The sequence below is a fragment of the Diuraphis noxia genome, unplaced genomic scaffold, assembly GCF_037042655.1.
Source record: "Diuraphis noxia isolate RWA-SAM2 unplaced genomic scaffold, SU_Dnox_SAM2 contig0002, whole genome shotgun sequence".
Taxonomy (NCBI): domain Eukaryota; kingdom Metazoa; phylum Arthropoda; class Insecta; order Hemiptera; family Aphididae; genus Diuraphis; species Diuraphis noxia.
This window is the reverse complement of record NW_028301712.1, coordinates 74,479,225-74,706,909: the sequence shown is the minus strand read 5'-3', so window position 1 is coordinate 74,706,909 and position 227,685 is coordinate 74,479,225. Positions and strand designations below refer to the sequence as shown.

The 227,685-nt window shown below is 27.1% G+C and overlaps 12 protein-coding genes, 1 long non-coding RNA gene and 1 pseudogene across 21 annotated transcripts; 5 read left to right on the top strand and 9 right to left on the bottom strand.

Moving 5' to 3' along the window:
* Positions 1–9,580: 9,580 nt before the first annotated feature.
* On the bottom strand, positions 9,581–51,941 carry LRP1 (LDL receptor protein 1). The gene is made up of 69 exons (XM_089221571.1): positions 51,521–51,941; positions 47,070–47,195; positions 46,817–46,963; positions 45,316–45,444; positions 45,141–45,254; positions 44,949–45,074; positions 44,632–44,886; positions 44,401–44,563; positions 43,631–43,856; positions 43,403–43,577; positions 43,107–43,235; positions 42,484–42,898; positions 42,016–42,419; positions 41,575–41,865; positions 40,600–40,848; positions 39,744–39,877; positions 39,431–39,665; positions 38,874–39,053; positions 35,407–35,655; positions 35,125–35,328; positions 34,674–35,049; positions 34,360–34,604; positions 32,857–32,985; positions 32,552–32,785; positions 32,062–32,418; positions 29,904–30,149; positions 28,985–29,287; positions 28,801–28,923; positions 28,449–28,735; positions 28,220–28,362; positions 27,908–28,158; positions 27,563–27,796; positions 27,321–27,498; positions 26,159–26,363; positions 25,893–26,082; positions 25,568–25,828; positions 25,261–25,491; positions 25,049–25,189; positions 24,815–24,970; positions 24,064–24,192; positions 23,795–23,985; positions 23,536–23,722; positions 23,337–23,465; positions 22,904–23,173; positions 22,624–22,826; positions 22,144–22,549; positions 21,878–22,072; positions 19,874–20,079; positions 19,641–19,802; positions 19,181–19,345; positions 18,102–18,370; positions 17,344–17,445; positions 16,866–17,015; positions 16,466–16,785; positions 15,924–16,181; positions 15,591–15,844; positions 15,325–15,512; positions 14,749–14,972; positions 14,077–14,247; positions 13,883–14,001; positions 13,599–13,823; positions 13,378–13,510; positions 13,130–13,278; positions 12,962–13,070; positions 12,313–12,559; positions 11,959–12,207; positions 11,715–11,888; positions 11,515–11,638; positions 9,581–11,451 (listed from the first exon to the last, which is right to left on the bottom strand). The coding sequence occupies exons 1-69, from the start codon at positions 51,603–51,605 to the stop codon at positions 11,296–11,298; spliced, it is 14,190 nt and encodes a 4,729-aa protein (XP_089077697.1). The 5' UTR covers positions 51,606–51,941; the 3' UTR covers positions 9,581–11,295.
* On the top strand, positions 20,629–21,543 carry LOC149058913 (uncharacterized; annotated as a pseudogene).
* Positions 51,942–52,289: 348 nt separating the features above from the next.
* Positions 52,290–53,893, top strand: Fib (rRNA 2'-O-methyltransferase fibrillarin). Its single transcript, XM_015509522.2, has 5 exons — positions 52,290–52,445; positions 52,607–52,974; positions 53,046–53,216; positions 53,276–53,521; positions 53,595–53,893. Exons 1-5 carry the CDS (start codon positions 52,442–52,444, stop codon positions 53,760–53,762), a joined length of 957 nt encoding a protein of 318 aa, XP_015365008.1. The 5' UTR covers positions 52,290–52,441; the 3' UTR covers positions 53,763–53,893.
* Positions 53,894–69,141: 15,248 nt separating this feature from the next.
* On the top strand, positions 69,142–95,064 carry LOC107162444 (ABC transporter G family member 23-like). Its single transcript, XM_015509346.2, has 14 exons — positions 69,142–69,301; positions 88,829–88,960; positions 89,077–89,209; positions 89,283–89,437; positions 89,859–89,966; positions 90,107–90,329; positions 91,338–91,468; positions 91,569–91,794; positions 91,885–92,062; positions 92,130–92,248; positions 92,325–92,395; positions 92,579–92,844; positions 94,331–94,417; positions 94,482–95,064. Exons 2-14 carry the CDS (start codon positions 88,830–88,832, stop codon positions 94,709–94,711), a joined length of 2,058 nt encoding a protein of 685 aa, XP_015364832.2. The 5' UTR covers positions 69,142–69,301; position 88,829; the 3' UTR covers positions 94,712–95,064.
* IFT52 (intraflagellar transport 52) lies at positions 94,755–99,598 on the bottom strand. 2 transcript variants are annotated; one of them, XM_089219664.1, is made up of 7 exons: positions 99,189–99,598; positions 98,893–99,128; positions 98,169–98,289; positions 96,279–96,421; positions 95,928–96,082; positions 95,366–95,635; positions 94,755–95,298 (listed from the first exon to the last, which is right to left on the bottom strand). In XM_089219664.1, the coding sequence occupies exons 1-7, from the start codon at positions 99,323–99,325 to the stop codon at positions 95,035–95,037; spliced, it is 1,326 nt and encodes a 441-aa protein (XP_089075790.1). In that variant the 5' UTR covers positions 99,326–99,598; the 3' UTR covers positions 94,755–95,034. The 2 variants fall into 2 exon arrangements, with proteins under 2 accessions (XP_089075790.1, XP_089075791.1); XM_089219665.1 differs by having other exon boundaries at positions 98,893–99,110; positions 99,189–99,597.
* A 1,083-nt stretch (positions 99,599–100,681) lies between these two features.
* Positions 100,682–111,392, bottom strand: LOC107162902 (uncharacterized). Of its 3 annotated transcripts, XM_015510047.2 has the most exons (21): positions 111,173–111,392; positions 110,817–111,100; positions 110,480–110,739; positions 110,189–110,254; positions 109,985–110,101; positions 109,778–109,912; positions 108,443–108,518; positions 108,215–108,379; positions 107,295–108,163; positions 107,128–107,238; positions 106,902–107,036; positions 106,155–106,279; positions 105,715–105,952; positions 105,482–105,653; positions 105,151–105,280; positions 104,916–105,082; positions 103,587–104,848; positions 102,561–102,957; positions 101,995–102,059; positions 101,784–101,888; positions 100,682–101,716 (listed from the first exon to the last, which is right to left on the bottom strand). In XM_015510047.2, the coding sequence occupies exons 2-21, from the start codon at positions 111,046–111,048 to the stop codon at positions 101,117–101,119; spliced, it is 5,427 nt and encodes a 1,808-aa protein (XP_015365533.2). In that variant the 5' UTR covers positions 111,049–111,100; positions 111,173–111,392; the 3' UTR covers positions 100,682–101,116. The 3 variants fall into 3 exon arrangements, with proteins under 3 accessions (XP_015365533.2, XP_015365562.2, XP_015365569.2); XM_015510076.2 differs by lacking the exon at positions 110,189–110,254; XM_015510083.2 differs by lacking the exons at positions 109,985–110,101; positions 110,189–110,254 and having other exon boundaries at positions 111,173–111,390.
* A 1,314-nt stretch (positions 111,393–112,706) lies between these two features.
* On the bottom strand, positions 112,707–124,964 carry LOC107162529 (putative peptidoglycan muropeptide transporter SLC46). 2 transcript variants are annotated; one of them, XM_089221666.1, is made up of 7 exons: positions 124,440–124,964; positions 118,108–118,465; positions 116,923–117,024; positions 116,694–116,831; positions 116,544–116,627; positions 115,035–115,191; positions 112,707–113,216 (listed from the first exon to the last, which is right to left on the bottom strand). In XM_089221666.1, exons 1-7 carry the CDS (start codon positions 124,962–124,964, stop codon positions 113,081–113,083), a joined length of 1,500 nt encoding a protein of 499 aa, XP_089077792.1. In that variant the 3' UTR covers positions 112,707–113,080. The 2 variants fall into 2 exon arrangements, with proteins under 2 accessions (XP_089077792.1, XP_015364976.1); XM_015509490.2 differs by lacking the exons at positions 112,707–113,216; positions 115,035–115,191 and adding an exon at positions 116,188–116,326.
* LOC149058912 (uncharacterized) lies at positions 116,173–125,128 on the top strand. Its single transcript, XR_016190619.1, has 2 exons — positions 116,173–116,286; positions 124,420–125,128. It is a non-coding gene; the product is annotated as an uncharacterized LOC149058912 (long non-coding RNA).
* A 3,765-nt stretch (positions 125,129–128,893) lies between these two features.
* Positions 128,894–138,480, bottom strand: LOC107162518 (putative peptidoglycan muropeptide transporter SLC46). 4 transcript variants are annotated; one of them, XM_089221662.1, is made up of 8 exons: positions 138,303–138,479; positions 135,167–135,844; positions 134,137–134,500; positions 133,848–133,949; positions 132,809–132,946; positions 132,273–132,356; positions 132,029–132,185; positions 128,894–131,673 (listed from the first exon to the last, which is right to left on the bottom strand). In XM_089221662.1, the coding sequence occupies exons 2-8, from the start codon at positions 135,773–135,775 to the stop codon at positions 131,598–131,600; spliced, it is 1,530 nt and encodes a 509-aa protein (XP_089077788.1). In that variant the 5' UTR covers positions 135,776–135,844; positions 138,303–138,479; the 3' UTR covers positions 128,894–131,597. The 4 variants fall into 4 exon arrangements, with proteins under 4 accessions (XP_089077788.1, XP_089077789.1, XP_089077790.1 ...); XM_089221663.1 differs by lacking the exon at positions 138,303–138,479 and adding an exon at positions 138,079–138,214; XM_089221664.1 differs by lacking the exon at positions 138,303–138,479 and adding an exon at positions 136,671–136,735.
* Positions 138,481–141,586: 3,106 nt separating this feature from the next.
* Positions 141,587–155,174, bottom strand: LOC107171732 (lysosomal proton-coupled steroid conjugate and bile acid symporter SLC46A3-like). 2 transcript variants are annotated; one of them, XM_089220325.1, is made up of 8 exons: positions 154,962–155,168; positions 151,530–152,145; positions 150,064–150,433; positions 149,558–149,659; positions 149,355–149,492; positions 144,576–144,659; positions 144,353–144,509; positions 141,587–142,494 (listed from the first exon to the last, which is right to left on the bottom strand). In XM_089220325.1, exons 2-8 carry the CDS (start codon positions 152,106–152,108, stop codon positions 142,401–142,403), a joined length of 1,524 nt encoding a protein of 507 aa, XP_089076451.1. In that variant the 5' UTR covers positions 152,109–152,145; positions 154,962–155,168; the 3' UTR covers positions 141,587–142,400. The 2 variants fall into 2 exon arrangements, with proteins under 2 accessions (XP_089076451.1, XP_089076452.1); XM_089220326.1 differs by lacking the exons at positions 141,587–142,494; positions 144,353–144,509 and adding an exon at positions 144,941–145,014 and having other exon boundaries at positions 144,588–144,659; positions 154,962–155,174.
* Positions 155,175–157,108: 1,934 nt separating this feature from the next.
* On the bottom strand, positions 157,109–164,064 carry LOC107162861 (putative peptidoglycan muropeptide transporter SLC46). The gene is made up of 8 exons (XM_089218949.1): positions 163,872–164,064; positions 159,853–160,499; positions 159,377–159,758; positions 159,117–159,218; positions 158,891–159,028; positions 158,731–158,814; positions 158,503–158,659; positions 157,109–157,870 (listed from the first exon to the last, which is right to left on the bottom strand). Exons 2-8 carry the CDS (start codon positions 160,447–160,449, stop codon positions 157,702–157,704), a joined length of 1,629 nt encoding a protein of 542 aa, XP_089075075.1. The 5' UTR covers positions 160,450–160,499; positions 163,872–164,064; the 3' UTR covers positions 157,109–157,701.
* A 1,646-nt stretch (positions 164,065–165,710) lies between these two features.
* Positions 165,711–171,310, top strand: LOC107162326 (dynein regulatory complex subunit 2-like). The gene is made up of 8 exons (XM_015509170.2): positions 165,711–165,770; positions 165,860–165,973; positions 166,223–166,361; positions 167,484–167,707; positions 168,647–168,847; positions 168,928–169,116; positions 169,177–169,305; positions 171,128–171,310. The coding sequence occupies exons 1-8, from the start codon at positions 165,711–165,713 to the stop codon at positions 171,308–171,310; spliced, it is 1,239 nt and encodes a 412-aa protein (XP_015364656.2).
* A 13,031-nt stretch (positions 171,311–184,341) lies between these two features.
* Positions 184,342–203,390, bottom strand: LOC107162406 (putative peptidoglycan muropeptide transporter SLC46). Its single transcript, XM_015509290.2, has 8 exons — positions 202,818–203,390; positions 189,616–190,318; positions 188,927–189,299; positions 187,326–187,427; positions 187,087–187,224; positions 186,170–186,253; positions 185,949–186,105; positions 184,342–185,383 (listed from the first exon to the last, which is right to left on the bottom strand). The coding sequence occupies exons 2-8, from the start codon at positions 190,204–190,206 to the stop codon at positions 185,137–185,139; spliced, it is 1,692 nt and encodes a 563-aa protein (XP_015364776.1). The 5' UTR covers positions 190,207–190,318; positions 202,818–203,390; the 3' UTR covers positions 184,342–185,136.
* Positions 203,391–215,289: 11,899 nt separating this feature from the next.
* LOC149058911 (uncharacterized) lies at positions 215,290–215,938 on the bottom strand. The gene is made up of 2 exons (XM_089218511.1): positions 215,814–215,938; positions 215,290–215,761 (listed from the first exon to the last, which is right to left on the bottom strand). Exons 1-2 carry the CDS (start codon positions 215,936–215,938, stop codon positions 215,290–215,292), a joined length of 597 nt encoding a protein of 198 aa, XP_089074637.1.
* Positions 215,939–227,685: the final 11,747 nt, after the last annotated feature.

Here is a 227,685-nt window from a genome sequence, read left to right as displayed (position 1 = left end):
TTTTAACCAAAAAAAATGTTCAAACAAAAACAAGTCTTAGAGACTATATCAATCAATAATTAAAAACATTAAAAAGATTGCTTCAAACACGTGAATTAATAAAACGTTTAGTATATTAATATTATATATATTATTGTGTAAATTCTTATGTACAGAATGCCTGACAAAATACTTTGACCCATCCAAAATAATGCAACACAAAACAATCGGCATTTTATAAAACTATGTAGGTATCTATGTATTTAAATAGATTACGTGAATTACAAAAAAAAATTAATTTTATAATAAAATATGTTTAAATATTATGAAACAATACTATACATAAATGTGATCTACTTTTAGAATACATATATTGTGAATTGGTCAGTATTTTTAGAGCGTTCTGTATACAGTGCCATCATTATTTTCAGTAAATCTGTCGTTTTTGTAATTTTTTATGACAGCGTAACGTCCTTCGTTGGAAATCCGAAGATTTTTGGAGTAATGCCATATTGTGGAACATACTACACGTTTATTTGGCATAAAACAAAATACATGTGTTTACCAATAAGTGTAAAATAAAAGTAAAAAATACGTAAATCAAAATGTTTAAAACATTTTCAACAAAATTTAAAAATTAAAAAAGGCGGGTAAGTCGTGGATGTCGCTCTGCTGTACAGTAGATTACAAGTGGGTTACTGTAATGGATGGAATTAAATTTGAATCCAATGATATTATATCATTGTATACGAAAAACGATTCTGAGACGGTTTATCTGTCTAGGATATATTATAGATTATTAAAAATTTTCAAATCTTAGATTTAAAAAGAAAAATTTTTATGAATTTCTAGTTCAAAATAATTTGCGAATTTTCGTGATTTTCGTGATTTTTACACATGTTGTCAAAATTCAAACTTTGAATGCTTGTAAAAATTGTACTAATATATTTCTTTTATTTTTCACCTGCTATTGTAAAAATATGTTAGGAGCCTTATATACAATTTTAAATTCTAAGATATAAAAGGAAAATTTTTAATGAATTTCTAGCTTAAAATAATTTGTGAATTTTCGTGATTTTTACATAATATGTTGTCAAAACTCAAACTTTACAAATATTTTAATACACCCCCAAAATTGAAATTTAATTCGAAATTATATTTATTATAATTAGTTAGATATCTCGAAGTGAAACTTTATCCCCCTTCAACTTTGAGTTATCGTGACTCGACTGTATTGTATACTTATGTATAGGAGGGGGTTCGGGAGCGAAGCCCCTGCGAGTCATTTTACATTTGATTGTTATAGCCTTCCTAAAAATTTAACCAAATGTCCACCTATGACTATAGGTATTGAGCTACTAATATAAGTGTTTTTAAATTATGATTTATTAATATACAAACTTAAGTGGTAGGTATATAAAATGTTAGTATTGTGGCCCAACTTTAAATTAATGATAACCTGCGTCCACGCCTTGTTTTTTCATTCGTTAAGTGCCTACGTATTTTTTTAGTATATATTTTATTAATGTAACATTTGTTGATGGTTAATGATTGTTTTATTATATATTTAATTTTAATATTTACTTCTCTGTGCGCTCAGGAACCACTTTTTCAAATACTTGCATGCCACTCTGACTCACAGACAACCTCTTTTATGTAAACCCATCTTGACCTATTAGCCTCATGGTACACAGAATGGGGCCTGAAATTAAACCTAACGAAATCGCTCCACTTTACCTTCACACTACGCACCAGAGACTGTCCACAACCACAACTATTCCTCAATAATCAACCTCTACCTTACTCTCAAAACATAAAATATCTTTGACTAACCCAAGACGGCCGGCTCGCATGGGCTCTTCATATACGCTCCAAACGTTTAACGCTCAATGATCGTAGCCGCCAGCTGCGACACCTGCTAACCTCTAAACATATTCATCTGAACAACAAGCTACTTATACACAAAATGTTGCTTAAACCAATATGGGTCTATGGTATACAGCTCTGGGGATCAGTAAAACCTACTAACATCAATAGTATACAAACCTATCAATCCAAAACTCTAAGACAAATCATTAAAGCACCACCATATTACGTTTCCAATCACACACTTCATTACGACCTCTCCGTACCCTTTGTTGTATACGTGGCTAAAACACACTACAAAAGATTCTATAATCGCTTTTTAAACCACAGAAACTCACTCATGCACGATATCTTTTCCTTGACTATCCCTTGAAATCCTCCCAAACGGCTCAAGCGTAAATGGTGTAGAAACATACTGACAGACTAACATTCAATTTTAATAGGTACTCTCGTTTTTTTTTTTTTATCGTTGCTATTACTTCCACGGTTAGGCTTCTACATTCTGTTTAATCTTTCATCTTTATCTATTTGTTTACTTTTTTTATTACTTATTTACTACCTCGATTGTTCTTATTGTTCATATCTTTGTAACAGATTGAATAAAACATTGTAAAAAAAAATTAATTTTTTTTTTATGATTTCAAGAACATCAAAGACGATAATTATTAATTCAAAACTTGTACCTATAATTTTTATATGATACCTAAATATCCGTTTACCTTTTTTTGATCACAGTGAGTTATCATATTTTTTTAGATAGTAAAAATATGTAAATTGTTAAACTCTAATACAAATTGTAAATAATAATATGATTTTCCAAAGTGTCGACTTCATTGGCGGTAATAAAAAATTCTGAATTGTGTTTGTGTTATCACCACCTACCGTGGTGTTGAAACCGTACTTTAATATTACGTCATGTAACCACTTTTGTATAACTATAAGCTATAAATATGCTTTTCGATCTCACTTGAATACACAGTATATGTCCTATAATATTACTGCATCCAACTGTCGATATAGACCTCGAATACCATCACCCGGGACTACTGGGCCAGTATAAGAGGAACTGTAGAACCGGACGATATTTTGGACAAGTCGTGCAACGATGACCACGCGCTGGCGCACATGGGACAAACCACGAGTCTAAGATGTGTGTGACAAGTCATCCAATATCATGATAGAACCCTTTCAGGGCGTTTTTCTCGAGGGGAAAATAATGTTTCAACATTCGTCCGAAATGGCCGGTATAGACAGATGTACCTACAAGTAGCTACAGCAAATAATTTTCCGATTACTTCCTCCGCAATTAATGAAGATCGTTTTAGTGTTAATGTATAACCATAATTCAAAATATTTTGAAAAATAAATTCGTATTAAAAAAGTGTTTTTATGACAGAAATACATTTTCTAGTTACGCCACACTGCGGCAACGGCTCGAATAATAATGTTCCCCGCAGTGTGGAGTTGAAATGCGAGGAGTGCGTCCCTGCAATAATTATTTTTTCATTTATAACATAATTAGGTAATAGAGTAATACAATAATGTATAAATTATTTAAATTTAACGAAATATACTTTAATTATTTGTTGTTTTATTAGGTAGGTTATTGTTCTGACACCGATGAAGATGGTTCTGCAGAAAGGTGGTAAGGCATCTTGTGATGGGAGACATGACTTGCAATAAATAAATATATAGAATAAGCAATATATCCTATTAAATTTAAGTTACTTTGGGTGCACAACAAGGAAGTGAAATTAGCAAATATCCAATAATTATACCCCAAACACGTTTGGTTATATTATTATTTCTTCATTGTTTTGTCCAGCGTTTTAGGTAACACATTTCAATTTTAGATGGATGCACAGTGCTCTAATTTTTATAACATATAATTTTTGTTTTTATTATTATCTATAGTTCAATTATTATCAATTTTTTTTAAATTTTGATGAAAAATTAAATACTTAAACACGTGTGACTATTTATTTATTATGGCACTACTTCGCGCATCAGTCCACTACACAAACTTATTCACCGTAAATGAGTCGTAGTCGTAGTCAGGTATTAACAAAGTTAAATAAAATTATATTTCTCACCGTTTCCAAATTCATGAAAATTACGTATATAATTTTACACGAGTACTACAATAATATAGTAGGTATAGTCTATTATATCGTCGATTCTGTCTTAAATGTTTTAGTTGCGAATCGAGAACGAACTCTTCGAGCAACTCAATATTATAATATTCTGTGGACATCACTGCGGACTAGCGCAGGCTATTAAAAAAGGTAAAAATTCAAAACGAGACATCCCCAGAAATTCAAATTTCCGAACACCTACACACCCAAAGATAAATTTATAAATTACGCGGCGGTGAAAAAAAATTAAAATAGCGAACGTGCTCAACACAATGTCACAATATTATAACATTATAAGTTATAACTATACATGATCTGCACTTGCACACCGTGAACACAAACTCGCAAGCACTCGTCAGCGCGTGCGTCGGATTATAATATTATATATCATTAAGTATGTACTCGCGAAAAATAATAATATGTCACGCTATAGTTAATTATGATTTTATAAATAAAACCACACAGCGAACACGCGTAACCAGGAGCAGCAGCATCATCACCGAAGAGCGGGGTGGAGGGTCCACCTAAATTCCTTTGAGATGAACGCAATAAGTAAATTATTATATTTATAGTTGCGAGGAACGTCATCGCGTGTCCGCTTTCCACATCACGCCGCTGCACCGGTGCCCGGCGGCCCCGCTTTGTCCCGCATACGGGACGTCGCTGCAGCTGCGTAGTATTATTAGGATCACACCCGACCTATGCGACATAATATGGTGACATGGTTGTGGCGTATTTAAGTCCGTCCGTCGGAGACTACAACGGTCATTGCGGTCATCGCTGAGAAGACGACTGCGGTGACATTGTGTCCATCACGGTCGTTAAATTATCATCATCAATCTCGTCGTAGCATTGAGCCAATACTAACACAGCGCCTTAAAATTCAGAGATTAGAACCTTTAGGATTTTTCGGTTCTGTTCCAGTTCCGATTCCGGTTCTTAAAAATTCATTTTTTCAATCATTACCTATATTGTTTTTTAGGTAGATTTTTTACTCATAGTCTTAACTTGACCCAGTCTTGAAAAATATACTTTTAAAATTGTATTTAAATAAATATACAAATATCAAAAAGTATTTAAAATACATTTAAAATAATTTTAAGAAAAAGTATTTAGTAAGTAACCAATACCAACATTTATACTCATTATACACCATATTTGAAATACATTTTTAATTTTACTTAATATAAGTAGGTTTGCAAAGTTAATTTTATAGTTGCTTATTTAAAATAGTGTAATGTTACATTCAAATATATATTATTGGAACTTTTTGAACCTCCTTCTTAAAGTTAAAAATTAAAACTAATAAAACTTGTTATATAATAATTTTGAAATTCTTTATTTTTTTTTTTTTATTTTAAATGAGCCTCAACAACAAAGGTTATTGGCCTTTAACATTAATATTTTTTTACACAAGAATGAATCATTAACAATAATATATACAAAACAAAGGTAATAGAATGAACAAAAAAGGATTGAGATATATCTAGGTTATATAATTTGATATAGTTTAGTTTGTTTTAAATAACTGATTAATTTTTCAATGTTGCTTGGCTGGGCACTTAGGGATTCTTCCAGATTGTCTTCTATGTTGAGCTTGGTTCTGATGTCGGTGAATATACGGCAGTGGCATATTAGATGTTCAACCGTGGAAGTTTCACCGCAAGTTTGACATTGGTCAGGTTCTGATCTGTTCATAAGGTGTTTATGTCTATCCCATTAAATTCTTTATTATTAGGTAATTAAACAGTTATTAATAAAATCAGAAATTAATTTCAATATTTTGTTACATTATTTTCAATAGCTAATAATCATAAATGCGATATCGTTAGGTATCGTATATAACAGCACATTCGGATAAAATTGTCTGCCATTTTTCTCGCAGCGAGTCCACGGTTAAGCTTTTCGATTGTCAGTGATTTAAACAATCAAAATTCTATCACGGGGACTTATACAGGCAATTTAGCAACACCGACGTACATCTGGACAGAAAAGATAGAATCATTCTGTAAATTAGCATAGAGGTACCTATACCTATTACTTTTTTCGTTCGAATTTGAATATAAAATTTTCAAAATGTTAATACTTAACCGTCGATTACAGATTATGATTAGCGGACCACAACCATCTTTGTGTAGATGTGTTTCAGTCTCAATTTATTTTCATTAAGAATTTAGGCACAAAGCAAGGCTCCGAAGGTTACAAAATTCAGTTTGGCATTCGTTTTCGAATAAACGAAGAACTTATAATATTATTACCAAAACATCAACAATTAATCTAGATTAGTTATGATATAAACATAGGCGGAGATTTTATTGAATTTTAGGGAAGCTTTAGTCTTTCCTTACCAATTTAAAAATAAAATAAAATGAGAGTAATGAAAAAGTTCTCTCCGCCTATGCCAATTGGAAGACGCCAGGTATAATACAGTAATAATAAATGATTATAAATATACCTAATCGATTGGGAAAAAATTTTAAAAATTTTAAATTATTATAATATAATTTATAATACCAAACATATTTTATTTATTCATTATACCATAACATAAAACAAAATTGAGGAAAAACTGGAATTTTTACGCAAAACTAGTTTTTGACAAAATCGCTATTATTTATTCTGGCGCCAGTGGTGCCACCCAAAAACAAATAACTTGCAGATACGTAAAATATTCACCAAATCTTTATAGTATCATTTTCTGTGAAATATAGTTTATAACAATTTTTGAACTGCAATAAATGGACTTTTGAGATAAACAATTTTTTTTAGTTTTGTTTCTTTAAATGTTTAGAAAATTAGCATACTGTCAAAAGTTTAACAATCAAATACACATTATTTTTGTAATCAATTTAAAGTTAGAATTTTGAGAAAATTAAATCGAAATCAAAATTTTTATTTGAATTACACAATAATATGTAATTTTCTTTTAGTTTAGAAGTATGATAGTTCAGCTCGGCCTTTTCAAAAGTGGACTATAGCCCCCCCCCCCCTTGTGGTGTTTATAACCTCCAGGGAGGCGGTATAAGACCAGGAGAAATGTTGATGGTGTATAATAGTGTATCGTCTGTTGGATGAGACGAAATAAAATTGAACTAAAATTCTTGCTATTATTTTATATAATGACACTAAGGACACTATTTTGTAAAATTTTAAAATAGGTCTATATGGGAAAGACCCACACATACAATTTTATATACGCCCCTAAGTATTTGAGAAACTGCAGTGGGTTTGTTGCTTTCCAAAATTGAATATCGTAAGACCAAATGTGCATTAATAACGACTTGTAAGGAATTAATTTCACTTACAATCAGATCTAATATTGCAATGTTGAATAAAATATGTTTCTATTTTGAACTTTCCTCTCATATGAACTTTGTTTTTTCGTTCCTCGTCAGGCTTGAAATTTTCCTTTTTTAACTTTTACACTATTTAATTAATATTCTTCACTTTTAATTATCGTATACACGAAGCGTATTATAAAAATCATAAGGAAAGATACAACTAAGAACTACCGATCAAATTGAAATTAAATAATATAATAAAATTGCTAACTTACTTTTGTTGCCATCGTCATCTATACTGATGACTTTATCTTTAAAATTCAATACAGCATAAATAATCACTGGTGGTGGAAGAGCTAGTTTTCGTCTAACCATTATAATAAATATAGTAGGTATTTAAAAAAAAACAATATTGTAAGGACTTAAAACAAAAAAACACGCACGACAAAAAAAAAAAAAAACACTTTATCAATGTAACTAAGACAAACGTACTGAATCATTGTTATCTGTTAAATAGTTATATATTCTTTTTCTATGAGTTACACTGAACCGTCTGAACTATAATCAGTAATCACTCATTGGAATATGCATACTAAAAAATAAGGGAAAACCTAAAAATAGGCGATTTTTAAATAAGGATTTATAAAAAGAAATCTTATCATATTTCGATAGTACAAATTACAATTATCGCATGTTTATTAAACTGTAAAATGTGACAGCAGCAAGACATGACAATAATATTATTTTTATTTAATGATACGGGATCATAATATTTAATTTATAAAGATCAATCAATACCAATTTTTATGAAATACACAGTATAGCAGTAGGTATATTATAAGAATTAGTATAACAAAAATACTGGTTGCCGTCACCTTTTAGGATAGTAAAAATGTGTCCATCCAAACAGCCAAACATACTACTAGGTAGGTACCTACAGTATTTTAAAGTTTAAACACAAAAACGTCAAAAACAAATGGACATATTATTATAATAATACAGTTATTTTCCCACCTACGTTAACCAGTCATAGTTTCTGAAAACCTCCAAGATCACCACGTGCATTGCACCAGCCGCACCCATTAAAAAATGTTGGACAATTTTTGTCAACATTTAGCACGCGATTTGCACGATTAGATTTAGAATTCGCAAGGTATTTATTATATTAGCTGAAAAATGATGAATACTTTGGGCGCGGCTGGCGAAACGTTGCGCCAGTCGAGCCCAACCAAAACTTTTACCAATTTCGAAAAAACTTTTATGCCAGTACCTATTTATCAGGCTATTAGCATGAATTCGCACGATCTTCAACTGAATTCGTACGTCACTCTTTACCTGAGAAAAAATCAACTAACCATTCCGAATGTTGCGCTCATATCATCTGCGTACTCACTACTCTGCTACAAATGTGTTAAGAGTGGTTAGTTGATCAGCTGAGAAAATATTAAATAGAACCGGATATAATGCTGCTAAAAAAATAATAATAATAATACTAATTAAAACGTATAACAGAAATTATTAATATTAGATGACAGTAAATAATCAAAGAAATATACTCAAATTAGCAAATCCTCAAAAATCATAGTTTTAAAAAAGTTTTACGTTCCAATTTTTTTTTTGTTTTTTTATTATTAGAAAATTTACAATCTGTATTACATCAAATTAATTTAACCAAAAAATATTGAATTTAAAAAAAAATTCTTAAAAATAAACTACTTGACTTACATAAATCATTTTACCATCAAAATTGTTTTTATAAACAGATCTACAAATAAGCCATTTTGAATTTATCCAAGTGTCAATGAATTTTAAAATATTAAATACAACAAAATTTATTCCATATGTCAGATCATCTTGAGACACTCTATATTTAATTGGAATTTATTTCACAAATTTGGATTATAACAAAAGACGTTTCACAAAAAAATACAATAAATACAAGTAATTGTTATTTATTAAAATAATTAGTTTTAAACATAAAATAGGTACAACAATTTGTTATAAATATGGCACATAGATTTAAAATGTTATCATTTACAAAGTTATACTTTTTTTGATCTTATTAGAAGTAATATAAAATGAAAGAAGAAAGTCTTAATTTATTTATTCTTCAAATGTAAGTCTCCTATAAGTTACATACAAGTATAAAATTAAAATTAATGATAATAATAATAAAAACATCAGAAAAATGAAATCACAAATAGTAGAACTAGTTGCAAAAATGATTAATCCAGATAATAACATTTACCCAGACATATTTTTTTAGGTAAAATTCATTATCAATATTCACTGTCTAATTAAACATTATAACACAACCAATTTATAGTATACATATAGTATATTAAAGTATAAAAATAAATTTTACAATTTTAAAATAATCTTAATAAAAAATTACATTATTAATCAATAAATCACTGTAAGGAATGCAAAAATGGGCAAGAACACTAATAATTGGAATGAGGCTAAATAGGCAAGATTGCAGTGAACTTTATATTAACTTGGACAGTTGGACTTATCAAATAATAATTTTATTTTTAAGTCACAAAATGGTGATTTGAATATATTTTCTAATACTAGATCTACATTATTTCATGGGTTAAACAATATATTTAAATACCATATTAATTGGAAGCACTTAAGGTTTAACATGGTTATTACTATAAAATCTCGGTAAAGACTAAATAATAATTTTTTTAAATATATAACTAAAAAAATTTGAGCAAAAAATAAACTAAGTCTTAGTTTTAGTTTTTTATTATTTAGTAAGTATGAAAAAGCTTGAAAAGTCTCTAAATGTAATTTAACTTAATTATAATATGTATACTATTAACCAATTATGATCTGTTGGCACAAAATACATTTTTAAATGTTTTAATCTGCTTTTGCTATAATATAAATTAATATTAAAAACACATTATAATTTTCAAGAGTAATTAATAATTATGTATATATTAGGTAATTACGGAATAAAAGTTAAATATTTTACTCTAAAAACATGTAAAATACAAAACAACTTCAATAAATGTTGTAACTTGTAATAAAATACAAAATTTAGTAATTTTAATCAATTTTTTATATAATAATTTTAAATGCATATTAGGTACAGCATTTTGTATTATAACAAATCAGATATATATTTAAAAAAATCTTTTATATTAAAAAATTACATTTAATTTTAATGTTGGCTTGTAAAAATTTTTAATTTTAAGTTTATAAAGATTGTATACAATAATAAGGTTTGTAATTTAATGTCTTACCAGATTATTATAAATCATACCTAGAACCTACCTAAATTTAAGCAACCCTCACTAAGATAATATCTCAATCAGAAAATTAAATTAAATGAGATTATTTGTTATTATTGGTAACATTAGTTAATTGTTCAGATTTCAAATTGACAAGAGCTGCACATTACTATGACTAAATCACAAATTGACTGGTCCATTTATAAATTCAACATTAATTGAATGTTTATAAACCAGATTGAGTTTAAAAAAAAAAACAAGTTTTAACTTACATATAACAAGTAAAACATCTGTACCTAGTATAAAAACAAAAGAACCTTAAATCTAAATAACTACTAAACAAATTTTTTTTTTAAACTGGAGTTCTACATTGTCAGATTACAGAAAATCTATCTAAAACAAAATCTAATCCGCATATAATACAAAAAAAATGATCAGTACCTTATATTAAATCGTCATCAACTGCCATTATCAAATATAATTTTCGATTTACTGATATAGATACATTTTACCATGGATAGTTTATACTTATTATTAAGTTAGTACTATAATAGAAAACATTGTTGTACTGTTATTATTTTTTCATACAGAAATAGGAACTAGTATTAATGATAGTGAATAGCTGTACAAAATAATTATCATAATCTACAATTAGCTGCATATGAGAAAGGAATAAGGAGAAATAACCAAGCAGGTCATTCTTTAATTGTTTGTTTTAAACTGCCGAACTATAATATTGGTAAAAAGTTTTTAAAATTAGTATACTAGGTATTAGTAAGTAATTTACTGTTATGTTTCATCGTGGCTATTTCCTGGTGACAATATTTGATTTGTTAAATTAGTGCTCTGTAGAAGACCTTTGCTTTCTTCACTGCCAGTCACAGATGCACTACTACTAGCACTGTACACAGAATCGTATACTGGGTTTCCAAAATGTCCACTAGGCTGTAAAATAATAATTTAAATTTATTAATATCATTAGACACTAGTGACCTTATAATATATTACTTTTTCTTGTAATGGAAAAGAACGATCCAGATTAACATCTTCATCATCTATATCATCTAGTATATACATTGGGTTATTGACTTCTGCATTTTCTTGCATTCTTACATGTAAAAATGAACGACCTCTGCAAAAAAAAAAAGCATCAACAATTGGTATTTGTATATATATATTAATATTGACCAATTTGCAATAAATCTTACCTTCTTCTAAGCTTGGTGAAATAATATGTAGTAGCAGTAATGATAATTGACAGTACAATTATTAAGAATATTACCCACAAAGCATTTATAGTGTGTTTATTTTGTTGATCTGTAGACGTATATTCTACTATTAATTGGGTTTGGCATCTATCGCCAACATAACCTTTTTGACAACTAAAGAAAAACATTTTAATTGAAAAAAATATTAATGACATTTTAAATAAGAATTTTAAGTTATTATTACTGGCATGATAATATCCCAATTGATTCTTCAGGCTCTATACATGTGCCACCATTAATACAATAATTTGCACAAGTAAACCGATCAGTACACCGTGGTCCAGTCCATCCTGAACTACATTTACAATTAGGTTCATCTACACCTGAATTTGATTCCATGTAACATGTACCATTATTATAACAATAACCCAAACAAGATCCAGAGTCCACAATTATATTGCTACAGTCAGATGAACCCCAAAGGCCAACACATCTAAAATTATAAATTTTAAATTAGAACATATGTTATCAAAATGTAACAATCAACAAATTATTTTAATTTTTATGAAATAGCCAAATATATTTTTATTATTATTACCTGCAGGCAGGTAGTCCATCAACAATGATACAAGTACCGCCATTTTTGCACATTTCTGGATGACACAAATTCGTGGTAGCATTTAATTGATCACATAATGGATATTTCCGATTGGGAGGGCAATATATGTGACACTCGTGGTCATTTTTATCACATGTACAGTTACAAATATCAATACGACAAGTTGGGTCTTTGAATTGTGGCAAACATAAACAAGCAGTTCCATTGTCTTTGATATAACATGATCCTAAAAATATAAATTAATAAAAAAAATGTGCTAATACAATGACTAAGTAATTCAGTAATTTTGGGTATGTTTATGCAATAGCTTTAGATTCATGAAACAATTTTTCAACATAAATAATATAAATTATATATTAAACAATACAATTTATTTATATTATTTTTTGTGGTGCTATATGTTTGGTTGGTATTAATATAATTTGTATCAAAAAATATTAATATTTTTTAATTGAGTAACTGAAAAAGGACTATAATTTCCTATTCTCTAAATTTATCAGTGAAACAGTTGGGAAGAAATACATGCATATACAAATTATCTTTAAATGATATATATCCTTGTTATATACTATTCATAAAAAATCACAACAGCTATTAAATAGTAGTCTTATAATTTCTATCTCCTTACCGCCATTTAAACAATTATTGATATCACAATTGACAAATTCACAATGTGGGCCAGTATATCCTTCATGGCATTTACAAATAGGACCATTGGAATCTAAATAGCAAGTTCCCTAAACAGAAAAATTATATTATAAAAAAATAATTTTTACTTAATAATTTTAAATAATACCTTAATACAGTAGTTATCACAATCTGATTTAGTGCATGAGGGGCCCGTATATCCAGCAGGACACTGACATTCTCCATGGCCAGAATCAGATAAAACACATATTCCTCCATTTTTACAATCAACATTCACACATTTTTCACAAAATTCACCTTTAACAATTTTAAAATTATATTATTATAAAAAAGTTTAATAAGAGTTAAACTTATACAAACACAACTAATCTTTATAAATATATTTTAATTAAAAACCTGTAAAGCCATCCATACAGTCGCAAATATTGTCAATACAAGTTCCGCCATTTAAACAAACCCCTTTTGGACAACCATTTGGAGGTACAGGAATATCACATCTATCACCAGTCCAATTAATAGAACATAGACACTAAAAAAAATATATAAATTACATTAGGTTACTCATTAGTTTTATTATAACATTCGAAAAAAAATTATAATAATTTAACAGTAAGTACCTTAAGTTTGGATTCTTCCAGTATGTCTTCATGGAGTACATAACAAGAGGCTTTATTGTGACAATATTTATGGCATTCATACTCATTACAAGTCTTTCCACCAAAAAATGGATTACATTTACAATAACCTAATGCTGATGTCACATTTAAAACACATTCACCCATATCACATGATGGATCACAAATTAAAGGAGGAGTTTGCTTATCTACACATTCAATGTCATCCTAAAAATAAAAATATAAAATTTAAATAAATTCATGTTTATTAATTATGAATTTTGTACCGTCAATGAGGGAACTTCTACTTGATCATCAGCACACATACAAGTTCTATTTTTAGGATTCGTACTCAAAGTACACAATGCAGTATGATGACATGGATTTATAACACAATAGTTTATCACTAAAATATCAAAAACAATATTAATATTAATAACATTTTAGGTAGTTACATACAACTAAGTAAATAAATACTTACAGTCTTTTGAATGTTTATTCTCTTGCATAATAACTAAGTCTGTAGCCCTAAAGATATTTTTAGATAAGATAGTTACATTCTTATCATCAAACTTGTCAATTTTTACAATTGTCGTCAAAAGTGATACATAAATTGAATCCTCAAATAACTCAATATTAGTTGGATGTTTACCTATATAAAAAAATATATTAAACCTAGTTTATTTCAAGTTCTATATGAATTTCCTATAACTGAATATGAAATATATGTGTGAGAACTTCTACTTTTCAATACAATGAAACATTATTATATACCCTAATATTTTGTTGATAAAATTTGGAAATTCAGAACATTTTTAATACTTAATGAATAAAAATTTACAATTATAATATTATTACAGTCATGTCCTAATAACTCAAAAGCTTGAAAACACTCAAATTTTGTTTTTTTATTCTCCTAGAAGTTAATTTTGATAAATTTTACTTTAGTATCTTGAAACAAATCTTCCTTCAATTTTGAGTTATTGAGACTTGACTGTATTCTCTATTAAACAATACTATTACAAACAAATAATTATATCTATATTATTATTTTTTTTTTTTTTGTTTTTAATAATTATTGATGCTAATTTATCCTTTAGTTAATTGTTAAATGCCTAAAATAATATAAATTATAACTATCATCAAACAATACCTTTAGGAAATTTATGAATAACTTTGCGTCCTTTTCCGTCTAATAAAACAGATTCTATAGTGTAAGGCTTAGTGTCTGACCAATACAAACGGCGAGCAGCATAATCAATTGTGATACCTGCAGGGCTACGAACAGACTCACTAATAAATGTTCGTCTGTTGTAACCATCCATTGAACATGTTTCAATATGTGGTTTACGACCCAAATCAGTCCAATACATTTTTCTAAATAATAAAAATAGATATAAATATAAATTTATTATCATGATGATAAAAATGTAATAAAAAAGAATGGTTTCTCTGACACTTAGAACTCTAAAATAATTCAAATTTAAACATATCAAATAGCTCAAACAGATTGAATTGTTTGAGTATAATCAAGTTCGAAATGTTGGAGTTTAACAGCGTAAAAATTAAATTTCATAACTAATATTTAAATTTTAAATTTAAAAATCATAATTTGGACGTTTAATTTTTAAAATATATAAGATAATGATTAAGTTAGAGTTAATGAAAACTTAAGTTCGACCCATGCCAGAATTACAATTTATATAATAATAATTAATCTTTATCATACCCAGACTGAGGATCTAACACAATATTTTGTGGTCTACGCTCTATTTCAAGTTTTACCAAAGTTCTTATATTTTTCCCATCCAGTGTAGCTACTTTAATAGCTTTAGTTCTGTCGGAAGTTTCAATCCAATACAAATTTTTTGTAATCCAATCCACAGCAATACTTTCAGGGGTGCCTATAGTTTGAATCTAAATAAAAGAAAACACATAGGTATATATGAATACGATTTAGATCACAGGAATACAATTACTGAATCAGTAACTTACGATTTTTTTAGCATTATTTACATCACGGGTAGTTCGATTTGATTTATCAATAATTGTGGAATATAAGGCTTTAGAGTTATGATCACTCCAAAACAGATATGTTTCATTTATTGTCCACAATATATCAATTGAATGTATTTTATGAGATGGTATTGTAACAGCAGAATATTTAAATAAGTTCTCATGAGATTTGTATGGATCAACAAAGAAAATATCTCCTTCGTTGTTAGCTACAACTAATAATGCTGGAGTGCCTATAATGTATCAACTCAAAGTAAGTAAATACATCGCATAAACATAATGGTATTATAACGAATAAAATATGAATCTTACCAATAGCCTGACATGATTTATTAGGAAGAGTTACACTATAACCAGAGGCACAATGACAAGAATGAGTAAAGTTTTTTTTAGGTACGCAAATCTGAGAGCATGTCCCATATTGGCATGATGTTTTAGTAACATTACATAGTTGTTCATCTGAATTATCTGGACAGTCAAAAAATCCATTGCAGCGAAGATGTCTGTTTATACATAGCCCATTTGCACATCTAAATTTACTTGAATCGCATATTTCACTAGCACTGGCACCTAAACCAGAATAATCAAAAAATAATAATTTTAAAATTTCTTGAGTAAAAAATTTTTGCCAAGTTGCTAATAAGTTGCTAATTATTATTAAAAAAAGAGCAACAAAAAATTTATATCTATTAAGTACAATATAATACAACATTGAATCAAACAGATTTAAAAGATGCGACTTGAAAACTTAATATAATTTAATAATAATTATACACATCAATCAGTAATTTTATCATAAAAAATAAAAATATATACTGCTATCATAAACTTGTCAATTAAGAATAACTACTTACATGCCGTTTTAGTTTCATCCGAACCATCACCACAATGATCCAAACCATCACAGACATTTGTATTAAATACACAATTATGATTGTCACAGCGATATTTTCCTGGTGGACAAGCTACTAATGCACACATAGTTCGATTTTCATCACTACCATCGGCACAATCTTCTTCGCCATCACATCTATTTCCAAGTGATATGCAATCACCATTTTTACAAACAAATTGACCATTACGACTGATTGAACATCCTTTTCCAAGTTTATCTGTACAATTCCACTCATCAGAACCATCAGGACAGTCTTGATCCCCATCACACCTCCATTTTCTTAAAAATATAAATATTTTTTTAAATATTTACATTGCTAATTTAACAATAAGAATATTTATAAATTGTGTTTAACATACGGTGAAATACAATGATAGGAACCATTACAGTGAAAGTCGTCACTACCACAAGTAATACGTGAATCACATTCATCTTCGTCACTATGATCTGAACAGTTTATTTTACCATCACATTTTTGACTAGCTGGTATACATCGACCATCAGAGCATCTAAATTCACAAATTAATTAAAAATAATATTAAGGAGTAAAATTATTAGACATTAAATTAAACCTAACATTTTAATATAGCAATTAAGAATAAGATATCTATGAATACATTTTTTTAAACTATTCAATTTTAAAGCTATAAATCAACTAATGTCCAATAAAAATCATCAATATTTATAATGTAAAAGTAGTTAAGATAATGTTAATTATTTTAAAAGTATGTGAAATGAATAACGTATTATATTTGGTATAAAATTGCAATCAATTTTAAGTGTTTTAATCAAATTAACATCTGAAGCCTGATCATTATTTAATATTTAAAATAGTACCGAAATTCATATTCTGAACAATTTCTAGGTGAGCAGCCAATTTCGTCAGATCTATCACCACAGTCATTTTCATAATCACATCGCCAACGACCTGGAATACACCTAGAAAAAACATTTTTTTTTTTTTTTAATGATAAAACTATTATTAACATATCAGTTTGATAACACTCTGTAAAATTTATTTATTATTTATGATGATGGTTTCAGTGGTTGCAACAATTTCTACAAAAGATTGTTTTAAAGTGTTGTTAATGTTTATAATAATGTTGTTAATGTTAATGTTTATAAAGCATAAAAAAATAAATAAAATAATAAAAGATTATTTACTAAAAGCACCTCCTTATAGACTACATTGGTTGTTCTTCCACTTGGGGCAAGAATGACTAAGCTTATACTACTCTTATCATTTTGTTTATATAAGTACAGTAAACATTTTACTATTAGTGGGAGGGCATAAAACAATCAGTCAATTTTTCTGGAATTTATTCTTAGAAAAAAATATTAAACAAAACTTGGTTTACTTTTAAATTGTCCATTATTAGTTACATTATTTTCAAACAAAATATGTCCATAAATTGAATTAAGTTCAAATAAAAATTTTGATTATCTATTTAGTAAAACATAATGTTACTATAAATTCTTTAAAATTATAATTAGTTAGTATTTAAATATTGAGCTAAAGCCCAAATCTATTACAAAGTGATTTCAGACTCTAATTTAAAATGATTTATAATACAATTTAGTAAAAGTTAACTCACTTTCCATTAGCACACTTAAAGTATGTTGGATCACAAGTGATATTATAACATGAAGGTGGTTCATCGTCCATATCAGGACAATCATTTTCCCCATCACACATCCATGTTGAATGGATACATCGACCATTTTTACAACGCACTTCATCTGGTGAACATGATCTCGAAGTACAATTTTCTGGTTCATCAGAATTATCACCAAAACCACAATCATATTCACCATCACAGATAAACACATTTGGAATACACTTCCCAGTAATTTCACATTTGAACTGAAAATTATGTAATTGATATTTATAAGATAAAACATATCATACCTTATATTATAATCAAGAGGACACTACACCTACACCCGCATGTATTGTCTCTGTCTTAAAAGCAAGCAATTGTTACGTTCTGGATAATTTATTAAACTCTGTTATGATAAATATCAGAGTGAATTGATCTATTATTAAATTTAAATATTAAGCAAAATAAAACTTTACATAATTAATTATGGTACTTTGAAATGGATTTCTATATCACCTAGCATTAAAAACATTAAACAAGATTGATATGCAAATGCTGATATGCAGAGGCTGCTCATAACACACTATAAAATATAAAAATAAAATTTAGAAGATTTATCAATTAATATTTTTAGTTGGTCAATTCACTTCGATATTAAACACAGATTTAAATTAATTAATTAGAATGTAATTTTGCTATGCTATGTCTTTGACATCTCATAATATACGAGGGTAAACTATTCTCTAAACAATATTAGATTTTTGCACAGATTAATGATTAACCTTTAGTTACAAACGCAAGGCATTTATTTACTCCAGTCTTTTGTCAGAATACTATAAAATATTTGTTAGATTTTCCACTCTCATGTAGAGGTCATGCTACCTTATAATCACTATCATACAATCATGAAAACAAAAGAATCTATTTTTATATTAACAGTAAATAATTACCCCATGCGCACAAATATATGGTCCAATACTGCACGTGTCACTAAAGGTTAATGCTTAATGAGTATAATATTAATATAATATTAGTTTTAATTTAAATCAAAAATATTATTATTTTCTTTTTACCTCTTTTGAACCACATGTTTTTGATTTACAATTTTTCTCATCTTCGCCATCCAAACAATCATTACGACCATTGCATTTTAGCTGATTTGATATACAAGTTGGCATTGGTAATTTACTGAATTTAGAACCATGTTGACATTTAAAGTCCGTATCAAGACATGTATACTACATAATAATATTCAAATATAATACAGTATAAATAACTTATATGCATTATGTCATATTATAATATTAAAAAATAGAAATTCTAAGAGTTTATCAGCAATACAAAAATGAGTCATGAAATTTCCTAGTTTTTATTGGTATGTACATAAATTATATTATTTTAAAATTCACAAAAGAAACTAAATTAAAATATGGGAAAAAATGAATTAAATAAAAAAGTGTTTAGTAAAGTAAAAATGGTTGAGAATTACCACTCCATAAAAGAAAATATATATATAAAATACTGTTTTCTTACATTTCCACAATTCTCTTCATCAGAATTGTCTTTACAATCAAATATGCCATTACATATTTGTGAAGGCTGTATACATTGATGATTTTTACATTGGAACTGCCCTGGAGTACACCGAAAATCTGAACAAGTATCAGGCTCATCAGAACCATCACCACAGTCATCCTAACATAAATATCATTTGTATAAATAGTAAATAGTATCTTAAAATAAAGTACAAGTTATAATAATCTTACATGTTTATCACAATGCCACCAAAAGGGTATGCATTTAAATGTATTAGCACACACAAAATGTGACGAAGAACAATTTGCAATGCAATTCATATTGTCTGGTGCAAGAATAAAATCTTGCGGACAAGCACATGTTCTACCCAAATTTGGCGATAATAGACACAAACCTTTACATCCGCCATTATTTTTTTCACATGGGTTATATGCTCCTATTGTAAATAAAAAGATTAATATACAATTTTTATATTAAATGAAATATATTTGAAAAAACCGGTACTTGTTCAATATGCTATCTACCGTAAATATTTTATCTACTGTAATTTTACTATAGTTTAGTATGATATCTACCGTATGCCCGTATGCAGTATATTAATATATTACACACACAATATACATACTTTATCATTTTGCAGTTACGATTTGAGATTAATCTTTTATTAAAACCCCAAATTATATTATATTTATATTTTATACCTTAGTAAGTTAGGTAGGTTAATAGGTATACCTTTATATTATACCTGTTTAGTGTGTGTTTGTGAGTCGCGTCGATTATATACCTGGTTTTACTGTGATTTATTTATTATTAAATATTATTTAATAATTATTATTATGAGTTTGTCAACTATGAGTTATTTATATAGACACATAATTCAAAATGAAGAGGTGTGCGAAATTTTTTTAAGTATACGCGGTTTATTACCAATCGACCAACTTGTAAAAAAATTAAAAACCAAGCAATTTGTGGTGGTGAGTTAATAAAAGTTCTGAAAAATATTTGAAAACGTGATTCGGAAGGTAATATTTTGAAAACAATTTATAATCGATGTACGAAAAAAGGATGCCAAACATTTTTATTCCATACACAAGAACAACAACTTTTTTACGTATATGGATAAAAATGGGAAGTGTAACAGTGGTTTAAGTTTGTGCGATATCGTAGAACTTGTTTGGTATTGGGTATTTCAAATAAAGGTAACACAAGCCGAGGCGTTTACGAAAAGATCTAGACCAACTATAGTTGACTGGCATAATTTATGAAGAGACGTAGCAGTAGCTGAATTTCAAAAACGTAAAAAAATGGGAGGTCCTGTCCTATAGTTGTGCAAATAGATGAATACTTGTTCCAAGGTAAAAGAAAATATAATCGTGGAAGATTACGTCTTGAAGATTGCAAACCCGAGGAAATGTCTGATGAAAATGAAGAGAGTTCAAATGAAGACGAAGTAATAAATAATCAAAATTACGGACAACAAATTCAAGGACCATGGATTTTTGGTTTGTGTTGTAAGAATGATACCATTTTAGAGAGACGTTTTTTTAAAGTTGAAAAGCGTGATCGAAATACCTTACTACCAAATATATTAAATGAAGTTGAACAAGGTACTACTATATATTCCGATAAATAACGTGCATATTCTACTTTAAATGAAAATGGGTTTATCCACAAAACGGTTAATCATTCAGAAAATTTCATTGATCCAATAACTGGTGCTGAAACCCAAACTATAGAAACTCTTTGGAGACACGTCAAAAATAAATATAACATTAAAACCCGGGGAGCGACTGACATATTACCATCACAACTTCAAGAAGAGTGGTGGCGCTCGTTACAAAAACCAAATGAAGACCTCTTCGAATTATTCCTTGGAGCGATCAGAAATACGTATACATAACTACACAGTACACAAAAATGACAAAGAAGAAATTCTGCATTATAAAAGTAAGACAATTTACATTTAAATACGTGTTGATATCATACTTCACCAACATAAAATGACGGTAAATAAAAATATAAAATATTAATGGTAGATAGCATACTAAACCATCAAACGTGCAGTAGATAGCATATTGAACGAGTACCAAAAAAACCTGAGTGATTAAAAATATAATTAAGATCTGTTTAAGATCTGTTTAACCAATATAAAACATTAATTTTAAACATTAAATATAATTTAAGTCTTTAAATAACTAATTAGTTAAGAATTATTCTAATTTTAATTTATTTACTTGATGGTTGTAAAAGAGGATGTACAACTTTAATATCCATCGGCCTGTAAAGAAGTGATGTAACATTTCGACATTCTTGGCCTGAATATACATGACATTTATGAATGCTTTTTGTTTCCCAATCAGACCAATAAACAAAGTTTTCAAATAAAGTGATAGCAAATACATGATGTATATTCATAAAAGGATCAATTTCTAAAAAATTAAATAAAAAATATGTTTATCACAAATTGAAACAATATTTTTATAAATAGTAATGGACTAACTTCTACTCATAATAACATGTCTATTGTTTCCATTTAAGTCAGAATAAGCAATATAGTCCTCTTTTGCATCAGCCCAAAAAAGTTCTTCTGTAGCTAAGCTTATTACTAAGGCATTTGGCCAACCAAGAGATTCATTTAAAATAGCTTTAGGCTCACTACCGTCCATTCCAGCCTTACCAATATAAGGCACGTCCCCCCAATCAGTCCAATACATATATCCTCGAATAGGATCTAAACTGATGGCCCTAGGTTCTTGTAAGCTTTTACTTATTAAAACTTTTCTAAATTGACCATTTAACTTAGACACCTCGATTGTGTCTTTACCCTTGTCACACCAATATAAGTTTTTAGCAACCCAGTCCACCGCAATACCATCAGGACTTTTAATGACTGGGCCATGTAATCTCTAAATAAATCATATAAAATAATAAATATAAGTTTTGAGATTAAACATTAATTGAAATTGAAAAATCATTATACCTCAGAAGCCGTGTCTTTGCATTTTCGTTTGATTGTACTGCCTTGATTGGAAATGTCAGACCAATAGAAACAACTATCGGCATAATCATAATCAACCGCAACAGCATTAGTTAAATTATCTACTACAATTTCAATTTTCATTCCTCGTAAATCAATTTGTTTGATATTGTGTTTATTAGCAAAAATAAGCATTGGCTTTTCAACTAAAAAAATCAATTTTAATTTTTAATAATACAAATAGTAATTTGTTTTATATTATAAATTTTGATTAAGGTATTACTTGTTGAAGCTTTGCATGAAAAACCATCTCGTAATAATGTATAACCTGCAGTACAGTCACATTTATAAGATCCTATGGTGTTATAACATATTTGGTTACAAGGTTTTGTTATTTCAGTAGAATTGCATTCGTTTATGTCATGGCATGAGGTACCCACGGACTTATAGCCAGGATGGCATTTACATTCATAACCAACAGGATGATCTATACAAATATGCTCACAAGGACGAAAAATTTGAGTAATAGATTCTAGTGCACACTCATTAACATCTGAAAATTTTAGATTTGGTTTATTTTTATTCCATACAATTATTAAATAAACTATTAATTTTAGTATAGTTAAACTAATTTCATCTTATAATTTAATTATTACACAAAAACGGATATCACGCCTATGTAAATACAATAAATAAATAATTTAATAAATACTCACTACACTTGTCTTCATCACTAAAATCTCCACAATCATCTTGTCCATTACAGGTAAGATTTGCATTGATACACACTTTATTATGGCAAAAGAAATTATTAGGCCATGAACAACTTTCATTTTTATAATGTTCTAGAATTATTTTATAAAAATTAATTGTAAAAAAAAAAAAAAAGTAGATACTAATAATTTGAATACTTACTACACACTTCGGTGTGAAAATTCTCATCAGAATTGTCACCGCAATCATTTTTACCATTGCATACGTCAGTTAATAAAATGCAAGCACCATTTTCACACATAAATTCTTTAGCAGAATCACATACCTTACAGTTTTCAGGCTCATCTGAATTGTCTCCACAGTCATCATGACCATCACAATAATATGCCTAAATATTAAATAATATAAACCTATAGTTCAACTACACGTATGTTGACTGTAGTTTAGAAAAATTACATACCTCAAAAATGCATTTCTTATTAACGCATTCAAACTTGGTTATAGGACAAGTTGAATTGCTAATTAAACATTTTTCTTCGTTCTCATCAGAACCATCACCACAATCATCATCTTTATCACATACCCAAGTAGATGGTATACATCGTCCAGTTTTATTACAATGAAAATCACTACTTGAACAATTTCTACTTACTACATAGAAAAAATATATTTATCAATTAACTCAATTAATTTAAACCATGGAAAAAAAATTAAAAACACTTAACATACAGCAATTTACTGGTTCATCAGAACTATCCAAGCAATCTGGAGTTCCATCACATAGCCATGATGCTGGTAAACACTCGTATGTTTCAAATTTGGTTTTGCAATAAAATTCAGTTGATTTACATTTTATAGCTAAGATATAAAATATTAAATAATAAAAATTTTAAATTTAATAATTATTAAAAACCTTCAAAAAAAAAAAAAAAACTGAATAAAATTTAGTAGGCCTAAGCAAATGAAAACGAAATGTATTTAACATTGTACACCTATCCTAACATAAGCAGTTATAATGTCCCTCTAACACAAAAAAATCTCTATTAATTTATATTCTCACTTCTCAGATCCAAGTGATACTAATGGGATTCAACAGCGTGGCTCAGTTAATCTTTAAAATTCAACCATCAAAATTATTGTATCTATCTTAAAATATCTATATTTTTCATTAAAATACTTTAATTGTAATTTCATTATAAATCGTCAAACTTCTCTACCAGTAAGTCAATTTTTTTCAATCACCTAATCTTTCCTTGCAAATTGACTTAATCAACTTTATATTCAATTTTTATTGTTGTTTGATATTGTTTTTACTAGTTTTAGAACATTTGAAACTTTAACACAAGGGTCCCCATAATGGCAAACTACATAATTTAGTCACTACCAACATTTTTATACTTGACTTCAAGTTATATGCATGAAAAAGTTTTTTTTTTTAATACTAATTGTAGATAATAGGTTTAAAACAAAAATTACTCACGGCAATTTATCTCATCTGAAGAAGGCAAAGAGGTATTTGATGAATCACCACAATCATCATCACCATCACATTTCCATGATTTAGAAATACATTTACCATTTGAACATTTAAAATCAACAGATGAACAATTATTTTCTTCAGGAGTTAGATGTTTTACTAAAAAAATACATATTAATACTTACTAACTAATAACTATTAAAACTATAAAAAGTAACTATAAAAAAATGTGCTAACTTGTTGAGCAATTTTGTTCGTCACTATTATCCCAACAATCATTTTGACCATCACAAATCCAATTTGGATGGATACAAGCAGTAGTTGTATTACAGCTTATTATTTTAGCATTTAAAACCAAATCTTCGCAAATCTTAAGATCTTAAAATAGAAATTATTAACATAAATTATAAAGCATGCAATAAAATAAGTAAATCATTTTTCAAACATACCACAACCAATTTCATCACTTGCATCACTACAGTCAGGATCATGATCACAACGTAAATTTGGAGCTACACATTCACCAGATTTACAACGGAAGAAAGTAGTATTTCTACAAGAACATTCTAATTCGTCAAAACCATCCAAACAATCAAAAAGTCCGTCACATTTTTTGCTATTTGGACGACATTGTTTTAAATCTGGGCAAGAGAAAAATCCTTCTGGACAAGATCTTGTGGCTATTAAAATATTATTTGGATAAGAATAAAAATCTACAATAACATATTTAAATTTAATATTAGATTAGGTGCTAACCACAATATTTTAAATCTTCGTCAGATTCATCAAGACAATGGTTTATACCATCACAAGTGTTTTCAAAGGGTATACATTCATTAGATGAACACCAAAATTCATTATTTGAACAATTATTTTCTAATTTGTTTTCAACACATCTATGTTTATCGGGTAGAAGTGTACGGTTGTTAAAACAAGAACATTCAACAGCACCTTTAATATTTAAATTGCATTTATCTTCACACTGTCCATTGAATAATCTGCATGGATTTCTACTACCTTTAGACATAATATAATAATATAATTTACTAAAAACAATATAAAATAATAAGCTAGAATTTACAATCATTAATATTTTCAGCAACTGCGACTATCCCCATAGGTCTATGGACATCTTTTCTTATCCATGCAATATTTTCACCAGTGTATTTGTCAGCTCGTAAGACTGCATTTAACATCCAATCAGTCCAAAAAAAATAATCACCATATACAGCAATGTCAAATGGATGTTGAGGATATAATTCAGCAAGTACCTATTATAGAACAAATTTGTCAACATTTTAGATATTACATTTTTCAATAACTTATAACAAAAAAAAATTAAAATACCACGCGATTTGTTCCATCATATTCACATCGCTCGATTTTATCTAACTTTGCATCGCCCCAATATAGTTTATGAGTTGTATGATCTATTGTAAGAGCATTAGGAATCTGAATATCAGTTGTTATAATTGATTGTAACATAAATCCATTAACATAAGCTCTTTGAATGCTCGGTTTTAAATCATTCCAATTGGTCCAAAAAATCAGTCTAAATAAAATTATTAAAAAATATTTAAATATTACTATAGACACAAGTAAAACAATTCAATCAGATAATTAGGGAGTAAATAGTAGTTAAAAATAATAAATATTTTAAAGCGTAATTTTTGTTAGAAACATTATTGTATAATTAGTACACATTTTTGATGAAAAATAGATTTATTATTTATAAATAATTGCAATTAAACAAAGGAAAAGATTTTGTTGTAAAAGTCCAAAGATGGGCATAAACTAAAAATTAGACTAATTTTTTTTAAACTATTTAATTTAGCTGATTAAATTGAAGGTTAAAATAACTTAGCTTTTTTTAGTTAAATTCAAAATAATACTAAAATTGTATTATATCTTTGGTTTTAGACATAAATAAATTAAATTAATCCAATTCTATAAAAATACTAAGATTTTTATTATTTTTCATGATAAATTTTTTTTTTAGATATATTTTAGTAGATTAGATAGGCTAATAATAATAATATTATATAAAACTTAAATTGATATTTGATACCTATTTTGATATGTGATAATTAATATTTGCTAAATTATTAGTTAAGATGTGTATAGTTTAAATATTTAATAATCATGTAAAGTAAATTTATACACATTATGATAAAAATTCAGTAAACATTTTTAAAATGCAGTTTATGTTTTTATCCATAGAACTTTTAATTTATTGATCTCGTGTTTCTTAATTTAATTTAACATGAGTAAATTATATGCAAAAACTTGCTCATTTTTATACTAAAAACAATAGCTAAAAACTTAAACTCTAATGTATTACCACCTCTTTTAGTTAATTAAATTGATTTAATTTAGTTCTTTTTTAAATTATTAATTAAAATGACTTTGAAAGTTAAGTACAGTACAGTGTTACACAATATTTTAAGAAAAATTTAAAGAACCAGCATTTTTAAAACATTTAAATTATTAAAATTAAAAAATTACTTACATCTCACAGATGTCAATTGCTATGCCACGTGGTCTATCTGATTGTCCTAATTTCAAAACTATCTCAGGAACAGCATCTGGTTGGCTTAAATTTAATCGACTTATAGATGCATAACTGTTTGTCCAGTACAACATATTTTCACTCATTTCATAGTCAATACCTTCTACAGAACCTTGATCTAATAATAAATTATGAAACAAAAATTAAAATTTAATAATTTAGAAAAAAATTTGAATACATACTTTCTGCTATTACTCTATGGCCTGTATTATTAAAATGAATAGCATCAATAGTTCCACGTTGAATATCAGAGTAAAATAATAAAGAACGTGCATAATCATAAGACAAAGCAATTATATTCTGCATAAAAGTTTTTGACTGCATGACTCTAAATGGTGTGTTCAAATTTGGATTTTCAAATATAGTAACACTATCAATTTTATCCACTCGAGAATACATGAGAAATGTAGTATAATCTAAAATTATAAATATTAGCAATAGGTGATGAAAAAAATTACATACAAATTTAAAACCTAATTAGATGAAAAGTAACCAAATATCATTAGCTAATTTCTAAGTAAAAATACCTTCACATTTCTTCCCATCAGATCCAACAATACCATGTGCACAAGCACAAACCCCGTGGGTCCCATTAAATAAGCATAGTTCTTGACATCCTCCATTATGAACAGTACAAATATTAGATCCCTGGTGACGACTTTTTGAAAATATTTGCACATCTTTTGGATGTTCTCCAAATTCTCGTGTTAATTCCTCAGATGCAGATAAATTATTAATAGGGGAAACCATTAATGATGATGAACCTTGTACTTGCATACTGAAATAATATAAGTTTCTGAGTTATTAAACATTAATTTAAACATAGGTAAACAACTTACATTCCAAGCCAATAAATATAACCATTATGTACAACAACACTTGCAGGGTTACTATCTTTATCTTCATATAATATTTCATATTCAGTACCATCATAATTACAACGGCCAATCAAACTTTGTTGACAAAAGTATAATTTGTGGTTCTGTTTTTAAAATAAATATAAATAAATGCTTAAATAAATGCATTTTTTCTTACATATTATATTGCTGACAAATATTAAGTAAATACCGTGTAATCCAATGTAATATCTTCGACATATGGTTGATCTTTATCAAGTAAAATACTCTTTCTATTCATACCATCTAAAGTCGCTCTTGAGACTCCATGATAACGTCGAATACTCCAAAAAATAAAACCAGCAACAGGATCTACAGCCAATGAATTAGGCCTCTCCATGGTATCTCCACTATCTACCACCACATAAGCATTAGATCCATTAAGATAAGCCACTTGAATAATATTTAAAGACGGATTAGCCCAATAAATATGGCCAGCGATCCAATCAATAGCAATTCCTGAAAGAAAATATACATTTAAAAAAAATTGCATTATATTAATTCTAAGTTTTAACAAGACATACCTGATACCCAAGCACCTGATGTCTCACCAGAATGTTCATGATTTACAATTATTTGTCGACCAGTTCCATCACGTTTTATTCTCATAATAGTGCCTTGCTCATCATCCGACCAGTATATATATTCTAAGAAATATTATTTTTAATTGAAATAATAAATAAATTGCATTGTTTACTAAACTATTACCTTCATAAAAATCTATGCTATATGCCATTGATGTTTTAGATAGTGGACTTAGAACTTGACTTGAATCATTTTTTACTAAAGATATGCCTTTGATTTCAGACTCCACGGTGTATAGTAAAAATTCACTGACACCAATGCATTTTTTCTTATCTTTTGGATCAATAGTGTATCCAATAGCACAACTGCAAACCCAATGATCAGCAGAAGTAGGTAAACAAAGATGAGAGCACATTCCTCTATTTTTTGAACAAGGGTTGATGCCCATTTGTAAAGATGGATCATAAAGACTCAATGCATACACATCTGTTAAGTAAAAATGTATAAAATTAATATTATATAGGAGAAATTTAACTTTTATTTTTGTATTTTAAGAAGAAGTGACACCAGATTTCTCCATATTCCAAGTGCATAATATATTAAAATTTATGCTCAGCAAATCACATTTAGCTTAATTGTTTTAAAAATTAGAGTGAAATGACCTATTATAACATTTAAAGGTAAAATTATTATCTAGGGCAAATTATCATAGGCCCTTATTTTATTTGAATTTTAAAGCATATGAGATGCCCCCTAGATAAAAATCTTACTGTCAAATTGTATAATAGGTTAATCTACTCTACTATTTAAACTAACGAAGCAATATATCATCTACTGAGTATCCAATTTGTTATATTACACACTTGTAATACAAAAACAACACATGCCACTTCTACTTAAAGCAAATTTGATACATTTACAAAAATTAAAAATATTGCACCAATGTAAAACTATATAAGCACAAAAAATATTTATTATCTTTTTTATTTTGAAAATTTTATAAATATGATGATTTTTAAGCCAAAAAATTTAAAAATTTTAGGACTTAAAAATAATAATTCATATTTTATTTCTTAGATATATTTAGATAATAATAAATTACCTGCAGTTATGTTACGAAAAATAACATTTTCATCTCCAGTAATTTTATTTGCAACTCGAATATTCATTAATCTGTTGTCCACATAGTATATATTATTTTTATATAAAGCAATAGATGATGGAAAACCTTCTTCTGGTAAATTTAAAGAAGGGTTTATCCTAGAATCTTGTATACTATAAGACTGTATAGAATGTTTATCAGAATTAACCCAATAAAGTGTATTTGTTTCTTGATCAATAGTTAAACCTAAATGAAATAATAAAATATTCACATTAATAAAAATTATATTTATAGAACCATTTAAAAAACAACTTTTATTACAACACTAAATAAAATATCTAATATGTTCATATCGTAGCTCGTAGCGACAGCATATTTGCTCAAGACATTTAAATTTATAATAAGGGAATAGAGTTATATGCAAATGCATGTTATACATATTGAAATAAGCTATTCTAAATTTGATGAGAACTGTCCCTGATTTAGATTATTTTTATTACGATAACATTTAATGTACTTTGTATATATTACATATTTCAATGTTTTCACCTGTTTTTTTCATATGCAATACATATTTGTAATTTCAAAGAGCACATTTTTGTTTCGTCTAATATTTTCACATTCATGGCCACATAAATGAATCATTGATCAAATTACTTATGAAAATGGATAATAATTTATCTATTATCAGCATAATTATTTAAAATAATTTTAAGCACATATTTTATAGCCTATTACAGTATTTAAAAAATATATTTTGAGGATTTTTGTTCGTGTAAATCAGTGTATACATAAATCCTATTTATAATATATGTGTTATAAAAAATCTTATGTCATTAATATTTAATAAATATCAGTTATTCAAATCTCAAAAAGTCAAAACACATAATGTAATTTAATTTATTTTAGTTAATATAATTCAATACTTATGAAAAACTTTTAACATCAATATGTTTATAGGATAGATCCACGTTTTTTTTTCTGACCAATTTTTTTTAAGATTTTTGTTGTCATAGTTACTAATTAATAAAAACATATTTATGATTTAGAGATTTTCCTTATAGATGAAAAATATTGAGTATCATTAAGATACATAAGCACTATTTTTCATATGGATTTTAAGTTCATATGTCAACAAAATTTATCAAAATTCTGAAAATTTGCAAATTATTTATCTGTTAGAAATTCTCAAACAATTTTTATTTGATATTTAACATTATACATTTTAATAGAAGATTTCCCACAAGTTCAAAAAAATAAGAGTTCACCAGAATGCTACAGCTAAGTAAAACCAAAGAATATTTTCAATTTTTAATTGATTTTTTTTTTCATTATTTAATTTGATTATATTATATAGTAGATACAAATAAGGTGGGATGACAATAATTTCACAGATCAAAATTATTTTTTCTAAGCAATGATTTATCCATTGAATTTAAATATAACATATTCATTACAATGATAAACTCAATAACTACTGTACAGAAGAGCGGTACCATTTGCTTACCATTTATTGAATATTCATCTACTAAGCTTCAACCAAGAGATGAAAGCTATACTCTGTTCAAAATAAGAATGGTAGACACTTCTTTTACCAAGTTGGCACACAAGGCCAGGAACTAAGTCATACCATGTGCACAACTTGGCGGCCGACTATTGTTTATATTATGAACAATGTATAATTTACATTTTATGAATTTAAATTATTTTAAATAAAAGATTAAAAATTAATAATAATTGTCACTCCATTTTTAGATTGATAACTGATAGAGTATGCCAAACTAATATGTGTTGTTTCTGTCTAACATACATAGTACATTTTTTTCCTATTGAACCCATGTCAAATGAATCAAGTGAATTAATCTAATTTAGAAATGCAAAACTCAGATGTAAAAACATTTGATCATAACAGTGATTGTATACAATTTTCATAGAATTTAAATGTTTAACCAATTTTAGTTTATTAAATATTTAAGTACAAAAAATTATTTTCTTGAGTATGCTAATACACAATTGGTTCTGTTAAGGGCAAATATCTGTTATAAATTTGTAAAACAGATATAACACATGTGAGCATAGAGTAGTACAATCATAGAACTATATAATCAATTAATATATATATTTTTTTTTAACAATCAATAAATTTATAAATACTTACTAGTAAAACCTGGTACAAAAGGTATTATTTTTTCTGTATAAATGATTAGAGAAGAAGATGCATTCATATTGGACATTATAATATTATGATGGCCACTTGACATTCCTTGTGTCCAAAACAATTTGCCTTGTTGTGGATGTACAGCTAATGCACCAATTTGTAGAGTTTTATTTGTATCTTCAGCAGTCCAATCGCTAGAATATATGGTAGTAAAATACTCTCCGTCAAGATTACAAGCTATTATAGTTCTAGCACCAGAGATTTTTTCTTCTGTTAGAGGATTTTGATCAGAACTAACTGCAATGAACATATTTTTTGACATCCAATCAATAGCAAATCCATGTGGTTGATGAATTCCTAAAAAAAAAAAAATATTTTGTAATAATAATTATATTAAGCTCAGTTGAAGTAGCCGAGTATTGTAATGATACTTGTTAGATATTTTTAACATATCAATATTTTCTACAGTTTAGTATTAATATTAAAATACCTGTATCTAATATTACTTCAATGTTGCCACCAGATAAACTAGATCTTTTAATTTCGTTAGTAGAATAATCAGACCAGTAAATTTTCTTATCTGCAGCTAAGTAATCTATTTGTACATGCAGTAAAGCTTGTGAATCGTAAGACAATAATGTTGGAATTGCATTATAATATGGTTGTTCTAAATTAACACCTCTAATTTCATTTATTTGTGCAAATAGTAAAACAATTTCATTTTCTAAAACATAGAACAAAATATTTATGTATATAAAAAAAACTAGTTATACAAAGTATATTCTTAATTTTTACCAATGCATGTATGATTGTCTTTAGATAATCGCATAACATGTGGACAGTCACATTTATATTTAGAATTTATGTTTAATAAACACAAATGTGAGCAATTTCCATTATTTGTTCCACAAGGGTTAAATTCAACTAAACAATAGAAACAAAAAACATAATTTATTAGTTATAATTTCAACAGAAAGTACATAATCATTTACTAGATGAATGAGTAGATGGTCATTTAACAGAAGGCTTAGAGTAAGACACATTAACCATTAATATTAATTAAATATACATGAAATTAGTGATGTAGGATTATGAAAGGGAGATGGGTTAGCTTAAAATTTAACTAGGTTAGTTACAGTTTTTGTACATAAATACTATAAAAGATACATTTATTATATCTTTGTATATAAAAAACCAATTCTTTTTTGATATTGTTATTAAAAATTAACTTAATTTACTATTGATATATTTGGAAAACATTATATTCATTATATTTTTTAACACTTTACTATTATAATAGTCTATATTTCTATCCTATTAAATTATTTTAACCTTTTTATTGCTAAATTATTATTTAAATTGCTTCTAAATTAACTAGATAGGAAAATTATTGGTCCATTGGAAATCATGAGTTTAAAAAAAAAATCAAATGAGAAAAATAATTTTAATCTCATTTGTAATACTTTAATTTTAAAATCTTAGATGTAAAAAGGAAATAATATACAAGTTTCTAATTCAAATAATTTGCAAATTTTAGAGATTTATGAATTTGGTCAAAATTTAATTTTATATTCGAAAAATTGTTTGTGAATTAACACAACTTTTTTTATAGAACACTAATAATAATTGATAATAAATCTTGTATTCAATTTTAAAGTTAGATAAACAATTCAAAAAGATAGAAAATACATTTTGAGTATTACCTACAAAGTGTATAGACAATGGTAATACACAAATTTAGAAAACATTTTACTAATCTAGTTATTTTTGAATTATAACAACAACAAAAAAAAAAAAATCAGTTTTTCCAAAAACTGATTTTGCATAAAAATTTCAGTTTTTCCTTAATTTTAATTTTTTTTTTTTTTTTTATCATTGCATATTGAAAACTACTGGGGATGTTTCATTTTGACCTCACAAATACACAAATTTCACTATCTTATAAGAAAATATGTAAATTTATTTTTAAAGTTTGATTTGGTGATTATCATGTACACAGACGCAAAAAATGAATATAAACATCATCACTCCGCACAGAATTAAAAATTAAAAATAATACAAGAATAAAATACAAAAATTGAAAAAATTTTAGATACAAAATACATTTTTAATTTAATATTATGCAGTCATATTTATCAGTACAATATAATTTCACTTCATTTATCATTATACCAAATCATTCATATACATTACATATATATCAATTGTATCAAAATAAAGTAAAATTTTTAATTTTTATTTTAATTTAAAAAAGCTAAATTGATAAAATTAATTTAGTTTTAAGTTGATTATTTATACCTTTTGGTTGTCGGCTAGGGTGCAATATTTTTATATCAAATGGTTGTGTAACAGTATGCTGCACAACAGTTACATTTAAACCAGTCCATTTATTAGCTTTATTCACTGAATTACTTCTCCAATCAGTCCAATACACGTCATTTTCAAAAAGAGTAATAGCAAATGAATGAGAAAGAAGCTCATGACCCTTCAATACGAGATGATGATTATGACCGTTATAATCAACCGTATGTATTGTATCTGATCTAAAAAATAATAATTCTTAATAATTCACCATTCACTATTAATATTATTAATTAAATAAAGAATATTACTTAGCATCAATCCAATAGATACGATTTAATTCGTAATCTAATGTTAATCCATTTGGCCATTCTCCATCAGAATACATGCTTACGAATACAATAGTTTGACGAAATTCACCAGCCATACTGCATCGTTCAATTCGTGGTGCTGACGAATCCCAATCAGTCCAAAATAAATAGCCATATCTTGGATCTAATGCAATGGCCCTAGGACTTTCCATGTCCCCAGCAATTAAACTCCTTCGAAAACTTCCATTTAATTTAGCCACTTCGATTTGATCTAAATTACTCTCAACCCAATAAATATTTCCAGCTACCCAATCAACAGCAAGTCCTTCAGCTGTAGTTAAGCCATTTTGAACTACAACTTCTATGTCGCTCAATGCTAAAAAGAAAATATATATTTATTAACTTATTTCCAACATTTAGTAAACAACCATATATTTAATTTTCAACATACATCCACCAATTATTTTTCCTTTATATATTTTATCATCCATTACATCAGTCCAATAGACCGTATCAGTTCCATCTTTAGCATGGTAAAAATCTAATGTAACAGTGTTTTTCAAACTAGAAATTAACGATTTGACATTCCTTGTAACAAGATCAATTCCTCGTATTTCATGTTTGTTACTAAATATTATTTGAGGTATATTAGTATCTGTAAGAATAAAATTACTTAATATATTTGAATAATTGTTTTGAATAATTATAATACAATAATTTATGGCAAATATACCTATACTTTTACAAGTAAAATGATCTGTAGCCAGTAGATAACCTTCATTGCAAGTACATTTGTGTCCATAGTGGCCAAGCTTTACACATTTTTGAGAACAACGTCCCCAAGTACTACAAGGGCTCACAACTGAACATGTGGTATTATCATTTTGAAGAATCATGTTTGTAGGACATAAACATATGTAACCATCAGGACTATTTTGGCAAATATGTGAACAATCAGATGATAATTCGCATTCATTTGCAGCTAGAAAATTAATCATTATTTATTTAAATTTTGAACACATAATTAATAATTTGTAAAAATATTTTTTTTAAAAATAGAAAATATTCTTCTTTTTTAGACGCCGCTAACTATATTGGGTCAGCCATCCATATCCTATACTCCATTCAGTGTAAGTTGACCCACTCTCGCCGCGCATGCATACTGAGCCGCCAAAACGGTCAGACCTATCTGGTCAGGGGATGGTGATCCGTGATTGGTCGCCGATTGTTGTTAACTATCGGAGACCGGAGTCAACCGGTGTCATAGACAATAGGTAATACTAAGGCAACATCAGACACTAGCGCTGCGAGACATGCACAATCATGACCGGTTTTCGTCTGACGAATGGGTCAACTTAAACTGAATAGAGTATACATTTCCATATGGCTCAGTCCTCTAACTCTTCTTCAATCATCTCACCAATTTTGCTTCTACATTCATTTCCATAACCATAAACCACTCTTACTAGCTCTAAGTAACTTATGATTATAACAAAACCAATCCATTTCAACCTATTCTGCCCTCATGGTATCAACAATTGGTGCCACTCTAACACCCCTAATGAATTATTTTAGATTCTGAACGAAGTGATGAATGTATTGATTTTACAATGATGTGTGTTTTTTTGTTTTGTTTTTGTGTCTGTGTACAGCATAACTAGTCGAAATATCGCTTCAATTTCAAACTTTGGGGGTGGTTTCCGATGTAAAATTGAATATCCTTGGTGTATTATACAGGTCAAAAATAAACATTTTCCAATAGTTTTTAAAAAAATCGAGAAAAACAAAAAAAAAAATGACAGAAAAACGGGAATTTTTACGCAAAACCAGTTTTCGACCAAATCGATTTTTTTATATGGTTGTAATTCAAAAACTAATCACTGTAAATACTTGAAATTTTCACCAAATGTTAATGTTAGTGATATATATATACAGTTTAATTTTCAAAAATGTTCGACATTTTTTGAGTTATTTATAGACCACTGAAATTTTTGATTTTTTTGAGAATTTTTTTTGAAGTGTCGGTAAAAAAATGTTGGGCGACCAAAAAAAACATGAAAATTTAATACAAGGTTCCTTATGAGTTGTTCTAATTGTAGCTAAAAAAAAATTAAAAATCGTTAGTCACAATTTTTTTTATAAGCGTTTATAGTTCAAATTTTTACGAAATCTGTCGAAAACGCGAATATTTGCAAGTAATTTTGAAGTTGAAAAATCATAGAATTTTTTGTGTTTATAACTAAGAATTAAAAATACAACACTAAGTTTTCCATAAGTTTTACTTCAAATAGCTATAGATAAAACTCGAAGCTTCATTATAGGAAAAATTTTAATTGCGTTTGAATTTTAAATTTTTTCGAAATGTTGTAACGACGATTTATCCTCAAACGAATTTAAATATTTGTTATTATTCAAAAAGTATAAGTCGTAGACACATGAAAATTTTACCAGTTATTAAGATTGGCATTTTCTTTACATGATTTAATTTTCAAAATATTTTGACTTTGTTGAGATATTTATAGACAACTGAAATTTTCAATTTTTCAGAAATTTTTTTTTGAAGTGTCGATAAAAATTTTTTGGCCCTATCAAAATACTTGAAAATTTAATACAGAGTTTTTCATAAGTTAATCTTATAGTGATTAAAAAATTATCAGAATACATAAGCACAATTTTTTTTTATAAGCGTTTATAGTTCAAATTTTTACGAAATCTGTCAAAAACGCGAAAATTTGCAAATAATTTTGAAGTTGAAAAATCATAAAATTTTTTGTATTTATAACTAAGGATTAAAAATACAACACTAAGTTTTCCTTCAAGTAGCTATAGAGAAAACTCGAAGAAACGAAGAATCAATAATATAGGAAAAATTTTAAGTGCGTTTGAGTTTTAAATTTTTATGAAATCGCGTAATGATAACGATTTATCCTCAAACCAGGTATATGTTTATCTATGATAATATAAAGTATTATGAATTATGATAACTACATGCAATGATTTTGGAAAAATTGGTTAATCATGCCTTATTCAAAATGCGTCCTAATTGAAAAATAATTTATTTGTTTCAAAATAGAATATATGACAATATTTAAATATAATATATTCTAGACTGACAAATCATCTCCGTTCAGAATCGTTTTTCGTATACAATGTTACCAATCATTGCATTCAAATTTAATCCCATCCATTACAGTAACCTACTGTACAGCAGAGCGACATCCACGACTTACCAGCTTTTTTATTTTTACCCTCCCCCCTAGTCACTCGACACCACAGCTTTCTCATATCTGCTACACTCACTCTTGTTTTGTTTTATTGTGTACTGCCAAACATTTCTATTTATGTAACATGAATTGTCTTACAAAACTATCTACCATTTAATCTCAACGATGTTCTCCAGTCACAAAAAATACCCGATGCTTCTCTTCAGTTTTTCTTTCCACAAATAATCCTATTTCTGACAACATTTACAAAACTATTATTATCATGTATTATTGATTAATAGTACTTGAACTATTAACTCCATTATTAGCTTCCCACATCATTGTCATATGCTTTGCCCATCAATTATTTCCTTCAAAATCATACGCAATTGTCTCTGTTTTAATCTTACTTATAGCTTGCTATTCACAGTCTTTCAATATATGATTCATATCTTCTAGGTTTTATCACACTAATGCAATATCAAATGTGAACATTATACATTATAATTTTAACATTACTAAGGAGAACAGGTAGGATGCTCAACTCTGAACCATTATGCACGCCTACTCTCACACTATAATTTGTTTTTTACACATACACTTTTTTATTCATTCTTGTCATTAGCCCTTCACACATTTTACGTATTACTTCACATATTCATCGGTACTTTTTCCTTTTTAACATCTACTATAATGTTTTTCCTGGAACTATCATATGCCTTTTTCCAAATCTATAAACAGCAAGCAACATACACACATTTCTTTTCTTTTCCCTGTACTCTAATCTGCTTCATACAGAATTTCGGTTACATAGTAGATCTTTCAAACATAAGCCCAAACTGATTGTTCAAAAATAAAAATTAAGAAACATACAAAATTTGAAATTTATAATAAATCAAATCAAATAATTAATATTTAATAAAATTTGATGAATTTATGTGTAATCTAATAAAAATTTACTTATTATTCAAAAAATGAATAATATTTAACAACATACCACATTGTCCACCTTCATCTGAACCATCTAAACAATCATTTTTACCGTTGCATAACATGTCTACAGAAATACATGTTCTCTTATTGTCACAAGTGATATTTGGGTAAGAACAAAATAAAGATGATGAATTGTTGATTTCATGCGAATGGCAATTTTCAAGAGTACAATTTTTAATTGAAGCTAAAAAAAATAACACATTAACTTAGTACTTGGATAGAGTTATGGTTTTTAACCACTTTATCTTTAAGGAGACAGAGCTCAAAAACAGAAATAAACTCAATAACTAATCTTTAATGTAAACAGAACACTTGTGTGTTCTAATTTGATTGTGAAGAAATAACTAAAATTGATAAATATAATCATATAAATAAAATATTTTTATAATATATGAAAGTTTTTAAGTATTTTATTTTCTAATACAATATATTTATATTTATACATTTTAGTTAATAATAAGTAGTTTAAACAATTAAATTTTACTCAAATTAATAAGCTATAATTAAGCATTAATATAAATAATAAGTATATATTACTTCCATTTATAATTTTTAACTTACTACAATTGTTTTCATCACTGCCATTAGGACAATCAGGTAATCCATCACATACATAATGTTTATCGATACAAAAACCAGTGGTATTTAAACATAGAAACTCATCATTTGAGCAGACATAGTTAGTGTTGTTTAATCCACTACTACAGTTTAATTCATCTGTAGCTCCATCACAATCAATAACTCCATCACATTTTTTTTTTAAAGGAATGCATGTATTGTTTTTCACACAAAGAAACTAATATAAAATGTAAATAACACATATAGTATTAAAGAGCTAAAGATTAAAAATACAATACAAAATAATTTATCGTACTTCACCAGAACAATCAGAACACTTTTCTTCATCTGAACCATCTCCACAATTATCTTCTGCATTACAAATATATTCATAAGATATGCAATGTCCATTTGTACACGTAAACTCAAATTCTTGACATGTGGGTATTTCTAAAAAAAAAATTGTGTATTATAAAATTATGTATTATTATTAAATATATAATGTAGTTGATTTTTCTATTATTAAATGTACATAGAATATTTGATTATAGAATTAATAAAGTAAGATTCGTTATATTTCTATACAATGGGCCTACAGAAACAAATAAGCTTAAACTCTAAGAGCCCATGAGACTAACTAGTTAAAATATTGTGTGAAGATCAAACTAATATATCCACTTAACCAATAAGATAGCCTAGGGTTTGAATATGTATAGCTCTAAGTATTCAATAGATAACTAAATCATATGCCTTTATATAAATATGCCTACCAAGTATTTTTATTTTTTTTTTATGCAATCTACAATCTATACCACTTAGGCACAGCAAGTAAATGTGAAACAGATCAGTTATATACAAATTATTAAAAAATAAATAAATACATCATATCCTTAGTGACATTTATACATACCTAGTATTTAAAAATATAAATATTTAAAATTGATCAACAATAAGATAATAAGTACCTATTTAACACTTGCTAAAAAATCTAAATCTAAATAATAACATTAAACTAATTCTATGACAAAATCAATAATTCAAAAGGTTTGATAAAATATTTTATTAACTCCAAAATATAAAATAAATTTTGTATAATATATCTAATTAATGAAACTTTCTAAAAAAATATGAAATGCTTTAATCTTAAATTTAACTGATTGTATATGACATACCACAATATTGGTGTTCGTCAGATGTGTCTCCTTCACCACAGTCAAATGTGCCATCACAAACCCAAGAATGAGGAATACAGCGTTTAGTAATTGAACATGAAAACTGTGATGCTAAACATGATTCACATAATTCAGGATTCTCATCAGATTTATCATCACAATCATTATCACCATCACACAACCAGAATTTCGAAATGCATTTATTACTATCCCTGCACGTATAGTTTTCTTGAGGACAAGTATGTTTTCCTATATTAATATACAATAAAATAATATTTAAAAAAATAATAATAATAATTTTTAGCTGAACTTGAAATCGAAAAATTAATTTTTGATTTTAATTTCAATTAGGCTGTCTGATATTAAAATATTTTTTTTAATTTAAAAACGAAAATTATATGCTAATTTTATCATTTTTAAATTGTTTTCCAACAGTCATTAAAGTGTTTTATGATACTTATTTAGATTTTAATAATAATACTTATTTTAGTTTAAATTTTAATTATCACTTTAAATTTTTATGATTTTAATAAAAAATTATCCTAATAGCTATACATGTGAATTGTCAGTTGTGTGTTCTATAAGTTTCATACATGAGTTTATGAAACAGACCTAATAAAACAAAATATAAATATTTATTTAATTATCAACCTATGAACATTTGCTATAATTATTTTCTAATAAAAAGCAAATTAAAAAAAAAAAAAAAATTATGATCATATTATGATCATATTATAGACTTGATAGCTATTTTAAATTGTAATTATGTAATTTTTTTAATTTTTTAATTTGTTTTTCTATGTACAAAATATAATTTAAAATACACTATTTTGATATAAATTATAAATTTTTGATTTTTTTTTTTTTTTTAATCATAAAATATACTTAGTAAATCATAAAAAAGATTTTGAATCTTATAAGATTTGAAAATTTTTATAATCGATTTCAAACTGATTTTTAATCAAAATTGTATACCACAAGTGCCAGATTCTGAAGTGTCTTCGTCTGAACCATCTCCACAATCATTATCTCCATCACATACATATTTCATTGATATACACTGTTTATTCTTAATACATTGAAATTCGTCCGTTTTACAGGTATTGGGAGTAGAATAATTACTAGACTTGACGCATTCTTTTTTTTTATCATAAGTTGTTTTCAACAGATAACCATCATTGCACATACAAACTGGTCCATTAGGAGTAGACATACATAATCCAGGACATAAATCTAAATTTTCACACCAATATGGAGACGCTTTGACTAAAAACCATATAAAATAAAATAGTAATATTTAGTATCAAAAAATGTGATTAGTCAAGTTTAACAATTATTTTTAAACAAAATGTTTAGTAAATTATGTAATGTGTTAAAAATATTTTAAACAATAATTATTAAACTAATATTTCTTACCTTGAGCTTCACTATTATATACTTTTAATGTATAAAGTGGAGGATTTTCAATTCCTAATGTTTCTTGAGATTTATTTACTAAATCATAGCTTTTCACCAATACTCCAGTAGAAACAGTTTCAGTCCAAAATAATAAATTATTATATATAGCAATTCCATAAGGATAAGGAATTGATCGTTTAATAATTTCCCTGTTACTACCATCCAAATCAATACATTCTATTCTATCCTTGTAAACATCTGACCAGTACAACTTTCTAGTAAAAAAGTCCAAGGTTAAGCTCATTGGCCATTCAACATCCACATTAACAAAATTTGTTTGATTATTTCCATCCATCCAAGCTCTCTCAATATTTCCACCAGAGCTAGTAGAGCCTCGAGGCCAATTTCCCCAGTACATGAAACTTGAAAAAATAATCATAAATGAAACATTATTATCAAATAAACTAGCTTGACTAATTTACATACCCGTTTTTAGGATCTAGTACAATGGATCTAGGATGATGAACTCTATTGGTTATCAATACTTTTTGCTTAGTTGGATCATCAATTTTAAATACATTAACTGTACCCAAACTTTCATCTGTCCAGAATAAATTTCGACCAGTCCAGTCAATAGCCAAACCTTCACAATTCATTTCTGGTAACATTTTTACTAATTCTTTCTTTGTTCCATTTAATCTCATTCGTTCAATTGCATTTTTTTTTCCTCCTGAATAATATATCGATTGTGTTTTGACATCATAATCAATAGTTGTAGGCTTTCTGTCTGCATCCAATGGTAAAATAATTTGATGTTTATGATTTTTTGAGTTCATAGATATGCCTTTAATCATTGGTGGATTACTTTTACCAAATATCAAAAATGCAGGCAATTTGGATGCTAAAAAAGTTATATACATCATATAATGTAAACTAAAAAATATTTTTCTTTTTAAACTATTAGGTTAGTTATCAGTCATACTGATAGCTAATGCAGAGCTTTTAACTGGTGTCAGTATTTGACAATACTACCTTTTCTAACTCAACCACTACATATATATATATATATATATAAGTTAAAATTTGAAAGATTATGAGAATATACTCACAAATACATTTTCCAGAAGTAAGTCTGTAACCAGGTTGACATAAACAGTGGGCAATAGCTTCTTTATTTTTATAAGCAGTAACACAAATATGATCACAACCACCATTATTGATCATACATGGATGATTAACTAAATAAAACATAACAAAAAAATACCATTGATTTAAATTTATTTAAAAAAGGAAATATTGAATAAATAATTAAAATATGTAACAAAAACTCAATTTATTAAGTTTTAAGTATTCAAATAATGTTAAGGTAGCATACTAATATAACTTTCAAAAAACTATTACATACTTTCTGGTTGTTCTTGTCTGTGATATACATGAATTGTGAATGGACGACTTAAGTTTGTGATAAAAGATTCATAATAACTGCTGTTAAATTTATTAAGTTTTATAACACTTTGTAATCTCCAAGATGTTACATACATATGATTTTCAAACACAGATATGTCATATAAATTTATAACCTAAATAAACATGTATTTATTAAGTGTTTTACTTATTTTATTTTAACACTTACAGGATATCCTTTTATTATTGTACGCCGATTCGATCCATCATAATTAATTCTCTCTACAAAATCTAAGTAAGTATCCACCCAATAAATATGTTCTGATGGAATATCTACAGTTAATCCATATGGAAAAACTATTTTTTGTTCAACCAAAGGTACTCTATCAAGACCTGAAAGTTGAGCTCTTTCTACCATTGCAGGATATTGTCCCCATTTTGTAAAAAACATAAATCTACACAAAATAAAGAAAAATATAATTCAAGAGTATCTGTATTCATAAAAATAATATATATATATAAATGTGACTACTTATGAGTTATCAGTACAACTGTTTCAAAGATAAATATACCTTTTACAATCAAATATTATTGAAACAAACATATATATAATATAACAATGTGACTACCCTTGATTACTTCTATTAATTAGAACCTTGTCTTACTACCCTTTTCTAATTAATTAATTAAACCACAATCACATGTCAAAAGTTATCATCAATAAATTACTATCACATTTTGTTAGTACTAGACCAATTGAACCAGTAAAGTCACCAACTAATTTATTTGATTGATACCAAGTTCAACGAGTCATTATGTTATAACAAAAGCTCAATCAATTCAGTAGAAATTTAATTTTTAGATAAAATATAGATTTAGATTATAATATTATATAGATAAATAATATTGTGGTTATAATAATGAGGCCACTTTGCACAATCAATATACGATCAGTATACTAATAATTTAAAAAAGTATTTTAGTAATAGAAATGCATACCCTTTAGTTGGATCCAAAGCAATACTTCTAGGTTTATTCAAATTAACATCAATCAAAATTTCACAATATTTCATATTAGAAGTACACATATATATCATATCTCGATCATCATCAACATAATACCAGTTTCTTGATACCCAATCTAATGCCACATGAGTAGTCGCTGAAAAATAATTATTTTGATAATCATTACTTACACAAATATTTTGAGAGAAAAGTTGAATTCCAAACCTAATAATGGAAAAAATGTAGGTGAAGGTAAATCCCAATACACAGAAAGATTATCAATATTAGCACAACTCAATTTAGTTCCATTAGTTTTGTTGTATTGATGTACAAAACAAACTGTTTGATTTCTATGATCAAATGTCAAAGAAAGTGCTTGGACATTACATCTTTGGCCTGCATAAGAACTTCCATTAAGGTATATTCTTCGAATATCTTTAGAAGTACTAACAAGTATTGATGCATGTTCATTTTCAGGAACTGTAAAATTTATTTTAAAGATTAATTAATTATGTAAGATAAATTATTAAATATTTATTTACCATTGATAGCTTTACATGTTGAATTAATTTGAATATAACCAGGAACACAACTACAACTATAAGATCCTATTTTATTAGTACATATTTGATCACAAGTATAATCTAAAACTTCACATTCATCCATATCTAAAAAAAAAAACATTAAATACAATTAAATATTAATACTAATGGGTAATTATGAAACATTATTACCTATACATTCATTATTATGAGGTTGCATTCCTTCAGGACAAAAACAAGCTGGACCTTTTCCAGTTGGCTTACATCCGTGAGTGCAATTTAAACCATGACATGGAACAATAGTCCCTGAAATTCGTGAGATAATAGATATTATCAAGAAAACAAATTTAAGACATAATTATTTTACCACAAAAACTTCCTTCGTCAGTGCTATTTTCACAATGAGCAGTACCATCACAAAACGATTCAATATATGTACACTGAGTCGAATTACCACATCTCGCCATATTTGGAGGACAACTACTAGGTTTTTGACCTAAATAAAAAATAAAACAAGTTAACATTTTTTATGTAATTAATACATTTACTTAATGTAAAGGGACGGTTGCTTAAATGTATAGTTTTTCACTGGTAACAGATATTCTGCCATTCAAGAAGCTTACTCGTTTCCCTCCTTCGCTCAATTAAATATATTTCACCAGATAACATAAGTATTTTTAATAACATCCTGTTTATTTATAATAACATAATATTAAATAAATAAAAGCACAAAAAAAAACATAGAAGGTATATTAATTGTTATCATGACATTAGGGATCAAAAACTTATTAATTTTTTTTTTTTAATATTAGATGATATATTTTTTTTTAATTTATTGAATCATTTTGTTGTATTCTTTTACTATTCAATATACCTAAAATTTTATTTATAAAATGAAATGCATTGAAATTAATTATAAAAGGTAATATTTTAGATTCTGATCAGAGCGATGAATGTATTCATTTTACCATGATGTGTTTTTTTTTTTTGTGTGTGTCTGTCATCACGTTTTGGGGCAGTAAAAGTGCTTCGATTTTTGACTTCAGTACCTCGTTCGATCAGAAAGTGAATCTAGTTGGTACATTGGGGGAGTCAAAAGTGATTACTTTTCTAAATAATCGAGAAAAACAAACTAAAAATTAAGGGAAAAACGGGAAATTTTACGCACACTCATTTTTCAACAAAATCAATTTTGGTTTTTGATGTAACTTTAAAAAAAAATGTTTATATAAGTATATTCTATCTACCATGCAATTTTCAAAAATGTTTGACTTAAGTTGAACTATTCATAGGTATTTGAAATTTTCGATCATTATTAGTTTTTTTTAAATTAATATTGATAAAAATGTATTTGTTGGGCAGAAAAGCTTGAAAATTTAATACAAGGCTCTTAACATATTGTTACAATAGCAGTTGAAAAATAAAAGAAATTCATAGTCGCAATTTTTTTTTATAAGCATTCAAAGTTTGAATTTTGACAAAATACAAAAAAATCATGAAAATTCGTAAATTATTTTATACTAGAAATTCATAAAAAATTTTCTTTTTAAATCTAAGATTTGAAAATTTTTAATAATCTATAATATATCCTAGACAGATAAACCGTCTTCGCTCAGAATCATTTATTGTATACAATGATATAATATCATTGGATTCAAATTTAATTCCATCCATTACAGTAACCCACTTGTAACCAACTGTACAGCAGAGCGACATCCACGACTTACTTTTGTATGAATTCTAATATTTTAGAGCATTTTATAACATTAAAGATAAATTTCTATATTTTTTTAAGTCATAATGACTGAATTATATTTTACTGTGTTTTAGGGGATCAACTTTTGAATGATAGTCACAAAAAACTTTACATTGCAATGAGTCTTCATCAGATGCATCTTGTTCTGTAGAATTTAAAGAAGCTCCACAGTCAAGTTCGCCATCACATATCCATTCTTGTGGTATACATTTTTTTGATAATGCACATTGGAACTGAGAATACTTGCATGTTGGAAGGCCTAAAAGATATAATAATTAAAATAATATAACTGTATAAATCTATATATAATTATATAATTATATATAATTCTATATAAGTTAGATAATAATTTTTGATTATTTTACCACATGAATCAAATTCATCAGATCCATCAGCACAATCAGGGCTAAAGTCACATTTCCATTTTAAAGGTATACATTCGCCAGAACCACATAAAAATTGATTTGGTTTACAAGACCTGATAAGTTTTCCTAAAAACATAGATAAAATTTAATTTTAAATCAGCTATAATAATATGATTAGCAAAATAGGCAAAAAAACCATAAATAGAAGAAAAGTTATACAGATGGGTTGTAGACAGGATATAGGGATGTTATGTTGTAAAAATTGTAATTAATAAAGTGAACTGTTTATTTTTAAAGTATTTGCTTAATACCCAAATTTAAAATGTAAAACCACTCCACTAAAAATTAGGTTCAGGTTCCAGGTATACAATACCACACACAAGTATAATTTTAGTTTATGTGCTTAGTCTAAAAAAATCATGATGAAATAAATAGGTATGATCACAAAAAAACAATTTTCATCTGCACATACGCCCTCCATTCAATATTTTATTGGACGGCAATGCTAAAAAAATATAATAGAAATGAAGAAATATGCGATAAGGCAAGGATGGTATACATATCACAGTGTTGTGATCATATTTATTTATTTATGGTCTAAACGCTATTTTTTATTAACTAATTACATTATCAGTCAATTTATACCTACCAATAACACAGAACCTATTCTGTGCCAATACTTTAAATATATATATCCCCAGATAAGCCTGCCTATAAAAAGATTCCAAAATGTAATGTATTTATTAATATCATAATTTTATATTGTTTGAGATAGTCTTGGAAAATCTACGTTTATATAATCAAGTATTCAAGTTAAATATATTCCAGTGATCAGTTACAGAATTATTATTTACTCATCAATTAAAATAAATGATAAGACTGTAGTAGGTATCTATATACAGGGTGCCTCATATTTTAATTTATTCTAATGTTTTGATTAAAATATATTTTTTTATTTAATGATTTCCAAAAAAATTAACTGTACCCATTTTTTAGTTTATATTTCTGAAAATATTGACGTTTCAAAATCATATTTTCATTAATATCCTGATCTTTAATTTTTTTAGATTCGAGAAAAATTGCGAATTATTTAACACCGTAATGTTATCAAACATGTCACCCGCCATGCCATGCGCGTGCTTGCACAGCCAGGCAAACATTTTCAGTGTGTCTAGTTATAATCATATTTTATTTCATCAAAACTAGAAAAAATATTAAAAATCAAGAAATTAATTAAAATAACATTTTGTAACATCAATATTTTCAAAAAAAAATTAACTCTACAAAATGGCTATCTTTAGTTTCTTTGGAAATAATTAAATAAAAAGTATTTTTTTTACCAAAACGTTAAAATAAATTAAAATTAAATAATTGTAGTTCTTATTCCTGTGAATCTTATTACAAAAACTAGAATGTTGATATCTACATTATTTTGTGAAATATCCCAATGAATAAATCCTCGCAAAAACCTCTGTATATAGTATTTCTGAAAATATTTTAATGCATTAAGTTTTTTTATAGTACTTTTTCAAGTAAACTATAATAAGCAATAAGCATCAACTATTCAATACAATTCAACAAATTCTTAATTGCATGTTAATATGAAATAGTTAGTAGGTATGTCCACAAAATTTAAAAAAAAATTAAAACAAATTTTAGTATGAAATACAAGTACATATGTAATTTACAAGTAAAGTAAACTATTGAAAATTAACATTAGAATACATTTCTAACTTTGCTAGTTACCAGTATATACAATAAGTAAGTGCATAAGCTACATCACATTTCATCATATTTTACAAAAGATATTGTATCTATTTACACTTGAAGGACTGGATATTAAAACATATTTAAATGTATATAAATATAATTCTCCCAACTGTCAAGTATATCCTTATCAAGTAAACTTAATTGGATACTTCCTGACATAAAGTCAATTTAATTCAACATTAGTGGTTCATTGATATACACAATTACAGTTTTAGTACTTTTTATAACTTATAGATACCATTATTTCAATAATATCATCTAAGCATCTATAAAATAATATCTATTATTTCAATATTTATATTTTTTTTTTCTTATAAAAATATATTATTCTTATACTGTAGTAGGATAAAAAACAAAAACCTATTATATAATTGAACTAAAAAATAATAATTAATAACTTTCATTGTCCCAAAAAAACAAAAATATACAAAATTTTTCAACATACAAATCAAAATTAATATTATCAATAAATAAAGATAACCTTTTGATTGTAAGCAAAACATAAAACATTCATTAAACAACAATATTTTTCTAATGTTTTTATAGAATACTTGGCTATTAACTTAAAAAAATTTTACCATTATAAATTCATTAACATAAATAAAAAATAATCTGATAGTTGCAATGCTTAAATTGAATGAATAGTCTTTAAAAATCAGCCAACAGAAAAAATATTAAGATAATCTATACAGATAAATATCTAGGTCCATTCTATCACTTCATATCTACATTATTTTTATTGCTTTAGATTTTTAAAAACTAACCTAAATTGACATCAATTAATTTTTAATGAATTTAAGAAAATAAAATCAATGTGCATATTGCATATATATTGATACTATCTACACAATTACACTTAATTGTTAAGTATTTATTAATATGGAATTTAAAAAAAATCAAAAAAACTAAATGCTCATTTATGTGTCCTGTAAAATCTAAAATACTACCAACAAAGAACGCAACTCAATAAACCAATTTGAAAAATCCAAAGGTCAATTAAAACAATATTATTTGCACTTAAACTTATCAGAATTTTTTTAATTAAGAACTTAAAAATTTTTACAATGATGTGCCACTGACCAAAATATCAGTTTAACATTACCGTCGTAAGTAAAAACACCATAAGTCACCTTAGGATGATTTTTAAAAAAACGTGTTTTTGTATAGATTAGATCGTATGATTTACAGTATTTTAGTCATTTGATAATTGCTTACATAATACTTTAAGAGTAATATTTAAGACATTTGGCATGTTCATCAACACAAGTCAAGTTTTACAATTATTTATCTATTTTAATCTCATTTTTATGTTTTTGGGGAACTGCAACATTTTTGCTTATGACGGCAGTACATCTATATAGTATACAAGAAAATATTTTTGAATTTAAAGTTTTAACTTTTAAAGTATTTTTGTTAATCACTTAATTTAGAATAAGTCTAAAAAAAGTTGTTAGTTTTTATTAGTTAGGTATTTCATATTATTATCAATTACAAGTATTTATATGTACTTTCTAAAGTAACTGCATATTTTGTTTATAAAACCATAATATTCTGAAGTAGAATATTTTTTTGAGAATTTCATACTTCTAATATTTAAAGCATAGTTGAATGAAGTAATGGACCAACAGTTTATGAGTACCCCTATTCCATTCCACTCATAAAAACTTTGAATACAAATAAGATATAACTACTTGATGAATATTCACTGCAATTTTAAGAAAATATTTTGATTTGGTGTATGAAATTAAGAAAGACGCTTCTTCAAATATATAATTTTGCAGGCAACAATTTCAAATTTCCTTAACAAAAAATCATCAAAAATCTTGAATGTTTTACCTCTAAAATAATCAGTATATTTCGTAAGTATTAAGAATTAATTAACAATTTTGAAGACAGTTATTACATAAAGCTAATACCAGACTTGAAAAATCATGATTTATCATCAGTTTGATGTCAACTAGAGTATATACATTATTACAATCACAAAAGATTTTCAAAACATTCTTAGGTGTACCTATGAAGGATATAATAAAATAACAGAAAGCACTGCACGTTCAAAATATTATAAATTAATATTAAATTATGGTTTTTATAAGAATTTTTTTTGTTGATATATTTTTTATATCAATTTAAATAACTTACAAACACTTACCTAATTCTTACACAGATATTCAACTAAAGATAATATAATTTCAATAATAAGTTATACTATTGAAATAGGTACATTTTTTTTTTTTTTGTAATCACCTATAGGTATTTATCAAAATGTATACAATTTTTGGTGCACAATATGGCAATGCTTTACATTTTCTATAGTCTTCCTATTAACTTGAAAAAAATATATACTCAATTATTCAAAAATGCTGAACGTAATAAATAACAAATAATTGTTTTTTTCATATCACTTTAAATCATACTTAAATTAAAATAAATTATGATATATGTATTTCACATACATCATTTTGTAACTTGCCAATTGAAATATAGAAACTGTTAGATACTTGGATATTTCTAAATTTGTATAACATAAGCACAGATAATATTGGTAGTATGATACTTTGGGATACCTTAGACAAGACCATCGTAATAATAAATTATGACACAATGAGGGGATGAGGAGTGCACTTTTAATAAAGATCATATAACTATTAATGGTTATTCGGGTAAGTAAACAATCTTACCATCGATGGAATCGTCAGATGTACTTGTTGCCAATGGTTTGTTGATGAAAATCAAAATCCCCAACAAACAAAACCGCTGTATCATTTTGAAATCGATAGTGCAACAATAATGGTATTACAGCTACTACGATTCTAACATGTTATTTGTTTTTAATTTGAACTTTGAGTTTATAGCCAATACGAAAACTTCAGATCAGGAAAGCGCACACCGCCTTGCGATGTCGAAAATTGGCAGGCGACAGCCAACAGAATAAATAATGGCAAATATTAATTATAGATAGATGGGCCGAGTATGTCCCTACATTCATGAGCGGAAAAAAAACTACGGACGAACAAACCGGGACCTGTCCTTTTGTTTATTGCGCCATTTTGAATGTTTACTGGCGAACACCGACTGACGTTAGCTGTGATTTGAGAACACTGAACCACAAATTGTGATTGTGAATTGTGATTTACCAATATTGAATATACCTATATATATAATATTTTAATCGGTTTGAGTTTTCCACCGTTCTATTTCACCACCAGACGGGGTTAGCGTTAAGAACCGTAATATGCAAGTCGTTCCTAACTACAGTCATGTACCTACGAAAAATTAATTTAAAAACCTGTAACTTGGTTTTAGATAGTATTATCACTATTATCTAAAATAAATGAAGTTCAAGGCTCGACATGGTTCCATGCTTTGACAACCTGTCAAGAAAAGACTGTCCGAGGAAGGAATGCTTTTATATTTTTATTTTGTACAAATTGCAACACTGTATTTTTCATTGGGTTAGATTGTTTTGGTGTTCAAGCGCATGCGCTTAAGTCACATGTTTGAAATTAGTGTACTGAACTACTGACTACTGAACTTCAATGTGATCCGGCTCCTGCTTCCACCTAATTTGTTTTTTAGTAGTAACTTCATTATATTATACAATGGGTAAGTATTTTATTTTTTACTCTCACGTCATATTTTTCGAAATATAAATGACAAATATGACACTTATAATTGTTTCTTTTAGAGAAATATAGACGTAAACACGTTTTTTTTTTAATTTGAATATTACTTACCTATACTTATTTTATATTCTTTATTTTTAGGTTTTGACCGAGGTGGCCGTGGTGGTGGACGAGGAAGAGGTGGTGGTGGAGCTCCTCGATTCTCAGGTGGTGGAGGACGTGGTGGTTTTGGTGGCGGTGGTCGTGGTGGCGGAGGTGGTCGAGGAGGTGGTGGTGGTTTCGGAGGTGGCGGTGGCTTCCGTGGACGAGGTCGTGGTGGAGGTGGCCGAGGTGGTGGCGGAAGGCCATCCGGGGGACCCGGAGGCTTCAAAGGCGGTAAAAAAGTTATAATTGAGCCTCATCGTCATGCTGGAGTCTTCATTGCCCGTGGTAAAGAAGATGCACTTGTTACCAAAAACATGATTCCTGGAGAAACCATTTATGGTGAAAAGAGAATAAGTGTTGATCAGGTACATTACATAACAAAAACCCACAAATTTTTAGATTTTTAATATGTAACATATTTTTTTTTTAATTTTAGACTGAAGGAGATAAAATTGAATACCGTGTGTGGAATCCTTTCAGATCAAAATTAGCTGCTGCTATATTAGGTGGTATTGATGAAATCCATATGCCACCTGGATCAAAAGTATTATATTTAGGTGCTGCTAGTGGAACAACTGTATCACATGTTTCTGATGTTGTAGGACCTGTAAGTTTTTATAATAACTAAATATGATTCAAATTTCTAAACTAAATAATAATTTATAGGAAGGCCTTGTGTATGCAGTAGAATTCTCACACAGGTCTGGTCGTGATTTGATTAATGTTGCAAAGAAAAGAACTAATATCATTCCCATTATTGAAGATGCAAGGCATCCTCATAAATACAGAATGTTAATTGGAATGGTAGATACAATTTTTGCTGATGTAGCTCAACCTGATCAAGCTAGAATTGTTTCAATTAATGCACAATATTTTTTAAAGAACGAAGGTCACTTTGTTATATCTATTAAAGTAAGTTAAATAATATTAATTTGTGGAATATTCAAAAAGTGCATTTTAATAATTTTTCTAATTTTTTTTCTAGGCAAATTGTATTGACAGTACAGCTGAACCAGCTGCAGTATTTGCACAAGAAATTGAGAAACTAAAGGCTGATAAGCTTAAACCAACTGAACAGCTTACACTGGAGCCCTATGAAAGAGATCACGCTGTTGTAGTTGGTGTATTTAGACCAGTTCCAAAGGGAAAGTAAACTTCGACTAAATGATTTTTAACACATAACAAGTTTTTGTACAAATACTCGATGAAACCAATGTTTTTACTTAAAAAATATAAGTATTTAAGCATTTTATTTCTAATAAAAATTGGATTTTTATTTTATAATATACATCTAATTTGTATTAGTTGAACTTCTATAGTGTTTTTATCCTTCTATTCTCTACTATGTAACATTAAGTAATCGACTAACGTCCAACATTATTACTTATAAGTTCTTGTACTTGTTATCACCCCACTATCTAGTATCTTTTAATTTATAAATTAATTACATTTATAGCCTTATAGGATGTATACATCACTTAAAATTTCTTTATTCCAAATAAGTCTAACGAAACTGCGTTAATCGGAGCAAACTGCAACTCGTTTCCACCATGGGGTTTTGCCAGAATTAATTGCAAAATAGTATTCACATCATACAATATAGCAACATGTAAACAACATAATAAAATACAATTTAAAATTTTACAAGATGTACATTTTGCTTTTCTCCATAAATATATCATTAAAAAGACTGCTGACATAATCAGAATCCTAGGCTTGCGATAACAAACAAGTATCATGTTGTTGGTTTTCTTAGTTCTTTATAACAGGCTGATGCCTTAAAAAATTTTTCTCATGCCACTCCTATTAACCCATTTAAAATTTTTTAAAAAACAGATGTGTCAAATTAGGCATTTAATGCTCAATGTTGATGTGTGAACATAAATTTGATAACTTGCGCCTGTAACTAAAATGTTGGTTGATTTATGGGTTAGGTAAATAACAAGTATTATAAATTATGAAGTGTACATAATAATAAAATTCAAGTGTGATATATTATATTATTTTTTATATTACCCACACCATGTGACCATGGCTATGTATACGATTACACACGCAATTTCTGTTATACTATTTCATGACATCAAATTTTTTTTTTGGGGGGGGGGAGGCTTGAAGATGTTAACACATCAAAAAATGATTATTGACATAATGTAAATAATGCTATAAATCACCATGTTCACAATTTTAAATTTTTGAATACAAATAATTAAATTAATTTAAGAATACCAATTTGGATGTAAATAAATACATCTGTTTTAGATTATTTTTATTGACAATTTTAGATATTGTACTTAGTCTCGACTATTATTTATATAATCATTATGATTGGTATTCTTGTTGCTATTGGTCTAATTATTGTTTTTATATTTAATTTAAATATAAATAAAAGCATAAATTTAGGAATAATACGCTAACGTGTTGATTTCAACCTATAATTTAAGAACAAAAACTCATTTTTTACATTACTGCAAATAAAATAATTTTAATATTCAATTAGCAAAATATGACATTCACCATGATTCTGCTTAATATAATATGGGTATGAATTAGAATAAGTCTTTTTTCTTTTAAAATATATAATAGTATTTTTCTCTAACTAAATAATTATTTTGATTGGACAAAAAGATGAAAAATCAAAACAAATGAATAAGTCCTCACTCAAACATTCGCCTTTAAACAAAGAACGCGCCCTCACGTCACAATGAACAACATTCCAATCTCTATTTGTTCTGAAATTAAATACCTTTGTCTCCCCCTCCCGGGCTCCTCCCTTAGTAAAAGTTAATTTCGAATCCTCGTCCTGCTTTCACCAGCTCAGATCCTCCCACTTAATTCTAAAATGAAAATGAATACCAAATTACTAATTTACAAGTCCTTATTCAGGCCACCATGGACTTACGACATTCAATTATGGGGAGCCACTAAACCTTTCAACACCCGACCTATTAAACCCATTCAATCAATATTCATTCACTAAGTTTCCTCTGCTTCCTAGTACATTACCAACCTCAACATTTTAACTAAATCTTCTATTTATACAACACAAGATTTCACAAACATCAACCACACACAAATCCACTAATCACTAAATTTTCAAATAACCCTCACCGTGGACTGAAAAAGAAATGGTCTAGGGATCTCCTTTAGTACGCATTTAAACAAAATAAGAGCTGTTATTATGTTCACTATTGTTGAATATTTTACCACTGGGTGACCTCCTTAATCTTAATAATCATGTTAGTTATTATCTATGTCATTCATCAAACCTACTCGTACAAAACTAGATTTTAAGTTTATGTTAATCAAATAAAAATAACATAATTAACAATTTTCATTAAGACAAAATGTAAACGTTAACTCAGTTGTGTGGTAAATGCCAAGTGTGAGGTAGACCACATATGGAAAAAATACCATGTATGTATATAATGTAGAAGTACAAGGTTAATATATACATAGTTTCTAAAATTATTGATTAGATACCTAGTTTGTCCATATATTAAGTGATGTGTGTTTAATAATTAATATGCATCAATAATCTAATTTCTAGTCTAACAAATATATTGTTGTTACAATAACAATAAATTAATGAAATTGAAAGCATACAAAGATAGAATAGACTGATAAAACAAGTCAAGATTCTCTTGACACTAGACCCTGCATGGTTTTTGTGAATTTTAAATTGTTATATTACTTATATTTTTATAACTCAGTCATAATATTCAAAAAAATGCATAATAAAACAGATAATGTTTTTACTCAAAAATTAAAGTGCAGAACACGATTAGGCTAAGATGGACATTTGTAAAATTCGCTTACTATTAGCACTTGAGCTCTTTGTTCTTGTTGAGCATTTCAAAAGGATCTACCCGACACCGTAAAAAATTACTCTATAGTGGACTGTCGACCATTTTTTTGTTTAAGTAGGTATATTGTATAATGAAAACTATTGTTTTTTGATCTTAAGATAGTATCAAACAATTCCTAATAATTATGCAATAATAAAAGATAGTCTATTTGCATGCTGTAAATTGTAATACAACTATACAAGCAGGTTTCTTTTCATCAGAACATTCAGAACCATCTGTAAAACATATGTTTTCATCTTGCGGGTCTTATACATAACCCGACAAGAAACAAATTATCTGAAATTTCTTTTAAAAAATGTATTATTTCAAAAGGAAAAAAACCTAAATAGAAGTTATTGTGATCCAAAAAATATAATATTATAACAAATTTATAAAAATCTATTTATATTTACATAGTGCATACTACATACTGCAAATAATTATTATATATAGGTATTAATATTTTAATATATTGCTAATTAGCTAATAGGTAGATAAATGATTTTATTTTTGTAAGGAGAACCCGCGGCAACAGGCCATTGGGTGTGGGGTGGTACGGTAGGGGTTATTTTTGTATGTTTGTTTGTAGGTTTTTAAATGGGTAGGGTTGTACACATGTTTATGTATGCGTGGCAAGGATATGTTGCTGAAAATCCCGGGTGGTCACCCATCCGGGAGCTAGCAACTGCGGCCGGTACGTACGCTCAGTGTGTTTCCGCAGATTGAGCGTACGACCGCGCCTCACCAAGCCACAAATGATTTTTTATATCTGTCTTATATTATATCTTGACTATATGTTTACTTAATTTGACCAAGGAAATGTTTTTTTTAGGTATAGCATTTTAAAATATCAAATCAATTAATATTTATTGATTATTTTTAGTTAGAATAATTAGAAATAATAATCATTGTAAAACACTCTATAAATCATTGCAATTAAACAAATAAAATATATTTTAATAACTTTTGATTTTTGTTGCATATTCAGCATTTATATTATATGATATTACACCTATACTGTTTATACTAACAATAATCATAAGTATCATATTACGATCAGTGGGGACTGTCAATCGGTTATTAGCGAGTAGAAATATATTGTACATCATTACGATTTATACGGTTAACAATAAATGTCTATATAATACGTTTATGTTATTATTTATATATATAATACATAACAAATTGGCGACGAAGAAAATAATAATTTAATCGTAATCACTAGTGCATTAGAAGTTTCAAGTATTGTATTCATACTAATACAAAATGGCAACTCCTAAGACAGAATCCATAACGAACTTCAATCAAGTTATTGGGTCACCTAGAAACTTTGAAACAGGTATGGATATCACAATTTTTGAGTCAAAATTGACAAATTTTTTTTTGGCAAATGCCGTCGAAAAGAGCCATTCTATTATCATCAGTCAGTGAGGAAATTCACAAAGTACTTTTTAGTTTATGTGTTCCTAGCACGCCAAACGATGTTGAGTATGAAACTCTAATGAAAAGTTTGAACAAATATTTCAAACCAATAAAATCGTACTTCGCGGCTAGGTATACATTTTATCAAGCTAAACAAAGACAAGATGAATCAGTGTGCCAATGGGGTGCACGTGTCAAAAATCTTGCTTCAAAATGTGAGTTTTCGTCGGAACTAACAACAGTCATTAAAGACATATTGGTTGTCGGAATGGGTTCAGGACCAATCCAAGATCGTCTGTTAGAAGAGGATGCCTCAAAAATTGGAGTTACATATTCAAATCTAATGGAAATCGCGACAGCCAAAGAAGCTGCAATAAATGACAAGAGTGGCTGGAAAAAAGAAGAACACACAGACTTGAAGTACCAAAAAAAAAAAAAATAATGGACATACTGCCAAGCAGGGGTTCAACACATACAAGGAATCAAAAATCAAATGCGGGATTTGTGGCCGTTCCAATCACTTTCAAAAAGACTGCAGATACAAAGACTTCGAGTGCAACAATTGTGGTGAAAAAGGTCATTTGTCCACCGTATGTAAAAAGGGTAAGAAAGAAAAGAAAAATATCAAAACACAAAATAAATTTTTGTATGATAATAATGATGATGACGAAACAGTTAATTATGATCTTTCGAATACTTTTTTTTCCATAATTGATCAAAATTCTCAAAATAAAGCGGTGAAACCGTTTACAGTAAATTTAAAATTTAATTGTAGAAAACAATAATTTAAGCTTCGAAATTGATACCGGTTCACAACATAGCGTAATTTCAAAAAGATTATATCATCAACTGTTTAGTCATATCAAATTTAAAAAAAATGAAATTTCGCTATCTGATTACGTCGGCAACGACATTAAACCGATAGGAAAAATATTTGTCGATTCGGTGTACCAAAATAAAAAATTTACAATGTGCCTTTATGTTATCGACAATGGTGGTCCTCCATTAATAGGTCGAAATGATATAAAAAACATAAAATGTTTTACCTTGTTTAGTATTGAAAATGACGTAAGTGTCGATAGTATTATAAAAAAATATAACAATGTTTTTAAAGATGAAATAGGCACTTTTAACAAATACGAAATTTCATTAAATATCAAAGCGGGGGCAGTACCTAAATTTTACAAACATAGGTCTATTCCTTTAGCATTAAAGGGAAAAGTTGAAACCGAAATTGAGCGTTTAATCAAAAGCAACATTTTAGTTCCCGTCGACCACAGCGAATGGGCAACTCCAATAGCACCAATATTAAAACCAGACGGCACGGTTAGAATTTGCGGTGATTTTAAAATAACAATAAATCCGGTATTAGAAAGGACTGAATACGCTCTTCCAAAAATAGAACATTTATATGCAAATATTAGTGGTTCAAAATATTTTTCGAAAATAGATTTAAAAGACGCATACCAACAAATGATTATTAAAGAATCTGATCGCAAATATACCACTATTAACACACATAAAGGTTTATTTAGCTATACACGTAACCCTTTTGGAATAAAGTCGTCAGCAGGGGAGTTTCAAAAAGCTATGGAAACTTCCACAGCAGGTCTTGAGGGCTAGGTATATTCCAAGACGACATTATTGTTGCAGGTTTCACTATCACAGAGCACAATGCTCGTTTAGACAAATTACTAAATGTATTGTCAAATGCAGGTTTAAGAGTAAAGTTGAATAAATGCAAATTTATGCAAAAGTCAATTGAATATTTGGGTCACAGGTTAGATGAAAATGGTTTACACACACTAACAAAACACACAGATGTTATAAACGATGCCATTGTCCCAGAAAATAAAACATTGCTAAAATCATTTTTAGGTTTAGTTAGGTACGTATTATATAAAATTTATTCCAAACGCTGCAAATATTTTAAAACCATTGTACACTCTTTTACGTAACGGCAGTGAATGGAATTGGACACCAAAATGGACTAAGCATTCAATAAAGTCAAACAAATTTTAATTTCGAAACCCGTATTGGCACATTATGATCATAATATTCCGATTAAACTCGTTGTAGACTCATCATCTTATGCACTAGGCGCAGTTCTTTCCCATGTGTACCTAGATCGTACTGAAAAACCTATAGCATATGCATCAAGAGTTCTATCTGAGTCAGAATGTAAATTTCCACAAATTGAAAAAGAAGCTTTAGCAATTATTTACGGGGTTACGAAATTTTATGACTATTTATATGGTAGGCATTTTCTATTAGAAACCGACCATAAACCGTTAATATATATTTTCGGTGATAAGAAAGGTATCCCAATTTACGCGGCTAATAGGTTACAACGATGGGCCTATGTTTTATCATCATTCGATTTCGACATAAAATATGTGAAATCCGAAGATAATACAGCTTATTTTTTGTCACGAATAAAAGGTTCAAAATTGAAAATTGAAAATCATAATGAAGAATGTATTAGTCTTAATTTTATTCACGAACAATCACCTTTCACATTAGACTGGTCAAAAATAAAAATTGAAACAAGTAGAGACACAATTCTCGCCAAAGTATTAAACGCAGTCAAAACAGGAGAATGGAATAGTGATTTTTCTAAAAATTTAGAACTTAATTCATATAATTTACGAAAAACTCAAATTGCAGTGGAACAGGGATGTCTATTATGGGGTTACCGTGTTATTATACCAGCTAAATTTCGAAATAATATACTCAAGAAACTTCATTCATGTCATATGGATATGGGTTCTTCCAGTATGAAAAGTTTAGCAAGATCATACTTTTGGTGGCCAGGAATGGACAAAGAAATCGAAAATATCACACAAAGTTGCGACAATTGTATTAATGTCAGGCAAAATCCGCCAAAATCTGTAACATCACCTTGGGAATGGCCAGAAAACCCGTGGACTAGAGTGCATTGCGATTTTCTTGGACCATTTCAAAATAAATATTTTTTTGTCATTGTTGACACAACCACAAAATGGTTAGAAGTATTTCAAATAAATTCTATGACAGCAGAAATTGTTATTCAAAAATTTTCAGAGACAATTGGAATTTGGAATTCCAAAAACAATTACATCAGATGGTGCAAAATGTTTCACTGGTTTTGAATTTCAAGCATATTGCAAAAATCTAGGTATAAGGCATATGACATGCGCTCCATTTCACCCAGAATCAAACGGCTGTGCGGAATCAGCAGTCAAAACAATAAAAAAAATTTTTTTTAATGCTCGACTGCACAATCCCAATTATATAAATTTCTTTTGATGTATCGTAATACACCTCATTCAACAACACGAGAAACGCCAGCTAAACTAATGTTAGGTCTTAGGTCGATCAATACGTTTACAATTTGACGCGTTAATGCCGAATACAAGTGAAATGATTATTGAACGACAAATATCACAAATAAACAATGGTGGTAATAGGATAGTATCATTTAATACAGGTGATAATGTTTTAGCTAGAGATTATAGGAATAATAACAATAAATGGCAAAAGGGTAAAATTATCAAATCCATTAGTTGTAATACACACGATGTAGAGCTCGATGACGGAACTATTTGGAAGAGACACAATGATCAATTACTCATTGATAAATTGCTGACACCAGCGAATAATTCAATTTCACTTACACCCACTAGACAAATAAATGAAAATACTGAAAATATCGAAACCGTAGGTGCAAAACAAAATCCTGATACTATAATAATAATTAAAACACCCAGACCATTTAGATCTAGAAAACCACCTCAGCGATATTCTCCAAGTGATTATAATTAATGTAATTAAACTTACTAACACACTAACATAGCGATTAAGCAATACACAAAATACTACTTATATATATATATATATTTTTAAGGAAAAAGATGTTGCATATTCAGCATTTATATTATATGATATTACACCTATACTGTTTATACTAACAATAATCTAAAAATAAGTATCATATTACGATCGGTGGGGACTGTCCATCGGTTATTAGCGAGTAGAAATTTATTGTACGTCATTACGATTTATACTGTTAACAATAAATGTCTATATAATACGTTTATGTTATTATTTATATTTATAATACATAACAATTTTAAACATGATTTTTGTGAAAATGACAATTTTTGAGTAGATAACATATACAATCTAACCTTGCTTATATCTACCTACCTAACTAGTTAATAATCTCCTTTGCTAATAAGAATATTCTCAGGCATTATATATAGTCATATAGCCATATAGGTGAGAATTGTACATGTTTTGAAAACATTGTACTCATCCATTAAGAGCAAACTGAGCGAAACCCATTGGCCCAACGTCATTACGACATCACCACAGTTCGACCATTTTGATTTGTTTTTTGTAGGTGGTGACTGGTGAGGCTTTGAATTTTTTGAGTGGGCTAAGAATCCAACCACTGTAAATCCATGTTTTATAAATCATTAACTCCTAAACTAGGAATGTACTTATGTACTCGTGACAATGTATCTGCTGCAATCTAACTAAGAAACCTACGATTTTTCTCTAAGCAATAAAATTAGTTTTAAGACCTATATAAAAATAAACAATCAGTTTTTATGGTTTCGATTTTGGTTGTTAATTTTTTTGCCCCTCCTAGTTGCTTGTCCAGTTACGCTACTGATTTAAAGACAGCTAGGTGTTAGATTTATCTATACGAGTCCTAGCTAGGCGTCTATAAAATATTTTTTTCAGAGGTGTTTCAATTTTTTTATTTAAATAATATAATTGGGACCGGTCCAATGTGTGATCTACCGACAAACGGCTATCTGCGAAAAAAGCGTTGTAGGTACAACGTGTGATCTGTGATCTATATTTTAACGAAAATATAATCGCGGTCGCTTACAACGTAGTGATTACGGCCCACGACCACATGAAGATAGTGACGAAACTTTAAATGATGAAAATAAAACTCCGGTAGAAAATAACCAACGAAATTATGGAAATAGAATACAGGGACCGGGACCGTGGATATTTGGTTTATGTTGTAATAAAGACAGCAAAACTAAACGTCGATTTTTCATTTTAAAAAAAGGGATCGACAAACGCTTATACCAATAATAGAAAGAAAGGTAGAAATTGGTACAACGATTTACAGCGATCGGCAGCGAGCATATAGTTCTCTGAAGGACCATGATGGATTTATATATCAAACTGTAAATCATACTACTTGTGATGGTTTGCAAATTCTCCACTGTAGTCATCAATATCCATATTAAAAATATCAAGTATGAAAATGAACCTCATGACAAAATATTTTGTTAAAATCTATAAATTATATAGAATAATTAGCTATATTTTTTACATAAATACGACTAAGGTGGATGTTACAACACCGTCAACACCCAAAAACACCCTTCTGATAACGCCACGGTTCTTAGCAAGGCTGCATCCGAGTTCCGTCCCAATTATAAAAATTGAATTTTTAGATATACTAGTTCCGTCCAGGGTTTTTTTGACGGATATACCAATTCCGTCCCGTGTCAAATCGAATTTAACAATATCACATTATTTAGATATAAAGATAATATGATATTATTAAAATATTTAATTTTTAATTATTATTATATTATTTAATTAATTAGAAATAAAGATAATATGATTTCAGTTATTAAACCAAATAAACTTTTCAGTCGTTATTTGTGCGTGTCCATGCTTCGTTAACATATATTAAAAATGGATAATCTACAATATATGTACAATGAAAAAGGTAAAATGTTAATTATTAAAAATGAATTTAAATTTTGTTTTCACAAAGAGTTGAATAACGATATTGAACGATGGAAGTGCATTCGAAAACAATGCAAAGCATATTATATAAAAATTGGTAAGATAACTAAATTTATAATAATTAAAGAGCGGTTATTTAAGTTCTTTAATGCTTAAAATATAATGCTAATATGTTCTTAAAAACGCTAAAATATATATATACGACTAAATTATGAAAATTATTAAGGACGGAATTAGTATATACCTTTTTTTAACTGGGACGGAATTGGTATATACCTTTTTTTTAACAGGGACGGAATTGGTATAAAAAAATGTTCTCGGGACGGAACTCGGATGCAGCTCTTAGCAAAAACATAAAGTAGCGTTGTTCGGGACGATTTTAACACAATTTATAGACTACCTACTATAAACTACTTGCACTTAAATTAAGTTAAATTATGATAACAACTAACGTGTGTAAACAGTGAAATCTATATTTATGTTTACCTATATAGTACCTACGACCTACCTACTTATATTATGTACCTATAAGTACCCAGTGGTGTACCCAGTGGGTTTCCACCCCCCCCCCCCCCAACCACCAAAAAAAACTTTTTATATTGGTATTTTATCTTCTGTGATACTGATTATTTTTAGAGTAATTTTTTTTTTTGCATTTTTCGCCATACAGTGGCGCACTAGATAAATTTTTTTCAGGTGTAGCGAGAAATGGGGACTTATCGATTCCGCCAGTATCGACTCCGCCAGTTCAGGTAGTCTAAAAACAACCTATCGATTCCGCCACCTTCCAATTTTAACCTCAGCCTAGCAAATGCTTAAAAAAATAATAATAAATTTTAATATAAATTAATTTAGTCAAATATATTTTTTATAATATGATGATGAAAAACTAATGCAATGTGAATTAATATATATGTAAAATAATACAATATACATAGTTAAATAAATAAAATCGATAGGTTGTTTTTAGACTACCTGCACTGGCAGAATCGATGCTGGCGGGATCGATAAAACCCCGCGAGAAATAATTTTACCTAGTAGAAACACAAAAAATAGTGTAATACCTAGTTTGAATTACACCAAAATAAGTATAACAGCTAATATTAAATCTTAAAAGTTTATATCTCCAAGAAGAAAATTAAGACGATAATAAAAAATTATGCTCTATGGACTATAGGGGTTTTTTAAGTACCTATTATAAATTTCTACTTTATACTGTATAATATATTGTATATACCCCTTACTTTTTTCCTACCACAATATGCTTAAATTATACTTAAATACAACAATTGTATTTTATTTATTACATACTAAGTAGGTAGGTAGGTAAGTATTATACCTATCTATACGGCTATGTACCCAATATAACTATCGCAGTTGGTATTGGCGTATTGGCACTTTATTTATCTACGAAACATAAACTTTTCAATGGTATGAAATAAATAAAATATACAAAATATAATTTTTTAAGCCAATTTTCTCTCCTATTGTTTTTTTTTCGAACACGAGGCCCTGAAACCTGACACCTGCATGCTCTTTACCACTAAGAACGGCTTTGTCATCAGTTACTATACAATATACATACATACTTAGATTTACTACAGCCTTGTTGTCAAATAATATATGTCTACTTACAACTGTTAACTACAACTATACGTGAACCTAATTTTTATAAGAATTATAGTTTCTAATAAACCATAAATTGTAATAATTGTTTTAATCAGCTATATAAAGTGTATTACTATATATATTATATTATACCTAGTTTTATTTATGTTAAGCCTTATAAGCAAATAAAATACTGCAAAACAAAATTGAATATCATAAAACAAATTACAAAATATAAAGCGAATTTAAATCATTAAAGCTATTTCATGAAATGTCTGTAAAAAGATGTATTTTTTAATTTTTTAGGTTTCGTACTTTTTTGGAAATATATTTTTGCAATTATTATTATCTTAGCGAAAACTGAGCATTTAATTATTAGGTATATATCCCGTATCTCGATCATTACCTTGCTATTATTATGACATTACTAATTATACAAACATTATGATACATTTGAATATTATCGGTATTTTATACCCTAACTACAAGTCAATAGTCATGCCACATATCAAATGACACTTATTGCGCAGTAAACTGAAGTTAAGCGAACGTTATAACCCGTAAAATATTATAATGTTTCCGTCTTACTAACGCAAAATCCCAGAGCGAATTTTTAGTGAAGAAAAATTTATTATTTTTAATAATAGAGTGAATTGAAATATTATAATATTCGGTTAAATATTGAAATGTATGTCTAATCTAGATGCGCATCTAAAGAGTTTATATACATATATATATATATATTTTTTTTTTTGAAACCAAGTTAAGAATTTTTTTTAACTGTAAATCTTTGTAAATATTGTTCAATGCTCATATCTACCTCGTTTCAAAATAATAATACCAATAACATCTCTTTGATAAAAGTGTTGTTTTTAGATTTGATGATAGAAGTCATGAGGTCAATTCACTGCGTAGTATTATAAATAACAGATTATAAACGAATTCTTCATCTTCTTCATGTAAAAATGTTATGGCATTGATAAGACGGATATCAAACATGCGGAATAACGTTATTCAAATTAAAAACATCCAAAATTATAAAAATTATTAATGCAGTTACACGAAAATGTTGTAGATTTTTAGTTCAAATAGTAACGTCAAACACAAATAGGAAAACGATAATTGATAACACACAAATGTTGTACCTAATAATGAAAAACGAAACTTTTTCAAATAAACCCGGCTGTTAATCATAATATATTATGTAACTTATAAATTATAATTGTAGTAAGTATTAACTACTAACTATCAATATTGTCATGTTTATTGCTGTTTAAAATACAAAGAAGACGTAGCACTATAGCATTTGTCTTAGTCTTAATTCTAAAATGTGCGTAACATAGCAAATGTACACCCAGGAGATCAAGTGTAGCTTCATTAATTTAAAATTTAGACAATGTTCTTACCATCATATTTCATAATAGGTCAATTAATTCTAAATTTCAAACTAACAAAACTATATTATACTATACTGTCTACGCTATAATTGATCTGCTGAGTGTAAATTTGCTTTATCACGCACTTGTAAGGCGGAAACAACAAATGCTAATGTTATGTCCTCTAAAGGTTTATAATGTATAGGTACTTGCGCTTATTAAGTACTTTACTTGAAATGTTTAGAAACGGTCAATAACTTTATATATTTTTTATTTACCTAGTTAAAATATTTATACACTTTATATTATGAATCTATCCAGCTACCATTATATAATATTTATATGAATAATATATTCTTCAATACAGCTATGTGCCAATGTAATTATAAAACTTTAATCATATTGTAATAGTATATAGTCGTTAGTCTAATAATATTATAGGGATGGCTATACCTTATTAGCAGTAACGGGAAATTTAGGTGATCAACTAATAGGCATTTAAATTGATTATAGTTTTGGTTAGGTATCTATACATAATACATATTATCAATATGATTATTATATGTGCTATGAAAACAACAAAATTACGAAAAAAAAATCTATATTTTGGCACATAATATCATAATCTTGGAGATATTATTTTATGGTAGTGCCTAAAAGAAGTAGTCAGACGGGCATTTGTTTTCTTCGTCTTACAAACGTACAATTTGGAAAGTTTAACTTTTAAAATAATATACCTACGTGTTATTGTAATTTCTAAAATTATACCTCTTATAAAATTTAAAGACAAAAATATTATATGAGGCATCTCTAATGATTTTATTGATATTATTATAATTATTTTTAATTAAGTTATGAGCACTTTTAAATTGTTTTTTTTTTGTGTATATTTTAAATGATCATAACTTACTTAAAAATATACCCTATTGATAATATTCTTTCTTTAAATTTTAATATTTTAAAGATGTAAATTCAATCTAATTCTAAAAATTATAGAGTAAAATGTATTTTTGTGGACTTAAAATTTGCCATGTTGTACGTTTGTATGACAAAAACAATAAATGCCCGTGTGGAGTCCTCTCAAATATATATATTATATATGTGGTACAGCCATAGGTATGTCCTGCAAAGTGTAAGATATGGGTACAAATGTTGTATTTATCAATAGACGATGATTGAATGTTTATTTTATTGCACACCTATTTGTATGATGCTTTTCATTTATCTGAAATATACTTTAGATTCATATTTTTCACGAGTTATACAAGTTTAATTTAAATATGATTTCCAATTTCGTTAAATTTTATATCTAAAGGTAGGTATTTGTATTTTATAAAATATTTAAAGAATATTTGAATTCTTTCTCATTTTGTAATGTTATAAATTTTTATTTTTTATTCAATTTGTATCAACTTCGACCAAAGTTACTATAGTTAACTTTAACCAATACAATTAGGTTTGGGTAATTAATGATAGATGTTTGTTTAATTGTTTCCATGTTGCAAGCATCGTATCTTAAACATTAATTATTATTATAGGTAATCATAGTACCTAGACTGTTTTGAACAAATGTTGTCATTGAAAAAATGATGTTTGGAACATTGTAACAGAGTACATTTTGTAATTTTTTACAAGGCTAATTCCAAAAAATATGTACACGATTTGGTTTTAGTAGAAATAGAAATGTAGAAACAATATATTGTACTTAGCATTATATAATATATTTAAATCTATTTGTTTATTTTATATTATGGAATTAAGCATCGTTAATATTATTTACTCCGATTAATTGATACAAACGTCTTATATCTAATGTAGGTAATAATAATACCTAGTTATTATATAAATTTAATTCAATGACACCACGATCGTAAAATTGTGACATTAAAATATGTAAATTGTTTATTTTTTGTTTAATTTTATGGCCATTTTGCATGCCACCATGCTCATGCAGTACCTATATAATATCATACTGACTATAAAGATATATAATGTATAACAGACAACTGTCATTACTTCTAAGGTACTTCAATACGACTGCAAAATATTTGTCTAAAGAAGAAGCAAGCTCTGAGGCTCATATCTCATAAATTAATTTTTATATTTTATATGGATACAATAATATACCTATAATATTTCAACGTAACCACTTATTAGGAAGGTATACGAGTATCGTACACATATCGTATGAGTATATTATATTAAATAATATTATGTTAGGTATATTCCAGCTATATTTTTACGTGTTGTTACATAATTATTATATTTCTGTAACGTATACAATATAATATAGGTATCTTTATTTGCTACATTCTGAATATTGTTTTTTCGTACACTAAATATGTATTTTACCGTGTTCAGCGTGTAACAAAATCAAAACAAAAACATAAATAAATGGAGGGGTTTCCTGCCGCTGCTGTAGAATAGTGCGAATGGTTCGAGTGCGCCTACCTAATAAAACATAAAACGAGTGGTACCTATGTTATAATATTATCGAGGCTGATGGTCGATGGCCACAAACTAGTAGGTAACCCCGTGTGACTGTGACATCAACAATGTTAACGATACCTCGTATGTTATAATCTGGTACTGATCGTTCAGTACCAGGTCGGATCTTCTAGTACACACATGATTGGATTTTCGAAAGGATTATCGTACCTATAACTTATCAAGTAAGTCAAATTACAATTTTTGAGTAAAAATAAATATAGGTATCTCCATTTAATAAATTATTTTTTATTTAAAAAAAAGATAAACCCTTTTATAAACTTGTAATAGAATAATAAACTTATCCAATATAGTGCAATAGGTGTTTACACGGCTTAAGATATATCTCATATTATATTTTAAACCGTAAATATTTAAAATAATATACCACACTATTTCGGATTAATTTAACTGCATCTACAACTTAATATTATAATAATGTATTATATTAATATAAAACCCAAACATAGGTACTATGTAAGTGTGTAATACCTATATTATATTAAATATCCATTTTTAGATAGGTACCCATCATGTAGTATATCCATTATTATTTATTTTCGTAAGTAGTAAGTTCCTAGGTATCTACTTCAAAAATAATTTTGTGAGTAAATTTTTCTACTTAATTGTTTTCGAATACAATATAATATAAGAGAGTCTAACTATATAATATGGTAGATGTAGTCATGTAGATGGCATTACATTAAATATATATATATATATGTATTAAAAATACACGTGCATTTAGTATATAACTGACAACTGTTATATGTAGGTATAATTATTACAACATTCGGTAATCTAAACAATAGAAATTAGTTAAGTTGTTATAGATTTAATATGATAGTAACATGTATGAAAAATTCATATTTTAATGATATTTTTAGCTGTTCAAACATGATATTTTAATAAGTCGTTTTCAAAAGAAAACGAATGGATTTCGTAACAATTGATAGTGTGGCCCAGTTTTATTAATAACCATATAAGTTGTCCGTGTGTGCGCACGCAACACGTCCTTCGTCACTTTTTTCCTTCTTAACTCTCAATACACGATTTTCTACAACTAAGAGCAAGTGTGATAGTTTATAGGTAATTGACCTATCTGTACACTGCGATATCTGAATTGCTATTATATATTTAAATTGTGATAGCCAATAATCTTATATCTGTCTATGGTATAAAACATATATTACTATCATTAGCTTTCTTTCGTCTGTATTTTTTTATAATAAATTATCGTACACAAATTTTAATAGGAAGTAAAAACAATATTAAAAAGTAGGTGCACTTAGGTATCTATATGTTACGTTTATTTACGCCAATAAAACATAAATAAGCTCAACACAAATGTCGTCTCACAGTCCACAGATGGACAGATGGCATAGGAAATAGTCTGATGAGGTTCAATAGATATAAATCCATTGCCTGATAATAAAATAAAATTTTTAGTTAAAATTGTTTAATGCAGCCACTGCAGGTATGTCCACTTCAGTCTTGCTAACTACTATTTTGTATTATTTCATTACGATGTAAGTATTTTGTGTAGTATTTATGTAATATTTTATCTAGATATATTATAATATGATGTTTAGATTGACCTATGTTCTTAGTTCTTGTTTTTTTTTTTAGCTACTTATCTAGTATATTCTTATTTAAAATGGGAATTTTATCCAACTTTTAATTGTTATTATTAGTTAAATAATAATATTAAAAAACATTTAAGTACAGGTAGATGTCCTATTAAATAGATATAGGTACCTGGTATAGAATTTTATAGTCAATGATATTGCTAATAATAATAACTAATGGATATCAATGGTCTTAAGTGTTTCAAATATTCCCATTCATTAAATATTTATAAATATTTAATTGATACAAGTTCATATCATTTTAATTTGTTATTTTTTTCTAATTAAATTAGTCGAATGAGGACGATGTTAGTTATAATGTCTTTGTATTGATTTTTATTTATAAAAGATTATTACTAATGATTGTTAAGTCGTTAAAATGTAATTATTTTGTATGGATATCTTGTTAAATTTGTAGAGACAACGTCTTATTTTATGTTTTGCTTAAACTAAATTCAATTTATATTTTTTATGTTGGTAGGTATCTACCTAAAAATGAATTAAATAAATATTTACACTAAAAGTCAAATTTAAACATAAATTAAAATACCTGGAGTCAATTAAAAGAAGAATTTTACTATTTCAATAAACAGCTTTACTGCTTTAGTTCAATATCTTCGTATTTTAAATTTTTCATCTAGTCTGTTTCATTAATGAATGGTTTAATGGTTATAGTATACATCAGTGGTTCTTAAAATGTGATATGTTGGGCTCCCTGGGCATAACTGTATTAATTAAATTCAAATTATTAAATTATTATTAAATTTCTTAATTACATTTTTATATTTTTATTCAATATAATTTGGACCATACCAATATTATGAATTATTGTTATCTGAAATAGATATTTCTGATTTTTGAGGCTCCGTAATTTTTTTTAAGGAACATAGAAGTGCTCCGTGAACCAAATAGTTTGAGAACCACTGGTATGTAGTATGTACCAGTAACAGGCTTCTGATTACACAATTTTTTTCTCAGTAGTTGTATTGAAACATTTAAATCATCTTATATAATGTTGTAGATTATTTGTCTTGTCCGTTAACATCAAGCTAGTGGCTGACTATAGGTACTAGGTAACTCACCTATATATTGAACCTGGAAAGGATTAAATTCGTGGAAGTTAAGTAATCCTATTGGCATTTTGTCTAATGGTCATTGCGCAAGTGTTTTAAAAAACTTTTAGTCAGTAATATAGTTATTTTGGATTGTTATACATATTTAAGTCAATATTCTTAAGATATAATTACTTATTATAATCCTTCTCAATAGGTTTTCAGTACTTAAGCAAATAAAATAAAATGTAGGTACTCATTAGTATAAGAATTTCATTATATTACGTCTATAACGTTATAATAATTAATAGGTAATAATAACTGTATTGAGATTTTTAAAGCATTATACAAATTGCATTACAATTATTTTTTTTATTTTGAAAAGATTTTAAACACTTATTTCCGTTTCTAAATACAGTTAAAAATTTAAAAATATAAGTACATAGGTATATAATAATTCAACTAACATTAAATACATAGGTACAATGGATGCACCAAATAGCTGATACCTATTTTTTAATGAATTAAAATATCTATAGTCATTAGTTATTCATTTATTATATTGCATATTATATATGCAAAACACACTAAATATATTATTATTGTCTTTGTCTATGACTATTTTAATAAACTGCGTAGATTATTGCATTTAACATATATATATAACTATATTTAAATCTTTAGTTTTTAAGTCTTGTTTGTCTCGCGTACAAATGTAAACACCGCTTGAAGATTATGTATAGATACTTCCGCATAATTTACGAGGACATTATTTTTTTGTATATATGTCTTGCCATCCATCACTGAAGTAATTTCTACTCGTATTCCTCATAGGTATTATTGTTTGCGGATTTTAATCAAATAGTGTATGTCACGGCCATCTTTTAAACTGCAGTTGGTGAACATTTATTTTTAAATTTTTTTTTATCATTATATTATTATATTCGTAATTCGTATGTAAGGTCGACTAGTATTGATTCTTGCGACACACATCAATGCATCATAAATTCATAACATTACGGCCCTTTATTATTTTCGGGTTTCCGTGATAGGTGAATCTCTATTTAGGCAACTTGTAAAATTAACATGCCTTTAAAAAAATACATGTATAAGTGGTATATATATCACAGCAAAAACCGATTGTGCCTAATGTTAATAAAAAAAAATCCTTCAGTGATCAACAAACTTAATATATTTTATCAAAATAATACAAAATAATTTTGTAGATGTCCTTACCTATTACCTAGTGACTATAATCCTTGCTAAAAAGTTGCGTGTTTGGTTTTGAAAACACTAAATATTCGGCCATCCATCAATGAAGCTGTGGTTCATAATGAATTAGTAATTATATATAAATGTAATATGTCAAAAGAGTAGGAACCATTATGCCTCGGTAAGATAGGAAAATTGATTTATTGTCGTGTTTATAAGTGACCTGGTAGACATAATATCGGATATCCGTAGGTATATCATCGATACCCGGTGACCCTGAGGATTTCATGTTTTCCCCATTAACATATTTTATTGAAATATTGTACTATTGCGTTTGTGTCAAGTGACATTAAATGTAGTAGATAAAATTTACAAGAAAAAAAAATTAGAATTTAGAGTGTTTGTGAAAAGAGAAGGGGTAGCGGAAAGAACGAGGCTACCCAGAGCACTTTTTATAAGTTTTCTTAAAATATAATATGAGTCATAGATTATTACTTACCTATCTAATATTGTCCTCTAAAATTCCCATTTTAAAAAATCGTAAGGCGTAATGCATAGTATTCAAATATTATGTAAATACCTACCTTACCTAATATGTATAGTTACTTTACTTACTATATAGTCAAAATATGCAAACGCTCCCTGAATAGCTGTACCTATATACAGTTAAATAATTCCGTCAACTAAAGATTTTTTTTTCCTATTTAACTTTTATAATTTTTAAGATTTTTTTAATAAGATAATATATTATTTAGAGTAAATATATTGTACTAGCTGATCCTCATGCACTTCATTGCCCGTTAAAAATACGATATGATTTATATATTTTTTTTTTAAATAGCGTTTATTAAAAATTTACAATCTATACAAGTTTTGTACAATGAGTAAATTGGAGGGAGGAATGACAATGATGGAGCGGTGGAGAGAAGCTCACAGTTGAGCTACCTTTTAATGAGTCTTAAATCTAGTTAGATAAATATAATAGAATAGAATTTTAGATGAGGTATCTGGGCCAATTTCTGTTTAGTTAGTTTATATTATCTATATATGATTTAAAATTTGTGTTTAATTCGTCGTAGCTGTTGCGACCATAATAGTTTATGGCATTTACATATTGCTTTGTAAAGGTGAAACAATTTTTAAAATTGGTATCTAATAACGAATTGATAATTTCTTATTCATCCATACTGAATTGTAAAACCTATAACAACCATATAATAAATAATATTATATTTAAATTTATGATTTTTATATATCTATTACATATTTCTATAAAAAATCTCAAGTTTGCAATAAAAAAATTAAAGGTCACTTATCGAGATAAAATATAGCCAATAGATCCATGGGATAGTGTAGCTTACTGTATAGCTTTCTGATGGTAAACAAAAATGTAAGTAGTTCCAGACATTTATCAGCCAACTAATATTATTATTTAATAGCTTGTTATATATAAATAATACACAACATGTATATAAATATACAGTTTACACGTATACATTTATTTTTGCCGTTTTCAACCCTTTAAAATTAAAATTTTGAAAAATCTTTTCTTATTATACGGTGAAAGTGTTAGAAGAACCACTATTCCAAATTTCAAGTTCGTACGTTAAGTAGTTTTTTAAATACAGTGGTCAGTGAGTCAGTGGTATTTGGATTTTATTATATACCTATATAGATACTTTAAAACGTTAAGTATTTGTATGCATGGAATTTAAAAGCTAAAAATGTATTATAGGTATACCTAGTCGTATAGATTATAAATATTATGTTATATTGGTAAATACTTGCAAACTGATGGACTTCTCGAGGTTCAGTGTTCGTCAATTACGCTGATTTATCTAGATACCTGAAATCTTAAGGTACATCTTTTACGTCGGCGAATTTATCGCAAACTAAAAAGGTATACATCATCTTTTGCGCCAGTAAATTTATCACAAATTAATGAGGTATATATCGATTGCACCAAGAAAATATAAATATTTTTAGATATGTTATTTTTATGAATTTTATTATGACGTGTACCTATACGTTAATATTATAAGTCTTTATCAAAAACCGTAAAAATTCTAATCAAACATATACTATAAAAATCATAAATATTAAAATATTAAAATACATATTATTATACAATAATTTGTTGAAAATTATAAAATATCGATATCGATATCATGACGATTATTCGTACTCTAGCGCAATATCGCCTGCGCAATTAATATAATATAACCTTTTTTGGATCTCAACATTATCCGACGCAGTTGATGTATTATTTTTATTAATCCCAAAATTAATTTTTCCTTACCTGTGATTTCTGGCACAATTGACATAATATACCCTCGTGGCTTAACTCCATGTCTTGTCCTTTACGCGACACCACCCTATATCAGGCATTTTTAAAAAATTACATTTAATTAGGATTATATTATAAAACACTACCATAATTATTACAAAATGTTCAAAATTCAAATTATGTAATCGGCAATCGTATGGTTTGATACAAAAAAAGAGTAATAACCGTTTGTTAATTCAAATAGAATTCTATTGAGTGTTGAATACTTGAATAATAACATAATAGGAAGGTACCAGCAGGTCCTATTGAAAACCTCATGAAAAGGGGAGAGGGCCAAGCAAAAATTAAATGAAGTACCTACCTATTTTACAATTTTCGTACATAAATAATACATTTATTAAAGGGGAAAATGCAATGTGAAAGGCTTAAACACCAAATACCAAACAAAATAAACTAGATATACGCCACAGCATATCAAGTTATTAAGTATACCTACCTCCCTACATATTATTATTATCAATAATATCAATTGATCCAATGCTAATATTATACTTTCATACAATTCAAGTAAATACTATTTATTTTACTACTCACTAGGAAATTGTATTATTTATGTTATTATAAACACGATTTAAATTTTATATAAACGGGAAATATTATGATACTTATATTAATGAATAATCTTCAGTTTATAGAGTAATTAATAGATTAATAATAAGCTACAAATATAAAATATATTTTTATTTACTTGTTATTGATAACTTTTATTTTTTCTGATTGAAATTTCAAAAACATGGGATTGATAGTTAAACGCATATTATAGTATAGGCACATTCATAATTTCTTCATAATATATATAATTAATAATTAGCTAGTATACATAACATAATACATATAGGTACCAACAAACAATGAAATAAGTTCAAAGAATACATATTAAGTTAGAAATAATTGAATAAAAAACAAGACTTCAATCAATAGCAAACCAACACTTTGCTATGAATTTATGATTTATGAACAACCAATAATTGTACAGAGAAAACGATTACATATTTTTTTACAATACTATAGGTATACCTACTCATATAATACAATATTAAAATATACCTATAGTTGTATTAGTAGGTACTTACAAACGTATACAAACGTATACGTACAAGTATTATTAGTTATACGATAAATTAAATAGAGGCCAAATTATACTTTAATTTATTGTTCACGACTATTATTTGATAATTGAAGATCTGTATTTTTTAATTTATTTATATCTATTACATCTTCATTATGTCATTTGGTTCAAATGCCTGAGGGGTTCATATAAGATTATTATATTTATTCTCTCCGGGAACACTTTTGCTTTCTGTATGTGTTCTCCTTCGGTCAAGGTTGATGGATTCAAGGCTCAGATTTCACTTTTAGATGAACTTTATAATTTATTCCAATACTTACACACGTAATTATACATTTCATTTTATAATTACGTATATACACAATTAATGAAGCAATAAAAATATTCAAAAACAATTTAATCTGCAATATTCATATTATTCACAAAATCGCAAGCACGCACTGCTGCATAAACAAATATACAAATATATATTATATATTACTTTACATTTTAAATGTTTTTAGACCTTGTTGTTAAGAGCTTTCATCATTATTTTTGAGTTTTTGTTGTATGATTGCCATTATCATATAATATGACATTGTTTACGATTACATTTTGTGAGTTATTTAATTTATTTTTCATATATAAAATTATAACCAGAAAAAAGAACTTGAACGTTGGCCGTTGGCCGTTGGCCGTCAAATAAGGTTAAAATATTAATATGTCGTATTTTTGTTTGGTAGTGACGTGATGGCTGTATAATTTTTTCAAGGAGCTCATAGAACTTTTCTGAATTTTTCGTAAATAAAGACCTTCGAAAGTGACATTTTGTACACATCAAAAATATTGTGTAGTTGTATGATTTAGATATTTGCATACTAAATTCTTGTTAAATGACATACTATATTCTTACATATGACTGAATTTCAATCTAAACGACAAAATTATCATTTGAACCTACAAAATAAATATGCATTTTCTTATATAGCCAAAACGTGTACTTAGGTATAACTATTCTGTCTACTATGATAAGATGTTTCACTTTAAAAAAATGAATACAAATAATAGATATTCAGTTTATAACATTAATTTAAAAGCATATACAAAAATGAAAAATAAAATACTCGTAAGATATAGTTTAGCTGACAACTTTATTAGATAAATGTATTTTATTTCAGTATGGATTATTATTTATTAACAATAGAATCTGTAAATGACTGATTGAAAAATGTAAAATGAATTATATACATATATATAAGAGTAAAGTAGACAAGTAGTAGTTTTATTGTACAGGTGTATAATATTTTACGTTAAAAAACGTGACGAAAAGTGTTGACCAGATCTCCAGAGCAACAATAACGTTAAGTAGGTAGGTAGGTATAGCTGGTAGTTCATAATTTTTTATTTTGTACTTTCCCTTTATTCCATGGCTTTATATTACACAATATACATATAGGTTACCTTAAACTTGGCATCGTGTTTATTTCATTTAATATATCGAATTATGTAGTTTACTGTATATACTATATAGACTATTTCAATATAAAACCTAACCTATATAGGTTTCCATGTTTTAGCAAATGTGCTTGTATATTATTAGGTACCTATTGTTAGATTTTAAAATTATTTTTAATAGAATCTTCTTCACATTGCCTATATTTTTATTCGTTCAATGTTTAGATGTAGTACAGTTTCCATTAGCTGTGAAAAGATTTTTTTAAATGTTTCTTTTTTTTTTTTATCAAAAACATATATTATATAAGTTATATTATGCCAATATATAATATAATATCATATATATTATATTACCTATTTATAACGTTTCTGTATATAACAACCATAACGCTATACACAACTTCATTGGTAGTGTCTATATCTATATACATGCACGTGTTAATAAAATGAAGTTACCTATAATATGACATAAGATTTTAAAAACCGCCATAAGTAATTACACTTTATTAGCCGCAGTGGAATTAAATTTAAAATGTTCATCGATACACAATCACAGCACGGTGAAAGTAGGACATTGATTTGGTAATAATATATGGCCAGTGCAGAATAACATACGAGACAATTTTTTATTCATTCCAATTTCCAATACACAATAAACTAGTTGTATTAGTGGATGTGCAAAACGTAGTAAAATTATTTCAATTAGATAACAAAAAATTAGTTATATACTTACGCTTTGAGGTTTCCCGTTAAGACTGACGTGTCTTAATGACTCTTAAAATGTGATTCGTTAATAGTTTAATTTCATTAGATAAATAAAAACAAATGCGTATACTCATAGGTCGTTGGGTGTACTAAACATTTTTTTTTTAATTCCACGCTGTAGAATCATAAATTATGATACCTATAATTACACAACGTATTGTGTAATTATTGTACATTAAGTTGTGAACACAAATTTCATATTTTTAAAATTTTAACTAGATGTCTTGTAATGTTAGCTTACATTGTTTACGCTTAATTTAGGTAGGTAGTAGCCTAGTGGGCACAGGCAGGTAAATTACAATACTAAAATTAACTAAGTTCCTAACCTACACTTTTTAATCGAATATGGGATTTATATGTTATTATAAATAACTGTATAATATATGTAGAGAGATAAATTAATTTTCAGATTTGAATATGGTAATAACTAATAAGTATGTACCTATATCGTGCACGTAAAATGAAAAACCTTAATGTATAATACCTATACGGTTGATGGTCATAATTTCCACGGGCGTAGGATCAATAATAAAAATATGAAAAAATACCTATGCATAAAAAATTTTAAGTTATAAACCAGATTCTGTAATGGAAATTGCATTAAGAAGATGTCAGAGCACTATATGTTTTTTCTCTCTGGTCCACGTTCTACATAATATACAAAATGCATTTACACAGAATCATTTTTTCTACGTTTTTAAGTAATCTTAGAGTAAAATAACCTATTACAAAAAAGATAGAGAACAATATTTTCGAGGAAATGGCATATCGATATTATATTTTATTGTTGTTAGATTTTGTATTCGTCTTTTAAAATAAACAAAAAAATGTTGTAAATTTAAATGACGTTTAAATTGCTTTGAGATAATATTTACACAAATCGATAAAAAATATTATTCTCTATCTTTTTTTGTAATTGGTGATTTTATCCTAAGATTTTTTTTAAGATTTACCCTAAGATTACTTAAAAACATAGAAAAATGATTAAATGCGTAAATAGGATTTGTCTATGTTGAGCGTGGGCCAGAGAGAAAAAACAAATAGTGCACTAATATCCTCTTAAGCTAAATGGTTTAGTCCCATTTTATAAAAAAGTAGATATATAATTTGAATTTATTAATTATTGTTAGATATAGGTAGGCTCAATGTTATATATTTAGGTACTGTGATTCTTTTCTACTAACATAAAATATAATTATTTATTCTGATTTACTAATATTTTTAATCATTATGTAAAAACTTACTTCTTTTTATATATTACACTATAATACAAGTATATATTATTATTTATTATTACCTATACGTTAGATTTATCAATGCTGCTTTATGTTTATAACTTATATTTTACAAGCAATCATACAAATAAATAATAATGAAATAGTATTATATACAACTATATGGTAATATAAGTACATTAACGACATTAATTTTTGATTATTTTCTTTCTTATGAATAGGTAATAACCTTATTATTTGTAATTAATAGTTAACGGTAACGAAATTAAGACTTATATGTCAGACCGGAAATATATTATTTATTTTTCAATGTCATTAATTTAATTGAACCTTAATAGGTATACCTAGTGGCTATTTGGTACTATTATATTATACTCTTAAACTGATAATAAACTTGTCAATTGGAAATGCAATATAGATATTACAGCCATTTTTGTTTAATTGATAATAATTTGAATTTAGAATAACATTTTATCGAGGACTTTTACAGTAATTATTTTGAAAAGTTTAAAGGTTTTGTGAAATATTTTTGTTCCATCATTTGAGGTCACATAAAACTATAGTAATTTTAAAAATTATTTTTTTTTCTATTTAGGTTGATACTTTTTTAAAGACACGATAGATTTTCAAATCTATGTATATAAGTTGTAAAATATCTTTTTCTTAAAATGTCGATGTAGATTGAATGCGTAGAGGTAGTTCATCACCAAGTATTTTGAATTAAATTTTTTCAAGTTTAGATTTATTAAAATTAATCTTAGAGAGTTACTTATCAGTACCGTAATAATATGATGTATATAATATATTAATGTATTAAATAAGTAGGTAAGGAAATAATTTAAATTTCACATGATAATACATAAAAATTAAATGATTAAACATTATTTACGTGAATTAACATAATATTCTATTACATTATATTATGTATTTATGCCTGTGTACCACTACACTATCCTAACAACTACTAACCACCAATATAGGTTTTTTTAAATTATAATTAAGTAATAATATACCCACATGATTAAATCATTTATTTTTGACAGGCCAGTGAGAATTAAAATAATTTGTGAAAAATAAAGACCCATTCAAGATATTTATCTAATTTCTTTTAAAGTTATTAGTAGGTAATTTAATACTTATTTAGATTTTATCGATATAATTATTGCTTTAACTTTCTTAAATTTACAAATATCAGGTATGTGCCCATAAAAATCATGCGGATTACCGGTCATGGTAGGTATATTTTATAATACTGTTTTTAATAATAATAATAATAATAATAAAAGTTTATTCAGTAGAATAAAACGGGCCGAGGCCAATAGTAAAGATAATAAAGTTTGAGTACAAATACAAAAGAGATACAATATTACATACAATAAATATCTTATAGGTATATAAAGTTTACAAAAAACTAAAAAGGAAAAATAATATTAAATTGATAGGCAAACCCAGCATTACGTATTCACATTGTTCATGCGAACATTTATTATCTCCTTTAAGGGAGAAAAGAAAAAGTCAACTCTCGTTGAAAGTTTATTGCATAGAGCCATAGCCCCAGGAATAGGTGAGTTTTTTAAATAGTTTGTGTTATATACTGGAATGTAAAACAAAGATGTGGAACGGTTATTGTAGGCTGGAATAGTAAAGGGGATGCAATTTAAAAGATTAGGATCATCGGTGATGCCATTAATTAACTTATATATAAAGGATATATCTGCTATTTCACGTCTGGAGGATAAGGCTGGAATTTTAAGAAAAGATCTGATTTGTGTATAATCATGATTATCAATGGTCAAATTAAATTTAAAGGCTACAAATTTTAAAAACCTATTTTGAACGCGTTCAATGAAGTCGATATCGGTTTTGGTGTATGGATTCCAGATAGGAGCCCCGTACCTATTCAAGAATAGATCTGACTAATGCACAATACAGGAGTTTGAATGATCTAAGGTTTTTAAATTCAGATGAATGGCGCTTAATAAATCCTAGAACTTTCAACGATTTTTTCACAACACTCAATATGATCACGGAAATTTAAATTAGTGGTTAAATTTACTCCTAAGTCTGTAATTGAAGAGACTGATCTAAGTTGGATATCATTTATAGTGTACGTATAGGTTATATGACTGCGGGATCTGTAAAAACACATTGAGTAACACTTATCAGTATTGAGACACATGCCCCAGTTACGACACCATATAGATAAGATATTTAATTCATCTTGTAGAACTAGGCAATCCTCGAACGAGGAAATGCGAGTAAATATTTTTAAACCGTCCGCAAAGAACAGAATTTGGCATTTTCTAAGAACAAATTGATGGCCCGTTAATAAATAAATTGAATAGTAGGTATGGGCGATAAGTGACCTCCTTGGGGAGTACCAGATGGGACCGGGACCGTTTTTGAATAGAAGCCATGCACTTGGGTGAACTGAGACCTGTTTGTGAGATAAGATTTAAACCAGGATAACAATGGATGACTAAACCCTAATTTACCCAATATAATAATCAATAATTCATGATCGACACGGTCGAAGGCTTTCGCAAAATCGGTGTAAATTACATCCACTTGACAATTATCATTAAAAGCGTTGAGTATGAAATTACAAGTTACAAGTTAAAGTGGACCTCCCCGGTATAAAACCATGCTGGCTATTGTCTAAAATGTTATTGATTTGTTTGATCATTAACGGTAGAGTATTATCGGTTGTAAACTTGACCAAGATCGTTTGTAGATACCTATACTAAATTAATCCAAATACGGGCTGAATGTATTATTTTAAATTTCAAGTAGGTTAGTCAACTTAGTTATTGATTTTTTAAAACACTTAAATCTTTACGACACTTTCTTGAAGATAAATATATTAAAATATATAAATATATTTTATTGTGATCTAGAAATCCTGGTTATATAGCCTGCTTTAGACTAATTCAATTCTTACCGAATATTTAATGTAGACTATTATTGTAAAAAATATATAATTTTTAAGACATGATGATAATATTAGTTTTTATATTATAAGTTTTATATATTAAGTTTAAGTTTCAAATAAGATGTATCTACCTACCTTTTTATACTTAAAACTGTAGAACAAGTGTACAACTTATTATTTTATACAAGGTTACCAAGCTACTTCATATTAACTATGTTTGATTTTTCATTGACCTTATATCATTACTTTGTACTAGCTCTTGAATTTATTTAAAGGTCTACAATTCTCAGTAAATAAACAATATTTTTTCGAATGCAGTAATTTATCACATATTGCTTTCAAGTTTAAAAAAATATTTCAATACCTACTTCTTTTATTCATCCCAGTTTTCGCTTTCTGTGTTTTTTTTTTTTTTATTTCAATTTATTTTATTAGTTAAATGCTTATTAGTTATTTAATATACAAATATCTTATATAAATTACTTCAAATTCGCCTGGGGAGTTTTAAATAAATTATAATTATTATGATTTATAATAATGTGTTTTTATCAATAACTTTATAGTATAGTAGGTATGTATAATATATCAATGATAAATAACTTTATATTATATTTACCTATATATTAAGTATCTACCTACCTGACAACATACAGCGAACGAAACTACCATACATAGTAGTTATGACAACTAGCATTCATCCGAATTTTGTAATATGTAATAATAATTAATTTGTTTAAATTAATTATATGTGAATTAACCTTCAGCATAGTATTGATATGTCTAACTCTAACTGCTCTTTTTATTCTATAAACTTTAATAAGTTGATAGGTTGATTATTTTTTATGACATTTTTATAATACCTTTACTCTGTATAATATACTATATTATATGAGAATATATAATTAATTGTTAGAACATATTTATATTGTTGGACGATATTATAAACGTAGAAGGTATGTTTATAAGATATAGAAACCGGTACCTATATTTTATCAAAATCATATTTATTATTTTTAAATAGTACCTATCACAAATTGTATTACAATTGAGTATCCTCCAATATTTTTAATATTTGTGGGTAGGTACCTACTGAAATAGAGTTCTTAATATGCATTTTAAAATACCGTTTAGGGCAATAAAAATTTGATGAAAATGGGTCATCTATAATATTGTTATAAACACGTAGTTATATTTTATTACTTTTCTAATTATAGTATAATTTTATAAAAGTATAGGTACCTAAGTAATTTTCAGATTAAAAATTAGAATAATATATAAGTCAAGGGCAAAGCAATGTTGTTTGAATAAAGATAGGCATAGATAGGTAATAAAATACCTATATATTTAAAGTAGATATTAAACGTTATTTATAATTAATTATTATTCTAATTACATTTTTACCGTTTGCTAATAGCCGCAAATCGGTAAAATTAAATAATTACATTTTTTTTTTGTGTTGACTATTTTATAATAATAGCTTGCTGATAAAATATTACGATATCTTTAATCTTGCGATATTTGAAACAATAAAATGTAATATGGGTAGTGGGTACGTTATCTATGTATAACTCCGTGAGGTTCAATATTAATATATTGTATTTTATTATAAATAATAATATAATTCCATACTGGCATAGTCACTGTAGGTATGGTATAACGTATATGTATAAGGTATGTAATTGATGTCAAATAGCTATTAAAGATATGCAAAAAAAGCTGTTTAACGAGATACGTCCAAGAATATCTAGTGGGTTGCTAGGACGGGTGTCTTTCAATGTCATCATAGGTATTCCATAAATATTATTCCAGTTTTGGAGCTCAATTTTGCTATTTAGAATATATTTAGTGTTTACACGATGCTTTAAATTTTGTGTTGACAGTATTAAGATTAACTCTTAAGTGATCGTAAAAATTATGTTGGATTAAAATAAATAGCGGAGTGTTTGCCCAATCGATAGGTGTTCCCTTCAGTTTTTACTAATTAATCATTTTCTCAATAAATACTGCAATGAGAAATTATCAAGTCCAAGTTTTCTAACCGATAAAATAAACTTTTCAATTACGGATTCCCCTTATTTTTAGGTATACGAAAAATAACAATAGTCAAAATGTATGTTTAATTTGTGTAACTAACAATTAACTTATCTTTTGTTATTAATAATGAACTTAGTGAAGAGTAAACCGTTGTACCTATCAATACTTATTTTCTATATGGTTGAAAAACAAAATATATCATGACAGCAGGGTAACCTCCTCACCATGGTTGCACAACTGACCGCAACTAATTAACAATCAACAGTATAAGTACTATAAGTACGTATAGCGTATAGGTGGTACCTATACTTATAGTAATGTTGTGAATAAACGACACAGAAACTGGTGGCAGTATTGTGATAAACAGTTCCAACGCATTACTGTTTTTTTAGCAGGCAAAAAAAGTATCTATATAGTATTATATACTTATTAATTATTACCCATATCGGCAATATTATTTCGTATAGATCAGTCATCAGTGGAGTAAAATTCGGGGGTCGTTAGCAGTGTTTCTGAGAGTCATTAATAAAATCATTTTATAATTTATTAAATTTGTATTGCATATCTACACATTACTGATATAGGACTAATAATTAATATTATATATACAACACCTTGCAAGATTAGTCTTGAAAAAGAAATTTCGTTCATGCCACATTTTTGAGTCAATATTTTCAATTTACTATAATGTAATAACCAATTTGAATATATATATATATATATAGAGAGAGAGAGAAATTAGGTTAGCTATAAGCTTCTCAAACATTTTATATCAATTATATTTATATACCTAATAATATTATAATTTAATATATGAGACATGAGTTAATAATTGTTACGGAAATCAAAGTTTCTTAGAAAGTCATAATGTTTAGTTTTGCGTATTAATTTGACTAATTTACTTCTAGTTTATAATATAATACAATCGAAGAAGAATCAGAAATTTATTGCAAACGATTCTTCACCACTCTTAGGCCACCACGATTACTCACTCATTAGAAATTTAAATACCTTATCACTGCCCGATAAATTCCTCGATGACAACTAAAAAGGAGATGGGGTAGAGACCTGCTGCTCTAATAATCCTATTCGATTTTCCTCCACTTCTTTTCTTACTCTTATTTCTTTTTTCCTTCTCAACCAAGTCAAGTTAAGTGTTACTAATGGGTCACTTCTAATTCCCGAATTTACCTACTCGTTATATATTATTTACTTTCATCACATATACTTATTGTGCTATTGCCTATTTGTATAGATTGTATATTTATTATAAAAAATGGCAAAATAAAATAATTTTATAATATATAAAATTACAGTTTTCAAAATTATTAGCGAATATTTTATACAAATAAATCAATAACACTGCCTGATAGTCGTCGAGACCAATGGCATTGCCAATTATTATTGACCGCGAATCAGCCCGTATCTGCTACCTTACAATAAGTGCCAGTAACATTAGACTCATCAAGCTGATTTTAGATCGACAAACTGTCACCTTAAGTGAAAGAGACAAATAATTACTGCAATTCAATCAATTCATAAATGTAAATACGACTATCCGAGTATATCCTTATATCTACATTTAGTTATTACTATAATATTACTTTATAGCAGCCCAGCATGGCAGCATCGATCATTATTATTTATTAGGCATCTACTACAGCAGTGATAACTGTGCAGTACTCTGCGCTCGTTTACATATTATTATATACCTAATCATTCAAACGACGTAACACGTTCGTTGCGAATTTGCGACTTTTAACAGACGTTTATGAGAAAGGTAGGTAGGTAATTTATAAGAATATAACGCTGATTACTTCATAGAATTAATTGCAATTATAAAATAGCTGCATGTTACTTACCAATATAAACCTAAGTATTAGAACGGGAAATTACTAAGAATAAGGTACCTATACGTATTCGCAGCGATGTGGTCACGACGAGCATTACATTAGGACGTAATAGTCAGTCTAAAACTGTGACACTATAGGTGAGGTGCTCTACTCGAATTTATACGGAAACTAACAGTGACCGTGATGTTAATAATAATAATACGGCATATTACTTTTTTATCAATTACCTAATTAATAAAGTTTGGCTGGTCGATAATAATATACGTATAGACCGGTATAGTACATACATCGACGGAAACAATGTGATGATAAATCTTTGATATTATTTCTCAATATTTTAATAAAGTACCTATAAGACATAGGTAGGTATAGGTGCCTTACTCTATATCTTACACGTAGACGTAGTATACAATATATCAATATGAATACAATTTTAATAATACCTACAATTGACAGTTATATGGGGTTATAAATTTAACGTAAGACTTTCACTGTTTCAGAAAACACTTATGTTTTTATACTTACATAATTATATTTTAAGTCCTTGAAAACAAAATTGTTTAGTTATGTTTTATTTTATTTATTTTATTCATAATGATAACATGCATTTTTAGTAAAAGCATAATATTATTTGGAGTATTTTGATGTATCAAGATCAAATTTGGATAGGTAGTTAATTAGTTGCATGTATAAAGTAAGTATTTTAAGTTTTTACGAGTGGATTAATGGACCAACATTTTGGTGGGGTAATCAGTAATCACACGTACCACTCCACTCTGTTCATCTAAACTTTAAATACTTTAATACTTATACCTAACGGCTAACAGATCTACACACCCAAAAATAAATCTTTATAAATTCAAGCAAATACTTCAAAAGATATTCTGCTTTAGAATAAAGAATTAAGAATACATGTGGTCGTTGTGAAAACATTTTTAAAATAATAACGTTGAAAAATCGTAGACACTATATTATTTTTGGAGAAAAAAATGTTTTTTCAAACATTGTTTATATTTTTGAGTTGTCTTGTGATGAGTGCCTTACGTTAAACAGATCATATTGAAATAATGTATAATAACTTAACTTAGAGTACCTACATAGCTTTATAATTTGTATTTTGTTGTAGTTGTACGACTTACCTACATAAATATTTGAAAATGAGCGTATGAAAACTCTGCCAAAAGTATATTTTTTTTGTGTAAACTCCGCTAGTAAAAGAAACAAGTAAAATTAGGTTTATATTGTAAGCTCTACCAGTTAAAAAAATAGGTAATTTTAAAATCATAATTTTTATAATTATAATATTGTCCATATTTAATAAAAGCTATGCGTAATAAACAAAACAATGCATAAAATTTAAACATATAAAATTATTACTTAACAGTATAAAAATTGATATAAAATCATATTTTTTATGGTTATAATCATTTCAATTTAAAAAAAATGGAGTTATGCATGTCTTATATGCACTTACGCCAAAAAATATACAAAACTGAATAATAAAAGTAATAATTGTCTGAATAAATCACACAAATAATATTGTATTAATCATACAATATGTAGGAGGGTATAGTGGGTACTGTGTTACCTATAGGTAATAACATATAACTGTGAAATAAAATTATTTGATAAAATTTATAGGTATTCTAACTTTCTAAGTCTTATATAAATCCATTATTTATTTTTATTTTTTATTAGCAAATTAGAAATCCATTTTCATACCATTTACAGTGTTGTCTTATAATATATTTTTGAATTTATTTGGTTGAGATATATTATTAAGATATTATTAAGTTTTACATACCTAAGCAAGGCTTTATTAACATCTGCGAATTTTCCAAATACCTTCTCATGATTACAGATAAGAAAATAAAACTGGAATAGTGTTTATATTAGACTTTATATTAAACCTTTTCATTACATCTTTATCTAACCAGTATTCTGGTAGGGATTACAATCATTTGAAATTATTCACGCAATGAAATTCTAAACTTGAAAGAAACAAATAAAAAAATTTAATCAAATATTTGATATTTTTGCCTAGGGACCTGTAGGTATATACCTAAAACATGATGACTGTATGATTCTCTCATCAAAGAAAATAACGATATACCTACTAATGTGTTATTTATTTTACGATTTGTTGAATAGGATGTGTAGGGACGCCATCCAACCACAACCACCACCGCTTGCTTCCGTCGAAGTACGAAGTGCATTTAAAAGATATAACGCTTCGGCTATGGTGCTAAGAGGAGTATCCCTGACCGTCCGTAGAAATACAATGTATGTAAAAACATTATTAGTAATTATTAGATAATTAGATATATAAACAAAAAAATATACCTACTAATCATTTTAGATGAATATTAATAATAATAATATTAATTTTTTATTTTCAGCTATGGTCTATTAGGACCCAGTGGTTGTGGAAAAACAACCCTTTTAAATTGTATAGTCGGTAGAACGAAATTGGATAGTGGTATCATCAATCTAGAATCAAATGTGATTGACGATATTGGTTACATGCCACAGGTGAGTATCAATATTATAAATTATAATACCTATAATACATATAAATTATTATAACCACGAATTATGTTTCTAGGATTTATGTCTAGACCCTTTACTTAGCGTCGAAGAAATTTTTTTCTACTTTGGAACAATTTTTGGTCGTTCTCGAAATGAAATTATTAGTCGTTACGAATATTTCAATGCTTTATTTGACTTGCCTAAACGAAAAATGTTAATAAACAATTTAAGGTAAGCACAGCGAACAAATATTAGGTACCCTTTAATGATTTACATTTTCATTAAAACCTATTGTTAGTTAATGCGTACCTACACCATACAGACATCAGCTAGTAGCTTTAATGGTTAGAATTGTTTAATATACAAAATTCAGTGGAATGCTTGGCATTTTTAACTGACAACCATCGTCTGTCAGTGGAGTATAAAATAAAATATTATTCGTGTCATGCATGTAAACGCTTCAAATTCTTTTATTATTATGTTAAGTTAAAAATTGATCAACAGATTAAATATACATACAACATAGGTAATAGGTAATTTTGGTGTGTGTGACAACTGACAAGAGTTAGAGTTTAGTCTAAGTGTATAAACTGTACCTATATATATATACTATATAATAACGAAATGTTTTTTTAAATATATTATTTTTTAGTGGGGGTCAACAACGGAGAGTTTCCCTCGCAGTAGCCCTTCTCCATAATCCAACTCTTTTAATATTAGACGAGCCTACAGTTGGTTTGGATCCAATACTGAGTGAAAAGTAAGTATTATAAGATGGATTACCTATATATGAATAACTATATAGTCTATAGATAATGTCTATCTATAACCTACTATATTACCTACGTTACCATTCGTCCGAACTCATATAATAGGTGCAAACATATCTTGTTTAATTAGAATCTGGTTACATTTATCCGACTTGTCATCTGAAGGCAAGACAATAATTATTACTACTCATTATATCGAGGAAGCTAGAAGAGCGCACACAGTTGGTATGATGAGAAGCGGAATAATACTATCAGAAGACGCTCCTGAAAATTTATTAAAATGTTACGGATGCTCAACTTTAGAAGACGTGTTCCTCAAGTTGTGTGTGATTGATACGTCAAAAGTCATACAAGTAAATAATTTATTTTTCCTACGCCTATAAAATAATATACTTACTAATATTTCCTACATATGTATTGTTGGTACCTAATAATTTATTATTTTTATATTATTATATACCTAAACCTAATATGCGCATTAACGTATGCCTCAAACAGGGGATGGATGTATATGTGCTACTAATACGATACGCGATGGGTACATAATTTAAATTATTGGGAAATATTGAATGACTCAATGACAACATTGAGAACATAAACGTAGGTAGTCAGGTAGAGCAACTGTATATATGGCTGGTTTAGGAAATTATTTGATTTCAGTTTTGACTGTCAATTGACGAACCAGAGTACGGTAGGTACCTAATAGCGGTTTGAACGTCAGCTGAGTAAAAGTAAAGTTTAACAAGTTTTTCATTCATTTTTATCAGGTCGACAAATATGTAGGTACAACAAAAAAACATTTTTTTATTATTCATCACAAAAATAAATACCTACGTCATATTATTATCCATTATTTTTATTTATAACGAGTGCGTGTATAATACTTTACCATTACCTATCAAACACCAAATCTACCAATTATTTTGAAGTTGAAATATAAAAAAAAGTTTTAATGTGAGTAGGGTCTGTCACATATATCATCATACTCCGGCCTCGCGAGAGCGACCATGATCTATAATACAATTCATTGGTTAAAATATAATTATTAGTAAATGTCAAAATGGTCAAATGAAAAAAATCAGCTCTATAACTACATTATTTTAGCACCCACATAAATTTATCTAGTTGCGCCAATGGCCCAATGTAATAACTAGTATTAGCCATTAGGTAGATACCTAACTAAAATGTATAATGCCTAAATGGTAATTACTAATTAGGTATGTGTAATGTAAAAATCTACTGAAGGGATAATTTTAAGTTTTAACGTAGGTACCTAATAAAAAAAAAATGATGTATGTTTACTAATTATTTATATTGTGTGTAAAAATTATATTTATTATTAAAATTACGTTATTGTTTAGAACTCTTCATCGCCTATTGACGGTGATGTACAAAAAAAACTGTTACCTCTAGACAATAACAGGAAATTCGAAACAAGACGTTTTCGAGCTCAGATGTTGAAAAATCGATTTTTACTTTGGAGAAATAAACAGTAATAATATTATAATTATTATTGATAATTATTTATACCTACATAATATTAAACAGTGTTTAAATATTGTTTTTCATATTTGATATAATTTATTTTTTAGGATGACTTATCTAATGTTGGGTCTGCCAATTATTATAACTTTATTTTTCAATATGGCGATTGGACGTGAACCCAAGAATATTAGAATTGGAATTATAAATGAAGAAATCAATTTAAGAGACTGTGCAAATTTTACTTACAAAAACAGTAATAATTGTTTCTTGAACGAAAAAATTTATGGCAGTTGTCAATTGATTAATCAACTTCACAAAAGAACATATAAAATTGTATGTTAATAATACATTTATTTAATTTTTTTTTTTTTTTTGACATGCCTATATCATTCATACTATTAATTAAAAATGGTATATGTGCAGAAAGACTATTATAATGTTGAAGATGCAAAAGCGTCTATAAAAAAAAATGAAATTTGGGCCTTGTTACGGTTCAATTGGAATTATACAGAATCGTTAAAGGATAGGGTTAACACTGGTCAAGACAGTTTGGAAGATGTAGTTGATCACAGCTTCTTGGAGTTTTGGGTCGACGACTCAGGTGATTTTAATTTTAAGAGATTATAAAATAACTTTTTAATTCATTCAGTATTATGGATATGTTTTAGATAGATATATGTCAATTTTAATTGAAAGAGACGTGACTTTGAGTTTAGCTGATGCTTTAAAAAATCTAGTGGGTTCTTGTAAAGATTCATTGGATAAAGTCTTTTCTTATCCTATTAAGGTACCACTAACTATAAATCGTCATATTATTCAAGAATTTTACTGTTCATTTTTTTGAATAAATTATTGTATTTTAGATTCATGATGCTGTGTATGGTTCAAATTCAGGGTCTTTTGCTCATTTTGTTGCACCAGGAACAGTATGCATGTAAGTAATCCTAAATTGTCCATTTATTTGTAAGCTACAATTCAGTAGTTGATAAAAAGCACAATATTTATTATTTACTGAATTCAGTAACTATATAAATTGAGTACATGCATACCAGTATCTAACATAATATAGCCCTACATTTATAAATTGTCACTTTATGTTTTTGTTAAATATTTTTAGATGTATGTTTTTCTTGCCATTAATCTTTACAACTTTTGTTATGCTTGATGAGCAAAATGATGGAATACTGGACCGGGTATTAACTTCTGGAATGACATACCTTGAAATTGCATTAGCTCATTCGATCATTCAAATTACATACATATGTATCCAAGCAATTGAAATTTTAATAATTATGTATGTCTTCTACAACAACCCATATATTGGGTCGATTACGATTGGATTCAGTCTTCTCATAGTCATTGGAATAACAGGAATGATATACGGTTAGTTTTATCAAGAGTACAGTGGAACATTATTAATTCGGACTAATAGGGGCTAGGTTGTCCGATTTAATGAAAGTCTGGATTAAACAAAATAACCAAAAACATGTCCCTATTATAGCTTTATGAATATTAAATTAAACTAATTACTATATATTATATGATATATTGCAACATAATATTACATCCATCAAAAACATTACATATCAACGTAATGCATATAATCATAATTATTATATTCTGGCTGAACCCGTGTACTTCGTAGCCCGTTAAAAATTCTATCTCTTGTGGTCCATGGTCCATAGTTAATATTGTGTGTTAAATTTATTTCATGTGATGATGCTATTAGTATATTTTTATACATAATGATAGATAGTGGTTAAAATATATTATAATCTTACAACGATATTCAATTCCGTATATCATTATGTAATTTTCTTCGTTTTTTCAATATAATGTTGACAATTTAAATATTCAATTCAATGATATTTAGGCATAACATTTTCTAACTTACCATATCTTCTGCCCATATGTCTAATAAAATTCTGTACCAAATTTTGTTGCAATCGGTCCAGCTGTTTAAGAATGTATATAGGACTAACAGATAAATATATAATACCTATATAACCATCACTAATAACACAGAACAATAATAACCGTCACTAAAGCAACCATTTATAAATAAACAAAAATGTCCATCCTAAAAATAAGTCCACCTGCTCTCGAGAGCACTTGTTTGTTTAAATGGTTGCCTTTTTGACTACCAAAACATATTAATATTATTAATTTTATTTTTTACTGGGCAGATGGCGCCACTTTAATTTCATCACACCCTCATCATATTTCTCTAACCCGATAACTTTCTCAAATTTTTCATTCGTAAGAACCTTCTCCTGGCAATTACGACCCAAACAAAAAAAGAGTGAGCGAAATCGGTTCAGTCGTTCTCAATTGATGAATTGTTATACATTTTTGTCTCCATTTTTATATATATAGATTTAGGCACACTTTCATTAGCTGGTTTGAAAAAACTGCTAGTCTTTTGTTGTCTTCCTTTAGGATTTATTTCTCGTATTAATAATTCACGTAGGTACCTCAAATGTTCATAGTATGCAGATATGTTTTCATCGTCATTATCTTCAAGATATTTAAGGACAATATTTAGATGGTCTTTAATTTTACCAAGTTTTAGCTTAGACTTGATAGTTGATACTATCGTCTACTAAGTCTACTTCATATTGTTCATATATTCATCCGTTTCAGTTTTCTGTAGCGATGAGGCTTTCAAAAATCTCTTCTTATGTTTAAATGTGATAGCTATCATGTTTATTTTAGTCTACGGCATATACTGCGTATTTTTTGTAATATTAGACAATTGGTCTGGATTAAGTGAAGTCTGGACTAATGAAGTTCTACTGTATCTTGCATTTAATTTATTAATTTTTATAAATTATTCATGTTTTTTTTTATTAAAATTTATTATTTTAAGGTTTTGTATTGGCTTTGTCAAATGACAGTCATTTTGCAGCTGGATTTGCGGGAGTTGGTACAAATTTTTTGTTGATGTGTGCTTGTGGTAAATAAATTATCATCAAATTATCTAAATAAATTATAGTTTTTCAAACTAATTTTATTCTTAGGTTTTATTTGGCCTACTCAAGGGGCTCGTCATTTTGTTAAATATACAAACAAGTTTGTCCCAATTACATTGGCTATTGAAGCATTACGAGGTATAACCATGCGTGGTTGGTCTATTGATCACACAGCAGTTTACATGGGATTTGTTTCAATGTTAATTTGGGCTTTGATATTTTATGTAATATCTTATGCGTTATACAAATCAAAGAAAGGCACATGGAAGAAAGTGTAGATATGAGATCTGCAGGATCTCAATATAACAATAATTCAATGTGTCAAGTACAAAAGACTGCCAGAATGCTTTATGGCAATCAAATATATTAAGTTTTTTTTTATAATGTTAAAAATCTATGAGAAATTGTAAATAAATGTATTTAAGTAGGATAAATGTAATTTATTATATAGGATTTTAAAATATTATGTAAAAATAAAATATAAATAAATGAAAATGTAACATTTTCATAGTGCAAAAATACTATTTATAATTATTATACATAATAGTTATAATATTATAATAAAAATGTTATCTAGGTGCACTTATTAAAGATAAAATAATTACTTTTTGAAGTTATTTATTAATGAAAACACTGTTTGTATTATTTTTTTAGAGTCATTAATGTGGTCAATTATTTCTAAATTGTCATTAATATCAATAATAAATTGATTAATGTTATCTTCAATTGTTTTCTCGCTAGATTGTGTTTCTAAGCAACTCTTGGCCAAATTTGCCAATGACGATTTTTCAGAACCAAATATACTGTCAAGATCGAATAATTCTAAAAATGGGGATGATAATTCTTGAAATGGAGGTGGATACACCTAAAATATAAATAGTGTTAAAACAATTAAAAATATTTAACTTTTATATTTAAAATTTAATACTTACTGCAAATTGCAAGGCAGGTAAGGTGTCATTGAATGTAGGAGGAATAAGTTGTAACTGATTGTGGGGAACATTTAATGTTTTATACGCTTCAATTGTATCTGGTAACATTGTGGTATTTAAAGAACATAATTTAGTATCTATAAGGGAATTTATGTTGTCGGCTGAGAATAAAAAATGACCCGTGTTGTTCAAACTTTCTTGAAGCTGGAGACAAGTGCGGACACGAGATGATAACATCCCAATATCTGGTACCATTTTATAATCTGAAGTCTTGAACAAAGAAAATAAAATGTATTATATTAGTATAAATTAAAATGTTTTATATTAACTTCAACAGTTCAATAATATTTATAAATATAATATAGGTAATGTGAAAAAAAAATGTTATGAATGTATTATATTATTTACACATAACTAAGGAAAACAATTTTAATTCTTGCCGATTTGATATACGTAAATTTCCTATGTGTCAGTGCATTATAAAAAAATTAAATACATTTCTAATTAAGAAGTTAGATATTAGTTTTATAAATGGATTTAAATATATTAGCTTGATACATACCTCAGGATCATTAGCATCAATTTCATTTAAAGTTATATTATCTGTGATCAAGAAATCAAACAAAATTTCACGGATTTTATCATTTTCTTCCCAGTTAATATATTTGTCTGTTAGCAAATGGCCAGAACCAATGACTGCAAGTTTTCCTTTTTTGGCTATAATAGTATGTTAATTTAAATATTATATTAATAAATATTACTTTAACTGTATAAGATAATTATTGAAAACAATCAAACAACATGTACCTTATTTTTATGTGCACTATTTAATATTTTGAAAAAGTGCAAAGGGTGAATTTCATAAACACAATATAATGCAATTTGTGTATTATTAATTATTTGTTTATGGTACCTTTGTTGGAATACTTTGAAGCAGAATAAAAAGCACAGAGTGGTCTATTAAGAGGATAAGCAACAGAACCACTAGTAAGTATTGGAGCAGCTGGTTTTGCCACATTTAAACTAGCACCATAAGGAAATACAAAACTTATACATCTGAAAATTGTATAATATCTATTATTATTACAATAAAAAGTTAAGGAAAAATTAAAGACAAAAAAGAAAATTGAATTGATCTTTGTTGTGATTTATTAGTTGATAAATATGAGTACATAACAGTGGCAGTCAAATGGTCAATTGTGATCAACAGATCAATACCAGATAATTACAAAGTCGATATTCTTATTTTTTTAACTTATTATTAGGCATATATTTAATAGATTACAGTTATATACATATTTTAGATCACCCTTTTTGTGTAAAATAGCATTTTATTATATGAAAGTTAAAACAGCTGAATACCGAGCTACTTTTTCTTATAATAATTTAGATTAGCGTTTGTGTATAAAGTAGTAAGTAACTATTCTCCAGATTATGATTATTAGTCAACAATATGCAATGACACACATCTACACCAATATAATATAATAATTTATTAGGGATTATTTAGAAATTAAATGTTTCACATACAATTTTAGAAAACTTAATATTGGAGCTCGTGTTATATGCTATCTACCTGTACTTTGATCGCGTTATATGTTTTTTATCTTACGGCTGATATCTAATTTATACCGAGACTGATATTGCAGGTATAACGGTATAATTGTAAACATCTATAATACACGCTACAGCCTACACTTTATACATATCATAGTTAGTAGATACATGACTTACGGTTTAGTTTATAAAAGTGATGTGTGCTAACATTATTTTCAAATTTAATTATTTTTTGTTGAATCAAAATGGAAAATTGTATTGAATTTTATAGACATGTTATTTACAATGACAAAACTTGCAACAATTTTTTAAAACAACATGGTGCTTAAGTATGCTAAAAAATAAATTTAAACAATAAAGTATGTGAAGGGGCTATTAATGAATATATGAATACTTGCAAACGTGATGGAGAAGGTGAAGCTATTATAGAAGTGTTTACGTTGTCAAAAGAAAGGATGCTAAATATTTCAGTTCATCAAAAAACAAAATTAATTCTTTCTTATGTTGAAATAAACGGGAAAAGTGTCAATGTAAAATATGACATAAAAACACGTGGTGCCACCAACTTAGTGTTTATGTCAGTTGATAGAAAAGTGGTGACATTCATTTAATACATCCAAGAACCTTTTTGAAGATATGAAAAAAAGTTCTTTAGTATAATAATGCTCAAATGCCCAGATGACACCTACAATTTACAGATTTCAGAGGTAGAAAATTGTACATTTTTCATGTAGATAGCAAAATATATGCTTAGTAAATCTTAATAAAAAAAAAGTGAGACTAACTTCAGTATATAAGCTAACAAACTATTGTTGAGCTATGTCAATCTTTCAAAAATAAGTATATAAAATAATAAAAATTACACATCATAGGTACCAGAAATTTAGGGTATAGAATGGTCTATCCTTACTAAAAAACCACCCTGAAATGCTCCTGTCAGAATACTTTAAAGTGGTGGAGCTCTGTCATTTATAAGCATGACTGAGTACATTTTCTTGCAGAACACAGTATAAAATATTTAAAAACAACCATTAATTCTATACTTTATCCAATAAGAACACACATATTCTGGGAGAATATTATTTAAAAATAATTAACATTATATTTTCATACTAATTGTTAGGATATTTATAATATTATTTATTGCCTACAGTAAAAAATTATCTATAAAAGAATAATAATGGAAAAGCTTTTGTTATATCAAATATTAATTATAAATTATATATTTATTAATTATTAAGTTTACTTTGATGTGTTTTCATTTTCTCGGTCCAAATATTTAGCCACAGCATCATTAACAACACCATCCTTAACTAGACATTCCTTTGGGTGGAAATATAAATAATAGTGTGTACGTAATACATAGTCTAAAAAAAAAAATATAAAATAAAAATGGTTACTAAGAAAGTAAAATTAGTTAAAGAACAGAACAAATTATTTTTTAGTTAAAAATGTATAAAACATTTAATTTTTATAGTTGAGACTTGAAAATGTTATACAAATTTCCTCATAAGTTGTTATTACAGAAACTCAAAATTCTAAAAATATATATGCACACATTTTTTTTATAGACATTTGAAATTAAAATTTTGATGTAATTGATTATTTAAACTAAGAATAATGATTTTAGTAATTTTGTTGTAATTAAAAAATATTCATGATGACTTACTATTTTATTATATTTATCTACCTACAATGACATTTTTAAAATAGTTAAATTAATAGTTTAGGCCTATTTATACTTTACATAGTATAACAAATAATAAAAAAATCACTATAATAGTAATATAAATATGAGATAAAATAATATAGGCTGACAGTACATCAGAATAAATTGCTTTTGTATGAAATGATTTATTATTTGAATTTGAATTTAAGCCATACCTATTAAAAGGTTTACTCGATTCTAGTATACAGTAGAGGGATTGCCTAAATGTCATTTTTTTTTTTTAAACTATAAATATTCTTACCACTATTCACCATTATGCCAAATTCCTCTAATAAATAATTCATGTTGGTATGCAGTTCTTTTTCTCCTCCTTCAGAAAACATAACTAATACAGATCCTCCTTGATCAATATATTTATGAAGACAATTAAATTCTGCTTCTGAAAACATAGCACGTGGAGCTCCAAATACAACTAACTGTACTCCATTTAAGACATCCACTGTTATCTCGTGTTTATTTCTACAAATCGTTTTAAATCTTAATATATAAAGACATATTATAACTATTGGTATTTAACTTAATATTTCAGTGACTTACATGGCAATTGTATATGATCCTTGCAATTTCCTTCTTAAAATTTTCAAATTATCATTGATATCAAACATTTCATTTTTAGCCATGTCAAATAATATAATATTATTATTATTATCTGCCGTATTCATAATTTCAGTCATTTTACTCAATTAAAAATGTATAAATTAAATTAATTCATTTTTACAAAACTATGATTTCAATTAATGAAATTTCAGTACCTTAATGAATACCGTTGGCTAGTTTAAAACGAAAATAATTATAGGTAGTAGTGTAGCTGGTACAACAGCTACGTTATAAAATTTTATAGAAATCAAGTACTCAAAAATGATGTATTTATCCACAGAACGGAGATTTCGGGATTTCGGAATGATTAAATTTTGAACTCAAAAATTAAATAGTGAATAATTTTTATAGAATATAATCTATGATAATTTCAGACGTTTCAGTGATAAACTGATGACTGATAAGTGCTTTCTGATTACTGATTAGTGTTTATTATATTGGCATTTAGCATAGAACAGTATATTTTATTTGATATTAGTGACTATTAGTGTACAGAAATACAAAATAAATTAATCTATTCCACGGTCATAGATCTATTCTGTGCATATTATGAACAATAGATTTAATTATTGTGCATACAGCACAATTAAAATTTTAAAGTCTAACAAATGAAAAGTATAACCAGACCATAAATACATAATTTTTATTTACCTCTATGAACCAGCCAGTAAATAAAAACGGTTTATATCAGAGTACATAATATTGATCAATAATTTTCTATTACATTTTTTCAAAATTTTAATATTAATATTTAAAATCAGATAAAAATGGAACTAGTCTATTTTACCACAATTGTGTTCTTCCGACACCTGTTCTAGAAATTCAAGAAGCAGTAGAATGTAACTGATGGGATTTTAGATGTTATACAACACATTTAAAAATGAAAATATAATTTTCATTGGTTATATTGTAATCATTGAATTCTAGAATATTATAAATTTCACAATATAATAATAAAAAACTTGTTGAATTTTTAGAATAGCACATATTATAATTAGTAATTACAATATAATATGCTAGTTGACTAGTTGTTGAGCAGTGTTAAATGGTAATATCACAGATTATATAATCTGTGGTAATATAATGCTAACTATAAATTACTGTAGGTAACTTACTTTTATAGTATTATTATTTTAGTAATTTTGTTATATTTTATTTTAATATACGCATTTAAATAAAAAATTAACCTATTCCTATCATTGAACAGTACCTACTACAATATTGACTTAGAAGTTATCTACTAACAATATAATAAAAAAAAACTCTAGTCAATCAGACATTGAAGGTATTTCAATAACCGAATAATTTTGATAACAACAAATTATTTCTAACATAGATCTTACATAGATTTGTTAACTTTTAATTATTACCACATACCAATTTCTATAATTTATTAGTGTTCAAATAGATACAAGTAACTCATTAAAAAAATGTATGAGACATTTTTACATTTATATTACTTAAAAAGTTGTTACAATTTGATTAATATTAAAAGGACAGGGTAGTAGCCACTAGCCATAAGTAGTAGGTGCATTATATCAGTATAGCACTGCTTTCAATTGAAAGAAATTCAGTAAATTTGTTTTTTAATAGAAGATATTTAGATATATTATATAAACATAATGTTAAGCCGTCTTTAATGTTCATAGTTATAAAATACAAATTGTATATTAATTCCACAAATAAAACATTTAAAAAATGATAAATGTTTAATAACATAGTTATTTATAAATAAAATGAGATGTAATTTCAATTATAAATGTAAAAAAGTATTTTAAATGTATATAAAAATAATATGTAAAAAAATATACATACAAGTGGTTTATATATTATAATATATAAAATTAATGAACTAAGGAATACTTTTCTTAGATAAATTTTAAATAAAAATTAGTTTTGGTATTTATGATAGTATCGCAAACTAATTTTTTCATCAAATTTTGAACAATATCATTTTGTATTTCCAATTCATCCATTTGAAAATCAGTCCATTTACTATTTTCTTCATACATTTGTTTCACTACAAATTTATTTACTTTTTCTTCACACTCGTCTATGTCAATAATCTGGTTCATTTTTTTTATTACAACATCACTTAATTCTTTAGGATTTTTTGGTTTAGCCCTAAAATGCTTCAATTTTTTTATAGATCTCTTCCATAAAGGTAAATATGTTTCGTCAATAAATAAGTCTAGAGCAATTTCTTTACAGTAATCAAAAATCAATGTTTTATAATCAACATGTAAAGTTGAATCTGATTCTACAATATAATCATTAGATAATGCACTTTGAGAACCATTGAAAATTTGATTAGAAGCTGTCAAAACTAAATTGTGAACTTCATCAGATGTATAAGGTATGTCAATAAGAGCTTTGGTTTTAGTGGGACTCTTATAAGGGGGAGGTGGCTTATTAGGTATTTCTCTAAGAAAAAATTGTACTTCTTCCGACATTCGAAGACGTTCAATCTGAAAAACACAAAAGACCAATAAATTATAAGATATAATTTATTCTGAGAAAACCATTCCTACTTACTTCTTCTTCAATAAGCTTTTGTTCTTGTTTTAATTTTTCTGCTTCTTTTTGGGTATGATCGAGCATAACATCATTATTTTCATCTTGGAAAGTCGGAGATTTTTTCTAAAACAGTTTTAATTAGAAATTATATATATGAACAAATCCAATTAGTTAATTAAATATTATCAATTTATAAGAACACATAATATATTAAAACCATAATTATTACCTGCTCTAAATACTTTTGATAAAACATTTCAAATGAATTTTCATCATCAACATCAATTTTGGGTTCTAGAGTAAAATCAATACAAGTTTATACAATACATACATATGTTACATTATTTACAAATTTTAAGCAATTTACGATTAATAATAAATTGACATTGCACAATAAATAAATAAAAAGTATCTAAGAAGTATTTATAAAAAATATAAAAACAAAACCACAAATTGAATTCTAGTTTATTATTTAGACAATAAAATGATAAATATGTCACTTACAAAATATACAATTTAAGATCTTAAATTTGGTAAGAGATTTTATTTAAAATAAAAAATGTAAAAAAAAATCAAACCAAAATACATCAAATTGATCCATTTCATAAACAATATGAATAATTGTAAGTAATGGATGTTTTTATGCATACTTGAAATAAATGTAAATATTTATTATTATGAAGCAAATTAACAGCATGCAGTAAAATAAGCATTAATAAAATAAACAAACAAGCAAATATTTTAGAGCAGTCTAATAACAACATAAAATAACAAACAAAAATATCATTCACTTACGAAAAACTAAACATTTCGATAATTTCAATTTTTTTCTTTTAGTAGAAGACCACTTTAAATATACTGTTAATTTTTCCATTTCTATTTCATTCAATATAGGTAAATACATTTGAAGAATTTCGGAAAAAATAGGTTGTAAATGCTGCTTAAAAAGTACATCTGAAATAATTGTTGATTGCTCTGAGAGAATAATCCTGTTTTGATTTTCTTCTTCGCGTTTTAAGATAAACAACAATGGAGTTTCTTCTGTTAAATTTTTAAGATAATTTTTCTCTGGATGAAATAATGATTTATTCATGTTACATTTAAATGATTTTTTAGCATCTTTTAGAAGACAGTTAAAAATGTTAGTGGTAATAACATGAACTTGGTCATCAGTAAAATTCTCATTTTGAACCTAAAATATAATACATAAGAGGTATGTTTAAGTTATTAGTAATAAAAATAACCTATTACTAGAGCAGGGATTTGTATGCATTTGCATATTTATTCTGGTTGATCGCATGATGACATACCGATTTAAAAAATGAAACTTTGTTAGTGCATATTTTTGCATATTTCGTCATTTTTCTATTTTAAGGGCTTATTTTACAATTTTAATTGCATAGGTATTTCATCTTTTCGTGCATATTTCAATGTTTTTTTTGAAAACTTTCTAAATTTATACTATTTTCAATTATAATATAACAAAAAAAAATTATATTTTTATAGTTTCGATTGATTCGATTAATATCAAAATATCAAAATATCAAAATACAGGTAAGTACATTTATTTTAGGAGAAATTTTTGATATAAATTGATTCCTTTTTTAATATATAGATTAAAGCTATCTGAATATAGTGAAAGTGAAAAAAATAAAGAAAAGTGTTTTTAGTATTATTCGATATTTTTTTGTATAATATATTGTATTAATTAATTAAATGTTCCAAAAATAATTTTTTTTATGCATATTTGATTGATTTTTAATGCATATAAATCCACGCTCTACAGTTATTACTATGGTATAGTTTTATAATTTTACTTACAAAATCACTATGATAATCTGAATACTGTTCAATAAATGTTTTATCCTCAAATATTATTTCTCCTTCACTTCTTTCTTCTTCATGAGAAGTTTCACTACTTTGTTCACTATAATTTGATTCTATAATATTATCATTTCTATTAAGTTCATATGACCCAGGAAATTCTGAAGTACATTCATCTGATGTAAAATCTGGGCTATAAGTATCATCCAATCTAGTTTTATAATTAGGTTCTTCAAATTGACTGATACTGTTTTTCTGCATTTTGCATACATCAGTATCATTTTCATTTAAATTAACAATGAAATGTCTTTGAAGAGCACTACTATCAGATGAAGTTGTATTGGAGCAACTAATATTATCATCAATAATCAGTGATTTTGACTTTTTATCATCTATTTCAAAATATAATTCTTGGTTATTGGAAATTTCTGACATAATTTTGTTTGGAATAGAATACTCGCATAATGAAATATCTAAATTTATACTATTGTAAATTGTTTCATTTACTTCACATGAATGAGTTTCTTCCTTTAAATTTACTTTAAGATCATTTGGTGTATGAACGTCTAAAGCCTTCTGTGGTAGGGATATAAAGAGATTGCTTTCTTGAGTATCATTATCATGAGCATTTTTTAGAGCATTTACTTCTTCTGCAGTGCGCTTTTCATGTAGTTGAATATCTTCACAAATTGGGATTGTCCCTAAAGATTGAAATGATTGTTCTATACAATTATAACTATCAATATTTACTGAATCAACATTATTTGTAAGCATATCGTGATTGTCCTTTGATTTATAAACATTTATTTTTTTAAACTCATTTACTGGTTTGTCTAAGGATTTACTATGATTACATTCCTTATTGGTAGCAATTGGATAGAAATATTGCTTACCATCTATCCGTGTTATATTATCTGATTCATACATATGTTGACTGTGATCATTTTCATAATTAATTATATTTTGAAGAACAGAACAACTAGAATTTGTTGAAGGAGAGGAGTCATTTTTTGTTGAAGATTTTGATATAATCATATTTTTTTTCTTTATTTCGACCATCAAACTTTTTCTTGATTCTTCAATTTTCTTATCGTATAAATTAATCTGTTTCAAAAGATCTTGCTCTTTAGCTTTGAGATTCTCTAATTTAAGTTTTTTTTGTTCTTTTTTCAATCTAAAAGATTCTAACTTTCTAGCTTCAAGTTGTTCTTGTAAAGATATTATCCGTGTATCCAGATCACTCTGTTCTGAATTTGTACCTTGAAAATAAATGAATATACATAATTAAGTAGAACTTTATTTTGAAATTTCAACTATTTTATTTACTAATCGATGTTTCTGTTGGATATTTTCTCAGTTTAACAGGAACTGTAGATAAAATTGGAGACAATGATCTTTTATCCTTGGTTTTAATTGCATCAAACATTCCATTTTTATAAGAAAATTCAATTGGATTAGATGATTTTATAATTTCATTATTTGTATGGTTACATCTAAATATTTTATAACTAGTTAATAATCATATTATATAAACAGCTATTAAAGAAAACCCTACACTTACTCTGTTTTAGAAGTTTGTATAGATTTATCAATGACAATTTGTGATGAACATTTAACATCTGTTTGAACTTTGACATTTTGAACTTGATTGAAAATATTTGTTCCAATACTAATAGGAGAAGTTGCTTGGTCTATTAAACAGAAATCTAATGTTATTAAAAATTAAACATAAAATTTTAAAATGAATACAGTAATAAAATGATAAATAGATAATTAATTTAAAAATACAACTGACCTCAATAATAATATTTATCTTTTTATAGTTTATAATATAATAAAATGTGTAACAATAAATACATAAAATGAAAAATTTTGATAATAAATTAACTCACTTTGCGAAATGATTTTAGATTTATTTAATTCAAATAATGTTGGTGATGTATTATTTTTTGATTCAATTGTATTAATGTTATCATGTTCACTATCGTTAGTATCAAAACAGTCAGATTTATTAAATTCTTTAAAAACATGAGAATTAAGTGACTGACAACCATGTTCATCTTTCTAAAATCAAATGTTTCTTATTAATCTCAAATATATCTAAAGTCTAATAAACAAATATTACCTTTAAAAATTGATCTAAGCTTTTTAATTTACGTATAACTTTTTTGGAAGATGATTGGTTTCTCAAATGTTGTAAATGTTCTTCAAGCATTATAAAGCGTTGCTTATATACTGAATCTATTACTCTACCAAGTCGTTTTACTTGAGACAATGAGTGTTCCAACTTTTTTACAGTACCTCGTTGTTTTTGTTTGAATAACTGAAATTGTTTTTCATGACCAAGTCTGTTTTTTAAATTCCTATAAAACATACAAAATATTGATTGTTAAAATTAAATGTAGAATAAAACTTTTATTTTTATTCTTTATTTAAATATTTTCTATATTTTTACAAAATATAAATAATAAGCAATAAAAATAACATGAGAAAAGTATACACGAACACATGAATCACATAAAAATCAAGCCAAATGAACTTTAAAATATTATAAATAGTTCTTACTTCACTTGAAGGTCATACATAGTAATTTCCCATTTCAAACGATTAGTTAAAGATTTTTCCTTTAAACTAAGTATGGTACGGTGTTGGTTTGCCCTGAGTTCTTCATCCTTAATTAATTGTTCAAACTAAAAAAATATACATCAATATTAGTAATAGTAAATATATATTGTATATTCAGTGGTGGGCCCAAAACGCTCAATTTTGACACAGTCGCATCAAATTTTTAAAGAATTGGAGACAGTGGTGCTGAAGTCAATGATGAGGTCCAGCTACGGGCTATAGCACAAATTCTTTTAGTCAAATTTTATTTACATTGTATCTAATTCTATTACAGGTAAATAATGTATATTAGAGTAAATTGTGAAATGGCGGTGTAAACACTTAAATGTGGAATCGCGCTAATTAAAATTCTGAGTATCTCAGTATATGAGAAAATTAGATTAATAGGTTATTTTTTTTTTTTTGTGATCTTGAAATTAATATTTTAATTGAGTTTAAAGTATTTAATTTACTACCTACTAAAATATATTCAATTATTTAATGATAAATAAATATTTTAAATAAAATAATCAGAATTTGCATATTTTTCTATAACTTAATATAAAATCAAATATTGAATAAATAATTGTTTATTTAAGCTGATTTATTCATACATTTATATTTTTATTCATAACATTACAATTTGTAAATAGTAGTGAGTACCAATTCACACTAAGTATTAAATAAAAGTAAATATAATATTATTACCATTTGAATAGAAAAACCAGTTATTGTTTTATCTACACACATCATATTTGACGATAAAGCGTTTAGTTTGGAAAGTGGTGTTGGAATATCACTCTCAATAAAATTACATTGATCATTCAGTTCAACAGATTGTTTCTGAAATGTAAAATATCAATTAAAATGTTATAACTAAATAAAACTATCTGTTGAATTATTAAGAAGAAATATAAAAATATCACAGTATTACTTTAGATTTAATTGACATGTCGCAACTCATTCTTTCGATATCACATAAGGAGTCATTTAATTGGTCGAGTGTATCAAGTTCTGCTTGAAATTCATCATGGATTTCAGGAAACTAATAACATTAATATAATCTTAAAATTGAGCTTATTTAGTAACTTAATTACTCACATGATGCGATGATCCATTATTTGAACTATTTTCATCAAATTTTAAATTTATGCAACTGCTATGTAAATCATTTGATTTACAATAATCATTTTTTGTCAATAAATCAAAGTCATAATTAAGCTTAGTTAAAACTTGTTTAATATCTTTATTAGTTATTATATTCAATTTAGTAAATAGTTTGTCACTATCAATTATTTCTTCACAATTATTATTTTCAATAATTTCAATTGAAGATAACTTATTAGATTTTGGTTTAGTTGGTTTATCAATTAATGAAGGTTTAAAGCTATCTGAACAGTTTTTTGTTTCACCATGGTGAACATTTGATAAATTTACCTCTTCATCACAAATATTTACATCTGTTTTATTAAATTGAGTAGATTCAACATTATTGACTTTATTAGAAAACAAATTATTTGTTATTGTATATTCATTCATATTTAAGTCCCCTGCAGGGTCATAAAATTCCAAATTATTTTTTTCTGATTGTTTTAAATTTTGTTTACATTTTAATACTGAAATAAAACTCATTGGAGGTGGAGGAGATTTAGGAGCCGACAATGATAATATATTGTTAAGATTTTCAGTTTGGGTTGATTCTGATAAACAATTTTTAACTGGCGAACACTGAACAAACAATAATTCTTGAAGCTCTTCTAGATTGTCAATGCTTTTCATAATTTCTTCATGGGATCTAATAGGCAACTGCAAGCCTGTTTGTGATTTAGTACTATTATTTATAATATACGAAGGTTGTATACTCAAATTAATGTCGGGCATAGTCAATGTCTCTCTGTTCAAATAGGCACTATCACTTGGTTGTTTTTCATTATCATAGCACGATCCATTTGACAAGGTCACTAAAATTACTAATCATAATTATCTTTATATTTTTAATAATTATAAAACAATATACTTACCACCATTATTTTCATTATTATCTTTTTGAACGAAAGAAGTATCAGAATCAATTAGTTTAGGAATCGGAATATCAAATAAATTCTTTCCAAATAGTTTATAATCATCATTGAATTTCAGTTGAGAAAATAAATTTTCTGGTTTGGTAACATAACGTTTTTGAGATTCTAAACAACCAACATTAAAAGTTAAAAATATTAAGTATTTATATATACAATAATGAGACATACTTGGGTCTATTAATTTTGTTGTTGAAATTGTATTTGGTTCTGTTGATATTTTAGTAGATGAACATGTACTTATAATCTAAGGTTAAAAAATAATCATAATACATACTATAATTAAATAAAAATTAACAATGTTATTGTAATTATTGTTCTTTAATTTCTAACTAATACAGATGATACAAACTATTCGATTTTCAAATTGAACCAAACCAAATACCTAATAGTTTGGTTCAATAATCCAACTAGCAAAATAAAAAATAAATTTTAAATTTTAATAAATTTTAAATAAAATAATATCTAATTTTGACTTTTTTGGTTTGTTCCAAAAAAATTTGAGTTCAGTTTGGGTTTGATTCAAAGTGTATAGGTTTGAATCTGTTTGAGTTCGTTAATTTAAAAAAAGTTTGGTTCGGGTTTGGTTTAACTTTAAATATTATGGTTTGTAACATCTCTACTAATTAAAATTGAGCATATAAAAATTAAAATACTTTTTATTTTTGATAATTAATAATACCTATAACCACATTTTGACTATTAATAATGTTTTTTAAAAAACTAAATAGTAGATTTATTCAAAATGTAGATTCCATACCAAGCATAATATGAGGGAATATATTATATTGATATATTTTAGAGATGTTACGAACTGTTCGATTTTCGAACCGAACCAAACCAAACTCTGGGTGTTCGGTTTGGTTAGAAAACCGATTGGAAATTCCAAATAATCAAACCAAACCAAATATCTAATAGTTCCGTTCGATAATCGAACCAGAGAAATAAAAATAAAAGTCGACGGAGTAACGGCTAAAATTATAAATTATTATTAAATAATTAATATTAGTTGTTTAATGTTTGCTTTTTCATATCAGTTATCACCATGTTAATAATTAAAAATTAAAAATCTCATGCATATAATAATTAACTATTAAAGTATTTAAGTAAATAGTAGTAAAACCTTTATTCAATAATTCTGAGGTATTGTGGCTAAACGATAAATAAATAAATAAATAAATAAATATTAAATAAAATAATATCCAATTTAACTTTTAATGTTCGGTTCGAGTTCGATAAAATATTTGAAGAGTGCGGTTCGGTTTGGGTTCGATTAAAAGTGTATAGGTTTGGATCTGTTCGAGTTCGTTAATTTAAAGAAAAGTTCGGTTCGACCTTAAATATTATGGTTCGTAACATCTCTAGTATATTTATATTTATATAAAATATTATAAATAATTTAATGGCATGCAAGAAATAGAAGAAATAGGAAATATTTGGCACATAACATATGCTATCCATGTCTTACGATATTATGATTGAAAGAAATTAAATACAAATACTTACATTTTTTGCATCATTTGAACATTCATCTGTGATTTCAAAACCTTTAATTGACTTTTTTTGTACATTTTTTGGAGCTTCTAGTGGTTTTTTTAAACTTTTTATTTTAGGTGGAGGTGGTGACCAAGTTTGATCAACCTAAATAAAAATTTTATAAGAAATATATAAATTTTATAATGAATTAAAAATAATTTATGCTAAGTAATATACTTTAGATTCATTTGATTCAGTTGGTAAATTAATACTAATTTTTTGAAAATTTTTAAGAGCTTTTAGTGGTTTTTTAACACTTTTAACTTTAGATGGAGGTGAACATGTTTGATCAACCTAAAGATACAATTCATAAATATTATCATATAAAATATGTTAGTAATGAATGCCAAATAATTAATGTTGTCAATGTCGAGTACTAACATTAGTTTCATTTGATTCAATTGGTAAATTAATACCAATTTTACATTTGTCTTGAACACGAAGAGTCTAAAAATTTAAGTTAAATTTTGTCATTGGCTTAAAAAATATGAATTTTATAATGTTAAAACTTATAAAAATTTTACTCTTCTAAGAAGAAATGTAAACTTTATGTTTTTATTTGATTATAAATTTAATATTTAATCATGGTTATTTAGAGTATCTATTTAATAGATATTGACATAATATACAATCATTATCCATAATGCTTTCTTTATTTTTGAATATCATTACCTTTTGCTTATTAGAAGCTTTAGCTAGTTCTCTTGTAGTTTGTTTTAATTGATCTAATTTTTTTTTTCGTTCTTCCGCCAACTTTTTTTTCTCCAATAAATCTAGTTTACATTTTTGAGATCGTTCTTTTTTTTTTTTTTCAATGTATAATTTTGTCTCTATAGCTTTAGTATTTTTTTCAGGATCCTTTTGCTCTTCAACAAAATTATTTAATATTATTTTATCAACTTTGGTAGTTGGTTTATTTGTTGGAAGTATATCTGAATTAATATAAATATTTAAGAAAATTAATATACAAATTGGCAGTTAAAATATTATTGCATTAAATATCACTTACATTGTTTATTAAGCAGAACAGTTTCATTGATTGTTGGAATTGGTGGTCTTATAATTGCTTTATTTAAAATTTGAACTTTATCCTTAACTGTAGGAAAATTTGGTCTAAATTGTTGCTTACATGTATCACCTTCTATTATGGCTTCTGATGTATGAATCATATTTTTAGGTTCTTTTAGCTTATTTGGACTAATTTCTTGTATATTCAAACCAATATTTCTGTGAATAGACATTTTTCTACAAAACTGTAAATGGTTGAAGCTGTTTAAGATCACATTATGAAATCTAGTTAACAGGTGACATAGTAGTAAATAATTAAAAACAAACAAATACAAAATAAAATAATATTATACTCACCACAGTTTTGGTTTATAATATAATGTAAAGAAATAGTTTTTTTGAGTGTGATCAATTAAATAATTCATCATTGAATTTATGGCATATTTAGTTTATTAATTTTATTATACATAATAAATACACTATGATAAGGTAAATTAAAAACAAATCATAAAATATAATAAATATATTATAAGACAAATTTTAGATTTTTTTTCTATTTTCTGTTATAAAATATCATAAAAAAAAATAAAAAAACAAATGTATAATATAAATAATTATAATATGAATTCGATGAATGCTGTTATCAATTGTTATCAGTATTTATCATAGATAATATAATATACATGAATAGGACATCCCAGCATATACCACAGAACAATAAATTTATTTTGTCATGCCTATACCTATATTTATACATGGTATGCTGTGAGCGAAGTCGAGTCTACTCGTTACCATATTGGTTATATGCGGTTACAGATACTGGTTTATGATAAATAACATTTTTATCAATCTGATTTGTGCCAATTTTTGAATCAATACAATTATTAATTACATTTTAATTCATTATTTATTTATTTTTTAATATTATTTATTTAAAATACTCATAGAGATCAGTTAAGCGAGGAATGTATTGGTTTTACAATGATGTTTATTATTTTCTTTTTCTTTTTCTTTATCTTTTTTATTCGGTAAACACTTTTTTTCCTTTTACACTTACTCAAAAGTATCAAGTGTAACATCTTTTCTGAAAAGTAATGTTCTTGAGCTGGTACTTTAGAGGAGACATTTTTCGATTTTCGAAACGGTACTCAAAATAAAAGCGGTTAAAGGAGAAAAACGTACGATTTCACGATTTTTTAATATTAAATAATTACGGACGACGTTTTTTACCAGAAATATAGCTTCAAATGAAAATGACAAGAGATCTTTTTTGTTGTATTTTAGATTTTGTTCCTAACGGTTTAAAGTTCGGAAAAATTTAGCTAGTTTTGAACTATTTATAGACATTTTCATTTTGGGAGTTTTTTGTTATAATTCGGTTAAAAACATTCGTATTGAAATTTGGGTTGTTTACTTCAGCCTTACATGGTAAAATTTTCAAAACATTTGAGCGACTTTTTAAATCGAAGATAAACCGTCTCCGCTCAAAAATCGTTTTTCGTACCTATACAATAATGATATAATATTATTTGATTTAAATTTAATTCCATCCATTACAGTAACCCACTTGTAACATTACTGTAAAGCAGAGCGACATCCACGACTTACCCGCTTTTTTACATTTGACTCCCTAATGTACCAACTAAATCTAACTTGTTACCAAAAACCATTTGTTTATGTACAACTGTACAAGTGATACACATCATCGCACAGATACTATTTATGAAAACCTTGGGTCGGGTAATAAAAGACACGGATTGCCATTATTAGCTCAACGTCGAGTCGGGAACAATCCGATCATTACCGCGTTGTAAAATAATATACTAATACCTAATAATATCTGTTTTAAATAGTGTATTATTCAATGTATAATTACCATCAATAAAAGCAATTTATATTCAATATACAGTCCACTTTTATTTCTTTTAAATTTTGTTCAAATTATAAACTGAGCCAAAACACCACTATCAAGACTGAATGTTGAAACATGTTTGGGTACTGTTCCAAATAATTATGTTAGACACAAAAATATAAAAAGATACAAATTATTGTAAATCTACATCACTCCACAGTCCGCAGTTCACTCAGAATAAAAAAAAAAGTACGTACAAAATTACGCATGTACTATAGATTCATTAATCAATAATATAATGTATAATTGTAATTATATTAGTAGCTAAATAAATTATATTTAAATAATATGATAGAGCTTTATTATATATAAGTATATTAAATGATCAGTCGATAATATTGTGGTTAGTTTTGTTATGGTTTTACGATCGTACCATATTTAGAACTACCTAAAGTTTTTGACTTAAGTGTTGATCTTTTTTCATATGCTGCTACATCGTTTGACTCGTTTAAGTATTCATATTCATTTGTTCGCTTCATATACAGCCATCTAAAAAAAAAAACAAAAACAAAAACTCAGTAGACATAATGATATTTTAATCTACTAATGGACTTATTGAATATTATATATAAATATTCAATAGTATAAAGATTAAAAAAAGCAAGTAAGTGGATGTTGCTCTACAGTACATGCGGTAGGTTACTATAATGAATGGAATTAAATTTGAATCCAATGATATTATATCATTGTACACGAAAAACGATTCTAAGCGGAGACAGTTTATCTGTATAGGATATATAATAGATTATTAAAAATTTTCAAATCTTAGATTTAATAAGAAAATTTTTTATGAATTTCTAGCATAAAATATTTTACGAATTTTCGTGATTTTTACGTATGTTGTCAAAATTAAAATATGAAAAAATTTGTGACTATGTATTTCTTTTATTTTTCAACTGCTATTGTAAAAATATATTAGGAACTAGGAACCTTGTATTAAATTTTCAAATCTTAGATTTAAAAAGGAAAACTTTTATGAATTTTGGTCTAAGATAATTTGAACATTGCCGTAATTGTTACATATTTAGTCAAAATTTTAACTTTAAATGCTTATAAAAAAAAATCGTGTCTATGTATTTTTAATATTTTTCAACTACTATTGTTACAATGTGTTAGAAGCCTTGTAATAAGTTTCAAGCTTTTCTACCCAACAAATAAATTTTTATCGATATTTACAGAAAAAAAAAAACAAAAAAAGTTGAAAATTAAAAGCTCAAAACAAATCTAAATATTTTGAAAATTGTAATAAATATAGAAAATGCCTATATACACATTCAGTGAAAATTTCAAGTATCTGCGGTAATTTGTTTTAGAGTTACGCCAAAATAAGAAAATCGCTAAATGTGAAATCCAATGAAAATCCAATATTGTACAAATTTAAATTTCAAATGTAAAAATTTAATTTGAATTTCCAGTGGATATTTTTTTTTTGATAAAGATTGAAAAACTTGTAAGGAATCTTGTATTAAATTTTCAAATCTTAGATTTAAAAAGAACATTTTTTCTGAATTTCTAGCTTAAAATAATTTGTAAATTTTTGTCATTTTTACGTATTTTGTCAAAATTCCAACTTTGAATGCTTATAAAAAAAAAATGTGACTATGAATTTATTTTATTTTTCAACTGTTATTGTAACAATATGTTAAAAGTATTGTATTAAATTTTCAAGCTTTTCTACTCAACAAATAAATTTTTATCGATATTTATTTAAAAAAAATTAATAATGATCGAAAATTGCAAATACCTATGAATAGTTCAACTTAGGTACTTACATAAACATTTGGTGAAAATTTCATGTAGCTATTAAAAACCCCCCCTCCCCTCCCCACCGCCACCCAAAGTACCAAATAGATTCACTTTCTGATAGAACGAGGTACTGAAGTCAAAAATCCAATCAATTTTACTGCCCCAAAACGTAATGACACAAAAAAAAAAAAAAAAAAACACACATTATGGTAAAATCAATACATTCATCGCTCTGCTCAAAATCTAAAAGAAAATAAATTAAACATCATTGTAAAACCAATACATTACTCGCTCCGCTCAGAATCTAAAATCTGTTAACATTGAATAATAAAATCAGACAATGGTGGTAAAATTAAATTAACCATTTTTAGATTGATATGAATACCTATAACATGTTTACTACTTGTACGATTCGAAAAAATATGCCCCATAAATTTTGTGTTGTATGATCTATTAATTAAACAACAAATATGAAGTTATTTCAAAAATATATTTGGCAAACCATATATTTCAACACAACTTTTTAAATTTTAACTAATTTAGATAAATATTTATACTTACAAGCACAAAGCAATAGACGGTGCCATGAATATGAAAGTGATCATATAAAAAGCACCCGGTAGAATATTAATTGTAGTTTCATATAAGCCATTGTACATGAGTCCAAATACTAATGAAACCATGATTTCTGCTATGCCAAATATAGCTGCTATTTGGCCTTAAATAAAATAAATATAAAAATTGTTATAATTATAGATTTTTTTCTTTTATTGATTATTTACAATCTATACACAATTCTGCAGTATAGCAAATAAATGAGATAATGTATGGTTTTTTTTTACTTGAATTACATGACATGAGTCATTGACAATCCAATGATATAGAACTCAAAATTCAAAATTATACAAAATCTTAAAAACTTACATTTTCAATTTAAAAATTTAATAAATATTAAGATCAATTAATTTAGAAACGTTATTTAATTTTTAATAAAGTATCTATAAGGAATAAAATATGATACATGGGAAACTATGATTGATAAATGATAATTCTATTATAATCATATCATATGATTCATATGTTTGTTAAAAATCTTAGAATATTTTCCAAATATTTTATGAAGTTCCTATATGATCTTATTAATAAGATACATAATAAGGTTTTTTTAAAGTTTGATCAAATAAAAATTAAATAATTTCTTGTGATATAAATAATATTTCTAAAAAATCAATCCTATACTCTATTCCATTTAAGTTTGACCACTCAACCGACAAAAACCAGTCGCCGCCGCGCATCCCCTCCTAAAAACGTTACCGACTAGGCGCGCTGGTGTCGACCGTCGCGAAACACCACGGTGTATACGTAGTGAGTTGTATTGTCACAACGTTTTCACCACACTCCGCGTACGTGTTATTTGAATGGATGTGTTTCTCCAATCAATCTGTATACACGGCGACGGCCGCCGTCAACGAGAAGTACCGTCGGTCACCGACGAACGCCGACCAATCACAGACATCTGGCACTGTTTGTAGGGGGTCTGAACGTTCCGGCGGCTCAGTATGCATGCGCGAAAGTGGTCATTCTTAATTGGAATGGAGTATAGTATATGTATTTATAAGTTATAAGACCTGGTCGAAGTGGATTAGAAAGTTGAAAAGGGGATTAATTCTGTTAATTCCTATAACTACGTTTTGATAATCTTCCAATACAGCTGTCATCGTATCGTGCTGATATCTATCTGCTACATATCTGATATCTCAGTTATTAGTGATAAGTGATTACTTATACATTTAGTAGATCTGTAATATATTTAGTAAGTGACATTTTTGTCTTTTGACTTCCAGTTTCAAACACTAAAATTGTAAATATGTCAAATTATTTTTTCAACATCATAAAAGCAAACATTTAGTTTATCAAAATTTAAAAGGGATAGATAATCTTAAACAAAATAAGAGGGAAAGATGAAATATGTCTATAGGTACTTGAATAAAATATACCATCCCCGACCCCCTCATTATTTCCCCTATTTCAATCACCGAACATAAATAATTTTAAGTCATTAGGTCTTACTGAGTTCAGTGTTTGGTACTAGTTTTGTCATCAGTGATTTGATAGCTATATTTTCTGCACCAACTAAAATGTTCACAAGAGGCCCTGTACACATGATTGAGTGTATTAAATAATGCAAAAATAATTCTATCAACGAGTTTCATTACTTACCTATATAGAAAAGGGATTCGCTGTAAGCGAAGATGTAGAACAATGCACTCAGTGTTTGGCTAATCGACGATAACATTCCTAATATTTCATCTGACATTTTCAATTGCTTACTAAGAACAAGTGAGGCGAATAGAATACCTTAAACAAAATAAATTTGTTAATATATCGTCCAAAATGATTTAACATATTAAATGTTAATATTTTTAAGATCTATAATTTTAAAACAAACCTATTATATTTATTACTAATTCATACGATGCAAATACACTGTATTTTACTTCGTTCCAATTGAATTGAACTCGTGTATATAAATAACATACCGTGTGATAACCTACACACGTATAAAAATAAGTAATTAATAAAATATACCATCATATACCTATAGTAAATAACTAAAATGTATTGTTGTTTGATGTTTTCAATGGTCTAATATGAAGTTAGTATAGGTACATTTTAGTAATGTATAAATATTATTAAAAAACATCTTAAATGATTTAATCGTCATATAGCTTATTTTGAGCCAACGAGGTAAATGGCTTTATAATATAATTTCGATAGCAGTAGGTACTATTAATTCGTTCACGTTTTTTTTTTGGAGTATCTGTATATTAACTTGATGTCACTTTGGCTTCTGTAGGTATATATACGCAAATAACACAGAATATTCCTGAAGGTTGATTTCCATACTTCAAAGTATACCATGGCTTAGTTTTTTGAAAAAAAAAAATTGAAAGATATGTTAACAATTAGTATCTGTTTTAAGTTGAATAATTACATTCAAAATCAATATTTTATCTCCAAGATTTATCACACTCACGTATCGATTTTGATGAATTTTATCGAAATTTGAACTTAAAATGCATATAAAAAATAATCATGACGCCAATGTATTATCTATGAACTGCTATTTAAACAAATAATGATGAATCTTGGATTAATATTTCAAGCCTTTTTACAAAGTGAAAAAGTTTTTATGGACAATAATTTAAAAAATTTTTCTAAATTACTCATGGCAATAAATAGCTGAAAATATTATGTATGGAAGATGTAAATATAAATATTTGGTAAATATTTCGAGAGTTTATGCCTTTATGGTTATTATAAAAAATATAGTTTTAGAGTTACACCAAAAATAAAATTGATTTTTCAAAAATTGGTTTTGCGTAAAAATTTTCATTTTTGCTTCATTTTAAATTTTGACCTTCTGAAAGTACCAACTAGATTCATTTTTTAATCTGAAAAGATGCTGATGTCGAAAATCGGAGAATTTCAACTTCCCCTGATGTTGATGATAGTCAGAAAAAACGCATCATCGTAAAATCAATACACTTATAGGTACACTCAGATGCTCAGAATCTGATATTATTATTATTTATTCAAACATGTTGTGTTGTCCAGTCTCAATTATACTAACCAGCATTTATACCAGCACTTGCCATGAATACAATTAGTAAAATTATAATTCTAATCCTTTGTTTGTTCGGACGTTTTTTAAAAGTAGTTTTGAATGACTGGGTTATGTGTTTGAAGTCTAAAAAATCTGATATGGTCGTCCGATATGATTTGTTTTTATTCACTTCCGTAACTGGCGTGACATCTTTGACAAACAATAATCCATACAACAGACCTATTATAATCAACGTAGATGATATACCATATGCTCCGTAGAATCCTAACTTATTATATATTATGCCGGACATTGACGTTCCGACAGCCATAGACACAGCCATAACAGCATTCAATGCCCCAATTTTAAATGTTCGTTGTCCCATCTAAAAGAAATGAAAATAAAATCATTTTTATAGTTCTAAATTATAAGTAGCTCTCTTATCTTTTCTAGGCACTCTCCATCGACTAAGATTATATATTTGTAAGTGACAGTGATTTATAAGTTAGGTATAAGTTATAATAAATAAAAATGTAGGTATAGGTATGTGTACAAATTTTAATTTTATTGTAACATACATTTTTTGTCTTTAAGTTACAATATATTATTGTCATCCTTTAATAAATTGGCAATCTTTTTCAATTTTGAAATAAAATTGAGAAACCGTCTTGCTGAATACTTATATTAAACTAATTATTGGTATCATTGAAGGAAACAATTTTTATGACTATTATTCAATAAATATTTGGGGTAACTAAGAAAATATATTTCTGGGGCTTATCATGTATTCCATTCTAATCGATTATCGATAGGATTATTTATTGAGAAGTTAAGAAAGATAAGCACCGATTATAAATTTTGCAGCACCGTTGATTACGCTCATGAATAATTATTTATCTATAATGGTTAAATCTTTAATAGTATCGTACCTATAAGGTAATATGTGTGGCTACAACACGAATGCACAATTTTTCTTTTTTTGACCTGACTAATTATACCACGATTGCGCAAAAAATTTGTAACACGATTGCGCCCCGATCCTTTTTTACCTGTTAAAATCACAACACCATTGCGTAATAAATGATATGTGTATATATTAAATAATATAGTACCATATATAATATATACCATAGTATATGCTATGTACAATAATTTATGTAGAACATAAAATAATTAATCAATTAAATTAAAAATAAATAATTAATTCCCAATTTTCCTTATATATTATAAGTTATATTAAAGTCAATACACAATATTATTTGTTTTTCAATATTATACTATACATTATATCAAATTAAACGAGTAACTTTTTTCTGCATTGGTTGTTATTTGTATTTTAGATTCTGAGCGGAGCGATGAATGTATTGATTTTACCATGATGTGTGTTTTTATTTTATTTTTTTGTGTCTGTCATCACGTTTTGGGGCAGTAAAAATGCTTCAATTTTTGACTTCAGTACCTCGTTCGATCAGAAAGTGAATCTAGTTGGTACTTTGGGGGGTCAAAAGTAAAATTCTTAATACTTTTCTAAATAATCGAGAAAAACAAACTAAAAATTAAGGGAAAAACGGGAAATTTTACGCACACTCATTTTTCAACAAAATCGATTTTGGTTTTTGAAGTTACTTTAAAACGAACGACCGTAGATACATAAAATTTTCACCGAATGTTTATATAAGTATATTATATCCACCATGCAATTTTCAAAAAATGTTGACTTAAGTTGAACTATTCATAAGTATTTGCAATTTTTCGATCATTATTAGATTTTTTAAATTAATATCGATAAAAATGCATTAATTGGGTAGAAAAGTTTGAAAATTTAATACAAGGCTCTTAACATATTGTTACAATAGCAGTTGAAAAATAAAATAAATTCATAGTCACAATTTTTTTTTATAAGCATTTAAAGTTTGAATTTTGACAAAATACGTAAAAATCACGAAAATTCACAATTTATTTTAAGCTAGAAATTCATAAAAAATTTTCTTTTTAAATCTAAGATTTAAAAATTTAATACAAGATTCCTTACAAGTTTTTCAATCTTTATCACAAATAAAAATTCCACCGGAAATTCAAATTAAACTTTTAAGAGCATTTGAAATTTATATTTTTACAACATTGGATTTTCACTTTTAGCGATTTCCTTATTTTGGCGTAACTCTAAAACAAATGACCGCAGATACTTGAAATTTTCACTGAATGTTTATATATGCATTTCATATATTTGATAAAATTTTCAAAATATTTAGATTTGTTTTGAGCTGTTTACTGACATTTCAATTTTTCAACTTTTTTAGTTTTTTTTCTATAAATATCGATAAAAATTAATTTGTTCTGTAAAAAAGCTTGACAATTTAATACAAGGCTTCTAACACATTGTAACAATAGCAGTTAAAAAATATTAAAAATTCGTAGGTACGATTTTTTTTTATAAGCATTTAAAGTTCAAATTTTGACTAAATACGTAAAAATGACAGCAATGTTCAAATTATTTTAGATAGAAACTCATAAAAGTTTTTCTTTTTAATTCTAAGATTTGAAAATTTAATACAAGGCTCATAATATATTTTTACAATAGCAGTTGAAAAATAAAAGAAATATATAGTCACAATTTTTTTATAAGCATTTAAAGTTCAAATTTTGACTAAATACGTAAAAATTACGGCAATGTTCAAATTATTTTATGCTAAAAATTCATAATAAATTTTCCTTTTATATCTAAGAATTTTAAATTTTATATAAAGCTCCTAATATATTTTTAAATAGCAGGTGAAATATAAAAGAAATATATTTGCACAATTTTTTTTTACAAGCATTCAAAGTTTGAATTTTAACAGCATATGTAAAAATCACGAAAATCACGAAAATTCGCGAATTATTTTAAACTAGAAATTATTAAAAAAATTTCTTATTAAATCTAAGATTTGAAAATTTTTAATAATCTAAAATATATCCTAGACAGATAAACCGTCTTCGCTCAGTATCGTTTTTCGTATACAATGATATAATATCATTGGATTCAAATTTAATTCCATCCATTACAGTAACCCACTTGTAACCTACTGTACAGCAGAGCGACATCCACGACTTACCCGCCTTTTTATAATTTTAACTGATTTTCCACCAACTTTATGGGCAGATAAACCATCCGAAGAAGCTAGAACAACTAATGGTCCAGAATCTTTTCATATGCACTATAATTCGTAGTTTTATACCTCGCATCAGTCGCATCCATCTACTTTCCAAGTAATAAACATATTATTAGGTATTCAAACTGATACCTATTTAAAAATAAATAGTATTAAACGTAATAAAAATTACGAAAAGAGCAAGAAAACAATATTAAATTTATAATGAATACTTGGGAAAAATTTAAAAACAACAAAATATCATGAATGACTATTTTCAATCAATGGGACCACGTTTTTGTGCTAGTCATTAAATGTAATTTTTAAAATCTTAATATTATTATTACATTTATAACGGATTATTTTTATATGAACAAAAAAAATATCGACTATTGACTATGTCTGTATATACATTAAACATACGTCATGTAATTTAGGAAAAAACAATTTTTAACCAAGCTAACGATGATAATTTGTTGACAGTCCTAAGCCTGCAATAATTGGGAAGGAAAATTGTGAATTAATTATTTATTTTTAATTTAATTGATTAATTATTTTATGTTCTACATTTCTACATAAATTATTATACATAGCATTTACTATAGTATATATTATATATGGTACTATATTATTTAATATATACACTTATCATTTGGTATGTAATGGTGTTGTAATTTTAGCAGGTAAAAAAGGATCGGGGTGCAATCGTGGTGTAATTAGTCGGGTCAAAAAAAGAAAAATTGCGCAATCGTGTAACACCGAATATGTGTATCTATATAATCTATATTTATTTTTTTTTACGTATTCATCAAAAACTCTTATCGAAACTTTTGTAATATCACTTTCTTTATTACATTTATTAATCACGCCTATTGTGAAATAAATTAAAAATTATTCAAATATTCATATCTTTAGTAATTAAGAACAATCGAAACTGAATTTTTTATCATTATGACGTAATTGTTGAATCAAGTTTTATCTTAAATCAATTTGAACTAACAATTAACATTGTTAAAGTTGAAATTAAAATCGTTTAACTACATAGTATATTAAGGAATTACATATTTGAAAATGTGTAAGCATATTATATATTAGTTAGGCTCGCCCCCATCCCCTTTAGGATTTTTGATACTTTCCTACTATATGATATTATACTGTATAACAGCGGTCCTCAAACTTGTTTGTTCGTAGAACCCATATGTTGCAAAAAAAAACTTAACGAGACCCAAACATTTTAAATCCTCATAAAATTTACATAATTCATAAAAATCTAATATCATTTTCGACCAAAAAATATATATTTTAGATTCTGAGCTGAGCGAGGAATGTATTGATTTTATCATAATGTTTTTTTCGTTGTGTCTGTCATCACGTTTTGGGGCAGTAAAAGTGTTTTGATTTTCTACTTCAGTACCTCGTTCGATCAGAAAGTGAAACTAGTTGTACTTTGGGGGATCAAAAACGAAAAATTCCCAATATTTTTCTAAATAATTAGGATAAACAAACTAAAAATTAAGGAAAAAACGGGAATTTTTATATACAATCAATTATCGACAAAATCGATTTTGGTTTTTGATGTAACTTTAAAACAAATGACCATTGACACTTGAAGTTTTCACCGTATGTTCTATTCACCATACATTTTTCAAAACATTTCGACTATTTATAGACATACCTATGCAATTTTTGATCATTATTAGTTTTTTTTTAAAATTAATATCGATACAAATTTATTTGTTGGGTAGAAAAGCTTGAAAATTATGTACAAGGCTCCTAACATATTGTTACAATAGCAGTTGAAAAATAAAATAAATACATAGTCACGATTGCAATTGCAGCTGCATCATCAGGAATTGCTGCTACGCTTTTACATGGAGGAAAAACTGCTCATTCTGATTTCAAGTTACCACTCAATTTGAACACAATCAAGACCTCAACGTGCAATATTAATAAACAATCAAATTTGGCGAAAGTTCTGAAAAAATGCAAGCTCATAGTTTGGGACGAAAGTCCAATGATGTCTCATAAGAAAGGATTTGAAGCTTTAAACAACTGTCTGAAGGATCTGAAAAATTCGAAGTTATTGATGGGAGGAGTCACGGTATGCTGGCTGGAGATCTTCGACAAACTCTACCAGTCGTACCTTGGTTCTCTTGAGAACTCAAGCTAATGAAATTGCAGCCTGCATCAAGTCTTTATATTTGTGGCCTCTAATAAAAAATGTTATTTTGACTATAAATATGCTAGTACATTTAAAAGGAGATAGGACTACTAACCAGTTTTCAGAGTTAGTATATCCACGACTCACGAGTTTAGTTATTTCGGCACCAACAGAAATTAAAGCTAATGTAGTTTATAGATAAATATTATATTAACTATAAAAATCAGCTTAATAAACAATTAATATAATATGACATATTTTTTAAATAATCTTATTTAACTAGACAATATTTAATCTTACCATATAACAACAATTAATAAACCCAGCAACGACGGGTAATTCAGCTAGTATATATATATATATATATATATATATTATATATACGATAGAAATATATTATATTTTAATATGTATTTCGTCACAATTTAAACTTCCACTGACTGTTAAAAAACTGTGTTAATTAATTTTTTAGATTTTTTGGTGGTAGTATTAGCCATTTATGGGAATTTTCAAATATCATTAACAACAACTTACAAGCTAATATTATTTGAAAATTCCATATGCCTGAAAATACCTAGTTCAACACTAGTTAAAATATTTTGAAAATGTTATGGTGTTAAATTAAATATAGACATTCGGTGTAAATTTTATGTGTGGTTCATTTTTTTTAGAGTTACACCAAAAACCAAAACTAATTTTGTAAAAATTAATTTTGCGTAAAATTCTCAGTTTTTCTTAATTTTTCATTTGTTTTTCTAGACGCTTTTGAAAACTATTGTAAATTTTTTACTTTTGACCCCTTAAGTACCAATTAGATTCACTCTTTTATCAGAAAAGAGGCCGTTGAAGCATTTCAACTGTCCCAAAAGGTAATGACAGATAAATAATAATTATAAAATAAAACGCATTATTGTAAAATTAATACCTACATTCATTGGTCTGCTCAGAATTTCATAAAAACATTTTAATTGTGGCAATAGGTATTGATAACTTTAATTATACATTTTTAGGATTTCTTGTGCAATAAAAAATGTCAAATTCTTTTAGGAGTATGAAGATGTACTAACCGAAGTGGCGTCGCCGATGTAACTGTAGGCGGTCATGGTCATCAAGGTTTGGCCACCAGTCAAGGCCAATGGTATCGTCTCAGCGACGCCGGCCACTTCCATGGGCAGCTGATAGAAGTAGTAGACGCATAGCAGTTGTCCCGCGTTTCGGGCCAGTTCACCATACAGCGGTATCAACATGCACGGAACGCGCTTCCGCGTCCGGTCGCTCCAAGCGCCTACCAACAGCATGAGCACGCACGGCAGCACGTTCTGTGCACACGTCTGCCACATCATCATGCCGGTGACCAGCTTTTGGACGGTCACTTCGTCTACCGGATAGCCACCCGTGGTCTTCGTCACTAGCGCCTCGCACGTCTCGTCGGGCAGCTGGAGGTTCACGCGGCATGCCTTCTGCAAGTTCAGGTTGGAGACGGTGAGCGTGACCATCGTGAACGCTGTCATGTAGCACGCGACCACCGGTTCGACGGTGACACCACTACAGAACCGCCGCCACACTGACTCCGTGGCCGGCTGGTAGCTCATGTTGACAGATTGACCGGCACTACGTCTACCGGATTGGACGGCGTGTAAGATGTGTAATCTATCTATATATATTATATATATATTATATAATGTAATAATAATAATAATAATAATAATAATAATAATAATCTATTACATTTACATATTATTATAAAGAGGTAACATTTTCTTGTATTTTCTTGTATTACAGGGTTATCTCAATAACTATCACTAATCACTATTGAACCGCTTCTAAACATTCTTTCACTTAAAGAAAGCTATACCATCTTTGAGTAACATACTTATTTTATTTAAGTACATATTATTATTGTGTATTGAAATGTCTTTTATTTTCAAGATAACTTTGGAAACTATTGGCTAGTTTTACATGTGATTTTTTTTATTTATTATGTAGATAATTTCTTGATCATGAACCATATTATATTATATGAGAACGGTTGTATATCATATCTCACACTTCCGATGGCCAGGTTTGCGGAGTTTGATTTATAATTTTGTTATTAATATAAAACATTGCGGCTATGATGCTATATAGATATATTTCGATTTTAGTGTACACTAGATAATTGACAATTCTTTGGTGGTAGATTGGATATAGCACATAGTAGTTAGTATAACTTACTGTCGTAGGCATAAAGTCAAATCAAGTATTTTACTAAGTTCCAAGGCAAATGGTCAAAAAATTAAATTTTTATGCAATTTCACTATCTACATAAACATTTAACTAAACGCCTATTTCAAGTCAGACAAATAATAAAAATGTTAAATTTTCCAGAAAATTCCATTAAATAATAACTTGTTATAATAAGTAATGACTTGAATTTAACGAAGAAATTTTGTAACTATAATATCATTTTTTATAATTTTTATACTCGTAGCAATGGACACGAAATTAAAAATATTTCATATATCTATGTATTTTAAATAATCATAAATAAAACAATTTTTTTATAGAAAATAGAAAATTTACCTAATTAAATTTTTTAAATAGGTAATAGGTACAATATGTTTTATTTTTATTATTTGTTCTGACTTGAAATAAGTATCTAAACTTAATGTCAACACTAAATGTCTAGATGGATAGTAAAATTGCATGAAAGTTCAATTCTTTGACTATTTGAATGCCTGATTTGACCATACGCCTACGATAGATATTATCTATGGTATAAATCGAAAATGCTTCAATCTACTCTCAGAATTTTCGTAATTTCTCTAAGAAAAATTTGAATTTTTCACAAAATTCGTCAAGTTTTTAAGTATATAAGCTACAAACATACATGCAACTCTCATATTTGTTTTAAGATATGATTTCTTATTCGAGGTATAAGGAAATGTGCTTTTACTTCATTTTTCCGAGTAACTATAATGGCAACCATTTATATACAAAAATTATACTAATATATATCTGTAAAATATAAACAATGATAACCATTAAAAAAAACTGCCAAATCGGTTCAGCTGTTTTTAAGTGATTACCAACTAACAACATTTAAATTTAATAAAAGTTTCAGTATCAGAAAAGTTTAGAAAATAATTTAAGCTACGTTAAAAATATAGCATATTATGTTTTTTATTTATTTATTTATATATATTTAACGCCAATCGGCAGTTAACAATAATACATATTATGTAGTAAATAACATTTAAATAAAAAATTAACAGTAGGTAATAAAGCATTAAGAAATCTATAACAAAAACAAGAGCCTACAATGTATAAATGATAAAAGTAGCCTCAGAATGCAACCAAAACAACTAGGGCACATTTAGTTTAGTAACTTTGAGCATTCTGTGTAAAAGGATGATTGTAACCATAGGTAGTTAGAGTGATGGGGAACATAAAACTGGTCTAGGTTTCGTATTCCACAGGCAGGAACTTTGAATGGAATTTCAGCAAGTAAATTGGGAGCGTCTAAGGTACCATTTAGAAAGGAAGTTAAAAATTTCACATCCACATCGGTTATATTGCTATGTTATATTCAATCCGCAGACTCATTTCTCATCTCAGTAGAATCAGCTCACAAATCGAGGTAATTAGAAGACTTAATGTTCCCGCAAAATGAGGTAAGTACACTAAGACAGAAATACACCCATTCAGAATCCAAGTCTGAGATTTAATTTAAAATACACAACGATGAACGATTGTAACTTGTTACTTATTAGACATACTTAATTAATGGACCTGTGACAATCTGTAACCTATCACATAACATTTAGGTTAAGTATATACTGTATAACACCTATTAAGTTAGGTTGACTTAATATTATAAGTTAAAAGTTACCTTATTTCAATCGACTATTGCTCCATTTAGATGGCATTAGGTTTTTGACAGTGACGGTAATTTGACAATCAAACGTTTCATAAAATTTTTAACATGAAAAACATTGTGATATATGGATATGTAATTTTTTTTTTGGTTAAAAAAATTCTTAAAACGTAAACAAATTTAATCGTTAAAATGTAAAATAAACAGTTGGCGAGTGACCTGGACACAGTTGTAAAGCCAACTAGATAACAGTACACTATATCGTTTATAATATAGTTTATTAGTCTAAATAAAATGTATGACTGTATATAATATATGTTTAGAATGCTATGTAGGTATATGGTGTATACATGGTGTGCTGTGGTATTTTATTGTTTTCCTTTATCAGTTATTTTAATGATTAACTATCAATAAAAAAACCAATGCTCATCACGTACAATCTGCGAACCATAGGATACTCCTCCCTCCCCATTCATCCATTCTATACATCTAACGTTTCGCATCTTCTTTTCTTCTTACTTACTTAATTTTAATGCTATAAATGAGTATCGTTCATTTTATTTATTTAATAGTTTAACAACAGAAAGGAAATATTATATATGTTTTGAAAAACGCATTCCAAAGATAAGTTTGATATACTTTATAATAAATAACTGAGATATATATATATTTAAATAATAAATAATCAAGTCAACATAAAAAATTCACGTATAATATTATAATGTAAATAAATGTCGGTTATTTTTCCACACAATATCATTATTAATATTTCGTATCTAGGTATTTTTACATTCTTCCTATTATAGTCTGTTTTAAAAGGCATTCTTTGTTGTGAAGTAAATAATGGGATACGACTTTATTAATCAGGTGTGTTATATCATTGTTTACAAACTTCTCTGTTTACTACGGTAAAATATAATATTTTTATATTTAATCATATCATTGTGTATGATTCAATGATTGTATGAAATGTTGAGTTAGCAGTTAGGTTATTAGTGTTATTACATAAGTAATAAATGTGAAGTATGTATGTATCACTGATTATTGTAATTAATTAGCTATTAGCTACTTTTTACTAAGTAGATATAAAATAATGGCTGGATGGTCCTTATTGTTTCATTGTCTATAGTTATTCACTAATTATTCTAAAATAATGAAAAACACAAATTAATAGATTTATTTGACAAATAAATTTGTAAAAAATTCTATTAAACGATAAATCTATGGAATAAACTCAACTTTTGTTTAATTAATGTGATGAAATAATATATTGGGAACTTAAACCTTCTACAAATAGACAAGGAATGAGTGCGTGGAAAGCGTAACAACATAGATGGTGATTTTTTCTTACTCGTTTACTCATTATTTATGGAAGTGTGGAGCTGTAAGGTAAGATATATAGATTATAGATGACGTATAGATTATTTTATTGCTGTCGGAACGGCTTACATCGCTGCGAGATGTTTGTATGCAGCTTATTACATATGTGTTAATTATGAGATTTGAAATATAAAATATAATATACTCATAATCATACTGCAGTGCTAAATCATCGAGTTAGTTTTAAGAGACCTAGTAACAACTAACAAATATGATAGCGATAGGAAGATAGATAACTTCAAAGTTGATTTCTTGAGAGGCCATGAAAAAAAATACAATACTAAATGATTATTATAGTTTTATAATATATAATTTTACTTTAAATTGAATTACATGCAATTAAGAAGTAAAGCACGATAATAATCTTTCCGGTTTTACAGTCATGTAATGCAAATGTACTGGTACAGTTTCCGTTTATATATACATATATATTTTTTATCTCTAACAATAAATGATAACAAAGGCTATCAGGCCATTAAATTTTCTAACGAATTTTTTAATATAAAATGATTTCTATATTTTATCGCTAAATAAAAAAAGTCTTTTAAAGTTCTGATTATTCGGGACTTTGATAAAAATAATAAATTAATATTCTATCAACTATTTATTAACAAACTATGACTTTTTCTACATTATCAATAAGCAGTTGCTGTACAGTGTACATTTCTTAGTACAAAAGATACATCAGATGAAATGTTTACAAAATTTGCATATAATTTTATAATTAAATACATATAGAATAATATAGGATAAGGTCATTGTTTTTTAAGGAAAAATAAAATATGATACACGTTTACAAGATATCCATAAAAAATTTCAAAAATTTCAAATATATATATATATATATATGTATTGTAAATTGTTCAATATCTTGTGTACAAAATATTATTAGAGACTTGATAAACTCAACCAAATTTAAGTACATGGATGAATGGCAAAACCTTTGGTCGAAATGTGATAACAATAAACTAAGGGAAATAAAACATTCGATACTACCATGGCCCAAATCATTTGAGATGTCTATAAGATACGAGGTAATTCTTGCCCGCCTACGAATAGGCCACACGCGTATGACTCACGGATATCTCATGGCCAAAGAAGACCCTCCATTATGCCTGACGTGCGGAACAATCATTACAGTCAAGCATATACTGACAGAATGTCGTAAAATCAGTGAAAGGCGCATTGAACTAAAACTACCTGAGACACTATACAAGATGGTATCACCCACTCCCGAGACAACCAAAAAACTCCTCAATTTCGTCAACTCAACAGAACTGCGTCAACTGATTTGAATATTCTAACTTAAATTAAAATGTAAATCTTTAAATATAGGTAATAAGTAGAAATTAAGCAAGTATGTAAGAAATGTATGTAACACCGGCTAATAACCATGCAGTTGATGCCATAAACAATTAATAATAAAAAAAAAAATATTAATATAAATATTTTACGAAAATTTCAAGTGTTAATAGCTGTTCATTTTTGAATTAGTATGAAATAAGAAAGCTTTATCAAAGATTAGCTTTGAGTGGAAATTCTAGTTTTCCATAATTTTTTTTGTTTTTCTAAATTATTTAGAAAAGTATTTAGACTTTTGAATATTTACTTCAAGTTATAGCTAGATTAGTTTTCTTACAAAAACAGATACTGAAATTGAAAATTGAAACAATTTTATGATTTTTATCGTTCTGCTCAAAATCTCTCAAAAGACAAAAGATCATGCATGTCAAAGATATGAAACCTATATTATTGTAAGCTGATTTTTTTTGTAAGTTCACGAAACACTGATATGTATAAATTAATGCAGTTATGCCATTTTAATTGATATGTAGAAAAATTAAGATATCCTGCTTTTATAATAAATAAGCTGTTTTAATTGCTTAGTTTACTTAAGCAACTATTTTAATGTACAAAGTCCGAAATATTATAGATATGTATCACAAACATAAGTGCTTACAGAGGTTTTTTTTTATTCTAGATAAAAAATAAACTTCGTCATCATAGCTATTGGGAATAGGTGCTTACAAATTATAAAACTGTTTTACAGGATTTTTAAAATATAAGTAATTTATAATTATTCATTTAAAATATACCTAAATATACTTATCTAAAAAGGCCTAAAAACGAAATAAAAAATAGTTGGTTAACATATTGAAAAAAGTTTTAAAAATTAAATTCATTGTTGCATAATTTAACTGCAGTACCACTAAAAATGTTAAGTCTTACATGAGCTCAAAAATCCATTTTTTTACAAATGCATTAGTTATAACAAAAAACCATAATCCTACTGATACAACGATACCTAATCTAATCTCATACTTTTATTAGGTAGTATTTTTTGAAAAGAAAATTACAGTCAAAATTATTTACATTTACATTTATTGATATCTTAACTATAATGATCAATTATAGTAATAATAATTTTAAACTGTTAACGATGGATCAGAAATTCTCCACCGTAATTTATCTTACGAAGGGTAATAGAAACAATATTCTCAAAATAATATTATTTTCATTATATTTTATATGTCTATTTTGTTTCTTCAAAATAATAATGATTATTTGGAGCAGAGGATGAACGTGTTGATTTTACAATATTATGTGTGTATGTGTATTTTTTTGGTTTTTTTTTTTGGGGGGGGGGGAGGTGTAGACATGATATAAATAGTTAAAATACCACTTTGTCTATAAGTAATATCTGTTAGTTCTTTAAAAGCCTTTAAATAAATAATATTAATAAAATGTAAATACAGTATTCATATTGACTGAATTGAACGACGTAAATTGGCTTTCAAGTACCTACGAAACATTATTATTTCCCTTAATAACTATACAACTTTTTAGTATCTTATTTTTAATAAAAATAAGTAAAATATATTTTTCTTCGATGCTTCCACGTTGATGATCTCCAATCTCTATCATGTTTAACTTTCTGCGAATAATCCCATTGACAGATGCCATCAGATGCAAACCATTACTTCAAGCTTCAAAGTTTGGTATTCTCAAGTTTTACAGATTTATCATCGATTTTTTGAGATTGTTTGCTTTCTTTGTACATCCATCTATTTTGTAAATCAAACAAATTATTATTAATTTTAACTGTATTGATAGTAAAATAATTTTGTTAATTGTTTACAATGATGCATTTTTTTGTCGATAAATACATCTTTTGTTAATAATTTCAATTTAGCTTATTATTTACAGCTATACAGGTTAAACATTTAAGAATTATAAGATAGATTTGACAAATATTATTTTGAATAAACCTCTTTTCACTCATTTATAACAATTTATTAGCTCAACTATATATGAAAATATAACATACCGACAATTGGAATTAGACAATTTATATTTTAACTAAAATTTAACCATATGATTTAGCCATACAAGCTGCTCACATCTATGTGGATTACTTACAAGTATATTATAGTCGCCGGTATGGCTAAAGTTGATCCTATTAAACTGTACGCTCCGGGTAACGTGTCCACTGTATTTTTGTAGATCACAGTGTATAGTGGACCGAACACAATAGGAACAAGAGATTCGACGATGCCGTAAATAGCCGTAACTTGTCCTATATATTTTAATATTATATCAATAACTAATAGTATGGGAATTTTAAAATGTATAGAAGAAAAATTTACAAAACAAAAATTCTTACCTAATTCATCGGGTCTAACTATTTTTGCCATAATTGATCTCGCTGTTATGAAAATTGTGCCTCCCATTATGTCTACTAATGGCCCTGAAATCAATAATATTTTTACATTAAGCACTTTTTTTGTACCACTTTATCACTATGGTACTATTATACTAGTAAATGTTATTTGGTCATTTGAATTTTGTTTGGTCCTCGTCAGAACAGCAGTTGAGCGTCGTATTATTTGTAAACAATAACACACACAATCACTTTGGAAAACGATTATAAATTTATAAGTTATGGTAATTTAATTTAACTGTTTATTGTATAATACCTATATAGTATCTATTCATATCAGTATGCACTGTGCATAGAAATCAGAATATCAGCGATTTACCATTAAATTGAAATTATTGTAATGATTTTATTAATATATAATTCTACCCACGTGCGACGAGAATGAAGTGCTCTGGGGTAAAGAAATGATATTCATTCACTGTACCCTTCAGTATGTTAATAAGTGATTAAATAATAGTTTTCGAGTATAAAGTACACACCCAAATAGTATACCCATTCTTCTGTCGCTAAAGCATAACATATTCCGGCAACAATTTTTCCTGCACACGCCATCACTCCAATCAAACTATCGTCAATTTTAAGCACATGGCTAAATAAGCCAATGCAAATTGCTGTACCTAAAATATAATACAATATCTGTTTTTATAAAAAGTATATATTTATATATTTAAACGTTGAAATAATGTGAGATAGTATAATTTATTTTTTATAACAGCTGATTTTAATAGACTAGCATTTTTAAAATTATTTATTCAAAATAATAAATATAATTATGTTGTATTGTCAAATTGTATTTTTCATAGTACCTAAACTATAATAATTATTTAATTATTAAAAAATTTAGCGGGCAGCGGTTGTGTTAAGCTTTAGCACTCGAAATTATGGAAGATATGAAAATAAAATTGAATATTCTAGGTATTATTCTGTACAATTAATGTCGTTATTTAGAGTTATATGCGATTTACTTTCAAAAATAGTAATTTTTTTCGGAATTTTTTACTTTTTTAAATTTAATAATTATTTTTTCTTTTCTAGTGGTGTATGAAAGATGTTGAAGATCCATACCTATGACTTTTTATTGTAAGTATTTAAAATTAAAAATTAAAATTTCGTAAAATATATTAAAATCTCGAAAATGTCAATGTAAAATATTTTGCGGTTAAAAAATTATGAAATTTTAAACTATTATAGGTAAGGTTATATGGACTTTTTTAAATAATTTATAATGGTATCAAAAAATCGATAAATTTTAAATCAACTACTTATGTTCTATGTTAAAGAAAATATAACACAAAATTCATTTTTGGCAGTTACATTTTTGAATTGTTTCAAAAGTTTAAAGTTAAAATCGTTCTTTTGAACAATTACGAAAATTTCACAATATAATGTGAGAACTATGCCATTTCCATTGATATTGTGTAATATCAATTGAAAACTTAGCTTAATGCCTACCAAAAAATATTGCTTAGGTTAGGTTAACTATCATTTTGGTCCAAAAAATTTGGGTTTTAAAATTACCTGCTACACTAGTGACCATGGAGAAAGTAGAAAATACACTGAAATCCACTTCATTCCATTTGAATCGGGCACGTGTATTCAAATACGATACTGAAAGATCACCTGTAAGTTGCGTGCAACTTTAGTATCATTAGAATAATAAATAATAAATTCATCATTGTTATAATATATGTACTAATGTTATACTTGTATTTAGTTTTTACAACTTCATTATTTACTAGATACCTATCAATACAGTTTCTTAGTTACTCGTAAGAGTATAAATATGTAAATAAAATTGTCTACTAACCATTTAAAGGTCCCATAATTAAAAACGCAATACACAGTAACATGATTATCCTGAGTTTTCGATTATGTGGCCCGTCTTTGAACGTGACTTTAAACGCTTCTTGAATGTGTTTTGCGTTAAAAAAACCATTAAACAAACCATTATTTCGTGTCTGTGTTATTGAATTTTCTGGTTCGTTCGGTGACACTTCTTTTATAAATACTAGACCATAAAGAAGACCTATTATACATAAGGCCGAAGATACACCGTACACACCATAGAACCCCAGCTTCTGAAATGTAATACCAGACAACGCTGTACCGATGGCCATGCCTACTGTGGATAGTAAGTTGACTATACCGATTCGTAGAGTTTTCATTTCCTCCTGAAAACGTAATATACATATTTAGTATATTTATATTAAATTATCACATATTCACATCACCGATACCTATTATTAATTATTATTATTATTATTGGCTGGCACTTTAACAATCGGAACAAAAAAAAACTAATGGCACTATTATTTTTTGTCCTGGCTGTACGTATCCATATGTTAAATTCCGAGGTGTTATAAGTTTAAATGTATTTAAGTCATATCATATCATGATATTTTTTGCATATTGAAGTTGAATTCAATTATTTATTGTTTTCAAAATCTATAACTAATTAAGTTTGAGCAATTTTACTAAAAAATTATCTGTTTGGTATTAATTCATAAAAGTGCTTAAGTCCTTATTAATGTCAATATTAATTAATTGATTATTATCAAATAAACAAGGAATTTCATTGTGTAAACTTGAAAAAACCTATAGTTACAAGCAAAACATGTTTTTAAGCAATTTCATTGATCATTTTCTCTATTTAGCATACAATTCCTAATTAATAAATTAATAACTATCAAATAAATGATTTATTTGTGTAAAAATAATTGTTTTAATTGCATTTTTTTTATTCGATTTTTTCACGATTTTTATTGCAAAATAATTTATGCGGTCATACTCCATATACTCTATATTCTGTAGAGGTACTGAAGACGTGGTAAACTTACACCGGTGACATCGGCGACATAGCTGAACATCGCGTTGAACAGAACCATCCGACCGCCGGCCAGTGATGTGGGCACCGCCTCGACGAGGCCGACCACTTCCATGCGGAGTTCGCTGAACCAGAAGACGCAGGCCACGAGGCCGACGATGCGGACCAGTTCGCTGGCCACCGGTACCAGCATGCACGGCACGCGCTTTCGGCGCCTGTCGCTCCAGGACCCGATGAACACGGCCAGCGCGCACGGCACAGTGCTCTGGACGACCAGCTGCCACGAGAGCATGTCGGCCACCAGCCGCTGGGTGGCCACCTCGTACTGGTGCAGTGGCTCGCTGGCGTTCGTCTTTGATTTGGCCAGCAACGCGGCGCACGTGTTATTGTCAAGATGGAGGTTGACCGAGCACGCTTTTTGCAGGCTCAGGTTCTGCGTGGCCAGCAGTATGAGCGTCCGGGACACGATGTAACAGCACACCAGTGGTTCCACGTGGATCGCGACCAGCACTCGTTTGATTCGCGACCAGACGGTCACTTGCGCGTCCTGCAGAGGAGTGTCGCCGTTTCGGTCACACGAATCCTTAGACATATTATCGGCGTGGTTGTCACTGCAGGTCATTCACCGTAGTTTGTTTTCCTCTGTTGTCCGTCTGTTTTCAAGACTACCACATTTGACCAACTTGAAAACCTTAACAAAACACGTGGTCAAATGATATGTAGGGGTTGACGATGGTATTTCAATAATACAATCGATGAGACGTGTATATGCTGCAGAAACGTCCCTCTAAAAGTAGTTACAATTATTCAATATCATGATGGGCTAAGTTTTTTTTTTCATATGACGGTAAAATGTATCATGTGACAATTTATGGTTTTCGCGGAAATGGTAATCCACAAATTTATAATTTGGAGGGAAAATAAATCGTCGTAAAAAAGAAAGGTATACTGTTGGCAGAAACGGGCAACACCCTAACCGGTCAACTATATTACGTTTTAAATGGTAACTATTAAACGTTGTCTGGGGACAAATAAACTTTACCACCCCCTCACAAATTTCACTATTTTTTTTTTAAAAAAAGACGTAATTTTCAACGCTGATTTTTAAGCTGTTTGAATTTTTTTTCGGAAACCATTATTTTGGAAGTTAAGTTATAGCCTTTCAAAGTTTAAGATTTTACATTTATACGCATGCGTGCAACAATACTTCCACGCGCAGTACCTACGAATTTTGATTTTTTTTACGTAATAACTAAATAGTTAAGAACATGCTTATTATAATTGATAAGGATAACTCGATCGAAAGCCTAAGTTAAAACATTTTAAATTCAAATTGACATATAAAATATATATTAATAAGCAATATTATCAGTTTCTTCATCATCTTTTGTACCGCTTAGTTAAAGTAACACAAGTATATTAAAGTGACTCTCTTCACCTAACGGCTCCGGTCACCTAACGGGATCCATAGGACATCTTTCTCGACCCTCAAACTCAAATGGGGTAAAATAACCAACCTGAGGGGGAAGAGTAGATAACTATGACCCCTTCAGAGTCGTGTGGAAGACAAGCATCCCTGCTCTTCGGGCAGACGGATAACCTAAAAACAAATAAACTTAACCTTGTTAGTTAAAGTAACATATGTATAATGGAGCTCTTCAATTACCGGCTCTGGTAGCTAAACTTAAGGGACCCCTCTCGCCTATCAGCGCTGGGTGGTAGACTACCAAACAGACCAAAGTAAAAAAAATCCGAGTAAACAACTCGCCTAATAAGTGGCTAAGTCTACATGCATATGCGTATAAAAGTAAAATCTTAGACTTTGAAAGACTTCAACTTCCAAAATAATGGTTTCCTCGAAAAAATTCAACCAGTTTCAATATTAGCGTTGAAAATTACGTCTTTTGAAAAAAAAATTGAAATTCGTGAGGGGCGTGGTATAGTGCATTTTAGCCCGTTGTCTGTCTCTCGTACGATGTATCAGTAACAGATTTACAGTGGCACCGAAGTCTTAAAAATCTAGTAGAGCGAAAAATATTTCAAGAAGAAATTGCATACCGTGGAGAGGAAAGTGATCAATATAGAGCTGCCTTATCCTAAATTTTCAAAATATGTTGGGAAATGGCCCGATCATAACATAGGGATCGGCACCACTGCAGCTTTATATTAATATTTAATAATGATAATTTTAATAAAATATGTTATCAATGAATAAAGATAATTATCCACCTATATGTGGAATTCCACGATAGTGTACAGAGCAAATGTAAGATGACACACGTGTCTGGAATTTATGTTTATACCTACGTTCTACATTATAGGTATGATAAATTATAATACTGTGTATAATATAATTGTGTTTCAAAGTTAAATTCACTACAGACATCTTACACAAATTTACAGAAAAAAAATTAGTTATTAATAGACATAAACGGAAAGATTCGTTTAAACTTAAAAAACTGTTTATTTCGGAAAACATTAAAGTTTTTATATTTCTTCTACAACTTTTGAAGTCGAAACTAAACAACAGTTTTGTAAATTTTTATCTCTATTTCATTAGGTATCATATTTTAAACTTATATTACCTTTTGGATGATAATTTTCTGAATTCAATAATATGCCTACAAAAAATGAGATTTTGAGCGAAGACGGTCAAGCGTAACCATGATTATTGATTACAAAACAATTATTTTAATAACAATATTAACATTTTAAAATATATGATACTATTTTTTTTCCTGATTGTTAAGAAAAGTTCAACTACCTATAAATAAGACTTAATTTTCCATCAGAAACTACGTTCGAAATTAATGATCTAAGAATTTTTTCATTATTAAAAGTATTTACAGACCAGAAAACATTGTTGAAAACCAGTAAAAAGATGCTCCATCGATAATCTAAAATAAATTATATATTTTTACTTACTTATTTATTATTGATTTTTAATAAGCGTGCAAGTATACGAATTTGATATTAATTAATATATGAAATTCATTAATATATTATGATGGTATTCTCAATAAATTTTTAATGCATAATTGGTAAATGGTATTATATAGTTTTAAGATATTTTGTTAATTTATATTAGAATTAGAATTATATTTAATATATTTTAATACAGTAAACTTTTATTAATAATATTGTTTTACCTGATTTAATTAACAAAATATACATGTGAGTATTGAAAAAGTTAAGTTGTAATCATAGTTAAATTACGTTATTTTATTTTTATTTCAGTTATAATAATAAAAAAAAAATATCAAGTTATATTTGAGAATTTAGTAAAAATTAAGTAATACACGTACCACGTACGCGAACATACTAACTAGTAACTATATTTGTAAAATAATAACGAGGAATAGTAAGTTAGCATGTCTCAAACACTATTATTATACATTGTATTTTGTTATCATGGGTTCAATGAGGTCATTTAAATTTAACGAACAGAGTAGGTATACAAAAAATACTAGTTATTTTTAATATTTACTTAATCACAGACATTTTCGTACAAATAATTAAAATTATATTATTTTCTAATGATAACAAAAAAAAAAAAAAATATGATTTGTAAAATTCAAATCTAAACTTAAATAATAGTTGTAAGAAACCATTTCTACTGATTTAAATTACATCAGCGGTCAGTCTGTTTATTTTATATTAAATTAAAAGGTAGTTGGTACACTGAGAACATTAATTATTAAATTGACGTACTTACATGTGGGTTTTAATGCATTAATTTTAATTGTTTCACTCAGACCTGTATAATACAATCGTCTAGTTGTCTACCAGTAGCAAAGTATTTTAAGCATAAATTAAACCTAACTGGAATAACAAATTTGATAATAAAACAAAAATGTATAAAACCTATATGTTATTACTTATTATAATTTATAAATAATTAGTTTATTTTATCACGAAATAAAAAATATAAGTATTACTGGTACTTGTGAGTTGTGAGTAATAAGTCATCTCTATTTATTATTTATATTTTATAGTTACCACTATTTTTCTGGAAATTTGACATCGATATAAAGGAATAATTAGATATAATGTATAAAATATGCCAATACTTACACTGCTTACACTTAAAAGCCATTATAAGTAATAACTTCAAAAACGTCAGTTTTCAGGAAACGATAATACAGTTTTAAACACTTAACTAGTCCATAGAGTAAAAATAATAATTTATACACATCAAAAAGATGGAATGTTATATAATATATTTTACGAGAAAACTACTGATCATATAAAATTACATAACTAATTTATGGGTTTTAGTAGACTTGTTGCATCATATTAGATTATACGGTATATGAATCAGAAGACGAAATTCAGTAAGTATCGTTTTATTTGGTTTTACTGCTAAATTTATTCTAGTATTATTATAGCGTAATATTATATTGTATTCATAGCAGATGCGTACACAAGAAATATATATTTTTTAATTTTAATTTTTTTTTTTTTTTTGGGGGGGGGGGTTAGGTTATAGTATATATTATATAACCGTTATAACATTGATTATAAATAGTTATAGTTAATTATTTGTGACTTGGCGTGGCGCGGTTGGCTACTACCAATCTCGGAATGCGACTGGGAGTAAGCAACGGTCACAGCTACTAGCTCTCGGATGGGTGACTATTCGGGACATTCGGGTTCATAGTAGTTGAAAAGGTTTATACCCATTTTGCCGAATCCCAATTCACCGACAACTCAGTTTGTCGACATATATACCAGTTAAAAAATATTTTTTAAATATTCTCTTTTCACCGACAGTCTAGTTTGCTGACGTCTCGGTTTGCCAACAAATTATTTATAAAGTTTCAATTTTCCCGATTCGCCGACAGTTGATTGATCCATAATGGTTTTATCAAAAACGGATAAGATAGCGATAATATTATGGTATGTTATCGAATAAGTTCAACGTTTAGATGTTTTTTCGCACATAAAAATATAAAATCCATATGTACCTAGTATAGATTGGTGAATTTGCGCCGCGGAAGCAATGCGAAAGGAGATCCCGCGGCGTCGTCGGTTAAAACGGGGGAAAAAAAAAAGATTGGTGAATTTAGTTAATTCCAGCCGATTTTATAGTGAACTTTAGTATAACTATTAAAAAGTGTTGATTAAAATTTGAATTAAAAATAAAATATGAAAAAGATCGAGATTTACTAGTTGTTGATAATTTTATTCATTGAGTGGACAGAATATAATAATAGATTGAAATCAGAAGAAATAATATCTTTAATAGAGTATGTCGATATAATAAAATATCTCATATAATAATACAATAATTTTAGATTCTGAGTAAAAGTGCTTAGATTTTCGACTTTAGTACCTCGTTAAAATTCTCAATATTTTTCTAAATAATCGGGATAAATAAACTAAAAATTAGGGGAAAAACGGGATATTAATATCGATAAAAATTATTTATTGGGTAAAAAAGCTTGAAAATTTAATACAAGGCTTCTAACATAATATTACAATAACAGTTGAAAAATAAAATAAATTCAGTCACATTTTTTTTTTATAAGCATTCAAAATTTGAATTTTGACAAAATACGTAAAAATCACAAAAATTCGTAAATTATTTTAAGCTAGAAATTCATAAAAAAATGCTCTTTTTAAATTGAAAATTTGAAAATTTAACACAAGATTCCTTACAAGTTTGTTAATCTTTATTACCAAAAAAAATAATATCCACCAGAAATTCAAATTAAATCTTTATGAGCGTTTGAAATTTAAAGTTTTACAACATTGGATTTTCACTGAATTTCACATTTAGCGATTTTCTTATTTTGGTGTAACTCAAAAACAAATGACCGCAGATACTTGAAATATTCACTAAATGTTTATATAGACATTTCGTATATTTTTTAAAATTTTCAAAATTTTCAAAATATTTTGATTTGTTTCGAGCTGTTTACTGACATTTGATTATAGATTTTTAAAATTATATGGATAAATGGACATGATTTTTTTTATGAGCATTGATGTTAACATTTTGAAAAAATGAATGTTGCTAACATCTATAAAATGTTCAATTTTTGTACATGAGGATTGTAATTGTATACATGCCTTCTTATGAGTATAGTATAGCTTATACTCAAACTAAAAATATATAAGCACTATTCTTTTTAATAGACATTTGAAGTTCAAATTTGACGGAAATCAGATATTTAAATGAAGAAGAAAAATGTTAGTTACAATTTTGTGATAGTTAAAAATATTATTTGTTGCTACATGAAACTTATTATAATACAATATTTTAAATACATATTGATATTTTAATGTGTAGTAAATATACACTAATTAGTAAATACTATTTACTCTTTAGTAATAAATGATAATTTATTATTACCTACTAATAGTAAAATAACCTAACGTAACATAAATACAAAATTATAAAATACACTACTAAATAATATAGATCATCTTTCTGTCTAAGAATTATTCTCTGCATGCTATTTATTCATTAAATCATAATTACAATTGCATATATAATTAAAAACATCGTTAAAAGTTCTAACAATGCTAACGATTTAAGAAAACAATTTTTTCAAAATGTGTAGTTTTGACTGATCATATTTTGATCATCCTATTTATTTTTCGAATTATACAACAACGAAAATGCTTATGCTTAAATACTTAGGTAACTACATTAACCCATATTTAATTTAAATTATTTTCTGAAGTTCAGTCGCTTTAAATAAGTTTATCAATCACCACGTTGTATGGGAATACCCTAAAGATTTTCTATAGGTCTTGTATAAGTTTTTAGGGAGTAGTTCACATGAATTTACATCATATTACAGTATTCTGTGAAACTGTGCTTTAAAAGTTAAAATTAGTTATTTTTTACATTAAACACATTTATAATAAAATAAAATAATTAAGCTTATATTAATACTCACAATAGTGTTTATAATTATAAAATAATATTGCTGAAAACTTAAGACTGTTTTGAAATATTATTTATTTCCATTAAATAATAAATATAAAATATTTTCTTGTTTCTAATATTAATGAAAGTTTTAAGATAACAGTGAAAAAAAAACACAAACTAATATCGAAGTAAAAACATCAAAGAAAAAACATGGAGTTTTATACACTTTTTAATTTAAAAAAATCATTATAAAATGGAATTATAAATATATATATAGAATATAGAATTGTACTATAGATACTTAAAAATAAAACAAATAATTTGAATAATTATATTCAGACTTTTGGAATATTATAAATAGTCATCAATTAATTTCAAAACCAAGATTATCATTTGATTTAATTTCTTCAACGGCGCATGTTTTCTTGTCTTCCTGTTTGTTTATATGATACATCCACCTGTAAATGTAAATTTGATATTATGTAAGTATAATTTTTTTATGTTTACAAATATACAAAATGTTAGGTTATGACTTATGAGAAACTTAATAGATTGCTGTATTTGACTGTTTTAAGTTTACCACACCACACCAAATATATATAACCTCGAATATATAATATTTTATGATATGGCTATATTTGATTTAACTATTATAATTTATAGCTATAATAATTATTGAATGGAACATTATATTATAAATATCCCAGACATTTTACTATTTATAAATCAAAGTAATTTTTTTTTTATTTAAATAAAAAATATTTTTACAGATTTTAATTATATTTATTGATTTATTAAATAAGTTAGAAGAAAAGTTTATATGGGGAACTCCTATTGAGAATGAATAAATGAGAAAGCGTGAATGATTAATGGTGCTTAGCTTTGAATAAAAGGTTGATGAAAATTAAATTGAATCAAAAATCCTAAAGTGATAAATTACATATAAATCTTAATTAATTATTAATATTAAATTTAAAGTGAATCACCATTATAGTTATTTATGAGCAGATTTTGGTGTTTTTTCACTCTATAGGAAGAAATTGACAAATTAACCGATTGTAAAAGTGTCATTTTGAAGGAATAATTTAGAGACAGCAGATAAAATGTTTGTAATTTTGTGTCTCTTGTGTATTGGTGTGCAGTTTTAAAATATTTCCATTTTATTTAAGTTTGATTTTTTAGTCAATTTTATTTTAAGAGTGTCTTATTTAGCAGTTAAGTTTTAGGCTATTCTTAATTTTTCATATCCCTATCAATTTAATGTATTTTGCTGTGTTCGGCTGTATATCGTCAAATTGAGAAGATTGAGAGTTATTTTTTTGACATAAATTGTTTTATGAGAATTCAAGTAATTCATAACCTGATTGGTGAGATTGGAGCCGAGAGCACTGATATCTTGGTTTAGCATCACGTTTTTTTTATTATTGAGACGTTGAATTTGATCAGTTGCCAAAGGAAAATATTATAACAAGAGTTATAAACTTTTCTGGACATAAGTCCAACTAATAACAGTCGTTGATTAAAATTGAATAATATTTTCTCTTTTATGGATTTTCTAATTCGTAATTATTTTGTTTGTCATTTAATGCCGAGGAACTAAGTTTTTTTTTTGGTATTTATATTCCTGATTACAGAATGTCTGAATGTGAATTTATATTCTATATGGTAAATTTATTATTATTGATTCATAATAGATAATATATTCACCAAATTAATTAAAATTTAAATAAATATTTTATTTAGCAAAATTACCAAAAACAACATTATAATTTACAGATTTAATTTATTTAACAAACAAGTTTATATTATTGTTATTAATATCAATAAAATATATCTGTTAAAAATAACATTAATTTGTAAATAGTATTTTTTTTTTTTTTTTTTTTAGTAATCTTTCTAAAAAAACTTAGTGCTGGTAATTTTTTTGTTTAAGTATATTTTCCAAATGAACAAATAAATTGTACCAAATTGCCCTTGGAATTTCTGCAGAATTCTTATTATGAAATTATAGGTCATATATTATTTTTTTAGAATATTACACTATATAGTCATAATAAGGCAGAAATGATGTGAAATCATATATTTATATCCCATCCGGACTTTTAGGCATTATCACGAAATATTTGTTATTAAATATAAAAATTCATGTTTTGGAAATATGAAAATAGTTTTAAAATATTTGTTTTTGGACTACTTGATTGATTATATTTGGTATAATTAATAATAACTATCATATTTATGTAATATGTCACATAATTATCCTGTAACTATAAAAAAAATAAAAATAATAGTTCATTTTTAATGATTTTTAGTTACCAATATACAAATATAGCTGGTGTGAGCATTATGGAACTAATCACGTAAATTGTTCCTGGAAACGTGGCCAGAGTCGCTCTGTATATTGCAGAGTACAAAGGTTTGTATACAACAGGCACTATTGTTTCAATAACTGCCATTATCGCTGACACTTGACCTGAAAATTAGCGAGTTATTGAGATACCTTTATATTGTTAATAAAAAATAAAAAATATTTATGTACCAAGTTCAGCATGAGGTACAATCTTTGAGAGAATCGATCTCATTACGATATATGTAGTACCACTCATTACGTCAACCACGGCACCTGTAAACAAAATTTAACCTCGTTCGAAAAAAAAACCAAGATGTAATAACTATTTACACAAAAAAAAAATTTAGATACGTTACAAACGTTTCATACACGTTATCACCACACGACCTTCCGTGTACTTCAAATGGTACCCTTATTTGAAAACCACTGAATTGTTATACAAATTTGTGAGTGTATCAATACAAATTATGCAATAGTCGCCTAAGCATACTAGTATTTGGTAGATATCTAAAGCGACTAAAGCACAATGTCATACAGTGTAATACAGTACCTACCATTTTGGAAACTCGATTACTCCTTCAGCTATCGTTTGTGTACCAAAATAATATCGAACCATTGGAATTCATAACTATATAAAATATTGAAAAGTTTATTTGTTATACATCTCAATATATATCAATAGAATTTTTAATACCAGATCCATGTTGTTATAAACTATAAACTCGCATACCTAGTAAAATATATAGGTATATTTTATTTTATTTTATAAAATAATTATAGCAAAGCAATTACAATATAATGATGTATCAAAACAAAGAAAATATTTACAGACAATATTAATTAAATATTAGCATTAAATGAGAAAACCAGCGGTATGAATGAATTGGATAAGAGAACGGATGATAGGGATGAAACGGGAGTTGAGAAGAAGATTAGAATCGGGAGAAATATTGCCAAAAGAAGAAAGAAAAGAGAAAAGGAGTTGTTTACTAGTTATGAGAGAAGAGCAATTGAAAAGGATGTGATTAAAATCGCATATCGATTCGTCGTGATGTAGTGTACAGAGAGGGGAAGAGTTTATGTGTCTATGCCATGCAGCATAGTTAGGTGGTAGAGAGTCCAATTTAGTTTGCCAGGCATTGCGCAATAGTTTGCGGCGAATCGGAAGAAAGTCTGAAGCAGGTGTTTTAAAAGGAGAAAAATAGATGAGGGATTTTTTGAAAAAGCTAGGTGGTCGGTTCGCTCATTACCGGCTATACCCACATGACTAGGGATACAGAAAAACTTAACTGTTTTATCAGCAAGACTCAGACGATATACAAAAGATTTAATGATGAGAGCAAGAGGAGACAGGATAGATAAGAACGAATCAAAGAATATGGTAAGAAGACATGATTGCAAGTCGGATAAGATAAGAAAAGAACTGTATTCTAATGTGATATATTCGTTAAACAAAGAATCAATTAGAGTTTAAGGCAGACGTGGTAGTTCTTTTGGGGAATAGCCGAGGAAATTGGGTGAAACAGTTACTTCAGGAAAAAAACGAGAGTGCAGCGTAACGCCTATCATAAATTTGTAGCCGGATGCTGGGGCGATAAACAAGTGGTGAAAAAGGTAGTATATTTTATGAAATTAAAATTATTTGTTATGAATAATTAACTCACTCTTGTAAATCTAATATAATATACTATTTTTATTAACGGTGCAAACTATTTGCGCCCAAAATCATAACCCATTTAAGCCCGAAATATTTTTAGTAAAAATGTGTTAAACCTGTGCGACGTCGCCAAACTGTATTCTGGAATACAAGCAATACTACTTATTACCTTACAAAGTTAAAACTATTGTACATATTATTATTTTTCTCGTTTTAACTATTTTTAATTTTTACGTTACATTGTTATCGATATTATCGAATTTTTTATTATATTATGACGTGTGGAAAAAACAAAAGTATTAATTTTTATAATAATTGATGTACTTTAACAGTTTACCATATATTGTATTTTATATCATTTTATGTGAGATGAATTATGACTACAGTAAATCAAACTTGGTGTGAATTAATTAAGTGTTGTTTAATTTAGAATTCTTAAATGCGATGTTAGTTATTGTTATATTGACTATTTTTTTTAAACCCAAAATGTTGAAAAAATTATAAAATTAAAATTATATTATTAAAGACAATTATAATTATTAGAGTACTAATAATTGTCTAAATAATAGATTATAATATAATATACTAATCTACTTAATTTAAGTATTTATAAAGATAAATATAATCTATAATAATAAGAATCACAACGGCAACGTTACATACGAAATGGGCGCATATGGCGCATGGGCGGTGGTAAACTCTCCCAATGGCGTAATTACGGGGGGATTTGGGTGTCGTATTCCCCCCATGACCTTTTTTTTTAAGACTGGTTAACTACATTCACCTATGTACTTCTTTATCTAATAATATTATTATAATTTTATATATATATATATATATTGAAATCAAATACCTCGGTGAATTAATATTATTATAAATAGTCCATTTTATATTTTATAGAAATAATACAAAATAAAACAAATCCTTTATGCTAGTTGTACATAAATACTTCGTAAGTACTTAGTTCGTTTAAATGCAGCCACGCAAGTTTAAAAGTATCATTATTGCAATATGTTTTGTGCATGTTTTGAGTTTGCTTATGCATTGTGTAGTGGTACAAAAATAAACCACCGAACAGTAAAGTTTTATTGTATCGTGGATCGACGACGCTCGACGATTATCAGATTATTTTATCTAGATTAAAGACTATTGTCATATCTATCCTATCTTATCCTATCCTACCATTTTTCCGTAGTCCTATTGAACTAAAAACAACTTATCGATTTGTACACTTAATCGGAATTTATTCCATGTCTCATGTGTACATAAATATATTGCTCTGAATTCTGAAAGGTGCTTATAATAAATACTTTTTATTTTTTTTCATAGGGGGGGGGGTATAGGTAAAATGTTAAAACATTTTATCCCCCCCCCCCCCACAAACATGGCCAAATTACGCCACTGAACTCTCTCGATGGTAAACTCTCGCGGGTTAATATTATACTTACCTGAAGTAAATGTGTAAACTCTCACGGGTCAAAATTATGTTTACCTATAGTAAATGTGTAAATTATCCCGGGTTAACTTTATAGTTACCTGTAGGAAGTATGTTAACTCTCCCGAGTTGTTTTAAATGTTAAAACATTTTTTTAGGAAAAAAAATAAATTCGCTAGCTTTTTTAAAATCTGTATGTTCTTATTATCAAAAATAATAATAATTATTAACATTTTTACGCATATTTTGTATTTGTAACTTATATCATTATTATTATTATTATTAACTATTTTTAAAAGAAACTTAAATGTATATTAGATTTTTTGAAATTTAATTTTTTATTGTATTTTCAATTTTGTCTATAATATTATAGCTCATAGCATCTAAGACATTAATTTATATTGTTATTATATATGATCGACTATTTTTAAAGGCAACTTAAATGTATATTAAATGTATTTTATGATTTTTACTAGATCTAGGAAAGCTTACATATTTCCATTAGGTAGTACAGGAATAGACCTAAGAGAGTTTACATATTTCCGTTAGGTAGTACAGGAATAAACCCGGGAGAGTTTACACGTTTCCGTCAGGTAGTAATGGAGTAGACCCGGGAGAGTTTACCATCAGGAGAGTTTACCACCGGGAGAATTTACAATCGCCCTGGTGCATATCGACAGGTAGTACCTAATCTTTCGGGCGTATCTGTCCATATCGCTCGGTGCGCAAATGTACTACTCTGGGGTGCAAATAGGTTGTAGCCCCTGTTAATATACAAAAAGGGTCAACCCGTATATTCTAAAATAAAAATAAAATAGCCATACAATTATAACACATATATCAATAAATAAATTACAATAACAATCTATAGGTTGGTCGTGGTAACAAGTCATTCTTCCGCTTTAGTTAACATAATAACATATGATACGTAAACATGTTATAAATTATAATACACTTATACCTATACTTATAATACACAAGGCTACAATATAGTTTATATTTTTAAACAGAAATCAATACTCAATATTTGAAAATTGATTATTACGAGCAACAGTTCTAATATGAAAGTTAATTAACAACTTTTGTTTTTTGATTCTCCAAATCTTTTCCAGATCTATTGTTATATATCGATAAATTCGAGGTTACATATAGATACTCTATGCGTGCAATTTACTAAATACATTTTTAGAAACGAAAAATGCCGAATGCAACTTAAAATCACCGTGCCAAAATACTACTTGTGTGAATCATATAAAAACAAAGTCCCTTATAACATAATATAAGATACCACAAATCCAACAACAATCTCTAACGAATATCCCACATTCCCACTAAACACCATGCACCTTCTCTATAAACAAATATTTTTGATAACCAACGGTATTCAACTATGTGGTGCACTGAAAAATTTTTAAAATCAGTATCTTTTTAAGAATTTCCAATCAAAATGCCTTGTCTCATCTGTTATGTCTTTAGTACATTAGAAATCTCTTTATACAGAATTTAAAATATCAAAATCGCTATGCTAGACTTATACTGTTTCAAAGAATTTCATACAAATACTATTATAATCATTCTAACTAAATATTTATATAATATAATGATATTATTAAAAAAAAATTCAATATAACTTATATAGGTATGACCGTTTCTTCCATCGCTTACCCTGACAATCCAAATCAAAAATGGCCGAAAGCCTTTCTGAATAATTAAGCTCACTGTATCAATAGGCATACCAACAATCAATCCATCCTAACTTGACTTAATCTCCATATTGTAATTTAGTGTAAACAGATTGTAAATATAATCTTTCAAAAATATTATACATCAATAACATTAATGTATTGATTATTTTAAAAATTAAATTCATGCTTACCAATATAAAAATATAATTCTGAAGGTGCAAATGCAAATACCAATCCAGCTAATACTTTACTAAGGCAAGCGATCACTCCAATGAGTGCGTCGTCTAATTTCAATAAGTGGCTCAAAACTCCTATCGAGAATCCAACGCCTAAAATAAAATTGATCCACTCTATACATGTATTATTTACTCTATATACGAATAACTGTCCTTACCTACAATGTTTGTCATAAATAAGAATGTCGAGAATAAACTGTAATCCAATTCATTCCAATTGAAACGAACTCGAGTGTAAAAGTAGGTAATTCCAGATTCTCCTGAAATAATTGTTTTATGTTAGTGAATGGTAAAGGAGAATAATTTCACAATAAATTATAACTAATATAACTATTGGAAATCTTTCAAGATGATTTAGCAAAACTGATGAGGTGATCTATTTATCTATTTACTATTAACTATAACTCGTCTAACATAAACAATTTAAATGTTTAAAACTTATGAAAGAAAATAGCTAATTTTTTCATTAGTGGTAGGCTAATTTTTTAATATTCTTATTTCTCTGTTATTATATTCTTATTGTGTCTTGTGGTACAGATTGTGATGAAATATGTTTTTTTTTTAATGCATTGCTTAAAAAAATAACATTAACGTTTAACAACCGGACATTAGAAATCTGAGCAGCTATGATTTTAGTATAAAACATAATATTTTTAATACACACCATGTGAAGGACCTTGGATTACAACTATTGTAAACATCAGCATGATGATTTTCGTCCATCTTTTTCGTGGGCCTTTTTTGAACGTTGTGTGAAATGCTTTTTTGATATGTTTCAGATTGAAAAAATCTACCACGAGATACATGCAAGAGTTGGATGTCTGCTTGGGCTCTTTTAGATCTAATGGCCCATGATGTTCTTTGATGTTGACTGAGCCGTAAATAAAAGCTATCATATATAACGCTGTTGAGATATAGTACACTCCGAAAAATCCTAGCTTTTGATACAAAACACCGGAAAGTGCTGCACCGACTGGCCATGCCACACCAAAGAATAAATTCATTAAACCTACCCTGAGAGTTCGGTTTTTAATCTGAAAATATAAATAATCTTTATTATGTACACTTATCATTAGAACTCAGGTTTTTGTGTAAATAAATGAATTAAAAAAATACATAATATATTTTTCATGAGTATTTAAAAAATTTTTTGTAAATATTTAAATTTAAATTTAATGAACATAATTTATTTTTGTTATTTTTTAGAAAATAGGTCTATTATAGCCACAAGCCCACAAATAACAAAGATATGGATGGGCCACGTCTGTGTTAAATATATTTGAGGCCACGTTCCCGGAGAGGAAGGCAATTGAGGTCTTTTTATCAATGATTTTATATTGACAGTCGATAATCGATATAATTATATAAATATACTTATTTGGCCTCAATTGTACCCCTTATTAGTTATTTACCGCTGATAAGACCGTTAGGTCCTATCTATACCTTTATTATCTATTATTATAGTTCATTTATAGGTTATATCGTTTATTTAGTATTTACTATTTATTATTTTATGTAACAATTATTGATCATTTTAAAGAAAAAAATTTGATTTAGAATTTACCCATTAAATATAGTCTATTCATACAGTACGTATAAATTTATATACAAATTAATCAGTTAACTTTGAGATGAGTTTGAAAATTTAAAACTTTAGTAGTTAGGAATACAGACTTATATCTTGAAGAACTAATATTATTTTAATTTTTAACACATTTTAAATATATAAGATAAATGCAAATATCTTATACGACTTATTTTTGTTAGTCAGAAATAATACATTTATATGTTTCAATAGATAATATTGACTGAAATATGATTAAAGTATTCAAAACTGAATGATAGACCTAAAATCTAAAAATGATGAAACGTAGAGATTTTTATCAATTTTTTTTAAATTTAAATAACTGAACAGAAGGTCTTAAAGTTATAAATGTGTGTGGTAGTGTTAAATGATCACAAATTCTAAAAATGTAACTAAATCAAGTGATAACTGTACAATGAAATGATTTTCGATGGATTGAATCGTATAGATACCAAGGAATAGGTTCCTTGTGAAGGATAATGATATTTTGTGCTGATGAAAGGTTCAATTATTAATTTTAGGGAAAACAAAAAGGCTTTACTCACGGAGCTTATGTCCCCCATGTAAGAAAATGCGGCCAGATAGAGAACGGTAAGTCCACCGGCCATGGACGTGGGTATGGATTCCACTAGACCGGCCACCTCCATCCTCAGCTCGTTAAAGTAGTGCACGCAAAGTAACAAGCCAATGTTCCTGACAATTTCACCGATGACCGGGACGAGCATACACGGTTTGCGTTTCCTGTTTCGATCGCTCCACGACCCGATAAATATGACCAATATACACGGTATGCTGCTTTGGATCATCATTTGCCATATGAGCATGTCGGCTACCAGCTGCTGCACTTGAACTTCTTGGTCAGCGTAGAACGACAAGTTCTTGTTTTCCAGTCCGTAACAGACGTCGTCGTCCATCTTCAGGTTTACCCTGCATGCCTTTTGCAGGTTGAGGTTCTGTGTGGTTAAACTTGACAACACAGACGACACCTGATAGAACGCCAATAGCGGTTCCACTGTGATGTTTTGGAACACATATTTCACTCTGGAACCGAATCCCATCCGTCGCCAACTGTCACCGTCTTCGTCTTCCGGTGTGAAGCTTTTAACTTGTTGGTTCGTTTCCATTGTACCGTAATGTTTTACCACAGCTCTAGTAGAAACTCTACAAGAATATATTTTGAATTGTATTATGTTTACTGTTATTTGCTTATGTATATAAATTACGAACATAGAAAATTGGAACATTAATGCGTGTTTTGCATTCCAAACCAATCAATCAATTATAATATTAATATTCATATAAATTTATTATTATAAAGAATATAAAATCCAGAATCGGGAAGATTGGAGTACAATCATGGTGGTGGTGAAAATTCTTAAAGAATTGTAAAACCAAACAAAAAAAAAGAAGAAGGAAATCTATTATTTTTTTTTAAAATTTATCTCTCAAAAATAAATTACTTATAAACACAGTTTTTGTATTACAAAATAGTGTAAAAATAGCATATATACGACGTACCTATATATACGTGTATAATATATTGCATTCTGTGAATAATATGAATGCCCAATAAAATACTGTATCTTAAAGAATTGTTAAAACAGAAAAAGAATACCAATTTAATGATTTTAATATAATAATTGACAAAAAAAAATGTCTAATAATTAACATTTTCCAATTTTGGGCAAGTGTTTAATATTAATAAGAAGTGCGTGTTAAACATTAATATTTTACTGTTTTAGAGTAAAATACTAAAATTGATTAAGATTAGTTTTTTACCAATCAAATTCTTGGGGTGGTTGTTCAAAATTCCTGCAAAATTATCTCAAAAAATACTTCCTATCAAAAATACTTATAAAATAATTTATTATTATGTACTGTATTTTACATGCACAACTTAAAATTATACTTAAATTATCTTTGGATAACGATAGTTCTGCTGAACGATAATCAGAGAAATACATTTTTGTTTTGGTTGATAATTGGAATTCCATTGATAATAGTATAGTACTTATCTAATGTAATACTACTATATTATTTCTATGGCTTATATAATTTAATTTTTAATTCATTTTAATTAAAAATATTAGTATACTATATTGTGCTATTTTAATATAACACGTTTATTTTGTCAGTTAAATATTGAGTTTTAGAGTTTTATTTTCAGCAGCTATAATTGACTCGAGATACTATTTTCTAAAGATATTTTTTCCGAAGACCAATAACTGAATCTTTTGGTTCGATGAAATCGTATGCAACAAAATAGGTTTCATATACTTTTATTTAGGTAGGTACTATTATTGAGCTTATAATTTTTGGTTGGTTATTATTATTTTGATTTTAGCATCTTATCTTACTAAAAATTACATTATATTGTTAATTTATTTATACAGGGTTATTCTTTTATCAAACAACAATCATTATTTCAAAAACTATTGACTTTTTTCAATTTTTTTTTTCAAAATTTTAGATCCATCTTGTTCTAGAACTATATATATATTTTTTTAAATATTTTCACCCTTATATTTATCAGGTAAACCATCATCAACTTTTGATTTTCAACCGCAACCTATACTTAAAATTTCATAAACTAAAAAGGTTATTTTTTCAATGAATTTTCACGTTTACATTTTCATTTTTCGTTAATCCGTTTACAAGATATAGCCTCCCAAAGTTGGGTGGTTTTGGGTGGTGTTTATGTGTTATAGCCTATAGGTGTATGTTAGGTGGTATTTACACACAAACACCATAATATAAATGTTGTTTGATAAAATAATCACCCTGTATAACGTTATTTATAATTATATGATACACTAAGTACCACTATTTACCAAGAAGTAAAAATGTTATACAATCGCATTTTATGTTTTATCTATAATGGGTTATAATGCCGTTAGGTATTGATAAATTTGTTCACATGTAAGACGCATATTATAATGATCGATAATAATTTTTTTAGTATATATATTTGCATATAATCTGTTACTATTGGAAAATGTTTGATTATTGTGATATTTTTCTGAGATATATTTCAATTGGCATAAATTCACAATACTATTGTTTATTTTCATGTAAAAAATATATATTGCAGTGATCGAATGAAAAAAATAATAATGTGAATCAAATAAATTATCTACTATAAGACATATTACACTTTTTTAGTTAGTATGGTAAATATTAATTTAATAAGTGAATTATCGTATTAAAAACTATTTTAGTCAAATCCAATCAGTTTGACGTAAATCAATTTAACTGTTACGAATATATTTTTTTTATCTAGATTCATCGGAGAATTGATCAATGTACAAAACTTAAACAATCAAATAAATTTATCTCTCATAGAAAGATTTTTAGACGGATCAAATTATTAAGCATTACATAATTCAAAAATTACATACAATACATTGCAGTTAAGTTATCAAAATCAATCATCGTTAGTATCTGTTGTAATAAATCATACGATTTGATTAAATTCAAAACGTAGTAGGTGCACGAGACACAGTTAGGCCCATAAAACAGTTTACATTTGTTTTTTTTAATGATTTATAATAGTTATCTAGTTACCTATATAATATTAAATGCTTGATAAAATCAAATATCTAAAATTAGTTTTCAGTATTATCCTATTTTATATTAACAGTTTTTCCCTGCATTATATTAACTACACAACAAGTTAATGTTGTTTATAATTAAAATACAAGCTACATCACCTAATTCTTAATATAATTTTGACATTTGGTCGAAATTATAGATTTTTAATTTGTCTAACTTTTTACTAGTCCCCGTGAGAAAAAACTAGTCATACATTATTTTAACCTTAAACCATACAATGGTAAGTACTTCCAAATTCCTCGAAAAATACGTTTCAAACAAAAATAATTAGGTTAGAATTATTATATTAATTTATAAAACAAATATTGATGATAACCTACTGGTAAATGTACACTTGAGTCCATAAATTGTAAATTAGGTATTACCTGTGAAATATCCTGGTTGTGATATTCAGTCACCAAAGTATTATTACGATTAAGGAACATGTAGACGTGTAACGCATATAAGGTACTTACTACTACAACTAATTAACTACTTTAACATACTACATTGCACGATCAAATAAAATCATATCGTATATGATTATAAATTACTGGGGCCGATTTGCTCCAACTGTTTCCCACCACACTCGCTGAATAAAATTTCGAACTGATAAAACCATTCCAAGTTATTATATGATGTCAAAAAACATTTTGTTTTAAATAACAAAAGTCGTATGCGATCATTATTGAATAGTATTGTTATCACCTTCAACGACGATTAGCAATAATTATAACTAAATAATAAAGTAGCCTTGTATTAATATTTATCCAAGTATAATTAGACAACATAGTAAAAACAGTTATTAAAATATATTATACTATCTATAATTTCTAATATTTGTATAAGAGCCTGTAGTACCTACCTATTACGTACACATAAAATATTTTATGCTTTTAACATTTTGCCGATTTAATATAATAAAAACTATACTATTCTTAATTTTTTGTCCATTGTAGGTACTACGATAACTCACAAATATAATATTATAATGGTAAGTATAGGTCACTCAAAGATGTGCCATGTGCAGCTTATGCGCAGAGAAGAACCTGCGATGTGCCTAACCTGCGGAGAACTTCTCATAGTCAAGCACCTCCTCATCCACTGCCGTATCCACATAGATACCAGAAAAAGTCTAAAATTGCCCGAAAACCTCTTTAAAGCCCTCAGCCCTACCTATGACAACACCAACAAAATAATTACATTTTTAAAACAAATTATATGTATAATCTAATTTAAGAATCTATTGTATAACTATATTTTACTATGTACTTAATACTTAATTTTGTTGCAAGCTAATAATCTTAGCAGTTGAAGCTGTACAATGAATAAGAAAAAAGGTAAGTATACACCATGAAGGCGCTCACTAACATTATTAAACATGGTTATTTTAATAGTTTAAAAATTGCATGGTAAGAAGCTTAAGATCGTTATTACCTACTGGTTTAGCATACATTTTATTAAATGAGATACAAAACTACTATTTTTTCTACTATGATTATTACTTTATTAGGAATGATAATAATACTAAAAAAGTAAAACTAAAAGTTGGACAAATTACATACCTGGGTCTTGCCATCTTGATGCTCAGATATTCAATAGTAGCGATAACATATCATCACAGGATTTAAGTTTTTAAATTTTTAAAGCAATTATATTAAATAATTGAATTTGGAAAATGATATGAAGACTAAATAATATGGTTAGGTTGGACATTTTAAGGGGTTTGGTATAGGCAATTTTAATGTACCTTTTGCTGAGAAAAAACAGCATACCTTCAAATATTAAGAGTAGCTCTCAATAATTGGTCTAAAATAGTGATCTTAATATTGGCTGTTGTATAATAATAAAGGTTAATGGAAAAATTGCTTCCTGCAGAACAGAAACATGAAGCCAAACAGGTATGTGCTTAACCGCCAATCGGGTTAACATAAATACAAAACCAAGTTGTTTCCATTAAACAAAGAGAACCCTGGATATGTTATTTTGTTTTTATTTTTTTAATGTCACTTATACATATAGAAATATTTTTATAATTATGATTTTAAAATTTGAATACAAAATATAATTTTCGTTAAAGGCTATTAAGGGCTAATACACTCTTCAATAATATCTCGTTGATTATAGGATATACATTGGTTGATAACATTTCATTAAGTTTATGTGAAAAATATTACGAGGTGTAGATTTAAAATGAAATATTATACTTTAAGTCTAAGATGATATCGTAAAACGGGATAACTTTGGACCCGGGTGGTAACTTTGGCCTTCCATTAGAATTTCACATACTTTTATATGCTGTGATAAGACATGTGACTATTATCAAAATGTTGTGAAGGATTCTGATAGCTGACAACACTGACAACCGAATATATTAACAGTTTTTGCCGTTTTCAGTTGCCTTGTCATCAAAAAACATATTCGTTAATAATATTTTTTGTCAACGCTAAAAAACACGTGTAAAAACTTTTGTCCGGTACTAAAAGAAAAAATGGTCGCTGACCTCTGGAAGTCTGATACATTTTCATAAATAAAGTATTGATAAAGTATTTATTAACAAATTAAAAAAAAATGAAATTTTTTTTAGTAAAAACACGTTTTTGAGGTCGGGTTAACATTGTCCCGCTATTATTTGGTGGGCCAAAGTTACCCAGAGCTACTATCTGAGTATGATATTAAAAAAAAAATTGTTGATAAATACAAAAAATAAAAATCATATTCACATATATTTTGTGGTTTAATTAACATTAATTTATTTTCGACACAAAAATTATTGAAGTTATTATTGTATAAACGTTTTATGGATATAATATGATAGCATTGATAATTAATAAAATGGTTTGGTTGTATATTTTACTATTACAACATATTATATACAAATATTTGTATCGTATCTTTCCACAATAATTATATAAATTAACAGTTCAATAATTATCATATTAAACACTAGTTAGTGAATAATTATAACACGCTGCAGTTAAAACTTAAGATAAGATGAAAAATAATATAACAGTCGTAAAATTAAATAAAAAAGAAAACAATATATACAAATTTATTTAGGTCTTACTTTAATAAAATAATTATAGTTGCATATACTTAAATATTGCACGATTAATTTTTCGTACATTAGTCAGATTTAAATCCTGAGTTTTCGTAACTATTTTTTTCTGACGTTTCGTATAGTTTAGGAATTTTTATTGTATCGTTCGTTAATTCAGAATTTTTCTGCATTATTTCAGATTTTTTATTTTCTATATCACGTGCCTCTTGTTCTTTATTTCCTTTATACATCCACCTAAAAAAAAGAAAATTATTAGTTATCAATCAATAATTGTTAAGTATTTTTCTATAATTTGCAATTTGCTATTTGCTATTTTATATAATAGAAGGTAATGCAAATCTGTTGGTATCTTTTTACCATTGTTTTAAACTATAAATTGTTATCTAGATTATTGTTAGAATAAATTTGCTTTTCTCCCTACCCTTTTTAAAACTAATAAGAATTTTACTACTAGAAAATATGTTAAAATGAAAATCAAAGCATTTTTACTGCACTGAAAAGAAATAAGCTGATTATAGATAGGAATAAACACACAAACACACAATTTAAAATCAATACATTAATCACTCAATTTATTAAGAAACTGAAAGTAATAAACTTCGAAAGTGGAGTTTTTTTTGGAAGAGGGAGGGGTTAAACCTTCCCCCAAATTGTTTGACGAAAATATTTTTACTTATCTATTATACATTTTCATCTCTATTTTTGTACGAGTAATTTATATTAGCTATGATTTATTAACCCCCTTAAAAGTATTTTCATCGTACGATCCTGATTTAACTGTTTTATAATACTTTAGTATTTAATAAATACTAGATTCATTTGATATAACTGAATATAATAGCACATTTTATAGCTTCAATACTTACAAAAATATGAAAACTGCTGGTATAGTTAATCCTCCACCCAGAAGGAAATATGCTCCTGGGAAAGTTTTCATCGTTGCTTTATAAAACGCACTGTACATCGGTACATATATCATTGGGACAAAAGCCTCAAAAACTCCTACTACAGCACTTACTTGACCTAAACAATTCAATAATTATTATAATCATGTTAAAATTATATTGTAATCGTCGAAACAGATTAAAAATTACCAAGTTCGTCAGGAGTGACAAGTTTGGTGAATATGGATCTAGTTGCAATGGAACCAGCGCCATGAATAATTTCCACAATTGGGCCTGAAAAAAATTTATTTTTATTTTTATATTATAATTTTTAAATTTATTCTTTTACGTGTATTAATAATTTACTTACCCAAATAAAATATGTATTTATTGGGTGCAAATGCGAAAACAAAACTACCAATGACTTTACTGATGCATGCCATTGTAGCGATCAATGCGTCATCCATTTTCAATTTGTGACTGAAAACCCATAACGAAATTGATGTTCCTAAAATAAATATTGGATAATGTGTTTCATATTAAATTTATACTTGAAACTTTCTTTTAACATTAGTAGATTATTAATGATTACTTACCAATAAAACCAGTGACCATAGTAAATGTAGAAAACATACTGTAATCTAATTCGTCCCAATTAAATCGTATTCTAGTAGACAAGTACATAACTGACATTTCACCTAAAATGTATGATTAAAGAATGATTAGTTTTTATTTTTCCTTTATTTTAAATACATATTGTGGCCCTTTTAGTATTTTTAGATACCTATGATAAAATGTATAATATATCACATAAAGTATAACATATTATATAAATGTCCCAATATAATTTACTAACCTGTCATAGGACCCATTATTATCATGAGAACTACCATCATCATCAAAAGCCGGAGTCTTCTGTTGTTATTACCTTTTTTGAAAGTCACCTTAAAGGCATTTTTAATGTGTATTAGATCAAAAAACTCCTTGACGTTTGTCGAGAATGACTGTTTTTTATCAATTTTATTGTCTTCACAAACGGTTTGAGAATTGCTATTTTTTACATCTTTAAGATAAAAAAATCCATAGAGTATACCCAGGAAGTATAAAGTTGAACATATTGAATAAATTCCATAAAAACCGAGCTTTTGGTACAGAATACCAGACAAGGCTATACCAAAAGATATTCCTATGGTCAAAGATAGGTTAAGCACTCCAATTCTAAGAGTCCTCATTTTCACCTGAAATAATAATTTCAATAATTTAATAAGTGTAGGTAGGTATATTTTTGGAATTCAGAGTAGTATTTATAAATATCAAAAATTGTATGCCAACCGTGGTTGCGTCTGAAATGTACGTGAACACACCCATAAACATGATCATCCAACCACCCGTTAGTGACCCGGGCACGGATTCAACCAGACCTGCGACTTCCATCGGTAGTTCGTAAAAATAGAACACACAAACCAATAAACCCAAAACCCGCACGAGTTCTCCGAAAATGGGTAACAGCAGAACCGGCTTCCTTTTTCGGGTCCTGTCACTCCAGGATCCGATGAAAATTACGAATATGCACGGTATAGTGTGTTGTATTACCGACTGCCACATTGTCATGTCGGTGACCAGCCCCTGGACTTTTGCCTCCTGGTCAAGAGTGTAATTGGCCTTATTCCGTTGTTCCAATGCTCTGCAAACTACGTCGCTCATGTTTAAATTGACCCTACATGATTTTTGTAAGTTTAGGTTTTGTGTGGTGAGGTTGCCAAGTACACTTGACACGATGAAAAATGCGAGCAGAGGCTCCACAGTTATGTTTTTAATTATATATTCAACTTTTGAGCTGAAATTCATTTTTTGCCATTTTTCGTGTTCCGCGTCCACTTCTTCGGCCATGTTGGTATCGTCAATTGTAGATTTTTTTGAGAGCTTCATTATTGTTTTGTTTTAGTTCGGCTTATTTCGGAACGGACATTATTTAATGCCTATAAAATAAAATCCATCATATAGTATCATACAAAATATTTTATATAATTATTATATAGGTAACTAAATTATCTTTAAAAATGTATACTATTTTATATTTAAATAGTATGCAATAGACGTTTTGAGTGGTAAAAATATATTTATAAAATTATCTACACGTCGAGTTTTAAGCAAATAAAAAATATTATTTTATTGTCTGACTTGGAAATTTGACCGAAAATCCAACTTTATGTTGAACTAACCTAGAATTCGGCAATTTAAAAATCATTGCTGAAAGTAATTTATAAATTTAAAATTTTGAATCATAATGATGATTTAATTGAAATTTATAACACTAGCAATTCTTATATCTAATTTTATTATCAAAAATATTTCATAAAACCATGACTTGAAATTTATTTATCAGGATAGTACTGAAGCGCTTGAGCAATTCAAATTTTAAAACACTTTAAAAACACAAACGATCAGGCATGTTTATCAAATTTGTTAGCTTATTGTTGTTTTAAAATTTAAAACAATACACCCCTATTATCTTGGATTTGAACAAAAATGCCGTCTCCTGCCAGAATTTCTGGCTAAAAGTTAAACTAATAATTAATAAAACATGTATTGATTACATAAGTGAATATCATCTATATTTTTAAGGATTTTATGTATTCTCATAATTCTAAAAATAATCTATTACGTAAAAGCCGTTGCCATAACTATTAAACAATAGGTAACAATAATGGTGTATAATATATTTTAATTGCCTGATAAAAACGTTGGAGTTAAAATAGGTATACCTACAACTCAATACTAATAATGTTTAAAATGATAATAAAATATAGATTGTAGCTACTAATAATTATACAATAACTACGCAATTGAAAATAATAACGTTACAAATCATAATGATAATCACAACAGTACAGTTGTATAAACAACGTAACTTTATATTACGAGTTAGCATAATGATTTGGTATACGATTATTAAGTACATAGACATGCAGTATACATGTATCGTAGTTTAGGATTTTGTGTGGATCTGCGAATTTATTAATTTCTAATATAGTATTTAAAATATGACATGCGTATATTTTAATTACATAGTATACGCCTCTTAAAACAATTATATAATTTAAAAAAAAAAATGATTGTGTGTGTGTGTGTTTTTAATTTAGTCACGTACCTATTATAACATTCTTGCATCTAACATATAGAAGAAAGGCATACAAATACATTTCCACTAACTGTGAAAAATCAAATAAACTATAAATGAGTTATACCCATACAAATCCTCTCACGTATAATACATAAAAACAAACTAGAAAATTATATTTGATAAATTATGATATATACGTTAATATTACTGTGTTACTTACAGCTTTTAAATAATCGACCAGTATACCTAATGGCTGAATACTTAGTTTTTAAAACGAAATTCAAATAGGATACAGCCAAAGGTGAAAATCATGGAAGTGGCTCACGTTGATGTTAATAATGTAAGCCATATATAATAATTTAAATATGGTTACAGTGAAACCTCTATTAATGGACACCAATCAATAGTGGATCCTTCCTAATAATGAACACGTTTAAATTCCCCAGCAAAAATGAATGCACATAATAGGAGTTATAACCTATTGATAGTGTTCCCTCCTAATAGTGGACGTGGTTACTAAAAAAAAATTTACAAAAAAATAGAATTCAGACTTTTTTTATTTGTACATAAAATTAAAATTTTAGATTCTGATCGGAGTGAAGAATGTATTGATTTTACCATGATGTGTGTGTGTTTTTTTTGGGTCTGTCATCACGTTTTGGGGCAGTAAAAGTGTTTCGATTTTCGACTTTAGTAACTCATTCGATCAGAAAGTGAATCTAGTTGATACTTTGAGGGGTCAAAAGTGAAAAATTCTTAATATTTTTCTAAATAATCGAGAAAAACAAACTAAAAATTAAGGGAAATTTTACGCACACTCATTTTTCAACAAAATCGATTTTGGTTTTTGATGTAACTTTAAAATAAATGACCATCGACACTTGAAATTTTTACCGAATGTTTATATAAGTATATTCTATCCACCATGCAATTTTCAAAAAATGTTGACTTAAGTTGAACTATTCATAAGTATTTTCAATTTTTCGATCATTATTAGATTTTTTTAAATTAATATCGATAAAAATGCATTAATTGGGTAGAAAAGTTTGAAAATTTAATACAAGGCTCTTAACATATTGTTACAATAGCAGTTGAAAAATAAAAGAAATTCATAGTCACAATTTTTTTTTATAAGCATTCAAAGTTTGAATTTCGACAAAATACGTAAAAATCACAAAAATTCGCCAATCATTTTAAGCTAGAAATTCATAAAAAAATTTCTTTTTAAATCAAAGATTTGAAAATTTAATACAAGATTTGTAATAAGTTTGTCAATCTTTATCATAAAAAAAATGTCTACCAGAAATTCAAATTAAATTTTTATGAGTGTTTGAAATTTAAATTTTATAGATATTTTTATACCCACTTTTTAAATACATACATATTGTACATAATATAATAAATAATGAATCAATATGATTCAATTTCAATGAATGTAAACATATGAACATGTATAACTGCAGATTCTCTATAACTGTCTCCCTATAGTGGAGGTTTTCTCAATAGTGCACAACTCTCTATAGTGGACATATTTTAATCCTCTATGACTGTCCAATATATAAAGGTTTTGCTGTGTATGCTTTGATTCTAATATGTATCATTTATTTTGAATTCATCTATAATGAAATGCAAATTCATCTCACTCGAAGTCCTAATCGTGACTGTTATTTTTTTAACGTTCCCTTACTTTAGAGATTTTAATTTTATACACAACACATAACATTTAGCATAGGTATCTAGTAATTATCAATATAATCACTTATTACATTTCACGTTTCTTAGTAAGGCAGCGTTTTAATTACAATTTTTACATCATAAAATATGTAGATATAGTGCATAGTTGTTTCAAAGACGAAAAACATTATATACCTATCTAGCATAACATATCTCAGTAAGATATTGCATTTTAATGCATCAAATCTTGTACTAAATTCATTGTATTTTTTGTAGGGTATATAAATGGTTTAGAATTTATTTGTATTTATTGTTTTATTAAAAACTTAATTTATTTTTTGTATTGTTGTAACCAACACTTAACAGTGACTATTAATTAAAAGTAACATATTCTATTAATTTAATTTATATAGAATTAAAAATAATATAAATTCATTGTTTACTTGCTAATAATTTAAAAAATGTATTAACTGTTTAATATGTTATGATCAGAAAATTTGTATATGCATTTAGCGCTGAAATAATATTTTTACAAAATTCGAAATTAATTTACCTGTTTTTCTTTGAAAATTATATGTTGCATTTTGTTACATCACTTTAATGGAGTATGAATATTTTTTTATACAAAAATGTTATTTAAGATGATCTAAGAGCTTTAATAGATTTTATTTAATTATTTAATTTCAAATAAGAAAAAAAAATTATAGAAATACACTTTAAAAATTAGAAAGAAATATTTAAATTATTTAATACTTCTACGACTGATATCAACACTATACTATATTCTATATGGTTTAAAAATTATAATAATAATATACTATCAGCTTATAAGGCCTAATTAGTCTGTAATCCAACTAATAGTTTTACAGATTACATTACATAAATATATTTAGGTACTGATTCTATGAAATTATTTTAATCTTTATTTACTATTATTAATTAATTTTATGTTCTAAATATTGGAAGTTATTTACGAATTTGATTATATAACATTATAATGTTTACGTTTAGAGACTAGGATTGACGATACTGCGGTGTTATGATGTATAAAATATTTGTTTATATTATAACGCTCATGTCAAGTTAAGCATTTTTTTAAAATGTTTAATGCCTACGATTCTGTCAAATTATTATATTATTATCCAAAAATATGTGTCATATTGGTAAATAACATACTTTATATGGTTTTTAGTTGTTTTTAATTGTTTTATATTTATTAATTTTTTTAGGGGGACCCTTGGTAATGGGTGTCGGGTGGTACCGTAGGGGTTATTTTTTGTGTATTTGTCTGTAGGTTTTTGAGTTGGTAGGTTAGAACACTTATTTGTGTATGTGAGGTAAGGATATGTTGCTAAAAATTCAGGGGGGTCACAAATCTGGGAGCTAGCAACTGCAGCTGGTATACGTACGCTCAGTGCATTTCCGCAGATTTAGCGTACATACAACGCCTTACCAAGCCACTTTATATTTATTAAAAGTAATAATATTATATACAGTGTTTTATATACCTACACAAAAATGGAAACTATAAAAATTTGATTTTTCATAACTACTTTTAAATTCATAAAAAAATAGTTTTGGCTGATAACTCAAATTTTGTTAAGGTTAAATATTTTAAAATATATTTTAGATATAAAGTGAACAAATTAAATACTCTCCGTAATCTACATAAGATATACACAACGCACAATCGATAATATGAATTCCAAAAAATTTGACTATATTAGTTAGGTACAGATATTTAATTACGGAAGAACTGAAGTGATCATAAAAATGTTGTTATTTATTAAATCTGTTGAAATAACAATGGCCAACGGTTAGTACTTAGCATTGATATAATATTTTTATATTTAAATAGCTTTGTTTTATTATCAAATAGCTATTTAAATTTAAAAAATTTACTTATAATGTGATTATTACATAAATAACATGAATAAATTATAATCATCGTTATATAAGAAGACTTAATTTGTTTTTATTATATCTTGTTATGCACAAAGTATGTAGTAATGATGTAATTTATTAATCATTAGTAAATTAAATTTCAAAAAAATAATTAGACTAAGTACAATCGGTTTTTATTGTTATACTATATCTATAGAAGCCATCCCAACATCATTTGTTTTATTATAAACAGTGACTCATAGTTAATTTTTAAAGGTCATATATCTACGTAAAAAAAGTTCAATTATTTTCTTTGTATTATAAGGAATATGCCACTATAATATTTCCTCAACAACCGTTTATTTTAAATAGATTTTGTTACGCTGTAAAATAAATAATAATTATAATAATCAGGTATTTATAATATTATTATGAAGATTAATCGAAAATAAATTGTATCAACGTGTATTCATATAAATTAGCAGGTGTGTAATTACACAGATTGATTATGAATAGAAATGAAGAGAAGATGTTGGGGATATTACGCCACAAAACGAAGATTTATACAGTAATAACAATTTACTATCCACTGATTATAAAGTATGGTGTTTATTTTTGAACTATAATATAATATGTGCACGTGTGTATTATAAACAGGATATGTTGACAAAAAATGTGGACGATACCATAGATAGTACTAAGATTCTTACTAAACATTGGGAAAACATATTGTCTGAATATAATGACACAGATTTGCATAATCAAATTTTGGCAAGTCATACACTACATATTCTTATTTCTTACTAACGAATCAGATTTGTAATTAAATTCTAAAATTAAGTAAAAAAACTTATCTGTGAAGGTATTTTTTTCACCTGAAAAACATTAAAAACAACCTTAGTTATTATTATTTAAGCTATTAAAGTTGTTGGACACTTAAATACAATTATATTTTTCAATAATTTATTGGTATTGAAATAGTAAACATTTTAATATTAATGGCAGTTTTTCATTTTTTAGTCCTGCCAAAGATCTCTAACTATACAAATGGAATTTAAAGATAAAATAATAGAGAAATTACAAAACGAGTTGGACGAATGCATAGAATATCGTTGTAGAAATGGTCAAAGGAATTTGGAATTGGTTAGTACAACATTAGGTAATTCAATTTATATCAGCTATACAATAAAATTAAATAAAAGCGTCTGTCTGTGTGTCCGGGCAAATCTTCAACTAGACAGTTGAACAAATTTCAATGGATTTTTCACAAGACTTAGAAAGTAGTGAACTAAGATTTTTTCCACCTCTTTTTAACTTCTAAAGGTGGTGACGTGAGTGATCATAAGAACTACCGTAGAAGAAAACAATAAAATAGTTCTTACATCTTATGGTTTAATTTAGTTGTTGTGGAGAGAATGTCTCCTTTTAAACATAATTATGTTCAACATTTAGATATTTGATGCAAAATAATAATTTTTCTCAAATGATTTTAGTTATTTTGTTGTGTTTAAGAAAATACTTAACACAGACGATTTAAACATTCCACAATTACTTATATTATCATTTTATATATACAGTGCAATTGTTCAGCATTGTGTAAGTTATATTATATTATGTGACGTTCTTGGCAAAAATTAATGTAATCTAATGAATCAAGAAAATAGTAATAGTAATGATAATAGAAAATAACTTAACTATCCTTAGAGACAAATGCTGATCTTCTTAGCCCAAAAACTTTTTTTCTTATATGTAGGTACACAATATTAAATGGAGCACAGTTAATAGTAAATTTTTGATAAACAAACTAAAACACATAAGATGATTTAAGGATCCTTTAGATGCTTTATCGTCATTTATTAACTAATATCACACATTTAATTTGTTTTCGTGGTTTTACTAATCATGGTGATAAACTTTATGTGGCATGGTAGTGCCCCGTTAACACATAAGTTAGGTTACCATATACATATTATAATATACTCGTTACACAATAATACAAATAAAATATTTATGATAAGCTTATAATCACTAAATCATCTACAATCGACTTATAATGTGTTAATTTAACTATAATTAATTATTTTAGTAAATGTACGAGATATTTTTAAGAACCTTGTCTCCACAACAATCTTAGCTTACAGAAACAATCATTATGTATAATGAGTAATGACATTTTATAATATGTATAAATATTTGTAAAAAATTACATGTATGTATAAATTTCTATTTTTAAATGAAAATAAATAAATAATAATAATAATTAATTGTTACGTCATGAAAGGTGCATTTAAAAATGAAATTGAAGATATACATCACCAGTATCAGGCTGAATTAGAATTAGAACTACCTGTAGATTTGGCAGAACTAGAGGTCAGGATAAATGAGAACGACTCGTTTTGGAAGATGCTAAAATATGATAGCAAAGTGGTACAACTTGAAATAGATAAGTGGAAATCTAAAATTCAAAACAAGCACATTGAAAATATGGACATCGAACGTGGGAGGGTAAGTACAAAAAAACGTACTTAACTTTAACTTGCACATTTATGGCTAAAATCAGATATTTAAAATATTACAGTGACGACAGTGCTATTATTATTAAAAATATTCATTGGATAATTTTTCAAGTAGTTAACTATAAAAACATTAAGATTCTGTAAAATTGATATATTACGTGATAAATTATACTTTTAAAGTTTTAAGCTAATGGTGATAAGTTGTTATATGTGCCCTTATTGATAGTATTGATTATAAATATTTTAGAATGTCCACTATCTACGCAATAATATTGTGCACCATAGAAAAACCAGCCAGTGTGTAACTTAATGTATTTAATATTTATAATCAATGCTGATGGTTATAAAAATTGAACGAAACTGATCACAAAGGGCAAAGAGTTACAGTAACGGTAATCAATGACGAGTATTATATTGCTGTATAAATAAATGCATTTCATTATAAATTATACAAATAAATAACTACTTGTATTATAGGTAACATTATATTCATCGGCGATATTACTGTACCTTGTATAACCATTTACCATACTATGGTGATATGGATGACGTATTATAAAATATCTTATGTTATATAAAATATAGTATCTTATTCAATGAATACATAAAATAAATAAATAATATTATAGATTAAACTCTTAGTCTTATAATAATATAGTGATCAGATGTACAACTTTAATCAGGTATTAAAAATGATAGCTCCAATGAGTACGATTACTCCCTGATGGCCTGATGTAATCATATTTAAAATAGGTGTAGGTAAATCTTATATCAGGAATCGTATACATTTTTAAAATATCTAATTGTATATCGTTTTAAATCTACCAAGTATTGGCCAATGTCTAAAAAAACCAAATCTTCTTTTTTGGTCGACGTAGTCGTTAGGTACACTCTATGCTTTAAGTTCATAGTTTATCTTTTGATTTAGTTCGAATCAATTATGAATAAATTTTGTTGGAGGGACTACATAATGCATTACACTAATATGAAGGATGTATATTCTTCTGTTTTGGATGATTATGTAAAAAAAACTCAAAATATGACTAAAGAATACTCGAAATTTAAATCATTGAACGATCAATTAATAATTACTACAAAAAAATTAAAAATTCGAATTAAAGATTTATTAGTGAGTTTAGACTACGGATTTACAATAACTTACGAATCGCAGATTTTTACTGTGATATTAATAATACAATTATTTATTAGAATAAAATAAGTACCTTGGAAAAAGAAACAGGCAAACCTAAATTATTGAAGGAATTAAATATATTGATACAAAAAAGAGATGAAGCACAAGAGGGTTTGAAACTTTTCAGAAACAAAGTCGCAAATAATTTTAAGCTCGGCCACAAACAAAAGTCACTTCTTTGCCAATCTACCAAACAAATAATTAGCGTATAGCTATTAATATTTTATAATGTTAATATAATTAATTAATTTTACATTGAAATACAGAATTTAAACATTAAATTGAAGATGGGTGAAGATATAATGAAATGTATCCACTTATGTCAAGAATTGGAAACATCCGATGACAAAGCGAATATAATTCCAATATTCAATGCCTGTGAACAAATAGAAGAGGTAATTTGATTTATCGAATTAAACGGGATATTCTACAAAAAGTTGTTTGTTACGAGTGTGAATCAAATGAATAAAAAAAACGTATTTATAGCATTAGGCATCGGGCATACAAAACAACATATGGAATGTATTATGCAAATCATGAACTATTCTGACTATACTACTGTAGCATAATTCATGATTTAAATCTGATTAGTTAGTAGGTACTATAAGTACTATATTATATTATACATACATAATATATTTAAAAAACAACTAATGGACGTGTTTACAGTGCTGCACGCAAACTATTCTATATTTTATATACCAAACTGAGTAAAACATTGCATTTAAAATGAATAAATATTTTTCAAAAATTTCTAAAAATGTAATCAAAATTAATTTATGCTTAGTTATATTTCAAAAATAAAAAATTGTAGCAAAATTATTTGTTACGACTTACAAGTGTTAATAGATATTTATCAGTTAATTTTAATTTAATCATTTTTTATTATTATCAGAAGTTTTTCAGTTTTGAATATTGCATGAAAATTTCTGACCGTGGTTATTTGTCAAACACTTAATCTGAATTTTCGTTCCAATAGCTTATCTCATGTTTACGTGCATCTCGATCCTACCTGACCGTGGAAAAAGTCATGAGTTAATCCATTGTTTAATAATTAATAATTATATACGAACAAAGAGTTTGTTGCACAATATTGAATAATAGTTATCAAAATAAAATTGATCATTGTAAAAATATTCTGACACACTTTTACCCAGAAGAAATTTGATACGCAGTGATATTAGTGCAGTGTAATTCATTAAGAATAAATGAGAAAATCAGTATAGACCAATTGCGACTAAATCACAATTTTTATTTTAGGGTCAGTATTCCAATTTATTGCACTGCATATAGTTTAGATCAGTATACCAATTGAGTTGTTTATATTTTAGGCTTGTATTCAGTAGCGTAGCCAGAAATTTTATGTGGGGGAAGGGTAGGCTAAGTCTGACAAAAAATACAAATTTAATATTTATTTTTATTTTTAATTTTTAACCTAAAATAATATTTTTAATACATTAATATATATATATTTATTATTATTAAAAATACATTTTTTTGTTTATCGCTCATATTTATATAATTTGAAATTCATACCCACTTTTCGCTACTCTCACAAAAAATGAATAAAGTAACAGCATAGACCAATAAACTATGTCTATGAGTTACAGTAACTGGTATATAATATATTAATATGATATAAATTATCATTTGCTAAATGTTAATGTCAACCATCATATATTTTGTATTATTGTATGTCTGTTTACTAACAGTAAGCACATGCTTCATATGAGATAAGGGCATAGTAGTTATTGGTATAATTGTAAAAGGTAGGTTCCGAGGCTCGTATTATTAAAGTACTGTAGAAAACATATTAACTGCATGTGGCTGTGTGATTAATTCATAATTATTTATGATAATGTAAGAAAAAATATTATAAATATTATATGTTTAAGTGATTTAATTTCTAATAAAGAGGACTTATAATATGTTTACTATATTTATAATATTTCAATATTTTTTATTATAAATTATAACATATGGCTCTAATGGCTAAAATAAACACAGTCAATGAAGGAGCTATAGCTCCTTTGGCTTCCCTGACTACACCACTTCTTGTACCTATTATAGATTCATGTATACAAGGTTTATTATAAATGTACCAACTATATTATTAACGTTAATAATTTAACATTTAAAAAATGTTCTAAACTAAAAATAGTTAGGTATAGATGAATCATTGAATCAAACTAATTAGAAATGTATAATTTTATGTAGCCAGATCATCAATCAATATTACAAGAAGTATTGTTTAATATTCAGTATCGTGTATCATCTGTAAAGATCGAATGTAAAATGATAGACGAAAAGAACGAAAAATTACAACATGAGAATAATGATCTAAATGAAAAAATACGCAACTTTATGAATCAATTAAAAAATATAAACGAAAATAGATGATTCGTTTAAGATTATAATATACTTCCTTCGAAAAATAATAAAATATAATAAACATTAAACATTGTATCCTTTTGATTTAGACAACAGTTTAACAGATTATACTAAAAAAAAAAAAAAACGTTAAATACATAATATAAAAATATCCAAAATACATAATATAAAAATATCCAATGAAATCTTCGACTACTTTCGTCTAACCCACAAATCTATACAGGCGCTTCTAAAACCAACTCAAATGCGATGAACATTATCATAAACGGCGATCAATTATTTTTGTATAAGCTACTCGACCATTACAGTGTACATAACATATACAACGGAATACATTGCATTCCTCAAAGGAGTCCACGTAGCCATTCAACTGCCCAATCCTACCGTTAACATTTGTAAAGATTCGTTCAATGATCTTAACAATTTCAAGCATAACTCAAAGTAGGACTCAAGTATGTCAGATAATCATCTCATCCGCAGAGAAGAACATATAATGTGCCAAACATGTGGAGAACCTCCTTGTCTACTATCGAAACCACATAAAAATCTCAGGAATGTCTGACAATCTCTTCGAAGCCCTTAGTCTGATATAAAACAACATAAACAAAACCATCTGATTTCTAGAACATATTGTTATGTACTACTTAATCCATCCAAGATAACAATTGTATCTATTTATATAGATGCAGTTAATATTTATTTTGTTAGAAACTAGTAACCTAGTTCACTCTAAAAGAAAAAAAAGAAAGAGAGTATTGGCACTCCATGTAAATACTTCAGTACACGTTTATGTCATGCGGATATTGAATTAATTCAACATAAGAAATAATAAGTAATTAATATTATTATTATAAATTATTAGTGATTACCTTTACGCTTAGAATCTAAAAAGTATAATTAGGTTGTTATGGTAATGTAATTCTATTATTATTTATCATCAGTTGCTAGAGGCGACCTAACTTTATAACATTTATTTCATCTTTGCTATTGTTTTTTTGACATGTCAACTATAATGTGAAATCGGTCAAAATATAATTTTACCAAATGAAAAAAAAATATATATAAGTATCCTATTGATGACGGAACAAGTGAAAGAACTGTAATGTATCGTTGAGGTTCAAGCCAAAGTCAATCAACCACGTCCCATGTTACTAACTATAATTATATGTTTGTGTTAGTTTACTAACTTATTCTAACCTACAACTGGTGCTGAACGTGAGCGAAACTTTCGAGCTCAAAAATAGAGAATAATCATTCGAAAATTGTGTTAATTATTACCATTATCATCTTCACTTCCCACAAGTGTACTATTGTGACACGCGCTTTTTTATTTTATTGAAATCGGAAGTTTACTTAATATCTAGTTTTAGGATCTATACATACAACAGTAAAAGTAATATATAATTCAATAAGTAAATGTCATGTATAACATTAAATCTATTCAAATTAAAAAGATTTATTTCAGGTAAGAAAATGGTCAACCATTGTTAGAAAACCAGTGGTGAATAAGTTAGATATTAGATATTTTTAATAAATATATTTCAAATTAGAATTTAAATATTCTATATAAGTCATATATAACTGGACAACGATGTTTAGTTCTATTACTTATGACTATGAAAAAAATTACTTATATTATATTATATTATATTATATTATATTCATTTTTGATATAGTAGAATAAGAATAAAAATAAAATATTCAATAAATTATAATAGATTTTTAATAAGATACCAAAATTAACTGACTTAATAATTTATTTAAGATTTAAAGTTACAACACAAATCTGGGTAAGTTAATTAAAAAACATTAATTTGAGTTAATTAAATAAAGCCATTATTAAGTTATATTTAATAGTGATTAAGTTAAAAGTTAAGAAAACGATATATTTAACTATTTATAAGTTTAAAGTTTTAAACTCTTTTAGATACACGTTTTAACGGAACTCAATCAAAAACAAGTTAATGAAAAAGATAATATAAATTTTTTTAGTCACGATTTTTGATTGTACAACATAAAATTATTTTTTATAATACCTAATTTAAAATTCTTAAATACGTTTTTTTTATTGCAAACAAGTTATAATAGTGGTTTAGGCAATTATATGGTTGTGTCAACTACATTATTATTATTACATTATAATTTTTTTTTTTTTTGTTTATTAACATAAATATATTTTTAGGCTTGGCTACAACTTTTTTTTTCACCAATTTTAGTAACGCTTATAAAATATATTATTGATATTATGGTATAACCATCCTCCAATAAAAAAACAAATCATATATTTTATGGTTTTCCTTGCAGAGAAAAAATATCGAGCAGTAGCTACGTTACTATTTTTTATTTAAAATCATTGCAGTATACAGAGTGATTAAACAAAAAAAATATTGATCAATTATAATTATACAGATCATATTTCATTTTCTCGGCTTTAACTATAGTGTTAATGTCCAATTTTGGACTATTATTCAAACATTTAAAACTAAAATTGACCTTTATATTCTACGCCATAATAATATTATTTTAAATGTAATTATAGGTATTCGAATAAAATATATTAATACAGTCAAGTGCTATATTTTATCACACAAATATACAATACGAGTGATGTACAGAGAATTAAAAGGCATGATCTCTATGTCAGTAAAATGTAGTGTTTGAATCATGTACCTACTAGATATATTAGTTTGATATTGCTTTTTCCGTTAAAACTAAGTGCCAATGTTCAACTTAACGAACTAGATATCTATTTATTAATTGGACATCCACCCACCGACCCACCTACGGACAGCCATTGTGATTTAGTCTATAATCCTTTGCTAATACACGCATAACGAATTATAGATACCTGACAAAAGCTAATAAACGGATCCGGTCAAGGCTCTTAGAAATTATAAAATATTACCTTGTCATAATATTTTTGATATTCATCGACGGGTTGGATGAATTGATTTATTCTATTTTTAGCTTAAATACACTTGTATAGAAACTTACTATTATTATATTTTTTTAATGTACTGGTACATAATAACGGATTCTTCTCTTTGATTAATTAAACCGATAGTGTATACCTAGCATATAGCTACCGTATACTATAATATATACCTACTATCACTCCATTGTAAATGTAGGATTTAAAATTTGAATTCTTTTTTTCGCATACAATTATTATGTAACGATGTACCTATATTATTATTATTATAGAACTGTAATAATTTCTAGAAAAAATAGTGTTTGACGTTGTGCATTCAAAAAAAAATTTGTTTGAAACGTGCAGATTCGATTAATCAATAAAAAAAGATTTTTTTTAATGGCTAGAAGCCAGAATAAAGGTCAACATCTCAATTTTTATTAGAGATGGTAGAAGATTCATTGAATCAAAGCACAATTTATTTTTTATTTTATATGTATATTTAGATTACATTGTAATTTGTATTCTGTTTATGAATATATTATTTTAGATTTATATAGTAGCAATGAATGCGTACAGGTTTAGAATAATGAGTTATTTTGTTGTGCCAGAAAATACATTTTACAGTCGAATATCTCTAATATTGCAAAAGTGAATAAAAAAAAATATATAAATATGATATAATCTTATAATCTATACCTACTATGTTTTTGGAAAAAGTTGGTCATAAATATAAATACATTTTAAAATATTACATTACGATAGGTACTATCAAATCTTTCTTTATCTTTTTTTTATAAATCATCATATCGCAGTGTCCGACATACTTTTACTATAAATGTTTATGAGATGATGAAAATAGTAAATTGATATTTTATATTAAAATATATATGATTTACAGTCCATAGCCTATAGTGCAAATCGTTAAAAATAAAATGAAATGAAATCTTACCTTAAATATTCGTACGGAAATAAATTATGTTTCGAAACCTTGATAAAACAACAGATATTTACATACATTCGTTAGTAACATGCAATTATTTTATGCAATTATACGGTAGATTACTAAGCATCACTTTATTATGGTTCCGTACGTCACGATTCACGAGTAAAATGTGCTACCTTGGACTCGGTCATGTCTTCATCAAAACAACGATGATAAGTGTGTTTCTTTGAGCAAAGTTTCATGCACCATTCAGGTTGTGTATTATTTATTTTACATTTACTTTTATCATTATAATTAATTAATTATATATATAACTCTTTGCTCATACTATTAAACTTAATTATATACGACAACTATATTATCTTATAATATAGAACTGAATAAAACCGTTTTAAAAACCATAAGTAAACAGATGTTTATAGACGTATAATAGTATTATAACTTTACCTAATTGTTAAATATTTGATTATTCATGGCGAAAACAAATCATTCCGGTCAATATCGAAACGGAATCTAACGAAACTATATGTACGACAAAATTAACGGTCCCGAAGTTTTCAGTTTTCACGGCATAACTCGACAGTCGGGTCTTCCTGTACCAACTGCAGTTACATGAACACGGCTTTCGCGATACGTCTCATATCGTACATGACTGTTGCAGAACTGCATGTTCAGTTGAACGACCTTCCACGCATTCAACCTGTTTCCATTAGCCTACTCCCCACTTTGACGATCCTATATTCAAAAATATGAGGCAGGGTCTGAATCATGCGTAGATTTTTGTGATAAATATGCAGTTTTTGTTTTATTCATTAATAATAATTATTGCCTTGAATTGTTTTTATTTTCATAAAATTTTTCGCGTGATAACCCAAAACAAAAATATTGAAATAACCTTACCGACTCAAAATTACAAATAAAATAAATACCTATGTTGTATGTACGATGGTTTTTTTATTACAATATTAGTAATTAATTAATTGGCATATACATTTCAAAAACTTATGAACAATACGAATTAAGTGATTATCGAAATTATTATTTTATTAGCACATAAATAATATCGGTATTCGGTTGAAATAAAATAATACCAAAGTTAACTCTATATTATGAATGATGAATCGTGATACTAACAGACTGATAAAGCTTATAATTTTTATTACAAATACGAGTGTTTATGCTGAACATTTTAAAACATAAAATACTTGTCTAATAAACAAAATATCTTGGAATCTGATTGTGTATAGACACTAGACACAATACTGTTTTGTTGAAATCATTTTTAAATAAATTAAGTTCGTTAATTGATAAAAGTCAGTGTTATAGAATGCGAGGAATTCAATTACTGACTTATTACCATATGTAGTTTATTTATAGTTCAAGAATGGTATGTAATTCAATATAATATATTATGTAACTGAGACATGAGATCGTGGAATAATCCAATAAGTTATCTCCGTATAGAGAATGTATGAATAATGTAAATTTTGTGTTATATTCAATACAGTTTATTAATTTAATAAGCGACACGAAAAATATAGTAATTTTTACTCTGTGTAAAATAGTTATGAATGTGAATAATATTTTCTTCGTGTAAAAATGATGTATCTACCAACCGTAGTGCAACGTTTGTCTGGGTAACATTTTATAATCTTTTTTTTTTTTAAACTCAACCAACACATCCTCATTGTGAGACGCATCATCATTGTTAAGACCACTTATCTCAGACTCGTTGTGAGTTTATTTTGGCGTGTCCTTCTTCGGCATGATATTTTTATAATATAATTTCACTATAACACATGTGTTACACGACGTTTATAATATTAAATACTAATATCATGCGTCTATCCACGATACGCGTAGGTATAATATATTTACATAATAGATTTTTAATCTTTCTAATTCGAAAAAAAGTTTAACAGTTCATCATGATTTGTAAACAGAATAATATTATGTGATGTAACATTATAGTTTATACACGTAATTTACTATACATCCACACGAGTCCAACTGTTAAAGAATTGTATACATGTTTATAGCTTAATAACAGGATGCTAAAATTAATATATATATATATATGTAGATTGCATGTATATAATGTAGAATATGAATTTATTATCAATATTATTACATAATAAGGAAATTAAATCATTCATTTGGCCCTAATGGTTTATTATTTTTATATCTAGTACTATCTAGTACTAATTAGCTATTGTTTAAGGGTCTTCGTCGGAAAATATCGTTCATAAAAGAAACAATAATTACAATATTCTGATAAAATAAACTAATTATATCAGTTTCAGCCAGCTGTAGTATCATGTTACGTTTTCCAATAGGTAACACAACCGTAATTCGTAGCCACAGTTACTTGAATATTTCATATGATAATAACAACTAATGAGTAACATCTTAAAACTTCCAAAACATCAATACATCATACATCGTTTAATATAATAAATTATTTATATAAAATTATCAACATTAATATCAATTTCATTATCACTATTCGTAAATGGAATGGTTTTATTTAAATTATGCCTATTTTTTAAAACAAACTATAGAACTTATCAATAATAATTGTATGTTATCTCTGAACATAAGGTATTAATCTAAATGTAATACACGGTCAATAGAACTATAATATAAGTATATAACATTTAGTTATGATTAACTAACTTTGATTAAAAATATTGTAATCTCACATAAAAAAGGTAATGTGGTTCTAAGCAGTGATAGGTACATAATATTATACTTAGTAAATATATTAACGTTACTTAACTTATTTTATAGAATCAAGTATATTAAATTGTGCAAGTGGCCTCAATATTATTCCATTGTTTCAAATGTTTCAATGCCTAAAAGAAGAAAAAAATTGAAAATTATAATAATATCATAGCTTTATAAGTACGCAACACAGAATAATTCATTTGGTAGACAAAAGTCAACGTTCATTACGCACCTGAGTTAATTTTATTAATTTGCAAAAATAAGTACCCGTAAAGTTGTAGCACTAAATTACGTGTACCCACATTAAATCATTAGGATGTGAATAGATTGTACAACATTTTGTTGAAGCATATTTTAAACATTTTTTCCGATTACTACGGAGGACCCACTCCAAATTGTCATCACTGTTAATCTATTCTTAAAAGACTATTGTTTATTACAATAAATTTACAAGTAACCCGGAAGTAGGTGCACATAAGAAATTAACTGGATCAGTATTGATTGCACACGATATTATAAATAATTACAGTATTCATCATAGAATGTATTTATTTAAATGTAATATCATTCCAAAATTTAAACAATTATTTAGTAAATTTGATCGTTTGCAAAAAATATTACTTTGTGCTTTTTTATTAGAAGAAACCCGTAAATTGTGGGTGGAGGCAGGTGTTTGGAACCCTGAAAGTCTGACCCCTACGGCATTGTCTTAACATGTTAAGACGTAGTAGACCACGAATAAGAGAGTATAATTATTTTTCATTACAACCCCTTAAATTATTTCATATTTTTTTTCTCTTATAAACAATGTATACAGACTATCACATAATTGTAAAACGTTACATTCGCCAGAATCTAAAATAAAAATATTTGATCATTCATAATTATTATTTAATTTTAAGTAAAATAAATAGGAAAAAATATCTAATTATATTTTTATTTTTTGTCGACGTATCAAGACGTATAGTGTATTACATTATACAATTGTAAGCCATAACGCCATTTAATCTCAAAAAAAAGAACTGTAGAATATAATTTTCTACAATAATAGGTATAGTTTTCATTAAATGTTGTATGTGAAACAACTAGTTATTTTATTATTTTAATTATTATATATATATATATATATATATATATTTTTTTTTTTTATTATTATGAAAAAAGCCTGGTAAATTATTATAATTACCTAGTCGATAACTTGTTTAATTTATTCCCAATAACCCTGAGTTCGTGTAGTATATTTTTTCCTAAATTTTCCCGTTTAATAAGTCATGACCATCAACTGCATAGCTGGTTATACTATACTATACGAAATGATTATTTATGTCATTATAATATTTGACATGCATTTGCATGCATTCATTGAATTCACCAAGCGTGACTAACATATATGTAGGCACATGTCATTAAAGTTGTCCATAAACAGTTATTATAAAGTATATGTATATTTTTTTTTTTACTGCGTTTATGTTCTTTAACTAAAAGTGCACAATCATAGGTATAAACACGATATATTGAAATAATATTTACTGTAAAAAAGGAATAATTTATTCAAAAAAATAAACTAAAAAGCATATTAAATTCTAGATAGCTTAATTGTGTAGAAGTACCAGCTTAATACACTACCATAAAAGTTAAGTTAATTAGCTGCTAAATTCTAAGCGATAAATTTTTCTTACCAAAATTTGTTTTTCCTATTAATATACCGATTTGAACACCTATAGTTATCATCCACGTGACCAGATATTTACTTATATACAACGCATTTCTACATACCGCTACCTTTATCAATCCATTAATAACTGAAATTAAATTTTGATTTACTTACAAAAATATAAAACCTAATAATACTCTTGATGTATTTTATCTATCTGATCACTCTCAAAAATGTTGCCTCAAATTACAGCTATTATAATACTACAGTAATTAAGTTAATTAACTTGGTATAGATTATTTACAGTTACATTTTACTGTATAATTTTTGACATCACATAAATTATTATATTTACATTTTTTTTTTTAGACAATTAATATGAAAAACAAAAACTGTATATCACGTAACACTTTACAAACAATATTCTAACAAAAATAATGCTTTCTAGTGGATTAGTAGCGACACCTGGACTATTTTTTTTTTTTTAACCCGTGGCAACATGGGCCATTGGGGATGGGGGTGGTATTGTAGGTTTTTTAACGGTTGTGGAGGGAACACGTGAGTGTTTTTGGAGCAGAATTTTTAAATAGGCACCCGTAGGTTTCTGTCATGCCCGGGTGGGAGGCGGCGGTCTCTCTTTCCAGACAGCTGGCATGAACTGCCCGGAAAGCGATGCCGCCTATGACCTGGGTTCGAACCGGCGACGGAACCGACGCCTTAATCCATTCGGCCACTACACCCCCCCCCCCCTGGACTATTGTTACTGACTCACTGTATATTCGTGCTCATTTTTAAATGTGTATTGAGTAATTAGTGTATCTAGCACACAATACTGTTATTATATTGTGTATTATAATACTTTTACAGTCATCTCTGATAATATTTAATTGCATTTCCTATACAATTAAACCTTTGGTTTTATCTGAAGGTTGACTTCTATAATTAAAACTAAAATTGTTGACGCTTGAGTGCACACGTACCGCATGTTTTACTGTAGAGTAAAATACCAGGGCTTGACATATTAGTAGATCAGAAATTATAAGTTATGAATTATGATAAGCATTAATATCTTTGATTAAGTAATCTAAAATGATTTATATATTTATCTGTTAATTTTACGATGACCTGTATGCCAATATACAATTTTTTCTTGTTGTCTGTCCTGGTTATTAAAAAAAAAACTTAAATTTTTTTATACAAAATATGTTTAAATTTTTTTATGGTATAAATGGTAAGGTTAGATAACGAGTAACAAACAAAAATAAATGAATTACAATAATTAAAACGAAAAATCCCCTGTATAATATTTCAAAAAAGTATTTTTTTTACTTACCACTGTCTGTAAAAATTAATATTATCATAATTATCTATAGATAAAATATAGAAACACGTTTTTAAGAACCTACATTTTCTCATCGGTAGAGAATATTTTTATTTAAGTAGGTTTAGTTATATACATATCTAATGGACTGATAAAAGTCAGTAAAGCTCAAATGTAGTAGAAAGTATTTTTTTTTAAATCTATTTAGATTGCAATTCTGTAACTTCCTTCAATAATTCGTTTAATGAAGACATAGTTGTCACTTGTAAATTCATGTATGTTTTTTTTTTATCTTTCCACAGGGAAAATAAATTATTGTGCAATATATTTATAACTTAAGTACACTATAAATACTTTTTGATCACCTTTTTGTGTAATATGAAATATAATATCTTGTAATTACGTAGTACATACTATTATCAGTTCTAACTAAGAATATAATAATAAATTAATAATTATAGGCATTAACTGCTAATAGAATTAATGTTCAGCAAAATCAATTATGTGTGGTTAGATTTAATGTTAAGGTGAGTTGACTAAAATAAAATGTCGGATTTCTTCGAAATTTTAAATTTCAATTGGTTAATATCTTTGGAAAATACAAAATATACATCACCAAGTATGAATAGTATGATCTATCTTCATTTTTTTTTTATTAAAATTAATCTTTAATCATAAATAAATAAAATCTTTGAATATTAAAAGTTCTAAAAATTAATTACTAAAGGTAAAAATTGAGATGAGTACATTTTATGAATCTCCTTGTTAAACTAAAAACTAAAAATGTTCATAAGTCATAAACTCATAACTAACTTAAAAACAAAAAGATTGTAAAACAATGTACAAACACACATAGTTTTTTCAGCTTTAAATTTGATACTGTAGAATCTAAAGTATAAGTGTAACTATTCTAATAGTAAAGTTAATAACACAATTATATATATATATCCAATTGGTTTCACTGTACACTTATTGAAACCGGCCAGTGAAGCCGTGGGTGAATGCTCTTCCCGGTATTAATTTAAACAAAAAAATAGGATGTCTTAATTCGTTCTTATATTACATGTTTAATATAGTCATACATCTTATGGGGTACTTCGCCAATTGTGAAGATATACCTAATTGTTGAATTCCAAAATAGTAAGAGTAGAATATTAATAATATTTAGCTGAAATTGTATTCAATAGCTTTAACTACAGTGTTGGTCTCCTCCTATTTATCACTATATATTCTGAGTAAAATTTTTACTTTACTGGACATTGTCAATATTTTTCAAAAATATCCTTTATCACAACGTCGATGGTTTGAAACGTATTTATGTCGTGCAGCATAGTAACTGCGTATTTTATTTATCTGCAGCAAAATCTTGTACCTATAAATAGGTTTGACGAGATTCGCATTGATTTAACAGACGAGTATTTCGCGATGTTCTATTACATATTGTGATGGTCATGGCACACAATTTGTAATTAATGAAATGAATAAAACTACGAAGATACCTTCTAATTTTCGTTCGTCATTGTCCTGTAGGTAAGAAACTTATTGCACTTGCCAAGCGTTTAAACGCGTACAACGTATGATACTAGGTTGCGTACTTGCTATAATATCATATAATATATGCGATTGATATCAATAAAATTGTACAGTCAGTCGCTTAACGATAAAAAACTCATAGCTATCGCCTACTATTATAATATTTATAATACCTTGCAACATTGTATGTAAGTATTACGTCTTATTAATGAGCTATTATGAATAGCATACCTATACGTTTGATCGTAGGTAGAAAAATTCTATAACTTTAAATTAATTTCCACGCGCACACTCACAATCACCCTAAACCTCTAATTTCTAATCTTTCCTCTGCCACCATTCCCAACAATCCTCCTCGCCGCCTTAAACGTAACTGGTCATGTGATTTACTTTTATAATCAGCATAAAAAAACTTATAAATAAAATCAAAAATCAAAATTTATTATTGAAGTAGTGTCACTGGATGGGCCCTTCTATCACGCCCACATGCCTTGTAAATAATGTTATAAAATTTACTTATTGTATCAAATGTATACTGATTGTAAATATATTGTGGTTTTTATTTGTAAAAAACTAAATTAAACCTCCATGTTTCCCACTGACTGATTAGACGATAAAAAAATAAGAGTCCACGACATCAAAATGTTCCTTATTTTTAATCTATAAATCTGAATTTTATAACTGTTGAGACGTCAAACATCAAAATAAACATTATTGTGGGATAATATTGATATTAATCACAAATATGTAACGATTAGTAATAATAAATAGCTTCGAAAATTGTACAAAAAAAAGTTTTAATGTATTCATTATTCACAATAAATTCATATTACAAATTAAAAATGTACTGTTGCATAACTATAGAGGTACAAGGTACAGACGATTTTTCATACATTACTTAAATATATATATATATATAATTAACAATGATTAAGTACCAACCAATTTTCACTTTTTTAAGGAGCTTTAAATAGGCAATTTTAAGAATTTATTGTAAATATTTAAAATACCTATTTATAAATTAACTTCAAAAGTAGGTAATTAATTAATAATTTTGTGTTAATATATTTCTATTGTCTTATTGAATATTACTTAATTTGTATAATGAGTAAAGGAGAACTTTCAATATAATTTTGTTTTTTATAGGTAATTCAAAACAGAAACTTTACAATAAAATTGTAACGTTTTTTATTTCTGAAATAGAGTAATTCAATTTTTAGCAATTTATCTGTAAAAATTTGTTAGTTTTTAAGATTTTTGTTCAATTATTTTATAAAGTTATATTATATTATGTAAAATTCTTAAATATTTATGGTACAAAATATTATGATCATGATACAGTGACTATTTTCTTAGTGGTATTGCAGAGAAAACCTCACCTACTACGATTTTACGAGTGGAGGTTTGTTTGTGAAGAGATGGCTCACGGTGCCCGATGAAGATTACACCACCCAACGTTTATAAAATCAAAAAAAAAATTAATTATTTACAATTTAATTTTGATGTCAACAAGTTTATTTATGAACACTTATATTATATCTTCTTAAACAAAATTCAATTTTAACATGTCTAGTACTTAATATAATAAAAATATGTACATATATACAATTTTTAAATTACTATTCTATAATTTTGATTATTTCCATATTTTATACATACTAAATTTACTTATGAATTATAGTAAATAGATAATAATACTAAAGTAACATCCATTCTTTGAAGTTTTTATTTATTCACAGTTTTGTTTTTTTGTTTTTACATATGGTATTCGGAAAACTATGAAGTAAATTATTACTTTTAATTGACATTTATTACTAATCTTATAATATTATGGTATTGATTACTTTTATTTGATAAGTACTTGAAATTACTAAATTGAATCTGTATGAAAATGATATTTAAAATATTTAAAGTATTGTAGTTTTATTACTTAACAAGTAACACACAATAAACATATTATATTATTATATTTATAATAATAAACATAACAAAAAATAAAAATAAAATCAAAACTATGTTAATTGTCTTAAATCTATGTTGTTTAACTGAACCGAAATAATTCAATTATTTTTAATACCTCGCGGTGAAAATATATTATAAAACATGCAATGTATAATTATATACTATATGCATGAATATTTATGTGTTTATGTAGGTATATTTAAATGTACAAAGATGGGCAACTTAAAATTAAGATATTTAAGTCTGTTGGGAAAAATTATAAAAACTGTATATTACGTTTATAAAATACAATATACTATCAATAGTATAACATTATTATATAACTCGCCTCACTAAATAACTATTAAATTTATATGTATACATATAAACTATACAATATTTTTGTTTTGGAATGGGACACTGAAGTCGTCAATTAGATGCCTGCAGGTGGCTATTAGCTATGGCTACACGTGTAATACAATACTTCACTCTTAGAAAAACGATAGTCAAATTTTCAAGAAAAATTGTTCCACAAGGTAACTTTGAATTTCCTATTCACCGAAAAACGGTAACCGTATACGAAAATATTTAATCGCAACCATGACGATACTAATTTACAGACATAAATTAAAAATGAACATCAAGTTATTGATTTTGAAAAAGAGTTATTGTACAGTTAATGTTTACGGACGTCTTAACTTATGTACACATGTTACACACGATGCGAATGAACGAAGTTGTGATTTAACATAAGAAATAAAAAATACTCAATCATTGAATTATACATTGTTGATCGTTAGAATTATTTTCCATTGGTAGCTCCCTCTTCCATCTGGAATGCTATGTTGTCGAATCCCAAACTTGAAAATTGTCCCGAACTTCTGTGAGTCTGTGTCCGCCTATCTAATATAGTTTTCAAATCAAAGTCATGCGAGGATATCCTAAAGTCCAAACTATTTTTTTTCTTCAACGCTTCAGATTTCTTTTCTTCATCTCTGATCTCTGCTTCTTTTTCTCTTTCTTCCTTTTTATGTTCATTATACATCCATCTATTATACATACACATAATAACATAACATATATTATATAAATGATTATGGAAATGATTATACAGTTAATAATCGAGTTATCTAACAGATAGGTTGACATTTTCTTATCAGATTTTATTGTTAGCTATTAGTGTATAAAAGCCCGAATTGAGACCTTTAAGTCATATGTATTTTTCTTTTTAAGCCAAGAAGGTTGCTCTGTTGTCAACTGTAGGTACCTCGTGATTGAGTAGGCTACTGTAAGTCCTACAATGTAGGTCCTACATATATATTATTAACCTCTCTTGTGTAGAAAAAAGTACAATACTGTTTTTTAACACTGTTTGAACAATATTGGCGTCGTAGGTGTTATAATTACTCACATAAAAGGCCCGAGATTATACTCGGCAGTCTTCCCTTAATCCGGGCCTGAGTGCACCAAAGAATTAAAAATAAAATAATATAATGCTAACAAAACTGTATAACCTAACTAATTGCTGAATCTTATAATATGATTATATTTTTTTTAAACCATATTTATAGAATTATAGATAAATACGATGTAGAACATCAATATTATACTAACAGAAATATGAGAGCTGCAGGAACAGTTAATGCGCCACCGAGTAAGAAAAACGCTCCAGGAACCGTCTTCAGTGTGGCCTTGTACACAGCGCTGTACATTGGTCCATAAATTAGGGGAACCAGAGCTTCACATACGCCAAAGAGTGAATTTACCTTGCCTGAAAAAAATTAAGCACGATTAGATACAAAAAAATCGATTTTAAAATAACCATTGCAACATACCTAGTTCATCTGCCGGTACGAGTTTGGAAATAATCGATCTCATCGCGATAAATGACGTGCCGTTTACAATATCAACAAGTGGTGCTGTAAACATAATATTTTTAATATCACTTGTATTTATTTTTACATTTTAAAAAATGAACAAGAAACATTTGTAGAAACATATTTGCTTTGTCTTGACACTTGTATATTTATAAAATATTACGGAAAATAAAATCAGAAATATCAGAGCTACGAAATTGTATTGCTGACAAATTATTTGAACATCATAGTAATTATTATAATATTTAATTTACACATTAAAAAATGTGCATGGGCGTAAATTATAATACAATATACTATTTTTTACAAACATTTAGATTTTCAGAACTATATGTTATAGTTTCTTCACGTTTAAGGCGATTCTTCTTTTAAGAGCAGTAATGAGTAGGTACTTCCATTTAATTTTTTTCGTAGTTGAATTGATACAATCAAAACTAAATTATAAATTTCATTTACCTCCACTTTTTATTTTGATTAATAGGTACTACTAACTAAATTTTTACCTAATTGAATGTTTTCGACGCTTACGTACTTAAATAATATTAATTGATAATGATGTTCTTACTATAATTATCTAATTTTAGAGCAATAAGATTATATTATTATGAATTATGATTGCCAGATATTATTATTATTATATCATAGGACATTTATTATTATGGGTACCCATCATTAATTTTTCACTTTTAAACATGTGTACGGTTTATTATTTTACAAATAATTGTCATACCTATAGGTATTATATTATTTTTATACACATAAAATTATATTGCATTTTCAGAACCTATAATATTATAGAATTATCGTGACGTTAAGGCGCTTTTTCTTTAGCTACTTTCATTTGTATTTAATTTTTTTGTTGAATTGTTACTAACCCAAATAAAATACAAAATCCGTTGTAGCGAACGCGTATACGAATCCGGCCAATATTTTGCTTATACATGATATTACTCCGATTAAAGCGTCATCGATTTGCAGCATGTGACTGAACACCCCGACCGAAAAAATTGTACCTGTTTAGATAAAAAATAAAAACAAAACACGAATATATTTATCCTAGTGTAACATTGTCTAAAAACTTGAAACTTTAATTGTTGGATAAATGTTGACGAACCTACAAGATTAGTGATCATCGAATAAGTGGAAAACATACTGTAGTTCACTTCGTCCCAATTGAATCTTACGCGTGTAAACAGATACATCACAGACATTTCACCTGCAACATTTTATATTATATTTTATATGTTTGAACTGTTGAATTACAAACCATAATCTTAATATTATATTTACACTTAATAGTTAACACAATATTGTATAAAATTATCTAATTACAAATAACGTACAAGAGCCTGGGACATACAGTATTCTCTCGCCATTGCAGAGTCCAGACGTCATTTTTAAAATCTTTTGAGCCATACTACGTGGTAGATGCAATAATGTTGCGTAGTATGACTCAGTTGACTTAAAAACGACCGTTCATAGGCCTTAACATTCAATATATTTCACGATGTTTTAAATTTCGTGGATTCCATTGAATTATTATTAGTAGTAATTAGTAATAGTAGTTAGCAGTTATAGTAGTACTAGTAGTAGTCGATGAATTGATATTTGAAAAACTATAATACATTTTGTTTTTATGTTAATACATTTTAAAGAAATATTTATTTTTTGACCATTTTTTTTTAAATTCAAATTCCATTCATTACTGCCGTATTATCCAACTGTCCAAGGTTATACTTGGCTCTTGTTTGAATATCAGAATAAATATTAGGACTACTGACAAACTGAGTTACAATTTTTTTAGTTATATAACTATTAAGTATAATTATAAATTATTTATATGCTTAATTTAATTATATTTACTTACCTACTTGAATATAAAAAAAGAACGTTTTTCAATCCGATTGATAGGAATTATAAAACGATATTCATAATAAGCATCAACTATTCAAAACCATTTATATATTAACAGACAGCGATGAAAAATTTAATTGTAAGTAAAAGTTTTCAAAAAAATTTAAAAGCTTTGTTCGGAAATCGAAGGTCATCGTGATTAAAACAATTACGTTGTTAAAATTTTAATTTTCTGCTGCTATTATCTTTTTCACTTTCTTCTATTATGGGAATTTTTCTATATTACAAACAACAAGCTATACCTAACATTATTATTGAGTTTCTTGACTTGTAAATAACCTCCAGATATCTGCATGCACTTCGACTTAAATTAAAATTTATAAATATTAGGTAGAAAAAAATATATATAGGTAAGTAGTTTTTTTTTCAATATGAATAACATTTGATGAAAAAATAATCCACCTCAGAGTACCTTATAAAATAGTACAATTTAATAGATATTAAAGAGATTATTCGAGAGGAAAACATACATTTTTTTATTATATGTAAGTGTTATATAAAGCGTAGACGGTAGCATTGATTAGATATGCATTGCATATTTTGTATTTTATATAGGAGATGTTGATATTAATTATTAGGTATAGGTAATGTTTTACAAAATTTATATCCAGCATTGTATATATAACATATTTTTGTATGCCTATCAAATCAATCTTATAAAACAATATTTTATCAAGCCTTAAGTTGTACAAATTCCAAGGTCGATTAAACAAGTGAAAAATGAAAAAAAACATTGTTCACTCATTATGAAAAAATAATAATACATTCAAGCATATAAATTATTTGTTTAGTTTTACTAACCGTGCATAGGACCCATTACGGTAATGACGATAAACATCAAAGCAATAATTCTTAGTCTTCGGTTGTATTGTCCTTCCTTAAATGTCACTCGAACGGCTTCTTTTATATGGCTTAGGCTGAAAAAGTCCTTGAGGAAATCCACACAGGACGTGTTCCTCGGCGGGGCTTTGCTCTCAATACTAATCTCTGGTGTTGTCTCTTTGATGAAAATCATGCCGTATACAAAACCAAATATGTATAGTACTGTGGCTATGATGTAAACGCCATAAAATCCGAGTTCTCTGAACAGTACACCCGATAACGCGGTACCGATGGGCACACCTACAGAACAGAAAACGTTCACTATACCAATTCTCAAAGTGCGCATTTTCACCTGAAAAAAATCAAAACGAACCAATTTAAAAAAAAAATGTTAACCTTTTAATATGGATCTCTGCAATGAAAAAAGTATTTTTACACGTTTCCAAACGGAATCACGTGAATAACAGCGGATGATTAATAACTCCACGAGGAAATTACAATAACTCTACGATTTACACCTTAATACCTTATATTTTCATGAAAGTATTCAAATTACAAAAAGGACTTATAAGGGAAATTACATTATTAGCAAGACTGTGATGGGTTAGGTTTTAACCTATGGTATAGCTTAAGATAGTATGTATATAGTCACTTGTTTTTATACTAACCGTAGTCACGTCTCCTACATAGCTGAACACGGCCATAAACATGGTCATCCATCCACCAGTTATAGCCGGTGGTACGGACTCCACGAGCCCAGCCACCTCCATAGGGAGATCGTAAAAGTAGTAAGTACAAATCAACAGGCCGATGCTGGTGAGGAATTCGCCTATGATTGGTATCAGCATGCACGGCTTACGCTTGTGGTTCCGGTCGCTCCACGACCCGATGAATATTATCAGCACCGACGGTATGCTGCTCTGCACAATCGTCTTCCATATTATCATGTCAGCCACCAGCTCTTGAACTACCACCTCATCCTCCGTCGTGTAGTTGTCCGTCGTCCGACTCTCCAGCGCTGAGCACGTGGAGTTGTCCAGATGAAGGTTCACCCGGCACGCCTTCTGCAAGTTCAGATTCTGCGTGGCGAGTGACGCCAGCACGCTGGACACTATATAACATCCCAACATTGGCTCCACCGTACAGTGTTTCAGCATGAACTTGGCTTTTGACATGATGCTCATGGCCTGCCATGATTCGTGATTTTCTGACGACGGCGACGACTTCTCGCGTCTTACCCCGCTTGTGTCGTAGGTCATTGCGTTTTCGGGGTTGTATGGGATAGTGGTCAAACGCAGCTATGAGTTAAATCGAATATGTTTAACAGCAAAGTACACTTGAAATCTGGACTCAAACATGTCGGCTGAATATCTAAAACCAAACATAAAAAAAAAAAACTTGAAACAGTTGTTAAATATTCGTAGTTAGTCATCGTCATAAATATAAAAATAGTATAGGTGAGGATTCGATTTTACCTTTAATTAATTTAAAAATAAAATAATATCACGTCTAAAAATATAACATAGATGCCTGCTGCTTAGTTGAATGGAAAATTTTTAAGAATATTGTGCAGGGACTATATTTACATATTTTTAAAGTAATTCATATATAGAATAACGTTGAACTTTATGAAAACAACACAGAATTTACAGAGATTATAACTTCAAATCGATCGATATTTTTTTCGTGCAATTTATTTTTAAGCGTTTTTGTGTCAAGATCATGAAGAACTAAGAGAAAATTCTTTGCCAAGTAATAATAAAGTGCTTTAAGGAAGAACCATTGTAACGTCATTGAGATTAAAAAAACCACAAAAATCTTCGGCAACATAATTATTTGAATTTTAAAACAATAAAATAAAAACGATAGTAAAAATATAATAACAAATTATTATGAGCCGATGTGATAGGTTTGTGGTAATAATTATAATCGAGCGGGTCAATGGTCCACAGCAGTAACTTATAAGTTATAAACAATGACCTTATGACACACTTTGTGCAACACCATTAAAGTGACAAACTATCGTGTATATAATAATAATCAATATTACTTCTCTCTTCATCTGTTTTACTCTTCATTTTGCTCTCTCCGTCTCTTTTTATATCTCCGATCACGTAAGTGACTTGAGTTTTTTAATTTTTTTTCTTTATTAAATAATGCATACTCAAAAGAATGTCGACAAATAACCGGATAAATCGTGGTGACCATTAATGATCGTGATATCATAAACGTTTGTCGTCCATAGCATCACACAATAATATAATTTTCCAAATTAATACGAAACAATAAGTCGACGATTTGTGAAAACAGAGGCGCAACCGCGCAACTAGGATATATTTTTTTAGATAACTCTAAATGTGAACTTTATTTTTTGTAAAAACCATAATATTACAGTGAAATTAGTAATTGCCCTATAAACTCCATATTTTAATACTAATATTAGACTTAAGTTAATATGAACTGTAAGGATAGTAAAATATACATTTATAATGAAATAAGAATAAATAAGAATTTAAAATAATAATAAACATTTTAAATAATAAATAACTAACAATTTTAATTGATTGTTTTTTTTTTCTCATCAAGAAGACGTTACACTCGCATTTAGAGTTTTTGTTTTACAAGAATGTCACATAGATAATTTACGTTTAACAGTTGATGTTAAGTTTCATTGGTTTTGATATTAAGTTCAATCAATTAATCATCAAATTTATACCTTACGATATTCTTTCTATTTTCTTAAATGATTTTTCAACGTTTTTAATAAAAAGCTAATCATACAAATTGTAAAAAAACAATAAAAAGTAAAATAGTAAAACATATTATGCAATGCTAATGGCTCACTTTAAAATAAAACATAAAAAGCACTCACAAAGAGGACACAGATAATGTTGTTACCTTTATAAATTTATCAATTAGTTGATTGCTCTTAAAATTTCAAATTAATAAAACTAACGTAAGCCACTTAATTTAAATTTGAAGTACGATGCACTTGTATAACTGAGACAACAGATGCTAGTTGGAGCGTTCAAGGAATTAAAATTTTTTTTCAACTCTTTATCGGTTATTGACGTTGATATAATTTTAATTATATTGTTTTTTTTTTGTTTCATCGTAATTTTAATTGAAAAAAAATTTTTTGTGGAAAGTTCTATATTATATTATACATTTATACATACAACATTTGATAGCTAAATTATTGTGTTTTCAAAAATTGGAACATTGAATAAATTTAATTCATAAGTAGTTGGAAATTTTAAAGTTTCAATCTATACATTTTATGATTATTAACAATAATAAATTAGATTAGGTTACTGTAATTCTAAACTATAATTCACTAAATAGAAAACAGAAAATTATATTAAGAATTAACCTTGAGTTTTGAACCATGTCATACGCCCATATCCTTAACCTACCACAACATCAATACATAATTTATTCAATATTTAAGTGTAATACCTAATTTTAAATAAAATTGCATAGAAACATAAAGTAATAAAATATATTTTATTCTCAAATATTTAAACGACACTAGTATTATTCTTTTTTCTAGTTTACAACATTTTTAGAATGGTTTGTCAAATTCGCTTTGTACCAGTTAGGACTATTGTGTTAAAGGGTATTTATAAAATATATAGTGGTTTTTGTTTGACTATTTTTTCAGTATGGTTGGTAAAACATAGATGAGCAATAAAAATATATTCATAAGTAAGAAATACACATTATTCAAATAAATAATATTTTTTGTAACAAATTTATCTTTCAGAATGTCTAGACCTCTAGACACAAGCAAAGAAAATATAGTTGTGCAATTTTCTATAGTTCAGTGTTATAAGTCTATTATTTTAAGATAAAAATACGAGTAGGTATAAGGTTGATATCAATAATATAATCTATTAATTATTATGTTATATAAATACTATTATAATAATTGAAGTAAAAATCAGGTGCTTAGATTATACCTATTATTCTTATATTCTTATGTTAGTAGTTTTAACCATAACAATTACAACAGTAAAAGACGTAGTTTATAATAATGTAACAAAATATAAACAATAACGGTATAGGTAAGGTATTATTCATAGGCGCAAATGGGGGCTTAGCGGGTATTAGCATCCCCAATTTTAAGATTAGCACCCTCAAATAATATTCGTGTTTATTTATCAAAAACTTCTATTTACAAAGAAAAAAACTAAAATGAGAAAATGCATAGCTTAAATACCCTTAGTTTTTTTTTTATTAAAATTGTGCCTAACTATTATTTTTGTCAATTAGATTTTCAAATCGTTAAAATTAAATATATTTAATGTTTTAAACACGCCTTTGTCAGATTATTATTTGATTTCTATAGGTTCACAATTTCATATAGTATTATGTACAATCGCACTATTTATCACCGAAGTAGTTACGTTAGAGGCTAAAGTTTATAGTTAAGGAAAATAAATCAAATTTTCCTAGAACCTCGTAATCACATTATACTTGTAGATTTTTACCGATTTAATACTTTCAAAACATTTAGGATAAATACGCGTTTTGTTACCTACCGACAAACGTCATTAGGCACAAGCACAATACGATTAGTCTAAAAATATCCATTGCACATATTTATGTATTATGAGGATTGTATTTGTGCATTGTTACCACATTGAATTATATAATTATAATTTGGTAGATACTGTACCGACAATTAGTATATATCGAAACTTATTATCGTGCACCTTAAGTAAAAGTAATTAGGCGCATAAGGTGTTTGTAGTGATGAGTTAAGAACCACCACATTGACCTACAATTAATAGTAGTAATAGTGATTGAACATTTATAATGTTATAATATTATGTTGCTGGCAATATCAGCGGTAGGTGCCATCGTCCCAATATTGTTGTTGTCAATAAAATCTGCTTTGTTATACAACTACTACAGGTATCCTCAGAATTAATAATTGCGCTTTTATAATGAAATATGTTACATGGCAGGCCGATATGTTTTTCAAATGACTTTTCTATTGAGATTTGTATAAATTATTGTAAAACACAAAGGTAGGAGGCGCATTGATTAGTAATAATAATCAATGGTAAGAGTTAAGAGTCACTACTAATTTATAATAATTTCAAAATGTATGTTTGTAATACAATATGTAACTTTCTTGTTATAAATTTATCATCAAGTGGAATAAAATAAATGTTTAAATATTTTAATTTTACTATAAAAAAATACCTTTTTATTGAATATAATTATTCAAAGAACTCGTTACTCGTTTATTAATATTAATACTTCACATGTCACTGAACCGACTTTTTACCAAGTACCTACATTTTTTTTTTTTTTGAATAATTGTTTATAATCTGTATATTCTACGAATCGGTACTTAACAACGTGAACCATTTAACGTTTATTACAACTGTATAAATAATAAATAACATCATTCAACTAGTTCAAGGCTTGATGATCTGGCAAATAGTGTACTATATTGTATGCGATTTGCGAATCTTATTAATTTATTATTTTAAAAACTTGAAAAATTCAATAAATATTTTAAGACAAGAAAATATACACACGTCATCTAGCTTACAAGAATTAAAAAATGATTAGTGTCTATTTCATAGACTGTGAATGAAAGTATTTTTTCGGTACGATCGTTTGTGTGAGGCTTGAGAAAATACTCAAAATTTCAATTGCTGTAAATTTTAATATTAGTTTTTTTTGAAAATAACCATTTCCTCAAAATGAATGGTGATGAGTTATAGCCAATTACTTAATTCAATGTGATATTCAACACAAAACGTAATACCTACGTAACATATTATGATTCAAATCTATTCTACTGACAGTTCTACCTGTTTCTTTATACTATTGTCTTCAAACCGTATTTCAATTATATTATTATTTAGTTTTGCATATATTATGTTATAATATGCTCGTAAAATATCAATTAGCTACCCAGATCATAATTTTATAAAAATCTTGATATCGACCTTGTAAAAAACAAAATTCATAATATGCGAACCTAGTTTTAAGTTCCTTCTCATCATAATTTAATGGTATTAGTAGTCATTTGGCAACACGTGTATATTTAGCATGTTATACATCATTGTGCTAAAATCGGTAATTCCCGTAACCTCGACCCTGCAGTATCTATAAATAGTTTCCCTCGAAGAAAGTTTAGTGTGACTAAGAGGTCAGGCTAAACTTCCACTTCCCTCCCAAAAAAAAATGTAGTACGAACTCGAACCCGAAATCTGGTTCAAGATAAATTTCCCGGCCAACACGCATAATAACAATTAATGTACACCACCCCCGAGAAATTGGTGTAAAAATCAAAAATATAGACATGCATGGAACTTCAATAAATTGAATATCGTTAGTACATCTTATCAGTGTAGTATAGTAGCTATTTAAAATAATTATGAGTTCATATTGAAATTTTTATACTGCAGAGATTTTACGACGGAAAAGGGGTTGATTTTAAAGATAGTGTGTATTCTATTGTTCACAACTTTTTCCTAAATATTTTATTTGGAATCTAAATGACAAAGAAAACAATTGGGCCATCTCCACATTGTTAAAGGGGTAAAACATCCATATTATAACACATAATTTTGTTTCATATTTTACCAATTTCATTTTATAGTAGGTATCTATACAAATGGTTATAAATATATAAATATGATGTGTGTATGATTTTAATCAAGCTCTTCGATTAGAAACATTGAGTATTTTCATCATCAATGACAACAATATTCTGTCCTTGGCCTCAATAAAGTATTCACCAATTTTTTGTGGTCACAAATCACAATTTTATAATATTATTCCACGGATAATAATACTCATAAATAACTCTAGAGATTTAATTCACAATAATAGTGGATTATTAAAATTGTTTAGGACTAAGTTTTGTTGACTACTTAAAGGTTTATATATATTCTTGGTAAACCTGTTTATAATTTTCTTCAAAACTTGTGAACAAGATCCAATAAGTAAATTATACAATAACACAAAATTATACTTTTTATATTACAAACTAAAAAAAGTAGCTTGTGAGGCGCAGTCGTACAGTCAGCTGTAGAAACGCTTTGAGTGTACGTACGGCCGATGTTGCTAACTTTCAGACGAGGGATCACCTAGGGTTTTAGCAACAAATCCTTGCCACATATCCAACTAGGGTTCTAAACCAACAGTTCTTCCCCGACAAAAACAGCTAATGACCATAGATTCCAAGTTTTATGATCAATAAATACAAATAATAAAAAAATAATATTTTTTGGTTATTATAGAAAAAAAATTGTTAAATTTTATAATATAATATTATTATTATTATATTTTAGGATTTATTAGATAATTTGAAACTGTATGGTCATTCTTATTTAGTCTTGAAACTATTTATTTTTGAAAATACTATACTGAAAAATGTTACCATAATATGAGGTATGTATTATATAGATGAAATGATAATCAAAATTAAATGTATTCAATCCTCAAACAGTTCGGTTTAATACACAGATAAACCTATGGGTGTTGGTATATCTCTTCAATTTTAAGAGAATAAAAAAAATCTTCAACAAGAACACTTTTATATATTAATTTATATATGAAACAATTCCAAATCAATTTACGGAGATTTTGTAGTGTAAAGGATGTCATTACAGACAGTTCTAATTTTAATTTTTTTTTTCATATAACATGCTAAAAGACCTTGATAAATAACCACACTCAGTCCCTTTATTAAATTAATTTTAACAACAACCGCTCAACGCCAGTAACTAGTAACGTGGTCCACAACCACAATGTTTCGGTCATTAAAATGGATTTTTGAATTTTTGTTAGAAATACACAATGGAATTTCCTGTATGTGATAAATGATAAAATATTTATTGAAATTAAATCAAAAAAACAATAAATTCAAAAGAGTCATATTTTTTAAATACTGTAAATAAATAGGTATGTATTACACTGTATTTACACTAACATTTATGTAACAGTTAATTATCCCTATTAAAATATATATATACATTCTAAAACCGTGTAATTTTAGATGAATTAAATACGTATAATATAAAAATAATTTCTAAACCATACTGATAAATAATCTAAAATTTTTGGAAAAATTTTTGATGGGTAATAATGAATTAAAATAATCTTTTTTACATAAAGTTGTAACTTACACATAGAAAACAAAATATCAAATACAATGATGACAGAATGTCATGGTTATATAAATGAGATTTATAGAGTAGGCAGCTTTTTCTTATTTCTATTTAATTGTACAGTGTACACTGTATATAATATAATAAATATACATTTATACAAATATTGGTTATTTTATACACAGAATTTACACTAAAAAATACTCACAAGGACACGTAATTCAAAAACTCTATGATAATTTTATATCATTATAGTTGTGCCATTGTGTCATGTGTCATCGTTGTTGTCCTGTACTCCTGTGTATCTAAACTAAATTATGCAATCAACAAGTGCTACATTTCTATTATTAGCAAAAAACCGAATTCTTTCAATCACCACCATCTACGGTCGATAAAAATCGAACGAGATTAAAAAATATGCAATAAAACGTTCGTTTTTGAGTACTTGGAAAATAAGGCAACTTGTCACTTAGTTTAAACAACCTCTTTTACTTATAATAACAAAAATGTTACGATTTACATGAAATTACTTAAAGTATTGAAATTATACAATCCAACCTACGAATACATGCTATTTTATACGTTTAATCAACACATTTCAGCTATTTTTTTTCCTATTTTTGAAACTTTTAACTAGTAAATTAATTATTTAAATTGTATTTAACCTTATCCCCCCTTCCCCTCACACACACATGGTTAATATTGCATAGGTGCAATATACAATTTTTATTTTAATATTATTTGTTAGGTATTTGAAATAATTAACTGACGTATAATATTCAACACAGACGCGTAGTACAGTTTGAAAATATTCATCGCATAATTGAAAATAATAATAAACGTAGCAGTCAATATTTCAAGTCCCTATACGTTTAATAATGACTAAGTACAGCAAAATAATTAAACTTAACTTGAACTTAAATCGCTCACAAAAATAGTATGTGACTTTTGTGTTAGACTTTTCATTTTTAGTACTACAAACTTATGACTTTAAGAGGAATCATGTTTAAATTTTCAACCCGAAAAAATTCAATAGCAAAAACTTTTGAAAAATTTCAAATATCTATAGTTGGCACAAAAAAAATCTAAAATATTTTGAAAAGTACCTATAAAATATATATGCAGAATTTCAAGATGTTAATATTATATTTGATGAAAAATTCAAGTTTATTCATTAAGCTATTCATTTTTGAATTACAGCCAAAACGCTTAATCAATTTTATCAACAAAATATTTTCATGTACCTAAATTATTCATTTTTCTATAATTTTTTTTTTCAATTTTTCCCGAATATTTTGAAAAATACTGGGAATTTTTTTATTTTGGCTTTCTGAGATAAATAGGTTCCAACTTGATCCAGTTTGCTACCAGAAATCACTCTCAAAGTTTTAGATTGAATCATTTTTTTCTCCATAAAAAGTGCACACACAAAAAAAAAATAATAACTCATTTCATTGTAAAACCAATACCTACATTCATCGCTCCACTCAGAAATTAAAACTGTGTCAATTTATTATTGAAATGTCTGACCCACTTGCTTTTCTTCATCTTAATCATTATATCCGTTCACATAACACAACTGGATAACAAAAACCCTGCGCGGGACTATATGTTAACTGTCCAAAATGTGTGTCCAGGCACGAAAATATAGGTTCAAAATACAACAGTAAATTAAGATCGAAAATGTATATAATTTAAGAACTTAATGAAAACAGTTGAAAAATATTTTATTTCAATTTATTTTAATATTATTTTTACATTGTAAGCGTCGTTAAACTATTACCTAAGTAATATTATATCTTATTATTAAATTGAAATTTTAAAACATTGTTAGAACAAGTTGCAAAATTATTTTTAATGTACCCATATTATGAAAAAAATAAAGATAATAGAATAATTAATACTTATGACATGAAAAGTTTATTTAATTGTAAAAAAAAAAATATTCTTATAAAGCGTCATCATATGATAATAAATCGATAAGTTTTTGAATCAATGATGGCTGTTTGTATTATTATTAAATCTTACTTTTTTAATCGTACTTTCGTATGTGGTATAAAATCATTAAGAATAAGCGAATGTAAATATAATGTTAAACTATCCAATTTGGGATACAAAATATTTTCAATTAAAAAAAAAAGTAGATAAAGTTGAATAACGAGTTAAAATATAAATTAATTATAATCCACGTTTCTCAAAATAAATAAATTATTAAGCATTATACTTTTTAAAAAATAAAGTGGCTCATCGATTTGAGAAGAACTTAATCAAACTATCAATGTGTGTGATTCAAATAAATGTATACGCGATTCATTTTTTCAATGTTTACGTATATTTTTTTAATAATATTACTACTCGTAAACTTACATAAGGTCAATACGATTTATATTATTATGTACCCTTTTGCCGAGTTATTTGATTTAAAACATTTAACAGTGTGGGGGCTCATGAATGGAATTCTCATTTATCAGACAGTAAATAATAACATATACTTACATATCGTAGATACTAAGTAGATATAATAGTCTGGTTGTAATATAATCTTATATTTAAAAAATATCGATTTGTATAATAAAATGTAAATTGTAAATATGTAAAGTTTTTGTAAAAAGCTAATAACCTGTGTAGTTGATGCTTAACTAATTTAAAAAAAAATGTAAAAAAAAAAAATTGTCTGGTTAACAATATTAGTAAACTGAAAACACAGAACTTTAAAATGGTATTCGATAAAAACAGAGACGAATTTTCCCCTACTTGCTATATAAAATAATAATAATAATATTGTGTAACCTAACCTATCGCATGTATTATACTGCATCCACGAGGAGATTGTTCGTTCTGCGACGTATTTAATTTTAAATCGTTCTATATTGAAACTGAGCCTATAGTGTATTTAATTTCTAACTTGGTATATATATAGATACTTATGTATCTATTAAAATAAGCTACCGAAAATAAAATGTGTCTGTTATCACCACATTCTTGTTCAAATTTTTTCTGTTGCTCAAATTTAATGGATAATAATATAATATACCTACATTATTCGTGGGATCCGTTATTAAATTCGATCGTTTGAATTATAGCGATCAAAATCATTATTTTCACTATTTGTATCAAGTGATATATTGATACATATTGATACGCACACAAAACTAAAAAAAATATAACACGACAATTTTTTTTTTTACTGAAAACTTGACAGAGCAGCTCCGCTAAATTTCGTAAACGGAATCCTCAGATAAAAAAACAATATAACATACTTAATATGTATAAATAATGAGATTGACAACAACAGTAAACTGAAACAACAATGAACACAGACATTTTAAAGTGGCGTTCGACGAAAATTCCTGGACGAATTTTCCCCTACTTTCCGTATAAAACAAATAATAATAATATAATGTAACCTAACCTTACCTAACCTATATATTAAACGGTAACCACGATGATATTGCTCGGTTTGCGACGTATTAAATTTTAAGTCGTTACGTATTGAAACTGTATAGCGCATTTAATATCTAACTAGCTATATACATATATATCTGTGTATTAAAATGAGCTACCGAAAATAATACGATGTCTGCAGCTATCAGCACATTCTTGTTCACATTTTTTCTTGTGCTCAAATTTAATATAGATACCTATACTTAATATTAATACAGTATGCACAGAATCCATTATTAAACTAGATCGTTTTAAACTATGGCGATAAGAGTCATCACACTATCTGGATCGAGTGAATGATACGTACACAAGGCTAATATAATATAACACGATATAATTTTACATCGAAAAAAAACACTAAATTTTAAATTTTAAATATACAACAATTTAACAATTGCACACAATTCATTATAAGCATATCATGATAGTTTCTATAATATTTACATTTTACGACTGTAAAAATTTTCGTTAAACAGGAATATATAAGGTACTAATTGAGAATAATGATTTATGGAATTATGTGATTATGTTTTTATTTTATAATATCAATATTGTATTAAATACCTAAAAATTGTTTTATGATAAATTGTACATTATATAATATACCAATTTGATACGAACCAATAAGTACATGACGTAAACTATTCGGCAGTCTTATGATGGGTTTTGGATAACAGTGTTTTGTTTTATTTAGTTTCAACGATGAGAATAATTTTATCTATTAATGCTAAGCGTTTTTAGTTGTTTAACTAAAAGAAAATAATAAGTAGTAATATGATTTACATGGAATATTTAATTAAGGGTTTAAAACAATCTACATTAGGTACTCATTATAGTTAATCATGATTTTAAACAAGAAGAAAATTAATATTTTTTTAGTAAATTATCGATTATAAACGTATTGCATTAGTTGATTTTAATGTACGGACGATTTTGATAAATATCATCTACATATTTTAGAAGTGATTATATTTATATCCAGTGTATTTAAACAATAGATGAGGGAATTTTTTTAATTTTTTTTGTTAGAGGTCCACATAATTAACTTTTATTGTTTCATTATACTGAATCTGTGAATGTACCAAAAACAATGACATGTTATGACATTCGACTGAAATAATAATAATATATCAGTTAAAATAACAGTGATAGAAATATTTTAAAATAAAAATTATGAAATAGTTCGTTCAAAAATGTGTCGTCGCTATAAATAATAATTTGTGTTTTTAAACAATAATAATTATAATTTAAATAAAATCGGTTTAAGAGAAAATGTATTATATTTTGGTAAATAGGTTTGTAAAAAAAAAAAAATAGATAAGTAGATCAAAATATTATTAACACTCGCGTAAAAATGTGATTATAACATTCCGACTATATCCTTATAAATCATGAGTTGCATTATGTATAAACAGTTGTTATAAACAAATTTTAACGACTTTATAGTTAGATAATGACTATTAAAAGGCTTAGACTTTAATGGATGTTACATATCGTTACATACACCAGTGAATTTATAAAAAGGTCTCGTATAGATACTTGTACCTCAAGAACACTAAATTGGTCTGAATAATAAAAAGAAGTTTAGTTCGATCTTTAAACCCTACTGAATAGATCTTCCTAACACAAGGTTAAAATAATTTGTTAGTTTTAATTTAAAAATAATGTGAGCTTAAGTACATTATGGATTAGACAACATTTACGAACTACTTAGCTGAATTTATAAGTATTTACATTGTACCCACCTATAATACAATCTACGGACTTAAATCTTTTTCTGTAAAATTAAATAAACTCACATCATAAATGATTACATACAATTGTATCTAAGAAAACTGAAAACCAATAATTATCCCGACAGACCAAAAACTTTCCTATTCATAATTCCTAGACGCAAGTGACTTAAAATTGTGTACAAACTTTAACATATAAAATCCATTTCGTAGTAGGTAATTAGGTATGCCATTCATTGGAGCGTGGTTACTGCAACAAGTACATGTATTAAAAGTTCGTGAAAGCCAAACAAAATACGGTTAACTGTAATAATATAATATTGTATTATGCATATACGAACATTTAATTCAAAAATTAAATTATTAATTTTCATATCTCTATCTTCAATGGCTGAGCATTGCAGCAATTATTAAAAATAAAATAAAAACTTTTAATGACAACAAAATTATTGTTACATTGTGTCTAATTGAAAAAATAAGCAATATATCATAATAATACACCATTCTCCAACACATATAAGTGTTAATATTAAAACGTAAGAGTTATCTTACCTTTCGTCCGAAATCACGACGATTTGCCGGGTTCATGGTGCAGCGTTAATCTCGTAAAGTCAATCGGTTTATGACATGGTTTGAAATAATTGTCATCAATCAAATGCTGTATAGTGTGTGTACAACAATATTATATTCTTAAATCACGAATTGAATCAGTCCGAGTCGTCACGAAAATGTCACTCTCATATAATATATATAATTATATATAGGTATATATATGATAGTGATATAACTATAAAATATTTGTGGCCGGTGTACAACGATATTAAATATTAATATATTACTGTATTCCTCGTTTAAGACGTCATCTCGAAATATATACTACGATATTGTATAATATTGAGCTGGTATAATATGATAGTCACCTTTTTTAGTATACCCGAGAACTTATAGTATGGAATGAACAAGATTAAAAAACATAATATTATATTATATCATCGATCATTGGTCATTGTGGCGGTTTTAATAATATTAAATCGTAAACGTGTGATATGCGTGTGTGTACCACAGTCGGCGATCGACGTCCAACTTGTGGCTGCTGTTACGCGCTATACTACTATGGAAACAATCGTATGTATCCACGAAGGCTGCTAATTTGTCGTCACTATATAATATAATATATACCTTCGCTGCCCTCTGTTTCCTCCCCACTTCCGATGCGGCAGCACTTTTCCATTTCGCTCGTACCCACGGCAGCGCGGCGAGTGTTTGGTAATAGTAATAATAATAATATCGCCAGCGCGCGCAAACACGCACTTGTTTTCGATAATGATAATATTAATATTATTAATATTATTATTGTTATATGCGCGTTTACGATGGTAATTATTACATTTAAAAAATCATAAAATTACATTACGATGATATGAAATGCTATGCAAACAAAATCACAGCAATTTCAATTACCTGCGCCGCATCGGACGTAAACGGCACGACAATAATGAAATTAATAATACTTTATAGATTCTTCGGCGCAGGTCCTTCGAAGTTTGTCAGCGATTTCCGCGCACTCGCGAACGTCGATCACCAGCAGGATCACGACGCAATATTACACGCCATGTAACACGTGGAGGTAACTATACGATGAAATTATATATGAATATAATTTATTAGTTCGCGCACAATTCAATTGTATTTTATTATTATTACTATTATTATAAACGTGAAAAAACATAATAAAAATAAAAACAACGATTTATAACTATTGCTGTGTAGATAGGTAGGTCCGTATGCTGCAGAACCAAGCTATACAACAACACAACAATGACATTTTGAAAGAAATATGTCATTTAGTACATATTATTATAATTATTGTTATTTTTATTTATTGTCATTGTTTTTTTATTTAACGAAAATAAAATGAAAATATTTATTATATTTGAATAAAACCGGTGTGATACTTCAAATCACACATACCTACCCTAATATAATATGTGTTGGCAAACACTGAACAAAAAAAAGTATTAACATAACCTTGCAAGGTGAGATCAAGGTATAATTTTGTTGAATCCAAATTACTATTGGTATATATTGTATTTACATAATAACAATTGTATCCCAATGGCCTATGTCACCGAGGGTAATTTTTTTATTAATAAAGAAATATATAGGTATATACATTTTTTCAAAGATAAATCAGCAAGGCAAACACGTAATATACTGTAATAGATAAAGCTCAATAAACATATTTGTACAGTTTTTATTGTAATTTTAAATTATAAAAAAATACATCAAACCCATTGAATAAAATACATTTGTATCGTACATAACCATGTATTTTAATAGGTGATCTGTAGATTACGAATATTATATTACCTATATTATATTGTCAATACTTTCATATTCAATCAAAGAAAAATTTCAAGAGGTACCAAACCAACTATATTGTATTGTGAAAATGTTTACTTAATACGCATTTTTAAGTATTATAATAAATTATATTAGGTAATAAAAACCTTCGTAATTTCAATTTTAACAATATTACAAATTAAATTTAATAATTAATGATTAATATCATTACAGTATTTCACACATTCGTATTTTGATTATTTATATTTTTATATAATATACATTGTGTTATTATTTGTAAATTTAAATTAGGCGTTATACCTAATACATAATATATTATATAAATAATTTTAATTTTAATTATAAGATAAATATATGTTCAAAGCATTTAATATAAAACAGTAAATACTCATTTCGTTTAAAGTAATCCCATTTTATAATTATTGAAAACATTGTTTATATATTCGAATTTATTACAAAATAACATTATTGACAATAAAAATATGTTTTACGTTTTTTTCTTTGCATTTTTTAAACTGTTAACTTTTTTTTTTACGACATATATTATTTGATTTTATATTCAAAATTTGAATGAAAAAAAAACATCAGTTTCATATTAATTAATTATTTTTGCACATCGATTAACTTTTACCATATCTGATTTCTATACTTCTTGAAATAAATATTTTATAATTTAGAATACATTTACAATACGAGTATATAACATATAATTCAACAGGGTGCCGAAAACATGTTAAGTCACGTTATATCTATTATTACTATTTTGGTGCACTATAACAAACTATTTGGAGTTAGGATTTTTCTTCTTTGAGATTATAAAATGTATATCGACTTTGATAAATCTATGACTCAATAGAAGTGTAACCTTACCAATCGGTCCAACAACAATTTAAATAATTTTAAAGTCAATTAAAAAAGCTGGCGAACTTTTTATTACAAAATAATCAATGACTAATGTTAAGCATTAAATGGCGTATTAATATAGTATAAATTTATAATACAACAAAATACCACTCATCACAAACTGGGCAAGTGGCTCTGCTGTATATTAGCTATTAAAGGTGCCGATTATCGAGTGTACTTTTTCATTGTGTAGGTATGCCATTGTAATGGATGTGTTAATTTTTAATTCAATGAAATATCATAGTTACCTACAGTGAATAACAATATTCTGATTAAAGACAACCGTCAGCCTATTTTTCTACAAAATAACGGGTATGGTCGAATTGCACTTGGGTTTAAAAAAGGTAATGGTCGAACTGCACTCGGGTAAAAAAAAGGTAATGGTCAAACTGCACTCGGGTAAAAAACAGGTAGTGGTCGAACCGCACTTGTGCTCAAAAGTATTTCAATAAAATTATCATGCATTTGAAGGGGTTAAACATTTAGTTAACACTCATTTTCCTATAATTATTATATTATACTTTATATTAATTATATTTTAAGCTCAAATATGAGGCTTTCCACGTGAAGTTCAATAAATCATTTTCATCACCACATCCAAATATATTTGTTTGTTTTCATTGATGTTTTAACACAATTACAAATCGACACCTACATTTTAATGCAGAATACTGACACAAGGCCATCAACAACACAGTACCAGAAAAAAATAAATAATATTAAAAAATATATTGAGTTATATACTCAAAATCGTATTACCAGGCTAGAATTTTTGAATACAGTTAGTCATTACTACAAAAAATTATCTAAATGACAAAAAAATATTTATAATAAGTAATGAAAATAATTAAATTTGACGATTAAAAAAAAAAATGTTTAAAATGTTTGATAATAATGATAATATAATATAATATAATATGATGTATAATATAATAATTATAATGTAAATATATAAAATTAACATAATATGATGTTTAAAACAATGATATTTAACCACCAATCATTAAAATCATTGTCAGTCCAAAGCCTGTAAGTGGAAAGAAAAATGAGTGTTAGCCCTAACTGCTTCAAATGCATGATAATTTTATTAAAATACTTTTTGAGCCCAAATGCAGTTCGACCACTACCTGGTTTTTACCCGAGTGCAGTTCGACTATTACCTTTTTTAAACACAAGTGCAATTCGACCATTTGTTTGTAGGTAATAAGTGCAAATTCGACTACCCCGAAAATAACTGACGATTAAAGTGATTCTAATTCTGACAAATTTTGTCAACATATAAAATTCATGAGTCCATATTAGAAAAAAATACATTTTTATAATTCAATTTCCATAACATCCATAACAATGGATATAAATATATATATTTTTTAAAGAATTTCGTTTATAGTATTCTATAAAAACTTTTTTTTAATTTGAACCATTTAATAAATTTAGTTAAATTCAACTTTTTAATTAGCTTATATTTTAGTTTTCAAGGTTTTTCCCCTACTTATAATGAAATCTGCATAAACGTTATTATAACAGTTATTTGAAAATAAATACGCATTTAAAATAATTAATAGAAATTAGTATGATTGAGTTTGCTAAAAACAGTAATCAAATAGGTAGAAAAAATAAACAATGGTATAAATGAGTAAATTCATATTTAAATAATAATTATTGTCATATTTATAAACTTAGACAATTTTATTAATTGAAGTCTACTACTAAATTTCACTAATTTATTTTATTATTTCTATAAAAATGTATACTTGTCAGTATTAAATAATTAAATAGAACATTTCACTTAATATTATTTAATAAGAATATTTTATTGTTGGTAAAAAAATTTTGGTTAATTTATAAATTCAAAAATTAAATTGTTTTATTTAAATCAAATCTAGTTAAAATTGCACTTGGCTCAATTCGGCATAAACGTTGTGTTTTAATAATAACGAATTTGTTCAGAAGAAAACCAGTTTACCAAAATAGTATAATTTAATATAAATATAATATTCGTTAAATACTCAAATTGCAATTTACTAAATAATTTGAAATTAAAAAAGTACATATAATTATATTTTTATTGATATTTATTGGTATGTTAAGTCCAACACAGTTCGATTGGTTTCATCTTAGTAGCTTTACAATATTTAACGAGTAAATATATAAAAAAAATTATAAGAAAAATCATATCTCGAACCCTAATATCTGCCACATACCCACAGAAAAAGAATGATTTTTTCGACATCTTTTGTAAGATTATTTGAAATGACAGTGTTTATTCAATATTGGTATCAATCCAATTTTTTGATGGGCAAATAAATTGACACTAAAACTATCATTATAGTATGAATATTAATTATTATTTATAAAATATCGATTTAAAAGGTGCATACAACAGATCAAAATCTGTAGTTTAAAATGTGGTATAAATTATTTTCTATGTTTTATTTTCTACAACTTTTTATGACCTATGAGGTAATGTGATTTAAATCTCTCTTACTAACATTCTTCAATTACTAATATTATTGATAATTTTGTGAAAACATTCAAATTCCTAGAACTAAAGAAACACATAGCTATGTTTAAGTATGATATTATCCATTTCTAATAAATAAGTTACTGAGATGTAAGCATTGAAATCATAGTTCAAACTTCAAAGTATTATAGATGTGTATTATATTAAAAGAACTATAGGTATTGTTGAGTGCAATAAGTTATGTAACTGTAGGTGTTATTTTTTTAACAAGTATGCAAATTTGATCTATCTTAAAAAAAAAAAAAAAATATGAATACATAACGTAGATATCTAATTCAACTTATATCTCAAACAAAGTTTTATAAAATCTATTCAAAATAAACTATATTATTTTTATCTACTTCTTAAATTTTAATATATTTTTATCCATATGAATATATAGGATACATAATATTCTATGTACCTAAATATAAGAGGTGATTAACCAAACATGCTCAATGCTCACTCCTCTTTTATTGTTCAGTTATGCATTTATTCAAATTCTCATTTTAAAGTTTTTAATTTTACTAAACGATAATCACTTTTTAAAATACTTAGATTGTATTATATTCCAGGAAAATCACGTGGTGGTGTTAACTTAAGTTCATCTCATATGAGAACAACCCTAATTTACTCTAATTTATTATTGGTGCATGGAATTGAAAAAATCAAACTAATAGTTTCTGAGTTATTTAACTGTATACGTCTACTAAGGATAATAGTCGGATAGTCCTTAAAAATAATTTTATATATAATACAAAGTTCTTACCTATACTTATTAGTTACTGTACATTTTATACTATAAAAATATATATATAATCTGTCAAACTACTATAATTTTAAAATCTTCCTAGCCCCAAGTATCTGAACCAGTTATTACTTATTGATGACTCTAACATTAAGTATTCAGAGACTACTCGTTCGAATTTCGATTCAAATTCGTCAATGTTTTCAAAAATATAATCCTATTAACAGTTTAAAATAAAGAAAGGTAGTTTTTATTTGAAAAAAAAAATAATAATTGTATTGGTGCAGGACACTCTTAAGACCCTAAATGGTATAAAATAAATCCAAGTATTTTAAAAATGGTCCTTAAGAATACATGAAAAATTAAAAATCACAATTTTAATAAATACATTATTATATATATTATAAAATATTATAAATGAAAAAATGCTTTGTGTATCAAAATATTAAAGTATGATTAATAAATACTGTTATTATTAATTATTATCAATAGATTTTTAAACAGTCTACAGTCGAAAAAGTACCAAATATAGATGTCATCGTTTTAAAGCTAAGACAATCCAATAGATATATTTATAAAATATGATGAGATTTGTTTATGATTAACAAGTTCATTATTTGGTACCAGTGTTTCAGTGTAATGCTATTAAAATTATTTAAAACTTAATACTGAGTGCATAAACATTTACTTATTATTTAATAAATCAATAATAACCGATTAATGACCCCTTAAATATGATTTGGTGTCCCAAAACCCGTGCATTTAATTTTAGTGAATCAATTGAAGTAATCAGTTGTTGAAGCATCCAAGTGGCATATGTATAAACTATTATATAGAGAGCAAATTTTCCAAAACAATATTAATGTATTATTATTACTAGAAAAATAATCTAATGCTTATTCATTGCTGCTTATTATTATACTACTGTCAAGTGGGATTTATTTTCCGAGGAATGTGTAAATAAAATATTATATTTTAAAAACGAATTAGAAACCAAAATATTGGCGTGTAGGAACTTACAAAAATACAAGAATGTATAGTAAATATATGTGGATAGTAAGTAGGTAATATGCATAGTAGTCCGCGTGCTGCGTTCGACTTGGTATTAGTACCTATTGGTCCTTGGACTACAGCCGGGTCGCAACAACATAGGGTTTGGTCTTCGGTATCTACCGTCTGCCGCAGCCATCGCCACTATAAAATAAACCGATTCACACACGTGTTTCACCCAAAAAAGTGCATTAAGGATAGAAGCTGAAGTCGATGCATAAAAAAAAAAAAAATTATAATATAGATGGATTTAAGATGTTTGGTTGTGAACAAGTTTTTTGAGAAATATTTTAAGCGTTTGGAAAGAAAATATACGATCAAGATTTACTAGGATATATTATTTCAAGGTGAAAATGACGTGTGTTTGAATGAGGCGAAAGGAGTGGTTGTAATAGATGTATCAATTTCGATAAATGTTTGATGAAAGTGAAAAACAGGTTTTCAAAACGTATATTAAACTAGTGAGTTGGACACACAATCGTTAGTAGAGGGAACGATGTTTGAAAATCAATATTTAAAAAATCATAAATTTGAGGGTGATATTAATTAAATTTTACAATTAAATTCTACATTGGATAGATTCTTGTAAATATCATAAATCATGAAGAGAAATGTTGTCTAGTCATTAACAGAAGTATAAAGTTAAATCCCAATGACGGTTAAATACAGTCAAAGTATAATAAATACCTACGTATTATTTAAATATAATTTAGTATAGGTGAAATAAATAAAATGGTTTTTTTTTTTTTTAATTTAGATTTTATAAACATCAAAAATTATTAAACTGTTGCATAGTTACTATTAACATTAGTAATATGTTAAAAACACCGAGACAAAATAATATAACTAGTTTGTGATATTGAGCTACAATATAAAATAATTCTTAAAATTATCTCGTTTAGAAAAAATTTAAGTCAATTTAAATAACAATTAAAACAACACTATGCAAGAAATAGATTAAGATAGTTATATTTAAAAATATTTATTCATCATTAACTTTAATTCAGAAAAAATGGTAATTATAAATTATAATACATTATGCCATTAATAAATCGTATTACACTGTCGTATGCATAGCGAAAGAATATAATAATATCCAACATCATTATTTTTAATAGACAATAATAAACTGACACATATAATGAAGATACTAAGAAATAATTTGTTTTTATAATTAATTTAATATTTTCGGTACCGCACAATTTTTGAAGATATATTATATTAAATATCATATTGAGTAAAATTGATTTTTTTCTTAATAATATAGATTACCTAAGGATTTTTAACGTAAATAAGAAAACACAATAGACAAATATCACCGAGTAAAAATGTATTTTTGGTAAAGTTACCACTGATTATATGGAAGTATTGTTGTTAATACATGAATTTGACACTTAAATTGTAAAAAGTGTACTGTTATGAACTCTTGAAATAACTATATTAAACAACATTAATGATAAATTATAATTACATAATATGAGATGGATGAGATAAAGCTAATACATAATGCGAAATTTGACCACAGTTAAAATTTAATATAAAAAATAAAAAAACACAGGTACCTACCTAAGTATTATAAAAGAAACACTAGTAAATACATAAGACAATATAATCAAGCACATATTGTGACTACTTAGTCACACTTCCATTTAAAACAATTAATAAAAATAATTGTGTTAAATATGGTTGCATAAAGTGTCACGGTTTTTTGTGAGTATTTACTTGAATACACTGAAGTATATTGACCGTATCGTAAATGTATTTATTGTGTGTCTAAGGTATAATTTTCAAGCGCCGCGACAGTAATGCGAAAGCTTTTCCCGGGCGCTGTCGGTTCAAACAGAAAAAAAAGTATAAATTGCATAATTCATGTAAAAAAGTGATCATAATGCAATTAGTGAGGTAAGATGGTATATATGTAGTATGTACCATGTAAGTATTTTTAGATACATATATTTTAACATCTTAGTGGAATACTTGGAAAAATCAAATTTTTCATTGTAAAACATTAAATAATTATTTCATACAAATACTTTATGTTTTACTCTCGTTCATGTAATTTATATTGTTTAAAACCAATAAACTATAATACTTTTAATTTTTGAGGTGTAATAGTACTTTTATTTTTTACTAAAAGCTTATATAAAATTAAAAAATATAATACTCGACATAAAAATAATCCATAGATACGAACCTTACTATCCAAATGTTAAAAACATATGATGTTGTTTACAAAGTATATGTTTTGACTTATTAAATAAAGTTTCAATTCAAATGATTAACAACAAATCATATACCTAAGTACGAGCAAACTGTTAAAATTTTACAAACTAATAACTCAAACAATTTATAGATTCTATACAGCATATAATGCGAAATTCATATAATGATCACAATTTATATTCTTATATCCACCTATGTAAATAATTTTGTTAATAATATATTTATTATATTTAATTTCGGGTTTTTTACAAAATCTAGAAATACGTAACGTTTTAGAAAATAATTTTGTAAAATTGTTGTGTTTTATTTTTATTAGTACTACAACTTCACTTATGAGATGATATCCTCAATAGTAAATTGTCCTATTATATTATTGTATTTATATTAATATAATTATCTGGATGGATAAGTTATTATTATTATTATTATTATTTATGGAAAACTATTGATTATTATTCTAGCGTATGAAAATGCCAAGAAACTGACAAATACTACACCTAGTTAATTTGAAAATTTTAAAGGCAAATAGGTAATTGTTAAATTAATGTTTGTATTTGATTTCGAAATTTAATTACTAATAATTTTAATACTTGGTTTGTTGACAAAATATGAAATAATGATCCTATAATGCAAATTTATGTAGAAAGACTTATTTTTAAAAATAGCAAAAAAATTCAAAGCTTAGTTATCTACCTGGTTATTACATTTTTTTGTTGAGTAAAGCTATGGATTTAAGGATAGTCTTGATAAAACTAAACTTCCTTGGCATAAATATAAAATTACATTTTAATTTTAATTAATTTTAACTCAATTATGACACATAATAGATAACATATTAAAACATTAGGTACCAGAGTGCATTGCTCTGAACCAATATCATAAAAATATATGTCTAGTCACGCGCAATTTTTTTTAATGATCTTTAAATTTAATAAAAAAATCCTTGAGTTTTATATTTATGTTCCTGAAATGTAAAAATCAAATTTGACTATCCTATAGTAGGTACTCGTAAAAGCTATATTTACGATGACGTTAAAAAAGTCAAACAGATAGTTTTTGAAAAAAAAACATTCTGATATTTCGAACAAAATAATTATTTTAATCTTTAATGTCAGTACTTATATAGTTTAAAAAAAGTCATATGATGCTAAAACCACTTTAAAGCAATAACCTTAGGTGTTTTTAACTTAATTAGTCATGTGGTTAACCTCTCTCAGATATATTAATTTAAAGTGCGTCATTTAATATATGTAAGATAAATAAGTAGGAAATCTTTTATATGGCTAAGGGAGAAATTAATGTACTCAAAAACGGATCGAAGTAAATAATTGAATAGCAATAAAATAGCCGTGAAAAAATCAAAAGTAATGTACCACGATAAACATTTATACTTTATTAGAAACATTCAACATATAAGCCATAAAGGTAAAAAAAATTTAAAGTTAAAAAAACGTCATGGATGCCTAAATAAAAAAAAAATAACAGCTGAGCTAATACTAAACACCACGCATTGTCACACAGTTTTAAAAATGTTAATTCAAAGGATAATTTAAAAGAATATTGTCCATCGCATATAATATTATAATGCTGTGATATTTCTCGTTTATAAAATGTTAGAAAAGTGTTAGAGATAAAATCAACTTGTTTAATACCTATGTATTATGCATTGTACCGTATAGAAAATATATAAATTAAATTTAAAATATGAATAGTTTTGCAATCGTACAATCACCCGCATGTAGTGAAGAAAATAGATAATTTATAATACCGTCTGGCCACCGTACGTGACAAGAAATTTAATAATATAAATATTAAAATTAATGGTCTATTGATAGTGATAGATGTATTATGTATTATTATATCACGAAAAAACTTTCCAAGACAAAAATACAAGACAATTATTATTAACACGAATCCCGTGAGACTTAAACGCATATCATACTCGGTTGTTCAGCTGTCAAATTACATACGCAAATGCATACATGATGATGGGCGCAATGAGAAGACTTCATCAGCTGCAGATTACCAACAACAAAGATATTAATAATTATAATATATAACTGAACCCTGGTCTACATGACCTAGTACAAAATTCTGTTCTAAAGAAATGGCTGTTCTACGAAGAAATATTACAGTATTACGATAATAACGTTTAATTTACTCAAAAATTAACTTAATAAATATGATTTTGCTTGATAAAATCAATACGTGATAAACGTAGGTATTATATATAGAAACCTGCGCAATTTAAAGATAAAATTTTTATATAAAACTGTAAATACCATACCTACTAAGCACCAACTACATATTAGACGAATGTCAACGACCTCCCTTGACTGATTTAGATACGTAATTAATAACAACAATTATAACAAATTCTGTAATAAATAGATTCGATTTTTTTAAAATTCAAATTCAAATATTATATAACTCATATTTTATTTATTTATTTTTTGAAACCGACGTATACCTACTCAAAACGGGATGTTAGTATCGACTCCGGTGTTGTAATTCTCTATCATATTTCTGCCGGCTATCAATTCCGCCAGATATTTTCGATTCTGCAGAGCGGAGCGAGGAGTGTATTGATTTTACATGGTGTGTGTTTTTTTTAAATTTATTTATTTTTTGTGTCTGTCATCATGTTTTGGCGCAGTAAAAGTGCTTCGATGTTGTTATTTATATGATAATAATTAATAGTACCTAGTGTTAAATCAAAATGATTACCTATCGGTTTCTACTGGCACCTTACAATGGTACTGCTGGGGCATATACCAAAACTTTAAGAACGCTACACTATGGGTGTTCTGTAAAGGGATGAAATGGGGTATCCATAATATATATTAATTATGCAATATAAACAACAGATAACGGAAGATGTATTAGGCTTAAATGGCCTTTTTTTTCTTGTTCAAAAAAACAGGAACGGGTGGGAATAACTGTTCAACACAATACTGCCACCCGTCCCTGTATCATTTATTCACCAAATAAGACAATCAATCTATACAAAATTGGGGGCCTCTAACCACCCAAAAACAAAAAACAAAAGAAAAAACACAAAAAACAAAAAAGCTGGTCTTCGGTCCATAGAAAACAACATTTCTTATACTGCCCATCCACCTCTGTCTAACTGGCGCGCTATGCAGCCTCCTTCTGCCCAAGTATTGTATCCACTATCCTGTCAAATGCAAGCCTCTGCTTCTCTGCCGACGCCATAATCCGCGGCGTCCTTGTTATATCATCTGGGAGGAGCTCCTGCTCCGGATCCAGAATGATATCAGGGACATGCTCGGGCCGCAGACGCCGACCAATGCATTGCTCCATCTCATGTCTACCTTCCTCCTAGTACGGACAATGGAACAACGTGTTTTCACCGAGTCTTCCAGCTCCTCGCAGTAGAAGCAGTGAGGATCAGGCGCCCTCCCCCTTTTCCATAGGTACAGCTGGAAGCATCCGTGTCCCGACAGTGCTTGAGCCATATTATGGAATGATACATTGACTATCCTTGTCTGGTTCACCCACCTCCGGATGTCTGGGATCAACTTTCGCGTCCACGCTGCCTTTGATGTGTGGTTCCACAGCTCCTGCCACTTATGCAAAGTAACTTCCCGCTCATGCCTCTTGATGACTGCCACTGTCACGACCTCGTACTTGCACTCCTCAATTCTAAACCGTTCTTCGGCCAAAAGGTGGACAGGGGGTAATCTAGCCAGGAGTCAGAACTAGTTCAGCCATATCGGACACGGTCCTATAACACCTCGCAACCCGAATAGCAGCCCCTCTTCGGGTCTGGCTGAGGGACGATCTATTCCGTGCAGTCTTCGCCATCATCAGTGCCCAAACCATGTATGCGTACAGCAGTTTTCTGTGCGCTACCGACATAAGCAGACGCCTCCTACACGCTGGAGGCCCCAAAACGTTGGGCATCAACCTTCCAAGAGCGTTGGGCAAGGCCTAAATGGCCTTGAATAAGCCTAAAAATATATATACCTGTAACAATTGATATGGTGGGAGGAGTACAGTAATACAAGACATTCAGCATGCTGAAAGAGGGGAGTCCAAATGCACATGGCCTTACTTCATAATTCGGTAATGGTCCAATATGCGACCTACAAATAAGATTGTGTTAATCAACAGGATCCTATATCGCGGTTATTGTCATTATATGGACATTTTATTCTATATTATTTTTGTTCTCCAATACTTACGATCATTAATACCTGTATTTACTGTATTCAGTCAGTATAGTTCCGATTTCATTCGAGTGCAATCGTTTTGTGAATTTTATTTTATGCATGTGAATTTTTAAGTTTTGACTCCACATGAGGGGGGGGGGGGGTAAAAATTCTCAATATTTTTCTAAATAATCGGAATACAAAAACTAAAAATTAAAGGAAAAACGGGAAATTGTATGCACAATCAGTTTTCGACAAAATCGATTTTGGTTATTATATACTATTATTAAATAATACTCAATATTGGTTCTTATTTATTAATTTCTTGTCAATAACATTATTATTTTCAGATTCTGCACTGATATGAATAACGAAAATCTAAAATTTATTTTATTTTTGAGACATATTGTAATTTATTACAATAAAATGTCAAAAATATATTTAATTCTTATTTACCATGCCAATAAAAAACAAAATTCTAGAATAATTTTTGACAGTCATCAAAATCAAGTTGAGATCCAAAATTGGGTCTCATGGGGTTCAAACCTGTTAAACTGTTATAAATCATAATAATTTAATACCTTTATACGATAACCAGATAATCTTCACGTTTAATCGTTTAGTAACACGAATCTGTATGATAACATACTAATAAGTAAGTTACATAAGTTACGATATTATAGAGGAGAAAATTTAAAAAAAACCAAACTATTTCCATTTTTTCAATATCTATGAGCATAATATTCGCCAAGTTAAATGAAATAAACTTCTCTTTTTCTCCTCATGTTTTAAATTTAATAAATTATTAAATATTTTACTTGAATAATAATTGTTTTACGAAAATTAAAATTAATTTATTTCATTCTCCAATTAAAACAGTAATGACCGTGACTGACTACAAACTATTAATTTTAATTTTATCTACAATGACCTTTTTACTGTATACTCGAGTAGTAAATACAAAATACAATAATCTACATTCATAATACACAATCACCATTATTTGATATAATTAAGTAGGTATTTAAGTTTGTTTTCATTATAACTCCGTAAGCGTCATATCAAGGTAAATAAAATACACTCAGACCATACATTTTACCTAAAAATTAATATACATCGTAGAAATAGTTTATAGGTACCTACCTGGATTGGTTCAATAACGTAGTTTGCTTTATAACAGGGTCATCCAAACTTTATATGCAATTTTGCTGTTAATCGTATTTAAAATTGCAATGTAATCACCACCAGATTTGCAAAATTTTAACTAACTTGTTGATGTATATATATATATATATATATATATATACTGTAATTATCATATGATTAAAATCAGAAATTCAAATAAATTAACTGTTACGCCAAATATGGGGTATAGTTTTATTTATTGTTTTTTAAATATCCATAATAATATCCGTTCAATCAAAATTAATTTTACAACATATTTAAATAATCATAAATAATATATTATAATATATTACTATCCATCTGTATTATATTTATATTAATATTCCATCCAGTCGTACATTTTGTTGCCTAATTTCCAGGAGTAGGTACTTACATTTTTATTTTTGATCAAACGGACCAATACCTTGGTGATTGATAGCAATTAACAGCTACGACCTATAATATTGGGTTGTGTGCCAAAGACAAATTGTGTCTTATATAACATATCGAATAATAAAAAAATTATCTTATTATGTATGCACTCGTCTCCAACGGTAAAGGGGCAATTATTTATTAACGACACGTCATCATTGCAAATTAATAAACATTTTCTACTACCTATTATAATACACTCAAGACATAAAATCATCTCCTTGCCGAGAACTTTCCAAATTTATACTAACATTTTATTTTCGTTGTATTTTATAACGTTAATAATATTATTAACGTAAAAACTATTAGTTTTTAATATATATACATTTTAAAAATAATGAACAGGGTGAGAGGGTGAGCCTGATCGTGGAAAGAAATTTTACCTCTTAAAATTACCACTGTGTGTTAAACGATCAACTTCATTATATAAATTACGAAAATTGTGTTATACGTTTTAAAATTTATTTGCACGGCTACGAACTATTGACTGTATAATAATATGTAGTTAAAATGTTATCATATAAACTGATAAAATTACAATATCGGCATATCGTATACTTTAATATTAGTAGGTAGCAGGTATGTATCAATGCTAAATGGCAATGAACTCATATATGGTCAGTGAACTTAATTTATATTTCCTTATATTATATTGGAAAACCGAACCATACGGAAATACCAACGCATAGTTTGAATAATAAATGTTTAGTTAGGGGACGTTGTGGACAGAAAGACTTTTTCATTATTTTGTAGGGAGGATACTGTAGAGTTTTTAAAGTTGAGTAGGTTTTTGATACACGTGTGTATATGTTTTTGGCAGAATTTCTAGTGGGCTCCCGTAGGTTTCTGCCACGCCCGTGTGGGGGGCGACAGCCTCTGTATAAATGTAATTGTAAATACATATGTATCGTATCATAAGTAGAGAAGGTGATCAGTATTTAAGAACAACGGATATGGTATATTGGTATACATAATTCACTACCTCTAAAAATGCTGTGGACTCCCTTATTATATCATTATAAATTATTTAATAGTATTCCCTTTCTGTTTTCTTAGACTAGAGGTTCTACAATTTGGCCAATGCAGCAACACCCTCGTTATGATTTTGAAAGTAAATGCTGTTTTTATAAGTGCGAATATTAGATAGATAGTAATTTAAGCTATTTAATTACAATATTACTTGAATTTGGGTGGACAATATTCGGTACATTGGATAAGTCCAAAACCGTCTTCAATTAATACTTCTAAATGAATCTTTCTGTTTTATTTATTAACATATTGTAAGTGATCATGATTCCATTATGATAGCGTTATTATACGTTTTAATTTACAACATGTTATTATTTTTCCAATAAATCTGGGACGTCATAATAGTCATGTATATGTCGTAGCCACTTCGTGAGATCGAAGATGACCATTTCGTGAAATGGAAACACGTTTTTTACACTTTGTGAGATTCAAAAATATTTTACGAAATGGTCACTCAAATTTAACACCGTGTAATTTTTTTCAAAAAGTGGTCGTCCACTTTGTGTACTGAAATACAACATTTAACAACTTATTCTACCCTTCTACCCTTATATATTTATAACTTAAATAATTATATATAGTAATACAGTTTATTTATATCATATTAATTTATTAACCATATTGTAAAAATGTTTTATTTATTAGAGCAGGAAAATGAATTGTGACAACTACTGTTACATTTTAGACTACCTTTAAAACAAACACATCTTTTGGTTTGACGAGCACATTTACACGAACAACTTAAAAATCCCTGACCTCCAAATACAATTTGAACAGTTTCACGCTAGGTTAATTATTTATGATCGTCATTATGATTATGAATGTTATCAAAACCAATAAATATCATCTACTCATTTCAGATAGTCTATTAATTGCAGGATAATAGTCTTATATAATTTAGATATTATTTAAGTATTTATTGTAATATTTGTGTATTATTTGACATGATCACGAGGTTAATATGGATATAATCAAACTTGACGTTTTATTTAAGTTGTTCGTGTAAAAGAGCTTGTCACACTAAAAAATGATGTGTTTGTTTTAAAGGTAGTCTAATATGTTACAGTCGTTGTCACAATTCATTTTTCTGCTCTAATAAACAAAAAAATGTTTATAATACGGTTAATACATTAATATGGTATAAATAAACTTTATTACTATACATTATTATTTAAGTTAAATTTATAAGGGTAGAATAAATTGTTAAATGTTGTATTTCAGTTAAATTTGAGTGACCATTTCGTGAAATATTTTTGAATCTCACAAAGTGTAAAAAACGTGTTTCCATTTCACGAAATGGTCATCTTTTCATGAAAAGATCGATTTCACGAAGGGGTTACGACATATATAGTTTCTACTTTCTAAGAACACTTGAGCTCGTTTACAGTGGATGCATACCTTACTACGTTCTAGTATACTTAAAAAACACGATAACCATTATGTATATAGTATGATATTTTTGAAATAATTTAAATAGGTAGGTATTCAAATAATCATAAACGATGCTAGATTTATAATTAAATTCAAGGTATATCTATACCCAAATTGTATATTAAAATTTTTAAGACGTCAAATGTATAACAATCACAAAAATTAGGTAAACAAAAAAAATTACAATAATAAGTAATAATTATAAAAATAATAATAATTAATAACCAAATGATAGTGAAATAAAATTGCACATTTATCAAAATTTTTGGCGATTTGTTATGTATATTAATATTATAATGGACTAGGTCTTGCGCGATTTGATAAATGCTCTTTAATAGACTTCACCGCGTTATTGTTCTATTATTTTGTCTTAAAAACTATTCTACAAAAGACTACCATGACGCACGAGTGACAACCATTTTATGTTTAATATTCTGTATGACATTATTAGATTAAATTGCATATTATTATTATGTTATATGCGTTACGTAAAAATAAACAAATTTTACCTCACTCGGCAGCTTTTGTCGCAAGCAACCTGCGTCATCGCTGTGCATGCAATATTTCTGAAATAGGTGTGATATCATATGAAAAAATGTACTTGTACGCACGCTGTACCTCGAAATATTATCGATGTGTACATTCATACATTCAGCAAGTCAAGTAATGTATATACTCGTAGACACGATGGCCGACCAGTTTCATCATTTGCATAAACGGCCTGTGCCGAGTAAATTAAAATACCAGCACGTCCTAGGTATATTACACATATAAAACGTTAAATTCAATCATACAAATTATTTCTTTTGTATTAATATGAGACCGTATACATCTGAAGTTAACGAGGACTAAACTATAGTAGTAACTATATACTTATATAGTATATATATATATATATATATATTATTATCATGTTAATAATGTGTAATGTTACCTAAACTCGGTGCAATCAATCATGTCGAAAATACAAAGGTGATTTTTTTAGGTTGGTCTACGTGTTTATACATTTCAACTGCTGTATACCAAAAGGCTAACTAAAATAGCATTAAATAAAATAACTTACGAATTAATTTACATAATGATAAACTAAATTGAATATCTCTGCAAGATTTTTACTTAGTATATTTTAACCAGTATCTATCTAATTATATATATATGCATAAAAATATACTGCTAGCATAATCATAGGTAACGAAATTAACACACAGTTTGAGATACATATAAAAGGTAGGATTTTTAACGGGCTACGAAGTGCATGGGTTCAGCTAGTATTTTGTAATATTGGACAATATTATTGCATAAATCAATAGGTACGTTAAACTGTTCGATTTAGTTTGAGTTAACTTTTTTTCTTCAATTTTTCGGAATATTCATGTAAATTCCAAAAACGAGCCAATAAAAATACAAGTTATGTATAACCTTATTTACAATCAATGGACAACTGCAAGGTTGTATGTTTAAAACTACCTATATTGAAATATTATTTCTAAACCACATTATGTACTTATGGATGCTGTAAGTACATCTTACACTTATACTGCACTACCACCCCGTTAAAGTCATGTATATTTCACAGGAAAACAAAATACGAAATAGGTATAGACGTTTAAATATTTGAACCTATATTTTCAGTGTTAGGTATTATTATTATTGCTCAGTGGTTTATATAACATCTATATATATAATGTATGTTTCAATTTTAACAAGACATTTTTATAAATCATTTTTTAAACAACGGATGCAAAAAAATAATAAAGCAACCGTTCATAGTCGTTCCAAGAGATAATTATTTACAAGACTATCATTGTCGCTTTTCAACGATAGTCCGCGCTTGAGTGAATATTAACTATTCACATTATATATTCTATTATTAGCATAACAACGCACCACAGATACACATAAGTTACTATACAATGTACATGACCATACAATTGCATAAATAGTTAATTATTAAAATTCTAGTTAATACATATATTATGGTATATACTTTTTTTAACAAAATTAATACAGTACGTACACAATATAAGTACTATAAGTGATTACTGAAGTTAAGTTCAACCTCTTTTTACTGAAAACGTCATAGTTTGCAATAATTCTGTAATTATATAGGCAAACTTTACCAAGAAGTCGATTTATTTCATATCTTGACGATATTATACGAGCGTAAAAACAATTTATGTGTAAGGTTTCAAATGGCAATTAGTCCCAAATTCAGAGGAAAATAAATAAATATGTAAATTGTCTCGAACGAAGAATCCGAACTAATATTTATACATTGTTGTGTATTTACCTAAACAATAGCCTACAAATAAATATGTAATTTTTTTTAATAAATTACTTTTTACGAGTGTGACGTCGTAGTTCACCGAACGGACTTATAAAAATATGTTCGTACTTTCGAAGGCATATTATTTATACATGTAATTTACATAAATTTAATGTTTTCATTGCATTTTCATACAGTTGAAAAATTTTTGTTTGCCATGAACTTTGCACGTATTCATTGCAACACACAATAGACACGTCGCAGAATCAAACAGATAATTGTCGCCAAACTTGCTAAATTGAATACTTGAAAAAAACAGTTGGTAGTGTTGGTACAGTAAAAACGTTAGAACACATTACTACACAAATTGCTTTGTTATTATTTTTTAAAAATATTGGATGGTATAATAATTTGAGCATGGTTTACTGGTTTTTAATAGAACGAAAATTGTTCGCTAATTTGCGCAATTCATTGTAAATATTGTATGCACTGTTGTAAATTATTTAATTTTTTCTTATACGATAATATTAGGTATAATATTACAATAGTATAAATCGGTATTGCGGTAAGGTTGTACTTTGGGTTAAAAGTGTGTGATAAATGTTTATATTGTTTTAAAATACAGGTTTTCGATTACTTGAAAACTAAATACCCCCCTATAATAATAGCTACTGACGATTTAATTTGAATACTTGCAGAAAATCTCGTCATTTTATCTATACATTTTTATTTTAATGATACCTACTTATTCCAAAACTATATTAGATTGCCCACGAAGATCGTTTAACGATTTTAATATCTTCCAATTGCGCCAATATTGGGTTTTACTTTATGTACTCGTACAATAAAATTCTCAAGGTTTAGCCAATTTTTTTTCGTATTAGAGTTTAACAAACATGACGGAATCATGATATTTGGAGAGCATGATAACCCAGTATAGGGTCTACTTATGTGGCTGTCCTTTTTTTTTTTACTTTACAGTAAGCAAACATAATAATCTGACTATAAGTATAAATATATTATGATTGATGCATAGAAGCCATTTTCATTTCCATAAAAAAGGCATGTGGTCATAAGAATATGACCCGCTTATTTCTTAAGACCTTAGATAAATTACTTCAGAGGTCAAAGTTAGAATTTTTGATGGATAAGGAAAGTCGTTGATAATATTGTAGGAATGACTAAGTTTTACAACTTTCTTCCCTTATAAAATACACAAATTTAGGACGGCGCTATGTGTATGCAATTTAAGGTCTTTAAATGCTTATAACAATATTATAACAGTGATAGCTGTTTCAGCTATTTCTTCTGTGCGAAATTTTAATCAAGAAATTCACCACATTATTAACTTCAGACTTAATTCTAACATTATATTATTCACTAATTTACAATTATTATACTACCTAGTACCTAATAATTATGGCAGAGGACTTGAAGCATTTGCATATTTGTTTTACACTGTCACAAAAATAGCAGAGTACGATACAAATACATCCATATCTTCACAAAGCTAGTTTTGAAATTTTATTGTGCATATAAATGCATAATTTGCATTTTTTTTTTTTTGTTGGTTTTTAATAAGGCATATTTTACAGTTTTATATGCTATTTTATACTTTTGGGATATATTCATATATTTAACTTAAGAGGACGCTACGCCCGCATGTGTTGTCTCCGTCTTACAAGTACGTAACATTGCAAAAACTGTTTAGCGCGGGAAAGAACCGAGAAGGCTACAGTCATAACTAAGAAACGAAATTCTCACCACAGATAAAAGGGAATTTTGACTGTGCAACGTTGTTTTTATTTTTTTGATATTAGAACTGAAAAAAAAGTTATTCGATTTTGAAAAACGCAATAATAATGAATTTTGAAACAATAAGAACTTTTTTTTCTATTTGTGATATCGAAAAATTGAAAACAACGTTGCACAGTAAATGTTCTCCTTATTATGTGGTGAAAATTTCGTTTCTTAGTTATAACTGTAGCCTTCCTGGTTCTTTCCCGCGCGAAACAGTTTTTGCAATGTTACGCACTTGTAAGATGGAGACAACACATGCGGGTGTAGCGTCCTCTTAAATTAATTTTTTCCACTGTGACATTTTTATTTCAAACAATACAGTCAAAATGTTTGGATAAAAATGTATTTATTTTTAATTTTTTTCGAATAATATGGGTTTTCACTGTCCACGCGTGGACACACATTTTTCGTATAGAAGCGATAACGATCTAACGTCGTATATTATACCTATGACATCACCACCACAGCTTTGTGCACACCACGCGGGCTTTTATTCAATTGGGATTTATTTATAAAATGTTTCTAGACATGAAAATAATCAATATTTTAGTATTTAGTCTGTTAGTTCTGCGGAATGTACATTCGTGTTAAAAATAAAAAATAAGTGCATAATATGTAGGGTTTTTAAGTGCATAAGTACTGAGAATATTTTATTTCCATTAATTTCCTGAATTTTGATATTTTTTTTAGTTTTGATGAAATAAAATATGGTTATAAATTTATAACTACTCGTAAAAGGAACACGGTTAGTATTCGGCCAGCCTAATGGGAATGCGCGCGGCGCGGCAAGTCACATGTTTCAATGTTTGATAACATTATGGTGTTAAATAATTCGCAATTTTTCTCGAAACTAAAAAAAATATTAAAAATCAGGAAATTAATGAAGATAAAATTTTGAAACGTCAATATTTTCAGAAAAATAAACACTAAAAAATGGCCATCTTAAATGCTTTTGGAAATAATTAAATATAAAAATATATTTTTTAACCTTTTTACCTTGTTACAATAACAGTTGAAAAATGAAAAAATGCAGTCACATTTTTTTATAATATTATTCAAAGTTTGAATTTTGATAAAATACATAAAAATTACGAAAATTCGCAAATTATTTTAAGCTAGAAATTCATAAAAAATTTACTTTTTAAATCTAAGATTTGAACATTTTTAATAATCTAAGTACCTATAATATATCCTAGACAGTAGACAAATAAACTGTCTCCACTCAGAATCGTTTTTTGTATACAATGATATAATATCATTGGATTCAAATTTAATTCCATCCATTACTGTAACTCTATACTATACAGCAGAGCGACATCCACGACTTACCCGCTTTTTTAGAAATGAAGTTACAAGTTACATGTGTTCAATATTTAAAAGACCGAAGGCTTTAACTGGCCGATAATCCGATGACATCTATAAATGTGAAAAACGGTGTTGTATATAATGGCCTACTTATGGATTATTTAAGAAATAGGTACTAAAAAACGAAATTCTGATGGAACTATATGAAAAAAGTTATGACATTACGATGTACAAAACGGGGTTGCCAGACTTAACAATCAATTTGAAAATATAATGCATTTTTAACCTATAAGGATCTTAACAGCCGTTGTAATAGTCAGCTATCATTATGTGAAATAATGGAAATAGTTTGGTTATGGGTAAATTTAGGTACCTAGTTCTTGACTTCAGTTATATACCCGAGAAGTGAAATAAAATAAAGATTGCTTAAAATTATTTGTATTTTACATTTATGACGTAAGTCACGTATTGGACCGTTACCAACAGTTCTAAGCTTTTTTTATGTTGAGAACTGAGAAGGTCATTAGGCAAATTACGCTTAAGATGACATGGTGGGTTATCAGAAACTGTAAAATAGAAGTGCCAGAAGAGGTATTTGAAATGACCTAGATGAATCAAGTGGATTGAGTGTTATTGAAAAAGAGTAAAAACGAAAATAAAGATTTTTTACATCTTGAACGTAGAATGTCAAGTATCTATATTAAAATTATTTTATACTTTTTTTCAGTTACAGCCAGCTTACATATTATATATTTTATTTGATGTTGCGTCTGAAACCCGAGTTTATTGGACAAATTTATGTCAAAAATAATATTACGATCTATCATTTATTGCCTTATGGGACGTAAGTGCAATTAAGATTAACTGAATTAACAAAATAATGAAGTAACAACTAACAATAATTATAATATAATAATATATTAATATAATGGACTGGAAACAAACAGGTTGGGGGGAGGTAGTTGAGAGGTAAATCCACCTATTCCACCTTAATGTATACAATGAGCGGGGTACGGGGGCTTCGAGTTCTTGTCAGCGCCATCTAGGTATCTAAAACAAGAAATTAATAAATCAGTATGCTAATCAACATTAACAGGAGCTTAATTTCCCGCCTTTTTCATGCTTTGAAAATATATAATTATACAATATTACCTATAATATATTATTATACACTTTATACCTACTTAACATAGTATAATTATAATTCCTAATAATTGTGTCTGAAATTTGAAACAGAAAGAATGACTAATATTTTCCAATACTACATCACTATGAGAATGGAACAGTTTACTTTATCACAAAACAAACAATTAAAAAAGAAAAGTTACAAAAAAAAAATTATCAAGACTTATTACTACATAGGTAATAGGTTCTACTTATTTATTATTTATTAAATGCTACCTATATAATAGATATTAGCAGTCCTGTAAAGTATTTGAGTAAAAGTATTCAAATACTTTTTTAAGTATTGAATACATTTTTAAATACTTTCAGCATAAAGTATTTTGAATGGTATTTTAAATACTTTTTTAAGTATTTTTGTATTAAGTACTTGTTTGTATTGAATACTTTGGTTTTTTATTTCGAACATTTTATTTTTTATTTTTTCATTAAATTCAATACTCCGCTCAAGCAGTGCTTCAGTGGAGCGGGTATTAATTGTGGATGGAGCAGCCATGACTAAAAAGAGAAACAATATGACTGATGAACATTTTGAAAACATTATGTTTTTAAAATGTAACAAACATTTATTCAATAAATAATAAATAAAATAAATAAACTTACTCTGTGTCTATATTACGATAAATCATTAGAAACCTACTTTAAAAACCAAAAGTATTTGAGTAGTATTTGAAATACTTTACAATTAAAGAATTTGAGTGTATCTTAAATACTTTAAAAAAAATGTATTTGAATATTTACTTAAATACTTTTTAAAAGTATTCTTTACAGGACTGGATATTAGACACCTATGTTATGTCTTATTTCCATGATATGTTATAATATAAAAAAGAACAGCTCAAATA

Excerpts from the sequence above, each read along its gene's own strand:
- LRP1 (XM_089221571.1), bottom strand. The coding sequence starts at position 51,605 with ATGATACAGCGGTTTTGTTTGTTGGGGATTTTGATTTTCATCAACAAA. Across the intron at positions 15,513-15,590 it reads TAAATAATGCTAAAAAAATC|ATTCAAACTATAGGCACCCC; the intron begins GTAAGTTACTGA and ends TCTTTTATTTAG. Across the intron at positions 11,889-11,958 it reads ATTGGGATATTATCATGCCA|TTGTCAAAAAGGTTATGTTG; the intron begins GTAATAATAACT and ends GTTTTTCTTTAG.
- Fib (XM_015509522.2), top strand. Across the intron at positions 52,975-53,045 it reads AGAGAATAAGTGTTGATCAG|ACTGAAGGAGATAAAATTGA; the intron begins GTACATTACATA and ends TTTTAATTTTAG. Across the intron at positions 53,217-53,275 it reads TTTCTGATGTTGTAGGACCT|GAAGGCCTTGTGTATGCAGT; the intron begins GTAAGTTTTTAT and ends AATAATTTATAG.
- LOC107162444 (XM_015509346.2), top strand. The coding sequence starts at position 88,830 with ATGTGTAGGGACGCCATCCAACCACAACCACCACCGCTTGCTTCCGTC. Across the intron at positions 89,967-90,106 it reads GATCCAATACTGAGTGAAAA|AATCTGGTTACATTTATCCG; the intron begins GTAAGTATTATA and ends TTGTTTAATTAG. Across the intron at positions 91,795-91,884 it reads ACAAAAGAACATATAAAATT|AAAGACTATTATAATGTTGA; the intron begins GTATGTTAATAA and ends GTATATGTGCAG.
- IFT52 (XM_089219664.1), bottom strand. The coding sequence starts at position 99,325 with ATGACTGAAATTATGAATACGGCAGATAATAATAATAATATTATATTA. Across the intron at positions 96,083-96,278 it reads TTCAAAGTATTCCAACAAAG|CCAAAAAAGGAAAACTTGCA; the intron begins GTACCATAAACA and ends ATACTATTATAG. Across the intron at positions 95,299-95,365 it reads TACCTGCCTTGCAATTTGCA|GTGTATCCACCTCCATTTCA; the intron begins GTAAGTATTAAA and ends TTTATATTTTAG.
- LOC107162902 (XM_015510047.2), bottom strand. The coding sequence starts at position 111,048 with ATGTCTATTCACAGAAATATTGGTTTGAATATACAAGAAATTAGTCCA. Across the intron at positions 108,164-108,214 it reads TAATAATGAAAATAATGGTG|TAATTTTAGTGACCTTGTCA; the intron begins GTAAGTATATTG and ends AATTATGATTAG. Across the intron at positions 107,037-107,127 it reads ACATGTCAATTAAATCTAAA|AAACAATCTGTTGAACTGAA; the intron begins GTAATACTGTGA and ends TTTACATTTCAG.
- LOC107162529 (XM_089221666.1), bottom strand. The coding sequence starts at position 124,964 with ATGAGCTACCAGCCGGCCACGGAGTCAGTGTGGCGGCGGTTCTGTAGT. Across the intron at positions 116,628-116,693 it reads CGAATCCCTTTTCTATATAG|GGCCTCTTGTGAACATTTTA; the intron begins GTAAGTAATGAA and ends TCATGTGTACAG. Across the intron at positions 115,192-116,543 it reads AGTACCAAACACTGAACTCA|GCCAAATAGCAGCTATATTT; the intron begins GTAAGACCTAAT and ends ATTTTATTTAAG.
- LOC107162518 (XM_089221662.1), bottom strand. The coding sequence starts at position 135,775 with ATGACCTGCAGTGACAACCACGCCGATAATATGTCTAAGGATTCGTGT. Across the intron at positions 132,947-133,847 it reads CATGGTCACTAGTGTAGCAG|GTACAGCAATTTGCATTGGC; the intron begins GTAATTTTAAAA and ends ATTATATTTTAG. Across the intron at positions 131,674-132,028 it reads CCGGCGACTATAATATACTT|ATGGATGTACAAAGAAAGCA; the intron begins GTAAGTAATCCA and ends TTTACAAAATAG.
- LOC107171732 (XM_089220325.1), bottom strand. The coding sequence starts at position 152,108 with ATGGAAACGAACCAACAAGTTAAAAGCTTCACACCGGAAGACGAAGAC. Across the intron at positions 149,493-149,557 it reads ATTTATGACAAACATTGTAG|GCGTTGGATTCTCGATAGGA; the intron begins GTAAGGACAGTT and ends ATTTTATTTTAG. Across the intron at positions 142,495-144,352 it reads CCAGCTATATTTGTATATTG|GTGGATGTATCATATAAACA; the intron begins GTAACTAAAAAT and ends TTACATTTACAG.
- LOC107162861 (XM_089218949.1), bottom strand. The coding sequence starts at position 160,449 with ATGAAGCTCTCAAAAAAATCTACAATTGACGATACCAACATGGCCGAA. Across the intron at positions 159,759-159,852 it reads ACATTTCAGACGCAACCACG|GTGAAAATGAGGACTCTTAG; the intron begins GTTGGCATACAA and ends TTATTATTTCAG. Across the intron at positions 159,029-159,116 it reads TATGGTCACTGGTTTTATTG|GAACATCAATTTCGTTATGG; the intron begins GTAAGTAATCAT and ends TATTTATTTTAG.
- LOC107162326 (XM_015509170.2), top strand. The coding sequence starts at position 165,711 with ATGAATAGAAATGAAGAGAAGATGTTGGGGATATTACGCCACAAAACG. Across the intron at positions 165,974-166,222 it reads ATTTGCATAATCAAATTTTG|TCCTGCCAAAGATCTCTAAC; the intron begins GCAAGTCATACA and ends TTCATTTTTTAG. Across the intron at positions 169,117-169,176 it reads CTACCAAACAAATAATTAGC|AATTTAAACATTAAATTGAA; the intron begins GTATAGCTATTA and ends ATTGAAATACAG.
- LOC107162406 (XM_015509290.2), bottom strand. The coding sequence starts at position 190,206 with ATGACCTACGACACAAGCGGGGTAAGACGCGAGAAGTCGTCGCCGTCG. Across the intron at positions 189,300-189,615 it reads ATGTAGGAGACGTGACTACG|GTGAAAATGCGCACTTTGAG; the intron begins GTTAGTATAAAA and ends GATTTTTTTCAG. Across the intron at positions 185,384-185,948 it reads CCTGCAGCTCTCATATTTCT|ATGGATGTATAATGAACATA; the intron begins GTTAGTATAATA and ends TATGTATAATAG.
- LOC149058911 (XM_089218511.1), bottom strand. The coding sequence starts at position 215,938 with ATGTCGGTAGCGCACAGAAAACTGCTGTACGCATACATGGTTTGGGCA. Across the intron at positions 215,762-215,813 it reads GCTGCTATTCGGGTTGCGAG|ATTACCCCCTGTCCACCTTT; the intron begins GTGTTATAGGAC and ends ACTCCTGGCTAG.